Raw genomic sequence first — 288358 nt, 5'->3', positions numbered from 1 at the left:
AGGCAAAATAAACTTTGTAACATGATGTGTCTGGTTAAGATCAGTGGAAATGGCAAATGAAGGTACGTTATCAATAAACAATTAATCAAGATCCGATAAAGAAAAAAAGATATTGGTCAATTATTAAATAAGTAAGGACACCAAATTAAACTGGGTATGACCATAAATAGTGAAGAACAGCCTGTGAAAAAAAATGGGACGGGAAATGATAAAAGGTGCAAGATAGGGAAAAGTTTAGCACTGTTTACTGTATGTTCACGCCACTACTGACGACTTGAAGTTTCAGTCTTCCTGCTGAAGATGTATTACTTGGATAAGGAAATGGATCACTTTGCCGACAAGTCTACGTTCAGATTCTGTTCAAATCTTCAATGTAATTTTATGGAAGAAAATAGTATGGACAGTCCTACTGGATGGGCATTCATTCAGCAGTACCATCCACAGGTATTAGCTTAAAATTTATTGGTCTCACTGGACCTTAGCTCTTGGGAAATCATTAGCTGTTTTTTTTATCACAGATGCCTTCAAGTTATATCGGTTGGCATGAGTGCTAGCAAACAACATTATACTTGTTGCCGCAGTCAAAAGTGATATTTGGTAACAATGAGTAAAAGAAGCAAACAGCATTCTACAATACTGATTCAAGTCAACCGAAAAAGCTGCTAAAATGAATGTACCCTGGCCCCCAATACACAATAATTGCACATCACATTAATGCTCATCGTGTCGATCATGCTATTAGAACACTAGGCATCAAGTGAGGAGAATAAGGAGATCAAAAAAATTAAATTATGGGGTTTTACGTGCCAAAACCACGATCTGATTATGAGGCACGCCATAGTGGGGGATTCCGGAAATTTGGACCACCTGGGATTCTTTAACATGCACCTAAATCTAAGTAGACGGGTGTTTTCGCATTTCGCCCCCATCGAAAATAAGGGGATTCAGAGGGCACATCCTTTTTTTCGAACATTAAGCGTGCTTCGCATTAATGCTGCCTTCCAACTCCGAAAGGAGTAGTTTGCGAGATGTTGACCGACACATAAGAAAACTCATGACATTCTGTGCAGCAGAACATCACGCGCAAATACACTTTTTCCTGCAAAATGACATACTGTAGTGAAACCTTGTGCACATGTGCCAACCTTAGAATTTTAAAAACACCACAGTGGAAGGCACAAAGTGTTAACTTTGCTGGCAAATACTAAAATTATATGATTATTCATTCAAGATTCGCCCACTTTGCTCTGTACGAGTGCTGTAAACAGGCACCCTGCTTTTGCAGTTGTAGCAACAATGATCTGTAGAGCAGATGAGGAGAAATGGTTATAAAGTTTGTGCAGGAGTATACGCCGCAAATGACAATCCACATTTTAATCTGGTGGAGGATGCATACTCCAAAATAGAAGAAAGTAGTGTACCCTAAAGATTTCTGTGGCCGATGCCTGTGCACTAGCAGCTACACATAACATGGCAGTTGCAATTATATTTCCACAAGCTATAGTTACTGCAAGCTACTGCCAGTGTACTGGTCCACAGCTGTAATACATTTAGGGCAATTTAAAACTCTCTAATGAATTTACCTCATATGACAGAATTGGAATGCAATATCTTGCAAATAAGTGATGCTGTATGCGCCGTCCCATACAATGAAAGACCTTTGAAAAACCTGAATAGCCACCTGGGCCGTGACGAGACGTGAAGTGTAATTCGGTGTAAACTAGTACAGCTGCATAGTGTAAAGCTCTGGAGAGTGCATTTAGTAACAGCTGTGAAGCTTTTTTCTTTTTTTAAAGTGCACACAATAAAAACCTCCTTACAGTTTTGAAAAACTCTTTTTATTAAAAAAGTTTTCTGCGCGCAAACAAACAAGGACGAAGAACCATTTGCTTAGGAACCCAGAGATCTGCTCAATTCAATCAACAGGACACATCAACAGCGCATATAACAACACGTGTGATAAAAATGCCACGGATCAGCGCGACCCCGTCAACATAAAAACAGCAATGCACATAAAACGAGCACCAATTAAGTACTCAGCTCTTAATGTTTTCTCTGCTGTTTAAGCATCGTTGGGTCTTATAGTAAGAAAATACGGAATACAACATGCATAATTCACGACGCAACCCCTTTAGAAGTACTTAGTAGTCTGAATTATTATGGATTGCATATTTAGATTAGAAGGATTTTATTCCACTGCAAGAATGGCATCATCCCAATAATTCTTGCATTTCGTGCTATATTTACTTTTATTTCAGTTGGAATGTTGATGCATCGACAGCGATATCGCTTGACATGTCTTCGATTGACTGTTTCTCCAACTTAAGCAAACTCATATTCTGAAATGACCTTGTAGATGATACCAAGAACTTGCTCAGCAGGAGTATGTCTAACATTCACGAGACCTGAGGCTCTTGAACGCACATCTAAGAAAGCCTGGGGTGCATGCTGCTCTGTCATTTAATCAGCAAGTTTCTGGAAATCATCTATAAGTTTTCTTGTGATGAATGTAAATTTGCTTGGACGGGAGAAACATGGAACTTGAACAGGTGAATTATGCAGCATAAGAATGATCTCAGCAAGAAGCAGGCATCAAGAAGCATTGTCGCTCAACACGCATAAACCGTCAATTAAAAGAATTATTGGGATGATTTAAAATTCCGGTAGTGTAATGAAATTTGTTTTCTAATCTATATCTAAACTCCTTGATTATTCAGTCTACTACCACTACCTTTGCCAGAAACATTCAGTCATTATCCTACCTATGCCAAAATTATTCCGACCAATATTCAAGCCTTCATAAGCTGTTTTTTTTTTCACTGCCAATTCTCTGAGGGAGAACAGGTGTCCTATTTCTCTCTACCTATTTCTCGTTCACTGTTCACTCTCAAACTGCATTAAGCTTGAGCAGGTTCTATGCTTAAAGCTGTGATTCCCTTTCCCTCTGCCATCTTTGACCCACCTGGTTAGCTAAGTAGGTAGAAAAACTGCAGAAGAAAGGTTGTGGCGCTGAGTTGGACTTGTGCCCCAAGGAACTTTTGCACGGTGGTTCGAGGAGCAACTGTTTGTGTCATGGAGTGGCTCAAGCTGTGATGAGTTGACTTTGTAAAATCCTACTGGTTACTGCTGGCCCGTCTTTGCCGGAACAGGAATGAACGTTGGCGGTCTACAGTCTCGGTTTCTTCCTTGAGCGACATAGCCATGTAAAAAAACCTTGTCTCGACAGGCTGCATAAAAAAGGATAATTTTCTGAGCTAAGTCTTTTTTCCTAAAAGAACCCATTTAAAGTTGTATTTGTAACTTTGCGACACTTTCCGGGTGATGCCAGCGGTACTTCATTGCACAATGCCACAATCATGACTGAGCTGTGGCCATTCTGAATACAGCTTGCAACACGTGACAAGACCATATATACAAATGCAACCAAAATAGTAAACATTTGTTGTAGCTTCTGTATATGGCACTATGTGAATGAGACAATTGTAGCACTCTTCTCAGCTCAGTAAAGTTATTTCTAGTTATTTTACTTTTCATGAGGAAATTGCCATGAGCTTCTCTTGAAAAGTAAGTAAACATTCTTGCTTCAGTTTATTCTTCAAATTCTTGCATCACGAATGGATATCAGGAACCCATTTACACCACAGGCAGAGCTCCATATGTTTAAAAACATTATAAATCAAAGACAATACCACAATTTTCATAATCGTGTCATGCTAGTATTATTGGTGGCTATGGCTGCTTCAAGCAATTATTTTTCATTAAGGTGGAAACAGTTATCATCTCAAATTGTTTGCAGCAAGGGTGTACAATCCACAAAATCAATCAAAAAGGTCACGTGTTCACTATTCAAACATTTAGGATAGGTTACATACAACAGCTAATAAAGAATGCAAACTTGAAAATCTCAACTGAAGAAGAAACCAGTTTTTGAATATGGAGCAAAATGCCACCAGCTCATTTGGAGTACACCCTTACTATGTACTCCAAGCGAAGAATGCTGTTACAGCAATGCTTGAACACTATATGAATGTAATAATCAACAACCTTAAGCAGAATCTTAACACCACTAAACATATCGTGCTTCCAAGATTCCTGATCCGAAATTCTCAACAAATTGTTCTGGTGTTGTACGTGTTAAGCTTGTTGTGCGTTCTGAATTGCAAGCTCACAACATCAACAATTTCTCTAAAGGCAATATCAGCTTTGTCAAGACAGGTATGACGTGCAGATAAAGTGGATAATGCATGACATCATGAACACTCAGATGTGTTTACCATTGGGCTCACTCTTGCAGCCATGAAATTATGATGCAGACACATTTTACGTTGAAACCGGTTTTGTGGAGTACTGCATGCTTCCCAGGCTTCTCCAGTTGTGAGAGCCGTCTCCCCTACACAAATGAGTGAAGAGGAATAAAAAAAGAATTTCAACATGCAACAATATGTTGGTCATTTCCTAGTATGCAGCAGGCTTTTTGACTCCTAGTTTGCCTCACACAAATCTACCATGCACAGTATTTGCTTTGCCCAAGCATCAGCCACTTTACGATGCAATGTGTACAGAGCCCTCGCCCTTAGTTTTTCTGCTTTGGAAACAGTTACCGTGTGTTCAGCTGGCATCGAGAAAGGGCACATAAAATACTATGTGCACCACTGATCTCTACTATGTTTTGCTGGATGCCGCTTCGCTGCCCACAGAGCCAGGGGTAGATGAAGCCAGCGGAAATGCAGTGTCGTGCAGCGGCTTGTCCCAAAAGTAGGGCATATGCTGCACTTACTAGTGTGTGCCGTTGCACAATATTGCTGCCATAAAAAATTTTCTTCGTGGTTTTCCACATCTAGGCGATGTCTCCACATGTCTGGTGAGAGCTGTTACGATGTTCTGAACCCGTACGTGATATGTTTTTCTTACAGAAAGCATTTTCTGACTGACAAGAGTTTTCAGCACGCGCTACTCATGTTAGCGATGCTGTCAGTGCTGTGATGGAAAATTCTGGACTTCTTCTCGAAATACTTCTCTGGACTGCTTCGGTAGCTTGCGGCACACAAAGGGCAAGCATTATAGCACAAGAAATGCCGCACTCCTGTGCAGGTGAAATGCCACAGCAAAGTCGTGAACTACCAACTTCTGGGACAAGGTTGGCTTCAGTCGAAGGCACTCAATGCGCTATCCAGCCCCCCATAGTAGAGCTCAGTGGTGTGCAACCTTTTATACTAGCTTTGCTATCTAGTCGGAACATTGGAAACAGCTCCCACCTTACTTTTCTCAACATGTGACATGCAAACCGAAAGTCGCATCACTGTATCGATTCTATGGCTTTAGTTTTCTAAGCGAACTGCCTGCATATTCTAGCATGTTGTTAAAAAATATAGTTGGCACATTTTTACTGTCACAAGACAGGTTAGTTGGCTGACAGAAATGTGAAACATGTTACCAGCGCTCTGATAGGATGCAAAAAGCAGAATTGAAATTTACTTGGCACAGGGGCTACAGCAGGCAAGTATGGTTACTGTATGTTCTAGTGTTGTTTCAAGTAAAAGTTAAGTTTTTATGCTGTATTTCTACTTATTCTGAACCATAAAACTGCAAGATCAATGTTCCAAGTTTATACATTCTTGGCGTTTGATTGCGCATGTGATTTATTTCCTATGAACACAGGCAGTAATCCCTCTATAGTAAGCAAAATGAGTTAGAAAAAGAAAAGCCGTGATAATAGTGCACAATTGCCGAGGGCAGAAGTAATGGCTGGCAGCACTTAATTGAAGCTACATAAATATTCAGTTTTCTCACAGCTTGTTCAGCAAGTAATAAAGAGGTATGCTGTGCACCTTTGCATGACCAATGCAATCTGGTGAGAGACTGTGCACTGAGTCTGCTTGGTCGTGTTCGGCAATTTGACTTTGGTATTTTGCTATACATAATTCCTTGGGTTTCGTAGCTTACTTTGCGATAAAATGTAACTTGGAGCAGTGGTCATCTATACATAAATATTTGCACATAAATAATGCAACCACAATTACAGCATGATGAGGGGGGCAATATGAGACTCTCAGAAAACGAAAAAAAATATTACGATTATAATGTGACGTGATGCCACAAGAAAACAAAGCAATGCATAGAAGCAGATGGCGCTTCCATGCCACCAAGATTATTTACTAAATAGGCAGCGCTTCAGAAGTGCCCGTGACACAATTGAACAAGGCAAAGCTGCGTTTGCTCCACACGCGGTAGCGATCACAGCATTGTTGCCAAGTGGTTTAGATCGCCGCAGTTTAAGTTTCCAGAAAATGTACAGAAGAACAATCTGCTTTATAGTCTTAAAGAATATAACATGAAATACATTACAAGGCCAGAAACATTCCTAGAAAAGTTGCCTTATATTTGCTTAAATCGGCAAGCAGCATGGCTTGTTTTACATAGAATAAATTTTCATGATACCGCAGTGTGCAGGGTTTTATAGACAAAGTGAAAAACATTCAGCCCATATACCACACTATGACGGTATACAATAATTGTAATCTCATAATCTAAAATGTGTTGGTTTTACAAAAGTTGACATTCTTCAATCTGAGCCCTGTAAATTTTAACACGCAGGGGCACCCCTTGGCTAAGCAATAGGGATGTAATGTGTATGCATACAAGCATTACCCCATGCATTACCCGCCGTGGTTGCTCAGTGGCTATGGTGTTGGGCTGCTGAGCACGAGGTCGCGGCATCGAATCCCGGCCACGGCGGCCACATTTCGATGGGGGCGAAATGCGAAAACACCCGTGTACTTAGATTAAGGTGCACATTAAAGAACCCCAGGTGGTACAAATTTCCGGAGTCCCCCACTACGGCGTGCCTCATAATCAGAACTGGTTTTGGCACGTAAAACCCCATAATTTAATTTTTAATTTTTTACCCCATGCATTTGTACCACATCGCCCAAAAGAAATCAATTTTCCCGTCCAAGTCTGCTTCATGCAAGACTGGAATTAAAGCATAAGTTTATCAGTCATCCAAACAATAACACCGCATTTTCACATATGAAATTCATATAAATAGATCTCTCTTGATGCCAGCCTCCTGGAATGCTGAACCTTGATGCATGCTTTAGAGAAATTATAGAAGTAGCCTTTACTCAAAAGTTATTTAGGGCTGCAGTGTTGCAGAACACACCTACAAATGCCGCATTTCATGCGTAACAACTTGGTTGATTTGCTTGAACAACCTACCAAGAGCAAATTAAAATTTCTTCCTGTTTAGCATTTTTGCCTGCTAGACCACACTCGAATGTCATCAGTATATTAACTTGGAGAAACAAATCTGGCTTATACGGGGCGTCCCAACACACAAAGGTTTGAAAATATGCAACTGCTACGTATATGGACACAACCAAGGTAAAGTTTGCCATCACCTGGAGATACTCACTTTTTTTGCATTCTGCCTAATTGCATAATTAAGTGTAAATTATTTAATCATCTTCTCAAATATTATAATTACATGAAATACGTGCTACATTAAAGTTTTTCTGGGCGTGAAAGAAAGCCACGAATACACGCAAAGAGCCTCGAGCGGCCATTCATGCGGCAATTTTATGTGTATTCGCGAGCTTCTTTCCCGCTCGGAAGAACACTTTTATGTAGCACTTTTTGCACAACAGAATGCTGTATCGGGAGTTGTTCATGGTGTTCTACAATTTCCTCATTTACACTTTTCATCTGATTAGAGTAATTGAGAGGCTGATTAATTAAGACTAATGATCTAATTAGGCAGAATGCAAAGAATATTCTCACTATCTCCATGCAATGGCAAACGTAATAATAACTTGGTTTTGTCCAGCTACGTGGCATCTTTATTTTAAAAAATATTCATGCATCATAGTTGGGACACTCTGTATAGTAACAGTTTCACATATTGCCACAGCTGTGTTTTGTAACATTCAAAGGGTGCTTGTCCACCAGCACTCCGATGTCACTAACAGTGATCACCTACACAGCTAAGTGGATTGCCATGATGCAGGTTGGTAGTAAAATGCTGAGAGAAACAAATCCACTTACATTGAAGGCAACAATATTGCGGTAACTTGAGAGACATGGCCTCGTGGCAGGCAGCAGATCTCTTCTCAGCTCCAGCAGGACACCAGCAACTAGTCTTTCAGTAAAAGAATATATTGAATCAGTAATGTTATGTTACCTTGCTCTTGCTAAGCATCAGCACAATCATCTGATTTTCACGCATATCTACTTTCTGCTTAAGCAGTTCAACTGAAGGATTTATAAAATACAGTCTATATTGATTGCATTTGCTTCTCTGGCATGTACAATTTTTTTGCAACTGATACATTTACAGCTAGCTACACGACACGAACTCTTGGATTGCCCAGACATCATTAGAAGCAAAACGTCTTGCTGCACCACAAGCAGTTGCACCAAGGAAAGACACAGCAGAGCTAACAATTGTTTTTTTTTTGTGACTATAATGAAAATGCATGCAAACAAGGAGGCAACTATCGCACGTATAGTGACAGTACAAGCGTCAATAGGAATTATGTGCGCAACTGAATGCACTCTTATTCTAAGTTTTTAACGCGCATGAGCAATAGGTTATACGCGCCACACGAAAAATTTCGATCGCGCTACCATGGAGATCGATGTGAAATTATGTGATCCTTTTTCCCATTCACGCGCCATTTTTGCCCTATGACGCTGTTTACTGGGCTTTTGAAAAACAAATAGTTCTGTTTGCGACGCCAGCTTACCACACATCATCTAAACAGCTACACTATGCAAACCGAACAAATAGAATTACAACGGGCTTACCTCATACGTACGCGTACGCGCAGCGTGCGTACACTGTTGAACATCCGTTGAGGGCAGGCTATCCCGTATCCAAGCGCATACGTGCACCCGTACACAGGACTTCGATGCTGCAGCGTGCAGAGTTTTGCAGACGAAGGGACACATTCCGTTCAAACATCCCCGCGCTCTGACGGCACTTGACGAGCACAGAAGCGTACACCACACCGCGACAAATTCGGAACTTTGCCAGTCCTAACATGCCGAGAGTCGTACAGCCGAGAGTCAAGCAGCCTAACCATCCATCGCGTCTGTTCATCGCTCACGATGCGTCAATCTCTGTTCCATAGGGCCTTGCGCCACTCTTGAGCACAAATCAAGACATATTTACGGTAAACTAACACACTGTACAACATAAAAAGATAAACCGGCTGGCTACACAATGCAGCTTCGTCAACCGCTCGTCTTGTTACATCCTCCGAGATCGGAAGCGCCGCGCGTGGTTCCACCTGGTGCTGGGAGAGCGGAGAACAAAACAAAATCGGTTTCGTTTTCCCATTTATGCAGTAGTTGTTCGAAGAGTAAAATGATTGCTTGACAAATAATTGAACTCTGGAAGAGGAGATCGCTTTCTCTGCCACAGGGCATTGTATGCATTGTATACATTGCCCAAAGAGATATCTGTTTGTATACATTGTATACAAAGAGATAGAGAAAGCAAGGAGAGAAAGGCAGAGAAGTCAACCAGACGAGAGTCCGGTGAGCGTTGCAATGCCGTGCTAGAGTGTAATGCGATGCGTCAATAAGCTCTAGTATAGTGTTAATTTGGACTGGATGGTGCATGTAATGAACCGGCAAATAATGAGTTGTGCCATTACTTTTACCCACGGATAAAGCTCATGTAATAAATGGTGTTACATGTCGGGTTAAAAAAGAAATAAAGGTTGAATCATTATACCAACTCGGGACAGGGCGTTTTTTTTTCTTTTTCTTTCTTTCTTTCCTTTTGACAGTACACACAGTGCTATATCCCTCATCTTCAATCACCTTCCCGTAGTTTGCACACGTACTGGTGCGTGTTCGATGCCGCAGCTTCCAAAGTTTTGCAGCCGAGTGAAACACATTCCGCGCAAGTATACCCGCGCTATGACGGCAGATGACGAGCACACGAACATACAATACACAGCGACAAATTCGGAACTTTGCCCATTCAAACATGCCGAGAGTCAAGCAGCCTAACCATCCATCGTTTCTGTTCTTCACTCACAATGCGTCCATCTGTTATTGCACAGCAGAATTCCGTACAAGAAAGTGTGCGCTCACCGGTCTTGTTTCAAGATGAAGCGCTAAATGATACATGATGATATACATTAATGACATAGCATTAAATATTAATTCAACAGTTCGCCTTTTTGCCGATGATTGTGTGATTTACAGAGAGATATATGGCTAGCGCTAACTACATTATAACACTGCAATTTGACCTTAATAAACTAACGGAATGGTGCTTCAAATGGCAGATGCAAATTAACACAGAAAAGACCAATCACCTGAACTTCACTTCCGTTCCAAAGTCTCAAACTAATACTTATATTTTAAACAATAGCATAGTAAACTCGGTTACATCGGCTAAATACCTCGGTGTCTACATAAATTCTAGCTTAACATGGACTGACCATATAAAATATATCACAACTAAAGCGCAAAAGAAACTTGGCTTTCTGAAGAGACGCTTGCATCTGGCCGACAGGGACACCAGGCTTCAAGCGTTCACTTTTTTCGTGCGTCCCTCCCTGGAATATGCATCAGTCATTTGGCATCTCTACCAGATCGCCCTTACCAATCTACTCGAAGCCGTCCAGAATAAAGCAGCGCGATTCATCATGTCATCCTACTCCCGATTTCAAAGCGTTTCATCTTTGAAGCAAACACTCAACATGCCGCCACTCGCAATGCGCAGAAAATTCGCCAGATTATGCTTTTTTCACACACTGTATCACAGCAACACATCATTTGCCCGGTCACACATTTTACCGTCACCTCATACTTCACATCGCATCGATCATGCCTACAAAGTTAACCCTATCTTTGCCCGGACGGAAAAGTCCTACAATTCGCCGTTAACCTTATCAATAAAAGAATGGAATCAGTTACCCTCCAGAATTGCCACGATAACACACAGTCTTCCTTATTTTATTCAGCATTACTAACGTATTTCCAATCCTAGCACTTTTATAGTAACATTTTTCTCTCCCAGAGCACTTATTCGCTTTCTCTATTTTGTTCTTGCTTCGTTGAGTGTGAATTTTGTAAGAATATTTACCTTGTTAATATGTTTCACGACTTGCTGTACCCCAAAGTGCTGTATTTACCACCTGCGATGCTCCTTCATTTGTGAAAATTGTGTTCTGCTTTATGCCCCCCCCCCCCCATGTAATGCCTCTGTGGGCCCTTAGGGTATCTAAATAAATAAATAAGAATAAATGCTTGCGATTACATCTTACCGCACAAATTGACAACACTGTCAACAATTGAACAGTGCAGAATATGCGTAATGGGGGTGTGTCAATGAATGGCAGTTGACAGAGATGAGATATTTTGCAAATACTATGGGGCGATTGAAACCAAATACTGTACAGTTCAGTAAAACCCTTCGACTCCTCTGTTAATTCTTTCTCTCCGTGTAAAATTTCATCTATAGCCGCAGTACTTGGATTTATAGGCCGCCAGTTCTCTTCGCGGCCATTTCTTGTTAAATGTAAACGCAATCGTGGTCATTATACTGCGTTTCGGTACTGATTTAGAGTGCGCACAATTTTTGCATAGCGCACCAATGTAATTGCCAATGCACCAGCACCTGAACGGCGCAGGTTTGTTTACGTTGTCATGTATGGCCACCGCTCTTCGGTCACTAAAACTATATATATATATATATATATATATATATATATATATAGTGCTGACACCAAATAAACGTCAGTACAAACACAGGCGCCATTTGCATTGCAATAAAATATTGTTACAGGAAACTTTGTGAGTACAAGCGTTCACGCAGACAGCGTGTATAGTTTTCCTTGCAAAAATACGTATGATCGCACAACAAAAATACGGAATTCTGTCTGTTTCATACAGAACAGTGTAGTCACCGTAGTATTACGGAAAAATGACCGTAAAGCTTAAAACAGGGAGCACTTTCTATATTTTAACGGAAATTTTGCTGTATTTCTGAAAATGAGATATTTTCCGTATTCTTACTGCAATTTTTCCGTATAATGACGGAAATCCTCCGTATATTGACGGAAATTTTTTACAGTGTAGTGTTTGTAAGAGGCAGCCTCTTCAGGGTTGCCACGAGCATACCTCCTCGTACATTTTGTAATACAATTAAAAGTTTTTCACCACCACCACCGCATAACATCGATTCCTACAGGGCGTGGGATCTGTCGGCTTTTATTGTTAGACGAGTTGGGCTGCAATTTATTTGTACTCTCATGTACATGTATTTTTACTGTACACGCGCGCGCCGCTACTCAGACCTGGGTCATAAAAAGAAAACAGGTCGTGAAAACTCAGCCTAAGCCCCGCAATGTAGCCTCTAAATGCAGATGATTGCTTTGAAAATATAAAGCCCGTTATTTTGTGTCGTATGTTGGGGGAAAAAGGGTGCCGCACGGATTTTAAAGGAGGAAGAACAGTTTTTTTGTGACATGTGCGTGACATTTGAAAAATATGGTTGATAATGTTTCTATTTTGTGCTAAACAATATTTGCGCTTGATCAATGCAGGATTGGAATTTTCAATACCAAGTGATGTATCACTGCACATAAAAACTCCAACTTTGGAATGAAATAGTCGTGTAAAAACGAAAGGCCCTATATAAAGGTCCAGTTGACCATGACGCCAAGTAAAGAGAATTTATAATTGACGTCAGTTAGGGGTGAACTGAGCGCATTATCTAGGCTTCATCATGCTAGTTAGTAATCTGTCGTCAGCGTCAAGGAATGTCGGATGCCAGAATGTGTGTGCATGTGTTGCTATTTCTATGCAGCGCACAGCGTGCAAATAGCCCATAGGTCTATGCTTGCCAGTGACCTTCAGAAAGTGTATTCGGCATCGATTTGTCCGTTTATCTGAGTCAAGGACCTGGAACAACTACTGAGAACTTTATCATCGACATGCCTCAGGCACGTTCTTTGACCACATATAACCTTCTCTGTGGAGTTTTGTTCCTCGCCCGCCACCGCTATTCTGTACATCATGAGCATTACGGAGTGGTTCAATTAAACTAAACACTACTGCAGCCACTGCTTTCGTCAGTATAACCGTTTTCCTCTAATCAAACATTGACCACCACGCGCCTAGTCTATTTTCGTTGCAGTCATTACATTTCAAAAGAGCCAAGCCAAACCCCAGGCGATAATCAGATATAACCGACTACAAATTTAAGCAGTACTTCGTTGATTTCATTGTGCACCAGTTTTCGCCTCGTTCAGGGCACTGTGCGATAGGCAGGCATGTCATGCTTTTTAGGGAAGCATGCGTGCAGTTCTTCCAAAGCCAGCCAGCTCTTTGGTGCACTCGGCGTGCCACGTTGTCGTGATGTTCCCTTTCGACAGCTTGCGGTTTGAGTCGCAGTGTTACACTGCAACATCTTCTCGATCAGCCCACATGGCCCAGTTCTGTCCTCGTAGAAACTTACGCTACATTGAACCTGTGCGACGTTGTACAGACTTCACGTTCGGCCAAGTTGATGAAGTTCTAACTTTTTTTTTCGCGGAAGTACAAATGTCATTGTCGCTTTAACCTAGAATACGTGAAATTGCTATATGTAGGTACGACTTCATAGAAATCATGCCATTGCCGTCTTTCGATCGGCAAAACGTTGTTGCGGTGGCGTTGCTGTAATCACAACAACGTAGGCTGGAAATCCACACACACAACTACTTAACTAGCAGGAACACGTTGGTGCACCTGGTGTCGTTTTGCGGAACGGAAAACAATGCTGGATAGCCGGGTACCTGTAAAATGCGTCGTATAACATATATTCCCTCACTGCCAGGGATCTGTGCAATTGTTTACATAAAGTTTAGTTATACAAAAAGGAACCTCCAAGTTTCTGCCCCATATCTTAGCACCGGTAGAATGCAATGATTGTACAATTTTCTTTTCAACAACAGTGGTAAACTCCCAGTCAGGACTTGGCAATGCCTGCCGTATGCACTCTAGCCCAATTTTATTCTTCTTTCTCATGATCAGGGTCCCCTGTGAGTAGTTGACCTAGATAAACATACTCCTTTACAGACTCTAGAGGCTGACTGACAATCCCGAATTTTTGTTCCCGTGCCAGGCTATTGAGCATTATCTTTGTCTTCTGCATATTCATCTTCAACCCAATTCTTAAACTTTCACGATTAAGGTCCTCAATCATTTGTTGTAATTCGTCTCCATTGTTGCTGAATAGGACAATGTCATCTGCAAATCGGAGGTTGCTGAGATATTCGCCGTTGATCCTCACTCCTAAGCTTTCCCAGTCTAAGAGCGTGATTGCTTCTTCTAAGCATGCAGTGAATAGCATTGGAGAGATTGTGTCTCCTTGCCTGACCCCTTTCTTGATAGGTAACTTTCGACTTTTCTTGTGGAGAACCAAGGTTACTGTGCAATCCTTGTAGATATTCGCCAATATATTCACGTATGCATCCTGTCCACCTTGGTTACGTAATGCCTCTATCAGTGCTGGTATCTCTACTGAATCAAATGCTTTTTCATATTCTATGAAAGCCATACAGAGAGGTTGATTGTACTGCGCAGATTTCTCTATTACCTGGTTGATCACATGAATATGATCCATCGTAGAATATCCCTTCCTGAAGCCAGCCTGTTCTCTTGGTTGGCTGAAATCAAGTGTTGCCCTGACTCTATTTGAAATTACCTTGGTGAATATTTTATACAATACTGCGGGTAAGCTGCTTCTATAATTCAATTCTTTACCGTCTCCCTTCGTATGGATGAGCATATTGGTGGCGTTTTTCGAGCTTTCTGGTGCGCTTGGAAGTAGTGAGGGATTGCATATAAAGGGCCGCAAGCTTTTCAAGTATGATATCCCCTCCATCCTTGAATAAATCGATTGTTATTCTGTCTTCTCCAGCAGCTTTTCCCCTGGTCATGTCCTTCAAGGCCTTTCTAACTTCATCGCTAGTTATAGAAAGAACCTCTGTATCCTGTTGATGATTACTTCCAATGAAAGTAGCATGGCTGCTCTGGGCACTTTACAGGTCAGTATAGAGTTATTCCGCTGCTTTTACTATGTAATCGAAATTGCTGATGATATTACCCTGCTCATCTTTCAGTGCATACATTTTGCCTTGTCCTATGCCAAGTTTTCTTCTCACGGCTTTCATGCTGCGTCCATATTTTACTGCTTCCTCAATCTTTTCCATCTTTGATGACATCAATAAAGCAACGATAATTAACTGCAGACTGAATTAGAGGGAAGGTAATTAAGACGATGTTAATGATGGCACAGATAATTATTATAGAGATAATTAAAATAAGGTACAGGTTTCTGTGCAGGTTTCAGTGCATCTCAAACAGTGCTTTGTCCTGTGCCAATTTTTCTTCCAACTTATTTAATGCTGCATCCTCATTCTACGGCTTCCTCAATTTTCCCCAATTTATAATTTCAAATATCTCTTACATTCTCTTTGTTGATCATTTTGGACAGTTCAGCGAATTCTAGTTGATCTCTCGAGTTTGACACTTTAATGTTTTACCGTTTCTTTATTAGGTCCCTTGTTACTTGGGAGAGCTTATCTACTCTTGGTGTCTTACCTCCCACTTCAATTGCAGCTTCTGAGATCCACCTAGTTGCGGTTTCACTCATTACCTCTATGCTGTCTTTACCTTCCTGTTCTAAAGCTGCATATTTGTTTGCGAGTACCAGCCTGAATTTTTCTGCTTTTACCTTCACTGGGTCTAGGTTGGCCTGTTTCTTCTTGACTAATTTTTCTCTTTCTCTCTTCAAACTGAGAGAAATCCTAGCCCTCACTGCACTATGGTCACTGCAGTTTACCTTACCTAACACATCTACATCTTGCCTAATGCAGGGATCGGCCGAGAGTATGAAATCTATTTCATTTCTTGTTTCTTCATTAGGGCTTTTCCAGGTCCGCTTCGTGTTGCTGCGCTTCCTGAAGAAGGTATTCATTATTCGGTACCTATTACTTTCTGCGAATTCTACCAACATATCTCTTCTAGTGTTCCTGGAATCAGTGCCGTAGTTGCGAATTGCTTGTTCAACAGCCTGCTTTTTCCTTGCTTTTGCATTGAAGCCGTCCATGACAACAGTGCACTGAGTTTGCACCTTTCTCATCGCTAATTCAACATCTTCATAAAACTGTTCTATTTCTTCATCACGGTGACTGGAGGTTGGGGCATAGACTTGCACCACATTTATTCTATACCTCCCATTTAGCTTTATTACGACGACTGCTACACTCTCATTGATGCTGTATAATTCGTCAATGTGTCCCGCTATATCCTTATGGATGAAGAATCCTGCCTCATATTTTCTCTTATCTGGGAGACCACTGTAGCAGAGTTAGTGCCCGTTAGTCAACAGTTTATAAGCCTCACCCGTCCTTCTAAACTCACTAAGGCCAATAACATCCCAGGCAATGCCTGATAGAACCTTAAACAGCCGAGCAAAGCTAGCCTTACTCGATAGCGTTCCCGGGTTGAACGTTATCAGGTTCAGTTTCCAGTGGCGGCTTGTCCGGGCCGAGAGAATCTTAGCATCCTCTGCCACGTCGCAGGTCTGACCCCAGCCGCCTGGGGTCAGCAGCTCCACAGCTGCTGGGGACTCGTGTCCTGGAGGACATACTATTTCAACGTCGGGTAATTGAGAGGCTTGTTTGAGGAGTCGGGCGGCGATGGAAGATATTCTGTCTCTGGCATAGCTACGGCAAGCTGCTTGGGAGTCGGTAATAATTGTACCGTGTTGTTTGGTTTGACTAGAGGTGATGGCTAAGGCGATGGCTGTCTCCTCCGCTTCGAGGGCTTTGGCAGTGCGGACCGTCATCGAGACAACCTCTTGAAGGTTATGGTCAACAACGCTGACTGCCTAGGCTGCTTTTCGGGGGTACTGCGCGGTATCCGTGTATAATATGGTGGGGAGATTACCGTATGTTGTTTGAAGAGTCTTTGAGCGAACTTTGCGACGACCGGCATGATGTTCCGGGTGCATGCTTCTAGGGATGGCGGCTACCTTGGCATGCTCCCTGATGTTGAGGGCCAGATTGATTTTTTGTGGCCTTGGGCATGTGTTTGGTAGCTTAGGCGCGCTAGGAGCTTCTTGCCAGTTGGTGTGAGGGCTAGGCGTTCCGTAGGCGCCGAGGCGTCACACGCTAATCGGACTCGAAAGATAAACTTTGTGCGGAAACTGCGTCTTCATCTCAGCAGAAAGCCTACACTGCGTTGGAGCCTCGCTGTCCTGAGAATACCGAAGCGCTCTCTGTCGGTGCTCGTTAGTGTCATGGTCCAGTACTTCGCTTCACCGCTCCTAGATGGCGGCGCCCTCCCTGTCAAGACCAAGAGACAGCATAATTTGCGCGTCACATCCGTTACAGGAAGCTGATCGTGTACCCCGGCATAAAACCTCTTCGTGTTAAAAAGTGAAGGAAACAAAAAAAAAACGCTTGTTTTCTTCAACCTGCCGGAGCTAAGCACCCAACCATACTTATTCTGCCACATATATGCTATAACTGCTTCTTTTCTACTGAAAGATTTATTACGCGATGCTGTAATCATTCAAGACAGGCACCGAGCAGTATCTTCTGCATTTCTCTTTTAAAATAGGCAAACAATAACAGATTGTGGTGCCGAATTTCCCACTAGCTCAAATCCGCAAAAAAAGTGTTTCGCACAGGCATATGCGGCCTCGAATATTATGCTTCGGGCGCTAATCTCCGCGGCATGAGCAATTTAACTGGAGCCAGTCATGCTTCCTCATATCGGAAACCATTTATATACAGCGTGGTGGCAACATTACGAAAACCGAATCAACTAATGTTCTTTCATGCAAAAATGGCTCACTCACCCATATTTTCTGTCCTGTTGTTTTCAGAAAGCTTTCAGCAGCAATGGGTCTTCAAGGTAAACAAAAGTGCCCATCGGCTGTTCCATCCGTTGTCTCTTTCAAATTCAATCTGGCTCGGTTACAATACACAAATGGACAATGTCGCTCTTAATAACCACCATTAAGTTAACTCCAATTTAAGCACATAGAAGCGAAGAGCAGCGGAGAAACACGGTCGCAAATTATGTTGTTTCTCAGTCGTGCGCCATGCTCTCACTCCTGCTTTCAGCTATTGGGGTGCGATTGTGGCTACACCTCAAACACATGTCCCTCTGGACCTAATATTGGAATGCTCACAGTAGCAGCGTTGTCGAGCTAAAGTTGGGCATTTCGCCATGTGGTCTTTTGATAAGGAAGACAAAAATAATGGAAATACATCCGCCTTGAAATGTGGGGGTGGACCAGCTCAAATTTAGACGTGGGCCAAGTTAAGTTCGGCGGTTGCCCAACTTGCAGTTGGCGGAGGGGGTTGGCACACCAAAATTGGGGTTTGGGCCAATTTACTATTTTGGGTTGGGTCAACTACTTGACATGGCTTTCTATGTACTACATTAACATTCCTCAATTTGCATGGCACAAATTATCAACATGAAAGTATGGTCACTACAAAGAGTTGTAATGTAAACTCCAGCAGACCATTTCTGGCAATGAGTGGCTATCCATCGTTCTATATATGCAAGTCTACCCATGCCCATCAATCTTGGATGCCTAGCAATGCAGGCATTTGGATACAAATGCTGCACTGTTGAGCCAGCTATAAGTTAAACAGGGTAATAAATGAGCAGATGTATATATAGTTGAGTTGGTTCATATTTATTTAAGAATGTGCTGACATAGAAATCGCAAACATGACTAGATAGCACATACGGGGTGTTTTTTTTAGTTGGACCAAATTTTTAAATTAGAAAGATGTGAATCATGGTCACGTTATCTTTACCATTCAAGTGTACGGATTGGCAGCCTCTAGGTACATAGCAATTTCAGCACTTACATGCATAATTACCGAAGTTACACTAATTAATTTTCTAATTATCAACAATAGGTAGCTACAGCAAATGAGTACTGAGTACAAATGAGTACTACCTATCCCAACAGTCAAATTTTGAATAGCGGAGTTCATGTGGGAGCTACGCGAACAATTAGTTCCCCTTGGCAGGCTCCTTGAAACCGAAACTGGCCGCAAAAAGAGCGTCTGTGTCGTCGCCCCCCCCCCCCCTTTTCGTCACGTCTCCGCCAGTCCAGCTCAACGAGCAGCTTGCATTATTTCCTGTCTGTCTGCAGCGGTGGCCCAGCGCTTCAATGACGGTGGGCCACCAAATTTACTTCGTCATTCTGTTGGGCATCATGTTGCGCTGTAGCGCCAACCCTGCTCCTTAAATTGGGCTTTTAGATACTGCAGGCACGGCATCATATCAGTCTGTAGCGTCGACTGCGAACTCCGCAGATAGCAAGGAAATAATGCAAGCTGCTCGCGGGGCCGGACTGGCGCTTATCTCGGAGATGTTACGAAAGGCAGGGGGGCGGTGACATCGACGACACAGACGCTCTTTTTGCGGCCTAATTCGGTTTCAAGAAGCTTGCCAAAGGGAACTAATTGCTCGTGTAGCTCCCACATGAACTCCGCTATTCAAAATTTAATCGTTGGGATAGGTAGTGTTGACGATGGGCCCCAAAGTACTCATTTGCTGTAGCCACCTATAGTTGATAATTAGAAAGTTAATTAGCTTAACTTCACTAATTACACACTTACGTGACTAAATTGCTCTGTATCTAGAGGCCGCCAATCCGTACACTCGAATGGTAAAGCTAACGTGACCAAGGTATATATTTTTCTAATTTTAAAAATTTGGTGCAGCTAAAAAAAACACCCTGTATTTACAGGACCACCTGCTTTCCAGGCTACTTAATCTCCCTGCTTAGCATGGAGGACAGGCTGCTTTTGAGCTGCACATTTGTCGTCCTGAACTTGCTGGAGGATGTAACCTGCAAGAAACAAGATGAAAATTTAGCATAGCATTGTAGCACACTAGCAGAACAATACTAACTTTCTATATCATTCGGTGGAACGTGAACGAACAGATGCTGAACTTCAACCAATGTCAGATGCATGGTGCCGCATTATTTATGGCTGTGCACACGAAGGTAGCGAGAGTGTGTCCCCTGGTGGTCAGACGTGCGGAGTGCCTTAACGGGAAGAGGAATGGCGCATGGCAAAATTCCCGAACGACCTGCTAGTGTGTGCATATGTTTGTGAATGACCAGGTGCGTGTATAGCCACTGTGTGTGTGGGTCCACTTGCGCAGCCCTGAAAAAGCAAGGGGTGTGCGATAATGGACCAAGAGGCACAGCAATGGATAGTAGCGTGCAATACGAGCTAATTGAGTGGATGTGCACACATGAAGTGTGTTGTAAATTACACCTTTTTTTAAAAAAAGTATTGTAATGCTGTTCTAATTACATTTACACTTTTCTACTTACTGTGCACTTATTTTGGTCATTGCTAACATTAACTAGCAAATAATTATAAAATTGCAGCACCTTTCTAGACACTATATACAGAAAAATGTATAGCTAAAATTTCATTTCTTTACGAACAATATTTTGCATAGGCCCCAGTAAACAATGCGCTATACAGTGTTTAATTTAGCTGCACCAAAATTGGCAGATAGCACAATTCCAATCTTTGACCTAAACTACTCAATTAGACAGCCATTACTTCCATGAGAAATCAAAATACCTAATTAAAAATTAAAGTAATTATGCTAATTAACATTTTAATTAATTCCAATACAGCACATATTTCTATATACGAATTACAGCCCGCAGGTTCGCAAGTCGATCCACTTGGAACGAATTTTTGGGACTGAACCAGTTTCGAGATAATTTTCAAAGTGTCCGACGAAATGAATGGGCATTCCAGTTAACTTTTTAAAGAAAACGCTGTTTTCTGCATTGAAGCACAAAAGTAACTGGAACACAAATGCATTTTGTCAGACACTTTGAAAGTTAATATCTTGAAACTAGCGCAGCCCAGAAAATTTGTTCGAAGTGGATACACCTTGGAAACTCATTAGCTACAGTTTGTAGATTAAGATATGTGCCGTAAATAATGAATTAAAGTTATTTATTGTAATTTGGTTAAATATTCAATTAAGCATTTTGATTTCTTACGTAAGTAATGGCCACCTCATCGAGTAGTTTAGATCAAGGATTAGAACTGTGTTATCTGCCACAGGCATTGTTTTTAATTTGATGCAGCTAAAATAAAACACCCTGTATATAAATATAGTAGTATTCTTACCAAAGTTTAGGTGCTAATAGAGCACTGTAGCAGCTACTTGGTTCATGACTTCAGGACAAAAAGTACTGTGCTAAGCAGACGAGGACGAAGTTAGACAAGAAATGACATTACAGGCGCCAACTTCCAACTGTTTATTCGGCAGAAAACACGCCGTTTTATACATGACACCGTCCAAAGTAATCATAGTAAAAATAAACGAACAGGAGTGAAGGGATCCAACAAGTGCTCGTGAGGCAGTGATCATCACAGTAGAGAGGAATGCAAAGGTTACAGCAGGGACCTAAACTGAACCGTCAGGCAAGCACATAGGAACACGCGTCCATTACAGGCTCAAATCAAGTGGCATACAAACACGACAGCTGCATGTTCTAATCTCGGCGGTGATTACAGGCTATCATTAAGAACGACAATTCTTTGTCACTTAATATTATTGACTGCATGCTAACACACTGACTGCCTGCTCTATTTATTAAGAACGCCTCGATTATTTCCATTTCAGTGCGGTTTCTTGCTTTCCTTGGAAAGGGCATTTGCTCCAGTTGTGGCACACAACCACAGCACCTGCAGTGCCCGCCCGTGTTGCTGTTGACCACCAGCATGTGTATTGGACAAATAGGACGATGCTTCAACGATCGTGCAAGAGCACTGGTTGGTGGTCAACAGCAACACGGGCGGGCACTGCAGGTGCTCTGGTTGTGTGATTTGAGCCTGTAATGCACTCGTGTTCCTATGCGCTTGCCTGATAGTTCAGTTTAGGTTCCTGCTGTTACCTTTGCATTCCTCTCTACTGTGATGATCACTGCCTCACGAGCCCTTGTTGGATCCCTTCACTCCTGTTCGTTTATCTTTACTATGACTACTTTGCACAGTGTGATGTATAACACAGCGTGTTTTCTGCCGAATAAACAGCTGGATGTTGGTGCCCCTATATGTCATTCTTTGTCTAACCTCGTCCTCGTCTGCTTCGCGCCGTAATTTTTGTCCTCGAGCTTATGGCAATCATCACAGAGAATGACAAGGCTATTTGAATAAGAAATTTAAGAAAGGTACTTTTTGTTTTAAGCAAAAGAAATCTTTAAGTTAAGAAACTGGATTGATGTGCACTGCGCTAAAATGCAGGAGAGTCACTCCACCAAAATTGAGGGCACAACTATGCAGTTATAGAATGCAATATTGCGGTTTGGCTACACTTGGTCTTGCCAGCACGCTTTTTTGTATGAACACTCAAAGAGGTGTATACAACAAACATCAACACACATTTTCCCACAAAACTGTTTAAGTCATTGCATCCAACTATTCCAGATTTCTGCAAGAAACACCAGGGCTGTTTATTTCGAATAATTAAAATTACTGCTGAGTGTAGAGAGGCATATCATTCCAAATAGAGGTGGGATGGTTCATAAGGAATACATTAAAATCCTCATTCCTGCACATTGTGTGCACTGAGGCAGCTCAGGTAAAATTGTGCGTATACATCACGAATATTAAAGCTAGTTACAGCCGCACCACACAACAAATGCTGCGATGACAAAATTTCCGCCATAAACATTTTTTATTCACCATCAGCTGCCCACACATGATAGAAAGAAAAATGTATCATTACAAATAGCTATCAGTGAGCCATGTCTGCTTCGACAGTTCTCACAAACACAACCAGTTAGGGAAGGGGTGCTCGTTCAGGACTTCGCCAAGGATCAATGGACCATGGCAACTCGACAATTTAGCAAGGGCTGATGATTTTGGGACAGTTGGCGTGGAATGACCCACACAAATGGTGGCTTTCCTTCATGAGAGTGCAAAGGTGATTTCTGCTTGTGAGCCTCATCTACAGAAATTATGAAAGTACGCTACACTGCCCGAAAGTGCAACTTTCCCATGCAATATTATTCAGTCTTCACAATGAAAATAATACATACCAATTACAGCATTCAGATGAACTGGATCCAATCCCTCCTTCACTGGGTTCTTCTTGTGCCTGTTACTGCCCTTTCCATAAAGGCTCTTGCCCTGAACCTCAGCCTCCCCAATGCGGTCGTGCATTGCCGCCATAGGACTTCAGGCCAGATAAGATCGTTCACCTATTGTCACCCACAGTGGAAAATTGACACGAGAAATCAGTGAGGCATACCGCATAAATAACGCATGTGTGAGCCAGACCCATTATTAATGCATGGAAAAAGGCCATCCTTCGTAGATAAAAAGGGATAGAAATTAGTCTATGTCTGCTTACTTTTTTCTATGCAAATACTGTTTTAATGCAAGCACACATCCAGTCTTACTTTATTTAATCCTTCCGTCAAAATGCCAGTTGTTAGCCGAGGTCAAGTTGTATATTTCCCTTCCCCTCCCTGTGTATACATATATAGAAACTTCATTTGACTGGAAAATGTGTTAAGGAGCGGTGTTCAAAGCCCTCAGTCCAGGGCCCCACTGGCCTCTGCAGCCTGCCTGTGTAAATTTTGTCCTGAAAAGTTAAATGAACTGACCGGCATGCTCAAAAGGACACTACAAATTTGACCTAGTGGACACGGGTGGTTCTCAGAAAATGTACAAATACAGTGATGGGTATCCGTCGGCATACTGTAGTAATAGTGGGTGCAAGCTAGCTTTGACATTGCTGGAGTACTTCAGCTGTCACACCGGCTGCACCTTCATATTTCAGTTTCAGAGAAATTCAAGCTCATCAAATGTGTATTTGCCAGTGGCAATTATTCTGAGAACAAGACAGAAATAATTGTAAATAGCAATGGTAAACAAAGGTATGCACGCTGTATGCTTAGACCTGTGGCATATTTGACACACTACACTTCGAATACTAACATGCACAAAAACTGCACATGCGTGTAGCATAAAAAGAGAAAAAAATACAGAAATAAAAGCTACAGCATCAGAAACAGTTTCAAAACAATAAAACCAAAATAAGAAGTAAAATATACTGTACGCAAAGCAAAAATAAAACTTAATTTGCAGCCAAGTGATCAAAGAGAGAAAAAAAATACTCAACATCAGGACATGTTACGTTTAGTTTTATATAGAACACGATAATTTGTGCATAATGTTACGAACACAAACAAGCAGTAAGTTTAATATACTTGCATAAATATTTAGCCTATTTAGTGCTCCGTAATGTAATATGTCTGTTAGCTTACACACAAATCATACCGAGATCATACTTTCAGGTACACATACACTTCATACATACCTGACGTGACATCCAGATTACACGCTGTGCTGCTGTAGCCAGGGCCACAGGTTCCCTGCCATCATGTGGACACTGCTGTGGGTCACGGCCTCACCACTACAAAATGAATTCTGTGTCAACATATATAGCACTGGCACAATAAAACTGTCATATTGTGAACACATGCAAGGTGGCAACAGAGCACAAGGTCGAGTCATTGATGAATGTTATGATAATAGGGACCCCTTCATCAAAGTAAAATTTTGAAGACGCACGCAGCAGCACATTAAAGAAATGTTTGTTTACATAACAATTCTAGGGTTTGCTTTCATGACTTGGTTTAAGCAACTTTCCCCTATCATGTTTAGATACGTCAAAGTTATGGAAACATCCCTTGTCTTGAAAAGACAGCTCTACTAATATGGCAAGCTGTGACTGCTTATTTCCCCCTAAAACTGCTCGTAAACCGAAAACCTGGTAAGCACATATTTTTCACTACGTTGAAGAGTTTATAAGCGAAGAAACGTAATTGCAGTAAGTATTGGTGAAGAGACTGATGGGTCGTTAAATGCAACTTCAGCAGACAAGCGGGAGCGCACGTACAGGTGCACATGATGACCACGATTATTTCAGAACGTAATGTCTTCTCCCCCCCCCCCCCTCATCGTAAGAAAACGCTCATCAGGATATTAAATTGCACATCGAGGCCGAGATCATACCGAGATCATACTTTCAGGTACACATACACTTCATACATACATTTGCAAAACTAAATTCTGACAACCAGCACGCAACATGCATAAGCACAGGCGTCACTGTTGTTTCCTACGTTCGCAAGGCACCCTATGCACACACGATGAGTACGCACAACACGTGTAGTTAGCAAGCACGATTGCTTACCTTTTCAATGGCACGACGCTCTCCAAGTTGCCGGTGCTGCGTCGACGATGTTACTCCCAGCATACATGCCGCTGCGTAGTGGACGATCTGAGGCACGCTACCAATAGGAATGATTTCTTTGCGATGTCCACCCAACTTTGCACGACAACCCGACACAAAGGCCACGGCACAAAAATCGTTGGTCCATGTTTGCCTCGCGCGCCACGCATACGGCGAGTTTGCAACGAAACACAAGGTATCTTCTGGCACTTTTGTGCACGCTAACTACGTCCCATTTCATTAAAGCAAACACAAAACCACACGATCAAGCAGCTCACACAAACGACCGGCATGCGACCGGCACGTTGAAGACGCAGGAAAAACAACAGCGCCACCTGCGTACTTGTGAGGTTGTTGTGGCCTCCGTGATGCCAAATATATTAACCAGTAAACTCGTATTTTGTGTCGTGTTGCGCCCAGCTACGTATATATGTTGCGAGATAAAACAAACCACCGAACACTCCATATTTTACGCTATAGTTTATCGTAGAAAGAAATTTTATGATGTATTTTAAATTGTGAATTGCTTCTGCCGTCTGCAGCCAGCAAAAGCATGGCCTTAGAGATTGGGGTTATGTTGTCCTTTGAAAGCCATCGCTGGGGCGTGATTTGAATGATTTGTGTACCACCTTCCTTCTAGATAACTTCCTGATGTCGTTAACGTCAACTTTAGCCCCAGAAATTGTTGGAACGATCTCTGAGGTACACATGTGCAGTGTGCGATGTTTCAGTGCGCGTTGTAACTGTCGGAAAGCATCAAAGCTACGATATTCCCTCGCTCGTGTGGCGCAGGTTACACCCGTGTCGTCCGAATCTTGCTTTCGTGTTTGTGTGCTTAATGAGCATGGGATGCGCGCCTGTCGTCCGTGCCTTCTATGTTTATGTATCGTGCGACGCACGCAAATTCCTCGAAAAAGCAATGTCTCTGCAGCTTCCATGTGTCCTATGTCAACAAGAATAGCTCTTGTACTCTTGTAAAAAAAAAAAAACAACACCTCGATATGAAATGTGGAATACTCATTTCTTATCTATTGGTTGTTCAATGAACTATCAAAAATAATTATCGTACAATGTTCGTGCCATGGAGCTTGGACCCTTTCTGCACTATCACCAGGGTCGGCCCACTTGTTTTTTGTCAACATCTCGGATATATTTTTTTCTACATTGTAACCATAGACAGTTTTGCTGTAAAAGAAAAAAAAATGCGCGAGTTGGCGTCATACACATTTTTATGTAATGTGCTTTGACATTAGAAATAACAAAAAAAAGCTGTCTACTTTTTTCATTAGAAACCTTAAGGTGCATTGTCATTCGAGTTTCTGATGTACTTGTAATGCTAAACAACATTAGACGATGCATTTCTAATGCCTGTCTGATGACACATTAGAAATGCATCAGGTCCTAATCAGAAACTCATTGTTCATTTTCATAAGGGGAGCTTCTCATGGATGCCTTCTGGGAGTAGTCATTTAAGGAAATACAGCAAGAGGAGCACGGTACGAGGATTGATTTGCCACTGCGGCTGCCTTAACAATGGTCTGGACGAGGATGGTACGCTGGGCAGGAGAACAGATACCGGTTTATATAATAATAATAATAATCTTTATTTTCATCAGTTCACTGACAGGAAAGCTGCGGGTAAAAGCTGCTCTTTGTAGAGGCAGCTTGACAAGAGCCCGCAGTTACCTTTGTGTAGTACATACAGCAGAAGCATAAAACAATTAATCAAACAAAACCAAAAAGACATACATAGCAGTAACGCAACTTAGATTCCTAACATATGTAGCTCACGTAGTTTAGGCAGTGTACACTTGTAGGGATAAACACAGGCTATCACATATTTATTAATTAGTTTGGGAAGAATGTACGATAGTTATCCTTCTGAGTAATTTGTTCTGGGATTTTTTACTTTCCACATGTCTTTACCTCGTGTGTCAAGCGATGTAACGTTTTGCTGTAGGTTGGAAAGGTCATGTAAAAATGTCTATTTTCTTTGACTTCGCGTCTGATTGCTACAGTCATTTAAATGCATACAGGTTATGAACGGGTAATATTCCAGCCTGCTCAAACAAGCCGCGCGTGTGGGCATCATACGGCAAATTGGAAATGATTCTTATGTATTTCTTCTGCATCAAGTATAACTTCTGTAGGTTTGTGTAAGTTGTAGTGCCCCATACCAAAAGACAATAGGTAAGGTGTGAATAAAAAAAAGTGATTTATACAGTAAAAGCTTTACATTATATGGTAACACTGTTTTGCAACGGTGTACCATGCCCACAACGCGCGAAAACTGTTCCAACACGGTGTTGATATGTTCGTTCCAAAGCATACTACATGAAAATGTAACTCCTAGAATTTTATATGATTTACTAACCCTATTTCGGTATCACCGTAGACAAGATGTAAATTATCGTTTGCCGGTTTGTTCTTTGGTCTGAATAGTACCGCCTTTGTTTTACTTGTGTTTATACCTAAATTATTGGAACATGAGCATAATTTTAGTTGTGCAAGAATCTGGTTCATCTTTTGCTGAAGTATTTCGCTGTTTGCAGCAGAAATAAATATGATGACATAATCAGCATATAGAACATACATAGCATCAGGATAAATGCGTTTTAAATCATTTATAAAGGCAATGAACAGAAGAGGACCAAGGATGCTTCCCTGTGGCACACCTTTATTTATTGGCTTTAACATCGAACAGTTACGAGTTATTTCAACTGTTTCCGATGTTTCAAATAACTTTTAAATAAGTCCAACGCGTGACCATGAATTCCATAGCAGTGTAGCTTTTCAAATAATGTAGAGTGCTGAATGTTATCGAAAGCTTTGCTAAAGTCCACGTACAATCCCAAGACGACGTGTTTTTTTTTTCAAATTGAGACAAAATGGATTCCTTTTGTTCCAGTAATGCCATTTCTGTGGACCGGTGTTTTCTAAAACCAAACTGAGTAGGTGAGATTACATTGTGATTTTCGAACAATTGGTATAGCTCACAGTGCATAAGCTTTTCTAATCCTTTGGAAAATACTGATAGAATAGATATGGGCCTATAGTTTCTTACATCATTTTTGTCACCTTTTTTAAACAAAACACCAACTTTCGCTATCTGCATTCTTTCGGGGAAGACTGCGTTCGACAAACACAGATTAAATATATGGGTAATACAAGGCACAAGTATATTGTGATGATTATGTTGTGGGCGCAGGTCAGCCAGACGCACAAGAAAGCAACCAGAGACACAAAGAGACGTATTTATGACCCGAACGGCACGTACGTGGGACGAATACATGAACTATACAGATAAGCTGGTTAAGTGTCACGCTCGAGCACTCACAATTCTTCACAGGAGTCCGGTCTCGTGGCGACGGCTCGGCGGACTTGGCTCTGACGGCGGTGGGTATACGGGCGGTGGTTGACGTTCAGGGTGGCACCGGGACGTAGTCCGGTTCCGGAGCGTTAGCTCTGGGTTATAGCCCGAGCTCAGCACCGTAGTGGTGGGATGAGAGCCGGGACGAAGCCCAGCACAGCCGTGGGGTAGAAGCCGGGGCGGCGCCCGGTTTGCGGAACAGGACCAGGACTCCGGGACGTAGCCCGAGCCTGGAACACGGCAGCGGCCGTGCGAGCGGGAACGAGGCCCAGCTCCGCAGGACCCGCGTCGATGGTAGAAGCCGGGGCGACGCCCGGTTTGTGGAACAGGACCAGGGGGCTCTGGGTCGTGGCCCGAGCCCGGCAGCACGGCAGCGGTCGTGCGAGCGGGAAGGAGGCCCAGCTCAACAGGACCCGCGACGATGGTAGAAGCCGGGGCGGCGCCCAGTTCACAGTGCAGGACCGGGATGCCGGGACGTGGGCCGGCGTTCGGTCCGCTCCATCTCGCTGCACTGCCCGTTCTGTCAGCCTGGCTGCCCCGTCGTTCCAGATGGTCTCTCCCGGCACGCGCACCGACCACGCGCACCAGCGACGCTCACTCCCGCGCTTTTCGGCCCCGCACGCCGAACACAAGCACAGAAAAGCCCGCGCATTTCAACTCTCGGCCCCGCACACCGCGCAGCACATATTTGATAGGCCTGATTTTTATGCCATCAGTATCACGAAAGGAACTATTTTTAAGTTGCGAAAATACTGAATAATCATCTTGTTCTGAAACAGGCTTTAAAAGGATGAATTTGTATCAGGAAGAAATTGAATAAACTCATTAGATGTCACATCATATGCATTGTTCACTAGGTAGTCATTGAAAGTATTTGCAAGTTCGACTCCTTATATGTTGCGCCCGTTGACTGTGATGTTTTGAACACTCTGGCGGGCGTGTTCCTGTTAAGAAACAAATCCAGTCTTTTCCACAAGGCATGAGAGTTATCTGCGCTAGTTTCTATTTCTCTGTGCATGTATTGCGATTTGCGTTTTCTAATTTCGTTATTTAAACGATTTCTGTACACCTTATATTCTTTTAGAATGGTAAAGTTCCTAGTTACAATGAACTTATGGTAGAGTTCATTTTTATGTTTAATTTTATTTAGCAGCTCAGGGGTCATCCATGGTTTACGGGTTTTTTTATTCAAACGAATTTGTTTTTCGCGGAAATGGCGTTTGTAAATGTTTGTAATTTTTTCTAAAAACGTATTGTACGCTTGTTCTACACTTTTTATCGAAATAATCTCGTCCAAGTTACTATTAAGCAACTCATTTCTAAAGCATTCAAGGCTAGACTCGGATATATCTTGAACGGTAACCGTCTGTTTCCGACGTACTCGCAAACTAAATTTTTTAATGAAAAAAAAATATAGGAAGGTGATCGCTGATATCATCGGACAGCACTCCTGTAAAGGCGGTGTTCCGGTTTATATTTGTAACGAACAAATCTAATAAAGTTGCACTATTTGCTGTAATTCTAGTCGGTGAAGTAATAACACTATCGAAGCCATTTGAGAGAATCAGAGTGTTCATGGCTTGCTGTGACCTAGATTGATCTAACATGTCTATGTTGAAGTCTCCTGCTGATACCAAACAATACATGTTTTCGGACTAAAAATGCAAGAGTTTTTCATAGAAGCAAAAAAAGCTATCAGGGTTTCTGTTTGGTGGCCTATAACACACCGAAAATAGATATTTACCTACGCGAGCAGTAAGAATATCGAAGTCATCGCATGTAACACAAAAATCAGGGATGAGTTCACAATGCATATCTTCTTTCAGTAATAGCATAACACCACCGCCACGGCGCCATGGGCGGTTTAAACTAAATGACTGATAGCAAATCAAAGGGGTTGCGTCATCCTTATCTTTGCCCCATGTTTCAGTAAGGAATACGACGTCGAACGAGAATGAAAATTCATCGATAAGAAGCTGAAAGCCAGCTTGCTTATTCTTAAGGGAACGAACATTTAGATGCAAACATTTCAAAGATCCTTTATGTTCAGTGGAACCGATAATGTTTATTTCTTGCGAGGGAAACACATGCTTTTGTGTTTATCCATGTTAAATAAAATGACAAGTGTTCACAGATGACCGGTGCGACATTATACGGGAAAGTCGTTCGTGTTACGTACGACGATGGCACGTTCGCCATTTGTCTTGCGCACGAGGACCTTTCCGTTTCTGTGCCACGCATATTGAAAGCCGTTTTGATTCGCCCACTCTTTTCGCGGCAAAAAGCAGCTGCCTGTTGCAGCTAGTTATATTTTCCAGCACAATCACACGACAACCTTCTTCCTTCAATTTATGCCGCTTTTCTAGCCACTGATCCCTAACTGCTTGTCTCACATACCTCACGGTTATACCGGGAATTTTCCCTGGCTTCGCTGGCAGACGATGAATGGCAGCAACCTCCATTTCTGAAAGTTTCGGCAGATTCATCACATCAGCCAAGTTGTTTACTTTTTTGCAGCAGGTTTTCGCTTTCAGTCACTTGGATTCCATGGACCTCCAAATTTAGCTTTCTGTTCCGCCACTCAAGATCATTGAGCTCCACCTGCAGAGCCTTTTCTCATCAGCATGCTTCTTACACTGCACTTCAATGGCATCCACTTTTTATTGCGATAAAAACCGGATTTCTGCCGTCGGCGTCGCCGTCGCCGTCGCCGTGAGGTTCCGTATAGATAAAATCTTCGCCGCGCGCCGTATGCCCGAGCGGAAGCGTTATCACGCGTCCTCAATCACTCAATCTCCCACGCGCAAGCAAGGAAGCGGGAAGCCAGCGCCTGAGGGAGCGGAGGGGGGGGGGCGCAATTCTACTCTGCCAACAACCGCGCTCGTCGCTCGACCGCACCGTCTCTTATCTCCATACGGCTCTGACCTTTATGCGCTGTGCATTCGCCGCTCAGTTTCTGTTGAAGCGATAGACCACACGTACCTTCGCCCGCTGCAGCGTATGGGCTTGCTGCCAGCGTTTTGACAGTCGTTGTCTGCAGTCATTCAGTGTGATCTATTCATGTTTGTTTGTGCACGCTCACACCACGCTTGTTCATTCAGTTAGTAATAGTCGGGCCACGTTTTCCAACGCACGCTACACATGTAATGCTGCCCGGATCGGCAGTGCAGCGCTACAGGTGTGCCCCTTCGCACGCGCTGCCCACGGGAAGCGCTTCTCATCAACACCACCGTTTCACACGCGCCTTCTCGTGGTCATCGAGTCTCTCTTCATGTCGGTCTACACACGCCGCAGCACACCTGCTTAGTTAATCTGCTCATGTTTACTACAATTCATGTTGCTACCAAAGCCGCTCACCTTACTTCGTATGACATTGCTGTGTTGCTATCGCATTCATTGCTTCGCCCTTAGGGCGAAACTGTGACATTTTTGTGAATTTCCTTAGTCTGTATTTCCTGGTTCTCTAACCGATTCAGAAGCTCGTCATATTTTTCTGACATCATCTGAACTGCTCTTTCAATATTTAACACAGTCTCTTTCAGTGGCATCAATCCGTCTAGTTTCTGATTTATGGTGCACAAAAGTAATCGGACTTCAGCAGTTTCATTCCTGACAGCCGTGTCGCTTTGAACACCATCGTTGTTCTTTGCCGCCTTACACCTAGGACACGCCCATTTCTGTCTAAGTGCTACGCTTTTGCTTCTGTATTGTTTTTCTGTAAGGCTGGAGCATGTTACGAAATGATAAGACACAGAGCATTCCGCCAGTGGCGTAGCCAGAAATTTTGTTCGGGGGGGCTCAGGTTGCAGCGCGGCCTCCTCCTTATAGAATTTGTCGAGGGATCAAATGCATTAATAATAACTGCATTGCCAATTTCATTGTATATTAGATGCTGCAAACGAATTATTGAACGTTATGCATTGTCCAATAAAATATGTGTTTTCATAACAGAATATATCCGTATGTCCCAAAAATTGTGGCAGAAATAACTGATATCAATGCTTCCGTGTTTTTTTTGTCTAATTAATAAGTAAAGAAAACATAACATGAACTTTAGAACTATTGACCCTTTTCGTGGAGCAGTTTGTTTTAGAGAAACGAGATGGCGCTCACGGCGGCACGCCATACCTCCCTCTCCTCAGCGACCGCGCACGAATACGAAACCCTTACCGATTCTACCTTGCTTCTGTGCGATCAGCTGTCGGAAATGCAACTGAGTTTTCGCTAACACACTGTGCTCCAATCATGCTAGATTGAATCATGTGGATTGAAGACGTGTGCAGTAGGTGGCTGCAAAATACTGACTGACATGTTAAGGAATAGAATGAATCTGTGTGGCCAAGTTCGCGGACCGCTGCTGAAACTGTGCGAACGTGTTACCGGCACTTCGTGATGTGCGGCTTTCCTTGAGGATACAGAAATTTGCTCATCCGCCAGCCTTGTATCGCTAACCTTCAAAGAAAAGGCTTCATCCCCAGAACGTCGGCAACAGTGAGTACCACTCGTTAAACAATGACAAAGAGAGTAGCGCTGCTTCCTGTCATAGTAAGTTTCGCGCACGTTATCTATACACATCTGTCCAAATGGCAGGAAAACTTACGCCCACTCTATCGCCGACGTATCAACAATAAGTGAATCGACGCACACTTGAATATATGCGCACTGTATACACACAATAACTGACGGACTACACCTATGGCGTACCAATGGTCGAAGCTGAATGTTTCGTGACGCTCCACAAGAAAGAGTAAGCAAGTTACTAGCTGTAATATATATTTGCTACAAGGTATTAAAATGTACAAAACAGCTACGTTTCAAGCCTTGTGCGCAGCAAGAACAAATCTATCGGATTCGGAACTGAGCACACCCGCGAGCGATTAGGCAGAAAATAATCAGATAGTGGCCTCACCGAGGAACTTCACTGAGTCAGACACTGACAAGCCACTGCTTCAAAATATTTGCCGAATAAAGAACAAAGAGCAAAACACACTAATCCTGACTGAATTCATAATCGCAAAGCTTGGAATGCATATTTAGCCCCGCTTTTAGAAGAAGCACCATATAAACTGCCTGCGCCGTTTGGACATAGCTCAATCAGCTCCGAAAGCGCTTTTGCATGTTCTCTGAAGCTGTGATCAAAGCTTCGTGTCGTCCACCTAGTCACCGTCACGATACCTCCGAAAACAGAGGTTTTCTAAGCCGCACCGGCGTCATACACTTCTTTTGTAAACAAGGAGGCAACGGAGGCAGTTGAGGCAAGCAATGGATCCACGCGTCACCACGTGATCAAATATGGCAGCGCCCACGGGATTGCCGCGAAAAGGGTCAATATCAGTTCGAAACCAGCAAAGCAGTGCATGCAGCTTATATGAAAAACGTAAAGGCCATGAAATGAATAAGTTGAGGACAAATATTTTGATGAATCTTTGTCATTCAAGAACCTTGTTTACATTTTTCTACATGTGCAACGGCCAGGAAGAAACCTCAATGACGCTATCCCTCGCTGCAATCGATTGCGCAGGAGCAGCTGTAATTCGTCGTGTATTGTAATTACACCGAGATAATACTCGCAGCAGTTAGTAGAAATAAAAAGTGGGAGTTCTGCAAAGTATATATTAGAAATGCGAAGATAGAATGGAATATACAATAGCGAAAAAACAACTCGCTAAAGGGCAAAACAAGGGTCGCTAGAAACAAAGTTCACTGCTTGTATACACAAAACCTCGCAATAAGGTATTTAAAGATACGTATGAGTCTCCAATAAATCTACGTATTTAAGCAAATGTCAGTGTATATAATGCGTCAAATACGACAAATAAACATGTTGCTCAGTCACAGATAGTAAACTTTGCGCACAGAAAGACAGATGATCCTGGCAAGAACATAACTATGATCGCAGAAATCGTGATATGTACTTGGGCCATGAAGCGGTCGCGACAGTGCCATGTGGGTAGAATAATAGAGGAATAATGAATAAGTCATTACGCAAATGTGTAATTTAACTGCCTGCACAACGCCAACAATTATTCTGCACCCAAAATTAAAGGAGGGTATTCCTTCGTTTCAAAAAAGAAATAAAAGCAGGTAGCTGAAAAGGAAAGAAAAGGACAAACGAAGGCCACAGATGATGCCGTTAGTTGAACTACCCAATATCCGAGTGTTTTTGGCGAACGCCGCGTGGGCCGGGCTTTCAATGAGCAAGGTCGGTCAAAATTGTTTATTGGTATCCTCGTAATTTTTGTATTCGCGTGATGATTGTGATCATGATGCTAACTGCTAAAATAAACGGCGAAAATTTCTGCGGTTTTAAAAGCTAATGAGCGGTCATACGTTTTCATAATTAAGAACTTCTGGACCTGAAGGAACAGTGCTATTTTTGCGATAGCAATTATATGGACACTTGAACCGGATTTCTGCCGTCGGCGTCGGCGTCGGCGTCGCCGTCGCCGTTGCCGTCGCCGTCAGGTTCCCTATAGATAAAATCTTCACCGCGCGCCGTATGCCCGAGCGGAAGCGTGCGGGGACGCGCGCTATCACGGAGAGCGAACGCACTCATCTCCCACACGCAAGCAAGGAAGCAGGAAGCCAGCGCCGGAGGGAGCGGTGGGGGGGACTCTGCCAACAACTGCGCCCGTCGCTCGTCCACACCGTGTCTTATCTCCACACGGCTCTGACCTTTATGCGCCGTGCATTCGCCGCTCAGTTTCCGTTGAAGCGATAGACCGTACGTACCTTCGCCCGCGGCGGCGTATGCTTGCTGCCAGCGTTTTGACAGTCGTTGTCTGCAGTCATTCAGTGTGATCTATTCGTGTTTGTTTGTGCGCGCTCACACCACGCTGGTTCATTCAGTTAGTAATAGTCGGGCCACATTTTCCAACGCACGCTACACATGCAATGCTGCCCGGATCGGCAGTGCAGCGCTACAGGTGTGTCCCTTCGCACGCGCTGCCCACGGGAAGCGCTTCTCATCAACACCACCGTTTCACAAGCGCCTTCTCGTGGTCATCGAGTCTCTCTTCATGTCGGTCTACTTACGGCGCAGCACACCTGCTTACTTAATCAGCTCATGTTTACTACAATTCACATTGCTACCAACGCCGCTCACCTTACTTCGTATGACATTGCTGTGTTGCTATCGCATTCATTGCTTCGCCCTTAGGGCGAAACTGTGACATTTTTTACTTGCATTGCTCGAAGTAAAATTTGTATTTTGCTGCTTCGCTATCTAAACGACAAACTTGTCGCGGCGGGAAAGTTGAGCGAAGCGGTCAATGACTTCGGACACGTTGATGCCGACGTCTCTGTGGGTGTATAGAAGCGCCAGCCTAACCATGCGTTCCACAGACATTGTAGAGCGCAAGTAGTTTTTTGGTAAACTCTTGGTAAAAAAAATTCTCTCTGCGCTGGCAGTGGTCACTGGAAGGGTGACTAGAAGCTGCAGCAGTATTTACACATTTACATAGAACCTGCTGTCGCTGTGAGCGATGGGCATTTATTCCGGTGCTAAAACCTAAAACACTCCCTCGATGTCGTTGGCATACTGGTTTAGGTACCTTGCAGAAACAGTAGGCTGTTCGATTCCAGCGATGTCCGTCGTTTCGTCAGGAAGTATGGAGAAGCAGCCTGCTTTTGAATCTAAGCTTTCTTTGATAATGTCATCACAAATTTCTATAATTTGGTTTTGTGCGTCTGGGCCTAAATACGAGGCAGTACTGGGGCAACTTTCCAAATGGTTCTTCAGATATGTATCTCCACAATAAGCTCGCATGTGAAGAAGCACTCTGAAAATGCCTGTATTTTCAGCAGGGGCATTGCTTAAATCCATAGGGCCCCTGTCCCTGTAGCCACGGAAAGCCAGACCTTGTCGCCCGCAAGAAGAAAAAAATCCTCATTAATAGGCCGTTCACTTTCTTTTGTTTTCTCATATTTTACTTTGCCTGCCCTGGTCCAGCTGATCAATCACATTGGGCACGCTTCCTGAAAAAAGTTTAGAGAAAATTATCAGCTGCTAGCTGACAGTCACGGTGATATTTAGTATTTTCGTGTGTGTGGGAGATTGCGAGCGCGCGCTTCCATTTATGGAACGGCTTGGACACGAGCGTTCCAGTGCACGCATGTTGGCCCAAGTTTATAAGAACATTAACCCCATAACGTTCTAGAATTGAGGTGGTTACAACATCTTTATTGAAAATCATGGTGGGGTCTCAGAGTGGCCCCTGTTGGGGGCGACTCCCTCGGCCCAAGTGACGATTTTCAGTTGTTCCCTGAGATCGGCGGCAGTCCTAAGTAAGGTCTCCCAGGTAACTTTGGAGAGGGCTGGCAAGAGCGTATTTGAAAATCTTTTAAAGCATGCCTTTGGAAATCTCAGCGCACCTTTCGCGTCAAAAGTTTATGAGAATATACCCATAAAGTTTCGTATTTTGAAATCCATGCGCTCCGTAGATTCCGCGGCCGCGGCGAGATGCCGCAACGCGCCCGCTCGCTTTCGAAAAGCCCTGGAAAGTTTGTGCTCGGATGGGGCTCCTTGCGTTACGTGACTCCAGTTGCAAGGGCGTTGTCATGAAATCCAGCCCGAGTTCGCAATGTTTGTGCTTAAATGTTTTTTTCGAGCATGAAAAGCACATTGTAGACAAAATCCAGAATGATTGCCGGCGTCGGTGGTAGTTTTGGTCGGCGGTGCATGCCAGCACGAAAAAATTTCGGGGGCGGAGGGGCTGAAGCCCCATCAGCCCCCCCCCCCCCCCCCCCCTTGCTACGCGCCTGCATTCCGCACACTGAACCGACTGGTCCCGGGAGTCAAAACCACTTTCACAGGAAGCACAAAAATCTTTCGTCGACATTGTTGAATTTAGAAAAATGCTTAACTACCACAAAATTTTGGCGTTACCTCGGAAAGACAAATGAGTCTGTTCGAAAAATTTCAGTAAATAATCACCTTGTCGATAACGCAGCTGATATAGCTCACGCATTTAATGTATATTTTCACAGTGTTTTTTCCCCTAATGGCAACTGCAGCATACACAAGGAACTTTCGAAGACAGATATACCAGTGATAACAAGCGAGGGGGTTCTATCGATGCTACGTAAATTGAACGAGAAAAAAAGCGCGGGTAGGGATGGCATCCCTACTGCGTTCTTGAAACGCTTTGCAGAGCAGATTGCAGACTACTTGGCAAATCTTTTTCAGCTCTCTTTAACCACTAGTGAGCTTCCTGATGACTGGAAGATAGCACGCCTTGTGCCGATTTTTAAAAAAGGCGACAAGCTTAACATAACAAATTATAGGCCCGTGTCGATTATATCTACTTGTTCGAAACTTATGGAACACGTCATAGCTGGATATATAAAGTCTTTCTTGTCTAATAATAAAATTTTGTCGCCTTATCAACACGGATTTACCAAGGGAAGATCTACTACGACTCAGTTACTCACCACTGTGTATGACTTTATGATGACATTGGACCACTCGGGGCAAATTGATGCATTCTTTATAGATTTTAGCAAGGCGTTTGACAAGGTGCCGCATACAAAACTAATACATAAGCTGAAATTAACCGGCCTTCCCTGCTACTTAGTGAAATGGGTTGAAGCATACTTGCATAGCAGAAAACAATTTGTTGTAGTGGATGAGTGTGCGTCTGATCTGCTCCCTGTTTCTTCTGGTGTGCCCCAGGGCAGTGTACTCGGACCCTTGCTTTTCTTAGTTTATGTGAATGATCTGATTGAATTTTTGTCTGATACAGTGTGTATAAAACTTTTTGCTGATGACTGTACCATATACAAGGAGATATTGTGTGAGAGTGATCATGTTGTATTGCAGGAACAATTGTTCCAGATTGAACAGTGGTGTCGAACTTGGGATATGGAAATTAACGTGCAAAAAACAGTCTTATTAACAGTTACACGTAAATTACAACCTAGTTATTATTCCTATACTCTTTGTAACCAAGCTATAGCAAAGGTTACAAGCTATAAGTATTTAGGCGTTACAATTACTTCTAAATTATCCTGGTCAGGTCACGTTTCAGATATATTTGCATCAGCATTTAAGAAGTTGTGTTTCCTAAGAAGAAAACTAAACAAAGCTCCAGCAAAGCTAAAGTTATTAGCGTACAATACTTACATAAGGTCGAAATTAGAATATGCTTCCGTAATTTGGGATCCCGAAACTAAGCAGGATATATATAAACTTGAGATGTTGCAAAGAAAGGCAATCAGATTTATCTTTGGTAAATATAAAAGGTGTGACTCCCGTACTAAGCTTATGCAAGAACACGGGATTACAACATTACAGGTGCGTCGAAAATATGCTCGGATAATGTTCTTGCATAACATGTTGAAAGGTAAATTTGACATGTCCATACCTTCATATGTAAAACCCTTAGAGACCAGAAAGACTCGACACAATCATGACCACGCACTGAAACCAATATTTGCTAAAACCAATGCATTTAAACACAGTTTCTTTCCCCAGACAATTTCTGACTGGAATGCTATGCCTAAAACCATTTTTGAGGAGCCTGATTTTCAAACGGCACTGGAAAAATTGTTGTTTTAGTATTTTTCTTTTTTTGTTGGTTACTAAGCACGTATTATATGTGTAGCAATGTACCCCTGTTTGATTGTTAATGGCGTTATTCATTTGTAATCCCGATTTATACTAATTATGTTTTGAATTCCCACTCCTGCTTGGGCCTGTCATGGCCTGCAGTATTGTGAAATAAATAAATAAATAAATAAATAAATAAATAAATAAATAAAAAAGCAACTGTTCTAATGGTGGCAGCAGCAGCAGCAGCATTAGCAAAAACAATCTTTTAAATAGCGCTATTGAACGAACTACCAACCTGCGAAAAAGCAGAGTTGCACTCAGTCGCGCGTTCGCTGTGCTGCCGCTGCTGCCGACTACGAAGATCCACGGATCGTCCAGGCTGTATCTGTTCTGCAGAACAGTCCGCAGCGCCACGCCGAAGCGTCAGTCGATGAACAGTCACTGACGTAGTGGAGCCTCTGCGCAGCCAGGAAAACTTTGGAAATTCCATCCAAGCACAGGACTTGTGTCACCATCTGCGAAAAAGCAGAGTTGCACTCAGTCGCGCGTTCGCTGTGCGGCCGCTGCTGCCGACTGCGAAGATCCACGGAGCGTCCAGGCTATATCTGTTCTGCAGAACAGTCCGCAGCGCCACGCCGAAGCGTCAGTCGATGAACAGTCAGTGACGTAGTGCAGCCTCTGCGCAGCCAGGAAAACTTTGGAAATTACATCCAATCACAGGACTTGTGTCACCATCTGCGAAAAAGCAGAGTTGCACTCAGTCGCGCGTTCGCTGTGCTGCCGCTGCTGCCGACTGCGAATATCCACGCAGCGTCCAGGCTATATCTGTTCTGCAGAACAGTCCGCAGCGCCACGCCGAAGCGTCAGTCGATGAACAGTCACTGACGTAGTGGAGCCTCTGCGCAGCCAGGAAAACTTTGGAAATTCCATCCAAGCACAGGACTTGTGTCACCATCTGCGAAAAAGCAGAGTTGCACTCAGTCGCGCGTTCGCTGTGCTGCCGCTGCTGCCGACTGCGAAGATCCACGGAGCGTCCAGGCTATATCTGTTCTGCAGAACAGTCCGCAGCGCCACGCCGAAGCGTCAGTCGATGAACAGTCACTGACGTAGTGGAGCCTCTGCGCAGCCAGGAAAACTTTGGAAAATTCCACCCAAGCACAGGACTTGTGTCACCATCTGCGAAAAAGCAGAGTTGCACTCAGTCGCGCGTTCGCTGTGCTGCCGCTGCTGCCGACTGCGAAGTTCCACGGAGCGTCCAGGCTATATCTGTTCTGCAGAACAGTCCGCAGCGCCACGCCGAAGCGTCAGTCGATGAACAGTCACTGACGTAGTGTGGAGCCTCTGCGCAGCCAGGAAAATTTTGGAAAATTCCACCCAAGCACAGGACTTGTGTCACCATCTGCGAAAAAGCAGAGTTGCACTCAGTCGCGCGTTCGCTGTGCTGCCGCGGCTGCCGACTGGTTGATATAGGTTGCTATTATCAAGGCCGGTGCGCTACGCAGGTGTGCAAAATGTGCCTCGCAGGATGAAGCGGTCGCGCTCCGCATGCTTCTGCGTCTAGTGGGGAGGGGGGGGGTAGTGTATTGGTACACTTAAATTTAAAGTGCGAGAAAATTTTATCCTACATCACACTTTACTTATTTTGGGTGCGAGGGCAAGCATGCGAGAGTGAAACAGCAAGGATGGTGCCTTGACGTGCTATGGGTGGGGGGTCGCCGGTGAGCATGCGTCTCCTCTTCCAGCCCGTCCGTGGCTCCGCGTGGCTGTCTATGTGGCTATCATATCTGGTCATGTTGTCCTGTGCGCGTGACATTAGGCGTAGTAATTGATTACAAAATGATTGTTTAATGCAACTCATATGACCGACAATATTATAAAGTTTTGTATACTTGTCTAAATGTTTGCTATCGCTATCAATGCTTCGCCTGCCGGGTAATCTGCGACATTTTAAGTAAGGAAAGGTTTACAGCAATTTAGAGGCTGACAGAATTATGAACGTAACTTCGTGCTGTTGTCAAATACTTTCTTATCGCTAGTGATAGGGTGTGTCGCGGCCCTTGCCTACTAAAATACACTATAAAGCCAGTGTAGTCAGAGGAATCCCTTTGTTACGCTGAGGATGCACATAGTAACATACGAGACAGTCGTATGTTACTAGAGAAACGCCGCGTGTGGTGGCGCTCTAGTTCACAGTGAATCCATCGAGTCGCGGTGACTCACAGTTCCTCGAGCAGTCGTCAAGGTAATCTGGCCGAAACGCACGTTTGTTCGCTCGGTCTTGATGTCGGAGTTGTGGCCAACGCGGCGTAACGTGAACTGACTCGGGGGCAGCTTGTGGTATACTGTGGAGGTCCCGGGACGCACAGACCCAGCACCACCCAGCAAAGCGTTCGAGACTACCGGTCTGGTTGGCATCTTCAGCCGACTGTCACTAATCTCGGTGGCCTGGGTACAGGTCCCAATGCCAGGACTCCCGGTGATTAGGAAAAAACTCTGCTCTACAACTTTGTTGTGGCCGAAACAGAGGTCGGACCGCAGGCCCGATTCCACATGCTGGCGGTGGCCCGGGCACAAGTCGGGACAGAGGCCGGGCGGCAAGAGGTTTATGTGGTCGTGGGGCAAGCCTGGCACATGTAGGTACAACGAGTATACTATCGTAGTTCCGGCGCCGTAACGTAGTGGCTGCGCTGCTCGTTCTCCGCCTACCAAGCGGACCAAATTATCGTTGTGATGATGGTCCTTTATATACTGGCACAAACCCACAGGGGTGGATGATAGGCCATGAACCGAGTAGTAATATGAGAAACGAACAAAAACGTGATGTAATTTAGGGCCGAAAGAAATCGATAACAAATGAAATAAAATAGTTTGTAGTAAGGTATGGTAATGCTCCAAATGAGAGTAGAGAAGTACTGCCTAATGTCGGCCTGAAAATACGAAGCAGAGTTTGCAAACATAGATTTCGGTGAGTCGAAAACCGGCGGCACGAAAGAAAAAAATTATCGATTGATGCCGGCTCATTGCATAGGTGTCATAAACGAGATACCGCAATGCCGGGTCCATGCGAGAAAAAGTAAGCGCTGGGGCACTGCACCGCGGCCTTGTAAATTATCATTTTAATCGACGGGTAGTACACCACTTGTCTGAATCAAGAAGAATTTATTTGCATACGGTCAATGTATTTTGCTAAGGAGAGGCCTTTTCTGTCTTCGGTCACAGAAAACTGTTTAGATCTGGCCACAGTGATTTGAGGAGTAGCCGGCGGCACAGAGACCACCAGACCATTTAAAAAGGCGCGTGCAAGTGAATCGCGTGGTTACTTCGTAAACTTTTCGCTGGCCTGGTACTTAAACTAAATGAATTAAACGTATTAGGGGCGGAGAAAATGAATAACGTGTGTTCGAAGGTGCCAAATTTATTGACGCGTTGAGTGCGCTACGTACTAAAAAAGAATTGATTGCAAGTCCCCTTGTCGAAACATTGGCTTAAATCGACATTCGTTGGGGCGACTACTCTTATACTCTGAAATCGACTACTCTTATAGCACTAAGCAGTAACTTTTCGCAAATATTTTTGGGGCGCCTATCGATCGCAATGGCGAGGAAAATGTCTGCCGATTGAATTTTCAGAGATGACGTACAGGGAACTGCCGAATGGAAGGACCTCCCGAATATGTACATTTAAAAGTGCCAATTGCGCCTGCACAAATACAACCTTTAGGTGTATGCAACCGTGGCCACATGTATTCAAGAAAAGAAATGGACTTCACAAAAATAGGCGTATTGTGTACATCTGAGATTACTTTCATAAATTCTAAAGTAAGTTTGAATTATGAGCCTGCGCAATCGGTGTGAAGAGAAGGTATAAGCATGCTTACTGGTGTAACAAATTATTAGCAACGAATTTAGGACTACCTAAACACAGGCGAAGAGCTTCCCTTTGTAAAAGAGCACGGGGTTTTATTTGATATGTTGCCCTTACAGGAAATAAAACAGCTAAACTCCAGAATCGGTCGTACATAAATACGGGAAATGATGAGTGTGTCCCTTGTCACACCAAAACGCCAGTTAATGATTCTGCGTATGGTTCATGTCCTTTTAGTTGCACTATGTCTCGTATGAGAACACCTGCTAGTTTTCAGTCAGATGTGATAGCGAGGTATTTGAGCGACTCTATCTGGAGAATGGTTCTCTAATCATATACTAAATAATATCATTACGGCGCAACCGAGATGCGCGCCAGTCAAAAGAAGACCATTTGACGTGTGGCGGTGGAAAGGGTCTCGACACCCGTCTTGTTTATGTATCCGCTCTTGTATATATCGTAAATACATCTTTATTTGTGACTTCCGCGTCGTAACAAATTGGTGAGCGGTGCTGGGTAAACGCGAAAGAGAACAAAGGATCTCCGCAGTGCTCGTCACCTCGGGCTGGACAACATAATGGACGGAACAGGACAACTAAAGTTGCTTCGTGGTTATGGTGTTCGGCTGCTAAGCACGAGGTCGCGGGATCAAATCCCCGCCATGGCGATATCATTTTGATGGAGGCGTAATACAGAAAACACCCGTGTACTTAAATTTAGGTGCACGTTGAAGAACTCCAGGTTGTCCAAATAAATATGTAGTGCCCCATTATGGCGTGCCTCATAATTTGATGGCGGTTTTGGCACGTAACACGACATAATTCAATTTTAATTTACAGCTGCTCATACCTTGTCTTACATTCTTTACAAAGTTATTCCTGATAATTTTGAGAATGACAGCCCGAAAGCAAATTTCATGAAACAAAACACCGACAGCCCATGTCGTTTATGTTAAATTGTTACTAGACTGAAATATTAAAAGTGTGATAAAAAAAGAGTAACCTGAAAACGACCTAATTTCTTCGGCACGGCTGTGGACAACCTCCGGGATCGGCCCACTCACGAGGCGGTGTTTCTACCAGAAAGCTCGCCTTCTTGCATAGCAAGGGTTCTTTTGCATAGTAAGGGTACTTTTCTGAAGTGACACGCAGAGTGGGTGTGAAAACTCTAATTGTCCTATAAACTGCTTCACTGCTTCATCAAATGAAAGCCACAATACAAACACAACAAGAAATGACTACATAATACAATGCATTATATGCCACACGTAAGTGCTGTAGATTATACGAACACATTATTTGAAACATATTATATTCTTACATAAACATTCTCTTCTGTCCCCGTATCACCATTCATTTAAACATGTGTTTTTTATAAGATATTGGGTAAGTAAGCCGATATTTCTCATTTGGCAACCAAAAGTTCAGTCTAGCCACACTCACACAACAGAGTTATTTTAGTATTCAAAAGAAACTTATGAAGACCAAACGCACTGGAGCCATAAATGTCTTTCGAACATCTATGTGCGTGCATACAGTGCCTTTCAAAAAGCGCGTAGGGGCATGCTTTGTTTTGTGTACGGACGATTTCAGGAGTGTATACACTGATACTCAAACATGCAATTCAACACGGAACAATACCGAAGCTTCCTGGATAAAGAATTCTCTTTCCTGGTTGAAGCTTAACTTTCACTTCTTCTTTCCTTATTCTAACACACGCTTAACACACATATCAACAATGTATCATTCCTCGCCTACGCCAAAATGCACCTTCTCTCCCTAACGTTGCAAGAACCCACGCAACACAACTTGACTTACCTGGAATATTTCTGACATCCTAATCGGTAGTTGCACTGGCAACGTAAGAATGATATGTCGCTGTTTTGAGTTATTTGAATCCTGTTGTAAGCATGTTTCATCCACTTAGGTGACGCTTCCGAAATATTTTATCCTCAGGTACGCCAAAACGCATCTAAGATGCTTGTCTGGAACTAGCGGTAAAGGCGATGGCAAAAAACACAAAGAACTATGTGCTGTGCATGTTTTGTTTTAAACCCATCGCTCTGTTTCAATATACGTAGAATGTGAAATAAGTTGCCAAATCAAGTTGTTGCTGATCTGAATGCTGTCCAATTGAAGCACACTGTTCAAGTTCGACATGATTTCGGCCTCAAAAAAAAGACAGACTGGCATATGTTGGTCTGAGTAAGGTACAAATGCACCATTTCTCACGCTTTCTTCCCGTTACATGTGGATATCATGTATTGTGGTTTGTATGATGTACATGTATTGCCCAGGATGTCGAATATGGCTTTCTGTCAATACCGTAAGGCTGGCTGTACTACTGCAGCGTATAGCCTCGATTACCACGTAGAACACGGAGGAGACATCAACTGTTTTAATTGCGCTTGTTGATTTCCTGTTTGTCAATTTAGGCGGTACTCTACAGTATTCACGAACCAACTAGATCAGACGAAGACTTTGTTGACGGGATGTACTAGGTAATATTGATAGAGGTTGTTCAATTGTTGTTCTAATCTAACTATGCCAAACTTCAAAGGGAAAGTTTTTATCTTTGTCTTCAGAAAACACACAATTCTTCATATCCGTGGATGGTAAACCTCCGAGCCAATACTGATGTCTCATGATGTATAATAGAAATACTGATGTCGAATGAGTTTTCACGCCCGATGACAATACTGTTGTGCCGTCTTGCACATATTAAAACACTTGCCACCAAACGCGTTCTTTCAATTTTCCAGGGCAGATGGCTGTTGGACGAATGTTTTCAGAGTTCCTCGTTTTTTTGGGGGAGTTCACTCAATAAACAACTAAATTTAACTCCAGTGCTAGGCATTGTTTCAGTCTTCAACAATTCCTCAACGTGACAGTGTTTTAAGCAGGAGTTTAGGTAGTTCTTTTCAGAAAGTTGTCGAGTGAGGTGCTCTTTAATATAAAGAACAAAAAACTGTATGCAGTTTGTTTAAACGGAATGGTGCTTTCTTACGCCATGCTGAATAACACTTATCGGCGTAACCAGCCTACAAATTACAAGGTAATCCGATAACATTGTGCATAATATTGCGCGGCTTCCTCATCATTTTACTATTTATATTTAGGCGTCTAGTGCGTCGCTATGTTTTCATGTATAAGTTAGTACTTAAATGCTATAATAGTAGCACTACACCAAACATTTATCGTAGCGTCACTACGAGAAGGCTCTACAGTTTTCATTCTGCAGTTCTTATATACGGCTTTGGGTTCATACTGGCACGCCTATTTTAATTGAGAATAAATTTGCCCTGCGGTGCATGAACGCTGTCAGAATACCACAGTTTTAGCACCACTTATTAAGGCAGCATAAAGAATTTGTAATACGTGGTAAGGTGTTCAGTTACTTCATAGAACAAAACTTTGTGCTTATGAAACGATCGATGTTCACACAAAAGTAGGTGAAGCAAAACATACCAATAAAGCCTTGAAAACTCCTCATATATAAATTTATCACAGGGAAAATGTTACACAGTTCCGTTTATTTGTGGAACCCTGCGGTGCGTTACCAGCTCTATTCGCCTGACCTGAATCGTATAACGAAACTGCAGCTTCCAAATATCCGCTACAGCAGCAAACAGCACCGCAACAATCGGCTATTGGCTTACTGGCTATGGCGTTATGGTGCTGATCATTAGGGGCGGTTGGATATCGATTGTGTAGGGCAGAATTCTTGAACACTCGAGTGCAGGGATTTATCTGCATAATGAAAGCGCCCACATGGAAAAAATCGGACCACTGTTCTCCCGCTCTGGCCACTGGTTACTCGTGTTTCGCTTTGCGATGGTAAAACCATAAATTTTATTTATTAAGAAGCAATCGATGCCATATGAAAGAAGAAAGTAGAGGTGCTGAATGCCGATTTCTCTCGAATCTAAACCGCGCTATTGAAAACATTTCTACTTTGAGCTGAACAAGCACAGATATTCATAAATCTCATAGGTAAACTTTTCATATTTCTGAATTATATAATTAGTGCGCTAAAACGACTTGAATTCAGCGAGTTAAAAATGTAGATGCCGAGACCGCACATAAGTATAGCATGACGTCAAATAAAAGGTATTTGCTCATGACGTCAACTGAACGTCAATGGAGCGCCTTGGCTAGGCGTCCTCGCGGTATTCTTTTTTCCGTCAGAAGCAAGATGTGCCAGATCAGTGAATTTTTTAAAGCAACTGCATGAAACCGTCTACAGCTCCATACTTTCCGGGAACGTACGCCAAGATACTGGACATCAACCTCACCATTCATCTGCCCACAGGGGCTCGGAAGTGCTGTTGCAATCGCAGTCGACTGGCCTTTGGTGTTCCTGTGATCACACGTAACCTTTCAGTCTTCGTTCATTGCCTTGTCCCCTTTCGCCGTTCAGTGCACCCACTAGCGCTCTTGTCCTCTTGAGGAACGCGACCGGGAGTGCGTTGCGGCAGACGACGACAGACGCGTCTCCGTAGAAATGCTAATTTTCGGCGGGCCATCGACCCCTACTGGACTACTTTTGGTACGTGAGTGATCAGCTTGGTGAGTGGACCACGTCGATACCAAATTTGGGCCATTTAACCCACTTTTGGGAGTTTTAGAGCGATTTTCATGTGCGAAGCGGGCGCAGCCCCGCTAAGCCTAACGACGGCTACCTTCGCTCCGACCATGTGCTCGGTCGGCGCGGCACCCGGGGCGGCCTTGGAGGCCTCCCCAGAGCTCGCCGGGCCTCAGAACGACGAGAACGACCAACACTACTAAGAATCCCAAGCCATGGACACCTCGGACGCGGATATAGGTGCGAATTCTGCTCGCAAGAGGCGGCAAGGTCAGCTAGACCTAACCGCCGCGAAGAAGAAAGCCGCCGAACAACCGACCGGATCGCGACTCGACGCCCGCGGAGACTGATCGACGACGATCGGTGGCGGTTCCTCGACCGCCACCGGCATCGGACAGTGTGTTACCGCGGCGAACAGTGATTGTGATCCACCGAACTCGTGTGCGGGCTGGACCGTAGTGGTCTCTCGACGCGAGAAGAAACGGCAGGAAGCGGGAAACCCATCGCAGCGGGACACCCAAACCGCAGGTAAGCCGAGCAAGTCTCTCTCGGCTTCAAACGCTAAATTGAAGGAGGAGCGTAGGAGCGAGCAGAAAGCGCAGTACGTTGCCAAAGTGAACGCTAATACGGCAAAGTCAGCCCGCATGCCCACTTTCGCCAAGAAAGACGAGCACCGCGTAGTCGTTAGGCCTCGCGGGGGACTCGTAGTGAGTGCCACCAAAATGTCCGTGCTGCGCGCTGCCATCATAACGGCGGCTAACATTAAGATCGAAGAAGCGGAGGACGATTCGTTTGCGCCGAACGCCGCCCAGAACATTATAGTGCTAAGCACACCTAGTGAAGCGAGATCATTCCGCTATGGATCGATCCGCAGTATCACGGTGGAGGAACGCACGTATGAAACGTTTGCGTACAAGAGCACCCCAGATAACACCTCACGAGGCGTAATAAGTGGAGTGGGCAGAGAGGAACCCGAGGAACAGATCACTCGGTTCCTAGTGAACAAGCATAACCCCACCGTTATGGCCGCACACCGGCTCGGAAACACCGAGTCGGTGGTAATCCTATTTGAAGGAAACAAAGTACCGCACTACGTAAAGTATGGCGGCTTTGTCACGAAGTGTACGCTGTACAGGCAGCACCGTGAGGTCTGCACTACATGCGGCCAGATAGGGCACAGGAAAGATGTGTGCCCAACTCCGAACGCTAAAGTGTGCTTCGCTTGCGGTAGAAACAACCCAAGAGAAGACCATGCAGAATACTGCAAACCAAGATGCAAGCTCTGCGGCAGCTCCCACATCACGGGCGCGGGCAGCTGCAAGAACAAATTTAAGACGCCGCTACAAATCAAGCAGCGGCAGTGGGCGAAACAGAACACCAAAGCTATAACCAAGATGGCGCCCCCCCCCCCCCCAGATGGCGCCCGCGCCCGCGAAGGAGTCCGGGAAGGTTACGCTTTCTAGAAGATTCGACTTCCCGGAGCTGAGAGCCAGCGGCACACGTCACGAACAAAACGGCGTGGCGAGCCGCGATAGGAGCAGAGCGGAACCGGAGGACGCGCCGTGGGCTGACGTCACCTCCGGAAGACCGAAAGAAGCGCGCCCGCCAAGACCGGAGCCGCAGGTGCAAGCGCACCCGAGCCCGACAAACAAGTCTGACGTCAATCGCGCGGCGATGACGCAAAAAAGCGGGGCCCCGAGCGGAGCGGCAGCTGCAACGCCGAAGGAGCCTGGCAAGATGCCAAGCGGCAGCAGCTGCAGCGAACAATGCAAGAAAGTGACGCGGGAGCTGAAAGCTACAGTTCAGAAAATGGAGAAGGCGATGGAGGAACTCCAGACGGCGATGGCGGCGATGCAGCTCACCATCAAACAACAACGAGGCGTCATCGACCAACAACGAGACGCCATCAGAAGGCTTCAAGAGGGGGAAGCAAGGGACGAAGCCAACGACAACAAGCTGACGACAGACGCCGATGAGAAAGACAACGGAACCCTAGCGAACATCGCGGGCAACGCCTTTGCCAACACTACAACCCCTGAGACCTTCCAATTCACCGCCAAAGCGACGATCCCGACAAGGGCATCCATCGTTGCGGCGGCAAGAGGGTTGGAAGAACAACCCGAAGAGGAAATAGAAAGCGCAAGTGAAAGCGACGAGGAAGAAGGCGATAGCGCCTCGGTCACCTCGGTGGCAGCTATAAACAACGGAGACAAGACCAAACCTCTCGGCTACGGGAGTCTCAGTAAGAAGATCGGTCAGAACGCGAGAGCTATACAGAAATGGGGCAAGAGCTTCGAGGGCCTCGAGCAGAGGATCCTCACGAAATGCACTCAAGTCATCCAACAACAACTAGCGCAAACGATTCAGCTCCAAATCGAGCAAGCGCTAGAGAGGGCCCTGAGCCCCGAGAAGCTGCAGCCGCTCCTAGACAGGTCGGCGCATCAATATTGCCAAACACAGAAGGCTCTCCCTCATAATGGACAGCAACAATAAGATCAAGATCTGGCACTGGAACGCCAACGGGTTCCGGTGCAGAAAGGCAATCCTACAACAGTACTTGAGATCACTAGAACCGACGGCTCGCCCGGACGTGATAGCGGTAAAAGAAACCCACACCGAAGACACGCCGACGCTGCCAGGGTATCGGGCACGCGCCTGCCCCCCGTCCGCTCGCACATGCGGGAAGGGCGCGGCGCAGGGCGTGTGCACGTTCATCCGGAAAGGCATCGCCCACGTGGAACACCAACAGTTCCTGGGCAGCAGGGACATCGAGCTGTGCGTCACCGAGCTAGCGATTAGCGGCAAAGGACGCGGAGCCCGGGGTGAAAGAAAGAAGAAGACATCGACCACCGTCTTCGTAGCTAACATCTACAGCAATCCAAGACATGGAAAGCAGAAATTCAAGACTCTCTTCCATAAGATCAAGAGCGCCACATCACAAGCACAGAAAGACCTGGCCAAGAAAGGAGATGCTGCCGCGATAATATGCGGCGACTTCAACGCCCAACATCGAGAGCTTGGCTACACGACCACCACGTCCAAGGGAAGGGACCTTCTCGAAGACGCCGGCGAAGCCGAGTTCACGCTACTGACCAATCCAGCCCACCCATCAAGGATCGGAACATCGGTTGCCCGGGATACAAATCCGGACCTCACCTTTGCGATGCTGCCCGAAGGCGGCACCGCGAAGTGGAGGAATACGGGAATCAACCTAGGCAGCGATCACTTCATAATCGAAATCGAATTACCGCTGGCTCATCTCAACGGAGACCCGAACCGCGGCAAAACATCAAAGCACAAGCTCGTCGACTGGAGCAAGTTCCGCAACACAGAACTCGGCGAAGTCGACAACATCGACGAGTGGTCAGCGAAGCTGCTGGCCGCAACAGATGGGGCCACAGAAGAGATCGAGGCGCCCGAAGAAATCGAAACCATGGACCCGAGACTAGCCCATCTCCTCGAAGCCAGGCGCTCGCTCCAAAAGCGTTGGCGGCGGCAACGTCACAACAAAAAGCTACGAAAGAAGATCGCAGAACTCGGCCGAGAGATCGAGCGACACAGCAAGCAGCTCTGCTCACAGCAATGGTTTGCACTCTGCAGCCAGGCCGATGGGCAGCTTCACCGTGGCGGCACCTGGAAACTCCTCAGGCAACTGATGGACGAGACCAAGAGCTGCGAATACCACCGCACACGCATGGCCCAAATCCTACACACCACCGCTCGTCAACTGGGCGAAGAGGAGATGTTCAAGCGACTCAACGAGCGCTACCTCCCCATCACCAGTCGCGAAGACCACCCGGACTACGCCGGCCAGCCGAACCCCCACCTCGACCGAGATATAGAGGCATGGGAAGTGCGGCTGGCGGCGCAGAACCTGAACTGTCGTTCGGCAGCCGGACCCGACAGAGTTACTAACAAAGCCCTATGCAACCTGAGCGACTCAGCCATCACATCGCTGACACGCTACTACAACGAATGCTGGTGAGGCGGCAAACTGCCCAAGGCCTGGAAGACGGCAAAGACCATCCTGCTGCCAAAGCCAAACAAGCCACCGGGTATAGAGGGCCTGCGTCCCATCTCGCTCACGTCCTGCGTGGGCAAAGTGCTGGAGCACGTCCTTAACACCCGGTGGAACCGCTACCTGGAGGCGCACAACATCTACCCGGACTCGATGCTTGGCTTCCGGGCCAAGTTGGGAACGCAAGACGCCATGCTCCTGATCCAACGAGAAGTCCTCGACCCACCGGGCGGGACTCCGAAGAACGACAACCGAGCGATCTTGGGCCTGGACCTGCAGAGCGCCTTCGACAACGTCAGGCACTCGGCGGTCCTGGCTCAGGTGTCCCGCCTGGGGCTGGGCGCAAGATCATACAACTACATCAGAGCCTTCCTCTCTCGCCGCACGGCCAGGCTGGAGGTGGGAGGAACGAAGCTCGAAGAACGAGAGCTGGGCAGTGTCGGGACCCCACAGGGCTCGGTCATCTCCCCGTTCCTGTTTAACATCGTCATCATCGAGGTGGCTAAACGCCTGGAGGCGCTGGGCCCGGGGATCCGACACTGCCTCTACGCCGACGACGTAACCATCTAGGCCACGGGTGGAAGCGACGGAGACATCGAAGCGGGCCTGCAGGCGGCGGTGGACGCCGTGGAGTCTGCGCTCTCGGGCACGGGCTTGCGGTATTCGCCGCAAAAATCACAGCTACTCATCCTGCCACCACCTGGGAGGCACAGAAAGAAGGCAAGCCAAGAGGCAGCCGAGAACATCATCGTGCGCACCAGTGACGGTGTGCCGATCCCGCACGTCCCGGGGCTCCGAGTCCTGGGGATGTTCGTGGACGGCACCCAGACCAACGCCACGGCGATCAAGAACATCCCAACCAAGATGGGCATCGCGGCGCGCCTGGTCAAGCGAGTATCGTCCCGCTACCGGGGCATGAACGAGAGGGGGCTCCTGCGTCTGCTGCAGGCTTTCGTTATAAGCCACGCGGCATATGCGGGGGCCTTCCACCGCTGGACCGGCGCGGAACGAGCCAAGATCGACGCCGCCATCCGGAAGGCCTACGCGGGGGCTCTCGGGCTCCTACCAGGCACAAAGACCACAGCCTTGCTGTCTCTGGGAGCACACAACACGCTCTCGGAGATCAGCGAGGCCCAGAGAGCTTCGCAGCTGAGCCGCCTGAGCAGCACAGCCGCGGGCAGAAGATTACTCGATCGGGTGGGATTACTATCTCCCGGAGACCGCCCGGGAGCAGGACCGGACAGGGGAGCCAGAAGAACAAGTCCCCCTGAGCGACGAGGCAGCGAGGAAGATCATCGTCTACCCGCTGCCAAAGAGCACGAACCCGGAAAGGGATGCGGGCAGGCGAGCGGCGAGAGCAGCGGCGCTGGTCCGGCAACATCAGAGAGACGAGGGCGCAGTCTACGTGGACGCCGCAAGGCATCCGCGAAGACGCAACGCTTTCGCAGCGGTGCTGTTCAGCGCTACTACCGGTAAACTACTAACGGCATGCACCGTGCGCGCCCGAACAGCCGGCCAGGCAGAGGAGGCGGCGATAGCCCTGGCCACAGGTTGGCCGGGCACGCGCACGGTGCTAAGCGACTCGAAGCAGGCAATCAAGAATTTTGCCCGAGGCGTGGTCTGGCGGGGCACGGAGCGGCTAGTGAGGTCCATCGTGGCTTCGCGGGCTGCTTGCGGTGCCGCTGCAGGGCCAACCATCGCTCTCAAATGGTTCCCAGCCCACATGGGACGACAACTGGCTCCTGATATCGAGAACCGCAACGAGGAGGCGGACGCTGTGGCCCGTGATCTCATCACGTGCCGGACCGCGGCAGCCCGACCCCCCGAAACCAGCGGTGAAGAACGTGAAGAAGACCTCGACCCCCTCACCGACTACGGAGGGATCCTGGCGGCATACAGAGAGGCCAGGAGAGCCTTTCCGCCCCCGCATAATGAACTGTCACGTGCGGAAGCAGTGCAGCTCCGACAATTGCAAACAGAATGCGTGCTAACGCCAGCATTGGCCCGGCACGTATGCCCCGACATGTTTGTGGACGCAAAGTGTAGCGTGTGCGAACGTGAACTAGCCACCCTCCGCCACATCATGTGGGGCGAGTGTAACAGTGCTGTGCACAACGGGAACGGGCAGTGCCAGGACGCCACGTATCCCAAAGAGGTGGGAGCTTGGATACGCTCCGAAGACTCAACGACGCAACGAAGGGCCATCCAGCGGCTTGAGGAGGCTCTGGCAAAGCAGAAGAGAAAGAGAGCCGACGCCCCGGACGACGGGAGCGGAAGGAGCCCGAGTATCCAATGCCTAGCCGGAGCACAACGTCCTCAGGATCTAGGCCCTGGGACTATAGGACTCTATTAGCCTTAGTCCTCAGATAGGGAACACCCGCGCCCTGCGTGGCCGGTGACTTCCCGCACGCCGGATGCGTAAATAAATGTTGTTTCTCTCTCTCTCTCTTGTCCTCTTAAACGCCCACCTTCCCTTGGAGATATTGTGGTCCTTTCGCAAGTATTACTGAACGAGGAAGCTTAACTAGACGCTTGCATACTCAATAATGTCTGCTAAAGAAGTTCTTTAAACTCATAAAATTTTCGCCGTCAGTCCTCTAGTGTGTTTTCCCTAGCGACAATACTTATCAGGGAATCTGGCTAAACCACAGGCTATTGCGAGAGGCAAACCATTGCATTTTGCATAATACAAATATTCTAGCGTTTACACAAGATTTTCAGGACACATGCTGCAGTACGCAGAAGTAAAAGAGACTGTCTAGGAATATTTCCGTGAGCTTTGTTCATATGACACTAACGGTATCTACATGCCCTAACTACTACTATAGTATAGGAATAAAAAGACAAATTTTCGCCAGTACGGTAATTAAGGAACGTCCAACCAGTAATAGCGGAATTCACAGTACACACCGGTGCCCCAAGGAAACGGCAAGCTGGCTGTCTTTAGGCGAGATATAATAAATTTTCGTCCTATTCTAGCACGTAAATATTCCATAATCATTGACAGATCTTTCCACTAAAGTTATAGCTCTTATGCTTGCTGGACGTGACATAAAGAACAGTTGCCAAACACGCGCTCATGTGGCAGCGCCTACCGGCCGTGCAAGGTTGAGCTATGCTTCGTTTTATGCGTGTTTGCATTCAGAAAGCGATAACTTTTTTCTAGTGCAATAATTTAAAGGCAGGTTTATTATTTCACCTTTTACATTATTTCACCATACCACATTACAATTCGGTGCCACTCTATGCGGCACTATGACAGGGTATGTTTCGGGAAAATTGAGGAATGATTTAATTACGCCCACGCTACCAACCCACTTGAATGATTTGTGGAATGGCGTCAGTATTGCAGCAGTTCGGATATTTTGCAATTACTAACATGTCCAAATTGAAACTGCGATGTATAATTTAAAGGAAATGTTAACCGACTCGAAGTCGACAAGCACAACTCTTCGCCGAATAGCGCGCTAGGTCCGCTGACTGCTCTTTAAGTAGCTTTCAGTTTTCGTTCGCTAACAGTTCGGAAACCATCCGTCTTCCTTGTTTACTTTGTCACTCACAAGCAGTTCCTTTTTGACCCATCTGTGGAATACTGTGCTTTAACTATGCCTCAAGGCAGATAACTAATAAAAACTTTGTAATCGCTAGCGCGGCTACGTGACCGCGTACAAAACGTCGTGCTTCTGCATACGTTTACGCGCCTTCCATGTCGCGTCTGAACAATCTTATAGTTAGCAGCTGCTTCTTCAACTTAAATTAGTTACGGCGACATGCAAGATTCTGTGCCAGCAGAATGTGCAACAATATATGTGCAGTAGCCTAACTTGAAGGCAATAAGTAGCACCGTGACTGCAGGCTCACTTTTTATCAAAACTTTGTTTTAGGCGTTGTAGAGTGCACAAGAAACATCGTTCCGATACACTGTAATAAAAAAATCATGTGCATGTAACTTCAATACGTTTGTGGTAGTGGGTATTAATACAATGTTGAGAAATTGCCCGAAGTTGCACGCTATTCGCGTTGTGGTAGGCTATGCGATTGCTGTAGTAGGGTAAGAGAGTTTCATGCAAGAATAAAACCTTTTTTTTTCATCTGCAGCAGTTTTCTTGACCTTATGAAATCAATTCTTGCCCCTTGTATTTGACAGGAGCAAAACAATGACAAGAAATGCGTCCCCCGAAAGTCGTTCTTTCACTAGGAAGTGTTCGCCTCGCTAATTCTTTTGCCAGTAGCGACGGTAGAGAGTGCCCTCCCGTATCACAAACTTTGAGTTAGTCGGTGTGAACACCAGCGAAGTGATGATTTCATGCATGTTCGCGTTGGGCCCGGCAAATGCCTTACTGCTAAAATAATATCAAGCCATATTCCAGCGTCAGAAACACGATTCAAAGCACCGGCGCAATTTCACACGTCGTAACTATACGCCTGAAGGTGAATGGTGCACAATGCGAACTTCTGCTTTAGGAACTTCTTCAAAAACGTCCATGCAATGGCTGAATTATCTGTCGCAATTGTGAACTTGCGTCGGAACAGATAATGGTGTAAACTTGTTGTCGACACTCCTGACCACCGCTAGACGCTCGAAGTCGTTGTAGTGCTAATGACGCTCAGTGTCTGATGGTTTTCAGATAGCGTAAGCGGCTATTTGTTCTAGTCTATTCGAGTCGCGCTGCACAAACACGGGCCCAAGGCCAGTCTGGCTGGAGTTGGTATGGACCTCTGTCGTCCATTCTTCATTGAAATGACTCGACGCCTGGCAGTGAGTGAGCTGGCGCTTGAAGACTTGAAATACCTTTTGCTGGCGCTGGCCGCATTCACAAACTGCTCTTTTGTTAAGGAGGTCTGTTAGGAGAGCTTCCGTTGATGCGAAATTTCAAGCAAGCTATCGTAAGTAACAAGCGAGCCCAACACAAGAGGGGAATTGTTTCACGCATGTCGTCACGGATATTTCACTACGGCTTCTAATTTCTCGGGGAGCGGTTGGACGCCCTACTAAGAAACGCAACCCAAGTAATAGATCTAATTCAATCCAAATTCACATTTCTCGTGGTTTAGCCGGAGGCCAGAATCGCACAGCCTTTATAGAACAGCGTCTAGGTTCCCCAGATGTTCTTCGTCTGTCGTGCCCATGCCTAGAATATCGTCAAGGTATATGACGCAGGCTTGATCCTTGAGCAGACCGAACAGTGTTCATTGCATGTTGAAAATTGCTTGGGGCCGTGCGCAATCCGAAAGGCACACAATCAAACTCGTATAGTCCCTGTGCCTTCCTATCCCTTGGTCGCTCCCCGAAATGCAGTTGAGCGAGAGCTCGCACCCTTTCACTCGGTGTCGTTGTGTCGCAAGTCCGACCACCGACCATCAACCACCGACCGCTGCCAACTATGATTATGGGCGAACGGGACAAAGAAAGCTATTCCCCCAAGTGTCGCTTTGCAAAACGGCGCATTGCCGCTCCCCCAAACTGACACATGACCCAGAACGCGCCACTTTTCTGCTTGACCTCCAAGATTGAGCTTCGCCAGCGGCTCCCAACGCAATAAGATTTGCGTTGGGAGCGCGGACAATAATTATGGTGGCCTGGATGCTGTGGTCTTCTTGAAGAACTTGCACGTAAGACAGCAGTATATAGGATCTTTACTACCCTTACAAGTGCCCCGGCTGTTGGCCTTGTTGTCTACAAAATTACTTCGTGAACAAAAACTAATTATACTTAAATATCCTCATTGCAAATATACATAACCAGCAGACAAATTTTTTTATTAAGGAAATCTTTCTATGCCTACTTTCCAAGGGATTGAGGCATTACGTATGTACTTGGAGGGTCTTCTGCCTGGTAAAATTAGTAAAGTGCAGTTATTTGTATTTTATTGCAACGGTAAAAATTCTGCTACTGTCTTACGAATGGTACTTTGTCCCTAAGTTTTCCAAGAATAAAGCACTCTTGTTCACTTAGAGGACAACAATGAACACAATCAGCAGCGCTACATACAGAAGAAAATCACCCATCCCTAATTAACATTTTGTCGCAATTGATAAACTGATCAAGGCCTCGGAAATACCAAAGCGATCCATTTCAACATTATGTGCACGCAATGCCATTTACACACGAATGGGTTTTTGGACAAGTAAGAATCTATAACGCCTGCTAGCCCCTGTTAGATAAACTTCTATCCGTTGTAAAACAAAACTTCCACAACTTTAATTTCCTTCCAACAAACACATCACACCTTCCTGGTCTTCAAACAGAAGGACCAGTACATACTTTATAGCGGAATTATTTATGCACTTTCTCCGGTATAACAGAAGCAGCGTCGGCGATTCTCACAAGACAGTGCTGCTAGACTATGTGTAGTGTTCAATTGAACCGACCATGTAAAAGCTCCGTGAGCGAATCAGGTTACTGCGGTGAATCGCATGACTGTTCTACAGGTAACACTGTGGGAAACGATTTTATGCGAAGCAGTTTGCAGGCAACCTTCCACGCAGCATGGCTTAGGGTTTCGCAGGTTTTTACTTGGTGTAGCAGCGTGGTTATGCAAGGCCAGCAGTAGTGTGCGTAACGCGAGCGTGTGTGTCACGACTGCACCAATACGACAACGAGGACGATGACGACCATGTATGACAGCGAGTGCATCATTTCCATATTCTGGTTGTGTTAACTTGAATTCACGAATTGCCCATTTTTCTATTCTACATCTGCATTGAATGGGTACATTATTTGGAACTAAGCATTCTAAAATTGTACCTATCAATGTAAATTGGCACGTGCACTTGTTTATATTTCTTCGGTGGCCGCTTTCACCGGCGCACAGATGTTAAACGTTATCGCGCAGAGCAAGACGCGCCTACATGATTTAGAACTTATGCGAATGTTATCGTTCAATCTGTGTAATCTGTGTGTCCTCGCCGAACTTTGTATAATCATATTGCATGAGCGAGATGAATTGTGTAGTAGTTTCTGGAAACCACGAGGGCACCAGTGATTACACTGAAGCCTTTGACGAGTGATCTAGAAAAGCCAACACGCTTGAACCGCTACTCAAATTTCGCCGATCGCTGACTGTGTTCGCCGCTTTCGTCACGATGAGTAAAACTGGCCAGGAAAATACTATGTAGTTATAAGAAGGATGTTTGAGTTCAGCGTGTCTCTATGGCACGGATGCTCTATTAGGGCTCGCCAACCTTGACTGCATAAAAAAGCAGCCATATGTCAAAGACCCTCATAGGGGGGAGGGAAATGCTTTTTAAGTTCACATTTCGCGCGGTTCGTTAAACCATGGCAGGTAGAAAGTTAAAGGAGAGCGCATTCCTACAGCAGATAACGTCCTTGGAAAAACGCCACACGTGCATTTGTCCGTACGCATGCCGGCTATTTTTGCGACAGAGTGGAGAGAAATGTCATGTGTCAACCTGAGAACATTTATTAATGATGAGTAAACCTGGCTTCCAAAACATGATGTATTTATGAGAGGGGCGTTTGAGTGCAGTGTCTCTGTATGGCAATTTCTGTTCCGGGCTGGCCAATTTCGACAACATAAGGAATCTGCCAAATGTCAATATGTCAAAGTCCCAAATAATGGGAGGAATGCCTTCTAAATTCACATTTCGCACTGTTTGTCAAACCATGGCTACTAAAAAGTTCGAGCATATTCCTACAGCAAATAACGTCATCACAAAAACCCCAGATGTTCATGTGTCCATACGTATGGTGGCTATTTTTGCGACAGGGCGTAGAGAAATGTCAACATCAGAAAATGTCTTATTCATGCATCGTATGTGAATCATAGCCATGAAAATACCAGATGTCATCAATTCCCATAAATATGTCGCAGGAAAAGACTAGTTTAGCGCAGTTCTGCAAAATAAACAAGACGCCATTCTATGCTCTAGAAGAAAGAATACCGATTAAGAGAGTGCCTCTCCTATTGCTTACCTTAGACATGAAGTATTTTACTGTTTGCACATTACGTTTTGGCTTTACTGTCATAGTTATTTCATGTTGCTGGAGCTACGTCGAATCTCAAGGAAGACTCATGAGAGGACGTACGGAGCTTAACCTCCTAATGGTAAGCCTTTGTGAAACTTAATTTCCTGCCTTTTTTCATTCTTTTAGAGAAGCAGTTAACAACGATGGGAAATAAAAACGACGCACAGACGGAAACAGAAAAATAAAACAAGTGCTACTGCAAACGTTTACTATCAGAAAGGCTCTTACAAATACACATCGCTACGCATGCGGAAAACTCGGACGAGGACAAGTGCACATCAAAGAAAATATATGCGCTAGTGCGCAGTAGGATAGCCGGATGATTTATGGAACAGTTTCTTTTCCTGATAAAGTATGTTTCTAGCGCAAGTGATAAAGTAGTGCTAGCGCTCCTGCATAGAGTGTTTGTTCCAAAAAGTGAATCACTGAACAACACAGAGTAACACCGGCCACCTAATGTGCACCGTTCTTCTCCTTCTTACGCGCACGCTCCAGTAAGTGGTTGTTCCCCCAACGTTCTTAATGATTGGTAAGCATTCTGCCGTAACAGCTAGGGATGGCGTAATTTAACAATAGCGCTTGCGTTTGTCATCTCTTCATATGAATGCGTTTTACAGCGTAAGCTGTTATGGGCTCATTCCCATAGCTGTTTCGGGTTGCGATGGTGCCCGCCGCCAGCGCTGTACGCCGCCGTAACCGCTATCGCTGGAAATGCGAACAAAGTGCCCGATTCCCGCCGGGATTGAACCCACGCCCGCTGCGTGGGACCCAGATACTTCACCACTGAGCTACGCAATCGTTTTCCATCGAGCAGCGGAAAAATGCCCTAAAACGCTGCCAAGCGTGCAGGGACAGACGACCCGAGCCTCCGCCAGTATGGTGGCGCCATCTAGGTAAAGCCTGACCCACATGGAGCGATTTTCTTGCGAAAAACTGGCGAACAGCCGCGCGCGGCCTCCACCCGGCGGCCGGCGACTCTTCGCCGACGATCAAGGCGGGTTAGATACTGTTCGCCGGCGATCCACCGCTCGCCGGAAGCGGCGAGTGGCGCCGACCAATCAGGGCGCGGTCCCGTCCGACTTCAGGCCGCCGTATTTCACACGGCTAGCCTGCCAAATAACATGGCGACAAAAGCTGCGCGCATCGTGTACAACGATCGGCTGATCATAGCCTCCCAGGCACGACCAATATTATGGGATTGTAGCCACCCTGAATACAAGAACTCTCGGAAAAAGAACGTCCTGTGGCAGGAAGTTGACGCGGAGATTGGTAGTGACCCTGAAGGTAAGCCAACAATAATCACTATTCCTTGTTGACATGTGCTTCCTGTTTCCGATTCACTGTTTCATTCGTTATTCGCAAACAAGCGTTTTTATAATTTGTTTTGGTTTGCTTGAGGGTACCTGTCTCTCTCCACCTCCCCCCTTTTCTGTGTTTTGTGTCGGCGATCGGCTTGAAGCTGAGCTAGAAGTGCGTAGCTTATGAGAGCAAACAATAGCGCAGAAATGACGCGAGCGGAAGCCGAGAATGACACAGGACGTGCGCGCGCTGTCTTGTGCGCGTGCTGTGTATTCCGTGCGTGTCTTTTCTGTGCATTTGTTTTCTTCCAAAAGCGATGGCAGCAGGTGCGTTTTTTTTTTCTAAGGTCGAGGCGGTGGCGGCCGCCTGTTTTTCGCCGCATGTGGGTGCAGTACAGCGGCGGCACGCTGGCGATCCGCCGCGCTGGTGCGGGCCGCGCAATGTTGGCCGGGAAAGTTCGCTCCATGTGGGCTGGGCTTAAAGCGCCTGAAAATGCAGCGTGCGCAGGCGCAGACGACGAGATGCGATTCAGACGAGGCACGCAATCGACGCGATCCCCAGCTGCCCGAGCCTCCGCCATTATGGTGGCGCCATCTAGTTAAGGTGCCTGCAAACGCAGCGTGCCCGACATGTAAGTTGCAGTTGTAAGGCTTGATCGGGATCAGTAGACTGTTGTGCAGGGAGCATTACAAGCCGCTGATCGCCGTCGACGCCTGGCGGACAGTTCCGATAGTTCTCGTCAAAACGAGGCGAACAGACTGCCGCGAAGGCCCTGTTGTGCGTGGTGCCCAAGTTGGAGCTACTCTTGATCCACTCCACCAGCTTACGCGGTGACTATGCGGCGTGTGCCGCACAGGCCTGTGACATTTTTTTTATTTCCACTAATTCCCTTTAGGAGCTCTGCAAGGCCAACAAGCCCAAGTGTTGCTCCTTCAGCGACTAGAAAAAAAAAGTCACAGGCCTGCGCGGCACACGCAGCACAGTCACAACTTAAGCTGGTGGAGCAGCTCCCAGAGTATCCGGCTCCCACGCAGCGGGCGCGGGTTCCATCCCGGAAGGAATCGGGTACTTTTTTCGCCTTTCTGGCGATACCGGTTACGCGGGGGACGCCGGCGGCGGCATCATCGCGACCAGAAACGGCTATTGGAATGAGCCCATAACAGCTTACGCTGTAAAAATTGGTTAACCTCGGTACGTTCGAATACCATTTCATTGCAACTGGAAGTTTACTGTCGTAAATATGGACTGTTATCGTGTTTCTAACGTAAATATCGACAGCGTATGCATTTATGGCAATGTGTTTTTTCAAAGGTCGCGAGAAGCACGAAGCACTCTGTTCTTACACTACATACTACTGACTGGTTATGTGCTGTTATGCTTTTAGAAAAAGCTGAGCGCAACTCAGGCAATCAACTTCGGCAGGATCGAGCGCTGGCCTAAACATTTGAAGTGAAAGCGAGGCTTAGCCTGTGGCAACAGGCGGCTGTGCGGAACCGTAGGCGCTCGAACAGAGCCGACAGCACAAGTCAGTGGTATCTCAGACTTGGTTTAATCTGCCGAACGGCACCCAATGGTGGTGCCTGCCCAGAGCAATACCCGCGCTCGTGGGGATTCGAGCATGTTCTATTTTCCTCATGCGACGCCAATGCTGCTGCCGCTACACAGCCTCCCTCCCCTCCCCCGCCTCCGTAGAGAGGAGGAGAATAACAGCGAAAAAATCAACTTGCCATTTTAGGCATTAGAAGATTGAGGGTTGCGGCCATTGATATTGTTGTTCAGGAAGATGTCAGCGTTTTGTTCACCTCTGGTTCTGAGCAAATAGATTGATGCGCTGCTTATTCGTATCACGATGGAGGCGTATTTCGGCATGAGGTGAAATAATTTCAGTTGAGGTGCCCCAGTACTCCACGTACATTGCACAGGACAATGATGTAAGCAGGAATATGAAGGATTAAACGAATAGAAGTCCTACACAATTTCTCTTTGTAGTAAATAGTACAAAAAGGAGGCAACTTAGCAGTAGAGTTATAAAGGACACAAAAAATGGACAGGCAGAAAGAACAGTCTTTTAGGTTAGTAGTACACATATACAGAGAACTGTTGTCTTGGCAGCAGGGTAACATTACACGGCTGAATGATATGCTTTACTATTGTACTCATTAGTGGAATAGTTTCATTCGAAGGTAAAAAATGACATGGTCTTTATGTCCTTGATAACTTCCGCGTTTCATGGCTTCAGTGCTATGGCCGTTGCATCATAGTATACTTCTGTGGGAGCGTAGTTGTCAAAAGGGGCTAGAGGGGATAAAGAATTGAGGAGGTTTGGGAATGACTTGTAGGCAAAAGCTCGCAGGAGGCGAACGAAAAATGAGTGGACTTTTTGAGCAGCAGTCCGGGAGGGGGCATGCTAAGTTTGCAACGTTTTTCACAAATCCCAAAAAATATGGACAGAAACCGACAAAATTACGCACATCATAAAAGAGATGTATTCTTTGGAATCCCCAGACGAGCGAGAACTTTGTTGAGTAAATATGTTAACACGTTGCGTTCAGAGAGAAGGCAACTTTCACGACAAATGATGTGCGTCTAACACAAAACGTTTAGGTAAATGACGACAGTGCATCATGAGGTACGAATGTCAGCATGCGTTGAAAAGAGGCCCGGTCGGTCCTGCGGCCAATGTCAGTGGCTGGTAATTCTCGGGCGACCACCCATATGAGCCAGGTGCATTGTCGTCAGTCATCGCAGGGCTGAGTCGCGATTGAACTTTAGGACACTGCCTCCATATCACAAGGCACAATGCGCTCCATGTTGCCATTCGTGGACAGCTGGGCACGCCGTAGTGGGGAGGGGGGGGGGGAGACTCCTGAATAATTTTGACCAGCAGGGGTCTTTAACGTGCCCCCAATGCACCGGACACGGGCGCTTTTGCATTTTTGCACCCATCGAAATGCGGCCGCAATTCGATCCCGCAACCTCGTGCTTAGCCGCTCAACACACGATAAAGCAGGATAAAGAAATCAAGACTTCAGTATCTAGTTCTATTAATAAATTTGTCTCTCATAGGCGCTGTGCGACTTTGGGGCGCCTAGATGTTGTCAATAAATACTCAGTACCTTCGGACGGAAAAATATCTGCCACACAATGCTGCCATGGACTGCTGTAATTTCAGCACGGTGACTTTAGACTTTGGAGCATTCCAGCAAACAGGAAAAAAACGCGAAAAAAGAAAAGAATCGCAATGCTTTTCGAGAATCCTCTGAAATGCCCGAAAGATTTCATCGCTGCGTATGCCGTGTAGCGATAAAACGCTCCGAGAATGATTAGCGATTTCTAGGCGACGAGTGGCCAATGTGTAAAGCAGAAGGTTATAACGCTGGGACAAGCTTCGCATTGAAGTTTTCTTTTTTTGCTTTCATCCTTGACATCCTTTTTACCCTGACTACGTCACCGCGCAAAGTCTGAAACGCTTAAGTTCAATAATACACGCGGTGGCCTTCAGTGAATTGAATGTAACGTCCAAAAAACCTTGCCACATACTTCGCCACCTTCCTCTATTGAGGCACTAGTCTAGAAAACAATGATTGGTAGAACGTATGAAATAGGATTATGCCAGAAGGAAATGTTTGAAGTAGACTGCGTATGGAATGCGAAACAAGAGGTAGCAAAGAAGTGGGGAAAGGAGGTAGAGGAGTTCTCGAAGAATAAGAAAAAATGGCGGGCAACACCCGTCTCACCGAGGTTGTGTCTTGAAATTAGTTATGCTGCCACAGACTATCCCGTGCTAGGCACAGCCGACAGCGAACATGTGGGTAACGTTCTTTACTGAAAATACGTCATTGTAGCATGTGTTCTTGGAGAGATCCCGAGTTCATGCAAAGTTAGCCATAAAGTGATAATAGTCGTCATGTTAGTTAAGCAGCCCTCATAGACACAGAACTGTCATGGGCCGTGAGCGAATACTTAAAATGGAATGGGTGAATGTGAGTTGGTAACTAACGGTGCTGTAAGAACTGATCCTGGGGACGAAGCGATGTAGACGCTTTACGCACGACACCACAAGCGGAGTAGGGAGCATCGTTATAAAGGTTATAGAAGCGCAACAGCGACAAATGAAGCAAAACGATCAAATATTTAGACCACTAACTGAGTCACTCAGCTCAGATTAACCAGCGCAGAACCCTTCTCACGCCGGATATTTTTGAAGGAAACCATCAAAGCACTCAGCAATGGCTATATATTTCTAGGGAAGTATTTGGCCAAAATAAATTGTCATCTGAGGATGAAAAGAATTAAAAACATGCAATTTTCATGTCAACGTCAAGAAATAGAATGAATCTAAAGCTTCTTGGCTAGGCAGCAATGTTTTGCTGAAAATGAAACGCCAATTTTCTGGCCGCTTTCAAAGTCAGTGTTCCAAAACATGGAATGCCGCTCTGTGCTACGAGCATGCTCTTTTTGAAGTATTTCCTCGAGAAGCGTCTATCGCTGCGCGCCGCTCAACCTGGATTCCTCTCAAGTACAGTTCTGTCTTTAGTAACGCTGTGTCTCTCTGTGGAAATTCGAAGTAAAATTAAGATGAGAGCGCCAAGGACCTTAGAATATGTTTTGAACAATCTCCAGATGCTACCAGTAACACAACTGAAACAGGAAAGCTCAGAGTGGAGGGGACAACGCCGTTTATGAGTCCGGGAGGTCCTAGGCTGAACGATCACAAGGAGCCCGCATTCAAAAAACAGCCCGTGAATATTTGCAGACTGTCGCTGGTGTAGCGCTTAACACCTTTCTGTCATTGCGTATGATTGAACACTCTACCAAATGCCGCCCAAAATGCTGCTAAAGTTGTCCCAGCGCCTCAACTATTTGTTCAATGCCAGTGCAATCGCCGGCTCCGCAATGGGAGCCGCTGGTCCGCCTTAGTTCAGTGAGTTGCCGCGATGTGACGCTTACCCAGAAGGGGCTTTACGTTAAGCTAGGAACAGCGTTGCATGTAGGCTCGCTACGTTAAGGCGCGCCACACCCAGCGACGGCGGGTTTGGCGTGCTCACCAGCCTCCCTTCCTCCCTGTTGAAGCGAGCTCACCAATCCGCGCAACACTCACGCGCAACACTCGGCGAGCTGGAAGTCCGTGCCCATCAAGCCACCATCCCTCACGGCTCACTGTCTCACGCTTTCCCTCGCGCCTACAGCAGATGGCGCCGCGGGGAGGGATAGGGCCCTATTGCACGTGGACTTTATACGGAACATCACGGCAATGGCGATGGCGGAAATTGGCATTGAGTGTCCCTATAATTGCAATCGCAATACTAATTTGCTCAATAAAATTGAAATATTATAGGTTGGTAGGTAGATCATCATCTTCATCATCATGTTTTTACTTTCACCACTGGATACACAAGGTGAAAAGGGAGAGCCGGAAAAAAAAGCCGAAATTTCTTCGGCTTCACAAAGTTCCGGTCTCCTAGACAGGCATGGTAGCGGCTTGTGTATCAATACAATCACGCATAAATGTATTTATACGAGTATGTTAGGCACAAGTATACGTAGATACTTTCATGGTATTGTATAGAAGCTAGTTATAATACAGTTGTGCAAAATAACTACATTTGTGAGAACCGTTCGCCTAATAAAAAGTCACACTTTCGCCCGAATAGCGAAGCATTGATTTCGATGGCAAATTAATAGATATCTGCACTAACTAAGCTTAGTCGTTTTGTCAGCTGGCATAAACATTCACTCACAAAATACATTATCAAGCACACAATCACGCTCGCACAGGCAAACACGATGTAGTGAAGGATACGAACGCCATAGTGGGTCATGCTCTCCAGCCCCTTTCTAGTGGGCTGATCCCTCCCGCGTTTTCCTCGAAAAACGCCGCACGTGCTGAGAGCTCGGGTCCTGAAACAACGGTCGGCCCGAACGGCTGGTGTCTAATAAACGCCTTTACAAGTGGTGGAGAGCGCATCTGCCTACAGAGTAAATCCTAGAGCTTCGATCCGTGCCCTACGCTCGACCATGCCTGAAGACGCAACCCAGCAAGTGCCACCCACCCCATCCCGGAAAGCGCCTCCTCAGTCTGTCTTTTGCTCCGGTGTACCTCGCCACAGGGACCCTGTCATCTTCAGCGGCACGGACGAAGCCGGTGTGGAGGACTGGCTGACAACGTATGAGAGCGTAAGCGCTCACAACAAATGGGATGACCCCGCAAAGCTCAGCAATGTGATCTTCTATCTCGCAGGTGTAGCCAGTCTCTGGTACAGCAACCATGAGACCGATTTTCCGACGTGGCCCTTGTTGAAGACTTCTTTAGTGGCGGTGTTTGGTCGTCCTGCGGTGCGCAAGCTGCGAGCAGAATCGCGTTTTCGAGAACGTGCACATCAGCCGGGTGAATCATTTACCAGCTACATTGAAGATGTTCTAGACTTGTGCAAAAGAGTCAACGCGGCGATGTCGGAATCCGACAAAATAAGAAATGCCATGAAAGGGATTGAAGACGATGCGTTCAACATGCTGCTTGCGAAGAATCCTCAGTCCGTGACCGACATCGTCACTCTATGCCAAAGCTACGAGGAGCTACGAAGGCAGCGCTCGTTGACACGTCACCCTTCATCGCGTGACGAACCCATTGCTGGTTTGACCACCATCTCCGACCAGTCAGCACTGCTTACAGAAATGAAATTGTTCATTCGGGAGGAAGTTGCACGCCAGCTTTATTCCTTGCTAACCTTCGCTCAGCCGCCCCATGTGCAACAGCTCGCAACGAATGTTATGCCCACGCTCCGTCACGTGATCAAGCAGGAAATCACCGAGGTCTTGCCAGACCAGCATCAACATCTTCCTGCGGCCGCTCCACTAAGCTACGCTGATGTTGCCACATCGCCCCAACGGGTCCCGACGGCTGCACCACTCAGCTATGCTGAAGTCGTCGCGAGGACTCAACCACTCTCTCCGAGTGTGCCTCTCCGTTATGCCGAATTCGCGGCTAGGCCCCGACAACAGCCCGTCATGCTGTCTTACGAGCAGCCGCATTATACTACGCGACCTCTTACATGGATGGGACCTACCCCAGTGAACCGGTGGCGTACTTCCGACAACCGGTCGATATCATTTGCGTTCGGCTATGCCGTTCACGTTGGTCGTTATTGTAATCACGTTCAGCCGCCTAGCGCCGGATCAGCCGTGACAAGCCAGTTCAACCGTCCATATTCCAACCCCCATTCGGCTATGTCCCCGACTTTGCGCCCGACGCCAACTACCTGCCGTTCACCGTCTCCACGCCGTCGCTCAGTGCCGCCGATGCGACCCGGTCCCGTAACTCGGGGCGAGGAAAACTAATCGTCGCAGTCCTAGAGGCAAGGGCTGTGGCGTCGTCGAAACGCGAAAGTCCTCAACGCAGTTCTTCAAACGTGATCGAAGTATTTGTTGACGGTGTTCGCGCATCTGCACTCGTGGACACAGGAGCCGCCGTATGTGTTACGGGCGCTTAGCTTTGCCGCCTACTTGGAAAGTCACTACGCCCCTTTCTGGAGTGCCCCTCCGCACAGCCATTGCTCAGCATATCCACCCCTTAGTGGCTTGCATTGCTCGTGTTGTTATTGACAACGTTCTGCACGCCATATAATTCATCATTCTCAGCTCGTGTTCTCATGACGTAATCCTCGGCTGGGATTTCCTCTCGCGCCACAATGCCTTTCTCCATTGCGCACGGGATGAGATGGAACTCTCGCCGCTGTTAGATTTGCCGCTCACCGACAATACTTCTCTGTCGAGGAAGCTACTTGTCCAAGACGACACCCACGTTCTTCCAACGCGTCAATGGTCGTGCCCATGTGCTGCAGCGGCCGCTCCGGCGCTGTTGCACTACTGTCTCCATCTGACCGCTTCCTCACTCGGACAGGCCTGCTGTTACCTTTTGCGACAGCAGACATCGAACAGGGCTACAGCACCATTTTCGTTTGCAACCCGTTTCCATACTCTGTGATGCTGCTCCGCGGGCAATGTCTCGGCCATGTACAATCGACCGAAGGAGCGCAAGTTATAGATGACCCTGATTACCTTTGCTGGACTAGTTCCAGTGCAATCAATGCTACTTCTACCTCTGAGGGACCGTTCAGTGTGCAGTGATCTGTTTGGTTCTTCTATCGCCATGACCTTACGCCGCTCCAGCGATCTCAACTTTTGTGCCTCTTAGAAAAATTTTGTTCTTCTTTGATGTAGGGCAATCTTCTCAAGGCCGGACACCAACTGTCACACACCGCATCGACACTGGCTCGCAACCGCTATTGCGGCAACACCCGTATCGTGTATCTCCTGGAGAACGTCATGTAATCAGTGAATATGTCGACTACATGCTTCGGCATGAGGTGATACGACATTCCAACAGTCCATGGGCATCCCCTGTCGTCCTCGTTACAAAGAAAGATTATTCTGTGCGGTTCTGTGTCGACTACCGGCGCCTCAACAAGATAACACACGAGGACGTGTACCCTCTCCCGTGCACAGATGACGCCATTGACAGTCTAGAAAGCACAGAATTATTTTCATCTTTCGATCTGCGTTCAGGTTATCGGAAGTACCCATGGCAGACGCCGATCAGCCAAAGAGAACTTTTGTAACACCCGACGGCTGATACAAATTTAACATAATGCCATTTGGACTTTGTAATGTGCCCGCAACTTTTGAGCGCATGATGGACACAGTTCTGCACGGCTTGAAGTGGCACACATGCATGTGCTATCTTGAGGACGCTGTTGTTTTTGCGCCAGACTTCACAACACACCTACAACGCCTAGTCTGTTTTGACGTGCTTAACAAACGCTGGCCTATAACTAAACCTATAGAAGTGCCGATTTGCAGCTCGGTAGCTGACAATCTGCAGTTACGTCGTAACAAAGAATGGGATACGCCTGAATCCAGCCAAATTTCGAGCCGTCGCCGAATTACCTAAGCCAACGTCCGTCAAGTAATTGCGCAGTTTCATTGGTCTGTGTTCTTAGTTCAGACGCTTTATTCGAAATTTCACCGCTATCATCTCACCCCTGGCGAATCTGCTTGCACGCAACGGGCCCCTCACTTCATGGTCGTCCCAGTGCGATGAGGATTTCACAAAGTTCCGTCATCTGCTTACGTCTCCACCAATTTTGCGCCACTACGACCCGACAGCTCCTACTGAGGTGCACACAGATGCCAGTGGCGTTGGCTTCGGTGCTGTTCTTGCCCAACGCAAACAAGGGTTTCCTGAATATGTCGTCGCTTAAGCAAGTCGTACGCATACGAATGCTGAGACAAATTACACTGTGACAGAAAAAGAATGCTTGGCCATCCCATCTGGGCTCTTACTAAATTCCGATTTATTTGTATGGCCACGCACTATGTTGCGCCATGCACTATGTTGGCTGTCGTCCCTGAAAGACCCCTCGCAACGTCTTGTTAAATGGGCACTTAGCCTGCAGGACTACGATGTCCGGGTGCTGTACTGCAACGGACGCCAGCATTCTGACGCCGACACCCTCTCGCGCTCTCCCTTGCGTGACAATGCCTGCTTCTCACTATCCGAGAATAATGTTTCTTCGCTCGACCTTAACACAATCGCTTCTTAACAGCGCATGGACCATTGGATTGCCTCCGTTATAGACTTGCTTTCTGGTTAATCGTCACAACCAAGCACTCGCACATTGCGTCGCCAAGCACGTCATTTCGCCACTCGCGACAACCTGCTTCACCGACGCAATTATAACCCCGACGGCCGCCAGTGGTTGTTAGTGGTACCCCGCAGTCTGCGTTCCGAAGTATGCGCAGCTTCTCATGCTTATCCATAGTGTGACACTCCGGAGTTTTTTTCAAGACTTACCAGCGCCTTCAACAGCAATATTACTGGGGCGGGAAGTACAGTTACGTTGACAAGTTTGTTCGCTTTGGCCCCGATTGCAAGCACCGGAAATCTTCACCCCGCCTCTCGCCGACCGGTCTGCAACCTGTACCTTGCCCTACCCAGCCGTTTGGACGCGTCACCATCGATTTGTATGGTTCCCTTCCCCTGACGTCGGCTGGAAATAGCTGGGCCATTGTGGCAGTCGACCACCTGACGCGATACACCGAAACAGCCGCCCTACCGGCAGCTACAGCACGCCATGTTGCCTCCTTCCTGCTTCGAGGATTCATCCTGCGACATGGGCCACCCCAGGAGCTGCTCAGTGATCGGGGTGCGTCTTCCTGTCCGAAGTAGTTGAAGCCATTCTCAAGGAGTGCCACGTTGTTCATCGCACAACTGCGGTCTACCACCCCCAAACCTTACAGAACGCTTCGACCGAATGCTCGGGGACATGCTTGCTATGTACGTCGCCTCCGACCACACTAATTGGGACGTCATTGCGCCCTTTGTAACTTACGCGTATAACACTGCCACTCAGAACACCACTGTTTTTTTCACCTTTTATCTTACTGTACGGTCGGCACCCGTCGCATACCGTCGACACAATTCTACCGTACCGACCGGATGCATCTGAATGTGCGCCCATTTCTGACACGGAAAGACATGCTGAAGAGTGCCGCAATCTCGCACGTGTCTTTACATCCAATGACCAAGAACGGCAGAAGAGCACACGCGGTGACAGCACTTGTGCACCCACCTTTCTTCCTGGAGCGCTTGTGTGGCTCCCGATTCCCTTCGCTACACCTGGTGCCTCGTAGAAACTAGTGCCCAAGTATGAAGGCCCCTACCGTATCGTCGACCGCGCATGTCTCTTCAACTACGTGACCGAACCAGTTGAACCATCTGCGGACATGCGCCGTCGTGGACGCGACACTGTTAACGTCGAGCGCCTCAAGACTTACTATGACTCTTTCATAGTGACCAGCTGCTAGGTTGCCCGACGGCTCCCTTTTCGCTCCCCGGGGTGATTGTAGCGAAGGATACAAACGCCATAGTGGGTCATGCTCTCCAGACCCTTTCTGGTGGGTCGATCCCTCCCGCGCTTTTGTCGGAAAACGCCGCTCGTGCTGAAAGCTTGGACCCTGAAACAACGGTCGGCCCAAAGGACTGGTGTCTAATAAACGCCTTTACAATGAATACATGTCACTCGATGACCGCGGACACACCCTATCAAATTGCTGGTATAATAAAGAGTGACAGCAACGGCGAGATAATTCTCCTGCGTAATGCGTCTCACTTCAACGTGAACTAGGAGTTCGAGAACACAGCACACACGAAGCCATCAACTACCCTTTCGAAGCACCACACATTGCCTTCAAATAGGACACGAGCGGCCGCACTCTGCACCGCAGTTGGAGTGGACGAAGAGATGCGCATTAACCTACCCTCTTTGCTTAACCGGTCCCCGAGAAAGTGTAAGCGTGGGGTTGAAGATTACTATGCAGAAGACAAAGATAATGTTCAATAGCCTGGCAAGGGAACAAGAACTCAGGATCGCCAGTCAGCCTCTACTGTCTGTAAAGGAGTACGTTTATCTAGTTCAATTCCACACACGGGACCCTGATCATGAGAAGGAAATTTACAGAAGAATAAAATTGAGTTGGAGTGCACACGGCAGGTATTGCCAAATCCTGACAGGGAGCTTGCTACTGTAGTTGAAAAGAAAAGTGTACAATCACTGCATCCTACCGGCACTAACACATGGGGCAAAAACTTGGAGGTTAACAAGGAAGGTCGAGACTAAGTTGAGGACCACGCAAAGAGCGATGGAACGTAAACTGTTAGGCCTAACATTAGGAGAAGGGAAGAGAGCGGTGTCGATCAGACACCGCTCTCACCAAAAAATGGAGACACCAAAAAATGGAGCTGGGCAGGCAATATAATGCGTAAGATGGATAACCGGTGGACCATAAGAGGTAGAGAATAGGTACCAAGAGAAGGGAAGCGCAGTCGAGGACGGCAGAACACTAGGTGGGATTAGGTGGGGTGGGTGAGATAGGTGGAGTTGGGAAATTCGTCCTGCAGTGGCCTTCGTCATCATGGAGGCTTATGTCAGTGGACATCAATGGAGGCTGATGATGATGAGGAATCAGTAAGGATACGAAAGCATGGCCGTAAAAGCGCCCACGAGTGAACTCAAGTAGCGACAGTAACCTTATATCACATCATTTATATGTTTGTAATAACCGAGAATTTTTGTTCGTCTTATTTACCACTCCATAAAAGTGCCTTTTTATTATAGAGGCGCTACTGATTTTGACTGAACCAAAGATTAGTATACTTCGATCTAATGCTAAATACAGAGACGAACATTTTGATCTTATTTGCAGAGGTTTTTCTAAGCATTACCCAGTTCTCTTCAATAGTTTGAATCCAATATCTCTCCATGAACTTGTCTGTTAAAGCGACCAATTCAATGTAACCACAGTAATGCTGGTCGTAAGTAGCAGCTTATGTATTTAGTGGTATTATTTTTCTTTGTTATCGCGAGGCTAAGTCGACCTGTTATACCTGTGTGATTAGACAGGCCATCAAGGTGAGTGATATCCTAACAGATTAGATGATCTTTCATGAAGGGTTGATCTGCGATACTGGCCGATGTGAGTGGTGGCGTGGAGCAGAGGTAGAACAACGGGCTCCCAATCTGAAGGTCATCGTTCCGAATCCTCCTGCAGTTCGCCACCTTTTCAGGCATGGAGTGGCACCTGACACCGGAAAAAAAATATATTTCCGAGAGCTAGTGGGGCTATACTAGTCCAGGTGCGCACAAATTAGGAAGGCACAAGAATAAGAATTGGCCTCGCTGGTGCAGTATTCAGCCACTACCTCCCTCATGACTCCATGGCCCCGAGTCCCCAGCGGCTACTGAGCATCTGACCAAGGTGGCGGTCAGACATATGACCCGGCAGAGGGTGCCAAGAATATCTGGGTTCGGAAAGGCCATCACTGGAAACTAAACCTGGCAACGTTCAACACGCGCACACTCTCGAGTGAAGCTAGCTTATCAGGGCTATTTGAGGAATTATCAGGCATTGCCTGGGATAGTATATACCTTAGTGAGGTTAGAATAGCTGCTGAGGCTTACACAGTGCAGACTAACGGCCACGTCCTATGCTACAGTGGTCTCCCAAATAAGAGAGGATTCGGGGTGGGATTTTTAGTCCTTAAGGACATAGCGGGCAGCATTGATAAATTTTACGGCAATAATGAGATGGTAGCAGTCATCGTAATAAAGCTGAAAATAGAAATAGAAATAGAAAACTTTTATGAAAATGTTGGATTGGCGATGAGAAAGGTGCAAACTCAGTATGCTGTAAGCGTGGGCCACATCAATGCAAAAGTGGGGAAATGCAGGCTGGTGAGCAAGCAACTGCCAACTACGGCATCGATTCTAGGAACGCTAGAGAGATGTTGGTAGAATTCGCGGAAAGAAATGGATGACCAAAAATTATTATCTTCTTCAGAAAGCGCAGCAACAGGAAGTGCACCCGGAAAAGCCCATATGGAGAAACAAGGAAATGAAAATTATTTTATACTCTCGGCCGATCCCAGCACAGTGCAGGATGTAGAAGTGTTAGGTAAGGTAAAATGCAGCAACCATAGATTAGTGAGGTGCAGGATTTCTCTCAATTTGAAGACAGAAAGAATAAAATTAGTCAAGCAGAAACAGGCCCACGTACATGCAGTACGGGTATAAAAGCAGACCATTTCAGGCTGGAGCTCGCTAACAAATATGCAGCTTTAGAACAGGAAGAATAAGACAACATAGAGGTAATGAATGAAACCGAAACAAGGCAGACCTCAAAGGCAGCCATTGAAGTTGGAGGTAAAGCACCAAGGCAAGCAGTAGGTAAGCACTTCTAAGTAACAAATGACCTAATAAAGAAACGACAAAGCATGAAAGTGTCAAACTCAAGAGATAAGGTAGATTTCGCGGAACTGTCAGAACTGATCAACAAGAAGTAAGGGTTATTCGGAATTATACCGTGCAAAAGATTCAGGAAGCAGTAAAATATGGACGCGGCATGATATCAGTGAGAAGAAAAATTGGCACACGACAAGGCAAGATGTATACAGTAAAAGATGAGCAGGGTAATATCATCAGCAATTACGATGACATAGTGAAACCAGCAAAAAAATCTATACTTACCTATACAGTTCCCAGAGTAGCCAAGCTACTTTCATTTGAAAAGTAATGGCCTGTCTCTGGGTCTGGACAGGCCGCCAATGGAAACTGAACCGCAACGTTCCACACGTGCACCCTCTTGAGTGAGGCTAGCTTAGCAGGACTATTTGAGGAATTATCAGGCGTTGCCTGGGATATTATTGGCCGTTAGTGAGGTTAGAAGAACTGGTGAGGCTTGCACAGTGCTGACTAACGGCCACGTCCTCTGCTACAGAGGTCTTCCAGATAAGAGAGAATCCGGGGTAGGATTTCTAGTTCACAACAACATAACGGGCAACATTGATGAATTCTACAGCATTAGTGAGAGGGTAGCAGTCGTAATAAAGCTGAATAGGAGGTATAGAATTAAGGTAGTACAAGCCTACGCCCCAACCTCCACTGACTATGATGAAGAAATAGAACATATTTATGAAAATGTTGAATTAGCAATGAGAAAGGTGAAAACTCAGTATATTTAGTAGGGCTTAGACTAGCCCAAATACGTGGCCAATACCTTGCGATAGCCAATCGATAGCCATTCAATAGCTAATCCATAATCGATACAGAATCAATAAAATAGAAAGAAATGATGGGGATGACTTGGTAGTGCTTAGCCTTGTCCAAATACGTGTCCAATAACTTGCGATAGCCAATGAATAGCCAATAAATAGACAATCGATAATCTATCAATAATCGATAAATTCTGGAAAAGAATAACCCGTAAGGCCCGGACCAGCTAGGTGCTGATCATCTCCGCTGTTTCTTTAGCCTTGGGCATCAAGTGCAAGCTATGCTATTTTTATGTGACATAAGGAGGCAAAGTTGTGATGGTGAGGTTGCGGTTAAGTTAGGGAGAGCAGGTGCGTTTTGGCGTAAGAGAGGAAGAAAATGTTCGCATTCAAGAGGCACACAGTTTTAATGCGAAAGCATAATGTGCCCCTTTACGAGAAAATCTGGCATTCTAGTCGACGGCGTGACCGAATGATGGTACCAAAAATGGCCGACGAGCACGCTTCCCCAACCCTTCGGCGACTTTTTTCCTTATTACCTTCTTCGCAACAATACGTACACACGTACAAAGCAGGTCACTTGGTGCTACACAATATTACATAATTTGGCTAGACTGCACTGATTTAAAAGACGTTCAAAGAGGCCACCACATACACTAAAGCATCAGGATCCTGAAGCCACTCTGGCGGTTCAATCATGGACTTTAGAGCATCACGCGTGCACGCCCGAATTGCAATTAGGTGTTGCTTCGCAGGCCTTGCATCTACGCGAGCATTCCTGACATCCATGCGCGTTTTCCACACGCTGTTGATACACAAAAGCATTATCATATCAGCCAGCATTCCCCATTCGTCTGCACATGGCATGAAACGAATACCGAAAGGGCTCTTGGTAGTTCTTTTCTCAGAGTACCTTTGAGAACGTCCCACAAGAAAACGGAGACATGGCAATTCACCTGGAAAGAAAAAAAAAATATACAGAAGCGCGACGCGTGCTTCCACGTGATACGAATTGGCCAATGGAGGAGCGGAGAAAGCTGGGGCGACAGGAGGCGGCGAGGGGGAACCGCCGCGGTGAGCGCGGTGGCGGCATCACCTAAGAATGGCGCTATATTTTATATGTAGGGGCTTTAGTTGTGATGGCTCCGTGACGTCACCCTCGTCGCTCTTGATTGGTTCTCCATCTCGCGGCACGCAGCATTTGCCGCAGAAATGGGTCTCGAACCCATTTCGCGCGGCACGCCGCAGAACCCCCGATTCCTGCCGCTTTTGCCGGGGAACGCCCAATTCCTGCCGCGAGTTTCTGACGCGCGTTTTTGCCGCACATTTTTGCCGCTAGCGTGACCGTACCCTTAATTAAGCGAAAGTCGCGTCCCGGAGCGTGGCAACAGCTTTTATAGGCGCGCTCCTCCACTCCCGCCAGATGTCGCGCGCTGATTGGACGCTGAAGCGACGGCGCGGCGAGCGTAATCCTTCCACTTGAGGAGTGATGGCGTCCTCTCTTGCGCTGCGCCGGTATCAGCCGGGCGTGTTAGAAGCAATTTTAGCGAATTTCTGGTAATAAATTGGATGAATTCATGAGAATTCTTGCATTTTATAATATTCTGAATCTGGTTAGTTTCATTTTACCCAGTTTTGCGCTGGTATTGGCATGTTTTAGCCCTGTTTTGCGCTTGTGTTTCATAAGCGTGACGATGACCCGCCGTGGTTGCTCAGTGGCTATGGTGTTGGGCTGCTGAGCACGAGGTCGCGGGATCAAATCCCGGCCACGGCGGCCGCATTTCGATGCGGGCGAAATGCGAAAACACCCGTGTACTTAGATTTAGGTGCACGTTAAAGAACCCCAGGTGGTCCAAATTTCCAGAGTCCCCCACTACGGCGTGCCTCATAATCAGAACTGGTTTTGGCACGTAAAACCCCATAATTTCATAAGCGTGACGACATGACACTTAGGCGCCTACACCCCTGGCCCCTAATGTCCTCCGCACTTAAACACATTCGAGGAGTTGCTCCAACCTGTTTTAATCAACGCCTTGCAGGTACGTAGATTTATAAAATTGTAGTTCGCGTCAGTTGACCTCGAGCAGCTTGCCGTTCAACCATAGCGTGGCCGTCGGCACTGTAAGCGCTGCGTAACGGCAATCACTGGCAGCATCGCACATACCGAGTACACGTTTGGCGAGGCTGTCTTTCTACCGCACGCATCACGTCACTAGAGAGGCTCTCTATTCGTCTGCAGCTGCGCTTTTGCTTCGTGAGCTGATACTTTTGGCATTTTGAGTTCGCTTCTTTTTTAACAATCTGTGGTTGAACAGAACAGGACAGAAAAAAAACGCGCTTAGCTATGGGGGTGTGTTTAATATTTGTCTTCAGAGTTCTTCCACATGCAATGCCGCATATAAATGAAGAGCATATAAATGAAGAGCGTTTAGTTTGTCGCCACATGCTATTATAGTTAGAGTTCCTGATTATCAAAGACGCTGTATTGTTGACATTTCACCGAAAGGTTATTCTCAGTGGTATATTGGCTCTTTAGTGATTAGGTCTCTCACGACTGTGAATCTTATAATTCAGGAATGCAAGAATAAAGGTTCCATTCGGGATGAGCCCCATCCTAGGTTTACCACACATGGCGAAGATGCATGTATAATTCCAGCTGTTTCGAACATTTTATTAAACTGCTGCATAAGTTCGGGAATAGTTGGATTTAGATGTTTCAGACCCTACTGTTTGACGTCACCTGCGTAGTGCCGGCATTCGCAGTTGCGGCGCAGCACAGAAGCCGCTACTTAAGGCTGCCAACAGGTGACGACGGTGGTTCGCTGAGGAGCGCGACTGATGGACAACCGAAGGCTAGGGTCACGTCATCTTCTCGGACGAGTCCACGTTTTGAACGCGACAAGACCAAAGACTGCTTGTGTGCAGACTGCCACGAACACGGTAAGATAAACAGGCTCCATTGAAGAGCGATTTTTTTTTTACTTTATTTAGCAACGCCACGCAGGAGCGACCCAGACAACGTGCATCGCCTCTCTACCAGCGGGAGAGCGCGTATGAGCATGTCGGGTGCGGTTTCGCAATATGCTACAGAACCATTGCCAGCCATATTGAACAATGTGACCTTGCCACATGCGATCAGTTTATTCCCCCATGAGAATTACCGCATTTACTCGTATAATGAACGCAGTTTTTTACCGAAAAAATGTGCCGGCAAATTGATCATTCTGTAACGCGGTATAGTTGTGTAAGTACGCGAACATCAGAGGATGCGTATAAAGTTTGCGTCACGTAGAGTGTATGGTAACAATATGGTTTATTTAAGTTTTTCTTAAACATATGAAAAATAACTTTTCATAGCATCGTATTACTACACTAGGAAGTAATATTGTTCAGCAATGAGTACATAGCTCTTGGTCTGAATTTTCACAATGGACGCGACTTTCGCAACTCTCCGTATCTTTAGCATCTACACCCATTTTTAGAAAGTCAATAAAGACGTTCAGTAAAGGATAAAAAAGAGAGAGAGTGAACTTTATAGAAAAGAGCACACGAGCGAAGGTAGCTTCCGCTGTGCAGTGGGTGGTCCCCTCAGTCCAGGAGTCCAGCGGCCTTAGTTGCCCTTCTGGCTCGATTGACGAGGTTGAGCTGGTCCTTCGAGTCGTAGCTGGGGCAGACAAAGTGGGCAGATTTGTGGTTATGAAGTCGGGGTCTTTCAGTAAGAAGGCTAGTTCAGGCAGTGTACAAGGATGTTCAGGCAGTGTACGAGAACTTCTTTCCCGCAGCACAAAAAGTATCGAAGTTGAAGCCAATTGCAACGGCGCTATGCAGACATCCCACTTTTGAAGAACGTGCTAAGGAGACCAGTATACGCGGAATGAACGTGTCTCAGCATTTTTAAGTGCTGAAACGCATAAAGCTGATTTTCCTTGGACGTCAATTGTCACGGAAAAAGGAACGTGGCAGTATCAAATTAGCAAAATCCTTCAAATGTGTTGAAGAAGGTCTAGGTAGAGAATCCCTTTCACACAAAAAAAGTTAGTTGAATGTCATTGGGTTTGTGCGTGAAATTAAGCTGATTGGCTGCGTTTTTTTTTCAGTTAATGCACAAGACTTGTTTTGTTCAATTCCACACCGATAACTCTAGGTCGAAATAGAGTGATCGAATTCCAGAGCCCCACCCTTATGTTTCTCGAAAGTTTCTTGTCGCTCGTAGAGTTTTATCTTCAGCCAACATTTGTGTCTTTTACTGAAGGTTTTTATGTACAACGTAGCGGAACATGCACCGGGTCGTGTGTTGCACTGGTTTTAAGTAGTATTTTTTAGCTAGCATTGATTCTGACGTGGCAACTCAGCTAGATGGAGCAAGTGAACCTAATGTGTTCCGATGTGTAGATTATTTTAAATTGTTTTAAAGGCTAGCTCGGTTCCTACAAAAAAGGTTGTTGTCGTAGTCCTGGCCTCTTCAAAAAAATTGTGGGGAAGGGGGGGGTCTAAATTTCATGCATGAATTGCTTTAACATGACTGCTTGCAGTTTCTAGACGTTAAATTACACTGTCGCCTAGTCGCACATGTTGGATGCACAGCCCTCGCGCGCGTATGGAATTCATACCTTTCAACTCATCCCACTCTAAGACAGTAAAAATTGCGAATTGCGTCTTTTCTTTGGAATGAGCGCTCCAAAATCATGTGGCCATTGTGCCGGAGCTTGCTTTATTTAACAAATATTAATCGTTTCTTTATCGCTGCTTTTACAGAAAAATAAAGTATAACGAAAAAATATACGTTTCGCCACCTATGCGGTGGCATCGTCAGTACAGAAATGGCAACAAATGGGGAAATACATCCTATTTGTGTATGATACTGCCGTAAGCATACGACTGGGGCCATGGTTAGAATTGCATGCAGATTGATTGTGACGACCCCATCGGTGTTCCCATGGTAACGTGGCTACATTACCAAAATCGAACATGTGTCCTTTCGTTAAGCAACGATCCACCAGTTCCGTCTTTGCACGTGTGACATGACATGCGTCCGTTTTGTGTTCCTTGAGGCGAATGCGAAGTCGCCACCCCTGTCTGGCCGGTTTTGCTGGCATCACCGTCTAAGCGGTCAACCTTGTGGGCGACACCCTTTTCCTCGTCCGGGGGCGTGCGGTCCTTTGGTTTCGAGAACACATTTGCCAATGTGTACATGGATTTGAACATCGTTCGAACAACCGAAGACCGCAATGCCCTGCGCACTGCGTTTGCTATACCGCGGACATATGGAATGTACAAAAAGGAAGCCTGCCTTTCGGTGTGCTCGCGCGGGATCTTTCAATGCAGCGTTATGTATCATTGACAAAGCGCTGAGGGAAACTTCGTTTATTCAAAAGAGCAGCCACATTCGTTACTTCTTGCTCCCTCAATATCTACTTTGACGACAGCGCATCGCAACGGGACAGGAGCGTACGTACCAGGGCATGTTTGTTTTCTGTAGGGTGCTGCGAGTAAAAACTCAGCACTTTCCCGCTATCGCAAGTTTGCGATATACGGCTGTCTCCACTGAACTTCCTTTGTTTCGAGGTACCAGCACATCTACAAATTCTAGGCTGCTACTATTCTCCGTTTAGCATGTAAATTGAATGACATGATGGACTGCATTAAGTGCCCCATCCATGGAATGTTGGTCTTTCTTTTCTACATTGACAAAAGGATCATCTACATAGCTACAATACATCTTGACAGGGAAAAGCAACGACGTCATCACAGCCTTTTCCACGTGTTGCATTAACAAATCAGCCACGAATAAGGAAACAGGACTTGCCATCGGCAAGTCTTCTATGCGGCGATATATGGTTCCGGCAAACGTGACATATGTTTGCATCATGCAGAACGTAAGCAGAACCATGATTTAATCGACAGTTAGAGAAGTGCAGCTTTCTAACGTACAGTCATCCTGCAGGCTTTTCTCAATAATATCCGTAGCCAAAGCAATCGGCACATTCGGAAACAAGGACACGACATCAAGACACCATAACATAACAGTTTGTTTTGAAGAGAGTATTGATGCACTGAAGCGTCTCATGTTTTTGCCATATTGCCTTCACTCATTTTTTGTGGTGCGCTACTCTCACTGTCGGGTGACGTAAAAAGCAATCCTGGACCTATGAATGCAACTGAAAGGGAAACATTTCAAACCCTCTTGCAGACTCTCCAAACAATTGAAGCTGGTCAAGCTACAATTCTAAACGAAATCAAAGGTGGGTGATTCCACGAGAGATCAACACGGGTCCAAAAATTCATATTTTAGATTTCATTCAATATGTTATATTTTGTGCGCATATCACTCGGTAGTACGAAAGTGAACTTGCCTTCTTTGACAAATGAATACTTTAGGAGAAAAAAAATATCGAAATTCTTCAGGTTGCAGGCGCAGTTTTCATGCACCGGGCATTCTCGCAAATTCACAACAATGTGAAATACAAAATATTACGGCTACAAAGAATGCATTTTTTGTAAAACGTATACGTAAAGAAGAGTCAGCAAGCGTTGTTTGAGTCTTCTGTGCAAAACGGAAGCGTTTTAGAAAAAATTCTTAATTTGCTACACTTTTGGAAATTTGCTATATTTACGAATTTTTATCTACTAAACTAATGCATGTAGCCTATTGAAATTTGGTGGGCTATGAGACCTTAACTGGTTTAACGAGTTTGCTGAATATTGTTGCTGTAGCACAAATTCCCATTTTACAGTGTGCCTCAAATGTGAAGTTTTGACGAAAATAAACACTATTTACAAATCAAAATAAAAAAACCTCAACGTTAATTTTTCTCAAAATTATGTAAACAGGTGTCCACAGACACTGGAACAAGATCCATTAAAAAACATCTTGCATTATTTTGTTTTTAATCACAATATATGTGGTAGAAATGAGAGCTTCGCCGGGATACAGCAAGGTGCTAAGAAATAGGAACATCGGGGTAAAAAGAACGTTCATTAGCCTCTGACGCGCCTAAACTTGGCCATGATTGTGACAAAAGGGCAGTTTTGGTAAACTAGTATTATGATTGCAAGCACGCAGTTCTTGAATGCCTAACTTTCTGACGTAAATTGTGCTACTGGGCCATCATTCGCGCCCATATTTTGTTAGTGCTTTCAGATGATGCTCTTCTAAATATCGTCTCTTTTGAACGAGTTGGTAGGGTGCAGTAGAATGGGGAGTGGGTCCGTGGGAGGCGGTGGCAAACAGGTGGTAAAGCGAAATACGTTGAAAGTTGCTGGCGGTGTGGCCGCCGCCTTAAAAGGAAGCTTTAGCTTGGGTGCTCCGATCTAAATACATGTAAAACGAGAATTCGTTTTTCTCGGCAACCACTGCACCACATTTGATGACGTTTGTTGCAGTTAAAAGAAAAGTGAAACTCTAGTGGCTGTTGGTTGCGATATTTAAGTCATCAACTGTTTAATAAAATTGACAAAATAGCAGAGCTTCAGAAAACAAAACTATCAAATTTACAACTCTAACTCTCCAATGAAACATGATATCACAATCTTGTAAACTGCACCGAATAGTAAATCTAAAGTGTACAAAATTGCTATATTTTATTTATTTATTTATTTATTTATTTATTTATTTATTTATTTATTTATTCATTTCCAATACTGCAGCTCTCCTTCGAGAGCGTGGCAGTTGGGCAGTACAATAATTCTTCTGTACAGTGCAAGTCAAACAAAAAGCAGGTTATACAAAAACGATAAATGCAGTGTAAGTTATACAATCTATACAATACTTCGATTTTAAGATCAAACGGAATAGTAATAAGAAAAAAAAACAACGGACATGAAGCTTTACGAAAGATGGCCAGGAAAAATAACGATAGCACAGGTATCACAGGGGGCAAATAATGAAACAGAACCTAAATTTAAGCATCGAATGTAGAAAATCAGTATGACAAACAAATAAACTGTCCTAAATGAGCAGGTTTACTGAAATTTCCTACTGCACAAAGAAATCTGTGCCGATGCCCCTGCATGCATAGGTACTCTTACGCACACGCAGGTTTTTCTATGAGTGAGAGAAATTCAGATAATGATTCGATGTTGGTGATAGAAGCGTCAAGTTGGTTCCATTCTGCTATTGCGAGCGGGAAGAAAGAATACTTAAACGTGTCATTTTTACATACGTATTCTGTCATTATGTGCGCATGCTTATTGCGTGTAGGTCGAGCCTGGGAAAATGAAATGTATTTGGAGGTATCTATCCTATAGTTATTTTTTAGCAGTTGAAACAAGAATTTTAAGCGAGCGTGTTTCGCTCTTGTTGATAGTGTTCGCAAGCCGGACTGGGTTAAAAGATTTGTTGGCGAGTCTGTACGTTATATTTGTTATGAATGAACCTCACAGCTTTTCTTTGTACTGATTCTAGCTTGCTTATGTTAGTCAGTGTATGCGGAAACCAGACTGTGTTAGCGTATTCGAGAACGGGCCTTACAAATGATGTGTAGTCTAGCAGCTTCATTGACGTGGTTGCGAGCGCCAGGCTTCGTTTTAAGAACAATAGTTTGCGCAGAGCCTTTGAGATTATGTTACTGATATGTTTGTCCCACTTGAGCTTTGAGGTTAATGTAACGCCTAGATATTTATGTTCTTCAACCTTGTTAATTGGAGTGCCGTTAATTGCGTATGTAAAGTCGGATGATGCCACTTTCCTGGTTACAGTCATGATCGCGGACATTTGTACGTTGATTTTCATCTGCCATTAGAGCACCAATTACCTATTTCAGCTAGAGAATCATTCAGTTCAATATGACCATTGTAATGATTAATTTCTCTGTAAATGACGCAGTCGTCCGTGAATAGCTTTATATTGCACTTGATGTTAGCTGTGATATCGTTAATATAGAGTAGGAAAAGCAATGGTTCCCAGAACAGACCCTGGATAAACTCCGGATGTTACTGCGACTGTGTTGGAAAGCGTCTTTTCGTAAACGACAAATTGCAAGAGGTTACTTAAGAAGCCTTTTATTCAAGCAGAAAGTTCTCCTATGCCAAACACATTTTCAAATTTAGCTATTAATTTTCTGTGACCCACACAGTCAAAAGCCTTCGGTAAATCGAGTAGAATCAAATCAGTTTGACCGCGGTTATTAATTGTAACAGCAAGATCGTGGACCAGTTCTGTTAGTTGAGTTACCGTCGACAAACCACTGCGAAAACCATATTCTACATGCCTTTACAAAAGAAGTAAATCTAAAGTGTACACAATTGCTATATTCTAGATGGCTTTAAAATAGACTACTATTTTGTGTGTAGAACTTGTGAAAAATCCTTGTAAACAAGGTAACAAATTCACGTAAGAAGTAAATTGGCATATCAGTTTTTGTCTGCTTTGAATCCTCTAATAGATGCCGTTCACACGTCTGCGATATCTTTTATATAGGTGCAGAGCTACGAATTTGCAAAACTTCGTGCTTCTATTTTTTTCAAACTTACCAATGCTTGAAAATTCTAGTTAAATAATGCAGGCCAGAAATCGACATTTCGCGTCCGACAGTCACTAGAATTTACCTTTCATGTGCAACAAATTTAAGTAAAATCGGCCCAGTGGTTATCTCAGAAAATCGTTTCTGCGTTTTACATGCATTTGAATAGAGGGCATCGGAGTTGGGCCCGAGCTAAAGCTTCCGCTTAAGAGTAAGCTTTATTAGATTCGCTTCATTAGATCTGCGTGATCTGGCCCTCTGGATCAGTTGGTCTTATTGAAAATGTGGGTAAGCCGCCATTACTGCAGCGCTTCGTAAATTGAGGACGCGTTCTCAGCACGCTATCATCCTTTCGGATTTTCCAGCGGTGCTCCAATAATTTCTTTCCTTCTTTCTTTCTTTCTTTCTTTCTTTTGTGCTTTCATTGCGTCTACCGGAACGGAAATCCCGTGCATTGTATGGCAGCAAGTTCGGCCGACAGTCATTGATGTTAGCTAAGGAGCTCAGCAATAGGCATTTCATTCTCAAGTTTCAGTGGATACCGCCACATGTTGGACTTGCAGGCAATGATTCAGCAGATTAAATTAAGAGTGCCAATGAATCACCCCTTATATAAAGACTTCAGAGCACTTTGAATATCACCTCACCATCCAGGAGTAGTTTAAGGAATCCGCCACGCAGAAGCTATACGCTGTTTCATAGAGTAAGAACTAGTTGGGCGAACCCCCCACCCCCCTCCTTGTTAATGCGGAACAGTTCATCTGTGCCTGCCAATACTTCAATGAAAACAGAAACGCTCTACTTGAGGATTAGCACAGAAGATAATTTCCTTAAGAGTGCGTGGAACAGGTAATGTTTTCCAAAACACATAAGTGTCTGAGAGAGGAAGTGTCGCACCCCGTTCCACCTGTTGAACCCCCTTTTTAAAGAGGCGGTAGAAGAGAGCAACCGCTGGGACTATCTGCCAGCTAAATCAGACCTAACCAACACCATCGCCCCCCCCCCCCCCCCCACCGTATCTTAGGTTATACTGTATAATGACGTTTCCGACGGAGCCATCGCGAGTACGACATTTTAGAGACTTTTACCTGCCGTAAATTTTGTTACTTGTGCACATGCACAGGTATTTCACCGTTAAAACTGCAATTATCTGCGCTTCAAGTGCATTTGTGCATAAGTATTAACCACAAGGGTAAAACTACCCTTGTATTGCAATCATTGCCAAGTTTAGGCAAGTCAAGGGCTAATGGACGTTCTTTTTACCCCGATGTCCCTATTTCTTAGCACCTTGCTGCATCCCGGCGAAGCTCTCATTTCTACCACATATATTGTCATTAAAAACAAAATAATGCAAGATGTTTTTAATGCTCTTATTTCAGTGTCTGCGGATAGCTGTTTACGAAATTTTGAGAAAAATTAACGATGGGTTTTTTTTATTTTGATTTTTAAACAGTATTCATTTTCGTCAAAGCTTCACATTTGAGGCAAACTGTAAAAATGGAAATTTGTGCTACAGCAACAATATTCAGCGCAATCGTTAAACAGGTTAAGGTATCATAGCCCACCAAATTTCAAAAGGCTACATGGATTAGTTTAGTAGACAAAAATTCGTAAATATAGCAAATTTCCAAAAGTGTAGCAAATTAAGGATTTTTTCTAAAACACTTCCGTTTTGCACAGAAGCCTCAAAGAACACTTGCTGACTCTTCTTCACGTATACGTTTTACACAAGAAAATGTATTCTTTGTAGCCGTAATATTTTGTATTTCAGATTGTTTGAATTTTCGAGAATGCCCGGTGCATGAAAACTGCGCCTGCAACCTGAAGAATGTCGATATTTTTTTTCTCCTCAGGTATCCATTTCTCAAAGAAGGCAAGTTCACTTTCGTACTACCGAGGGATATGCGCACAAAATATAAAAAATGTCACAGTTTCGCTCTAAGGGCGAAGCAATGAATGCGATAGCAACACAGCAATGTCATACGAAGTAAGGTGAGCGTCTTTGGTAGCAATATGAATTGTAGTAAACATGAACTGATTAAGTAAGCAGGTGTGCTGCGGCGTAAGTAGACCGACATGAAGAGAGACTCGATGACAACGAGAAGACGCGTGTGAAACGGTGGTGTTGATGAGAAGCGCTTCCCGTGGGCAGCGCGTGCGAACGGACACACCTGTAGCGCTGCACTGCCGATCCGGGCAGCATTGCATGTGTAGCGTGTGTTGGAAAATGTCCCCCGACTAGTACTAACTGAATGAACAAGCGTGGTGTGAGCGCGCACAAACAAACACGAATAGATCACACTGAATGACTGCAGACAACGACTGTCAAAACGCTGGCAGCAAGCCTACGCCGCAGCGGGCGAAGGTACGTGCGGTCTATCGCTTCAACGGAAACTTAGCGGCGAATGCACGGCGCATACAGGACAGAGCCGTGTGGAGATAAGAGACGGTGCGGACGAGCGACGAGCGCGGTTGTTGGCAGAGTAAAAGTGCGCCCCCCCGCCCCCCCCCCCCCCCCCCCCCCCCCTGCTCCCTCCGGCGCTGGCTTCCTGCATCCTTGCTTGCGCGTGGGTGATGAGGGCGTTCGCTCTCCGTGATAGCGCGCGTCCCCGCACGCTTCCGCTCGGGCATACGGCGCGCGGCGAAGATTTTATCTATACGGAACCTCACGGCGACGGCGACGACGACGGCGACAGTGACGGCGACAACGACGGCGACGGCGATGCCGACGGCAGAAATCCGGTTGAAGTGTCCATATAATTGCTATCGCAATAAAATAATTAATGAAATCTAAAATATGAATTTTTGAACCCGTGTTGATCTCTCGTGGAATCACCCAGGTGTTAAAGAAAGGCAGGATGCCACCGATAATAGAGTTAAACAGTTGACGTCGAGAGTGGCAGCCCTTGAATCAACTACATCACTTGATAGGCCTGCTTCTTGTTCAGCTGACAATACTATGCGTGAAATTTCTTCCCAGCTTTCTTCCATTTACTCAAGATGCGATGATATTGAAAACAGTTTGCGTCGAAACAACTTGCTTTTTTGGCATTGATGACGTACATGACGAAAGCTGGGAACATTCTTAAGAGGAAAGTATTGCATATTGTTCTGAGTACCTAGGTTTATCTGTGTCTGCTTCCCAATTTGAAAGTTCATAGATTGGGTATATTCAAGTCTGATAGGCACAGATCGGTCATAGCCAAGATGACGTTTTTAGAGATAAACAGAACATCCTTTTTAATGGTCACAAGCTGAAAAAGTTTCGCTATCCGCGCGGATTTTTCTGCTGCTACTAGGGAAGCGAGAAGCAAGTTGACCAAGTTTGCAAAATCACAGTCCAAGTCTTATAAATTAGCATTTGAGAAACTTCGAATAGATAAACAAACGTATGCATCTGGTCGCGGCACTGTTTCGGTCACGCTAATCAAACCCTAACTAGGTAATGTAACGAGATCGCGGGAGCGTCATCACCATACGTCATACAACTCTGCTCCAACACTGTCCTTTTGATTTTCGAATATCCGAAGCGTGATGCCTAAACGCGATCAGCTTTGTTCCTTCCTTCACGATAGCGAATCTGTTATAATAGCTTTAACTGAAATTTGGTTTCACGCCGGTATCAAAGACAGTGAAATTTTTCCTGATGCCGATGCGTGCAATATCAACAGACATGACCGGACACATAAAAGAAGGGGCGGAGTGCTTCTTGCTATTAAAAGAACGCTACCATCCATCGCTATCACTTCCAACTCTAATCTCGAAATGGTATGGGCTACCTGCAAAACTAGTTCTTCAAATCTACTTATTGGGGTGTGTTGCCGCCCACCTCACTAAGGGATTTCTTTCATTAATGATCTCTGATCTAGCATTTCTGCTGCTCTTCACTTTAGTTCGCCCAGTGACATCTACTTGTTTGATGATTTCAATTTTTCGCACATAGATTGGGGTAATTTCTCTTCACCTAGTCATGCTGCAACCGAATTCATCAACCTAACTCTAGATTTATACCTCTTTCAAGTGATTAGCCAGAATCCGTGGTTCTAACATACTAGATTTAGTTCTAACCACTGCTCCCGAAACCATAGGGGAAGTTATGTATCTTGACGGATTTAGCGATCACAGGCTGTTGCAGTTCGATATTCTGGTTCCCTGTTTGTTTGCAGGTAAACCAACTAAAAAGATTAGAGACTACAGTAAGGCAAACTATGGTGAAATTAACGCTTAAATTACCACATTTTTCAATAAGGTATTTTTCGACTAAGAAACCACCGATCTACAGACGAAAACTGGTTGCTTTTCAAACACAAACTGTCTGCGCTGATACAGAAGCACGTCCCTCTCATTACAATATCTAATGATAAAACTAATCCATGGTTCAACAAAGCCCTACAACGATTACGGAATAAAAAGTGCCTGTACAGAAAAGCGAAATCTACTTCCTCTCTGCCGGCGTTGGATAAATATAAACAGTGTCTCAAAACAAACTGCTCTGCTATTACCACTGACAAAAACAAATATTTTACTCGTGATCTTCCATCGCTATTGGAAACTTATCCAAAGAAGTGTTGGCAAGTTATATCTCCCGAAAATAAACAAGACCCCATATCACTACACAATACTGATGGCTTACCATTAACTGATACATAATGTCCAACTGCATTTAACAACTTTTTGCATCAGTATTTACAAAGAAAGATCATTCCAGTATGCTAGTTGTTCCTGATTGCGACTACCCATTCATGGAGCCCATCAGGAGTAGTCCCGAGGGTATTGCATCTCTAATTAACAACCTTAAGTGATCCTCATTTGCCGGAGTGGACAACATAAATTCGAAAATTCTTAAAAACACCATTTCAGTTTCCAGCCAGATTTTGTGTCATATCTTTGAGCAATCATTGTGATCCGGAGACCTGCTTCCGAGCGGAAAATAGCAAAGGTCATTCCTGTATTCAAAACGGGAAACAAAAACTCGCCTGATAACTATCGCCCCATTTATTTAACGTGCTATGCTGTAAGCTACTTGAACATAATATCGCTTCTCACATCTACATCCATCTGGAACGAAATAACTTTTTTTCTTTTCAAATCAGCATGGCTTAAGGAAAGGCTACTCGTGTGATGCCAGTTATTTGAATTTACTACTCACCTGCACTTTAACATGGATGAAAACCAGCAAAGAGACTTGTATTTTTTTTAGATTTCTCAAAAGCATTTGACAGAGTTGCTCATGGCCGGTTTTTTACTAAGTTATCTACCCTTTGACTTGATTCTCTCACAATATCTTGGCTTCGTAACTTTATCTCATTCCGTCCACAATTCACAGTTGTCAACGGGCTTTCCTCTCTACTATCTGGCGTAACCCTGGTGTACCACAGGAAAGCGTGCTTCGACCCTTACTTTTTTCTGATTTATGTTAACGACCATCCCAATAACATTTCATCCCGTTTATGTCTTTTCGCGGACGACTGTTGTTTTATACCATAAGATCACTTCAGATACTGACCACCTGGTTCAAAATGATCTTAACACTATTGTTGATTGGTGTAAAAACTGGCACATGATTCTAAGCCCTACTAAATGTAAATATACGGCTTTTCGCCGCAAGCATGATATTTCTAATTCCAATACTCTATCATTACCGCCTTCCTGTCCAAAGCTACGTCGTACAAATATCTCGGAATCTTGTTCACACCAAATCTTTCATGGTCTTGTCACATTTCAACCATCTGCAGCAAAGCCTCGAGAACATTGGGTTTCATACGCCGAAACCTGCGAAACTCGCCTAGCTCCGTTTGAAAACTAGCATATCTAACATTTATTCGTCCACAGTTGGAATTCGCCTCATCTATTTGGTTTCCCCATTAAAAATACCTAATTGAAATGCTTGAGTCCATTCAAAACAGAGCTGCCCGATTCATTTCTAACAAAAATAGTCCCCTCACCAGTGTCTCCCAGCCGAAGAGCCCTAATGATATACACATACTTGAAAATCGTCGTTCTGTTTCACTTCTGTGTTTATTTCATGAATATTGTTACGGAAGGATAGGAGGAAAGAAAAGAAGAAGATCGAGAGACACTGGCTGCTGCGTGTTGTTGCTGGTCAGCTATCTTGTCCGCACTAACTCTACTTGCGTATATATTGTAAATACATCCAGTCTATACTCCCAACATCCCCGTAACATATTGGTGGAGGTGCGTGGTACCAAGGCTGGAAACAGGAGCTCCGCAGTGGACGTCGCATCACCGTCCCCACTATGACTGACGGTGAGCACGCAGGATCAACGTCGTTGCCGCCTTCAACGTCAATGTCACCGTCGCCAGCTACGTCGTCGTCCCCATCGGTTGTGGTGGTACAAGCCAAGGATCCCGGAACTTTCTGTGGGACCGATGGCGCCGACCTTGAAGAGTGGCTGGCTATGTACGAACGCGTGAGTGGAGTCAACATATGGGACCCTACGCTTATGCTAGCTAGCGTGTTGTTGTATGTAAGAGGCACGGCAAAGGTGTGGTACGAAAACCACGAAGAGGAGCTTACCAGCTGGCACCAATGCAAAGAGAACTTAAAAGAGTTGTTTGGCGAACCAGCCGGCCGTAAAATTGCCGCAAAGCAGGAACTCGCGTCCCATGCCCAATCCCCCACAGAGTCCTATGTTTCGTATATCGAGGACGTGCTGGCGCTTTGTCGTAAAGCCGATCACGACATGACTGAAGCAGAGAAGGTCGGGCACGTGCTGAAGGGAATCTCTGACGACGCCTTTAATCTGCTCATGTGCAAAGGCTGTTCTTCAGTTGATGCTATCATAAAAGAGTGCCGGCAATTCGAGCAGGCCAAAATCCGCCGCGTCTTGCAACCATTCGCCAGACTTCACAATACTGCCGCAACGTCGACGTGTGAAGATCAGCCCACACAGCAGCATGCGTCGCCATCAGAGGACGTGGTGCGAATCGTTCGACGTGAACTGGAAGTGATGGCACCCGCAGCTTTCTCTTCGCGTCGCCCTGACGCTACCCCTCTTTCAGTTCCCCTCGTTCAAGCCATCGTTCGCCAGGAACTTGAAAGCAGTGGGTTTACATACTGTCTGTGCTGTCGCCAACCCCAGAGCGAACGAACGCCCATCTACTCTGTTTGATCCACCGCGACGCTTCCCTCCGCGTTATCGTAACCCGACTGAGTGGAGAACTGCGGACGACTAGCCGATATGTTTCACCTGTCGCCGTATTGGTCATGTCGCCCGATATGTCGCAAGTCGTGGCCCTCAACACCTCGCACGCCGACCAACCTGAACCGTTTTGATGGAAATTACTGCCGTGTTTCGCCCTCCACCGAGTCTAACAGTGCCGACAATTCTGCCAGGATCACGTGGTACAGTCGCTCACCATCGCCTCGCGGACGCCAGTCTCGTTCACCACAAACACGTCGCCCATCTTTGCGTTCGCCGTAGCCACGTCGCCTTTCGTCCCCTGTGGCTTTCGACCGCGTTCTTTCGGAAAACTAAGCACTGCAGCCCTCGGAGGTGGTGCTGCATTGACATCTACTGCAGCAAATCCTCTGTCTGTGCCCACAAAGACAAGTATAATTGACGTTAAAGTAGAAGGCGTACCTGTCAAAGCACTCGTCGACACTGGAGCCCACATATCTGTCATGAGTGCTAGCCTACGTAGACGTTTAAAGAAGGTCCTCACCCCAGCAACTGCACCAGTGCTTCGTGTGGCCGACAGTGGCGTGCTGGTTGTTGTCGGATGTGTACTGTGCGTTTAAGTATAGCCGGTCGCCCTACTTCTGTTCTCTTTGCTGTGATCGACAACTGCCCTCACTGACGTTATCCTTGGGTTGGACTTTTTATCCAACCATTATGCTCTCATCGACTGCGCAACCGGCGTCCTTCAGTTGAAACTGCCTCAACTCGCCAATGCTCCAAGCACCGCGCGACCGCGCCTGTGCTCGGTTCAAGATGTGCGTCTGTCACCCGATGCCGTCACTTACGTCGCTTTGACCGCACAGCCACAGGTTCCGGACGGTGAATATGTGCTTCGCCCCATCGTCGACGTTCTTTTGAACCGAAACGTTGCTGTTCCGCATACGCTGATCACGGTTACGAATAATGACGTCGTTCTCCCGCTTCTGAACTTCAGCCTCTGCCCTCAAGTGCTTCCGGCCGGCATGCTCTTGGCCAGCATTTCTAGTACGTCCGAATTTGCAATTGAGAGTATGGATGCCGAGTGTGGATTATTAGCACCAATTTGCAGCTCACAGCTCTGGTTCTTTCACGGATGACTTCGCCAAAATGATTGCACCTGACCTCACCTCTGCTGAGGCCAAGGACCTCTGTCTCCTGCTAGAATCGTACAGTGACATCTTTGATTTCGGCGACCGCCCTTTCGGCCAAGCATCTGTTGTTCACCACCGTATAAACACTGGAGACATGAATCCTATTCGTCGGCGTCCCTATCGTGTATCACATGCTGAATGTAGAGTAATCCAATCAGAAGTGGACAAAATGCTCCGCAAAGGGGTCATCCAACCATCAGCCAGTCCTTGGGCTTTGCCAGTCGTCCTTGTGAAGAAAAAGGATGGTGCCTGGCATTTTTGCGTCGACTATCGCCATTTAAACAAGATCACGCGAAAAGACGTCTACCCATTACCACGCATCGATGACTCCTTGGACTGCTTACACGGAGCTACATACTTCTCGTCCATTGATCTTCGATCCGGCTACTGGCAGATTTCTGTTGGTGAAATGGACCGCGAGAAGACTTCCTTCATAAGACCTGAAGGTTTATATCAGTTCAAAGTGATGCCCTTTGGCCTATGCAATGCTCCTGCGACATTTGAACGAATGATGGACTCTCTTCTGCGAGGCTACAATGGACCACCTGTCTTTGTTATCTTGACGACGTTATTGTTTTTTCTTGCACGTTCAGCAGCCACCTTACGCGGCTCACTGCAATTCTTGCGGTCTTCCGAAAAGCCGGCCTTCAGCTGAACTCAACGAAATGTGAATTCGGGCGCCGTCAGAATACCGTGTTGGGACATCTCGTTAACGCCACCGGTGTACAACCAGACCCGGATAAAGTTCGCGCCGTTTGCAGTTTCCCTGTGCCTCGTTCTGCTTCTGACGTGCGCTGCTTCGTCGGCCTTGTTCTTACTTTCGGCGTTTCGTCAAAAACTTCGCCGACGTTGCTCGCCCTTTGACAGATCTTCTCAAGAAGAATACGCCTTTCTCATGGGGCCCTGAGCAGGCTCACGCGTTCGGCGCTCTCATTGGTTTTCTGACCACTCCTCCCATACTGGCCCACTTTGATCCATCTGCACCGACCGAAGTCCACACTGACGCCAGCGGCCACGGCATCGGTGCTGTTCTCGCCCAGCAGCAGAATGGTACCGAGTGCGTGATAGCTTACGCCAGCCGCCTGCTGTCACCTTCTGAGAGGAATTACTCCATCACCGAGCGTGAGTGCTTGGCTTTAGTGTGGGCTGTCGCCCAGTGCCGGCCATATTTGTACGTCCGCACGTTTTCGGTCATTACAGACCATCATGCCCTCTGCTGGCTGTCTTCCCTCCGGGACCCGACAGGACGGCTTGGTCGCTGGGCTTTGCGGCTCCAGGAATTATCTTTTAATGTCATCTACAAGTCTGGACGTCTGCACAAGGACGCTGACTGCATCTCTCGTGATCCCGTGGATCCTCCTGACCCTGTTGCACATGATCCGGAGACCTGCTTGTTGACTTTCACTGACATGTGCGACATGCGCGCTGAACAACATCACGACGAGTCCTTGCAGGCCATCATCGCTGGAGTGCAATCTGGCAGCACCGACGGCCCGTGCCGCAGGTTCGTGCTGCACGACGGCATCCTCTACCGCCGCAATATCAACCCTGAGGGCCCTGAGTTTCTCCTTGTCCTTCCTCGTCATCTACGATCCGTCGTTCTGGAACAACTTCAGGATGCACCAACGGCGGGACATCTTGGAGTTTTGCGCACATACGACCGCGTACGACGCCGGTTCTTCTGGCCGGGACTCTACCGCTCTGTGCGTCGTTATGTCGCAATTTGCCAATTGTGTCAGCGCCGGAAAAACCTCCCTTGCCACCTGTCGGACGACTCCATCCAATTGAAGTTCCCTCTGATCCTTTCTATCGCGTAGGCCTTGACCTGCTTGGCCCTTTTCCGACGACGACTCGAGGGAATAAGTGGATCGCCGTCGCTACCGATTACGCGACACGCTACGCGATAACCAAGGCGTTGCCGACTAGTTGCGCAACTGACGTCGCAGATTTTCTCTTCCATGACGTCATCATCCACCACGGTTCACCTCGACAGTTACTAACCGACCGCGGCCGCTCGTTCTTGTCCCGAGTTGTTGACGACCTCCTCCACTATTGTGCCACAGAGTATAAGCTGTCCACCGCCTACCACCCACAAACGAACGGTCTTACAGAACGTCGCAACCGAACACTCACAGAGATGATGTCGATGTACGTCTCCAATGATCACCACGACTGGAACGGCAAGCTGGCCTACGTGACATTCGCGTATAACTCGTCCAGACACGACACCGCAGGATATTCACCCTTTTATATTTTGTATGGTCGTGACCCCACATTGCCATTTGACACCATCCTACCTTCTGTGCCACGTGTTACAACTGAGTACGCTCGTGAAATCATCGATCGCGCTCAAATGGCGCGTCAAGTCGCCCGATCTCGTCTATTGGCATCGCAGGATATACAAAAAGAGCGGTACGATCGCCGCCATCGCGACGTTAAGTTCCCCCAGGTGCTTGGGTGCTACTCTGGTCACCATGTCGTCGTGTCGGTCTCTCTCAGAAGCTTCTCTCTCGCTACACAGGGCACTATGAAGTCCTACGTCAGGTTAAGGACGTCAATTACGAGATCTCGCCGTTACAGTCCTCAAGTCTGACGCCAGTTGACATCGTGCACGTTTCGCGGTTGAAGCCATACTTCGCTCGCAGTTCTTCGCCTGACATGCACCGAGACGGCGCTTCAGCACCCGGGGGTCCTGTTACGGAAGGATAGGAGGAAAGAAAAGAAGAAGATCGAGAGACACTGGCTGCTGCGTGTTGATGCTGGTCAGCTATCTTGACCGCACTAACTCTACTTGTGTATATATTGGCACATGCCGTCAAATATGAGCCATCTGGTGTGGCACGTACTCGCTTGGGGGTTGGAAGAAGAAGAGAAGGTTCTTCTTTTTGGTCTGGTTCTAGTAAAGACGGGGACTTCTTGCTGGCTGTGTTGTTTCGCCCGCAACATCACTGGTGGAAGTGCTGGGTAAGTGCACCTTCGCTCCCAAGTTTTCGCCATCACTGCTAGCACCTCCAGACAGCCACAGCTCCCACAGGAAGAAGCAGCCGCCGCCTGCAAGGACTACCACCCGAATTCGATCCCTTGTCGTCGAGACTAGAAACAACAATGTCAACGACCACTACAAACCAGGCGAGCCAAACCCACGATGCCCAGTATTTTCTCCCGCATGTTTTTCATGCGCCACAGACGCCCAGACCGTTCCACGGAGACACTTTTGAAGATGTTGAAGACTGGCTGGACCACTTCGATCGGGTTGCCAGCATCAACGAGTGGGATGATGTTCGCAAGCTGCGGAGAGTTTACTTCGCGCTAGAAGACTCTGCGAAGACATGAGAACCATGAGGGTTCCTTTGCGACATGGCACGAGTTTAGCCGACAGCTCCGTGATGCGTACCGCAACGCCGAAAGAAAGGAGAGAGCTGAACAAGCCATCTCTTCTAGAAACCAGCGGCCCAACGAGAGAGTCTCGATGTTTGTTGAGGACATGCTTCGTCTTTTCAGACGCGCAGACCCTGCAATGCGCGAGGAAAAGGAAGGTGCGACATTTAATGCGTGGAGTCAAGGAACAGCTTTTCGCAGGACTCGTACGCAATCCACCAACAACTGTGGCCGAGTTCGTGAGTAAGGCAACCACGATGGAGCGTACTCTCCAGCAGCTGTCGTCACAGTACGAACGCCACGACATCGCGGCTACTGCGTGCTCTCTTGGGTTCGACAGCGAGAAGCAGGCCCTTGCAGACTTCATACGAAGCGTTGTGCGTGACGAACTGCGGCAACTCCAAGCAGTGTCACCAGTGGGACCCCAACCACCCATGACAGCACTTTCGGACGTCATCCGGAGTGAAATCAGACAGGCGGTGCAACCACTCCCACCACCTAGACCTGAGGTCCCTGTGCTAACCTATTCAGTGGCATTGAGGGCTCCTGCACCACCATCTACAGATCCCATCATGCGTACAGTGGACCAGGCTACACATCTGCTCCAGGACACCTCTTCGCATCCGCTATCCGGCTCAAGGTACCCTGAGCGTACCTACGTATCGACCACCTGATCACTCAAGACAGAGCGCTACTAAGGCGCTCGTCGGATAACCGTCCGCTATGCTACCACTGTGGCGAAGCGGGTCACGTGTACCGCGACTGCCAGTACCGCCAGCTAGGTCTCCGCAGCTTTCATCCCGGCGCGCGGTGCCCACGTTACGGTGAGCGTCCCCGCGAAATCGAAGCGTACCTGACGGGCCAGCGAATTTCATCGACTGTTCAGCGCCGCCAATCGCGATCACCATCCCCTCGCCGGTCCGTGTCACCTAGCTTGCCCTCGTCGTCTTACACTCCCCTGAGGAACTGCTCACCGAATCCCCACAGGGGAAACTAGGAACCGCGATTTCTGGGGGTGAAGTTGCTTTCCAACGAACATTCCAAGAACCTCCCTCGACGCAAGGACGCGACGACGATCGTTCCGATTTTTCTTATTTTCCGACAGTACTAAAATTATTTCTGCCGACATCGCCGTAGTTGTTGACAATCATGCTTTCACTGCCCTCGTCGACACCGGTGCCGATTATTCAGTTATGAGCGGCGCAATGGCATCTAAATTGAGGAAAGTCACCACGTCGTGGCAAGGGCCCCAATTACGCACGGTAGGTGGCCATCTGGTGATGCCAACTGGAATGTGCACGGAACGTATTCGAATCCGTGCGTCGACGTTCACGGGGTCTTTCCTCGTATTGCCTGTGTGCTCGCGCCCAATAATCCTTGGAATGGACTCTCTTTGTGAATACGGCGCAATCATTGACTTACGTGAGTTGCTGGTGTCGTTTGAGGACCCTTTTCCTTCTGAAGCTGACAACATCACCCAAGTACCAATGACCGTGCTACGTGTGTCCGATATATGCGTGACTCTGCCCCCTCGCAGCAGCCTCTTTGTCGGCGTGGAATGTGAGCAGGACGTTCCCTACGCTGTAATTGCAGAGGCAAATTTGTCTTTCCTCCTTGCACAACAAATATGCGTTGCCAGAGGAGTTATTGAGCCTCGAAACAGACAGGCTCACCTGCTGGTCCCGAACTTCAGTGAGGAATATCGTCATCTTGCAAGACGCACCGCGATTGCATACTTTGCGGAAATTGCCGACGTCAACGGTCCGCCAGTATTAGCTGCTCTTTCGCCGTGTGACCATTCTGCCAAGGCGTTTGCGAGCACTCTAGATGTGAACCCGAGCCTACCATCAGAACAACGAGAAAGGCGTGTGGACCTACTCGATCCTTTTCAAAATTGTTTCGCTACAACGACGAAGGTTAACCAGACGCCGCTTGCCCAGCATCGTATCATTACCGAACCTACCGAAAGGCCCGTTCGACAACATGCCTATAGGGTATCGCAAAAGGAACAAGACGCTATACGTCGTCAAGTTCAACAGATGCTAAAAGATGACGTCATCCAGCCATCGACCAGTCCCTGGGCTTCGGCAGTTGTGTTAGTAAAGAACAAAGATGGTACCTTGCGCTTTTGCATGGATTATCGAAAATTAAGTAAGATCACGAAGAAAGACGTTTACCCCCTGCCCCGAATAGATGACTCCTTGGATCGTATACGCAACGCTCGCTACTTTTCTTCCATGGATTTACGCAGTGGCTACTGGCAAATGTCCGTTGACGCACGTGATCGTGAAAAGACCCCTTTTATTACTCCTGACGGCCCCTACGAGTTCAAGGTGCTTCCTTTTGGGTTATGCTCAGCGCCAGCTACTTTTCAAAGGATGGACACGGTTCTCTCTAGGCTGAAATGGCAATCGTGTCTCGTTTACCTCGACGACGAGGTGGTCTTTTCGGACACGTTTGCGCAGCACGTCCAGCACCTCCAGACAGTTCTTCAGGCAATTCGAACAGCTGGACTTTCTCTAAAACCCGAAAAATGGCATTTTGGATACGAAGATGATGATGATATAAACTTTAATTTTGGAGACGGTGTTCCCGAGCGTTTGAGCTGTGGATCACTCTAGGTGGGAGGGTCCCTCATTCCAGGAATCCTCTGGCCGCGATAGCATCCCGGGCTCTGGCGACAAGACGTCGTTGTTCGTCCAGGGCCGGTGTGGAGATCTTGGCCTCCCACGTCTCGGCGAGGAGGTTCACGTCTTCGGACGTTGTATGTTTGGTAACGGCGTCTTCGGGGCGCCACGGGCACTCTAGGAGTAAATGAGCCAGAGTGTCTGGCACGGCGCAGATCAGGCAGTTTTATGTGTGGAGTGTCGGGTGGATGCGATGCATGAGGATCCCATGGGTGTACGTATTGCTCTGCAGTCTTCGGAATGCGGTGCTTTCCTCTTTCGTCAGTTTTGGATGAGGTGGCGGGTACACTCTGCGTCCCAGTCGGTAGTGTTGGAGGATGGCGTTATACGTGGGGGGTATTGTCTCCGTTTCCGCTGCGTCACCAAGCGGTCGGGGGTCTCGCGAGGCGGCGAGAGAGACCCGGTTGACGTGGTCGCGGGCCGCGGCGTGTGCCGCTTCGTTTCCCTCGAGCCCCTCGTGCCCTGGTACCCACGTGACGCAGGTGTAAGGGAGCGGAGTGCTTCTTTTCTGCAGAATTTGACTGCTTCCATTGATATTCGGCCTCTCGTGTAATTGCGTACTGCAGATTGGGAGTCCGTGAAGACTGCGAACGCGTTCGTGCTCGTGGTCGTGGCGAGGGCGATCGCCGCTTCTTCCGTTGTCTCCGAGTTCCGCACCCTGACTGTGGCGGATGTCAGTTCTTTGCCTCTCGAGTCAACCACACTCAGGGCGTAAGCGGTTTTTCCCGGGTATTTGGACGCATCTACGTAGCGAGCATCTGGATCGTGCTTGTGGCGTCTTCGGATGGCGTCGACTCGAGCGAGCCGGCGTCCCCGATGATGCTCGGGATGCATGTTGCGCGGTAGTTTGTCGATGCTCAGGGATTCTCTTAAGCATGGCGGTATCTTGACCTTGCGGTCCGCGTCGGAGATGTAGCGTTCTCCGTAGCCGAGGCGCGCAAGGACCGATCTGCCCGTCGGCGTGAGCTTCAGCCTCTCGAGTTGGTTGGTTTTCTGGGCTTCCACCAGCTCTTGCCAGGTGTTATGAGCACCCATTTTGAGAAGTCGGGTGGTAGATGGCACAGGTGGTAGACCCATGGCGAGCTTCGTAGCTTTGCGGATGATGACATTGAGCTTGTCGACTTCGCAATTCTTGAGAGCCAGGTACGGGGTTGCGTACGTTATTCTGCTGGTCAGTAGAGCTTGAACGACTCTCAGGGTGTCTTGCTCCTTGAGACCACTGCGTCGATTGGCTACTCTCCTTACAAGGTGTGTGAGTTGGGAGATTGTGCGTTGGAGCCGTGGGAGCGTGGCGACTCCTGATCCATCTCGGTGCAGGTGCAAGCCGAGTACTCGAAGCGAGGCGACCTTCGGTACTTGGATCCCGTTGAGCGTGACGCATGGGTCTGGAGCTTCGCAGGTGGGAGGTCTACCCCTCGTGCGTGCCTTGAGTACGAGTAGCTCCGATTTCTCAGGTGCGCAGTGGAGGCCGCAGCTATCAAGGTAGTGCTCGATAACATCAACCGCTTCTTGAAGGCAACGTTCTTGCTCTCCGGTGCTCGTTCCTCGCGTCCAGAGCGTGATGTCGTCCGCGTAGAAGGCGTGACGCAGGCCTGGGATGTTTTCGAGAAGCCGGGGGAGCTTGAGGAGTGCCACGTTGAATAGGAGGGGCGACACGACGGAGCCTTGCGGCGTTCCCCTGTTCGGTAGCTTGAATTCCTTACTGCGTAAGTTGGATATCCCCACCGTGGCCGTCCGGCCGGTGAGGAAGTTACGGACATAGTGGATACGAAGAACTGAAGTTTTTAGGTCACGTTGTGAGCCATGCCGGCATCCGCCCAGACCCAGAGAAAACGAGCGCCGTCGCCGCATTTCCCGTGCCAACAAATAAGCGTGATATACGCCGTTTTCTGGGGCTCTGTGCGTACTACCGACGCTTTGTCAAAAATTTCTCTAAAATCGCTGAACCCCTAAACCACCTGACGAAGGAAGGCATGCCGTTTGTTTGGGGTCAGGATCAGTGCCTCGCATTCGATACCCTTCGAAACCTTCTCCAGGCCCTACCTGTACTCGGTCACTTTGACGAGACCACTGACACGGAGTTGCACACAGACGCCAGCAACGTCGGCCTTGGAGCTGTCTTGATTCAGTGGCAAAATGACATAGAGCGTGTGATTGCATATGCGAGCCGAACGTTATCCGCTGCCGAGAAAAAGTACTCTGCCACAGAAAAAGAATGCTTAGCTGTTGTCTGGGCCATAACAACGTTTCGGCCATACTTTTACGGTCGCCCATTCAGAGTAGTCAGCGACCATCATTCGCTTTGCTGGCTCGCGAATCTCAAAGATCCCTCAGGTCGCCTGGCGCGATGGAGCCTTCGACTGCAAGAATTTGACGTCACCATCGTTCACAAGTCAGGACGCAAACACACCGACGCTGACTGTCTGTCACGTGCACCAGTCGGAAGTGCACCCCCCCCCCTGACCTTGAAGCGGACGACAGTTTTCTTTCTGCCGTATCAGTAAAAGACATGGCTCAACAACAGCGCGACGACTTGGAGCTCAGTCCTCTCATTGACTACCTGGAAGGGCGCACGTCCAGTCTTCCTCGAAGTTTCCCTCGCGCGCTAGCCTCCTTTTGTTTCCGAGATGGCGTCCTTTATAAGAACTTTGACCATACGCAAGCTACATACCTGCTAGTCGCGCCGACCTCGCTTCGTGACGATATTTTACGTGCCTGTCACGACGAACCATCGTCCGGACACCTGGGGTACACACGCACGTTGGAAAGAATTCGCCGCTCATACTACTGGCCACGTCTCGCAAAGACTGTGAAGCATTACGTTCGCACATGTCGCGACTGCCAACGACGTAAGACTCCACCTGTGCGGCCAGCAGGACTGCTACAACCAGTAGCAATACCGCAGAGGCCATTTCATCAGATTCGTATGGACTTGCTCGGATCATTCCCCTCGTCTTCGTCCGGCAATCAGTGGATTGTGGTTGCTACCGATTACCTAGCACGGTACTGCGAAACAAAGGCACTCCCAAAAGCTACCGCAGCAGACATCGCCCATTTTTTCGTGCACAGCATTGTCCTCCGTCACGGAGCGCCAGCGGTCCTCATTACCGATCGTGGGACAGCTTTCACCGCCGAGATGTTACAGGAAGTCTTGAGGCTAAGTGGCACTGCACATCGCAAAACGATGGCTTATCACCCCCAAACAAATGGACTGACTGAACGCCTGAGCCTGAGCCTGAACGCCTGAGCCATTGACCACAAGAACTGGGAAAATATCCTTCTTTACGTCACTTTTGCGTACAATACCGCAATTCAAGAAAGTACAGGCTTCACACCTTTTCGCTTAGTGCACGGTCGAGAGGTCACCACGACGCTCGACGCCATGCTGCTTGCCGACAACTTGGGGATGTTTCATACGGATGCGGCCATGTTCGCTCAGCGCGCCGAGGAGGCCCGTCAACTCGCGCGATGCCGTATTCAGTGTCGCCAAACCGCAGACGCACGGCGCTACAACTTTCGCCACCGCGAGGTTGCCTACAATCCTGGTGATGAAGTGTGGGTGTGAACCCCCATCCGACAGCGGGGCCGGTAAGAGAAGTTTCTGCGTCGCTACTTCGGTCGCTACAAGATTGTACGGCGACTCAGTGACGTTACCTACGAGGTTCTCCCAGAAGGCACCCCAAGAAACTGCGGTCGGCTTCATGTTTCAAGACTGAAACCATATTTTTCGTGCCGTGACTCGACCGTCGAGTGACTATACTACATTGACGACTTACGCTGTTCTTTTTGTTTGTTTTTTGTTTGTTTTTTCTGTTCCTTTTCGTTGTGTTCTGTGTTTTTTTCCTTTTCTTCCTTCTTTCACAGAAGCAGATTGTTCTTTCGCGTTACGACACATTTCTTTCATTTATATTGTCACCCTCATCTTTTATATATTTTTACCCTCATTTACAGCATCGAGACGATGCTTCTTTAGGAGAGGGGGTAATGGCACATGCTCTCAAATATGAGCCATCTGCTGTGGCACGTACTCGCTTGGGGGTTGAAAGAAGAAGAGAACGTTCTTCTTTTTGGTCTGGTTCCAGTAAAGACGGGGACTTCTTGCTGGCTCTGTTGTTTCGCCCGCGACAATATTGTAAATACATCCAGTCTATGCTCCCAACATCCCCGTAACAATATGTTCACACCCGCACTTTATTTTTGCCAGTGGAATCGTCTCCTCGATATTCACAGCGCTTACATGATCATCTCTGCTTCAACCACATATATGGTAAAACTCAATCATTCATCTGCATTACCTAAAGCAATTAAGCTTTGGAATGATCTTCCTGACAACGTAATTTCTTTTTCTTACCCTGAAGAGTTCAAAAAACAAAACACTTCTGCCAGCATTTATTGCTTTAGTATTGCCTTATTTGCTGTTTTCTGCTGTGCTACTTTTTCAGTTGCTCTAAATGTTGTTTTATTTTGTACTATTGTTTGACTTCTATTTGCTTATCCGTTCTTGCCAGTTTCGCGTTTGCTTTGTTTTTTCTTTTAAATATCCGTTTAATAGGGTATTTTTACCCTCTTTTTGAATCACCCTTGTGTTTATTTTCTCTACTTGCCTTGCACCGCGTCTCTTGTACCGTTACTGCGGTTTATTAGCTTGCACTGTATTTCTATTGATATGCCCCCCTCACCCAATGCTTTTTCGGCCTGTGAGGAATAAAAAAATAAAAAATAAATCACGTCCTCATGCCTAAGCGGCTGCTGACGTACCGCAGTAACAAATTCTTTAGAATTCTTGACCGCGAACGCGTTCTCTTCCGCCAAGTGGCTTCAAAATTTCAACCAAAAATTCTGACAAGTTTTACGTCAGCAATACAACCAAAGAAACTATAGGCTGGAGGGGGGAGCCGCTCTTGTGAAATCTTGGCAACCCCTACGCTCTCGGCGTCACTCCGTCAGAAAAAAAGGTGACGGCATATAGCCTCTGGCCGACTCTTCCTTTCGTTTTTAACCTGCACAAATAGTCGACCAACTGCCTTTGGCAACTTCTAGTGGTCTCTTACTAGTTCTTGTGAAAGTATAAATGATCATCCAAAAGCAGTTGCATTTTTCCGTCATAGTCCCCTCGGTTCATTATTAAAATGCTCTGTGCTTATCAGCTTCTAGGACTACGACAGATGCATCCGACTTCAGGTCATTATGCGCCGTGCGTTTTATACAGGATACATTCGACTGAAGCGTCTGGGCATTCGCCAAATTAGAGTAGAAAACGCATTCGTGGAGTGAGTGGTTGTGTAAAGACAGTGATAAAAAACCTTGAAGTATAGCTTTAGTAGTTAGTTGGACAGGTGGCAGAAGGCTGGGTATATTTACCTTGTTAAAAGTTGCCTAAACCTTTCTTCAAATGAGAGCATGAACCAGAACGCGGGCCCAAACTGGAGCCTTATATACACTAGGTGTCACATAAAGTGAAGAATATTACGCAATCGCATTAGTGGACGGTCATGTTAACCGCACCACGCAAACTTCCTCAACTCTGCGCACGCATTGCCGGCAAGAAAATTGTGTGAGCCTGCGCAAAAAGGCACGCAGAGCCATTTGTGAAGTGAGTGGTCGAGGTGGTGTACGAGATACTCCTGTTATCTGGGAAGTGTTACGTGGGGCAGAAGGGTAGGTGCGTGAACGACGGGTCCGAGACCATATATAAGAAGGGAAATTGGCATCTGCCCGCGCACTGCGATAGCTGCAAGTACGTGCAATTATTTGGCGAGATGAAGATATTAGGTTCAAGAGGACACTGTGGTTCGTGCGCTCTTGGAGGGTTACTTTATCAAGGAGAGGGGTACTGAATGCGATATTGATACATATATTTGCTTGAGGAAAGGGGAATCCAGGTTGCTGTAAAAGTTTAATTGACAAAGTCCTTATGTCTGATGGAGGACTGTCGCAACGTTTTCGTTTTGTGTGCACGTGTGACGTTAGTGTCGCGCATGTGCAAGCCTTGACTTCACAGTTCATCAGTTCACCTTGATCTGAGAAGCGTCAGTTATTAGTGAGCGCTTGTGTTGTTCAGTCTTCTCCGTGTCCTTTTTACGCCCTTCATTTTTACTGTATGCAACAAAGCAGCACGACAATTGTCGAAGTCATATTTGTTTAACCTAGCAGGACTCAAGCCACGAACTCGCGAAGGTTGTGGTTCAGTGCCCACCAGCGACAAGTTATCTTCTTGTTCCCTTTCATGTCTATGGCCTTCATTATTTTATATATTTCAATTACCCCTATGCTTTTCTTTGGATGAATTACCTGTTGGCTGAACATAGTAAATTTTTGGAGCAATTCGTATTCATATTGCAAGCAACACAATGTAGAGATCGCTGGTAACGATATATCTGTTTAGTTTGTTACACAAGTACGCTAAAATGCTTTCAAATAAATCTGGGAGAAGTGTTACTGCTGCATTAGTGGGACGATGACGTTCGCCAGTAATTTTAACTTACCAGGCTTTATAACATGCGCTGTTATAAGTGAATCAATGACGTAAAGGCAGTTAAATAATTGATCCACCTGAGTAAAAAGAAAATGAGTAAATGAGTTCCAAGTCTGAGCATGTCGGGACGCGTCCCTAGGTTACTGCTGCGATAGCATTTTAGGAGAAAACCCGTGCGCGGCAAGCAATCGTTTGCCTAATGTGGAAGATAGATAAGTGGTAAATTTGTACAAACAAGTCCACACAATATTCATGGATGCATGAGTGCTGGTTATGGTGAGTGCCCCCCGACCTCCCATAAAGTAAAATTTCGAAGTACCTAATGGAAGTATAGTAGGGATTCTTTTGCAGATGACCCTCACACAGGACACGTGCAAGCAACTGAATTAGACAGAAATGTGCACAAAATAATGAATTTTATTTCTCTAGACCAGCGGAAAAAAGTATCCAAAATAGTTGAGAAAGGACTTCACGTCTAATAACAAACTGGCGGAATGTGGATTGAATTTGCAAAAGTATTGTTGGAAAGTTGGACATGTAAAGGTTAACACAGAATGGTTTCCGAGAATGGAGACACTATTCCAGAAGGTCACGAGGCTTCAGTGCTAGTAGCAAGACCTATGACACGGAAGAAGAGATGGGCCAATGAAAATATTTATGAGCCCATAATGGAGTGAATAAAGGGGAAGCATTAGTCGTCATCTGCTCGAAAGCAATTCAAGAAGGAAAAATATGAGAAAATCGTGGCTCTCGCCCTCTGGAGTGCCGTCAGAGTTTCGCTTCTGGAGTTCAAGCCGCATAAAACAACGATAACTGGCGCCTGCTATCGCAATACATTCACCAATTTTCGTTACGTGCAGGTATAAAGAAACAGTGAATGCTAGCAGCAGGGGTGCTCCTTCTAAGTGGCAACACGCATATTCATATGTGCTATAGAGCACAAGATGCCATCCTAGAGTGTGGATTCCGTCAGCTGAACTATGAAGGTATTGTAAGCATACCGGCAGAGCATTGCAACCCTCTGGTATTGTGCAGTGCTGATCACTGACTAAACATTTCTTTAGGCTGGTGTCCATGTACTACTGTTGCCATGTTCAGAAAATGCCATTGAGTACAATCATCATTGAGAGAGAGAGGTTTTATTTTCTACCAGTTTAATTTACCATTCTCCTTATCAGACCGAATGACTGATCCCAGTGAGAACAAAGACATGAGACAGTGAGCGAAAAGTATGGTGCACGAAATGGAACGTTATAACACGTAGCGCCATAATGCAAGAAATCTCTTGACTGCGCATGTGGAGCGTGAAGTTATGGGCGATACGAAAGTTTCAATGTGTTTCTGTCTGGTTCATCGCCATCAGGAGAAGCCAGGGTAGGACTGCAGGAAGAAGTGAGGGAGCGCCATGCAGTCCTGTACTGGATGCCTCTGAATAATTTTATATATTTATTTCAAGTACCCTTAATTACCATAGCATTATAGAGGGGAGTGGGGATAGAGTATACCAATATAAAACACTTTACAAAAATAAAGCCCCTTTTTTAAGGAAATATAGTTGAACGCTAAGCTTTCGCCCATGCAAACGTAATTAAAGTTGCGTGGCGTTGCATTTCTCTTTGTTCATATTGGTGCAATTGCGAATGTAAACTAGTGTTCAACGATTGTGTGAGCAGGTTGTTCTATAGTGTGCATAGATAGTTCTATCACGGCCGCTGGATAAAAAAAAACTTTTTTTTATCGAGCGGCCGTGGTTCTATTGTCTGAGTTGGCTTTGCTGCAGTGCGTTTTCAGCGCTCACGGAGGAATCAGTGAGACATAGAAAACTGCACTTTCATAACGACAAGTACAATAGAGTAAGTCAAGACGTATTGCAAGTCAAATGTAATATATATATACATATATATATATATATATATATATATATATATATATATTGAAAGAAATGCCCACACGTTTAACAGGAACACAAATACTACATCTTTTATTACCGTTTCGGCCTGTGCTCCGACATTTCTCGAAGTGAGTGTGAATACACAAGACATTCGTTCCCAAAGTGTCGGAAATCAGGTGGAGTGGACATGTGGCTCCAACCAAAGTGTCAGGGAAAAACTATAAAAATAAACATAAGCTAACACATACGTTTTTATGGGACTAACACACACACAGAGCCCAACAGATGAATGGCTGCAATGAGTCACGGACGAGGAGGCGTTTTCCTCACACTCGCACAAGCGAAGACAAAGTCGTCTCTATCGTGGTGGAAGAGGAAAAACGGAAATAAAGTTACAGACCTGCGCTCCACACGCAGCACAGTCACAGCGTAAGCTGTTGGAGCGGCTGAAGAGTAGCTCCAATTTCGGCACCACGCACAACAGGGCCTTCGCAGCAAAGACTCTTCACCTCGTTTTGACGAGTACGATCTGAACTGTCCACCCAGCGTCAACGGCGCGCTGCGGCTTGTAATGCTCTCTGCACAGCAGTCTGCTGAGCCCGATCTTTTTTTTTTCTTTCTGGGGTTTTTACGTGCCAAAACCAGTTCTGATTATGAGGCAGGCCGTAGTGGAGGGCTCAGGATTAATTTTGACCACCTGGGGTTCTTTAACGTGCACTACAACGCAAGCACACGGGCGTTTTTGCATTTCGCCTCCATCGAAATGCTGCCGCCGGGGCCGGGATTCGATCTCGCGACCTCGTGCTCAGCAGCGCAATGCCTTAGCTGACTGAGCCACCCCGGCGGGTGCTGAGCCCGATGATGCCTGGTTGTAGCCGCGCACGTAGCTCTACGATTCGCTTTTTCAGCAGCGGTACGTACCTTGCGAGGAGACGCCATAAGGTGTGCCGAAGTGGTATCCAGAATACGTGGCGCACATCTCCCATCCCTTGACCCGTGGCATGGTACGTTGTTGTTGTTGTTGATGATGATTATCATGATTGTTTATTGGAATTTTCAAAACAAGCTGGTGACAAATAGTCACTTCGCCTGCTTAAGTTTGTAGCGCCCTCCTTTTGGCGGCGCGTGGAACCAGAAGCGCGCGCTCGCATGAGAAGAAAATAAACACGAGGCCGGGCCGTGGCACGAGAAGCCACGGCTCGCGGTTCTATTCTGGCGTCGATTCGGGTCAGCCATGTCTTTCCTTCACTCCTGAGGCATAAGCCTACAAGGACGAACACAATGCGCACCCTCCACTGAACACGACTAAGGTGCGCAGGACGTGTCGTCGGTGCAACTGAAGTTTTTTTTAAACCTCTTTGGTGCAACTCAATTGGGGTTTAAACCTCCTTGGTGCAACTGCGCCTCCCATCCTTCTGGCTCCAGAACCCTCAAGTTTGGTTTTGCCAGATAGAGGCAATGTTCTGCCTCTACAGCATTACCTTGGAAACGACGCGCTTCTACCACGTCGCCTCAGTGCTTCCTCCTGATGTTGCCGGCGAGATCTCGGATATCCTCTCCAACCCCACGGGCGCTAGACCATATGAGCACCTCAAGACCAAGGTGCTGAAGAGATTCATGCCGTCGTAACGCACCCGCCTCCAGGAGCTGCTTACCGAGGAGGCCCTTGGTGACCGGCGTCCCTCCCAACTACTGCGCCAGATGCGAGAGCTTCTCGGGGAGCGCGACGTGCCCACCCACTCAGCGTTGCTTCGCGAGCTTTTCCTCCGACGCCTTCCCCAGCATGTCCACCTCGTCTTCGCGGCGGCCGGCGACGTCACCCTCGACCGCCTGGCAGAACTCGCCGATCAGGTTCATGAGGCGACCTCGCCGTCCGTGACCGCTGTCTTATCACCTACAGATCCGACGATATTGCGCCTTGAGGCTCGCATCGACGAGCTCGCTGCACTCCGGAGCCCCCTTCGGGAGACCTGTTCGCCCCGTCTCAATCATCGCGCTCTTTTGCGCACACGTCATACTCGGAGTCCCAGCCCTCCAGATCTCTGCTGGTACCACCGACATTTCCGACACCGAGCCAAGAAGTGCGCAATTCCCTGTTCGTGGCCAGGAAACACCCGCCGGGATCACTAACGGTTGCATGTGGTCTCTCTGTTCGTTCCAGCCGCCTTTTAACACGAAAGTGTTTTATTCCGGGGTCCACCAAGACTTCACTGACGTATTTCCGTCACGGAAATACGTCATAGAACATAATACAAAGAAAGAAACCAGAAGAAAAAGTTCCACAAACATGCAAAATTTGGGAATCGAACCCACGACCTCTCGGTCCGCGACGATAGATCGCCGAGCGTTTAACCCATTGCGCCACAAACGCATTCGCAGAGAGCTACACAGACGCGCCTTATATATCTAACACTCCTCCGTGTACCCGCGCTCTTGCTCGGGGCGGTGCCGCCGCCTATGAGCAGAAAAGAGAAGTACTGCATTATGACACTAAAGCCCGGGATACATGGAGCGAACTTTCTCGACGAACTTCACGCGTCAAGTAACGACGCGGCGACACGACGCAGGATGTTTGCTGTGTTGCAATACATGCGGCGAACGCCGCCGCGCGTTGGCCGCCGTGTTGGCGGCGGTCCCGGCCGCCCGCTTCGAACTGAATTTGGCGTTGTCCTTGTAGAATTCACTTAGTTGGAAGCAAATGACTGCGTAAACGGCTTTCGCTTAGTCTCAGGCCGCTTCGACGACAGAGTATTATGGATAACCTTGAGTAGTTTTCGAGATCGCTTCTCGTTTCGAACGCGTCTAAGCCTAGCGAAAGAAATATCCGATGCCAACGCCATCTATCGGGGAAGTCGGGAGATAGGCATGACGACAGCATGTGGCCTCTGAGATCAGAAGATTTCTGTTGAAGGTTGTTGTAGAGAGCTTGCACTGCTTGTCTGTTTCCTCGCAGATCAGCGGATATGGGATGTACAAATACAACGCGATTCCTGAGAGATCATACTAGGAACTACTCAATCGGTGCAGAGACATGCAGACACGGCAACACCAACGCGATTGCAGACGACGCGAAAAGGCGCGCGCGCGCGAAACACCAGCATGCATTGCGACCGGAACTAGTGCCTCCTGATTGGCTGTCGTCCACCGCTGCGCGCTAGACGCTTCCGGCGGCGGCGTTCGCCCGACGAAAATGTTTGGACAGGCAGATCGGCTGCGGACGGCAAATTTCTTGACGCCGGCCGTCGGACGTTCGCCGCCCGACGAAGTTCTTCGCTCGGACGCCGGTTATTCGCTCCATGTATTCCGGCCTTAACGCGCACCGACAGTGAACGCTTCGGTGGTCTCAGTACTACGACGCCTCGATGCCAGCATTCGAAGGGACGCTGGCATCAAGAAGCACTACCAACGCCACCTAGGTGGCGTTCACCGTACTCAGCACAGCGGAGCGTGGCCTCCGCAATTAGCTCTGAAAATGTTTCTGAAGTTGATCGCGGAGGCTGCAATTACGACGCGCTGTACGCGCTGATTTGACTCGGTGACGATTCAGTTACGTGCTTTGTCTTGCGCGTTGTATTAGTGTGTCAGTTACGTGCTTCGTCTTTCGCGTTGTGCTAGCGTGTGCAGCGTAGTGCAGCTTCCATATGCACGACGGTTGCTCATGGTCATCGACGTTGGTAGTCGTGATGGAGGAGACGTGCCACCAGGCGTCAGCGTGGGTGCATCAACGCCTAAGGGCGCTTTAGCCACAAAACACCAATAGACATTATATATCAATGTGCAATAAACATTACACTACTTCTGTGAAGACACGTTTCACTTTCGTGTTCTATACCGATTCCTATATAAGAGGGATCAACCACATTTTTTTTATGGTAACCGACAAGTTCTCCGGCGCTCGGTTCCTTATAGACACGGGCGCGGAAATCAGCGTGGTTCCCTTGACTAAGGCTTATGGTTCCAGAGCACCAGGGCAGTCGCGTCTTGCTGCCAACGCCTCGTCTGTAGCCTCGTACGGACTGCGATCTCTCACCCTCGACTTCGGCCTTCGCCGCCCTTTTCGGTGGGTCTTTGTCATCGCAGACGTGGTACACCCGATCATCGGCTCGGACTTCATCTCTTACTTCGACTTGGACGTCAGCGTGCGGCGTCCTCGTCTCACAGATGGTCTGACCCGTCTCTCCATCTCTGGAGTCCTGTCCGTCTTTGCACCTATGGGCATCCGCACGCTGATACCTTCCTCTCTGTTCGAAAAAATCTTGGTGGATTTTACGGAGTTAACAAAGCCATGCAACCTCACTCAGCCGCCTAAACATACAGTGACACACCATATTGTCACTCGTGGCCCACCTGCAGCGGCTCAACCATGCCGCTTGTTTGGGGCCCGTCAAGCGTGTGTCAAACGGCAGTTTGACCACATGCTGCAGCTCGGCATTATACGCGCGTCGTCCAGCGCGTGGGCTTATCCGCTGCGTCTAGTGCCCAAGCGTGATTCCTGTGACTAGCGCCCCTGTGAAGACTATCGCGCGGTTGAAGGCCAAGACTGTCCATGATAGCTATCCGCTGCCTCACATCCAAGATTTTACATCGCGTCTCGACGGCGGCACCATTTTTAGCAAAGTTGACCTGTTTAAGGCCTACCACCAAATTCCCATCGAGCCTGCCGACATACCTAAGACCACCATCACGACGCCCTTAGGTTTGTTTCAGTACGTGCGGGATGCCTGTTGATCTCCGCAATTCGGCTCAAACCTTCCAGCGGTTTATCTCTGAGGTTACGCGGGACCTCACAACTGTGTTTGCGTACGTTGATGATGTCCTCATCGCCAACCCTACGCACGAAAAGCATAAGTACCATCTACGTGGGCTGTTCCAACATCTTCAGCAGTAGTCTGGTTGTGAACGCTTCCAAGTGCGTTTTCGGCACATCTGAGCTCCATTTTTTGGGCCATCACATATTGTCACGTGTCTTGTGAGAGAACGGGCGACGCGACGTTTATTGAGGGTAGCGGCTCCTGAAAAGCACGACGCTGGGAGCTGGCTATCGAGCGGGCGGAGAAGTGCGCGCACTTCATTCTTCTCCGTGCCTGCCTCTTAGCACTGTACCCACTACTGCTGGTGGCAATATCATAGGTAGGTATACGCACTCTCCTGTCCCAAGTCAAGACCATCCAGGATTATCCCCAGCCAACAACACTGCGCCAGTTACGCCAATTTTTGGGGCTTGTGAATTTTTCCAGGCGCTTCATACCGCACTGTGCAGAGCTGCTTCACCCACTCACCGACCTCCTTCGGTCAACCGCCGGCCCGTCCTCTGCTATTTCTTGGTAATCAGAAGCCCAGGCCGGCTTTACTGCTGCCAAGCAAGCAGTCGCAAACGCCGTGCCTTTGATTCATCCACGCAGCAACGCCCCCACTCTGCTAATGATGGATGAATCTACCGTGGCCGTCGGAGCCTTCGTACAGCAGTGTAATAACTCCGAGTGGAGACCTTTGTGATGTAAGGAAGATGACGAACGTCGGCGCAGAGTCAGCAGCATCGGCAGCATCAAGCGCGCAGCCGAAGTTCGAGTGAGAGGACTGTGCTCGGTGCATCCTACGACCGGCTATCACTACGAACCTCAATAAATCTCCTTTATAAGTGGTGGAGCCGTGCTGGGTAGCGTTCCACTCTACCATCCTGCAACTTCGTTCGCGGACGCTACCCTCTGCCATGCCGGACGCCGACCAACAGACTCTTCCATCGCCACCCGTCCCTTCCGCTGGCACCGTTCGCCAGCGGGAACCTCCCATCTTCAGCGGAACCGACGACAACCACGTTGAAGAGTGGTTGTCATCCTATGAACGGGTGAGCGTTCACAACAAATAGAATGACTCGGACAAGCTGGCTTACGTATCCTTCTATCTTGCGAGCGTCGCCAGTCTCTGGTTCAGAAATCATGAGAGGGATATGTGAACGTGGTCGACGTTCAAGACGTCGATTAGCTGAGTATTTGACCGACCCAGCGACAGGAAACTGCGAGCCGAGCAGCGTTTGCCATTCTCGATTTGTGCCGGCGCGTGAACGCTTCCATGACGGAAGCGGTAAAGATCAAGCACGTCATGAAGGGAATCGATGATGACGCGTTCCAGACGCTTCTGGCCTAGGACCCGCGCACTGTTGGCGACATTATCAGCTTGTGTCAGAGCTATGATGAATTGCGTAAGCAGCGACCTCTGACAAAGCGACATCCCACACCTAATGCGACGTCACTCTGCGGCCTGACCACAGGCCCAGAACAAGCCTCCTTGATAACCCAAATCAAGGATTTCGTCCGCGAAGAAGTCGCATGACAGCTATCTCTGGTGTCTATCACTCCGCAGTCTGCCAGCACTTTGCCGTCTCCTCTCCGTAGTGTGATCCATGAAGAGGTCGCGAAAGCGCTGCCAACTGTTCCCCAGCAGGATGCCGTGGCAACGCCGGTCACTTATGCTGCGGTTACTGCAATAGCCCCTCGCAGTGCGCTCGTACCACGTTTCCAGCAGCCTGTGCACCGCCCTCCTCCTCCTGTTCCCTGGACCAGCACTGCCGTCACTAACCCGTGGCGTATGCCGGACAATCACCCTATATGCTTTGCATGTAGGTATCCCAGGTCACGTCGCAAAGTTCTGCCACCGCCGATCACAGGCGTTCGATGACGATCGACGAGCGTCCTATGTGCCGCCCGATCCAAATGCGCCTTACGGAGCCTTCGATCCATCACCAGCTCGCTCCCAGACTGATCTCCATCCTCGCTTCGAACGCTTCCGGTCACCCTCCCCACGACGCCGATCGCTTTCCGCTATGCGTCGGCGACCCGTCTCTATCGAAGAGAAAAACTAGACGACGCAGTTCCTGAGGCAAGAACTGCGAAAGTGTCGACATGCCGAAGTCCTCCTCATTTACCTGCCAATGTCATTGATGGTTTTGTCGAAGATGTCGCTACAGTCGCCCTCGTCGATACCGGTGCCGCTATTTCAGTTATGGATGCCAAGTTTTGCCGCTTGCTTGGTAAAGTGACGGCGTCTCTGTCTGGATTGTCGCTTCGAACGGCAAGTGCTCAACCCATTCAGCCCTACCAGCTGCTTGTACAGCCTGTGTAACCATACAGGACATTTTATACACGATTGAGTTCATAGTTCTTTCATCGTGCTCCCACGTCGTTATTCTAGGATGGGATTTTCTCTCACGCCACAATGCCATCATCAATTGCGCTCGGGCGGAGATTGAACTTTCCCACCTTGGTGACCTGGCCTCGGTCGATGCTCATCCTGCCACTAAACTTCTCGTGAAAGATGACACCTTTATTCCCCCGTGCTCTTCAGCATTCGTACCAGTCTCGTGTAGCGCTATATCCGACGGGACGGTCTTATTCATGCCCTCTCATCACTTTGTTACCCAAAAAGCGCTTCCTTTGCCCTTTGCAGCTCTTGACCTCACCGCCCGTGTCAGCACGATGACCACTTACAATCATCTTTCATCGCCGCTATCACTGCTCTGCCGGAATGCCTTGGTTCCATCGAGTCGCTTGATTCAACACGAATTCTCTCTGTCCTCGACGAAGTGCCTTCTACTGCCGTTCATGAACTGAGCGTCCTCTCCGTAGCCGACTCAGCATGGACAGATGTGTTCAGCCCATTCATCCCCGAAGATCTGACACATTCACAGCGATCATAACTTCTCGCAATCCTTCAGCACTTCCGCCGTTCTTTCGGCGTTACGCAAACATCTCTTGGCCGTGCATCGACAGTCCATCGACACTGGTGTTCACTCACCGCTGCGACAAAGACCATATCGCGTGTCCGCTACGGAACGTCGCGTCATTGCAGAACAGGTCGTTGACATGCTTCATCGAGGCGTCAATCAACCTTCACAGAGCTCATGGGCCTCTCTCGCGGTACTCGTCACAAAGAAAGACGGTTCCATCCGCTTCTGTGTTGATTTTCGATGGTTGAACAAGATCGGATTGAAGGACGTCCACCCATTACCACGCATCGATGATGCTCTGGACAGTTTGCATGGAGCCGAGGTCTTTTCTTCACTGGATTTGCGGTCAGGCTACTGGCAGGTTCCGATGGCACAGGCCAATCGCCCGAAAACTGCTTTTGTTATACCAGACGGCTTGTATGAATTCACCGTCATGGAAAATCTGTCTTTGCTATCTTGACGACATTGTGGTATTCGCCTCTGATTTCGCAACACACCTGCTCCGCCTCCAGCACGTACTCACTTGCTTGACCAACGCCGGGTTGCAACTTAACCGGAAGAAATACCGATTTTCTGTTCGTCAGCTCACAATTTTAGGCCATGTCGTGTCAAAGGAGGGCATTCGCCCGGATCCTGAGAAGCTACGTGCTTTACTGCGTTCCCAAAACCTACCACTATCAAAGAGCTACGCCGTTTCATCGGCCTCTGTTGTTACTTTCGGTGATTCGTTCGAAGTTTTGCGTCAATTATATCACCTCTCACGCAGCTCCTTGGTGGCTCTAGAGATCTCTCATCGTGGTCTCCAGAGTGTGACGATGCCTTCACAACCTTGCGCGATCTTTTCAGCACGCCACCCATTATTCGCCATTTTGACCCTCAAGCGCCAGCCGAAATTGATACTGACGCAAGTGGTGTACGCCATGGCGCTGTGTTTGCAGAACGTTAACCTGGCACACAGATTACGTCGTCGCATACGCGAGTCGCACGTTAAGCAAGGCGGACACCAATTACAGCGTAACAGAAAAGGAGTGTTTGGCCATTGTGCGCGCACTTGGCAAGTTTCGCCCATATTTATACGGCCGATATTTCGACGTAGTGACCGACCACCACGCACTATGTTGGCCTGTCGACGCTAAAAGACCCATCGGGCCGCCTTGCCCGCTGGGCATAGCGAATTCAGGAATATGACATCCGCGTGGTTTACCGTTCCGCGCGAAAGCACTTCGACGCTGGACGCGCTATCCCGATCACCGCCTACGCCGAAGACCAGTCGAACAAAAACAAAGAGTGCTCGCAGGAGTGGTGCCGGTAACTTGTATCTTTCAAGAGAATGAGCGCTGTATAGTGGATGTTGATTAATTCCTTCAGTGACGACGAGATCGCGCTACCCACAGCAATAATACGACAGTTTTAGTATTGTTACGGGGAGTATTTAATTACCAATAAACGGCTAGCGCTTGTCTTGTCAAGACTGCACAGAGCGCACAGGTTCCTGCAGGTTTCAGTCCGACAAGAGAGACTCTGCCCCAGCCCCACTACAACGTCTTTGTCTTTGCCATTGCTCGTGACAATATCCCCAGCCGACGAAGTACCGTCCCGGAGCTTGTTGAGGTCAAAAGGGATTATCACAGTTGTAACGTTTGAGGCGGGAAACATGTACGATGTCACTTTGTGGTGCGGCAGTCGATGAGGTGGATGCCATGGGTGATATCTCATAGGTGACAGGAGTCACCTGGCGCAGCACGCGGTAGGGCCCGACCAACGGCGACATTAACCTTTCACAGAGGCCGACACGACGAGATGGGAGCCAGAGAAGGACGAGAGAGCCCGGTGGAAAGTCAGTATCCCGGTGTCGACGATCGTAGATGACCTTTTGTGCGGTCTGCGACGACGAGAGCCGAGCGCGGGCTACTGTGCGCGCGACGAGCGCACGCGTGATGGTATCTTGCACATAGGAAATCGTGGACGTGGAGGCCGGATCAGAAGGGAGCAAGGTGTCAAAGGGTAGTAAGGGATGGAGTCCAAAGAGAAGATAGAAGAGTGAGTAGCCGGCACTTTCATGACGCGATGAGTTGTATGCAAATGTGACGAACGGGAGCGCAACTTTCCCAATCGTGGTGGTCATCGGAAACGTACATGGAAAGCATGTCGGTCAGTGTACGTTTTAAGCGTTCGGTGAGTCCATTGGTTTGAGGATGATATGAGGTCGTGAAGTTGTGACGAGTAGCATGATCGAAGTAGATCGTCAACCACACGAGACAGGAAGCAGCGACTGCGATCTGTGAGTAGGTGACGTGGAGCACCATGTTGGAGGATGACGTCCTACAGTAGGAAGTCGACTACGTCTGTGGCGCAGCTGGTTGACAACGCTCGAGTAATTGTAAATCGAGTGGTTTAATCCGTAGCGACTGCAATCCATTTGTTGCCTTTCGTGGAAATTGGAAAGGGACCCAGCAAGCGCAGGCCCACTCGATAAAACGGCTCGGCTGGAACGTCAATTGGCTGAAGGAGACCAGCAGGTAGAGTCGCAGGTTTCTTGCGACGCTGACACAGGTCACAAGATGTTCCGTAGCGGCGAACGTACCGATAAAGGCTCTTTCAGAAAAAAACGTCGTCCTATGCGATCATAAGTTCTGGCGATGCCTAAGTGCCCAGAAGTGGGGGCGTTATGAAACCGGATGAGGACATCCCTGCGCAGATGATGCGGGACAACGAGCAGGAGTTCTGCGCCGTCCGGATGCATGTTGCGGTGGTAAAGAACGTTATCCCGAAGTGAGAACATGTTGATGGAAGGGTCGAGGGTGCCGTATTGCAGACGGTCAATAAGAGAGAGTAACGATGGATCACTACGTTGTTCGTCGGCCACATGAGTGAAGTCTGTTATCGCCAAGACATAGGTGTCGGGGTCCGTTTCAGTGAAGTCTGATGGTTAAGCGGGATAGCGGGAGAGGCAGTCGGCGACATTGTGTAACTCGCCAGATTTGTACAGTACCGAGAACGTGTACTACTGTAATCGTAATGCCCAACGGCCGTAGCCTCTCTGTGGGGTCTTTAAGTGTTGAGAGCCAGCCTAGCGCATGATGGTCTGTTATGACCACGAGCGGCCGTCCATATAGGTACGGACAGGAATTTCGCGACAGCCCAGACGAGAGCTAAGCACTCCCGCTCAGTAATGGTGTAATTCTTCACGACTGTGGCAGAAGACGACTAGCATACGCTATCACACGGTTGGCTCCTTTCTGTGTTTGGGCGAGGATAGCACCAATGCCATGGCCACTTGCGTCGGTGCGAAGTTCTGTTCTAGCAGCCGGGTCAAAATGAGCCAGCACAGGTAGTGTAGTGAGGGCAGAAATCAACGACGCAATGGAAGACGCTTGGTCCGCGCCCCAAGAAAAGGCCGCATCCTTTTTGAGTAGGAGCAGAGACCAAGAAAGCTGCGTACTTCATGCGTGGACCGTGGAACCGGGAACTCGCGGACGGCACGGACCTTGTCAGGGTCGGGTTGGGCACCAGTAACGTCGACTAGGTGTCCAAGTAATTTGATCTGGCGGCGCCCAAAGGTTCATATAGATGAATTTAGCGGGAGGCCAGCCCGGCGAAAGATGTCGAGAATGGCCGACAGACGAGGGAGGTGGCTGTCAAAGCTGGGCGAGAAAACGATGACGTCGTCCAGATAACAAAGACAGGTCGACCATTTCAGACCGCGTAGAAGAGTGTCCATCATGCGTTCAAAAGTTGCAGGAGCATTACACAACCCAAAAGACATAACCTTAAATTGGTAGAGGCCATCGGGTGTGATGAATGCGGTCTTCTCGTGGTCACGGTCATCGACGGCAATTTGCCAGTATCCCGAGCGGAGATCTAGCGACGAGAAATATTTGGCACCATGGCGGCAGTCGAGCGCATCATCAATTCGTGGGAGAGGATACACATCCTTCTTCGTTACCCGATTGAGATGGCAATAATCGACGCAAAACCGCCAGCTGTTGTCCTTCTTTTTCATAAGCACTACAGGAGATGGCCCAAGGGCTAGAGAAAGGCTCTATGGTATCTTTATCAAGCATTTTCTCTACCTATTATTGGATGACTTGGCGCTCAGAGTGAGATACTCGGTAAGGGTGCTTGTGAAGGGGGCTGGCGTGTCCAGTGCCGATGCGGTGGGCCACGACATGTGTACGGTCTAGTGGACTGTTCGGAACATCAAATGCGTCAAGGTAAGCAAATAGGACACCACGGAGTGCTTCACTTTGGGGACGTAAGAGGTCGGAGAATATCATTTTGTCCAGAAGTGCCTGGGTTGGCGCCGGTATGGCAGGTCGCGTCGCGGTCTCAGCGTCAGCAGCGGAATGTAGAAAGAGTACAATTCTTCCAAAGGTGACAGTTCGGCTAGTGAAATTCCTTGAGGAAGAACATGGGTCGAAGTAGAAAAGTTGAGGACTGGAAGCAACGTTCTGCTGTTGGCAATAAGTACTACGGTATGAGGAAGTGCGATGTTGCGCGAGAGGATCAGATCTGTGAGGGGAGCGACCACATATTCACCATCAGGGACTGGGGGAAATGGTGACATAAGGACGTAGGTAGCAGCCTGCGCGGGTAGTCGTGGAAACTCCACGGAACATAGGCGAGTGTTACTTGATGCGGCGTCATCAGGACACAATGGTAGTTCGAGCCGCAAAATGCCAGAAGAACAATCGATGAGGGCAGAGTGGGCGCTCAACAATTGAATACCAAGAATGACATCATGTGGGCGAGCGTCGAGAACAGTGAAGAGAACTGAAGTGTGGTGGCCGGCAACAGTAACGCGGGCAGTGCACATACCAAGAACAGGTGTTCGGTAGCCCTCAGCTACTCGCACAGTAGGAGAGACGGCAGGTGTCAGCACTTTGCGTAGGCGGCGTCGGAGCGTAGAACTCATAACAGATATGTGGGCGCCAGTATCAATGAGAGCAGTAACGGGCACGCCGTCGACGAGAACACAGAGTAAATTGCGACTTGAAGTAGGGGTCAACAGAGGTTTTGCGGTTCTTGTCGTCAATGCAGCCTCACCTCCCGGAGCTGCACTGGCTAGTTTCCCGGGTGGTGTCCAGAGGAAGCCGGAGAAGGAGAGCGACGATGTTGAGGGGAGCGCGACTGGCGACTCTGAGGGGACGGCGATCGGCTGGACCAGTGTCCTTGTGCGGCAATATCGGCGTAGGTCGATTCAGAGCGCGAAGAAAGACGGTGAGGATCACGGGCCGGGAGTTGGTTGTCGAGAAAAGATGTGCTGTAATACGGGCCACGATCTTGGCGGCGGTCACCGGGGAAACTTGGTCGGTAATTCCGACGATTGCGGCAGTAGCATGAATTGTGGCCGACGCGAGAGCAAGAAAAATAGATTGGTCGATCGTCAGGCGTCCTCCACTCAGAAGGGTTGTGGTAGCGGGGTGTGCACGAACCGGGGAGCGGAAGCGGCAGCAGCAACAATTGGGGCGGTGTGGTGTTCAGTGGGAGGACTGGAAGCGCACATGGGCGGAGGGGTGTAACTGGGGGTTGTGAAATAGGACGCCCATATTTGCAACCTCCTGACGTACAATGGTCTGAATGAGAGATATTGTCGCGAAATGGTTGTGAGCAGGTGCCTGATAAGCGGCTGGAGTCATGGCTTCGAGCTCCTGGCGAACAATCCTGGCCAAGTTGTTAGGCGGCGAGAACGGAGGGGGCATCACGGGATCATCGCACGAGGAGGTCGCAGCTGTATTCGGGAGTCTGTTAAACGCTGAGTAATCTGCCTTTTTTTGCTTGTTGGAACCGCCGGCATTCTGTGATGATGGAGTCAACCGTGGTGCAGTGCTTACACATGAGGATGTTGAGGGCACCGTCAGCTATGCCTTTCAACACGTGGCCAACCTTGTCCGTCTCTGGCATGTCTGTCAATGGTACGGCACAAGGCTAGTACGTCTTGGATATATGCGACGTACGACTCGGTGGACGTCTGAGCTCTCACCGTCGGCTCGTGCCGGGCTGTCATTTGGCACGCGGCCGATCGGCCAAACAACGCTCGTGTCCTCTCCTTGCATAGGTCCCAACTTGTAAGTTCTTCATCGTGCGTGTTAAACCACACCCGAGCCGTGCCCCGTAGGTAGAAAATGACGTTGGCAAGCATTAGAGTCTCATCCCACCTGTGGTGCTTGCTGACGCGCTCGTAAAATAGGAGCCAATAGTCGACGTCTTTGTTGTCCGTGCCGCAAAACGTGCCGGGGTCGAGGGGCTGCGAAATGACCACGGTTGCCGGCGCCGCGGGCGCGGGCTGCGATGACTGCGTACTGTCTTCGGCCATGGAGGCGGGAGAAACGTGGCGTCCGCTCCGAAGATCCAGGGCCGGGTGGAATAAAGCCCGCAACCTTCACCAAAAAGATGTTAAGGGCAGTATTTAATTAAAAATAAACGTCTAGCACTTGTCTAGTCAAGACTGCAACGAGCGCACAGGTTCCAGCAGGTTTCAGTCCGACAAGCGGGATTCTGCCCCAGCCCCACTACAACGTCTTTGTCTTTGCCATCGCTCGTGACAGTATATTTGTTGATTTGGCTTATCGCACCAAACAACGGAGAATTAGCGAATAACTGTGACCGATTCAGGCAAGTACCCCACCCAACAAAACAAAAGTGGCCGTGAAATGGGACCTCTTTGCACAAGTTCAGCACTAACAACCACGTTGCTAAGCCGATTTTTTTCAGTGTGTAATGCAGATGTTATACTCTATTACGATAATAAGGAGGTTTAAATAAAGCTTGCCGGAGTGGAGGGAACGCCCCTGAGCTGAAGCCGCGCGCCGCCATGTTGGCATAGGCAGAAAGCGCGCCTTCTGCCACGGCAGCCGCAGTGCGTAGTCGGTGTGGTGGCGTCCGGACGTTGTAATCGTTGCATCGTGCATTGCGTATGCCTGCACAAATACAGCGAAAAAGGACTCTCGGATTGCGTTTCACTTGTAAGTAGCATATTTTGAACTTCATGAAAACTTCTCTGCCTGCCGCAACACATGCTGACAGCTCGCAATCTGTCGGCAATTTCACGGTCATTTTTTCCAAACAGGTTTCCTAAGGACCCAAATGTGCGAAGCACGTGGTAGCGGGCTGTTCGGCGGGAAGGCTGGGAGCAAACAGACGGCGATCACATGTGTTTGAGGCACTTCACGCCGGGTTGTTTCGACCGGACCGGGCAGGCGATACGGCTGCGACCCGGAAGTGGTTCGACTGTGTTTGACGCATTTCCAAACGCCCTAAAAAAGCCAGTAAGTACACATTCTTGTATTAATTGACATCACTAGTGTGGAGCGTGAATAGGGAAAGAACGCACCGTTTGCTATTCGCTAACATTAAATAGGTGACCCCCTAGATTTCGTAATTGGTTGCTGTGTTGTCTCAATTATTAGGTTTGCTCGCAACTGAGAGGTGTTAAGTAGCGTCGTTTGGGCAGTATACGAGCTGGTGTTTTGTCTTACAATTGTGCCTTTTCTGTTATATTTGTGGTTGCTTTACGTAATGCGTGAGTAAAGCCAGTAGTTTTAAACTGTACAATTCTCGTTCTAGCTGAAAAGAAAGCGACCACCAATGAGGCCTTGGAGTACTCCAGCCGACAGAGGTGTCGAAGTTGACAAAGTTGTTGAAGATGTGGCGATTGCATCACCTACAAAGCAGCATTACAAATGAGTTCTTCATGTTTCTCAAGAGGAGATAACAAGGTTCAAGAGATCAAAATTCTGCACCAGAGGAAGCGGAGATTGACCAAAAAGAACAAGACTGCTCAAGAGATAATAAGGGATACCAAGGACCACAAGCTCATGTCTGAGAAGGGCAAGGAGGTGTTCAGTTCAGCCTTTTCCCCTGATATACAGCAACTCCTCAACAGGACAGAAAAAGACTACAAAGGCACATACCCATCCGAGCTGCGTGTATTTGCGTTAACGCTGAACTTCTATTCTCCATCAGCTTATGAGTATGTACGCTCGAAGTTTAATAAAGCACTACCAGAACAGCGCACTATACGAGAATGGTACAGCTTAAATTGAACGGGGATCCCGGCTTCACATCGGAGTCACTGTATTTCTTGAAAAAACTTGTCCACTGCCGCACGGAGACTCGGTACTGTACTTTGATCGTTGATGACATGTCAATCAGGAAACATGTTGAGCTTGTGGGTGACATTATGGGTGGATATGTGCGCTTTGCGCGTGGAATGCGTGATAACAGTGTGCCTGAAGCCAAGACTGCATCTGTGTATATGCGCCTTGTCTTGAACTTGCGAATTATGTCGCCACTTGGGTATTCTTAATTGATTTATTGGCAGGAACAGAGAGAGCCGACCTAATGAAACAGTATATTGAAAAGCTAACGTCAAGAGATGTTGACGTTGTCTCACTGACATTTCATGGCACTGCATCAAACATCACCATGGCGAAGTGGCCAAACTCTACATAAGCATCAGACTCCACCACGTGACGAAAGAAAAAAAAACAGGAAAATGAGTGCCGAAAAAGTTAGGTCTGCTCTTACGAGGCTGATTATTCAGACCAGTGATACAAACCCTTCACCGGTGTTCATGCTTGCAAAGAGAACGCCTGAAAAGCAAAATAAAGTTGATTGCATTGTTATCTGCCATTTGAGTTCGAATTATTGACTACATGTCTCTAAGTGCTCGCAATAACCATTAAAATCCACGGTGGGGCGACGCACTCAGCGCGGTGGGCGCGCTGCGGCTCTCGTTTCTTCCCTATGACAAGATTGCCGCCGCGCGCGCATCGCGGTATCACCGCCGCCCATTGATAGGTACAGGCGACCTCCGCTCCAGCAGAGTTATTTGGACCTCCTTGGTCTTCACTCACAAGATTCATTACTTCTCGGACAGACTTCTCTGGAAAACGCGTTCTGGTACGGGCGTACACATTTGAAATTATTTGCTTGGCGCTGCTTGAGAACTTCGATGTACGAACCCTCGAAAAAATGCGTGCAGGAGAGGTGGTCAAGGCCACAGAGCTGTACGCCATTTTCCCAAAACTGACTCTCAGAGTAAACAAAACACGGCGGCCAGGGTTGCGCGGAGAGCGAAAACCAGATACGGAAAAAGACTACAAACATAAAATATAAACTCGCGTTTTTATACTATTTCCTCAGTAATACGAGCGGTTTTTGTCAAGCTGATGACAAATCTTTATGCTTTAAGGTTGCTGGCGAAGCATTTATTGCTTCTCGCACACTGCAAGTAATACACTACTTTTTGTTCGCGGGAGTACACAGCGCAAACAAGAGCGCTAGCTTTGACAGCATTACACCTGATGTATGAAACGGAGTATAGGCAACGCGAGGTGACGCCATAGCTTGGCGCGGTTTTTCGCGGACGACTAACGGAGTTAGGGATAGCTTAAACAGCCTCGCTATTAAAAAAAGTTCTTCACGCGTGGCCATGTGATGCAGGTTCTTTTGATTGTTGTTTCAGACGGTTCCCTGGGGGTACGCTAGGGCAAATGCCAAGCGCTGGAATCTATAGAACCACGCGGATGAGCTAGACGAATTTTTAATCACAGATAAGACACATCCTACATGGGTAGGCAATTCTGTCTGCAGAGACAACACAGCTGAGAACACAGAGAATGCTTCATGGACTAACACATACATGAATTTCGGCAGCGATCATTACTTAATACAAGTCATACTAGACCTTCAGAAAGGCAGAACTAGAGAATTCGAGGTTGTAGATTGCAACCTTTTTCGTAAGTTAAGAACCCAAAGCGGAAAGGAAACCACCAAACTGAATATTGAAGACATGAATATTGTATTCAAAGCATGCAAAAAGGAGATATTGTCAAGGTGCACTTGAACATATGAACTTGAACATATGCTTGAAACCCCGCAGGGGCGTCTGCGCAAGCAGGCGTTTGGTGAGTTGCGCCACCACGTACCCGAGCACACGAGGGCTGGACCCTCCCGCCTCTACGCGTGCGCGGCTGAGCCGTGTCCGGGGAAAAGGGGATCCTGAGGGTTGAGCCAACGCTGAGTGTTTGGACCTCTAAGGCCCCTCAGCGGAGGCAACACAGCCCTTTGGCCTCCCGCAGGGGCGTCTGCGTCAGCAGGCGTTTGGAGTGTGGCGACACCACGGACCCGAGCACACGAGGGTTGGACCCGCCCGCCTGTAGCCGTGCGCGGCTTAACCGTGTCCGGGGAAAAGGGGATCCTGTGGGCTGAGCCGATGCCGGATGTTCTGACCTTTATAGCCCCACGGCGGAAGCAACACACCTCTTCGGCCTCGGCTTCACGTAGACGGTACCGCTGGACAGACCCACCCGGGGTAAATCGGCAGTCGCCTTTTCCTGTCCTTGTCTTCAATCTTCGTCTTTCTCGCTCACCTTTAATCTTTCCTGCCTTCTTTTCTCTTCCATTTACTGCCAACATTCCTGGTGGCGAGGGTTAACCTTGTGTGTTATAACCACCCTTAGTTATACGTATTTGGTTATAGTAGTGGCGTACAGCTGGTGTTTTGCAGGACCTGTCTTTTCTAGGTCCCGCAGCGTCCCCTCGTTGGGCTCCATGGTGGGTAGCTGGTGTCGCTGCCAAAAATCCTATACCTATGGCTGAACAATTCCCCCGACTCCCTTATCGCCGTCTGAAAAGAGGGCGCACTGAAGATGTGTTCCAGTTTTTTGGACGCCAAACACAGAATTTTCCCCGATTTCATCTCATTCACTCTGAAAAGTCAGACAGATCAGTACGTACAATTTCACCTTTCCTTGTCTCAATGTCTTAGATATTTTTGGACCAGGCTACAAAGCATCTAGGATGGCAAGCAGGGATCTCCTCTTGGAACTCCGTGATCTCAAACAATACGAGAAACTGCCCAATCTAGTGCCATTTAACAGTAACAACAGTAACCCCACACCGTACTATGAATACCACCCGTGGCGTTGTCTCAGATGATGATCTGTTGCAGCCTATTGAGGCTGAACTCCTTGAGGGTTTCAGTGATCAGAATTCCATCAATGTTAAACCGATTAAAATGAGGCGAGATGGCAAAGAACTCCAGACCAAGCATCTAATACTTAATTTCAACTCAAGTGTTCTGCCCGAGTCCATCGAGGCCGGGTACATCAAGCTTCGTGTGAGCCCATACGTGCCAAATTCCCTTCGATGCTTCAAATGCCAGCGGTTCGGCCATAATTCGCAGAACTGCCGAGGCCGCCAAACTTGTGCGAAATGCAGTGCTCACGAACACTCCTCTAAGTCTTGTGAAAGTGCTCTACATTGTGATAACTGTGATGGGCAGCACGCCGCATACTCGCGGTCGTGTCCATTCTGGAAAAAATAAAAGGGAATAGTGACATCTAAGGTAAAAGAAAACATAACTTTCAAAGAGGCACGCGGGCGGGTATCGTACCTGTCGAAAACCAGCTTTGCCGAAGTGACGCGTCAGGGGGCAGCACCACAACGGCCCCCGGCGGCTGTCTGGGACACGCGTAGTGAGCCAGCGGTGACGCCGTCCGGCGGGTGCAGCGAGCGCTGCTCCGCCACCCCTGCAGAAGGGGTCATCCGCCTCCGGGCTGGTGGCCTCAAAGGTCTTGGCCCTCGAGACGAGGCCTTCACCGCGAACAAACCGCTCTCAAGAGCAGGTGTCCACTGCTCCGCAAGAGCCGATGGACACATCTTCCAGCCAGACGGCGCAGCCAGCGCCAAAGGAGCGGCGTGAATCTCTCGACCGCTCCAAAAAAGAAAAAGCCCGCATCTCAGGGCCCGACAAGGGCTGTGTAAGTTAAGTTAGTGTTTTTACACGAGACACACAGCACAAACATCGTCTGCAACATGGCCACACAGATACTACAGTGGAACGTCAGAGTACTACTTAGAAACCTCGACGACATCACAGAACTCAAACATAAATTTAATCCCAAGGTGCTGTGTGTCCAAGAAAAACACTTAAAACTTACACAGTCCAACTTTCTCAAGCAATATGCCATTTTCCGTAAAGATCATGACAACGCTTCTGCCTTGTCCAGAAGTGTAGCCATAATTGTGAATAAGGCTGTTGCTTGCCAACAGTTTGCCCTTCAAACGCCTCTCGAGGCTGTATCTGTGCGAGCAGTTTTATTCAGCAAGCTTATTACAATTTTCTCCATATACATACCACCTAACCGTCACCTCAGTAAAACGGAATTTTACAGCCACATCGATCAGCTCCCAGAACCACACATTATCGCTGGTGATATTCATGCTCATCATACTCTTTGGGGAGACTCGCGATGGGACGCGAGAGGTCGACTCATTGAAAACTTCCTTGTTAATTCCGGTGCGTGCGTCTTCAATAAGAAGGAACCAACATATTACCATATCCACCATAGTTCATATTCATCAATAGACCGGTCAATTGGTTCTGCCTCACTTTCCCCTGATTTAGAATGGCGTGTAATTTAAAATCCATTCAGAAGTGCACATTTCCCAGTAACCCTAAACTTATTAACCGAACATGACTCCCTTCCCCATGTCCCTCGCTGGAAACTGGCCTCAGCTGACTGGGAATGCTTTAGGGAATCCACGTACTTATCACGATATTTTATTAAAACATTTGTATAGATCATGCCGTATCATATTTTACTGCTGTTATCATTGACGCCGCTGCGAAGTTCATTCCTCAAACAAGTGGCACTTCATTCAAAAGACGAGTACACTGGGGGAATGACGTTTGCAGACACGCACGAAGGAGACAAAATAAAGCGTGGGGCAAACTACGTGGATGTCCTACGGCTGAAAATCTAATAGAATTCAAACATGCTAAATCCCAAGGAAGGAGGACGCGAAGACAGACTAAGAGGGCAAGTTGGAAGAGGTTTCTCTCAAGTATCAATTCGTATACTCAAGAGGCAAAAGTATGGGACAGGCTAATCAGGCTAAAGGGAAAAGAAATCCACCCGTTGCCCCTAGTGAACGACGAAGCGAACAGCTTGGAAGACCAAGCTGACGCTCTTGGCGAACACTTTGGGCGCATATCTAGTTCGAATAATTAATCCGAGGCATTCCTAAAGCATAAACAAATCGCAGAACGCAAGGCCGTTGATCGAAAATGCAGACAGAACGAACCCTATAACATGCCTTTTAACATTGCCGAATTGAGAGCCTCCTTGACTGCATGTCGAAGCTCTGCACCTAGACCTGACAGGATCATGTACGACATGATTAAACGCATCCACAGTGATACTCAAATAACGCTTCTCGCACTTTTCAATGCTATATGGGCTGCCGGTACCTACCTACTGCATGGAAAGAATCCCTTGTCGTTCCGATTTTGAAACAAGGTAAAGACCCCACATTAGTAACTATTTACCGCCCAATAGCCCTCACAAGTTGTATTTGCAAACTCTTTGAAAAAATGATAAACCGTCGCCTTTTACACTTGCTTGAGTCAAACAAAATTCTTGATCCATAACAGTGCGGCTTCAGAAAAGGACGGTCTACAACCGACCATCTCGTGCGCATTGAAGCAAACATTCGTGAAGCATTCATACGTAAACAATACTTCTTATCCGTGTTTCTCGATATGGAAAATGCCTACGATACAACCTGGCGTTACGGAATCCTACGCGATCTGTCGGCAATGGGCATCGGCGGTAATATGTTAATCATTACTGAAAACTACCTACACAACCGCACATTCCGGGATAAAAGAGGGAATGCACTGTCGCGACTATTTATACAGGAAACTGGTGTACCCCAGGGAGGCGTGCTCTGTTGCACACTCTTTATCGTTAAAATGAACACGCTTCGTGCTTCGTTACCACCCGCAATTTTTTATTCCATCTATGTTGAAGATATACAAATAGGCTTCAAGTCCTGTAACCTCGCAGTTTGCGAGAGACAGGTACTGCAGGTGTTGAACAAAGTGTCGAAGTAGGCAGACGAAAACGGGTTCAAATAAACCCCCACAAAAGTTCTTGTGTTCTTTTCACCAGGAAAAAAGGTCTGGTTGCAGATCCTACTATCGAAATGTATTGACAACAAATACCTCTGAATAAAGAACACAAGTTTTTAGGCATTATACTTGACTCTAAGCTTACGTTCATCCACCACATAAAACATCTCAAGGCGAAATGCCTAAAAACAATGAACTTACTGAAAATATTATCTCATACATCCTGGGGCAGCGACAGGAAGTGTTTAATGAATCTTTACAAGACCCTCAATCGGTCACGATTGGACTATGGTGCCGTAGTATATCACTCTGCTGCCCCGAGCGCGCTAAAAATGCTAGATCCTGTCCACCATCTAGGTACCCGCCTGGCCACTGGCGCATTCAGAACAAGCATCGTCGAAAGTTTATACGTAGAATCAAATGAGTGGTCACTCCATCTCCAGAGAACATACATCAGCTTCACCTATTTTCTCAAAGTGCACTCCCATCGGGAACATCCTTGTTCTTTAACCATCAATGATTTGAAGTGTGCAACGCTTTTCTATAATCGACCCTCTGTGAGGCGGCCTTTCTCACTGCGTGTAAGAGAACTTAGCGAAGAGATGGATGTCCCACTTCTAGAACATAGCCTAATGCCTCCAGCTAAGATGTCACCGCCCTAGGAGTGGCAGGTGATAGAATGTGATTTATCCTTTCTAGAGGTCACAAAGCACGCTCCCGAGCTCGAAATTGCAATACATTTCCACGAACTTCAATTGAAGTACTCGTGCTCGGAATTCTACACCGACGCATCCAAGTCCCATGCTGGCCTATCTTACGCGGCTGTTGACCCCTCTCAGCAGAAGCCTACGCAGTACTCTCTGCAGTGAAACATATAAAGAAATTAAAACTAAAAAACAATAATATTCACACACTCTTGTAAAAGCGCTAAAATCTTTACAAAAGCATAGAAGTCCTGTTTTTACTGAGCTTTACTCACTCTTGTGTAACATGTACCTATCTCATAGACAAGTAACAATATGCTGGGTTCCCGGCCATAGAGGAATCGAGGGTAATGTGCTTGCCGATGAAATCACCAAATCAATGGCATCGCAAGGTATTGGTCTTCCCGCTGCTGCCCCTGCTAAAGAGCTGAAGCGTTTCCTACGAAACAAACTGCGAAGGCACTGGCAACGCTTGTGGGACGCCGAAACAAATAACAAGCTCCACTTTATTAAACCAGAGTTAGGTTTCTGGCCCTGTACAACGAAAACACGGCGAATTGAGGTCCTATTCCTTCGTCTCATAATAGGACACACACATGGTACTCACAATTTTCTATTGAATGGTAATGATCCTCCAACCTATGGTAGATGTGGCGAGAGGCTCACCGTCCTCCACGTCCTCCTGGAGTGTCGGGAAGCCGAAAGAGAAAGGAAACATTTTCCTCTGGCATACCGCTATCGTATCCCACTACATCCCGCTATGTTCCTTGGTAAAGAACCGCTTTTTAACACCAAAGCAGTCCTCGATTTCTTGAACAATGTGGTCCTGTATGTTATTAACCCAATAAGTTCGTAGCACATCCTCTCTCCAAAGGATGTTGCTGTGATAGTTCTTTGTGGCACATGCCTCCAGGCCCTTGTGTTTCAAGGGCTCTGTTTAGGCACTTGTGCTTCTGGCCAATTCTTGCATCTGTAATTTTTGTAAGTCGTATCATTATTTCGCAACGCTTTGTCCATGTCCATAGTACACATAATTAGTCATTGCCATAATATTACTACATATAGATTTTACGCATTTTACAGCAACTGTTTTAGGCCCCTTCACAGCCATGCCACATCTAATGTTCATATAATTCACTATTTCATGTACCACTAACAAGCCATTACCATCGTCTTGGCGCTCTTTGGTCACATCTGGCCCTTGCGCCAATAAACCACAACAATCATCATCATCATATGCTTGAACATAAGCTCTTGGAGTGTGGGTAGCTCGCCCCTGGCATTTCCCGCAATCGGTTTTCAGAAATGATTAAATCTCACAATCACATCCCTCAAGTCCTGGCTGTCCAGTACGCCCATGATAGGGCTAGGAGGCTTGACTTCTCGGTCTCACCATGGGACTAGCCAGGCAGGTGGCAACACCCTGTACAGAACCAGAATAAAGTTTTTTATGTACGAGAAATATATTCTAGAAATAGATAATTGTTGGGCTATTTGGTTTTCTATACCTGAACAAGTTATGTACGAGAAATATATTCTAGAAATATTTAATTGTTAGGCTACTTGGTTTTCCATAACTGAACACGTTATTGCTATTCGTTTCCCACCCACTTAACTGTCTCGTGCACTACACACAACACGGTGCAGGCAGCAATATGACTACAGGAAAGAGCACTTGTGGCTTTTAAGATTTTTTAAGAAGCCAAACTAGCGTAAAACGGACGGAACGGAAAGAAGACATGAACAACAAGAGTGCAAAGCTAAATTGAAAGCACTGAAAGTAGAAGGAATCCCTCCACTCGAAGTCGTACTGTTGCGGAGTCGCGGTAACCCACAATCCCTGTACATTTTATGGTATATGTCGAAAAAAAGATCATTTAGGCTCACTTTTATGACAAAAATAAATTAAGAACCAACGAAGTAAAATAAGCATACCAACAACCGCGAGCATGGCAGTAGGATCACGTTTTTGCGGCCAACCTTTTGCGTTGCACGCGTGTTTTGTCAGTATCTAAAGTCGAAAATTTTTATAATTGTGGTTTTTCACGGATACCTAACTGTACGGCCGGGGTGAAGGACTTCTTCGTCGTTTCACTTGTAAGTTAACGTTCGTGTTGTCAGTGCCTTTTTTTTCCTTCCTGTGTTTCTCGCTTTAGTTTACCCTTTGACTGACGTTCTAACTAGCTGAAACATCTAACCTTCTGAAGTTCTAAAATATCTTTATATAAAACGAAAAGATTAGGCGCATACTAAACGTTTCTTGTTGACAGACTTTCTAGCTGAGTTTGTAAATTACTTATGTGGAGAGCTCACGTCTGGCTCTGTTCTATATTGTGCCGTGTTTTGTAGACATCGGTAGATACGTCAGTCGTGCGGTCTGCGATACTCAACTTAAGTGCGTGTTTTCATAGTCCGTTACGTAGTTTTCTTTGTTTACAAAACTTTGTGTTTTTTTACTCTTTTGAGTTAGCCGAACTTTGCAAATGTTTGTGCTGCTTCTGTACCTCCAGTGCATATCACTGTCATGCTTTTGCTTGCCATGCGAAGGTGGTGCGAAAAAACGGTGGCAATTTCTCCTTCAATTTCATAATATTGTAAAAAACGTGCACTCATGTAACATGAATCAGAAATTAGCCATAGCGACTTTAATTATGTGGTTTTGCGTGCCAAAACCACGATCTGATCATGAGGCACGCCGTAGTGGGGGACTTCCGGAAATTTGGACCACTTGGGGTTCTTTAACGTGCACCTAAATCTAAGTACACGGGTGTTTTCGCATTTCGCCCCCATCGAAATGCGGCCGCCGTGGCCGGGATTCAATCCCGCGACCTCGTGCTCAGCAGCCCAACACCATAGCCACTGAGCAACGACGGCGAGTAGCCATAGCGGCTTTAGGGTACACAGTCTCTGAAGAAATAAACGCTATGTAGTAATGTATAAAAGAGCAACCATCAAACTAAACGTCTGAAGGATAAGTAAAATAGAGATAGCTTATCGCCTGACGTCGCTTTGTGCGCTTTTTTTCATCAAGAAGGACGGGCTTTTAAATTGCCACACCTATTTCTTATAATTGAAGCAAACGTTGCACGAACATTAGGCATCGCGCTTTTCAACATTTAAAGCCCCGATGCTATCTCTTACAGGCCTTTTTTTACTAAAACAGTCAAACAATGAAATGGATGTGCGCAGCACTTTTTCTTCTTTCAACGTGCTCTATGCGGTGCGATGGTGAAGGTGAGTAATTGTTTTTACTTGGTGGGTTGTTTATACAGTAGGGGACAATAATGCATGATGTTTTTCATTTTGGCTCATACATCGGCGGTAGAACAATATTATATTGAACAAAATATAAGGTACCTACAAGATAACGTGTTATAATAAAAATCCCCCATGCTGGCTCCTAGATTTGTGCAATTACTATAAGATGTCTACTGCGAAATAGAAAAAACTAGATAGGATATAGAGTAGGGCTGTGTGCTTTGCATCGGTAAATTACGTAAGAAATTTTACTGTTACACAGGCCCACAAAGAAAATTGGGTCATACATGCTGCAAGAACGACTCATATTTCATAGAATAAAGTTGCTCCATTATATTTTTCAATCAACAACAGGTATCAATAGTATGAAGTAATACTTATGCATGATTACGTGTCTGTGAAAGCTGATCACCAGCTGAATGTGAAAGCAACTTTAGGTAAAAACTAACATGTTTAGTAAGTCTTTTTCCCCCAATACAACTCGATTATCGAACCAGTTACTAACCGATACTGTCAAAATAACTTTAAATACGCGTATATGTTCGTACAGTCACTTCATGAAAGAAGAGAATAGATGTAAACATGCTGCGGTGTGTAATTCTACGTTGCTGCAATGTGTTGTTCCTTTTTTATACAACCCCCCCCCCCCCCACACACACACACACACACTGCAACGCGTATTAAAGGTGCAGTGCCTACTCCGGCACACAAATATAACAAATAAAGCAACGATTTCTCAACAAGAAATTTTGCTTGAAGAGTAATGTAGGCAAAAGAGCACCTGAGCTGGACTCCTGTTTTCGCTGTCAATTTATATTGCAGCATAACAACGACCTGAAGAACACGTCCACCGTCGTAAAGTGTTGGATTTGGGGAGTTGACATAAACCTTGCTGGACTGGCTATGCTAGTCTACGCATCTGCACCCTATCCAGTATCGTTGTGATGAACGGAAACGCCGTGTGTGGCATAAAAGCGCGAGCATCGCCGAAGAGAAATTTGGTGACCTGCAGCAAGAATGGACGATGATACCCCAAGCGGCCATTGACAATTAGCTGGAATCTGCCTCGCCACTGTCGAGCTGTAATCGAAATGAGTAGATGGCTTACCTACAATTTACTAACTGGTATTCTTTTAGAATGTGTAGGTATAGTGTCATAGGTTGATTCCTTTTTGATAAGAGCGCAGTCACTCTAAGGATTCAAATACTAATGCAATAACATATTTTTTCAATAATTCCAGTTAAAAGTTAACGTCCACATAACAGTTTTATGTGGACGTTGTCCAAATAAAAAAGGAATAACATACGCGTATTTTAGCAACATATAATTACGCACCCCATCATGTTCACGTCTACACTATTATTTCATGAAGTCACTGTACGAACATATTTAAAGTTATTTTGACAATATAACTTAGTACCATAATGCAATATTTCCACCTTTCCCCAACAGGGACATTATTTTATAGTTATCACATAATAGGTTTACATATAAGCGATCTACTGTAATTTAGGACCAAAAATGTAAAATGTGGTATTGTAATAGGTGATGCGTGTTCATTTACAGATGAATGTGAGCCGAGACGATTGATCGGGAAGATAGCCGCTTAGATCTTCCCGCTGGCCTCAGAGACTGTTGTCGTGCCCATCTTCAACCCTTGTTCTAGCAGCTTTACAATCCCTATCTTCTTGATGAAGCCCGTTGAGAGAATCATTGGTCATTGACGGGGTAATAGCATTTAAGACGAGCAACATGTACCCGCTTTCTTTTGCTGGACCACCGACCTCTACACAAGGGGCGCATAACCACTTAACCTATACCACTCAAACGATAGAAAATGGTGAAAGCGTTTACATAGTGCGACAAACGCTTGCAGCAGAAGCCGTGCCTTTGCTGTGAGTTCTAAAGCCGCAAAAAAAGTAACCGTTTTATGTGTACTCTCGTACCATTGCTTCAAGCAGTATTGCGATGACAATGTGTGATGACGCACTACCCTGCGGGTTTCCTCAGCAAGGAACAGTGCCTTGGCCACTGCATCTTCGGTATATCGAGAAATGGTAGGACGGTGTCAAGGTGGCCCCCGCAGCGATCGAGTATTAGGAAGGCGCTGTAGTGAGTTGTTGCATGCTTCGCTGTCTTATGGTCCTATGTGATGAATGGAAAGATGACACGTACATTGGAAGTATGTGCATCAGCATTCTGTTCAAACGTTCAAATAGCGGTTGGTCTGTGGATGATACGTTGTGTCGGAATTGGGCACCAAGTACTAGGGTGACCACGTCGGCCGCTATGAGCGACAGCGTTCCTGGCATGCCACAAACGCAGGCAGGCTAACCAACGTTGGCACAGTGCCAAGAATGCTTCTGCTTGCCGACGCCGAACGCGTTGGAGGCTAGCCGATCGATATCAATCGGTCAGCTTCGTTGTGTCTTGAGCTTTGCGCGGCCCAGTGCAAGCTATCGCCTTTTTTTTCCTGGCTCAGCGCGCCGCAGAGAGAAGAGATGCAGGGGTCTGAAAGGCAGGGAGCTGGCGAGGAGGAGACCTCGTGCGCATGCACGCGTACTCCTCCTCCTCTTTTTCCGGGTTGCCATGGACTACGCACCACAAATTACGGCTAGCTAAAAAGCTTCGCTGTTAAAAAAAATCTCATCGCTAAACATTCTGAACCCCTATTGAGAACTTTGTTTATGTATGCCTCCATACCTGCCACGGTTGCTAATTAGCGGCTATAGTGTTGGGCTGCTAAGCACAAGGTCGCGGGATTCAATCCTGGTCACGGTGGCCGCATTTCGATGGGGGCGAAAAGCGAAAGTACCCGTGTACCTAGATTTAGGGGCACGTTAAAAACCCCAAGTTGTCCAAATTATTCCGGAGCCATCCACTGCGGCGTGCCTCATAATCATATCGTGGTTTTGGCACGTAAAACCGCAAAATTTAAGCACGCCTTCGTTCTTTATTGTCTGCCTACTTTTCTTCCACCAAACATCGAATCGCATCTTACTAATCTCTATTGTGGACATGTTTGCATTGTGCATTTCGGAACGTTATTCAGCGATAGCTGAACAATGTTCATTGAATAACGTTTATTCACTCTCTTGGCTGGCGGCATTTAACTTTCAAAAAGGCAGTTTCACCAGCGGAAAATTTAGAAATTAAATTTTCAAGGAGAATGTACGTCATACTTGTGGCTCTGCAGTTGTATGCACAGTCAAAGCCGCTTAGAAATTGCCCGTTTTAGTTATAACAGGCTATTGCTCACTTCGGAGCTTTTGGTGTGCACGTGGAGGCTACTGAATTGGCGCGGTCCAGCTCGAAGGCTTCATGGTTCTGTCGATCCACGGCGCAATACTGGCCTTCAGGCGTTCGAGTGGGTCACGGCGGCGACACTTGTAGTAGAGCATTGCACGGGCCGATTTTTTCAGTCAGGCCCGCGCCCTTTTTTACGTTGGGCTGCCCGCCCGAGCCCGACCAAATGCTTTATGGCGAGACCCGGGCCCGCCCGGGCCCGGAAATAATCTACTTTACCCGCCCGACCCGGCCCACCATTCTTTTACCTTAGGTCCGAGCCCGGCCCAAGCCCGGCTCGAAACCGGGCCGAACCAGACAGACATGTTTTTCAGAGTCGAGACGCGCGAGGATAACTCGCTGCACGTTGCATGCACACCACCAAAATGTCCGAGCCCGGCCCGAGCACGCGTCAAAAAACCCGAGCCCTGCCCGGGCCCGGGTCAAAAAGCACATGCCGTGCTCTAGCCCGGCCCGAGCCCGTGAAAAACTGCCTTACCCGGCCTGGCGCTCGGGCTGGGCTGGGCCCGGGCTTTCGGGTAAGCCCGAGCCCGTGCAGTGCTCTAACTTGTAGGACTCGCCCAGTGCTGCCCGTGCAACAAGTAGGCGCGCTGCTTGGAACCAAGCAGAGTTATGGCAACCCACACGTCGGCAGTTGACGGGGTCATTTCTGGATACCAAAAAGCTACTTTTAAGAGCGAAACTTATTTTTGCGAACCTCGCCTCGTTTTGATGACCGTGGGTGCTGCGGCGTGGCTGTTCTCTAGCCGAATAGGCCAAATATTCACAGTGGAGGACGCGCGCTGCCGGAATCCTTGCACCACCACCAGACGGCGCTCGCCGCCGCGTTTCTGCGGCAGCGCTATCCGTGCGGGGCAAAAAAAAGTAAATAAAAAAGAATCGGAAAGCACCTCTTCCCGCATCAGCGGCAGCGGATGTGGTACTACATTAGCCTCTGTACAATGCCTGAACAAAGACCATGAGATTAGAATGAGATAAACATGCATGAGCTTAGCAGTATTCGACAAAAAAACAAGTCAATATAACATGTTTGCAGATGTTAATATAACAGAGGTCAATATAACAGCTCCATAAATTGATCCAAAAACATAGGATGTATATGGTTGCAAGGTTTGATTGAACTAGGAAGGTGCCATTGAAATTGAATGGACACATCTGACCATTGTGCAACTATGTACTGCTAGAGTTGGCAGACTAACGGTAAAGCGGGTTCGGCATGACCGATTATTATTTCTGGGGCTGACAATAGGACTGCTGGAGATATCGTACATCCATGTAGACGACACTGGCACTAACGCTATGTTAGCCCTTCCTAGGCACAGTCATTGGAGACTAACTGGCAACATCAGGCCCATGTGGAAGCTATTGAATGGAAAGCCTTAGGTGTCTATGTTGGCGGTGCCCTTGGCGAAACTGCACCGTGACGAAAAGTGGCCAACGCCGTAAGGAATGCTCTGATTGACGTCACGTTTCTCAGGAGAGTTCCTGTAAACAAAGTAAATTAGTGGCTTTGAACAGCGTTTCGTACATTTCGGTCTGAGTGGGAATCGAGCCCGAGCCTGCGGGATGCGAGCCGAGCACGCTTCCTTGAAGACACGGCTGCTCTACGGTCCTGGTTTACTAAAGCTGTGTCCTAGTGCGTGCACTAATACGGTGAACTTTAGGCACTTAAGTGTTCATATGTGGGGTCCAGGAGGTCGCCTTAGTGCCATACGTGCACTTCTTGTCTGGCAAGAAGTCTAGCCCCGATTGTATAACTTGATGCATTACCGCTATGTCTTACAGAAAAGTCTAACCCCGATTGTATTACTTCATGTATTACCAAATGTGCAGCAGGCTTTCACCTTCTTCTGTTGCAAGAGTCTAAGACCTGCCGGACTTTTTTGTAGCTTGCCCTATGCGAATAAAACATGTCTAACATTGAAATGCAGTTTCTAGAGTAACTCGTTGGTGTCCTGTATCAACGTGTTGTTGCCATAAACCATATACAGGTAATGTTGTCCTCCTATGATACACAGAGAAAAAAAAAGCACCGCCTAATTAACGATAGGACACTTTTTTTCTAGCGTTCCAAGCAATTGTCGCATAGTGAGCCCTGTGCGATTGCGTTCACAAAATACACATCGCAAAAAGTTCGCCTTGACGCGACAGCATATACTCGTCCTTCCATTTTAGAATGGGCATGCCTTCTGCAAAATAGTGATGATATGCACAATGACAAGATATACAATAGAGGCCGGAGGAGTTCGAGAGAAAAATCATTATTGTAATAATTTTCGGACATAAATTCATTTTTTTAGGATGGGGATGCCCCAAATACAACATCATCTGTGATTTCCTCTGCAAAGTACAAGGATATGCATATGGTTACTGCAATAACCAACCGGAACGCGACGGCTGTCATTGTGTTAATAAAACATCATTTGGTAAGTGTAGATAGCGTGCAATATTTATTGGTAAAAACACAGCGCAAAAAAGACACGGACACGAGAGAGCGACACGCACTCAGCGCTGTGTGCGTGTCGCTCTCTCGTGTCCGTGTCTTTTTTGCGCTGTGTTTTTTCCAATGAATCACCAACCCGCCCAAGCTTCCACGCTAAATGCAATATTTAGACTGGTATTTTTGCACCAGATGCAGTGCGTGGGATGTCGAATAAAAAGTTGTTAGGACGTGTTTATTGCGCGTCACTAATTATCTAACAGTCGCTGGCTCGTTCGCAAGTTCCGCAACCAAGAGACATGGAGAACACAGCGGTGACGCAGGCATGAAAGCGGGACATCCGTTTATTCTGCCAACATTGATGCGAACTGCTTGATCCAGGCACGCGCGTTACTCCATGCCCCGATGCCACAACAGCATATCTTCTTCGAGTGGTGGCGGAATCCTCTTCGTTCCTGTCACTTCTCTGTAATCTACGGGTAAGCCAGACGATTCAAGGGCGTAGAGTTTTCGCACGAGTCACTTCACAAGTGAACCAGCGGCAAGACTGGTGAAGCAACTCCGCACGACGCCGTTATTTCGTGGCAGTAAATACAGCAGCACTGTGCCTAATTGTCAGAACGTATCACCAAGTAGGTTAGTTTGGGCATAGTCTCCGAGATCGCGCACGCTGGCATGTTTTGCTCCCGCCGTCCCATTCTCACTGAGAGAGCGTTAGTTCAGTGGTGGGCATGGCCTGCTCCTTAACCCCACCGCGCAGCTCGCAAACGAGGGCTTTGCAAGCGTCGGGCAGTCTTTTGGAATAAGGGCAATAAGTTATTCCAGAAGGGGCAATAAGTTATTCAGAATGACTACTTGAGTGGCAGTCCAGATACTGTGCTGTGGGTTGAATGTCGCGAAAACAAGAATGATTTTGCGTTGGCATGTGATCCCTCACAGCCTTGGAACTGACGGCTGATAGTCTAAGAGGGCCAACGCGCATGCTGGAGCCCATTTATTATCCAATGCGTTTATTTTTGTTCTGCACGCCTACTCCCAACACTACACTCAGGTTGACCCGCCGTGGTTGCTCAGTGGCTATGGTGTTCGGCTGCTGAGCACGAGGTCGCGGGATCGAATCCCGGCCATGGCAGCCGCATTTCGATGGGGGCGAAATGCGCGAAATGCGCTCGTGTACATAGATTTAGGTGCACGTTAAAGAAGACCAGGTGTCGAACGTTTGCGGAGTCCCCCACTACGGCGTGCCTCATAATCAAATCGTGGTTTTGGCACGTAAAACCACATATTTTTTTTTTACATCCAGGTTGGTTTGTACAAGTGGAAGATATCAGCAAGAGTTCGTTATGTGCTGGAAACAAACTATTTCGCACCATTTGCGTGTTTGCGATAGATATGGGAATCCATTCTCTGTACCTCCTTCAACATGTTACGAGGAGGAGCCAGTTCAGCGGCATCCCAAATGGGAAGCAATCCGCACGAATTCAGCGAGCGTCGTCGTGTTCTGTATTGTTCTCAGCTTTGTATGTGTCACTGCATCGTAGCAATACGGACGTCTATCGTTTTTTTTTTGTAGCTCGTTTCAACACTTTGAACGTGTCGCATTTTAGTATCGGCGCTTGCATTTGCCTGCATTTCACCGTCGTGATAGGGCGTGAAGCAATATGCAGCTTGATCCACCAACAAAAACATGTTATAATTGCTCGTGTACATAGATTTAGGTGCACGCTGAAGGATCCATGGTGGTTGAAATTAATCCGAAGCCCTCCAATGTGGCATGACTGATAAATGAATCGTGTGTGTGGCATGTACGCCCCATACGTTCATTTTTTTCCTCAATCACCACAGTGACGCTGTCACCAGCTATAATGGATGTCACTTTGCCGTTTGATTCCGCAGTTTTGAACCATGCTCACTGACAGCAACAAGTGTGGCGTGTACTGACTTGTATCAGCTCACAAGCGAAAGCTTTCAAAATTATTATACGTGAGCCCAGAAAGAAAATGTTTATGTTTGTCTATTTATGTAGTGTTGAATTTATCAGCAAACAGACACACCAAATAGCAAGGTTACATATGCCAGTCCAAAAGCAAATATTCAAAATGAAGGGTCACTGAAACGTGAAAACGCACATAGAATGTTCAGCTATGTTACAGCAAGCTTTAAGCAAGTTTTTTTGCGGAATAAATAAAAGTTATAGTGGCGTTTTACTTCATGAAGGCGGGTTACGCGCTAGCGTATGGGTGCTGTTCTTCCTTTGTGCATTGACCCGCATTGTGGTAAGCCTCCTAGCACGTTCATGAGGAGTCTCCTGGTCACCCCTAGCGCAAGCTTTTGCGGATCTTGTTCAGCTCGTGCTGAGCGTTCAGCTTGTCGCTCGGCCTCCGGGCCCCCAGACAAATCTAGTTCATCAATAACGCCAACATAGCACGCACACACACACACACACACACACACACACACACACACACACACACACACACACACACACACACAGTGCGCATCCGCATGCCGTCCTCCTCCGCAACAATTTACCCCCCCCCCCCCCTTTGCAACGCTCTCCTCGGTACCTTCCCAGGCACACGCTCCTCCTCTCCACCTGCAGGCACCCTCCTCCTCTGGCGCACGCATCCCTCTACCATCTTGGTGACCTCCCGCTTAATCTCGCCGACTTCACGGATGGGGCATGTACGCTTGCGCGTTTAAAAATTGCATTCCTTCTGCGTGATGCGTGAGCTTGCGGGCCAATACCTGCCGCGTGTGGAAGCCTGCAGGCTGGACGGAGCGAGAAATTGTACAATAAACACGAAATGATACATTATGCAAATATTATCTTCTTTCTAGTATATGTAGTGGCCACCCAAGCAGGCATTACTATAACTAAACCAGTATTTTATGAAATTTTGATTATATCGAACGAAAAATATTAGCCGCCTTTGTCACTGCCTGTGCACGGCTTGTTTATGATAGATAGATAGATAGATCAATAAGTAAATAAAAACTCTTCAGGGCTACCTTTCAAACGTAAACAACTTGAGCGATGCTACAAGGTAAACAAAACAAATGTTTAATTTCAACAGTTTCGACCGGTCGACCGGTCGTCATCAGGGTTTCCAAAAATCGCACTTCAGCACTGATAGTGAAGATAGCAGAAAGCGTGGCTGGTCGTTCTTGCATGAGTCAAACAGAATGGGACAGTGGAGACAGTGATTGACTATTTGTAGGCGTTTTGACAGATTTACAGCAGCCTTATTGGTAACGCTGCATGGCAAGAGGAAGGCGGGGTCCCATGTATGTAGGGCAAATAGGTCAGTGAAACAAGAAAGGGGAAGGGGTCGGCGAAGCGCAGAGGGACGGGTAGTAGCGGTAGTTAGGTTGCCATTCACACGAGGCAGGCAAGTAGAAAACGCTCGTTGCACAGCACCAGTGCGCGTGTCGCCGTTGTAGCGGGAGAGAGGGCAAGTTGAATAGCTCGATGGGTGCACAGTATAGAGGGAGCCCGGAAGGAAGAGAAAAAGGCGGTAACCTCTGGAAAATACCGCAGTGTCACAATACACATACACAAGGAACGGCCGTTCCGCTGATCTTTCTGGTCCAGCTTCAGTGCCGGAAACGACACAAAAAATAAAAAATAAAAAGTGACACATGGTCGTTTCAAATGCGAGCACGCATTCGGGTGCACAGCTTTAGGGGGCCTCTTGTGTGTGTGCAGTTTTCGAACGTTTACCGCACAACCGACACCACGTCAGCTCGTGCGGATTTCCAGAAGGGGCATTAAGTTATTCAGAATGACTACTTGAGTGGCAGGGTGAAGGAAACTGGATTTATTAGTTTTCCGCTCACCCCCTGCGGCGCACGCAAAGGAAACAGCAAGCGGCGGCCAGCGTCACAATTTTTGAATACAGCATGCACATGCATGCTCTATTCTCGTCATCCTATTCACAGAGGCACGTCAGCCGGCCCGGACTCTCATTAATTCGCAACACCGTCGAGGATTGGGCTAGCCAGTACATACACGGCAGGGGAACAGCGCGAAAAGACGAAAGACAAGAAGCGGAACACACACCAGCGCTGACGAGTTGAGTACGCGCGCGAGGGTTGCAAAGGTTAAACTATTGAAAAGAGCCCGATGTAGGAGAAACAGAACACCATACCCTGGAGGCTTGCACTAGCCGGGTCATACTCGGCAGGGGAACAGGGCGAAAGGACGAAGGACTAGAAGGGGAGCCCACACCAGCGCAGATGTCTGTACCTCGTCTTGTTCTTCGTCTCTTCGCGTTGTTCCCCTGTCTCATTGTTCGCCTGCCATTTAGCGTACATCCCAAATTTACGGATGACCAAAGATTATCTCTGCTCGCGTGCACGTGTGTGTTGGAAACCTGACTGCAAGAGCAGGACGCTCAGGCGTTCAAAGGAGTGATATGGCAGTCGAAAGTGCCTGGAGAAGGGTGGATTCCGAAGACCTTCCACATGCGCGCAGTGGTTGTTGAACCGTAGTTGAAAAGGGGTCTCTGTGCGATATATTCCTGCGTACACACCTCGCATCGAATTTCGTACCACGACGTTACTGCGAATGTTTGGGCGGCGATGCGTTGACCGCAGCAGGTGTAGGTACGCTACCCTCCACTTCTTGTAGAATTCACCCGTCGTGGTTGCTTAGTGACTAGGTCCTTGCGCTGTTAAAAGTGAGGCCATGGGGGCTGAATTTGGATGGGGGTGAAACGCAAAAACGCCCGTGTACCGCGCATTGGCACGTCAAATAACTCCGTGGTCTAACTTAATCCGGAGTCCCCCACTACGCCGTGCCTCATATGAGATCGTCATTGTGGTACGAAAATACCACAGAAATTATTTAATATTTGTTCAAGAATTCGATTGCCAGACCATGGCGATTACGAGACTGGCGTTCTAAGTGAACCATGGGCGAAGACTTTGAAAGGCAAACGTCTTGCGACGCGAGAAAGTGCTCTTGCCCCCCCCCCCCCCCCCCGCAGGAAATCTGATGGGGTCTGAGACTGCAATTCTTCGGCCTCTTTATTAAGTGCGAAGCACTTTAGGGGCCCGGGCTGTCGGCTTCGACGTCCGTCGTGATCACGCACACAAACAAGTGCTTAAAACAAGTGCAGAATTGATCAAAACCGTTTCAAAATAAATTAACGTAATTTAGAATAACTTACAAGGCGGGATTATTCAAGCATTAGGCGCAATAATTTGCTGAAAGTCGTTAAAAGTGGTTCTGAAACGCCACAATGTACCAGTGCATCCCAAGAGAAGGCGCCACCACCCCACAAGCGCTCGATCGCTCCTCCCTCCAGCGCTACTCCAGCACCGGCGCATCACTGCTTCGCATTTCCCCAGGTTTCACGGTAGTGGAGCTGCATTAGCGCTGTATTTGAACTACACAAGCGCAGGATTTGAGCAGAATTGGAGCTACATTAGGCTCTGAATTTGGATTTTTGACACTATGATTTTGTTTGCTCATAAAACAAACTGACACGCTAAGTAATTAAGGCATCCCATATAAAAAAGCGTACATATATGTGCGTAAATGAGCCAGATGTAGTAATAACTGACAAGAAATTTGCTTTTTAAGTGCCCCGATACCTTTATTTGCATATGGTGGCAGTCCGTGTTTTATTTATTTCGTATTAGCTTACTCACGTGTAAAGTTTTCATGATTGGTTCAACAGACAGGTGATGCATTATGCAGCTCCGGGCGGACAAGTGATATGTAGGCAAATTTTCATATATCAAGTGTTGAGTTTCCCAGGTTTCGGCGCACATAGCCTATCAGGGGCGTAGCCAGCGGGGGGGGGGGGAGGGGTTTGGGGGTTCAACCCCCCCCCCCGAAATTTTTTCCGCCCCCCCCCCCCCCCCACTTACCCACCCTTTGTTTTCGTCGCTTCGCGCTGACATAATTCATGAAACCGGTGCTACTATCACAATTTCATTCCTGGGCGCTTCCGTTTGGGTTCTTAATTTACAGCGAATCATGTCTGCATATGGAAAAAACTGTCACGGTGTTTGTCAAGGCTTTGACACTCTCTGACGTTTTGGGCGAGAATGTGGCGGCCGCATTCTGAAGCACCAAATACGCAACAAATGAAGCAACAAATGCGGCAGCCGCATTTTAGATGATGGCGAAAACGCTCGAGGTCCGTTTACTTAGATTTAGGTGCACGTTAAAGACCCCAGGTGGACGAAATCTCCGGTATACATTTCCGCCGCTTCCCTTCAGGTGTCGGTTAGGCCGCGCTCGCGCAGGATCTTAGGCTGCGTTCACACTTGTTCTCGAAGCTGTAGGAAGCGGCAAAATCTTGCAAAAATCCGCCCGCATAGGCGGCAAAACAGGCAGAAAAACAAACTGCGAGCCAAATCGGTCCCGGGCCGATTTTTTCGCCATGGCGAAGCGGAAACGCGGCGGAAAGTCGTTCTGCTTCACTGGAAGCTACACTAGCATGTAAACAACCGGTCGTAAAATTGAACATGGCACGAAAAGTGTAGGCTGTAATGCTGATCGACGCCATCAAGAACCAGCCCTTGTTCTACGACAAGAGTGGCACTAAAACGTACTGTCAGCAATACTCGCGATAGTATTCAACGTCGCGCGACCGGAGGTGCGGCAACGAAGCCTTGGCGTGACCCAGCTTATCGCGCTTTTGCAAAGCCAGGCGAACCCACCACCGCCGTTTCCGAGGTGTCCGCGTCTTCCGTTTATTCATTGTCCATTTCTGAAAAACAAGTAGGTAGAAGTATAAATGCCATTTCTTCTTCCACTTCCATGGCAGACAATAGTTAGGCAGATTCCTCGTTGGCGCTCCATAATTCTCCTCGCACGTGCACGGTATGTTGCAGAAGTCGCGGGGTGCTTTTCTCGTCGCGACGATAGATTGGGAGCGTAGGTCTCACGTAGGACGCGCAGGCTTTGGCGAGCCCCAACACAAGGGCCAGCCCGGGTTTTAGCTGTGGTGTTCCCGTTGCCCCTTTGGTGTCCTGGAGGCGCCGACAATACGAAATGATGAAATGTTATTACAACTTGTAAATAAAAGCTATTAAAGAAATATTATTACGCCTAGGCACCAACCTGTGACTCAGCGCTACCACGCCTGTGTGCGGAGAATTACGGAACGCCAACGAGGAACTTACCAAAGGTCGCAGATGACACGCGAAGTTGCGTAAAATGATCACTTTTGATGACGGTACGTGGGTCAAAGAATGAACATACCGCTCGAAATAATGCGATAATGAGCGCCACCACGCCGACAAACGTACGCAGACTAGATGGATCTGGACGAAAACGGCAGCGGCGGTAGCAAAACAAATGTGAACAACTTGGACAGGCGCGGAAAAATTTTCCGGCCGCTTTGGCCTTTCCGCCCGCTTGCCGCTTCCCAAGTGTGAACGTAGGCTTAGTCTGCGCGAGAAACGTCTCTTGTTAGCGATTGCCCCCTACGGAAGGCTGGTAATTACTGTTGTATTGTTGAATCCCAAACCAGCAATTACGGAAGGCTGGTAGTTGCTGTTTTGCTGTGGAATCCCAAACCAGCGATGTACACACGAAGGGGTTGATGACAGCAGTGAAATTCCACCGACTCGCAATAGAATGCACGAAACAGACAGCCGACAAGCATGAATTACTGCTGTGCGCAGTACAGCGTAAGTAAACTCTTGTTGCAGGCGCTGACAGTTCTCGTCGGAGTTCACGCGCCCTGAGAAATTCATTATGTGCACTATGCATTGAACAATACCGGAGTTCATTCCTGCATCACTAGTACACCAATCAGTCGAGATTCTATGAGGTACAAGGCCGCTTCCTGTTTGCACCGGCGTAAGTAAAGCAGAAATGAGTTGCACGCACTACTTAAAATGCGTACACATGCCATATCTATGCTGTGCGGTGAAATATGCTGTACAATTCTGAATCTGTTGACGTAAAGGCAAATGACGGCTGCACGCTCGCACACAGCGGAAGACACAGCGGCCCATGCACTTGCCGCAGGAAATGCAACCCTCTCGTATGAGGGAGCAGGGCGATGAAAGCTTCGAAAAAAAAATGCCTTACGCGTTTTTGCGCGTATTTAAGTTTTCTAGCGCAAAGACGCAGCGAACAAGCTATTCCTATGGGAGTAGGTATAGCCTGGTCACACGTGCATTTTCACGCGTAAAGCCGTCCTTGACTTGTGAAACGCACTTCGCCCCGACGAGGACGACGCCATCTACGCTTAACGGAAATTAACAATAATGATGTCTTCTCCGATCGCACGGGTCGTCTCAATGATGCGTTTTCGAAGACTGGTCCATTCAGTGGCGCGATGAGAGACCGTTGCTCGAAACGCCCACTGTAGCTGTCGTACTTACTGTATTTTACTGAGCTTGCTTTACTTTTTACTGAATTTCTTCACACGCACACGCGAGGGGGGGGGGGGGGGTCCCATGTCTTTGATATACATGTATAGAGTCTGCTTAAACTACCGATATTTATTATCGATCACGTGACCTAGAGGAAAGCAGAAGCTTGCCCCTCCTCCCCCCCCCCCCCCCAGTCGGGCCGGTGACACCCCCCCGAAAAAGATTTCTGGCTACGCCCCTGTAGCCTATTGTTTCAGATGCTGCAGCGCAAATGGCAATAATGTCAGCAGACCAACCGAGGTATGGTGGCAGATGTGTGCCCATGTATTTATAAGAATTCGCCCTGCCTACTTTAAAATTATTTTAATACGCATGGACAGTTTAGGACCCTCACAAATATATACAGAACCGTGCAGGTCAATTAATTCTCTCAGATTACCCATATCAGAACGGTATCACCTGAATATGGTCGTGCGATCAGCTTCCAAGCCTTACATTACGCCGTTGCATAGCTCGTCATCCCTAGACAAGGACCTTTTACTTGATATTATCGGTTATTGCACCGACGGCTCGCTGACAGGTAAACGGCGCACTCTTTAGGCAAACCGCATATGTGGTAATTCGTCAGGACCGTAAGGTGCAACAAACACACTCTTCTGTATGTGTTTGGGGTGCATGACCATTTGATAAAATTAATACACCAAGTCTATGGCAGATACCTTATTTGCTTCCTGTAAGAGCCTTGCAAATGGATACACGATGCCTTCGGTTAATGCGTTGAGCCGTCGATAATCAACCAAAATTCTAGTCATCCCCTCTTTCTTTGCTGTTAGAACCTGTGACAACGCCCATGGACTTCTGGATGGTCGCACTATAATGGTGTCAATTAGGGCATTGATCATGCTTTTGTCGAGATCACGCTATGTAGGAGAAAATGAGATAGGGTCTTGGGTCCTCAGCTTCGTATCCCTAGGTTGAATGAATTGTTAATCAACCTTGCAGGAACCTGTGTCGGTACAGACTGTCCGAAGCAAGTGGCATGTTGCGCCAACAATTCCTACGTCACTTGCAGCTAACTCGAAAATAATACTGTCCCGAGGTAACGTCCCCACCTTTAATGGTACGATGCTGCTGGCCAACGACTTCAAACGCTGCGGTTTACGAAGGCCCTCACGAGAAGGCTGACTTGGAATCTGGAGGACCTGTTCACAGTTTCAAGAGCAAGTTCAATGCCCTCTGCAGCTTGTTTCGTCGACAAAGCTGACCATTATCTAGTGCCGAAGCATGACAGCTTGAGACGAGCAGGTGGTAGGCAATACATTGGAACTTTTTGTGACACGTCTGCAACCATCAGCTCCAAGATAACAGACCATCGGGCGTACTACAGCTTCGTTGCCTTGGTGACCACCACGGTAAGGCGAGATGCGAGGCGAATTCACTGGAACTAGTCCGCACAATAAAGGCCGAATTGCTTGTAATTAGATAGAACGTTTCTGACCTCCAGTTAACAAAAACAATGATTCTTTGCGAACCCCAGTCGATGATGGCTTTTGAGGCTTGTAAGAAGTGGTCGCGTAGGAGCAATCTTACGTAGGGTAACCGAGAGACAACGTCAGTCATGTAATGTATGAGTGGTTCAACCAGTGGCGCGGTGATCACACTTTTCCGAGGCCTGAGTCAATGATGTCTATTCATCTGTCCGTTGATCGCGACAGGAATAGAAAAGTTATCCGCTTCTGTAATGCCTAATGACTTCTCGCGTGCTTTCACGTCACCAGTTGCTCGTTTACCCGTTGCTTTGGCATCGTAGCTTGTGTAAGGGGGTTTATTTAAAACCAGGGGCTACGTAACAGCCTTGACCCAAGAGCGCCGGTCACTGTCTCGCGTTCTCCGGGCGGCTGGGCTTCGTCATCCTATCTCAATGGCTTCGGACTCTCTTCCCCACTACATTGGCCCCGGTGACGAAGAGGAGCCATCCTGGCGACTCAAGGTGAGGCAAGCACCAGAGGGTCGTAGTAGGGCTTTAAGCGGCCCACGTGGACTGCTTCACGACCACGGCAGCGTCTGTCGGTGGGAGGTGTCACAGGCTCGACGACGTAGTTCACCGGCGATGTGCATTCAACGACACGGTAGGGACCGTGATACTTCGCTGTAAACTTGCGGGAGAGACCAGGGGTGGGGCACGGAATTGAAATCCACACGAACGAGCCAACAGGGAAGGTAGGGGTAGGTTCAGCCGGGTCAAGGCGCTCTTTTTGAAGACCTTGCGTCACTGGATGTAAAGGAGCGTGCGAGTTGGCGGCACTCTTCCGCACATTGAGCAAGTTCGGAGACTGGGTGGTATTCGGATGCATCCTGGCGGTACGGAAGTAGAGTATCCAGTGTGAAAGATGGCTCACGTCCGTATACTAAAAAGAAAGGCGAACATTCAGTGGTGGCTTGCGTGGCTGTGTTGTATGCATATGTCACAAAAGGAAGCACCAAGTCCCAATTAGAATGGTCGGAGGCTATGTACATGGAGAGCATATCACCGAGTGTTCGGTTAGAGCGCTCCGTCAAGCCATTAGTCTGCGGATGATAACTTGCAGTGGTGCGATGAATGATATTGCACTCACCGAGAAGCTCTTGGATAACTTGAGAAAGAAACACACGCCCTCGGTCACTAAGCAGCTCCCGTGGCGCACCATGGCGAAGAACGAAGCGGCGCAAGACGAACAAGGCAACATCGCGAGCTGAAGCTGTTGCATGAGCGGCGATTTCGGCACATCGAGTGAGATGGTCGACGGCCACAATAATCCACCGATTGCCCGCAGGGGTGGAAGGAAGGGATCCGTACAAGTCTATGCCAATTCTATCAAACGGGCGAGCGGGACAAGGCAAAGGTTGTAATGGGCCAGGTGTGTGCAAGTTGTTTTCCGGCGTGGACACTCAATGCAGGAACGGATGTACTTGCGGACGTATGTGTACATTCCACGCCAGTAGAATCGCTGGTGAAGTCCATCATACGTTTTCAAAACGCCAGCGTGCGTGTTTTGTGGGTCTGCGTGAAAGTGCGTGCACAGATCGGAGCGCAAATGGCGAGGTATAACAAGAAGCCACTTTCGATCATCGGGCTGGTAGTAACGGCGGTACAACATGGCGTCCCGGAGCGCATAATGAGGTACTTGACGACGAAGGGCACTAGAGAGCTGTGGGGCTGGTTTCGTTTGAAGGCATGTCAGTGATAGTGATGTTAGCGCAGGAACTTGCGGAAAGGGACACAGGCGCGACGTCAGAAGGCAGGGGTGAGCGGGAAAGTGCGTCGGCGTCGGCGTGCTTGCGTCCTGAGCGGTAAATGACGCGAATATCGAATTCTTGTAAATGAAGAGAAGCCCGGCTTACGTTGGGCAAGGACAGTGCGAAGGCCGATCCCACTAGCATCCGTGTGTACCACGGTCGGAGCGGTAGGGTTGAAGTGACGTAGGATGGGCGGTGAAGTCAAGAGACGACGTAATGTTGCGAAAGCCTCATCACACGCCGGCGACCAACCAGACAGATAGTTATCGCAGGTGAGCAGCTTCGTCAGTGGTGCTATTATAGAAGCGAAGTTCTGCACAAAGCGGCGAAAGTATGAGCATAGACCAAGGAAGCTGCGAAGCGCTTTCACGGTGACAGGCTTCGGGAATTCAGCAACAGCACGAAGTTTCTGCGGATCGGGAAGGACGCCGTCCTTAGAGACTACGTGGCCCTGGATGGTGAGTTCTGTGAGCTCTGAATCGGCACTTCTTGATGTTAAGCTGAAGGCCTGCGCGCGTCAAACAGCTCAGTACCTCGTGAAGTCGACCGGAGGTGACTGTCGAAATCAGGGGAGAAAACGACGACGTCATCCAGGTAGCACAGGCACGTCTTCCATTTAAACCCACGCAAGACACGGTACATCATCCTTTCGAATGTTGCTGGGGCATTACATAGGCCGAAGGGCATAACATGGAATTCGTACAGCCCATCGGGAGTTACGAAGGCAGTTTTCGGGCGATCGGATGGTGCCATAGGCACCTGCCAATAACGGGACCGTAACTCTAATGATTAAAAGAATTCGGCTCCTTGCAAGCAGTCCAGGGCATCATCGATGCGTGGCAGGGGATACAGATCTTTTCGCGTAGCTTTGTTCAATCGGTGGTAGTCGACGCAGAAGCGGATTGAGCCGTCTTTTTTCTTCACCAGAACAACAGGCGACAACTAGGGACTGCAGGACGGCTGAATGATGCCGCGCTGAAGCATGCCGTCGACTTGTTCGGCGATCACATGACGCTCACGCAGTGAAAGTTTTTTACACCCAAAACGGCGTAAAAAGGGTGTATTTTAATTTTAACACCCTTGCTTACACCCTTTCACACCCTTTTGTCATTATTTTACAATACTACACCCTAAATATAGGGTGCGTACATCTTTTGCACCCTCCGATTGGCACCAAGGGTGTTTCTTTATGCTCAAGAAGGGTGTAAGTGACGCACAAATATGTATGCGTACACACATGTGTACGCATGCGTCTTCGACAAAGGCTATATATAACATGCCCAGAGCATTGGTGATAATAAAGGCGCTTTATTCGGTAATACAGCATTCAAGGCAATTCATGTTGAGTGTATCTATCGTAAAGTATTAAACTCCATATGTACTTATCGCAATCGGCTAGCTTTCATTTTCTATTTAAAGAGCATGCAGGTAATTACAAAATTCAAGTCAGCCTGTACGCAAAATGTACCCAGTAAGTGCGAACTTGGTGAGCGAATCAAGTTTTTAAGATATTCCTACTAAAAGAGCTTGCATGACGTTCTCCTTTCTATTTTTCGAGAAAAGCTTTTTGGTGCATATATGTGGAACACCAGTGCATTATGCGACATATTCAGGTGTATATTTTGCGAGGCTGGTGCCGCTGACAGCATTTCTGTCAAATGGCTGAACTTCACATATTGTCTTGCTTCAATATTGAAATAACAATATGCCCTAGCAAAATATTAATGAAAAAGTAGTTTTATGGATATCAGTCCTCGTAAAATATACGTTCTAACATTGATAAAAAGTAATGACACAACTCATTATTTACCCGTTCATTACATGCACCAACCACCCCAAATTGCACTACACTAGACAGATTGCAGTGCACTGCATTGCAATACAGGGGCACTGGGGTTTGCCATCCCCAGTAGGAAATCGGACGCTTGTCTGGTTGACCTGCTTGCATTTCCTCTCCTTGCTTTTTCTATCTCTTTGAACAAACTGCACTACCTTGTCGAAGAGGAAGCGTTATCCTCTTTCAGAGTTAAATTATTTGTCGAACAATAATTTTACTGTTCCAGCAACTACAGCATAAACTGGAAAACGAATCCGAATCTGATTTGTTCTCCGTGCTCACAGAGTGCGGCACCAGGTGGCACCGTGCGCTTGCGCCTCCGGTCTCGAAGGATCTAACAAGCGGTTGATGCAGCTGCGAATGTGTAGTTAGTCGGCTTTTATCGTTTTATGTTGTGCAGATTGTTAGTTCACCGTAAATATGTCTTGATTTGTACTCAAGAGTGGAGCAAGGCCCCAAGGAACAGAGATTGACGCAACGGGAGCGAAGAACAGAAGCGATGGATGGTTACGCTGGTTGACTCTCGGCATGTTCAAAATAGCGAAGTTCCGAATTTGTCGCTGTGTGACGTGCGCGTGTGAGCTCGTGATGTGCCGTCATAGCGCGGGGATATTTGTGCTGAATGTGTTTCACTTCGTCTACAAAACTCTGCGCGCAATGGCATCGAAGAAGTCGTGTGTTCAGGTGCACGTATGTGCATGCTTGGATGCGGAAAGCCTGCCCTCAACGGTAGCGCTGAGCTCAGCCGTGTTGGCTCAGCGCTAACCCCTCAACGGATGTTCAACAGTCTACGTGCTCGTAACTTGCTCACGAGGTAAGCCCGTTGTCATCTTGTTTGTTTGTGGTATGTGGTAAGCCGGCGTCGCGATCAGAAATATTGTTTAGAAAATGCCAGTAAACAGCGTCAAAAAGGACGCGTGAATGGGGAAAAGGATTACGTTCGGGGTAGATTACTCGTTGGCGTCACCTATTCTCGCACGGGCGCGTTACGTCGGAGGGACATACTCACAGCTGCGGCGCTCGTGCTGTATCAGCCATGCCGGATTAAATAGCTTTCTCGCGCCTCTACCTTCAAAATAACCACTGATTTTCCCGGGGGAGCAGTAGGGGCCGTAGTGGAGACCGGGGCTACTGTCCTGGAGCAGTATTTTCGCTCATGCCAGCCTTTTCGTATGTGTTAAGCTTCTCTGCAGCCTAAATTGTTTGCAGTTAAGGCTGCATGACATTATACTTGCTTGCATAAGTGTCACAGCTGTCCCCCGTTCGTAGTCGGCGCGAAGTCAATCGACGGGGCATACAAGCCGGTTGGTCGTTCCGTATGCTCTCCGTGACTTTTGAAAACATATTAACTCAAAGAAAATGCCTAAACTGCTCCCGCAGGAAAATCAGTGATGGTATTTTGAAGGTAGAGCGCTGTAAGGCGTGAGAAAGGCATAATCTGGCATGGCTGACCCGCAGGCGCGGGAATGGCTGTCCGGAATACCGCGCCTGTGCGCGGAGAATAGGTTACGCCAACGAAGAATATACCACGTTTGATCTACATGGTAGTGCGGTCCCCTCGATGGCGATCGAAATTTTCTGTGTGACGATTATAACCTCTTGCTTTGTGATTGCTGTATTCAGCACTTTTATAAAACAAAGATATTGTTGAATCAAAGGTAAACAGAGGTTTTACAAGTAAAAAAGAACAAGAATTTTGTGCAATTGTATTGCACATGTCCGTGTGATCATTGAAGCTAACACGAATTGTCATCTGTTTACAGACCTCCTTGCTGTTGCAACTCTGAGGACAATTGCTTCAAATGGGAAGGAACAACCAGCAGTGCCAACGCTATTTGTACATGAGGACGTAAGTTCCTTCACATTTTTGTTAATGAAATCGGATCTAAACAATGCTGTAATTCCTCAAATGGCTTCAATCGTAAAAACAGTTTGGCAACTGTATAAAGATCCAGATGCTATTTTTTAAATGTGACCTGACATGCTACCTAATTTCACCAGCTATTTATTCATTTTTATTTATTCATGCTACCGGTAAAGGCCCTCACAGGGAGTGTATTACATAGGGGGGGGGGGCGATACAATCATTAATAAGTGCTGTACATATGAGGAATAACAACAATACATGTATAAATAATGAAAAACAGCAATTAATTCATAAGTCAGTATACAAAACCTAAGGACGAACAAACGAACAATTTAGAACTGCTCTTGCACTCGTTGTGAGGAGCATCTATGCTGCAAAAATGACCTTGCTTGGATTACACAGGTTATTCTAATAATGCTGGGTTGTGTTAATCTTCTCTCCAGCCTACATTGTTTGCAGTTAAGGCTGCATGACATTATACTTGCTTGCATAAGTGTCATAGCTGTCACCCGTTCATCGTCGGCGCGAAGTCAATCAACGGGGTATACAAGCCGGTTGGTCGTTCCGTACTCAAGCGAACAGAGTGAAAAGAGTCAGAGTCGGGAGTAAACAAAAAAAAACAGATATTTATCGCCAGATAAGTATACACGATTCATAAAATAAAATAATAAAAAAGACACAATACAAACACACCTGGGGCGCTATAACATAAAATGATTCCGAACAGTTTTGATTGCAAACTCCTGACGTCAAATTTACGTAACCACCGACGCAAGCATCGGGCGGTGACCCGCGGCGTTGTCTGAACAACTCAATCAAGCACTCTCCTCGTTTATAGGTCACCTTTGTTCGCTTTCAAAACCAATAGCATTGCCTACACTCAGCGGTTTTTCTTATCTAACTGGCTGACAAGAGAAGCACGCTCTAGTGGAGAGGGTTTCGATGGGGCCGAGCCATCACAGTGAAAATAGATAACCGCATGAAGAGGGTGGTGCCGGCTTCTCCGATTGGTCCGCTTCGCCTTACTTAACTTGCGGTGGCTGGTCGAAAATCGCGGCGGTGTGCAACGAAAGAATAAGAATGCCACTAAAACGGGTCCTCAGCAAGGAAGAGTTGGCAAAGCGATGTTGTATGCATCACGAAAAGGCTCGATAACGTTTTACTGATACACAAAAATGTTTATCATGCGCAAATAATTACATGCTCACCGGCAGGTACGAGTAGCGAGAGCCTGAGTGATCCGCGGGCAGCCATCTTTTATTCCTTTCGGAACGGGGCAGTCTGTGGCTATCAAGGGAAATTTTCAGTTTTATTCGGCATAATAATGCATTTTTTTCGCATACACGTCACTTTGACGTGGTGAGTTTTCGCAGTTTTGTGAGGTCGCGTGGCAGATAGGCGAAGTGGGCGTATCCAGAAAACATTGGATAATAGCATAGGGCTAATGGCGAAAAGGCGTCGAATCAGGAATGATTATTTTTCGTTTGTGCGGTTTAATCATGCACAATCAGTGTGTACACGTTATATCAGATGGGGAGCTGTCGCGGTTTTCGTGACGTCACGTGACAGACAGGCGAAGTTAGGAGTGGCTCGAAAATGTTTTGAGCAATCGTGGAGGCTAATCAAGAAATTGGAATCAAAACAGTTTAGAATCTTTTTATGTTATAGCGCCCCTGAAACACAATGACGACGGAGAAATGTGATGAGCAATTAACAATACATATACATATGAAACAGGGCGTGGATCAAATATACAAGAATAACACCTAACAGCATTTCACAAAAATAATGTTCAAAAAAGAAAACAACGATGTCATACGCGTGGCCGGGCAGCAGCAGCAAGACCATAAACCGTGAAGTCGGCGCGCGAAGCTTTCCCGAAGAATGCTGGCGGGCCGATCTTGCTGAGGTGGCTGCAATTGCTGGGCTGGATTTCCCGGGAGTCTAGATTTGACGTCTTCTCTCAAGCAGGTTGAGCTAACTTAAGGCGATCTACCGTGAGCTTCGTTGCAGACGTTGGCTTGTAGTCTTGTACGTCAACTAGTTCCTCGGAATTCCAACGTGGCCAGGCAGCCCAGGAGATACTGGACGGCACTAGCCCCCTGATGGCTTCTCTGCAGCACATAGGTTCAGCTTCTAGACTAATTAGCTGGGACCAAAACCTGCGCTTAAATAGCCTCTCCTTTCTCTAGTTCCCTATGTAGGGGAACTGCCGGTATGCATAGTTTACCTAATTAATTCATGACTCCTCCCAAAAGTCTTGGCCGTGCCCCTTTCAGCATAGGACGAAGGATGGTAGATTGCCCTCTCTCCAAGGTCGAGCCCCGGCACTGCATGCACCACACGGACGCACACCTCTAGGTCCGTTAATCGGCGTGTCGATGTCTCGAAACGAGATGCCACCCCGTGGGGCCACGACGTTTTTGACGCCCGTTAATCAGCCTGTCGCCTTCTCGAAATTATACGCCACACAGTGAGGACACGTTTTTTTGGCCGCCGTTAATTGGCGTCAAAACCACTCGAAATCTCGAAAATATGCCGCTCCATGACAATAAGCATAGCAACCCCTTTATATTGTGCTTACACATAAGCATTAATATACTTTCATGATCAGTAAGCTTTCTTTGTTGTCATTGCAGGACGAGAGGGTTCCACTCACCCCCTGTGTGGTGTATTCTGGCCACAACCTGGAACAGGCAGAGTTTCTCCACCTCTGTGTCGACAAGGAGTGGCTGTTCATGGTCAAAAATGCGGAGGAAGAGGTCATCGCAATCATGAGTGAATTTTTGTATTGAACATAGTATATGGGCCTAAATACTTCAACACCAGTGCAGTACTGGAACGATTGTTTTTTGGTTTGAATGTAACAATGCCAAGTGGTTGTTACAAAGTTTGTGAACAGAGTTGTGCACGCAATGCGATACCGAGGTTCATGTACGTTACCATATGAATGCTAGCCTGATAATTTTGTGCAATAGCTTGAGCAATAGTTTTGTGCAATTTTTAATGTATCATTTTCTTTCTTTTAGATCACGATAATAGCATGATCCAGTAACTTCTTCTGCTGCCTCTGTGCCAACCACATTATCTATAGACTGCACCTTTTTTTGTTCTGATGACTTGACAGACAATGTAATAGTGCCCAAGTGTAGGTCAGCGAAAAACAAACGTGGTGTACTGTAGTCTGCCACGTATTTATCGAAAACGTTCCTTGGTGTTGCTATGTGCTGAAAAGAAGATTACAATACGTCTAGTTCTTATTAGGTCTGCCTTAACATTAATGTGTGTGACACAATTGTCAGCAGTCTTGTACAAAGATTATAGCTTGCTTGCTCTTCCTTAACATAGTCTGTTTATGAAACCTATTTGCCAGCCAGGGAACAATGTCCCAGCTTATAAGTACTGCATGATACAACTGTTAACGTTTGTATTCCCTTATAGGGCACATCAACACTGGCAGCCAGTGCTCAACCTTTCGTAACATGCTGCTTGGTCAATATTTTATATTTTGCGCATGTGTTGCATAGTATAACCTACCCGATACAAGTGAAAGTTTTTGTGGTTTGACTGTACTTTTATGAACTATGTTTTATGTTTATGACTTAGCAGCTGAGGCCTGACTTACTAGTCAAAACGCAACAGAGTATCCAATTTTTATAAGGTTTTACAAGGTTTTTACAAGTTTTGGATTGTAAAAAATGTTGCGTGGAACAAATTTCAGGCTGAAGTACTGTTACATTGTCATGAATACCGGCAGTCTTTGCTTAACTTTTATGAATCTGCTGGCAGGCTGTAGTATTTTTATCTCGTTTATTTTTTGTACACGTGTTGGCAATGCCTCATCCGAGTGAAAGCTAGTCGCTTATATATTACATATACTGGTGTTTCTACAAAGAATTTACGTGATATTTAAAAATAGCCGTTCTGAAGTACAAGGACGGCTCGTTAGAAGACATGCTGTCAGTGGTGCCGACCATGGGTGGATGGGTGATATCTGGTGATTAGTTGCTAATTAACAATCTAATATATCTTACTTTTAGTTTCAGCAGACTCATTGTAACTAGGAAATTAAAGCAAGCTTTCTGCACAAGACGTGAACTTCTGGATCTGGAAAAATACAATTACCCGCACAACTGTGGCGTGATGAATTTAGGCTGTCTGAGCACGCGAAACGGAAACTGAAATGCTGCTGAAACTCAAGGCAACATTTTGCTTCCGTCGCCCAGCAGCGGGCTACCAGCACACTGCACGAATCCCTATTGCTGCCCACTGTTGGGTGATGTGAGCAGAATGTCCCCTCGAAGGCGCGTCTTTGTGCTCACTGCAGCCTCGGGTACAGTTTCGCGTGCTGTGATAGCCAAAGTTCATCGTGCTACAGTTGTGTGGGTAATTGCATTTTTTCCAGACTCTAAAGTCTATATGCGTTGTGCAGAGAGCTTGCTTCAATTTCCTGATTACGATGAGTCCGCTCAAACTAAAAATAAAATGTATTTCATTTTTGTTATTTAGCAACTAATTGCCATGTATCACCCATAACCTCGTGGTCGACACTGCTGGTGGCATGTATCCAAAGGAACCGTTGTTTTATTTCAGAACGGCTGTTTTTACATATTAGCAATGTGTTTGTAGAAACATCCTTACAGAGTTGTGTGATATTACTGTTGAAGAAATCTTATTGTGTACTCAGGTGAAACATGCAGAGATGAAGAGCAGATATAAACGTGATGTCACCTCTGTTAATGTAATATAATTTTTTTGTGTGAAGGCCACCGCACCAATTTTTTTTCAAATGGCTGCTCTGCTTTTACTTACTCGTACTCTCTCACTTGTACTCAGTATACACGTATATTATACCACAGATATACTGTGATCCGTGTGAATTACTGTGATCAGTTGCAAACTATATTGTTAACTACAGTGATACCTTACAAATAACGTTTGTATTTTATTGCTCCTTGTATGAAATACAATAAAGTTCATTCACGTTTTCTTTTCAAATCGTTACATATAGGTCTCATATATATGTGCTTCACCATTTAGTTAAGCTTTGCATTTTTGTACAAATGCAGCAGTGACTTCTTTTGCATGTCCAAGGAGTGAAGCAGAATACATATTAGCCAGAGATCTAAGACATGCTAAATGTGATGCTTTTGTGTGTGTATAGTGCATGCGTACGTTACGTATAACTTGTGTTTGAGTTGTATAGCTTGAGCAGATTTAAAAAAAAAGTGATACATCTCCGATGACTGAGACCATGATGCATATTGAACTCCTGCATGAGACAACATGCACTTTTCAAAGCACGGCTCATGGAATAATATTTTAAATCTCCACATGCATTATACATATATATTGATTAACTATAATTTAACTTTAAAAAACATTTAAGTTCAGGCAACTGTAAGCAATATACCATAGGTCTCATTCATCTATAAAGTGTTCCACTTTAAAGTTCGGTTCAAGCTATTTGACATCTGGTGCAGGGGCTGTACACCCATCTGGCACCCTCCACAGTGGGTGTTAAATACGGAAAAATAAATGAAGGGTGTAGCTGCCACCCTTCGGTTGGGGTGTTTTCACAACACCCTACAGTTTCTTTACATGGGCACCCTTGATTAGGGTGTGCCAAAAAGGCACCTTGTAAAATAGGTGCTAACTTACACCCTTAGGGTGTCGTCTCTGCGACAAGCTTATTTACACCCTTTTGGGTGTAAAAACTTTTACTGTGCAGCAGGGGATACGCGGTAAGGGCGCTGGCGCAGAGGCGCTTGTGAGCCGGTGTCAATCGGATGGAGAACAGTATGCGTGCGGCCTAATGACGTCTTCTGGCAACCAAACGAGCCTCGAAACTGGTGGAGGAGTGCAAGAAGTCTCTCGCGGTGCACCTCTGCAAGTTCGTCGTCGATGGCGGAGCGTAACATACTTAAAGGCGGTCGATCAGGCGTACTAGCAGAAGGTGTCAAGGCACTAAGGTGCAAGTTGTCCACGTTGTCAAGGCAGAAGATAGAGGATACGTCGAACGGTCGAATTGTGCCGATACACTCTCCACGGAGTAAGGTTGAGGGAACCGGCAACGGATTCGTAAAAAAATGTCACAGTTTCGCCCTAAGGGCGAAGCAATGAATGCGATAGCAACACAGCAATGTCATACGAAGTAAGGTGAGCGGCTTTGGTAGCAACAACACGCAGAACTGTTGTCGACGCCATCGGCGTTTTGCCCGCGTTAGCTCAAAATGCGTGCGGCGTTGGTGACTGTTGCTGGAGCCTCTGATATAAATAGGCACTTGGTGCCGCAGCTAAACGTCGCCTCCCTTCCCTCCCCCTCCCCCACGGCCTCTCGCGCGTCCGAAGAAGGCGCGTTTGCTCTACATATATGGTGATTGTAAAGGAGAAAAGAGACGCCTACTTCTGCAGCCCTTAAGCGAGCACGGCGCAGAACGCGCGTTTGTTCTCCGCCGTGCGTTCACTCCCCGTGAAAGACGCGCCCCTCGCGCCCTTTCACTCGCACATACAGCGTTCGGCGCGCGGCGACGATTTCATCTCCAAATGACGTCATACGGAACCTCACGGCGACGGCGACGGCGACGGCGACGGCGACGGCGACGCCGACGGCGACGGCGACGCCGACGGCAGAAATCTGCTTTTGAGTGTCCATATAATTGCTATCGCAATAAAATAAAGATGTGGCGCCGTTGGTCATGTCGAGAACGGCAAAAGGCAACGTGAGACTCCTGCGGTGTTGAACGGTCTCGGAGGATGAAAAGAGAACTGCACACTCACGAACAGCGGCACAGGACACGGGGACAAGGACTGTACTACTGGGTGGTATGTTCATGCCCTCAGCGACAAACAACTTTTCCATTTGTAGGTGCAGACGACGCGGAACACAATGCAGAGAACGCCACCTCGGCACGAGCACAGTCAATAACAGCATGATGGCGAGAAAGAAAATGCCAAACCAAGGATGACATCATGCGAACAGGCTGGTAGCACAAGAAACTCAATGGGATAAACAACATCTTGAATTATGACGCAAGCTGTGCAGACGGCTAACGGCCTTAACATGGTGTGCGGTGGCGGTACGGAGGGATAATCCCGTTGACGTCGTCGTTACCTTCCGAAGCAAGCGGCAAAGTTTTACATCAATCACTGAAACGGCAGCACCAGTGTCTACAAGCGCAAGGGTACGAAATCCATCCACAAGAACGTCAATGAGGTTCGCTGGAGAAATTCGAGGACTTGAATTTTTCGACGACGACGCAGTTCGTGATTCGGGAACTGCGACGTTTAGTTTTCCGCGTCAGAAGGGCAGGGTCGACGGCGCATAGGTGACAGAGAGCGACGTAGGGGGGATGGAGATCGGCGGGTAGCTGAGGGCACGCGCTCGGGCGAAGAGGATTGTTGTAGCTGCGCTGTGCCGTCAAAGCGCCCAGAATCGTAAGCAGATGGTCGCATGACATCTATTGGAACAGGAGGGCGACGGCGACAGAAGCGTGCCACATGTCCTGCATAGCCGCAAGAATAACAGATAGGGCGATCATCCGCAGTGCGCCATGGATTCGTGGGAACTGGTCGGCTGAACGGAACTGGTGGAGGCCTAACGGGTGCCGACGCCGAAGGATAGGTCGGTTGACGAGGCCGCCCAGCAGCGACGACTTGCGCATACGACAAGGGCGCAGGCTCCGGAGGAAGCGGACGAGCGAAAGGCAAAGCGTCAGTGACCTCTTCCTGGATAACTTGGCGTATGACTCGGGCCAGATGTGCCTATGCTGGCTCGGGCGTGCTCGATAAAATGGAGAGTTGTCTGGCGACCTCCTCACGCACGAACTGCTTTATCGGAATCAACAGTGCATTCTGGTCACCCAGAGTCAAGGCAGCGATCGAGTCGTTCTGTTGCAGAGGGCGTCGAGTTTGGGCGCGTTGCTTGCCCAATTCGTCAAAACTGGCACAAGCTGATAGCATCTGCGACGGTTTGGGGGTCTTTGGCCAATAACATTTGAAACGCGTCGTCGGCTATTCCTTTCAGGATTTGCTTGATCTTATCCATGACTCGTGCATTGACGGGTTGATACGCTTACACAAGTCGACGACGTCTTCATATAACTGGTGAAGTTCTCACCGGGTTGTTGAGCGCGTTCACGAAGTCGCTGTTCTGCGCGGAGATTTCGTACTGCTGGGCGGCCGAAGATTTCCGAAAAAGTGTTCTTGAACGAGGCCCAGTTATGAATCTCCGCTTCGTGATTGCGGAACCAGAGACTGGCGACGCCAGTCAAGTAAAATATGACATTGGTCAGCCTAGTCGCATCGTCCCATTTGTTGACTGCGCTTACCCTCTGGTAAGTTGCCAAGCCAGTCCTCCACGTCTTGGTCGTCAGTCCCGCTGAATATCGGCGGGTCAAGCTGAGGCAGCACGCCGGGACAGACGGTGGGTTGAGTCTGAGAAGGACCTTGGGTGGTGTTTCTTCAGCCATCGCTGGCGCTGGAGGCAGGGTACGGCTACGTAGTTCCAGGTTGGGAGACTAGGAGATACCCAGGACCTCCACCAAACTGTAAGGGGGTTTATTTACAAGCAGGCGCTACGTAACAACCGCCTTGGCCCAAGAGTGTCGGTCACTGTCTCGCGCTCTCCGGGCGGCTGGGTTTCGTCATCCTCTCTCAATGGCTGCGGAATCTCTTCCCCACTACACTTGGAATTTCTTCTGAAATAAAAAAATTATCTAAAGCATTCTTCATTCTGAAACAAACTCATGACAAGGAAAACGTTCGGCACGACGTTGTGCTCTAGCTGACATATATGTGGTAGGACTTACTTCCGAGCTGTTTTCTTGCCATGAATTTGTTTCATAATAAAGAATGCTTTAAGTATACGCTCTAACTGATAAGTTTGTTGCGCGACATAGCTTCAAGTGCACCTAACGTCATTGATGCTGTGAATGCGTTGCAATTTATTTTAGAGCCAAATGATGTCACCTGTTCTGCGCACACTCTCCACCTGAGCACCAAAAAAGCACCGTCTAACCAAGAGATCGAGGAACTCTGCCAGAAGAGCGGAAGATTGGTTGCACATTTCAGGCATTCGACCATCGCAAGTGACGAGTTGAGTAGGCGATAGGAGCTACTCGGCTTGCCCACAGAGCGCCTCACTTAAAGCTGTCCGACAAGATGGAACTCGACTTACCAGATGCTCACAAAGCTCATCAAGCATCGGTCTGCCCATACAAAGTGATTTTGCTGACCGAACAATTGTCACAGCAAAAGCAGCGCAGAACCTCAAGATCAGTCAGCAGGAATGGAACGTAATCAGCGAACTTTGCGAAGTACTTGAGCCTCTTCATCTTGCATCTATCATTCTCTGCAGCGACGCGGTGTCCCCTGTCCCCATGGTTCGGCCAGTGATGAAAGCAGTAGTGAAGAAACTAGAGCCTCCGACCACGGCTGACTTCCAAGTCAACGATTTCAAAGAAGTGGCTCGGTTGGAGATATCTTGACGATTCTCCTTGGAGTGGGACAGCCAGCAGAGCTCCGTGTCTGCACGCCAGAGGCATCTTTTCTTGATCCGAGGTACAAATGGCTACAGTATGAGGAACCGGATGCCAGGGTCGCAATCCGTACCAATGTTAGAGAAATTTTGCACGACTTCACACCTTCGGTTGACGGAAGCGGGATCGGCAATACCCAAACCGAAGCAACTGCACTAGACATACTGTTTAATGAACAGCCGCGCATCAGTCACCTGTCGGCTCAATTTGACGCAAGCCTCTCCGAGCCCCAGCTGGGACACAACTTGGAAGCACTTAAATGATGGAAGGACAATGAGTCCAAATTTCCCCTTGTGGCGGAACTTGCAAAAAAATACATGTGCATCCCAGCCTCATCCGGAAGTTCGGAGCAGGTATATTCAACTGCAGGAAATATAATCAAAGGCAAACTGAGACATCCACCCTAATTTAGCAATTTGCTACAATGGAAACCCAACCGGGTTCCTCGAAAGAAAGCCTCGCAGTTGAAGAAAAATTCGTCCTGGTCCGGGACTCGAAGCCGGGACCACCGCCTTTCCGGGGCAGCCGCTCTACCATCTGAGCTAACCGGGCGGCTAGCAAATTGCTACATTAGGGTGGATGTCTCAGTTTCCCTTTAATTACTTATCTCCACCTAGCGGATTTCCGCTGAAATATTACGTCATACACTTGCCTTTTCTTCGAGTTGTCGACAAATTCGACTTCGCCCTGCCATCTGCTAGCCGCCTGGTTAGCTCAGATGGTAGAGCGGCTGCCCCGGAAGGGCGGTGGTCCCGGGTTTGAGTCCCGGACCAGGACGAATTTTCCTTCAACTGCGAGGCTTTCTTTCGAGGAACCCGGTTGGGTTTCCATTGTAGCAAATTGCTACATTAGGGTGGATGTCTCAGTTTCCCTTTAAATACTTATCTCCACCTAGCGGATTTCCGCTGAAATATTACGTCAGGAAATATAATCAGTGCCAAAAGAAGCTGCCTTCTACCGGAAAATGTGAGCTCCCTCGTGTTCTTGTATCAAAATAGGGCGTACATGGATGTCTAAAAAAGACATAAGTGGAATAAATAAATCTTATATATTTCCCACGATGTCTTAGAGTTTGCGAGTACTTTTCAGCCCATAAATATATGTCTGTTGAAGGAAGGATGCTATATAACAAAACCAGGCGGCTTGCATCTTTCTTCTAGTTGAGCATATGTGTGCGCTCCGCAATTATTTTTGAGCGAAGATATCATTCACGCTTCAGATTTTGCCCCAAGAAGGTATTTAAAACACTACATTTTATGTTTCTTTAATGCTCCAAAGAGAATTTGCTACACCTTAAACAATTTCGATCGCAACCACATGTTCTTGGAAAAGAAAAGCAGTCATCGCCCGTTCGTGATATGTTAGACATTGTACTGTGTTTAGGAACTAAATGTCGGCTTATATTAGGAGGTAAAAACAGCAATAAGTAGACATCTTCTAGAAAAATAAAGTAGGTAAATTTAAAAGAAAGTTTTCTTTACGTAATAAGCGGACTCGCTACCCTTGTAGATGAGGGCCAGTTTCCTTTGTATATGAGGTTGTCACATCCTTATTGCTTATTTGGGATTCGGAATAGCCGCATAATTCGTGGTATTTTGCCTTTCACTCGGAATTCACATTGGTGATTCTGCATATATAGATGTTTTATATCTCAAATAAAACCACTGCCACCATATGGACAAATTGGCAAGCACCACGTTCAAAGCTGCCACTAAGCATGATGTAAATGCGTTAACGTTACTGATCAGAAGTATGGTCCCAGTATAGTCATATTATACTGAGCTTATGACTTCTACGTGAATTACTCAACAGTGACCAAGGAGAAAGAATAACCGGAGGTGAAACTATTGGCTGGCGCCAGCGCGAGCACTTGTGATAATGTCACGCTGGGCGGGAAAGAGACACGCAGCTTCAGATGTGCTAACGCGGGTGGTGATGATGATGATGATGATTTATTGGCCTCCCCTTTGTAACGGGGCGGTGAGAAATAGTCACCTAGCCTGCTTGATATATTCAGGTATACTATACATGTTCTTTATCTAGCATTTTTGTATACCTCTCATTATTCTTTTTCTTTTTCAACATTTACCTTGTACCACTACCTATATTTTAAGACATCAGGTCATATCCATCTTTTCCCTCCTTTTTTTCCACCAGTAGTCTAATTGTCTCTTGCTTATCTCTACGGCTGATCTGTTGACGTTTCCTCCCACTTTAAACCCAAGCACTTCTGGAAGTTGCACGTTACCTACGGTTCTCGCTGGGTGAATCCTGTCGTATACTATTAGGATTTGCTGAGTAGTCTCTGGATCTTTACTCCAGCATACATATTCCTCATCTAGTTCCGAATATTTGCTCCGACATGTTTTGGTCCTAGGCAACCGGCTCGAGCGTCAGATATCAAGGCACTGCCCTTGTGTTATCGTACAGATTTTTCCTTCTAATTTGTTTCTTCTCATTCTTGTAAATCCCCATTGTCCTTTTTGTTTCCATTCTTTGCATCCAATTCAGGGTCTCTATTTCTCTCACTTTCTTTCTGATGACTCCTGGTTGTCTATTTACAGTTACGATTATTCTGTACTTGGTTGCCAACTTCCTGGACCTCTTCCTCCATTCTGCGTCCACGCTTTTCATTTAGAGATGCTTCTGCACTTTAGCCACCCATTTATTTTCATCCATGTTCCTGAGCCTTTCGTCAAAACTAATTTTGCTCTGTGCTTCTCTGACTGCAAAAGAGGCCCAACCCATGTCACCCTGCACTGCCTCATTTGTGGTATTACCGTGAACTCCTAAAGCCAACCGGCCTACTGATCTTTGGTCAACTTCCAAATATGACAAGATATCCGATTTTAAGCATAGAATGGCATTTGCGAATGTTAGCGCTGGCACCATTACTCCTTTTCAGATTCCACGCACCACCTCATACTTATTGTGGCCCCACAGTGCTCTGTGTTTCATTATTTCTGCATTATGCTTCCCCTCTATTTTCAGATTATCTTGGAGGTTGCTTGAGCAATTCTTTCCTTCGTTTATGTGTAGGCCGAGGTACTTATATTGCTTCACTATGGGTATTACTTGCTGTTGAATTGACAGCACGAAGTTACTGGTCTATTCAATAAAGATCATAATTCCTGATTTCTCTATGCTAAACTTAAGGCCTCGATTTGTCGCTGCATTCCCACAGATATTCGCAAGTATCTGTAAATCTTTTTATTGTCCGCTAGTAGGACAATGTCGCCTGCGTACAAAAGTCCAAGCGCCATTTGTCCATTACGCATGTAGGATTATTCAAACTCAAATTCGTTGTTTTCCAGTCGTCTTTCTGTACCCTTAACGTAAAGCGGGAACAACAATGGTGATAGAGGGCATCCTTGCTTCAGAAATTCTTGGTGAATTCCCACCATTTAATTACCTTTTCGACCTTCCCATACCACTTGTACTTCGTTTTCTCTATATATATATCTCCCTCAACAGCTCCGCGAAATCGTCATCTATGGCTTCGTGCTGATGAATATCCCATAACAATTCCCTGTCTACGTTGTCATAAGCTCCTTTAATATCTAGAAATGCTATCGATAAAGGTCTTTTCTGAGCTACTGATATCTCTATGCACTGAGTTAGTACAAACATATTATCCTCTGCGCGTCTGCCTGGCCTGAACCCATTCTAATTTCATTCATTTTCGACAGTTCTAATTTTATGGCTTGCACTGCCATTATATATATCACCGACGTTACTGTAACTGGCCTGTACGAGCTCGTCTTATCCTTATCTCCTTTGCCTTTGTAGATGAGATTGTTCTTGCTTTCCCACCATCCAACGGGAATTTTCTTTGTTCTAATCCCTTGCTCTATGGCATTAGTCAGCAGTGCCTTGCTTTTTGGACCGAGGTTTTTTATTACCTGTAATGGAATTGCATCGGGTCCTGCTGCCGTGTTTTTAGGAACATTTTCTGCTGCCTTTTCCAATAAAAGCTTTCTATGATAAACTTCGATCTCTCAGGCCTCACTGCTGTTGCTTGATCTGTTTTCTGTACTATGCATTTTCTGCTGCCGAAGTTATCCCTAATAAGGTCTGTGATGTACCTCAGCGCATCGTCTCCTTCGTAGATGTTACCGTAGTGGTGGAGAACGTTGGCGCGGCGTCCCTAGCGGCGCCGCAAGGAACGACTTCTCTTGTGGTTGGAGCGGAGCGAGTGTGGCCGCGGTCATGGAGGAAAAAAAGATCACCGCATATCTACGCAGTGAATGATGATGAGTGGGCGAAGCACCGGGGGATCATTCGGGTAACCGTGGTATATATATATAGAAACTCTAGATTGAGTGCTGCTCGGCAAAGATCCCCATTGCACTATATATATATATATATATATATATATTGCAATGGGTATGTTTGCTGAGCAGCACTTGGTCTAGAGTTTCAACGCTAGACCGAAACACAAGTCCAAAGAGAGCTATGGTGAAGCGGGTGAGCAAGCTTCGCTTGTCTTCTTCTTCCTTCATCAGTACCGTGGCCCACCGCATCAGTACAATCACTCCCCACCGAAAGAGGAGCCATCCCGGCGACCTAGGGGCAGGAGAAGACAGGGGGGTCGTGGCACTGCTGGAGGCGGGAGACGTGGTCAATTTCCTGGCCGCGACACGCTGGTCGGAAGACGCGTCCATCTGCTCGATGAGGTAGTTGACTGCGGATGTTTGTCGCAGTACCCGATAGGGACCGTGGTACTTGGAATGCGGCTTAGAGGAAAGGCCCGGTGGAGTAGACGGCACCCACAACCAGACCAGCGAGCCGGGAGCAAAGGATGTAGCCGTAGTGGACGCATCGTGGCGATGCTTTTGGCGCCACTGGCCCTGGGATGTGAACGAGCGAGCGAACGAGCTGGCGACATTCTTCGGCATATGCAGCCGCTCGGGAAACAGTCGTCGATTCCGAAGCATCCGGCCGGTAGGGTAGAATTGTGTCCATTGTGCATGAAGGTTCGTGTCCGTAAAGAAGAAAGAAAGGTGAAATTCCAGTAGTGCTTTGCATTGAAGTATTGTATGCGCATGTTACGAAAGGCAGAATCCGATCAAATTCGAGGGGTCAGATGAAACATACATGGTCAACATGTCGCCGAGGGTGCGATTAAAACGCTCTGTCATGCCATTAGTTTGGGGATGGTATGCCGTGGTAGTGCGGTGAATGATGCGACACTCCTTTAGCAACGCTGTAATGACGTCAGAGAGGAAAATGCGACCGCGGTCGCTTTGTAATTCTCGAGGTGCTCCATGCCGTAATCTTCGGTTCTGAAAGACAAAACTAGAAACGTCTTTTGCTGTGTCAGATGACAGGGCTGAATTTTTTGCGTACCGCGTAAGGTGGTCGATAGCAACAATAACCCAACGGTTGCCGCTGGGAGTGCTGGGAAGCGGACCATATAGGTCAACGCCGACGCTGTCGAACGCTCGAGCGGGGCATGGTAAAGGCTGCAAGGGGCCGGCAGCAGGTTTAGGTGGCGTCTTGAGGCGTTGGCACAGGGGGCATGACCGTACATACTGATGAATGAAACGGTACATACCGCATCAGTGGTACCGAACCTGGAGGCGAGAGTATGTCTTCAATACCCCAGCGTGGCCGCATTGTGGGTCATCGTGGAAAGTGGCGCAGATGTCGGAGCGGAGGTGTCGGGAAATAACAAGCAACCAATTGCGTCCGCTGGAGTTGTAGTTGCGGCGGTAAAGCAGGTTATCCCGAATAATAAAGTGCGTGGCTTGGCGACGGAGCGTTCGAGAGATCTGCGCTGGCGACTGGCTAGACAGGAAATCTAGAAGCGAACAGATCCATGGTTCCTTGCGCTGGTCTGATGGCATGTCGGAAATGTTGAGGACGAAGGCACCGCACGCGGAAACAGACGAGGAGATAGGATCAGGTGACAGGGGTGACCGGGAAAGAGTGTCTGTGTCGGAATGTTTTCGGCCTGAGCGATAAACAACACGGATGTCATATTCTTGTAGGCGTAAGGCCCAACGAGCGAGCCGACCAGTTGGTTCTTTGTGTGAAGACAACCAGCATAGGGCATGATGGTCTGTCACGATGTCAAAAGGGTGCCCAGACACGTAAGGTCTAAATTTTGCGATAGCACAAATAATGGCCAGACATTCCTTTTCGTAACGGAGTAGTTCGCCTCAGCTTTGGTAAGGGTGCGGCTGGCATACGCTGCGACGTACTCATCGAAGCCATTCTTGCGCTGTGCAAGAACAGCGCCTAGTCCGACACCACTAGCGTCCCTGTGAATATCAGTTGGAGCAGAGGGATCGAAGTGGCTCAGTACTGGCGGTGAAGTGAGAAGGCGGCGCAGTTCTTGAAATGCGTCGTCACATGCCGGGGACCAGTCCGGTAGCTCGGAACGGCCGGTAAGAAGCGCGGTCAAGGGGGCAATTATGGAGGGCAAAATTGCGGACGAAGCGTCGGAAATACGAGCATAAGCCGATGAAGCTGCGAAGCTCTTTCAGGGTAGTTCGTTTGGGGAACGCGGACACGGCACTAAGTTTCGTAGGGTCCGGGAGGATACCGTGTTTTGAGACTACATGACCGAGAATAGTAAGCTTGCGAGCGCCGAAGTGGCATTTCTTCAAATTTAGCTGGAGTCCTGCAGCGGTGAGGCACGCAATGACTTGCTCGAGGCGGCTGAGGTGTGACGCAAAGTCGGTAGAAAAAAACTACAATGTCATCTAAGTAACAAAGGCACGTGTTCCACTTCAGGCCTCGGGGAATGGTGCCCATCATTCCTTCAAAAGTGGCAGGCGCGTTGCAGAGGCCGAAGGGCATGACGGTGAATTCATATAGGCCATCAGGTGTTACAAAGCTGTCTTTTGGCGATCGGCCTCTGCCATCGGCACTTGCCAGTACCCGGAGCGATATCCGGCGAGGAAAAGAATTCCGCGCCCTGTAGGCTGTCTAAGGCATCGTCGATGCGCGGCAGAGGACAGACATCTTTGCGCGTTATGCGATTAAGGCGGCGGTAGTCGACGCAGAACCTTATGTAGCCGTATTTATTTTTAACGAGGACAACCGGATGCCCAGGGACTGTTAGAGGACTGGATGATGCCACGCTGCAGCATGTCGTCAACCTGCTGGTCGATGATCCGGAGTTGAGCGGCCGACACACGATACGGACACTGGCGCAAAAGGGTTTGTTGACCGGTGTCGATATGGTGAACGACTGCTGACGCTCGACCCAAGGACGGTTGGACAATGTCGAATGAGGCCCGAAAACGCTGGAGGAGCTTGATAATTTCCGCGAGCTGGTAGATGTGAGTGCCGAGTCGATGGCATGAGCGAAGACGTCCACAGGGGCATCGGTCGCGCCAGGAGGAGTGACGGCGCAAAACGGAAGTGATGCCTCATCGTCAAACATGGTAGCCGGGAGGACGCAGTCGAAATAGTCAGAGCTCCCCAGACGCTGGCCACGGAGTATGGATGAAGGGCACGCGGAAAGATTGCACACGTAAAGCGCAGCAGAACCGCCGTAAAAAGTGACGATAGCAAAAGGAAGCAGAAGGTTCCAACGACTCGCACACGGCTGACGGCGTAAGCAAAACAGATTCGCGACAGAGTCACACGACACAGGGACCAGAGCGGCTGAAAAAGGTGCGATGTCAATGTCCGAGGCCGCAACAACTTTAGTAGAATGGTGGTCGTCAGGGTCAAAGCACGGCACTGACAACGTAAGTTCGGCACGAGCGCAGTCGACAACAACTTGATTTACAGATGGGAAATTCCATCCAAGAATCACGTCGTGCGACAGGATGGGACGAAAAATTCGACAACATACAAAACGCCTTGAATGATGACCCGAGCCGTGCATAATGCTGCAGGCTGAATGCAATGCGAGGTTGCCGTACGCAGCGATAGATAGGTAAGTGGAGTGGTCACTTTGTTCAAATTACGGCACAACTTTTCACTAATAACAGAAACGGCGGCTCCTTTGTCAATAAGTGCGTGTACGGTGACGCCATCTACGGACAGTTCAATTTCGTTCGCAAGAGAAAAATGAGACCTTGAAACGTTCAACGTAAACGCAGTTCTTGCCCGGGGGGAAAGGGAACGACGACGTGGGGAGGGTGACCGGCGTGAATCGAAGGGGCGGCGACTATAAATGAGTCCGGAGTAAGATTAGAGACATCATGACGCGGAAGTCGAGCAGACATGTAGCCGGAGGCGCTCCTACTGTCAGGGAAACGGTAGTTGCGACGGCGGCAGAATCGTGCTACGTGGCCCGGGAAACCACAGGAATAGCATATTGGCCGGTTATCAGGTGTGCGCCACGGGTTGACGAAAGGGGCTCCAGCGGTCGAGTAAGGAACCGGAACCGGACGTGAGGTAGTGGCGGTACATGGAAAGTTTCGGTGGTCCGGTAGGCGTCAGGAGCCGGAGGAACATAAGGCCGGGCGACAATGTTGGCGTACATCAGTGGTCCAACAACAGGCTTCGGATGAGGGGCAGGTTGTAGCGCCTCAGGAACTTGCGTTTGCAGCACCTGACGAAGCGAAGGAGCCAAGGATGTCACCGGCTCAGGAGGGCTAGTCGCCAGAGACAGTTGCCGCACGACTTCCTGGCGGATGAACTGCTTGATTTGCGGCATTAAAGCAGAAATGTCGGCAGCGTCGCGGCTGAAATCCAAGGGAGCGAGATCCGCGGTATTCTGCTGAGCAGCACAACGTGTTGATGCACGCTGCTTGCGCAGCTCGTCGTATTGCTGACAGAGCTGAATTACCTCGGCTACCGTCTGGGGACTCGGCGATGAGCATCTGGAAGGCGTGGTCATCGATGCCTTTCATGATGTGCTTGATCTTGTCAGTTTCGTCCATGAATGAGTTGACGCGCCGGCAGAGCGAGAGCACGTCTTCAATATAGCTGGTAAAGCTCTCGTATTGCGTTGAGCGCGACCACGCAATCGCTGCTCAGCACGAAGGCGGCGAATGGCGGCACGGCCGAAGACCTCAGTCAAAGTGCTCGTGAAAGCGGACCAGGTGGTAAAACTTGATTCATAATTTCTGAAGCATAGGTTCGCCACGCCCGTCAAATAAAAGTGTAGATTAGTGAGCTTATCGCGGTCGGCCCACTTATTATATGCGCTTGCACGGTCGTATTCGGTGAGCCACTCCTTGACGTCGAGGTCGTCTGCTCCACAAATTATAGCAGAATCGCGCTGCCGGATGACGCCAGGGCAGACAATGGTCGGGGGTAAGGGAGCAGCAGCCTGGGACGGTCCGGGATCATTCATCGCAGGAGCTGGTGGTAGCGTCCGACTGTGGAGTTGGAGCATGTGGAAAAGAAACCCAGCGCCTCCACCAGATGCAATGGGGATGTTTGCCTAGCAGCACTCGATCTAGAGTTTCAACGCTAGACCAAAACAAGTCAAAAGGGAGCTATGGCGAAGCGGGCGAGCAAGCGTCGCTTATCTTCTTCTTCCTTCACCAGCACCGTGTCCCACTGCCTTCAGTACAATGGGTTTATATGGGTTTATATATGAATAGATATATATTATTTTATTGTTTACACACATATATATATATATATATATATATATATATATACTGTACATATGTACAGTGCACATGTACATGCTCTGGTATACACAGTATACATGCAAACCAGAGCTATGGACAACGATTGATGAAGAGGCACAAGGCTCGGCCCTAAGGTGATTCGCCCCTAATCAATAAACTTTCCTCTCAGACGGCGCCCGGCGCCGTCTGCTACTGGCCGCTTGCGCTGGGTTGTCGGATGCCGCAAAAAGTTCTGCGCCAGCGCGGTTTGCACTCAAGGAATAGAAACCTGTAGACCGTTTCGGTGTAAACGTTTTTTCAAGATTAACATTTAGGATCACTTTCTTCTTATGCAGCAATAAGAGCAAGAAACTAGCGCAGTTGAAAGATCAGACAATCTAAGATCGTAGCCAGATTCGTATCGAAAGAGCAGCCGATTTCCAACTCTAACCATGTGCCTATAAAAAACTGCACTTGGTGCCATGTGCCATAAAATGTTCCGATCAGAGTATGCGGGACATAGCTATTGTGCGGGGAAACAAGATTTCATTACATTTCTGCGGCACGTTTGGGGAGACGTGGACGGACGGAACAGGAGAGCAGAGCAGAGTCTGCCGCTCGCTTCACGCAGTCAGAATCATCCCTCCAAAGTTCTACAGTTCCTCCACTGCTCCTCTACGATGTAAGTGTAATAAATGTTTCTCCTCCTCCTCCTCGCTGTGGATGCGTTCACTGATTATCAAAAATAGGGCGCCGATGCTTCGACCTAAGCTATAACAGTTGATATAAGTACTGCGCGGAAAACGCAGGAGCACATTTTGAGCCGTCTGATAAACAACATCATATTATCAAGGATAAATGAATGATCTGCGCATGTGGCATCGGGATACATGCAATAGAACCGAAATTTGGATAAGCTAGTAGCGTCACCAAATATTCGAACATCCGGCTAGCCGGTTATTTAAACCGGATATCGAGAATATATGTTTCATGAAAAGCGGATAACCGGTTAACTTGTTTTCGAGATCGGATTTACTTCCCTCTAGTTCAACCGGATAGCCGGTTTAACGGATATTTGCAAGCACTACTATGGAGTGTCAGATTCTTTAGCAGCGTCGTGTCTTTCACGAAACCTTGTTTTGAGTCTCTCAAGCTAGCAACAAGGCTGCTCGACTCCGGTATTTATGGCACATGTTTCGTACATGGCTGACCTGAAGGTCCTAACTCGAGCGGCATCATGCTACTGTTCAAACACGTTGATGGGACACCGGACGGTCGCTATCTTCGTTGCAGGGTGCAGGCGCTGTCTTGTAGTCAATAGTTCAACCAAAGGAGCACTTAGCGAGCGAGTCGCCAAAGCAAAAATGCAGCATATCTAACGAGTTCGAGTCTACATACAGCGATCCTTTGTGTGAGAACACAAAGATTCGAAACACGACTAGATGCAAGCATAAACGCATTCACGCACAGACACACATACACACACGCATACACTAGCATACATACGCACATGCAAATTATACTGAACCTTTTGTTAAGCGAGGTTTCTGAGTACTAGCAAGTACGATGGATGCCTTGAACGTATCATGGTTTTAAAGGCAGCATGTGCATAAGTACGTAACACAATTTGAATGCATTATATCCTCATGACACTTTTACTTCCTCATTACCGTGCAGCGGCGGATGCGCCAAGGCAAGCTTTCTGGTTCTTTTACATTCAATGATATGGACAGTCCAAACGGATTTCTGCAATTGCCGTGGTCGTCGCCGTCACCGTGAGGTTCCGTATAATGTCCAAGGGCGATAACATCGTTGCCGCGCGCCGTATGCTGTACGTGCGAGTGAAAGGACGTGAGTGACGAGCGCTTGCACGGAGAGCGACCGCACGGTGGAGAGCAAACGCGACGTCTTCCGTCGTGCGAAAGGCCATGCGGGAATGGGAGGGAGGAAGAAAGGGATGGAGGAAGGGGATGCGACATGTAGCTGCGGCACCAACTCCGTATCTTGCGACTGGGCGCAAGGTGAACTGGCGACTCGATCTCCTACGCGAAGAGAGGAAAGCGGGGATTTAGCGCGGGAGGGAGGGGGTGTGACTTCTACTTTGCCAGCAACGGCGTACTTGTACTTTGCGTGGCTGCGCGCGGTCGCATGTGGTTGCGTGCACCATAACTTGAAAGCGATCTGCACTTGGTTCCTTCCTTTGTACGCACGGTGTTTTGCCGCTCAGTATCCGTTCAGGCGATAGACCGCACGAACCTTCGCTCTCTGCAGCCGCGCTTGCTCTCGCTAACGTTTTGACAGTGGTTGTCTATGGTCATCGACTGTGATATATTCACGTTTGCTTGTGCGCGCTGACACTATGCTTGTTAATTCAGTTAGTAAGCGAATGTGTCCATGTTCATGCAGCCGATAAAGATACTATCCTTACTCCGCATATCTTCATCTTCAGCCTATATTTATGTCCACAGCAGGACGAAAGCCTCTCCCTGCGATCTCCAAATACCCCTGCCTTGCGATAGCTGATTCCTACTAGCGCCTGCGAACTTCCTAACTTCATCCCCCCACCTAGTTTTCTGCCGTTCTCGACTACGCTTCCGTAATCTTGGTATCCATACTGTAACTCTAATCCATCTACACATTCATCCTACACATTACATGGCCTGCCCAGCTTAACTTTATCCGCTTAATTTCAACTAGAATATGGACTATCCTCGTTTGTTATCTGATCCGTTTGTTATCTGATTTGTTATCTGATTTTACCCAAAGAGGCAAACCAATCGCTGCGGAGCGCTTGCGCCACACGCACCACTCTCGCGCCATCTGTTGGGCCAACAAGTTAAAGCCAGCAAATTAAGAGACAACTATACTCTGTATAGCGGTGTAGCTGTCTTCTAATTTGCTATCGCACTTGATGCTTCGCACTTTCAGTGAAACGGCAACATTTTTTTCCTTTCCTCGGCATGGCAGGCGCCGTCTTTGCCGTGGATGCGCGGTGGATGAGCGCTATCTCGTGGTGGTGCAGCGAATCCAGGGGTGTGTGTATCTCCGCAGTGATTGGTTGGCCTATTTGGGTCAAATGTAGTTACCCATATAACGCCAGGCCGCAGCCACGTTCACGACACCCGGAATGACAATCTCAGCGTTTAATAGATGTAGACGTCTTCAGAGCTCAACCCGAGCCGTTGGGCGCCACGTGTAACGTGCCGTTGTGGCCGTCGGTTGTCTATCAGTTGCGGCGCGGAATACGAACGATGCGAACCCAGTGGAGACCAGAAAGGGTCTGTCCATTGTCCTTTATTCCTCGGGGCAGCTCTTCGGCGTGTTTATTCGGCGCCGCTCTTCATCATTCTTTTCTTCGCGCGAGACACGCGCGGAGCGTCATCTGCTCTCGCTCGGGACAGTGACGCAGGAGTTTTCTTCAGGCAGTTTTTAAGTTCATGCTAGCGGGAAACGTCAGCCATGCTGAAAGAGCGGCTTGCTATATCTTTCCTGAGCTCTTTATTTGTGGGCCACAATGTTGATATTTTTATAACACCGTCCAGTAGCTTCTTATTGAGAATGATATTTATTGTGTATTTACCACTTGTCCCTTCAATTTAATTTTATATTGTCTTTATTGTTGCGCGTGTGATTATTCATTGTATTGTAAATATTGATTGTATTTTCATTCCTATAATGACCCTTCGTGGGTTAACAGTATCAATAAACAAACAAACAAAAAATCTATGCGTAGAACGAGTGGCTGATGGGGCTTGTAACCATTTAAAAACGCGCTGCATTAGCAAATTGTGTTTAGATGGTATCAAGTACTTCAAATGAGACGGAAGATTCACGCAATGTGACTTCCCTGTTTTAATAAGTGCAGATAATTTTAACTAAGAACTGAGAATAACATGTTGTGGCTAGCTGCAGTAACCCATAATTAGCTACGGTTTTGACATATTACGGTTTAGATACTACTGATTTGGCATCTTGCAGATACCAAATTGGAGATATAGAGCATTATGACCTCTCCAAAGATGCACCACAACTTCATGCCTGAAATGTATCAACAACTTTGTGCCTTACAACATTCGATTGGATGGCGCGCACTAAAGCTACGCCCATTTTTTTCTATAACAGAGTTTCAAGATGGTAAGATTTCGAAGAAATACTTACAAGATTCTGGAAGATATGTGGAAGTTTTAGAGGGTGAGAACCCCGATTTCCTTCCTGCTTCTATTGCAGATAGCATGTTTATGCACATGCAACACTAAACAATCGCCGTAGCATGCAATTCTTGAAAAATTGCAGCAGATCCAACGAATTGGAATCTATATACAGCGAATCTTTGTGTGAGTGCATAAAAAGTCGAAACACGAGTACACGCACGTATACACGCTCACGCATGCACACGCACACACACAGACACGCACACATACATACAAGCGCGGGCGCACACAAATTATCCCGAGTATTTTGGTAAGCGAAGTTATGAACGACTAACGAATACGACGGATGCCTTGAAGGCATCATGGTTTCAGAGGCAGCATGCGCATACACACGTCGCGCTATTGGAATCCATCCTATCCGCAAGGAACGTTTGCTTCCTCCTTACCATGCAGCCGCGGATGCACGAAGGCGAGCTTTCTAGTTCTATTTTTTTCTTTCCCCTGCATCATCGGTGCCACTGCGGATGCGCGGAGGCGAGCGCCACCTGGTGTTGGTACGAGGAACCCAGTGGCGTTCGCGGCGTGGAAACTCCGCTGTTATAGGTTGGCTTATTCGGCAAGAGAACAGAGAGGCCACAGCCACGGTGACGAAACCCTGTGCGGTTCGATAAGAAAATTAAAATTACGGCCTTCACCTGATAGGGCAAATATCGTGAGGTGGCGCATATATAGTGGCTCTTTATTTGAATGACCAAACTATATATGTAAGGGTCAAATTGTGCCACCCGCACACCTACCACATACATAGTCCACAGTGACTATTCTCAAACTCGTGATTAGATTTTATTGAAATCTTGATGAACTACTGCATATATCCTAATAATTATTTCACATTCTAGAAATGTTTAGGTCTAGTTTAAGATTGTACCATTATTTTGTCGGTTTGTACATTGAAAACAATTTTATGGTGGACCGAAGAACTGGATATGACCTCGTATGACCCTTCTGAGAGCTTCCTATATATGCTTCCCATTATTACTGCTGCGTGCCTATCAATTTTTGCGACATTTGTGGCGTAAGTGTTTGCACATTTTGCATGAGTCATTTGAAGGCCTAGGCTTAAAAAGGTGGCAATCTACATTCATGTTCACTATCGTTTTTGGCTCGCTAAGGTCACGGATGCCCGAAGATTTCCAACTGCGCTATTGTTTGCCTTGTAAATGGCGGGGATTTCTCTTTGTGCAGTCAAAACGCCCCATATCATTGCTATTGTTACCTGCATCTCCGACCAGGTGAGCTATTGCTTTGACCACTTTGACCTATTCCCTTGACCATTTATCGCGTTATTTATATTGCTAGATATTTGTTCTTTCATGTTTACCCGCTAACAATGTATAATTTCTTTGTACTCCTTTTTCCTTTTTTGCTAATTTCCTGTACCCTCCCCTCACGCAATACTCCTTCGGGAGCGCCAGTCCCTCGAATACAGACAAACACCTACCCACATTTACATAGACTGCACAAAATATTTCCTAACAAACACAGCGACAGATGTCCATGGTGCGACTCCACCCCGACACTAGAACACATCACTTATCAATGCACGCAGCGTCCGGCAGACGCCGTCTCGCCGCTACTTGACGATACACTTAGCAATTGGTTGTGGGAGGCGCGACTCTCCGAATTGGACTTGGCAAGCCAATTGGCGACCCTCGACCAGGCCTGGCGCGCCGCAATAGCCAGTGGGGCCCTGGAAGAGGGGCTCCACCCACAGTGACCAAGCACGGTCTTAATTTAAATGAAGTTGTTTCTCTCTCTCTCTCTCCTTCGGGAGCCTGTGAGGTAACTGAATAAATAAATAAATAAATAAATAAATAAATAAATAAATAAATAATATATCCAATAAATGCACAATTGCCTAATTCAAGATGACAGTGAGAAATATTGCTTAGTAGCGTAATGAAAATACTCTGATTGGATACTAAACGACGTTCTGAAATCTTACGTTTGCTCTTCCAGTGCATCTGGGTTTCAATACATTTTAAAGCCCTAGTTATACAAATTGCGGATGATAGCCTTAGTTGCTTTTGCGCCACAAAACTTTAGTTATACAAATTCGGGTGAGTGCGTTATTATATGGAGATTGGGTATCCAAATAGCAGGTCTGCCTTACTAGTTTAAGAAGAAGAGGCTTTAGGGTGATTTAAAGATTTGCTGGGATGGCTGTTTCTAAGATACAGAAATTATTTAATTTTATGTGGATGCTTGACAGCAGATTCCTAGCAACAAGCTGATTTTTAGACGGCACATGTTTTTTTGGATGGATATTGTTATTTTAACACCAAACATCAATGAAAGCTTAGACCGAAGCGAGTGGAGAACCACGCTTCCAATCAGGTGTGTAAGAGAACTCATGAAATGGGGCACTGTCGCGCGTTTTCTTTCTTTTTTTTGAGCACCTCAAAGACAGAGCAAATATTTGTTAAAATGTTACCGCTGCCTTAAGAGACACACCTCCTGACCGTCCTTACTCATGGAAACGCACGAGAGATTTGAAACTCACAAGAGCAACACCATGCTAGGTTTATGTCAAAATAATAATTGTGAAAGCGTATGGTTAGTTCACTATCATGCCTTATAACAACATTCCATGATGGTAAAATAAGACAAATCAAAGCAAATATTTCTGATTTGCAGCGCAAATACAGTTTTACCTAATACTTCAGTCGTGACCCTGTCACCTATTTGACCAATCACAAAGCAAAGCAATAATTGTCGTAGTTCTGATTCGAAAAATGTGCATATCTAACCAAAGGTGAAAAGGCCACCAATGGCACCGTCCTTTATACCACGGCAGCGCCAACTACAGCGATGCCTACGACTGCACCACCTGCGACAGTTAGCCCTGCGGTATCTGTTCGAGGTAAGTACGATTATCACATGCACACTCATTTCAACACTCCAAATTACCACATGCCGAGATCCATTAGCGGGTCAATAGCGTTAAATAGCCTTATACCAGTGTTTTGATGAAAATGATAAACTGCAAAAATGGCTAAGTGCACAAGTTGTTTAAAACACGCCCAGCTGCATCATCATGTTCCCTGTGTTGTATGATACAAGTGATTTAAAAGTGGCAATGCCCGCACTTTTTTCGCAATATTCAACCGCCTGTTTAAGGTTTGGTGCAAGAGAAATACTTCTTGCAATACCCTATCATTACTGAGTAATAGCATTTGTCGAGTCCATCCTACAGGCGCAAATTTCCAAATTTCCTCGCGTCAGGTAATTACATGCTACACTTAACTGCGTTCCGATTTCCTTGGCACCGTATCATTATTCAATTACACTAAATAAAGCTATCCGTTATCTTCGCTGCTTTTTACATAGCGTGCAGGTCTCCACTGCTCCTTAAGGTTAATCCACTAGCTGTGCGCGAAATAATATTCCCCTATTCAAAAGCATCTGACATACAGAAATGCTTTGATTAGACGAGCGACCAAGCGATTTCAATGAAATAAGTTCGCTGAAGAGGCAAATTATTATACCTACTCCAAGAAGTAAAAGTTTTTTTTAAGGTGGCAAATATTTTAGTAAATTGTGTATGAGTGGTAACCTGAAAATACACTCAAACTATGCGTGCGTAACGCAGTACCAAAAATTATACCAATTCATTGCCCATTTTGTAATTCATCTGAACCGTAGTTTTTCTGAATGGGTAATGAAAATCTATGAAACTTAATCTAATGAGAACAATGCCTTGTGATCCTATGTAATTTGTAATCTCATGGAATGTTGATGCTTATACAGTGCACCATTCACAAGTTATTGCTAAATTGGTAGAGCATTTTATGCAACTGCACGCTGCAGCACATTGACACAGTGAAGTCACGAGATCAAAAGAGATGCTTGATGTCTATTGCTAGAATATACATCAAAATAGGTGCATGGGGAGAAAAGTACGCCGCCAAAGTCAGTGGCAAGGTTACCTATTTTTCGTCCATTTCCTTGCTGTATCTGTGGCGTAATGGAAAGAAATTGATTTGAAAGACAACAAAGTTATTTGAAAGGTTTCCGGTCTTTCCGATTAGATAGAAACTCCGTCGCAATCATACCTTCTTTCTTTTTCCTGTCTCAGCCGATGCGGTCTGTTCTGCTATAATAAATACAAAAAACCAGCCCAGGACTAGACAATGTCTCTGCCTACCACTTAAAGCTTGTAGCATCTCGTATTGCAGGAACACTGAGCTGCATAATTAATCTAATTTTCATGTGTGGCATCTTTCCCAGTTCGCTTAAGAAGGCGAAAATAATTCCTGTCTATAAAAAAGGTGATAAATCTCAGGTGTATAATTATCGCCAAAACTCTATTTTGTCGTCCATTAGTAAACTTATCGAGAAATTATTTCTCAAGCGCCTAAACAGCTACCTAACCAAATTTAATATGTTGAACTTTGCCAATTTGGTTTCCGTCCTGGCACTTCGACCAGCTTAGCTTTTATAGCATTAACCGATTACATCAGGTGTTCTATTGATATGGGTAAATTCGTTGGCTCAGCATTTCTAGACTTTTCTAAAGCTTTCGACACTGTTCATCATCCGATTTTATTTACCACACTAGAATCGTTAGGTATAACAGGTGCCGCTTTAACGTTTCTAAAAAATTACTTACTTGACCGCGAGCAAACAGTCTGTGTAAGGGGTGCTTATTCCGAATCAAAAGCTATTAATCAAGGGGAACCACAGGGCTCAATACTGGGACCGTTGTTGTTTTGCATTTACATTAACGACTTATCTGATTTTCTTAATATTTCGAATACTACTCTATATGCTGATGATACCATCATTTCCCTGCCAGAAAAGTCTTTAACACCCTACTCCTTAATCTGAACAATGAACTATCGAAAGTTGTAGAACGATGTCAGTTGAATCACTTAATTTTAAACACTATTAGAACTCGGTTCGTGATATTAAAAACAAAACAGAGGGTGTTACCATGCATACCCCAAGTAACTCTCGACGCTTACATTATTCCTGCAGCGAACTGCTGGTCATTCCTTGGCATAAAATTATATTCTAACTTGAAATTTACTAGCTATATTACATTTGTTAAACAAGAAACAGCTTACGGCAAAAGAGCATTGATTAAATCATTAGCATATTTTTGTGAACACGCATTACTATATTTATACTTTTCATTCATTCATAGTCATATCACCTAGGGTATTGCTTCCTGGGGAAACACATAGAACTGTCACCTCTCATCTATTCAACACAAACACAACCAGCCTATTCGCTTAATCACCAACGGTTCCTTTTGCTCAGATGCTCTACTGCTTCTTCAGGCTAACTCTACTCTGCCTGTATCTGGCTTGTTTAAGTATCATTTGAGCATTCTCTTTTTTATATTGCTTAACAAATAGTTTGCATACGAATTTGTAGACTTCAAATTACTCACTAATACCAGCTCCACTAAGTTTGCGCATAATTACAGCTTTGTACTACCTCAATGCACGAACAGCAATGGAGAAATAACGTCCTCGTTTTCAGCGTTAAAAATATAAAATGACCTACCGCATCACCATTGAATACATTCAAACATGAATTGAAGTGTTTCATTTTTGTAAATAGTTTCGTGCCCGATCATATGTTGTTTTGTATAATTACGCCTCTTGATATATGCATTTCTTTGTTTATTGTTTTTACCATTGTATTGTATTTCGAGCGGTCTTTTGTTTTACTTCTACGTTGTTAATTTTGCTGCTTTAACCCATGTGTTGTATAACTTTTTTTTCAAACTAGAACTCAGGGTCCCATTCCAGTCTTTGACTTTAGGATCCTCGTCTGTATACTATCGTTTACATAATCATTGTATTGAATTGATAATAAACTGAAAATAAACTAATAAACTAAAACTAAACAATCAGTAGTGTCGATATGCTTGAACTTTCGGAAGACACTCAAAGTAGTGGAAATGCGAGGATCGATTTCAGCTCTCAATACAGTGACGCAGCTACAGTGATTCGCATTAGTTTGTGCAGTTAGTGGTGTTTGCAGAGCCTAGCCAAAGCTCGTCTCTATGTCCTCTATTTGTTATTTCACTGTCTTTACTTAATCGGTAACGAAATTCTAGCAATAGTAAGATTCAATCAGAATCGCTTCTGAGCTTCACTCTCTAGGTAATTAAACGGTCGGGGTGTCCAAGCCCATTCTTTGCATCTTCTTCATCGTTTCTTCTTCCGGCGTCGCGATACGCTCACGGTATGTCATGTCACTCCGTAGAGCTTAGATAGGAATCGCCTGATTTATCAACAAAGATATGCACGCGCACTCGTCCAAAGGTCCTCGCCGTTTTATGACCTCCAAATGCATAGTACTATCATGAATGTCTCCTATTGTGTGATTTCGCAGTCAAACGTTCGGGACGCCTCTGAAGTTATAATACGCTGGCTTCCGCATTTGAAGAGCATTCTGCATGGTTACGACAATCATTTGCCACCCGTCTAAGCTGTCAATGTCTATACGAGCACTGTGCGCCTTCCCTGTTACGATACAATGATGATTGGTGCAGATGTCGTGTTTTCGTTGCTCGCAATGTCCGAGGTGCACATAGATATGACGTGCATGGTAGAACAGTTCCTACATCTTTGTAGCCATCCACAATGTGTTGTCATGTGACCCTTTGGGAACGGAAAACATCGTCCGGCCTTCGTAAGTATCTTTTTCTTAGTTTCCGTACTCACATCTGCAGTAACAGGCCTCAGAGCGATGATCTGTGGATTCATGGAAGCACCCCTGCAGGCCCTCATCGGAGTTTTGCAGATACTCTCCAGTGGGCCCGATGCGCTGCTGTCAATGTTTAGGGGTATGTTTCGGTTATCCTGCAACACCAGGTGTTCTCGCTGCCAGAGGTTGAGCGAGAGCTTCTCGGCATTAGAGTTGACTATTCCAGAACTCGAGCAGTTCTTGCAGTTCCTTCTCAGGTGGTGTCATGCGATGCCCTGTAACGCCGTTTCCTAATAGTCCAACCCGGGGCCACCGACATCTTCGATGAATTGTAAACGTGGTGGAACCTTAGAACTAAGTCCCATGGCAAGGCTCTTAACCGAATATCCCACGGCCTGGCAGCGTAATTCGTTACACATGTTTTATCAACCTTGAGGCCATGTACATGCACTTGAAATTCGTCGAAAGGGTCTCGAAGATGGCGAACACTCGACCGCGATGACGTGGGCTTTAAGTCTATCAGGCTTCGAAGGTGGTCTTACACTATGATGCCGTCGTTGCGGAATCGGTTCTTAAGGATTTAAAATCCACCCGTGTAAACCTCCTCAGTAGCCTGCAGTCCCCAAATAGCTGGCGGAGCTGCTCCATCCAGAGGGCGTTCAAGTAGTTAAACTTATCCGCTGCGCTGAGCTCATCGTTAGTATACATAGATGTCCAAAACTGCGTCCAGAAGCGCTGCCAATTTGTGCTGTTTCTGTCAAAATCACGAGATCGAGTTGGGGCAGCCTGGCTTTAACGCCCCTTGATGCCTGGTTGCTTGTCAGCTTTGGGTCGCCAGATGCTCAACCGTTCAGAAATTCTAACCACAGCTTTAATACCGTTGACACAACCGTGTCGAGGTATTTCCCTGAGTTTGATGTCTCATTCTCGAGCAACTCGTTGAGCGAGAATATTTAAAAAAATGTGGGCAGCTTCACACTACTGGTGCAAAGACTGGGCAAAGCTTTATTTGGTTCGGCAAAGTTTTGACGAGGTTATGCTTCGAGACTCGGCCCCGTTTTGCGCAATATGACCCCGGAATCATGGGCAGCCCAAGGAGCAAACAACACTCTGTCATTAAAGTATCTGGACGCTCCTGGATGCTCAAACGCTTTGGTTGGTTTCGCGAGCTCGTAGCTCTGGATCTTCTGCGAATCGCTGACGTTTCGCCGCCGCTTCTGCGGTGCAATACTCGGGATCAGGCAGAAGTCGTCTCACGCGCTCTAGAGTAGTGGCGTGGAGGATTTCGCGCCGCGCTTCCTCTTCCTCCGGAGAGACGCTCTTTTGCGTGAGAGGAGGCTTGTGGTAGGTGTGCACCTCACCGTTACTGGCTAGCCCGACGTGTGAGCGCAGCGGGTAAAAAGATATAGCGATTCCGTGGTGGGAAGATCTGGTAGCTGAGCAAGCACCAATAACTCTGTAAGTCCAGCCTGCCGTGGGTTGACCAGGGCTTGCAGCGCTGACTTAGAGTTGCACACCACCACCCCCGTAGGCTGGGCAGGATCCTCAGCAAGGAGGTTGGTAGCCAGATGTAGCTCAGCGAGCTCAGCTGCAGTGGAGCTCGCTGCAAGAGGAAGCCGCCAATACCTGAGACAATCGAGGGCTGCAGCTGTGCACGCGGGTGCTACTGAGTTACTCTTACCAATCTTGAACACCAGCAGGTGCCCTTCCAGCAGCTCCTGGAACTTGCAGGCTCCCACCTGCTGCAGGGCTGCGGCTGGCATTCTCCGCTTGGCTATCACCTCCGGTACACGTCCGCAGGCTGATAATGGGCAGGAGAAAGAGGCACTACCATTAGTAGTTGGGAACTGTCTTCTCGTAGAGCTGGCACAGGCTGACTATGCATGAAGCCGGCAGGCTCCAGAGCCGGGAAAAGAGAGCTGGGCCGTCTCATGCGCGATGTAGCCTGTCAATGAGCCCCAGTCCCCGCTGCAGCATGAGCAGTGTCAGTGGCCGTTCAGCAGCCTCAGTCAGTGTTGAGGCGATCTTGGAGCGCCTTCAAAGACCGAGGACATTTCTGATGGCTGTCCTTTGCCGGCCCTATTGTTGTCCTTGCCAAGCATTCAGGGTGAAGAGCGGCAGGGTTTTTGAAGCGGCGCGAAGAGGCAGCCGCCATGGCGACCGCTTATTTATACCGGCCAGTCATGGTGCCGCGGGATCGCGTGAGCGGAAGATACCGCGGCCGCTCATGCCGAGAGCACTAGCGTGTTCTTTTCCTCGCGCTACATGCACGTGACCCGTCTTCGTCTTCACCGGCTTTGGACGCAATAGTCGCGCCGCTACAAAATCATACAACGAAGACGATGTTTCTGGTGCCGTGTTCAGCACAGAGCACAGTTGGTGGAGCATCGTCGTACCTCGCTGCATGAGTCGGCCCCCAGCTCCGTATACTCACAACGCCTTGGTACTGAGGGCCTTAGTAGCCCTGAACCACGTCAGCGGGTGGTCTATTGTGAGGCCAAGGTAGGGCAACATGTGATTCCTAATGTGATGCCGATTCTCAGCTGGTGGACGCTAAGGTGGGAGGTGGCTCTTGGGTGTTTTAGTATGGTCTCCATCTTGGTAGTAGAGATGGTTATGTCGATGCTCCCGAGGAAGGTGGTCACCGAGTCCAGGACCCTCGGCACTGATCTCCGGACAGCTGGGAGGTTCCTCCTTGTCCCCAGACCCAAAGCATCCGCATTGATGGAGCCCTGTGTGTGGTACCGACATTCATTCTGTAGTGCGATTGGAAGACCTACCAGGGCTGGCTTAAACAGGCTCAGCACCGATCCCTGCGGTACACGGGTCGCATTGGCTTAAGGGATGCTGAGCGCTTGGCCCAATTGTACAGGAAACGCTCTTCCCGTCAGGAATAGCCGAATAACGCATACTTTTTGGTTTATGTGTGTAATGGGGGGATCGCACGATGCTCCGCGCTATGCTCTAACCAATAGGCCACATGCAGACTTTGTATTTTTTAATTGCAGGGAAGCAATACTTTAGCACTTACACTAAACACATCATAGTCAATGAACAAACAAATATAAATATAAAGTACGAGGTAAAATGCACTCATTTATTTACAACAATCCCTCCAGATCACTTCCTTCTCTTCCCCTACATGTCCCTCTTGACTCTTCAGTTTTTTTCTTCTTTGCCGGAGCATCACAGCCTCCCGGGCTTCGGTTTTCATCTCTCCTGGGATCATAGGGTACGACATTTCCCACAGTTGCTATTTCGATTCCCCCCCCCCCCCCCCGGTCCCAAATGGTGTAGCCATTTTAGAGTTCCTTGCTGTTCGATGGTCTCCATCACTGTGTAAGGACCAGAAGTTTTTAACTTTGGTCCATCTAAAGTTCTTCTCACTAAAACTCTCCAGGCTGTATTAGAGGCATCTTGGAGCTATGTCGCATTTGTAGTGCCTCTTCGTGTTTGATCTGTAGCGTATAAGTTCCTCTTCCGTCTTGCGCTTTTACTGTAGCTCTACTTTGCCAGTGATTCCAAGGTCGTAGTCCGCCGGTAGCCAAGTGGTTTCGCCTGAAGCAGCAAAGTTAGGCGTGCATCCCATGCATCCCAGCGTGCAATCCCATGGTATGAGAAAGGTTATGGTGCCTGACTGCCGCATTCAAGGCATACTTCCATCCACCATGGAAATCAGTGTATATTGCGATGAGTGTTTTCAAGTCCAGAATGACCCTCTCAGCTAAGCCGTTTCCTTCAGGGTGGTAGGCCGCGGCAAATCGAAGGGTAATTCCTCTTTCACGAGCTCATTCCTGGAGTTTATTACTGCGGAAAGCTTACCCGCTGTCGGACACCACCACCTTGGTGTTCTTGAACATATTTCGCTCCAGTAACGCCAAAACCGAATTGGCATCTTCATTTCCTCGCTTTGTAGCGACCATGCGTGTGCATTCATCTATGGCAACAAGGACTGCTTGAGTCTTACTGACTCCCTCGCCGCGCTCTTTGATTTCTGCGAAATCTAGATGAATTACCTCAAACGATACTTGGGAATGATTACCGATGACCATTTGATTCCTTTTGGACGATACTTGGCCTTGATATTTTGACAGTAGTGACAAGTTTGCTCGTAGTTCTTGATATCTTCTTTCATATTTTTCCATGTGAATCGACTTTTTATATTCCAATAAGTTTTCCAGAATCCATCGTGCCCTCTTTACTTTGTACTGCCATGATACAGCTTCACCACAGCCTTTGGCACCAAGCTTCCTGGCATACAGAACTTGCCATTATTGCAAGTCAAGTCTTCGGTGCCTTCCCACATGCTGTAAACGTGTCCATGTGCAGACGTGTTCACTTCTGTGTGTAGAGCCAGGGAAGAGCATCTGCTTCATGGAGCTTATCATCGGGTCGATGACTTACATCGAAAGTGAACTGTTGTATTTCACTGATCCAACGCGCCACCCTGCCTATAGGCTGGGCTAATCCCAATAGGTAGGTTAGAGCTCAGTTGTCAGTGAAAAGCCGTAAGTGGCAACTGAAATATCGGAGTGCCATCACAATAGCCAGAGCAACTTGTGTAGCGATTGCTACATTACGCCAGGTTTTCGCCTCTTTGTTATCGCCGCACTTTGAGCCGTGGCCACACTGTGACGTCACACCACGGCCCTCGATTCTTCAGGAATTCGGCTCGTCGCGGTCGCCGCGCGGCCACCGCTCCTGCAATTGGGCGCTCGCCGCGCCCTCTGTGTGACATCACACCACGGGCCTCGATTCTCCAGCCACGGCCGGGCTCGACTGGCGCGCGCGCGCTCGCTCCTTACGGCCTTCTCATCCGTCGGGGAAACAATGGGAGAGTTTCTCAGCACGTTTCGCCACCCGTCGGCGGTAGGGGCGCTGCGACCCTGACCCTTCCTCCCCTGCGCCGCGTGCATGCGCTTGCCTTCGCGCTCGCACGATCGTTTTCCCGCGCATTTTATTCGGTGCTCGGTCAGTGTTGTTCAGTATGCAGTAATTTGTGGGCTCCTGAAGGCGGTCGTACAGCCTTTAGTACGCGCTGCCACAGCCAACACTTGGCGCCGTTCATTGCACATCGGTGTACAGGGTGTCCCAGCTATCACGCAATACGATTTAAAAAAAGGAGGAACGACGTTACGCGAAGCTAACCTATTGTTTCCAGTGCAGTGGAGTAGCCGCCAGTAACTTTTTGTTACTGAGATTTAATTAGTTAATTGTAAATAATTATCTAACTCGAGAAGTACTGTCCTAATTATCAAAGTGTCGATGAGAAAATTGTAGAGCAACATGAAAAACTCCCGATACACCTTTCTGTTGCTCAATACGTGCTACATAAATGGGTTTTTCCGAGCGTGAAAGATGCACGCACACACACGCAAACCGCCTCGAGCGGCCAGTCGCACGGCAATTCTGCGTGTATTCGCGGGCATCTTTCACGCTCGGAAAGCAGATTCATGTAGCACGTATTGAGCAACAGAAAACTGTATCGGGAGTTTTTCATGTTGCTCTACAACTTTCTCATTGACACTTTGATAATTAGGACATTACTTCACGAGTTAGATAATTAATTACAATTGATTAATTAAATCTCAGTAACGATAAAATTACTGGCGGCTACTCCACTGCACTGGAAACAATACGCACTAGGTTTGCTTCGCCTAACGCCGTTCCTCTTTTTTTTTAATCGTGCTGCGTGATAGCTGGGACACCCTGTATAACTGCTGTGTGATGGTATATTACTGCCTCCCGTATTGCAAGTCCCGTTCCGGGAAAACACTCGGTGTTTCTTTTCACCAGTTCCCAAGCAATGAGTTTCTAGCCCGAGTTTCTAGCGCTTTTGGACAAGATAGCATCAACTAATAAAGGGGAATTATAAGATGGACATAACAAAGATCGCAGCCTTCTCCTCCGGATACGCTACTCAGCAAATACATAATTTCACTATAACTCCTTTTTCCTCACGCAGCAACTCCTTTAAGTATTCTTTTTTTCCGCACACAATAGTGGACTGGAACCAGCAAAAAAATGACGTCGTCTCTGCGCCAACATTAACTTCTTTCTTATCATGTTTACAGTGACATTATTTTGTTTGTGCCATGTTCGCAGTGACACTGTTTTACTTCTTTAGTGTAACGTTGCGTGTGCCCAACCTGTACGCATTGTATTTATTCAAATAACAGTTGTTTTATTAACCTGTGCATTTTCTGTACATACCAAGCTATTCGTTATGCTTGTACCACACTGCTAAAATCACCGAATGGTGACTGCAGTATTTATAAAATAAAGATAAATAAATAATGGTGTGTTTTTTTTCGATAAAGCCTCCGAGCACCTGCCACGCAGGCATGTACTAGAAATACTCGAAAGAGCAGTCCAGCCCTATTTAAAACGCGCTCCCATCTTGAGCTGCCCTGAAGGTGTTGACGACAGTCATGCGATACGATCCGCAAATCTAATTGCCGAGAAGTTTCTGAGAATACTCCTTGTAAAGCAATCAAACCAACTGACTGGCGAAAACGACAAGCCTTCGGCCTATGTACACAAGCCGCCAAGGAAACACTTTAGATTGTAATTGTGAATAAGACACATTTGTGAGCTACCGTGTCCGCAAGAGTTTTCGCCTGAAAGTATGGCAACCATTGTAAGTGCATACGAGCAATAAATATTTATTTTCATTCCTCAAAATATATTTGATGGCGGAGAGCTGTTCTCCTGGCGCATGCATCCCCAGTGAATTTAAAGAAGCTCGATGTATTAATACGGTTACACTGCATCCATTTATAAGAAGCCTAGATGAACCATTTACGCGTTCTCTACAATTAGGCGACTTGTTCTTGAATGCACGGTGAGGTAAGAAGCGCGTCCGATCCAATCTTCCAGCGTTGCGCGCGCTGCACAGATCGGCTGGGAACAGCTGAGCAGGGTGGGGTCGCAGCGCCCCCCTCCAAGCAGCGGCGATAGGCATGAACTAGCCCCGATGCGAAGGCCGTAAGAAGCGAGCGCGCGCGCCAGTCGAGCCCGGCCGTGCTCCAGCGACGTTGCGGTCGCCGCGCGGCCACCGGTCCTACAGGCACGCGGCCGCCGTTGCCTGGCAACCGCCAGATCTGGCGCGCTCGCCGCACTCTCTGTGTGACGTCACACCACGGGCCTCGATCCTCCAGCAACTCGCCTCGTCGCGGTCGCCGCACGGCCACCGCTCCTGCCGCGCCGACCTCTGATGATGAATGCTGATTACGGATCATAGAAGCGTATTCCTTGGTGTGAAAAATACTGTTTTACCCGTCGGTTGACCACAACGTCTCCCCTTTCTTAGTCTAGTGGGAAACCACTAAGTTTAATAACAACATGTCTAACTACAAGCGAAGCCGAAGCGCAGCCGGGGGCCTGTAGCTATCGCTACACGACTAGGTTTAACCAGAGCTAAACCACAGCCAATTTTTTCTGTGCTCGTGTAATGTTCTTCACCTTTTAAGAAGGTGAAAGAATAATATCCCATCACTTTTAGTTGTCGTCCATGCTGCTTAGTGTCTCGTTGACATAGGATGGCCTCTGTACCGTGTTGTGAAGCGTCGGTGCGCAGATCGAAATGCTTGTTAAAGTCAGGTAGCACAAGTACGGGATCTGAACATATAGCTTCAACCAGGTTCTGGTACGCCATATCGCACTCTTCAATCCACCAAACGGCACATCCTTTTGCGTCAGCTTAGAGAGGAACCGTGTCTTCGCAGTGTAATCCTTAATGAACGCATGGAAATCACCGGCAAGTACAAGCAAAACACGGAGTGAGTGGAGATCGTAAGGTTTGACGAGCTTCTTTATCCTTTGTACAGATTCTTTTTTCGTTGTTTTAGTTTTACTCTCGTAAACTCTTCCCAGAAAGATAACATTCGTCTGAAAAAATTCCCTCTTGTTAATTTTCAGGTTTGAGTTGCTGAGGGCCTCTAACACACGCGAAAGGTGTTTTTCATGTTCTTCTCTTGTGGATATATGATGATGTCGTCAATGAATACATTAGAAAACTTTCCCAGGAGCTTATCGAGAATGCCACTCATCATTTTCTGAAACCAAGCTCCAGAATTCTTCCAACCAAATAAAGGATAGTGGCACCTGCCAGTATCCTTTACAGAGGTCAATCCGAGAAAAAAAATTGATCCTCCAGTTGCATTGATGATTTCGTCTATTCGGGGCATGGGAAAATAGAAACTAATCAGTCTGCCCGTTTAATTTCCGGTAATATGTGCAATGACGAAATGAGTCATCGCCTTTTGGTACTATGGTGACTGTCGACGCAAATGTGGATGTTGAAGGCCTTACAATACCGGCATTTAATATTTGCTGCAGTTCGACCTTTAGCCATATTTTTTTGCGTGGGAGAGGCTGTACAGCTTTTTATGCACTACTGTGACATCACGAAGCTTAAAAGGTACCTCAAGTACATCTGCTGCAGGCGGGTACGTCTCAACAGCAAACAGTTTCAGAAAAATTTGCCAGTATTACATCAGCACTTCTAACTCTTCGATGTCTATTTGGAATTCCACACAAATTAGGCTTAACTGATCCGTCGATGGTCACTTCGTCTCTCCAAGATATATTCATCTTCAATTGCTTCATATAAGGCCTTGATAAAATAAACAAGAAGTCAGCGCCTTGCATGACAAGTGCTTCCACTTTCAGGAGATGCCTACCAAATCCAACTTCCACTTCCATCCAGTGTTGGAACATTCTAGTTTTTCCACCCTACCTTTCAACAATAACTAGTCGTCCTTCATACACCTTGCTCACTTGGACAAGTTCCTGATTTACCAGGCTTACGGATGCTCCAGTGTCTACCAGAGAGTCCACACTGTTTTCCATTTACCATCATTTTAGTATATAAAATGTTTGATTTCAAAAGGTATACATTTTCTATGTTTTTGCAATGATCAGACACGATATTGAAATAGTCCACCGTTTCATCACGTGCGTCAGTGCTCAGTGATAAAGTATGATGCCTTTTGCGGGGACCACCCATCAGACAATCACAACACACATACTTAAGGAAAGCACGTATGTCATCCGTGGAGGTTGAACAGTGCACACGAATATCTGTTTGCGATTGGTAAGTCATGCTTTCAATTATAAACGGCAGGATTGCAGAGTCCGGAAGACTAGGGTCGCTAATGTAAAGTAATCGTCTCGTCTCGAAAAAGTTATGCAGAAGTGTCCCTTCTCGTTGTCTGCACGCTATTTCCTCGTCCCATCTGTCAATCGGATTTCGCTCGAAAGCGGGAAAAAGTTATCTTTCCGTTTGAGCCATCGATCACAGCATTGGCTTATGATTCGCGTGTCATACCATTATCTGGAATTGCCTGTTAAAAAAACGGGGCATGTTGCACACTTTGTCGTCCGATGACGTCCACTGGTTTTGCGTACATGCGTATTCATAAAATGTGAGCCACAAGCTCTCTGCATTGGACGCTCCATAGAAAGTATCAAGACTTATGTCTTCTCTGTGTGTTTTCTGGGCATTTAGATAGTCGCAAACTGCTTCGATGATCCGTTGCTCCTGCTTGTACTGCGTGGTCTGCTGTTGCAACAGCGCTTGCAGCAAAGCGTTGTTCGTGTGCTCAGTCTCGTTCTTGGAATCTATATCTGAATGTCCCAGAAACATAATCTTGAATTCAGGCATTGAAGCCGATTCGTACCGCACCTATCTCGATGAGGGCCTCTTCACTCAGTTGACTCTTCTCAGTCATGATGCGAAGCAGTTCCGGTGAAGTCGATGATTCCTGAAGAAGCACCGTGTCTTAGCCATCGAGCTGGTAGCTCTTCACATTCGTCTGCCCTCCTGCTCTTCTTACTAACGCTACTTGAAGCCACATGGTCGGCTGCGCCAAATATAATGTAGGAGTTAATATACATTCATTTATTTACAAGGATCTATCTTGATTACTTCCTTCTCTTCTTCCCAATCGTGTCCCTCTTGACTCTTCTGCTTTCTTCTCTTTGCCAGAACATCACAATAAACACAAAGTAAGTAGTGAAACCAGTCAAGACAGTCACTGGAACGGTCGAATATATCTAGTATTTTAATTATTTCTTCCTCGGAGATCTTCGTTGCTCAGGATGGTTCTGCATGGCCACCTATCATTCTTGCTCTTTAGAGACTACAAAATAGCGCGTACACTTCAATCATACAAGACGACCGACTTGACAACTTCTAAAGTTGTCAAGTTCGCGCGCGAGGATAAATGTGGGTATGCGTACGCCTCGTGGGTGCGACACGAGGAACCACGAACCGCTTGATTCTCGTGTTAGAGGGATGGTTAACTCCATTCCGTTGACCTGTGGCAAAGAGTATGTGGGTCACGCAGACAGGTGCATCAACGAGCGAATGCGTGAGCACAGTTATAACATTGAATAACTTGCCCTATCAGGTCACCTTGCCACGCATTGCGCACGCTGTGGATGCAAGCCGCTGTTTAGCCGCTCTCATTCACTGCCCAAAACACTGACCAGCTTATTAAAGAAATAACAGAAGCAGCAGAAGATGACATAGTAAAAGCAGCGGAAGATTTCTATACTGCCTGTACAGTTCCCAAAACAGCCAAGCTAATTCCATTCGAAATAGTGATGAACCGGATACAGAAGCTCCTTCTATAACTAGCGATGAAGTTAGAAAGGCCTTGAAATACATGACCAGGGGAAAAGCGGCTGAAGAAAGTGGAATAACAGTAGATTTAATCAAAGATGGAGGAGATATCATGCTTGAAAAGATTGCGGCACTTTATACGCAATGCCTCACAACTTCAAGTATACCAGAGAGCTGGAAGAACGCCAACAGTATACTTATCTATAAGAAGGGAGACGTTATAGAATTGAAGAATTACAGACCCATTAGCTTGCTTCCAGTATTATATAAAATATTCACCAAGATAATTTCCAATGGAATCAGGGCAACACTTGACTTCAGCCAACCAATAGAACAGGCTGGCTTCAAGAAGGGATATTTTACGATGGATCATATCCATGTCATCAATAAGGTAATCGAGAAATCTGCGGAGTACAATCAACCTCTCTATAAGGCTTTCATAGATTATGAAAAAGCATTCGATTCAGTAGAGATACCTGCAGTCATAGAGGCATTTCGTAATCAAGGAGTACAGGAGGCATACGTGAATATCTTAGCAAATATCTACAAGGATTCCACAGCTACCTTGGTTCTCCACAAGAAAAGTAGAAAGTTAGCTATCACGAAAGGGGTCAGGCAAGGAATCATAATCTCTCCAATGCTATTAACTGCATGCTTAGAAGAAGTATTCAAGCTCTTAGACTCGGAAGGCTTAGGAGTGAGGATCGACGGCGAATATCTCAGCAACCTTTGGTTTGCAGATGACATTGTCGTATTCAGCAACAATGGAGACGAATTACAACAAATCATTGAGGACCTTAACCGAGAAAGTGTAAAAGTGGGGTTGAAGATTAATATGCAGAAGACAAAGATAATGTTCAATAGCCTGGCAAGAGAACAAGAATTCGGGATCGCCAGTCAGCCTCTAGAGTCTGTAGAGGAGTACGTTTATCTAGGTCAATTACTCACAGGGGACCCTCATCATGAGAAAGAAACTTACAGAAGAATAAATTTGGGTTGGAGTGCATACGGAAGGCATTGCCAAATCCTGACTGGGAGCTTACCATTGTGGTTGAAAAGAAAAGTGTACAATCATTGCATTCTAACAGTGCTAACATATGGGGCAGAAACTTGGAGGTTAACAAAGAAGCTCGAGAACAAGCTAAGGACCGCACAAAGAGCGATGGAACGAAAAATCTTAGGACTAACGCTAAGAGACAGGAAGAGAGCGGTGTGGATCAGAGAACAGACGGGGATAGACGATATTCTAGTTGACATTAAGCGGAAGAAGTGGAGCTAGGCAGGCCATGTAATGCGTAGGATGGATAACCGGTGGACCATTAGGGTAACAGAATGGATACCAAGAGAAGGGAAGCGCAGTCGAGGACGGCAGAAAACCAGGTGGGATGATGAAGTTAGGAAATTTGCAGGCGCAAGTTGGAATACGCTAGCGCAAGACAGGTGTAATTGGACATCGCAGGGAGAGACCTTCGTCCTGCAGTGGACATAATTATAGGCTGATGATGATGAGAAGCGGCAGAGACTAGGCAAAGAAATAATGTACGTTGCTCGTAAGTCTCCTTATGAGAAAAAGAAAAGTTTCTGGCAAGGTAGCCGCCTTTGTCAGATGATCTTGGTGTATGTGTGCATTGCTTCTCTCTTCCTTTTGTGCGATGTTGTATTTATATATCTGATCTCATGCTTTAAAATACTTTGTTTCTAGCGCTGTGTCTCGTCCGCTACTTCCGTCGTCTGTGAGCTTTTGCGTTACTGTTTAAAAAACTGCTTTCTTGCCAACACCAACTACCTCTGAGATGAACGCCGCGTGTTGACGATGATGATTATCACACATACACAAAATGTGGGTTAGGTCAGGAAGTGGGCGGTACATCTTGCCAACGCCAAATACTGAACGTCGCGCATTGATGATGATAATTTCTGCACTTGGGCACATACCAGAAAACTGTGAGAACGGCTTTTTTGCACCAACCAAAAAGTTGTTCATACTGTTTTAGCTCCGGTAGACAGTCAGAACTATATTTTAAATAAAGTGGATTAAAAGTGGCATTGAAAGAGAGGAATCGACAAGGAGTCGGGCAGTATATCTAGAACAGATCAGTAGAAATGAAGGCATGCAAGTGAATATAAGACTTGTCATATTGGCGCGCATGGGCTAGAGCACAAACGTGCGCTTCAGTTTTCTTTACGCCAAGGACGCCTGCAGGAAAAATTGAAATTTATGGAATTTTAGTAACAGCTTCACACAAGCTTCGCTTCTCATAGATTCCAAGATGTGCGTTGGTTCTAAAAGTCTCTTTATTTTACTTATTTCAGATCAGGTGTGTCCCATGGGCGGTCCCATATGCGAACTATATTGCCAGCTCGATGGAAGCCCGTTTGGGTACTGCATTCGTGGAAAACAGCAGTGTCATTGCGTTAGCCCACAATTGCAATGTAAGATATTTTGAATATTTTCAAAGCAAAGAGGTTCGGGTACGCCATATTTTCGTGTGCCCACTGGGTCATACATTGCTGCTAGCGATTAAAAAGTTGCGCATGTTAAAGATTTTCTTGCGCTCATGACAATGGTGTCTTTATTATCTTGCTGTTTAGCTTCTACCTGTCTGATGATGATATGTGTAGGTTATGGATGCATTTTAAGAATGCTATCAAATTTTGAAACAACTGCTGATTTCTTAAAGACTACTTTTACACTGTTTTTAGTAACGACATCGCAGCTTTGTGACGACCCTCACCCCACCCCCCTCCCCCAATAAAAAAAAAAAAGTGGCAGTTTCGCCCGAAAGGCGAAGCATCGATTGCGGTGTCAAATTAGTGGACAGCTATACGAAGTAAAAATGGTAGTTTTATCGGCCGCATAATCGTGCAAACGTAGGCATCTAACTAAAGTAGCAAACATGAACGCATTTCAGTGAGCGCGGGAATCTTAATGACCGCGGGAAGCCACGGAAACGTAGCACATGGCGGACGCTGTCCCCGCCACAGATGGCTTTCCAGGTACAGTGTCCCGGGGGGGGGGGGTGGCATAGATGCCGCCCTCCTACCCCCCTCTCCCCGAAAGGTCGCGCTGGCCCAGCGACGACCTTCGACACTTCCATCCTTCCGCCAGGGGAGTATTCGGCGCTGGTGCCGCGCGGGCAAATTTTAGGTTGCCTCGTCTATACGGCGCGCGGCGACGATTTTATCGCCCTTGGACTTTTTACGGAACCGCACTGAGACGGCGACGGCATAAGTGTGCCTGGTGTGCTTATATAATTGCTATCAAAGTAAAGTAGTTTATTGATTCTGGTAGTGGGTGCTGGTATTGGATGGTGGTTTATCATTGTTGCGGAAACTGACTAATGGAAAGCCCTGGCCCAGCTGAACTGGTAATTGCAATACGAGACAATCTTCTGCACAGTTATCAGGTTTCAGTCTAATATTTTCAACTTTCATTGAACTCAGGTGAAATACCACATCACTGGATTAAAGCAAGAATCGTTCTCACCTACGAAAAAGGGATAGACGGCTTGTCTCAAACTACACGCCCATATTCATTACATCATCTTGCTGCAAGTAGGTAGAATATGTTATGTCGCTAAAAATTAGGTCATTTCTAAGCAAAAAAAGTCACAGGCCTGCACGCCACACGCAGCACAGTCACAGCGTAAGCTTGTGGAGTGGCTCAAGAGTAGTTCGCATTTCGGCACCACGCACAACAGGGTCTTCGCGGCAGTCTCCGGCTCGTTTTGACGAGAACAATAGGATCTGTCCGCCCGGCGCCGACAAGCTGCGGCTTGTAATGCTCTCTGCACAGCAGTCTGCTGAGCCCAATGATGCCTGGATGTAGCCACGCACGTAGCTTTATGATTCGCTTCTTCAACACTGGTTCGTACATTGCGATTAGGCGCCATAACGTGTACCGAAGAGGTATCCAGAATACGTGGCGCACATCTCGCATCATTGACCAGTGGCACGGTACGTTGTTGTTGTTGACGATGATGATAATTGTTTATTGGAATCTTCAAAACGGGCTGGTGACAATCACCTAGCCTGCTTGAGTTAACCAGGTCGACTTACATGCAGCATGCAACTGCTATGTGCAACTTACAAGTCGGGCACGCTGCGTTTGCAGGCACCTTAACCAGACGGCGCAACCATATTGGCGGAGACTCGGGTTCACGTTGATTGCACGCCTCGTTTGAATCGCATCTCGTCGTGCAGGCCTGCGCGCCTGCCTAGGGCGCGTTTATAGGGAATTTTTCGGCTGCCTGACAGCAAGCGCTTGCGTGGCTCAGTTGTCGAGTATCTGACTCCCACGCAGCGGGCGCGGGTTCGATCCCGGTGGGAATCGGGTACTTTTTTTCGGATTTCCGGCGATACTGGTTACGAGCACCAGCCGCCGGCTGCAGAGGCGGCGGACACCATCGCGAACTGAAACCGCTATTGGATAGAGCCCATAAAAGCTTACGCTGTAAAATGTATTGTCGCCTGATCACTCTTCGTCCTTACGCACCCTTCAGTGTATTTCCTTTGCTTGGCATTAAACAAGTTTGGAAGGGAAGTGAGGGAAGGATCGCTGCAGCGCGCAAACATCGGGACACTTCTGAATAGAGCGCATCCCGTGTAAGCATTCCCATTTTCTCTTGCGGCTAAGGTCGCGGGAACGAATCCCGACCACGGCGGCCGCATTTCGATGGGGTCGAAATGCGAAAACACCCATGTACTTAGATTTATGTGCACGTTAAAGAACCCCAGGTGGTCCACATTTCCGGAGTCCCCCACCACGGTGTGCCTCATAATGATGTCGTGGTTTTGGCATGTAAAACCCCATAATTTAATTTTTTTTTGTGGCCAAGGTCAATCAAGGCGTCATGTGGGCTGCGTTCTTGCGAGAAGCAAGCAATTTCAACGCTGTTGGAGTTCCTCCAGTTTACTAGGTTTCGTCAGCGCAGTTACCAATCACGTTTAGCGTTCATTCGAACCTTCCCCTGCTTTGCCTGGGCGCTGCAGCCTTTGCGCGGAAGCAGCGGTCGCTGCCGTTCAGCTTGACTCCACCTCAAGGCACTAGTAAGATCTAGGTTCTTCCTTCCTCTCGTGAGAAGAGGTATTACTTCCCTACATGGTCGTCCGAGGTGCACCACCAGAGACGTTCTGGGCACATGAAGACTACTGCCACTAATGATAGCGGCAGTAGGTTCACTGGAGGTTTCAGAGGGATGAAAGCACACACATCTTAAGCTTGAAGACATTTCGTGTTTACACATCTTTTACAAGAAATGCACATACAAATGGAAGGTGGAATTGGAACACCTATAGGGCAACCCGATATCAGTAAAGTCGATGGTGCGTAGCACCTCAGTTAGTCCAGAACGCTCCGTCGCGGTAAAGGGGCCACGTTCTTTGTCCCTCGGTGCCCTGCGCCGAACATTTATAGTCTAATCGCCTCGGAGTGGTTGTGAGGATGGTCCGCCGGCTATTCAAGCATTGAGCCTCGTCTACGCCCACTTTATTTTACCAAAGTTTAAGGTGTTTATCCTCTCCCTAAAAACAACACACAAGAAGAAACGCAAGAAGGTAGAGGGTCACAAACGGATGGCAATTGTTCTTTCCGCGAAAGGAAATTGTAGAGAGCGTAAATCAACATAGCCCAGCACAGAGGGACACAATAAAATACTGATAAGAAGGAAGCACCTGCAAACTAAGGCGGCAGGATGGATGACATAGACAGCGTCGGCCCGTCCGACTCTTTGCCTGCCTATGACCATCAGAACGATCGATAGCGTAGTAAATGCGGGCCATACGTCAACGAACGCTGTCACTCCGGCACTTCAGGCTCGCGTATATTTGGTGAGTAAAACACTCCCTGGAAGTCCTCTGCTTGACACAAACCCGTTGGCTCCCCTTCGTCTCACAAAGGGGTCCCAACGACTGTCAAAACGGCAACGGCCTGCAGTGATTAATGACTACGGTTTATACGCTTTCTGCGCCGATGAGACGCCTGGTCCACGCGTGTTCGGTGCCAGAAGCAGGCAGGAACCTCTTAGCTTTCGGGGGCAGACGTAAGCGAAAGCTTGCGCGGACAGGTTCTCTTCCGTTCGGGTTCTAATCTAACTGTAGTGTCAGGTAGAGCACTGCACGGGCTCGGGCTTACCCGAAAGCCCGAGCCCGGCCCGGCCCGTGGGCCGGGCCGGGCCGGGTAGAACAGTGTTTTCACGGGCTCGGGCCGGGCTCGGGCACGGCGTGGGCTTTTTCACCCGGGTCCGGGCCGAGCTCGGGTTTTTTGACGCGGGCCCGGGCCGGGATCGGGCTTTCTGGTGGTGTGCATGTAACGTGCAGCGAGTTATTCTCGGGCGTCTCAACTCTGCAAAACATTATTTTTCGGTCTCGGGCCGGGTTCGGGCCGGTTTCGAATCGGGCTCGGGCCGGGCTCGGGCCTAAGGAAAAGGGGTAGTGGGCCGGGCCGGGCGGGTAACGTAGATTATTTCCGGGCCAGGGCCGGGCCCGGGTCTCGCCATAAAAGTTTTGATCGGGCTCGGGCTGGCCGCCCAACGTAAAAACGGGCCCGGGCCGGGCCCGGGCTGAAAATATCGGCCCTGTGCAGTGCTCTAGTGTCGGGACTCCGCGCCAACATGACCGCATTACCCTGGCCATCCGAAGGCCCCGCAACATGGAATTACCTAAAAGAACACCCCTACCAAAGCTCCCGGGCGAAGACTACAAGATCATCATTCGCTGGCAGTGCGCGATTACCCTGCTATCATACGGTCCAGCCAAGATTTTGCGGACTGTGTGTACAACCACCCAAGCTAACCTGGATGAAGTGGTGCAAGACAATCAAGTCAGAGTACATCCGATCAGCAACACTGCGCTAATTAGCATCCCATCCAGGGTAAGAGTTTCAGCTTATTTCAACATAAAATGCCTAAAAATGGAGCAACACGAATGTGTCATTTTAACGTACGCGCCGGCCCTAGAAAATTCAGTGAAAGGCCTTGTCATTGACGCTTACTCAGATGAGACTGATGCCGACATATTTAAGAAAGAAAACCCTACGGACAGAGTAGATAAGCTAGAAGCTGCAATAGATCAGCTAGCTGGCACTGTCTCCAACCACATAAAATTCACGCCCGAATTTCAACACATGGTAGCCCACGAGCTAACTATAATTGGGGCTGTATTGTAAGGGCGGCGAGGGCCGGCTGCTGGCCGAAACGTAATTAAAGCTCGAAGATCATTAATACCGAACTTTATTAAAGGCATGGCGCCTCCGAAAACGCGACGAAAGCCAATGCGCGCACCACACTCTCGCGCACACTTCTCACGCCTAGGCTTGGCTTCGGGGCTGGCTGTGCGCTGAGGCTGGTAGGTGGCGCTACTAGTCAGACTGCTTACATCCGGCCCCTCTTTGTTTGATCAAGTCCCTTTGGTCTAAGAAAGGACACTGCTTGATGTCTTCACTGTGAGAATAGCCCAAGCGCTCGGGTGGACGTACTGGGAGTGGCGATCATTGTAGGCCTGCTGAGCTGTGGTGGGTGCTGAAAGCAGTTTTGCTTGGTCTTCTTCACGCACCCGAACCTGCCAGTAAGTAAACTCTAGGTCCAAGCAGGCAAATTACCGTGAACCAGCAATATCATCCATGATGTGATCTGCTTGCGGAAGTGGCTGGACAACACTCACAGTCATCTTATTTATGGGCACATAGTTGACACAAAGGCGCTTCTTACTGCCTCTGCTAGCAACTACTGCGGGGAATGCCCAAGGTCCTAAGGCTGGAAGAATGATGCCTTGGCGAAGGAGTGTGCTTGTCTGGGCCTCAACAAAAACGACGGTCTGCCGCCGAGTACCGGTAGGGAGATCGACTGTATCGCACGGCGTCAGGAAGGTTAATTGCATGTTCGACACTTTCGTACAGGCCCAAGTCATCCTCTCCATGAGCGAATACTTCAGCGTGTTTTAACAAAATGCTCGTAAGCTCCTGTTGTTGAGGCACTGGCAAGTGGCTGCCTAGCTGTGCAGCAGGCAGGGATGGGTCAACGTGAACCTCAATTGTCGAGGAAACAGCTCGGTTGGACGCGGAAGAGAGTCTGTAGGTGTTTGAAACATCATTGTGGCAAAACAGTGCCGACCACGGGAGCTCGTCTGGTCCTGGCAGTGGCGACCACTGTAGGCCTGCTGAGCTATGGGGTCCAGGCACACAGGGACTGAAAGGTGGCCTTTTGATTATAAGAGCATTCGACAACCGTGGCTGCAGTCGTTCATGGTGTGCACAATTGTGGCTGTTGTATAATGGTGAATTTCAGTTGGCAGGGGCGGCTGAAACACCAACTGTGCCTAGCTTGAGGAAAACCAGTCTTCACCCAGTATAAGTGGCACAGCATCATTATCGAGGGCGGCTGCTTCGACCAAACCAGTAATAAGTCCAACTGAAATCTTCAAACAGATGGCACCAGCTGGAGTTACTGATGTTCCTCCAACGACGACTAGAGGAGGTCTAGTCCAGGGCAGGGTGGGCAAATAGCTGACAAGGCGACGTGAAACAAGCTTCACTTTAGATCCGCTGTCTGGAAATGCATCCACTTGGCCAATCCCAGAAATTGTGGCGTCGACAAGGGCACATTGAACCAGTGATCCATCAAGGGTCTCGGAAGGGCTGCTGTGGAGAGCTGGCGAAAGATGTGTTGTAGACGTTGGAGCAGTAGATCTTGACGGGCACTTGGATGCGAGATGTCCCTTTTGACGGCACTCAAAACACACAGCTTCGGCCAAGTTCTGGCCAGAACGGTAGGCAGGAGCACCATGCTTAGCCGAGATAGTGAGGTATCGAGCCTCTCGTCGTCTCGTCGTTCTGGTGGTAGGGCTGAAATGCGCTGTGGCTGGCGCGTTTTGTCTGACACAGCCTGGGGGTTCGTGTACTCTGTGCTACGTAGGGGTGCCTGTGGGCTTGGCGTTGTTAATTTGCCGCTTGGATACCCTGTGCGTGGTGGGGCTCGAAGGAACGAATGCCTTGATGTTTGATCAAGCTCAGTTACAATGTCCATATACGCTGCGACTGTCTCTGGGCGCTGCGCTGCAATGGGCGTCTTGCGCTGGAGTTTGAGGTATAGTAGCGGCGCCTGGTGGCGGCGAAAAACGTCATCTGGGTAGTACCAGCTTGGACAGTATTGAGCCCTGGCTGTGGCGAAGCACGTTTCTAGCCGGAGTTTTGCGTCGATTCGCACTTTTTTCTGCTGTGTTGCGAGTGCGAAATGGCTCGTCAATTCTCACAGACCACGCTGCGAGCTGGCCGCAGCCTATAGTTTAACGAAAACGGACTCTCCATGTAGCGTGGGACGTAATGCTGGAAGCAGAAGACATCGGCGACGCCGATCCGGAGAGACCTAGCTCAGCCTCGAAAGAGCTTCGCCGTCGTTACTGCTGTGTCGTGGGCTGCCACGAACAAGAAGGCCTGAATGCCAAGATTAGATTCTACCGTTTTCTTTCAAGGCCTCACGAAGCGGAGCGTCGGGCGCGCTGGATAACTGCAGTTCGTCGCGCCGGGTAAAGTGGTGTGTGCAAATGACCATAAATGGTCGGGCTGATTCGGTGGCAATTCACTGCCCTACTTCGAGAAGCACAGGTTAGAGAGTTAAATGCGCTCATCCTTGACATCAAGTCAGCACGTTGAGGCAGCGCAGCAAGGTAGTATTGATTACAGCACATTGATGTTCGAGCACTGTCATTAAAAGCTACATCAAGCCAGCAGCGCACGAGCTCGCGCTGCAGCGCGATTCGCACGTACGTTGCTGCGACCTCATATGCATTGCATCAGTTATTTATCAGTTGCTAAAAGGACAGATGGCCGCTAGTGCAGCGCAGGTATCTTACTTGTCAAGCGGAATGCAGTCAACAAAGATTGTAGGAGGCCCGCCGTTTCGCGGCATGTCGAAAGACCGCTGCCGTGGCGGCGGGTGCGATCGTGCGCTCGAGCAGTTCGTACATCGCGGCATGCTGAAAGACCGCTGCCGACGCGGCGCGTACCGTCCCGCGCTCGAGCAGTTCCGTACACATGTCTGCTTATCGCTACTGTGAATTCATTTATAGCAAGCATTTCCTCGCGTTTGTGCGCCTGAATCTAGCAGCGTGCAAACATTACCCGAACTTCAGCTTCGTACGTGCCTCGCTTCACTTGCGATTGACACCACGCTAAAGCTTCGCCGCTTATTTCTTGAACTGCTTACACGTATTTGGCGTTGCATAATTTCTTGCCTTTACGCAGCATGCCACCCCTGAAAAAATCTTCGGCGCCCGATATTCGCTACTGTCCGCGGTACAACACAACCGAAAGTGGCGGGTCCATATTGTAAACGTGCTTTCCGAAGCAGACGACCGAGCTTGGTACTACCCAGTTTCGGATTGAGGGCGCTTTTTAGCACCATTTTTGCAGCGCCCCCTGGACAACGCAGTAGCCCCATAGTAGTGGCCAAGTTTGCGTCGACGATGCCCTGAAGGGCGTACTCTATGCGCTGGTGATTGGTGAGGGTAACTGGGCATCCAGAGATTAGCTTGAACTCCGCCAGAGAGTAGCTGACAAGGTTTCCTCCGTGCGCCTGCACGTGACAAGTGACTGCTCGTTGCCACTGTAGCAAGGTTTGCTCGGCACTGAATTGATCTAGGAACGCTTGTCTGAAGGTTTCCCACGTTGGGCATTGACGGCCGACGACGGCTTTCCAATCAGCGGCTGCTCCACGAAGTTTTCCCAGGGCGACGGCGAGTACGGTTGAAGGTTCCCACGAAGCCAAGTTTCGAGTTAGTTCCAACTCTTCAACCCAGTGGGACGCTGAAATTCTGCCGTCTCCACTGTATGTAGGAAGCGATGCGGAGAGTTCTGCAAGAGTAGTGACTTGAACTGAGGCTGCAGCGCATTGCGACACGTGAAGGAGCTGCTGAAGTAAACTCGTCAGCAACTCGGTAGTTTGGGCTGCATCGAGGCTTAGCGGGAGCGGCGTCACGTTACAGCGCTGGGTGGACACTGCGGAGTCTGGGGAAGGCAAAGGAGGCGTCGTTAGGCGGTTTTGGGCGATGTCGGCGATAAGGCGACTTATTTCTTCCTTCGACCCGGTAGCGTCGAGGTTCCGGCGAGCCAACTCTTCACGGAGGTAATCCGCTGTAAAGCCTGCGAGATCCGCCGGCGTCGCGTCACTACAATTCACGAGTGGCATGGTGGTTGACAAAGCAGCTCAAGAGTCACGAGAAACGATAAGGCGAGTAGGGCGAACCGTTTGGGCACTACAGGCAAGCTACTTCATCGGACGGGCAGGCGTCAGCGTCAGCACGACGGTCGGCGAAACACAAAGGGCGAAGGCGCGAAATGGCTAGGACGAGGCGGGCGAGAGGCTGCGTCGGGCGGCAGGAGCTGCACAAAGAAAGGAGCGTTGGCTGGCGAATCACTTCTCGAGGCGGGCGAGAGGCGATGTTTCAGGCATGGTTCAGGGTCGACTGCGCCAGTTGTGGGGGGTGGCGAGGGCCGGCTGCTGGGCGAAACGTAATTAAGGATCGAGAGCCATTAATAACGAACTTTATTAAAGGCATAGCGCCTCCAAAAACGCGACGAAAACAAACGCACGCACCGCACTCTCGCGCACACTTCTCACGCTTAGGCTTGGCTTCGGGGCTAGCTGTGTGCTGAGGCTGGTAGGTGGCGCTACTAGCCAGACTGCTTACAGTATAGAGAGCCCAATGTATCCAGGGGCTTACAGACACCGTTGAACACGAACAACTTGCAACCGCAGCTGTCAATGTGCACAATATTAAGGGCTTCAAATTACATCTGTATTGCCCGTAAGGGCAGAACCCTACACCAAGGGACATGGCTGAAAACGTTATGATTATACAATGAAACTGCAGATCCTTTAAAGCTAGCAAGTTGGAACTGCATAGCTGCACGGTTCGAACCGTGCAGCTATGCAGTTCCAACTTGCTAGATTTGATCCCAAGGTAGATGTGGTAGTCTTACAGGCAGTGCTTAGAGTCAGCGGCTCTCAGAACCCCAACCATTATTGACAAGGAATCTGAGACCTCCCGTGCAGTTGGTTGCCGCTGAGTTTACTCAGCGCCACCCAACTTTAAGCACATTTATGTAGTTTTACAAAGTATCCGTAGCACCGGAGCGTCAAGACTGTTCATAGACGTACATATGTCCTTGATGTCACGATCCCCATAAAATAGTGGTTTTGCGAATAATATTACATACGTGAGAAGTGCCGACGCTTCGTTTCAATGTGAGCTGTTTTACGTCAGATACCGTCAAGCACGCTGGCAGAGTGTGGGGATCGCTTGTTCCAGGCCTGCGTCATAAATTAAGCAAAAACACCTTAAAAATTCTTTCGCCATTTATATAAAGCGATGTGTAAATCAAGCTATCAGCGGATTTTCTCTCTCCCTCTTTATTTCCCCCTCCACTTTTGCTCGAATCACTAGAGACGCGCTTCCATGGAGCTAGGTTTTAAGCACTGCATACAGACAACAAGCACGTAAGTAAAAATTATGGAGTATACCACTTTCCGCCAATTAACTGAAGCCGTAACTTACCCTCTATAGCAGTTGTGATACAACACAGCCTTTCGGTAATTTATATTTGTCTAGAAGAAGACAAAATTACTTACACGTTTGTACAGCTCCTGCGCAGAAAAGAGAAACACCGACGTGTATTCATTCTTAACTTTACAGCTCTCCGGAAGACGAAAGCAACAGAGGTTTTGGCCTTTTGAAGAAAGACTGTGAAGCCAGAGAGAAGGGACAACTCGTTGCCGTAGGAGACTTAAACGCTCCGGACACTGTCTGGGAATACCAAAACTGCACTAGGAAAGACAGTGCGCTATATGCAGCGACAAGTGACTTACAACGTACACTCTTCACCGACTCAGATAGGCCCACGTGTATCGGCAACAGTGTAAATCGGAATACTACACTCGACTTATGCTTTGTCAAAAAGTTGTCGCAGTTTCACCTGAAAGGCGAAGCATCAATTGCGATAGCAAATTTGAAGAGAGCTATACGGAGTAATGATAGTAGCTTTATCAGCTGTATAAACTTGGACATGCAGCAGCACCGGCAACACGCAGAACTGTTGTCGACGCCGTCGGCGTTTATCCCGCGTTCGCACAAAATGCGTGCGGCGTTGGTGACTGTTGCCGGAGCCTCTGATATAAATAGGTACTTGGTGCCGCAGCTAAACGTCCCCCCCCCCCCCCACGGCCTTTCGTGCGTCAGAAGAAGGCGTGTCTGCTCTACATATATGGTGATTGTAAAGGAGGAAAGAGATGCCTACTTCTGCAGCCCTTAAGGGAGCACGGCACAGAACGCGCGTTTGTTCTCCGCCGTGCGTTCACTCCCCGTGAAAGCGCGCGTCCCTCGCGCCCTTTCACTCGCACATACAGCGTTCGGCGGCTTTCCCTTTCCCTCAAGAACCACTTACCCCCCGCGCGGCGACGATTTCATCTCCATTGACGTCATACGGAACCTCACGGCGACGGCGACGCCGACGGCAGAAATCTGCTTTGGAGTGTCCATATAATTGCTATCGCAATAAAATGCCGTTGGGGCTCTTTGGAATAACACCGAAACTTGTCTTGGACGCGATGGTTAACTCGTTCTCATCACTATCCCTTCCAAAGGGCACGAAAGCAACACGCCGCTAACTACACATACCGAATAGGATGCATTAAGATGTGTAGGAAACGGCAAACAGCTCGCCGATATAACAGACCTCACTGCAGGTTACAATGAGCTTATCCGGGATGCGGGCACTGCCGAATTCCTAGAACCCATAGAAGAGGAAGGCCGCGTGTCAGACCCGAAACTGATAGGTTTATGGGAAAAGCATCAAGACATTCACCAGAGACGGCTAAAGAATTAAACCAAATGCACACTGCGCCACGAGCTCGCCACCCTAGAGAAATACATTCAAGACTACTCTAGCCATCTCAGCTCTATGCAATGGAACCAATTATGTGACAGCATGAATGGCCAGTTGAGCAAGAAGAACCCCTGGACCCTGCCTAAACACATGCTATATACAAAACACTGTAAAAGTGCTGCTCATAAAAGTATTCACGAAATCATGCACAGCTTCCCGGGAACTGACTCTGATCTCGTCAACCTCATGACCTTGCGATATCTAAATACAGAACGGGATCGAGCCGGCATTATAAAAGAGTACAGAGAAGATGAAAACACAACATTAGCCGAAGACATCACTGTCTAGGTTGGTCTAGGCTGCTGCGTCCATATTTTACTGCTTCCTCAATCTTTCACACGTTATAATTTTCAATATCCCTTACTGTCTTCTTGTTGATCAGTTTTGATATTTCAGCGAATCGGTTCAGTGATCTCTCGAGCTTGCCACATTCATGCTTTGTCGTTTTCTAATTACGTCCTTTGTTGCTTGGGAGAGCTTACCTGCTGGTTGCCTTGGTGCCTTACCTCCCACTTCAATTGCTGCTTCTGAAATCAGCCTAGTTATGGTTTCATTCATTACCTCAATGTTGTCTTCATCTTACTGTTCTAAAGCTGCAGATTTGTTCGCTATCACTAGCCTGAATTGCTCTCCTTTTACCCTTACTTCATCTAGGTTGGTCTGTTTCTTCTTGAATAATTTTACTCTCTCTCTCTCTTCAAATTGAGAGAAATCCTAGACCTCACTAACATATGGTCACTGCACCTTACCCTATCTAACACTTCTACACCCTGCACTATGCTGGGATCGGCAGAGAGTGTGAAATATATTTCATTTCTTGTTTCTTCATTAGGGCTTTTCTAGGCCCACTTCATGTTACGGCGCTTCCTGAAGAAGGTATTCATTATTCGAAGCCGATTCTTTTCCGCGGATTCTACCAACATCGCTCCTCTAGCGTTCCTAGAATCAATGCCATTGTTCCCAATTGCTTCCTGACCAGCCTGCTTTTTCCCTACTTTTCCATTCAAGTCGCCCATGAGTGCAGTATACTGAGTTTGCACCTTACTCATTGCTAATTCAAGATCTTCGTAAAACTGTTGTATTTCTTCATCATCGTGATAGGAGGTTGGGGCGTAGGCTTGTTCTGCTTTCCTCCTATGCCTCCTATTCAGCTTTATTACGACAACAGCTGCCCTCTCTTTAATGCTGTAGAATCTATCAATGTTTCCCGCAATGCCCTTATGGATTAGAAATCCTACCCCGAATTCTCTGTTATCTGGAAGACCTCGGTAGCAGAGGACGTGGTCGTTAGTCATCACTGTGTAAGCCTCTCCAGTTCTTCTAACCTCTCTAAGGCCAATAATATGCCCGGGAATGCCTGATAATTCCTGAAATAGCCCTGCTAAGCTAGCTTCACTCGAGCGTGTGCGCGTGTTGAACGTTGCCAGGTTAAGATTTCAGTGGCACTTACCAGAGATTCTTAGCATCCTCTGCCGCGTCGCAGGCCTGACCGCCGCTTTGGTCAGGTGGTCTGGAGCCACTGGGGACTGAACTGAGGGTGATGGGTAATTGTGGGAGTCATGAGGGTGGTAGCCGCCGAATACTGCACCATGGAGGCCAATTCCTGTTTGGTGAAAGAGTGACTTTGTTGAAGCTTAGTGAGCCTTCCTAATTTGGTTGCACCGGAACTAGTATAGCCACACTAGCTCTGGGAAATATTTTTGCTGATGTCAGGCAACACTCCATGCCTGAAAATGTAGTGGCCCTTTAGATTAGAAGCCCGGCGTTCTACCTCTGCTGCACGCCACCTGTTGCTCAATAGGTGCTACATGAAAATGTTTTCCGAACGTGAAAGAAACCAGCAAATGCACGCAAAATGCCTTGAGCGGTCAGTCGCGCGGCAATTCTGCGTTTATTAGCGCCCTTTTTGCACGCTCGGAAAACCCTGCTATGTAGCGCGTATTGAGCAACAGAAAGCTGTATCGGGAGTTTCTAATACTGTACAATTTTCTCACTGACACTTTCGATATAATTATAATATTTGAGAAGTTGAATGATTAGGTATGTCTAATTACGTAATTAGGCGTCATGGAAAAATAATCTGAGTATCTAAGCGACGGCAAAAAACTTTACCTAGGTGCTGTCTACATCACAAAAAAACTGCAGAGTTTTGTGACATCACCAGCAGGTGCCCCCGATCATAAATCACAACAGCCAGGATGTTCTACTTGTGCACGAAACGTGGTCTTCTCAAGTTAGCAATCGATGTTTTTTTTACGAAACCTTCGCTTCGTTGCACTGTACGTTTCGCTTCTATCAGGAGCCACTTCATTACGAGGGCATTTAGTACACAAACAATTCTCTTGCGTTATTGAAAATAATTATGCGGTTTGTGCGAAATTTCTGTAGGCTTAATTAATTTTGAACTTGTATTCTCTTTTTGCTATATTTATGCATTCAGTATTACCCGCACTTTTGTAGTCCCCAGGAATTGTGAATGTTTTTTTCTATTTCTACACCTATTCGCAAATTTTTGTTACCTTATATTGCAGGTAGTCGTTGTTTCAAGGGAAGAAAAAGTTATAAAGATTCAATGCACAGTTTGAAATCTATCTGAAGCGAAGCTTTCGTGAAGCGATCAATCAAATGCTATAAGTTCACCCGTTTTATTCCTGCGCATGTGGCGAAATGGAAACAGGCGCCCGCTCATTTGCGGTCACGCATAGCTTGCTACGCGTGGCGGTGATTTGAAAGAGCAAGTTGGCGTTGACACAGTAGAAGTATGCGTGCATATTTGCCCTAAACTGAGGCATGTATGACCCAGCATGCGCCGTCTTAATTTTTTTAAATTGATGCATGTGATGATTATGTGAAATAATGGAACATTAACCGGGATAGATAGATAGATAAAGACCTTTATTGAGGTCCTGAAGGAATCCGCCCCCGTTTTATAGGGGGAGGATCCCGGGCCGCTCCCACGTAGGGCGGGCAGGCCTAGCCTCACGGTGCGTCGTGGGCTTTCTGGACAGCCTGGAGTTGTAGCAGGACAGGGAAAGAAAACAAATCACCAGAACTTCCTCTGTCGATAAAATAGGTTTGGGTGAAGCTTGTGTTGTGTGCATCTGACCTTCGTGGTGATTTTCTTTCTTTCTCTCTTTCTTTCTCTCTTTCTCTCTCCCTCTTCCCCTATTTTCTTTCTCACTATCTTTCTTTCTCACCTTTTATCTCTATCTCTCTTCCTTTCTTTCTCTTTCTCTCTTTCTTTATTTATCTCTTTCTATCTTTCTTCCTTTCTTTCTCTCTTTGTTTCGCTTTCTCTCTCTAACTTTCTGTCTTTCTTTTTTGTCCCTGGTATGTGCCATTGAGCTTGGGTCATTCTGCACTATCGCCAGTATCGGCCCACTTTTAGGCGTGACACCACCACCACGCCGACACTTGTGAGTCTATAAAGCTTCGCTTAAAATAAAGGTTAGAGCATCGGACACTTTTTATTGGGGATGGAGGTTTGACCTTTGCATCGGGCATGTACCAGAAATGTTTTACATATTCTGTTGTCCACGTTGTTCCGACGGTTGCTTTTGAGCCCGATTTGCTCAGCTCAGCAGCCAGATAGACCACTGATAACCTAGTGAACTTAGTTATGAGCTTTTTCGTAAGACAACATCAGCAGCAAGCAGCCACGGTCAGAAATATCCGCGAGACCTGATATCTATCAAATTATTATACTGTCAAATCCGGGTAAAATGTATCTGAGGGGCATCACAAAAAGTTCGATATATAGGTATTTCGATAGACAGACAGACAAGACAAGGCAGACAGACAGACAGACAGACAGACAGACAGACAGACAGACAGACAGACAGACAGACAGACAGACAGACAGACAGACAGACAGACAGACAGACAGACAGACAGACAGACAGGCAGGCATACAGACAGACAGACAGACAGACAGACAGACAGACAGACAGACAGACAGACAGACAGCTAAATTTATTTAGGTCCTGAGGAACGATACTGCTCAAGGCGGTAGAGCAGCGGGCCGCTCCCAAAATAAAAATTTTAGACAACAATTTTCAGGGGGATTGTACTGTTGTTGGTATACACAATATTTCGTTACATGTGGTTTGACATATCCGCGTTCGACTGTAACGAAGAACATAACTCCATAATAACACACTTTTATGCACAAATCTAACGCAGATTTTCGTGGTGCCGATACATCGTACAAGTATTACCTTGACCGAGGACACTATGTTAAACAATTGAATGGTGAGTCTTCACGATCGTGTAGTGTTTGACAGCGGAGATTGCGATTAATTTTCGAATTTTGAAAGACCTCAACACTTTTATGACATAGGGCATTTTAGAGGGCTGCTCAAACAACCAGAAAACATGTGTGGAAAAAGCTGGCTTCCATCGTAGGGTTGTCGTGTGTTCCTCACGCTTTATTCAGATATACGGACGCTCGAGGCGCATATGCGGCACCGCCGCCGCCGTGCTGTCCCGCTATCAATGGTGCAGTCGCCAACCGCGTGCAGAGGGTTCTGTACTCCGTTGCATACCTCAGGTGCAACGCTGTGGAATCATCGCAAGAGGTAAGGTCACAAAGATGTGTCACTCCAAGCGTTCCGTCTATGCTACGCTGCGCGCCAGCGGCGTTTACTCACGCCAGCATGCACGTCAGGCTGCTGCGACGTGCTGCAAATAAAAAAAGGAACGAAAAGCGAATTGATCTAAAACAACGCGTTAGCAGCCGTATGAGCACATGGTTTCTTTGCTCCCAAAAGTAAATTATTTTTAAATGCGTACGCATTTCTATGGTTACCCAACGAGAAAACTGTCCGAGTGTCCATCCGTCCTTACCCTAAGACGATCGCTTTCAAGATAGAGCCAGCAGCAATGTTTTCGCCAGCGGTAGAAGAAGACGACGAACGCCCGAGCAATGGCACGAGTGTGTCTCTGTGACCACGTGACTTGTACAGTCAGGCACGCACTAGGCACACCTTTAGTAAGCCAGAACTGTGGAGCAGCCATGGCTTCGGATCGGAACGTCATCAACCCAACTGCGGCTGTATTCTGTAAGAGTCCACCTAGTGGACTGTCCACTTCGGCTGTCGCGATTGACTACAGCGGCACGCGCGAGAAGGAGCCAGCCAGTCTTCTTGTCGCGCGTACCGCTGTAGCCAATCGCGACATTCGAAGTGGACAGTCCACTAGGTGGACTCTTACAGAATACTGCCCCTGGCGCCGCCACCTGTAGTAGTTTGCCTGCCTGATCAGTTCACGTTTCGCCACCAGTAGCGTTGAGCGTGAGCACTCTACATCATGTCGTTACTATGAAATCCTTGCGCATCATTCAGATAACCACCTGAGGAGATTATACGTAAATTTTCTTTCCTCATTCAGAACTGAGCTTATCTAAAGAACATTTTCATAAAAATAGGTGAAAAAACACCGAAGTATTTCAAAGTGCGAGCGCAGCCACTGGAAAAAGTATCTATATCGTCTACAGCATTGCGCCGGATGTATGAAACAGGGTATGGAGACGCTGAGTGCTTTTGCTTGCAACAAACACATGAAAACCAAGTGTGCACGCTGTCAGTCTCCGCACAATCGGCTCGGCGGCGAAGCCAGGCCATCGTTCTACCTTCCGTTGCTGGTATAGACATTGTGCGCACGCACGCAGCGAGCATACCAGCTCCCCTTCTGAGCTTGTATGTGCACATGCACTGGTCGCAGCGGAACGCACAGTAAACTTGGAGCTCACGTCATCTTACATATCATGGGGCACAGACTAACACCGAACGTTTTTGGCAGTGACACGTTCCTCAACACTCCAGCATTGTGAGGAGCCTTGTCGCTTCCGGGAGCTGTTCCTTCTGTAGTAGACTTGGGATATGGGTTAGTTGGTACATATTCTTGCGAAGTTACACCAGTCAAAAATGAAGGACAGAGAAGAGACCTGGCACACACAGCGACTAGCACACACAACGATACACACAACGTAACAATGACCAGTGGTGGTGTGTGCCACGTCTCTACTCTGTCCTTCGCCTTTAGACTGGTTTAAATTTTCTGTTCCTTCTATTCAGCCACGTTTGCCTTGCATCCTGTTTCACTGCAGTCATGTCTCACCCACGTATTGTTAGAACACTGTCCGAGGAATCAAAGCGAAACGCTAAATCTTGCTGCACTATCAAGGTTTCGCCCTTCAGACGATAGCTCTACACAATTTTCTAAGTGACTACAACACTGAAATCGTCATTCAAGATTTAAAACGGGGATATTTATTTTTGCACGTTTTCCTTTCTTTTCACAGGCACATACAGCTGTCCAAAGTTACAGGACTGTGCCGCTGCTTGCCTCATGGAACACAGGGCCACTTTTGCAGTTTGTGGCCGGAACCCACCAAATCTCTGTTACTGCTACATAAAACGACATTGAAGTGAGCAACATACAGTTGCAGAAAACGATGAAAACATTAGCGCCTGAAACGATGAAAACATTAGCCCCAGCGGGCCGAAGACGCCGCAAGAGCCCAAGGGCTCAGGTCGTCATCTAGGTAGAGAGGCCGAGGTCTCGCAAATCTGCTAGACAAATAAAGTTTATTCCTCGTCCTCCTTTGGAACTTGACCAGGCCACAGCGGGAAACACTCATTCACCATATAATAATAATAATAATAAAACACTGATCAAGCAAGCAGAAGTATCAACGTAATTAGATAGTTTTAAATTAGTATTTATATATTGGATATGAAAAGATCACAAGTGAAAATTGGCAACAACAGCTTGCCTCAAAGCCTAATGGCACTGCATATTTCGAGACATTATACAACCATAGCACGACAGTGCATTGGTTATAGTAGAAACAACCATGCATAACATTCTAAATCAAGACATCAATAAAAAAATCATAAGCCATTCCACCCTGTGAATGTGGATGGCCACCTTCACAAAGAGGTCAGTGCTGCGCCTGCATTACAATGAGGCCGAAACGCAAGAACGCCCGTTGACCGTTCATTGGGGTCGCGTTAAAGATCTCTTGGTGGTAAAAAAACATTTATCCGGAATCCCCACTATGGCGTACCTGATAATGTAAGCTTTGTTTTGGCACATAATACCCCAGAATTCAATTAAACGGGATGTGTCATTTGCATTTGGCCATCCCTGGCCCTTGCACCAAAAAAAAACCCATGCATCGTCATCATCAAAATATTTTCAATGTTCCAAATTCACATAAGTCGTACATTCGTACATCAAATTTGGCCGATCTAGATACTTTAAAGGATGCAGTTTCTAGAAATTCGAAAGTTATTTTTGATGGGGAGTTACAGATTTGTAAATTGCGTACTTGAACTTTGTTTTTAGATAATTGATTTCCGGCAATTCTTGTGAAAAATGGCATGCCCTATTAGGAATTTTATTTTCTGCAATCCCTTTAATGTACAGTGCTCAGATATTGAAACGGGATCTGAGACAGCATGGCGATAGCCGCTTGTTGCGCCACTGGTGATCGCTGAAGGGGCCGAATCCAGTAACGATGCATCAAAAGCTTCTCGATCTCATGTGACACAAGAATGCATCATCTCAGTGTTATCAGCGCCCACCGGTGGCTCAAAAAAGTTCCAGCCGCCTTATTGTCCGAGATCACGTTTCCATCGCTGAGCACTGCACCTTTCTCTCTTAAATGCAACAAATTTCATTCAAATCTATTCAGTGGTTTTGTCACAAAATAATTCTTGCGTTTTTGATGTATTTGAGCAGCCGGCATCGGAATAGTCCCGAGCTAAAGCTTCCTCTTAATGCGTTACGTCGCTTCTGTAGGAAACACGGAACACAACGCTGTCTATACGCAAGCCCTCCGTCACAGTGGTACACAAATAAAAAAAGAAAAGCATTCGATTCCCGCACGGGAATCAGCAATTACATCAAAGGTCGTATTTCAAAACAAGCGCTACGCATCCTAAACCAAGCCCCTCACTCATTTGAAAAGCAAATCACTCTCGTCTGGTTCCCAGCGCACGCTGGCGACGTACATCCGCACCTCACCAACCTCAACCAGGTCGCTCACTCCGTAGCACGAGGCCTTGTCAACCGTGCCGGAGACAGCGGAGGTGCACCCGCGGAACGCGATCGCCTCACCAGCTACAACGACCTCACGAAATCATTGTATCTCAACAGAAGAACCTTCCCCATCCATCATCACAAGCTAAACAGAGCACAGGCAACCACCCTTCGCCTGTTACAGACAAACACGTACCCCTCACTAACACGTTACCACAGGATCTACCCGGACACCTACCCTAGTAACATTTGCAAGATCTGTAAGACTGAGGCAGCATCGCTTCCCCACATGCTATGGGAATGTAAAACAAATATCCGACACATAATACCGTGACCCTCTCGTCGAGATGGCACGCCGCCCTGCGCAGCTCCCAACTCGACGACCAACTCTGGGCTACCCAGCAAGCCTGGGAAGCGGCGAAGAGGCAAGACCTCGATGTCCCCACGTGGGAGGCCTAGGCCCAGCCAAATAAACTGCTGGTTTAAATAAAAGTTTGTTCCTCCTCCTCCTCCTCCTAAAAAAATTCTACGGAAGCTTCACGAGGTCATTTATGTCGGCAAGACATCTCATCCGGAATGCCGACGAGCTGTCTGGCGTGGTGTGTAGCAAAATCGTCAATTTATTGCCAGTCGAGCAAATAGCTGGCCATATTCGAGATATGGCTGCTACTTAACCACACTCGTTTCCAAGTGCCGATGTGTTGTAACAGTGTCAAGGTGTCTGTCTTTTTATTGCCTTATTTCGTTGTGCGTAATGGCGTACGTCGTGGCGCGAATTTCGAATTCTTTTCGCCACGTGATAGCAAAAGAAGGAAACTGAACGAAATGTCCCTAACTCCTGCATATGTGCTGGGGATGTATTCACGACTTCGACGAAGTTTAGTTTGGTTTGTTACCGTGATTAAGAAGAAATTGCTGTCGCTGACCAAGTCAAGGTGCCGGCTGCTGTTCTGGCGTACACATGGGATACTGGGTAAGGGCCGGAATAGACAGCTTGGCGCTGGTTGCTGCCTGACCTTAACGCTCCTCTACATTTCAAACGTAGCGAAAGGTTTTGATCCAGTTGCCGCGCCCTGTGATAGGCCGGTTGGCGACACGTGACCTTTTCGCCTTCGCGCCCCACCCAAAGGGTCCAGCAGTGGTCGCTGTGCCGGCGGAATGCTCGGGTGTTCTTGGTTTTCGAGCGTGCCTTTGGACGATTTTGGTAAGCAGACAGCAGTTTACGCGCCTCTGTTGCATTGTAGTAAACTAGAAGTGCCTATGCACCTGGGGGATGCTTGAGCGGATGCAGGAATTATGTGTTTGAAATGAACGTTTGCAGTATGATATGCTACTATGCCGGGCTGCTGTGCCTTCGGTTGCCGCAATCGTGCGGAGGACGGAAAAAGTTATTTTCCATTTCTCGCGGTAACAACAATATCAGCAGAAGGAACTGTCTGTGCTTTTTACTCTTGCATGTACTAAGGTTCCGTGCCATGCTTCATTGCTCCAGCGGCCATAAGAAATTATAAGCTTAAGAATCAACGAGCTGTTTTTATTATTGTGTTGGTCAGTGAAGTGCTACAGGACGCTGTGGACAATGTTGCTATTTGCTAACTGCTGTTCTTTTATTGTACTCTACTATAGGACATGCTTCAAATGACTGCTTCCCGTTCAAAGAAAAAGTTTGTTCTGCATTCGCGCAGTAAAAGCCAATTTTTCAATATGTGTTCCTTCATTCTCCTGCATCTCTAGAAAAAACCCACCTAACTCAGCTTTTCTGGCTATAGTATGCTTTTAGAGCCTATAGGTGTAAAAATTACCCAAATCTATTTGTAAGTTCATTGGCTAACATTGCAAACATACCTTTATATCTGCGGGGATTGCAAAGGTACATGGGTATGGAGGTGGTCGGGGTAGTGAAATGGTGAAGGCTAGCAATAAATCAATTTCTTTAAAAACCGCCACAAATCATTATCGGTGCCTCATAAACACTACTAGACATGCTGTATTACCTAGTTCTTGGAAGGTGCTCAGGTTGCTGATAATCCACAGATGCAGTGCAACTTTCTCCTAAGTAAAGCTATTAGAGTACTTTAGAGACAAAGCAACCTTAGGTTGAAAAGACCGTGTAACCATGGGAATACTGCCGAACACTGAAAAACGCAATAAAACCGATAATCGCGCGTAATATGCACTGCGCACTATTATAGCGCTCGGTGCGCATTGACATTTCTGAAAGTTGCAGTGAGCTCACAACCTCCCTCTTTTTGCGAACTAGGAAGCAAGCACTATAAGCTGACCCAAATATAATATCTACTTCAAGTTACGCTCAAGTTAAACACCTGCAAACAACGAGTGAAATAAAGATGCCCTGTATGACCGCCGCTTTAACGTGCACCGGGCTCATTCAAGTTATTGTCCGTGTCGTTTGAAGTTGTCTGAGCAGATTAGGCCACAAATGTTAATATTTCACCACTTCAAGCGCGCATTGAGTGCGGTTTCAGGCGTCCGCAGAATGCACAAGAGCGATCGGCGCATCGTCTGCTAGCGCTGCTCCTCGGACCCCTCGAGAGGGCGCGCATGTAGTTTTCGCTACGTTTGAAAAATAGAGGAGCCTTACCTAACCCATTAGACAACTTAAGTTAGTGGGAAGGTTCTTTTGGGTATGTGCCTTAACAGAGGACTTAGACTTTGCATATGTTACAATGCCATACGCCCATTATTATTCAATACACCGTATTAAATGCACCAAGGTGTCAGACAGGTTGTGTAATCCTGAAGAGGCCCAATAACAATGCTTTATGAAGGCTTGAAATGCATTTGGAAGTAACGAAGCCCATAATAGCAACACTACACAGCAAGTATTCTTTAAATTCTTTTCATTGGTGGCGGAGGAATCGGCCTTCCAAGACCGTCCTTCATCCTCTACATGGTGCTTCGTCTACTTCTTCTACGGCTTCCACTGCGGAGGCTTCGGTGGGAAGGGGCTGTTGCCCGCAGCCTTCCACTTACTTAACGTCCCCGTGGCTACAGGTCTAAATTTGCCTTTGAGAAATCAGTTCTGACGAAGCCCGTAAGTGGCATGAAAGTTTATCAAAGAGAAAAAAAATTTACATTCGTTCGACTGTTGCACCAAGATACACGACATCCTGGACCAGGACTTTTTCAGTGTCACGAGCAGTGACACTCTTTGTTTCTTGCGCAGTCACTTGCTGTTAGGGACCGACTTCCGGTTTGTCACAGAGGTGGGACGAAATTAAAAATAAACCATAGAAAAATAATAAGAGGTTGATATCGACGGTTCTACTTATGGTTGATCATATATATATATATATATATATATATATATATATATATATATCACAGCACACGCTTAATGCAGTAAATAGCTAGTTAGGTGTACGGAATAATTAGAAACAATTAAGGAAAATCTAACTGACATACACCACAGCACACAATCATACACTTTAGATACCCGCTACATCAGTACAGGTTGCCGTGAAACCTCCGAGACCAGAAGTGACGTCATCAGTAATGTCACATTTAAACCAGGGGAACCCGCTCATTACTAATTGAAATATAAACAAGCTAATCATAGCTACACACCACTTGACATAGAGTAAACGCCTGCCTAACACAGCAGAGGGGTTGCGCGACTTCCTCCTCTTGCTTCTCCTCTCCCGGCATGCACCTGGTGCGTCGCTTGCTGACGCGCAGCAGCTGCACGCTGGCCCTTGTTACACGCTGTCACGTCAGCAGCGGAGGGGCGCGTTCAGTGCGCTTCATACGCCGTCCGCTAGGGGGCTACGCGTCGCGCCCTCTTCGCCCTCCTTCGCGCCCTCGCCCGCTCCTCTGTGCGTGGCGGTTTTCCGCCAGTTCCGTTCGCTCGCTCCTCTGAGTTCGGTTTCCCGCCCTACACCAGGGTACACCAACGCCGAGGTGCGAGTGCCACTAGCAGACACCTAAGTCAAGGATTAGAGTCGTTTCATTTTTTTTCTACGACTGCGAAACTTTCTTTGTGAGAATCCCATGTGGATTGCATTTATAGCTTCGCAGTACAGTCGGGTGGACAATACCTTTTCTCGTTCAGAAATTTAGTTTTGGATGCTTATGTAAACGCCAGCACTTCAGGTTTTCGCACGTATGGTACGATTAACCCGGAGACTGTCGTCAACTTGCGGTTGAGTTAATATAGTTCACAAGCCTTGTTTAAAGTCCCGTTTGTAGTATTTATATGCCTCGTTTGGGAAACAAAATTTTTCGCATTGCGCTCTACTGCACCAAATTTACGCATGCAATCTAGACCATGCGATAAGTCTCATTCCGTTTGTATTAGGCGGCAGATGAGTGTTAGTCACAAAAAGAACGTACCTTTCGGCGCTTAGAGGCTGGCTTTTCGATTTACCATAAAAAGACTATACAAGGCTGCGCGTGTACCGATAGCAAGTGCCAGCGCTTTTCAGCGAAGCTGGTGTTGCTCTGAAAAATGTAATTCGCCCGTTTTAATGGCTTTCAGAAAAAACTAGCTATCCCAGCAAAAGTATATTTTGAGTAAATAAGGAGAATAGCTTCGAAGGTACTCTCTTCCATTACTTTCTTCCCTAGATGTGGACTCGAAGTATTAGCCCCGCAGCGTTTGCGCGAGGCAGCAGCGGCGGATTAAGTTATGATATTGCTCACTTGCATTAGGTTAATTTTATTAGAAAGCAATATGAAATTATTTGAGGGCGGGTACAAGTCTGGGGGGCTACAGTATACACGACCGTCAATTGAATAAAGAATAAAATTGCATTCAATTTTAACAATGGTCGCATTCATCGCTATTTCCGCATAAAGAAACTGATAACTTTACTTCTAATACGTTTTATTAAGAACATTATTCACATTAAGTACACGATTTCCTTTTGCGTCAGAATTTGAACGCCAGGTGGCGAATTATGTCTAGGCGTGTTTACGTTTCACTCTCAGAGACTGGTGCGGAGAAGCAGTATTCAAACACCGGAGGTTAGACAGCTTCGCTTGCTTGAACGAACTGTAAAACTGCCTACGAAGACAATGCAGGTCATGCAGAGCGAGTTTCACTTGCGACTGCTGCCACTCGGCAGTCTGCAGTCGTCAGTTCCAGAGGGTGGTCGATACCCCATGCAGTCTCTCATTAAGAATGGTGAATTGCCAAATGGACGACGCCTGAATTCTGCCATTGGCACCCAACGCAGTAAACAATTCTGCTGCTATCCGGTGTCGTAATGAAGCTAAACTTTTTGCAAACCATTGAAACCTACTGACTTGGGCTCCTGAAGGTTGCGCCTTGTCGCCTATATTGGGACGCTGTAGTGACAGTAAACGACCACAGCAGCAGAACGCAGGTCGAGAAACTATCTGCTTATTTGGCGAACTTGTGCCCAAGAAACTTCAAATAAGTTTAACACCCACACGCTTATATTTTCGTAAATACCAGACTTGAAAAACAAGGTTATGATTACGTACAAGTGTTGACAGCTGTGATAGTCGAAATAAGGCTGATACAATATTACCATTTTCTTTTTTTTGAAATTAGTAGCACGGAGAAATGACAGAGCTAGATGTTAGGGCGCTACATGGGCCCTATATACTTAAATGATTATGTACGTCTCTGCCCATCTAGGTGGAGCTTTACTCTGGTCATCTGGAGGAAACGATTGGAGATGTCTTCTTGGCAGACATATATTTTTATTAAGCTACTGCTTGTGCGGAGCCTGCGAAGCTTCCACCGACCTAGCTATCCCTAACTCAAGAAGTGTAGGCACCTGATGCTACGTGTTGCGAAAGAAGCTGTCGCGATGGCTCGATGGCAATGACGTCATGTTGTTGTGTATGAGGCCGCTTGTCCTACACCCAGCAGCGGCGAATTAACTTCGCTGAAGGCGGTACGCTGTGACGCTTGTGTGCATAGATTTAGGTAACTGATTATGAATCTCATGCTGCCAAATTTCATTTAGATTTCCTGACTAAGGCGTTCTAAGCCCATGTGATGCTTTTGGACGTCAATATCGTAACGACATTTCAATAAGACCGAAAATGTTTCAGTGTGGCAATATTTGCATGGTTGCTGCAAGGAGGGATGTGGGGGATGTAGTGGTAATATTTATTGAATTTACACATAACATTCAGGAATATGCGCGTTTTGAATCCTAGAGTTATATCCCAAGAATTCAGCCCAATGCTTCGGAGGAATCAATTACATGCAGATAAACAAACCAACTTTGTGACAGTATATATGTTTACGAAACCAAGTGGTTTAATTTTTGGTCATTTATACACATTACGCCCTTTAGAGTGCGTTTTATTTGACCTCCATGAAAGGCCATTTTGGTACGTGAAATTGACCTCAATGCGCTATATTGGCGTATTTGCAAGTCGTCAGCAGTAAGGCATGCCGGAATATTATCACCTTTGAGCAGGCGTAGCCTAAACATTCCAGCCGTCAGCAAAAATGTCAAGCCGGCAGGAAGAAACGCATGCAGACATTGCTTAGCAGCGCAGTGGCGGCCGATTTTTCAACAGACCGCTGTACGTAATCTAGATTTAAATGTTGTAGCCTCCAATATATTGATGACAATGTTCACATAAACGAGGTTGCAAAACTACAGCGCTGAGTCTAACTTTAATCATAGAGGGAACATGGAGCCTGCATGCAAATGGAAGACGAGGACCTGCGAAAAAGGGAGGACACACCGTGGTGACACATTTGCTGAGATCATGTTGTGCGGACGGCATGGGATAGTGATCTAGAACCAGCAGAATACCGATGTACCTCGACTGCCTAACAGCTCGTGCACCTAAATTAGGTGCACGTGAAGAAAGGCAGGGGGTCTAAATAAACCATGTCTTTTGACTTGTAACATCACTAGCCTTATTTTGGCTTGTGATGTATAAGTTCCATATTTGCCTTAATTTAAAAAATAATGGATGCGCCGTGGGTTAAAGGTGCGTGGTTCCTGTGCCAATTTCCGTAAGATTAAACAACAATGTCAGTGGTCCTTGAAACGTATGTGGGAATGTGTTGATTTTGAAAAACACATGTACTGGGTAAAAGGAAATTCAGCTAAAATTTACAAATGAGATAAAAGTAGAAATGCAAATGTCCGGCATCTTGGTATCCAGTTGTCCATGGCGTCCACAAAATATCATTTGCGACGGACGTCATTGAGCGCATACAGACAGCGTCATCGCACTATCGATTTATGAATTTTTTTCTTCTATTATTATCATTATCATATATGAAGAGAGACCTGAGCAAAAAAAAACCTATAGAACGTGCCTTGAAGTATACTTCAACATGCATTTTTTTCTTGGGTGAGTTGGTGCTTGCCGAATGACATGAAGTCTCCTCTTCCTGATCTGTCTGTTCACGCATTTTTTTTCGGTATTACTGCACTAAAAAACACGTGGCTTCAACTTTTTCGATCCCCGACATCACGAACGGTGAATGGCAGCATAATAAATGTGTACTAAGGCTAATAAAAGAAAAAGGAATCGTGAAATAAACAATGCACAAAAAGCGTATAAAGTCAAAAAGAACATGTGCACTCTATTATTTCAACGTTATTGTTAGCGTTTTATTCATAAAAAAAGAGAACCTCTAAGTAACACTCCTAGTACTAAAAAAATACGCCGTTGAACAGCACTGGAGTGAAGTGGAATATACTCGTATAGCTGTTTTTGCGTCAATGTAAACAAGTTGGTATTATTCGCTCGTCGTCCGCTGCTAGCTATGGGACTTGCGAAATTGTTAATTCATTATTGTGAGGTGTAATTTTTGGTGGATAATAATTATCTCTATTATAATGGTATTGCTCCTAACCTTGTGAAAACCCTTTTGCAAGCACATTCCAAAGCATGACACTTTCCAGAGAAGATCCGACAATAAACTGGACCGCAATATCATCGTTCGTTTCAGCGCATTAATCCGAACACACTATAGTTCGTTTCAATATGAACAGCACTGTGGAAGTCCCTTTGACCATTCTAAGTTTTGCGTTTAAGCTTTCCAATATTCTCCTCTTTGGTATTTCGATTGTAGCTTTCAGCTTTGCTTTCTTGAACGAACTGTAACACTTCCTACGCAGACAATGCGGCCATACAGACCCTTTCGGCTTGCGACATCGTTTTGCGACATCGTAGAGAGGTAGTAGAATAGTACCTGTAAGTGCATGTTTGAGCAGGAAAGCACATCCTCCCTCACATTGCGCAAACATGCATCCGCATGTTGTGAAAGAGTGGCAGAGATGCTCCAGCAAAACGCTATTTGGAACGGAAGCAAAGAGGGCCCGCATATGAAGCAAACACTACTCATATTGTTCAGATGCAGAAACAATGCTTCTGATGCGTAAGCGACGCACATTGTAGCTCAACGCCGGAGGCGCCCTACGTGGCGCTGCAGGGAACAGGAGGACCAGGCCAAGCGGCAACGACTCGACAAAATCCTGCAGACATTGTGCCCGCTGAGATCTTGCCGCGGTACGGGAAGGTGAGGTCAACGCATGACCACAACGCCGACATGATCCTTTTCGTCCTCATCCAGTTCTCTCTCTTCATGCTCGCACACGCCACACTACGAGTGTTTACTTGGGTTATATTTACTGCAATTTAAACTGCTGCTACAGCTACGAGCTGTACACTTCGTGTAACATTCTGATATGTGCCTATCGCATTCATTGCTGCACCCTCGTGGCGAAACTATGACTTTGTACTGGATAAACATCTGTGGCTCAACGCGGTATCAGGCAAACCTCTTTCATGGGCAAAAAAAATGACAGCAGATCCACGAGGTGAATGATGATGAGTGGGCGAAGCTCCGGAGGGAATCATCGGATCTCCCGCTTAAGGGGACGCTAGCACAAACGCGTTAGAAACGTGCAGTACTCTCTAGTAAGGGGGAGCGGCCACAGCGTCTTACGCAGCCATTTACACATGCCGGAACGTGCACCGCGTTTGCCGACGCCATCACATGACTGCTGAGAGAGTATACCCCCGTATTCATAAACGCTCCTCGACTTCAACTTGACTTGCCACCGCTTTGGGCAGCGCGTTCGAAACGCGTTGAAGGTAAGGTGGAGAGGCCACAGCGTCTTACACCAGCTTCTTACACGGGCCGTAACGCGCTAGCACAAACGCGTTAGAAACGCGCTAGAAACGCTGCCTTTCGTTAATGTTGGGTATTTATAGCCATCGTGGTGCGTTTGTCCATGTCCGCTTCGTGGCGTAGTGGGCTAACGCCGCGCGCTCGGAAGCGAGGGGTCCCTGGTTCGATTCCGCGCTACGGACACAACTTCGGAATTTTTTTTCTCATTTTTCTCAGACTGGTTACACACTACTACTACTACTACGACGGGGACGGAACGGGTGCCGCTATAAGGAGCTTCGCCCCTAAAAAGGAACATATTGTTACGGGTTATTCTGTTAGGAGAGGGTTTATTGGGACCCGACGTAACCGATGGCTTTGAACGCCAGCCTATAGGTTTGCTTGCTTGCTTGATCCTCATCCGTGGCGCTTACCCACTGCGGGGGATTGGCCATGAAGCCGGCGGTTAAAGGTTAAAGGGAAGGGAGAGACGGAAAAAAACTAGACGAAAAAGTAAATCAGGGTGAAGTATAGCGTTTATGATAATTTGGAAGGGGACTAGGTTCCTTGATCCCTTCGCAAACGTCCTTTTCTTCCACACCTCTTATCTGCGTCCCACTACAGCTTATGGCACATACCGAAATAACACAAGACTTTCACGCTTGTAACAATATAATAAAAGTTGGACAGTGATTGCTCGTATCATTCATAGTACAGACCGTGTGAATCATAATACTTGTGTTAACAATTAAATCGTCAAAAGCAGACAAAAGAGTTAGTGCTACACGCGTGGGTGTTGTAATAACGCTAGAAATACCAGGAGGACTGACTGCGTTAGATAATGCACGAGTCGATGTACTGTCGTCAATCATGTTTATGCTTTAGTCACTACCCAAATGCACTTCCTAATTGTGCAATGAATCACGCTCTAAGTGTTTCCCAATAATTTCTAATAAATGTCATGCGTTCCCAGAACGTAGTCCATAGACCACAACAAAGAGGCTACTGTCAGAATTTACGCTTAACAATTTGTACTGTGACGTGACAAGTAAATTCCTCAAGCAACGTACAAGTCATGCAATGCTTAACTTTTAGTGCTGCACCGTTCTCTCGCTTGATGGTACGATTAATCACGGATTCACAGTCACGGACTTCGTCATTGATCACCTTGCGCTTCGAAGGGGACACCCGGTATGTTTTTTGTCGCAGAGGCTGGTGAGATCCTGCATCTATGCGGTGCTGTACCCGAGAAGGGGGAAAGGATGGTGGAGCGTCTTGCTGGGAAAAGTCGAACACCGCGAAGTGCTTTCGTAGAATATTCGCGAGTTCCTGACGTTGGTTAGTACTGAGCGATTTGTTTACCATAGCCATTATGAAAGTGTCCCTCGCGCATGCAGTTGAATGGGACTCATCCGTGGCATCGGGGCCTTCTGCGAGGATGGCGAGCGCCAACACTTGATGTTCACGAATAGCTGCAAGTTTCAGACCCTCTGGTAGTATTGTGGGTTCATTGGAGCAATTTATCGTCCATAAGACAGTACGGCCGTCAATAACCGAATGTGTGCAATAGGGAACCAGAACATTCTTCTTAATGCAACTAAGGGGAACGGTCTTTACGGCAGCATCAAATGTTCTGTCGGTTGCAGGAGAACAGTCGACTGGAAAACATTTGGCAGACAACGGCGGTGCGACGGTATCTGCAGACACACAAAGGGCACTTTCATTTTCGTAACACGGCGGGTGATCCACAAGTACGGCCGGAAGGCTCGAATCTGCAGTTATTTCACCCGTTCGGCAACCAACATTGGCACCACACAGCTTCAGAAAATCGAGGCCCAGAATTACGTCATGCGTAGCATGACGTAAAACTACGAATTTCTCGTTTTATGTTTCACTGCCCAAGCTAACTTTCACACTTCGCAGACGTACAGAGTATAATAGTTCAACGCTCACTCCACGAAACATATCGGTACGGTCCCATGAAAACAGCAGGCGTTTGAATGCAAGACTCATTACTGAAACGGTCGCTCCCGTGTCCGCTAAGGCCATTGTTGAGACGCCGTCTACACACACACACCTTATTTTTAAACATGCAAATTGGCAGAGGTATTTCGGTCAAAATCGAAGACTGTCCAGCGGCCTCACCTCTAACGGCCGCGCTGACTAGTTTTCCGGCGAAGGCGACGGGTAGCGGCGCCGGGGAAACGGTGACCGGTGTACGCGAGGAGCAGGCGGTGGTATCAAGCTCCGATCGGAGGCAGAACACAGTTTCGCAGTGTTCCCGGGGGTCTCGTTGGACATACGGCTTGGATATGTGTACGCACGGCCAACGTGTTGCTGACCAGGTATTGTTGATCGGTCGTACCTCGTCGGCTGGCGGCGTGGTGGGGCCGCGTTACAGTACCTGGCAATGTGGCCGTCGACACCACAGTTGTAGCCCAAGGGAGGAGGGCGATCGATGAAATGTCGTTCAAAGCGCTCAGCCGGAAGAGGTCGTCGAACTGGGTACATCATGTCAGTACGCTGAACAGGAGCCGTACGCCACTGTGGACCACGGTTGGGTTGAAAGCGTTGCCCATATCGCTGTTCTGACGGACACGTCTCCGGATGTGCCCACCTAGTTCCAGCCACATCGACGTCCGTGACACACACAGACGGTGGAAAAGTAGCGCATGGTGCTGCGGGCGCTGAGTGAGATACTGGGTACGTATACCCGGCGGTTGAACTGTGTTGTACATTATTTCATTGTGTCACCGCAGTTCATCGCGTACTATTTCCCGGATAGTAGAGGCAAGGTCGGTGGACGGGCTCGTATCGACGCTGGCGACAATGGTCACATTTACCAGTCGTCCAAATTTGGGTGCGATACGATGGGTACTCAAGGTCTCAAATGTGCGGCGGTGACGCAAGACATCAGAGACAGAGGTGAGGTTTTCTCTACATACCAGTAAATTGTAGACGTCTTCTGAGATACCTTTCAAAACATGTCCGACTCGGTCTTCTTGAGACATCCGCGGGTTTACGATCTTGCACAGCTTGAGCACCTCTTCTATATAAGTAGTGCCTGTCTCTCCCAGACGTTGAGCTCTTTGGGCAAGCATTCGCTCCGCACGTTTCTTTTTTGCATCAGAGTCGCCAAAACATTTTCCTATTTCCTCTAGAAACCGTTCCCATGTTGTTAAAGACCACTCGTGATTCTCGAACCACATCACTGCGGTTTCTCTCATAAATAAGATGACGTTGTCAAGCTTGGTGACCGAGTTCCAGTTGTTATATCGGCTCACCCGATTGTAGTGCGTAAGCCACTGGTCCACGTCTTCTCCCGCTCTTCGCGCGAACGAGCGTGGTTCTATGTAATGATGTGTGGGTGCAGCTGCCGTTGACCCTTGCGCGGTTGCAACTGGCGCTGGGTCTGGTTCTCCGTGCTGTGGCACGAGGACTGTTGGCGGCAAAATTCAAGCGCTTGGGACTCGGTAGTACGTCGACGTCGTGTACCCCGCACCTCCACGACTCTGTTACGGGTTATTTAGTTAAGAGAGGGTTTATTGGGACACGACGTAGCCGACAGTCTTGAGCACCAGCTAAGGTTCCGTGATGCCTTTGCAAACGCCCTTTTCTTCCACACCTCTTATGTGCGTCCCACAACACCTTATGGCACATACCCAAATAACACAAGAATTGCACGCTTGTAACAATATAATAAAAGTTGGACAGTGATTGCTGGTATCATTGATAGAACAGACTGTGTGAATCATAGTACTTGTGTTAACAATAAAATCGTCAACAGCAGACAAACGAGTTAGTGCTACACGCGTGGGTGTTGTAATAACGTTAGAGATACCAGGAGGATTGAGTGCGTTAGATAATGCGCGAGTCGATGTACTGTCGACAATCATGTTTATGTTTTAGTCACTACCCAAATTCACTTCCTAATTTTGGAATGAAGCATGCTCTAAATGTTTCCCATAATTTCTAACAAATGTCATGCGTTCCCAGATTGTAGTCGATACACCACAACAAAGATGCTACTGACAGAATTTACGCTTAGAAATTTGTACTGTGACGTGACAAGTGAATTCCTCAAGCAACGCACAAGGCATGCAACGCTTAACATTTAGTGCTGCACCGTTCCCTCGCTTGATGGTGCGAATAATAAAAAAAGTGAGTATAGCCATCTACGATCGGCATATCACTTTGTTCTTGATACTACGTTTCAGAGAAAGTAATTATTCCAAAGGAAGATGTAGACTACGCAAGGATAATAATCAGTGTGTGTTGCTTATTTATAAGGCACCGCGAAAAATGAAAGACTAGAAATATTTCTTGTGTGAGCCGGCATAGCAATTTCCGACGGCACACTATACTTCCGACACGTCGCCTAGCACAGAAGAGGCCAAGCATTAGACCGCAGGCCCTTCAGCCTCAGGAAGATATTAGGTCCTTGGCCAACATATTCGTTGCAAAGACGAGCGTTAATGGCCCTCCAAAGATTTATAGAAGCGAGCAATATTCTCGGAAACTATTGAAAAGAGTGTTTACATGTGATAAACTCACTCTATGGTCAATTCGTACCTGGGTTCATGTAGTTTCCTTTAAATCGAATCCATGCTATCTTATGTGCCGTGATTTTAGTATAATTACGTGACCGGACTTTGTGTTTACTTTAGTGCAGCTATGTGACTGAACTTTGTGTGCCCTTTTTCTGAGTGGACTTTCAGTTTTAGTGTGACATTAGTATACTTATGTGACTGGATTTTGTGTTTAACTTTATGCGCCTTCGTGACTGAACTTTCCGTATTAGTGTGGTATTAGTGCCCTTATGTGACTGGACTTTGTGTTATTGTGATTTGGATTTGACATTTAATTTGTAGGTTCATTCTTTCTTTCTTTTTTTTTTCATACCTCTATGTGAAAAGGAGTAGCCGGCGCCAATTAAAGGCGCCAACATCTCCTAAAAACCATATATTAAAAAAAAAAGCAGCGCACGCTGTAATATAAACGAAGTTCTGAAGGTCAGCTGCAGAATGGATGTGAATGACACTGCTGGCCTTCGTCTACGTGCAAGTACTTTAACATTTCGTGACAATATAAAACGCCATTGATATTCCCGCTTCTTCGCTAGGCGAGCGAAAGACGACGCTTCGGAGTCGGACGAAGGTGCTCATTAACAAAATTCTCGGGCGTCCTAGGCCCAAACTTGCGAAAGCTATCTACTAGCACATCACGTACATGCTGTACACTAGTCTGCAGTATAGAGGCAAGTCATTAGCGTTGCGCAGATCATCTCTCACTGCGCCGATATCACTGCTGCCACTGAAAGGCTTCCAGCTTTGGAAGTGGTTGTCCCCATGACGTCATCAGCGGCAGCACGAGTTAAAGGTGGCATAAGCACACCAAGGGTAGTGGAAATCAGGAAGGGTCGTATCAGTATCTGCAGTAAACAGGGCAAGTAGTTAGCATTGCGCCTTTAAGGTGTTACTGCTGCCGAGTTTCACGTGCGACTGCTGCCACTCGATAGTCTGCAGTCGACAGTTTCACAGGATGGTCGATACCCCGCGCAGTCTGTCATTGAGAATGGGGAATTGCCACATGGACGACGCCTGAATACCTCCATTGGAACCCAACGCAGTAAACAATTCTGCTGCTATCCGGTGTCGTAATGAAGCTAAGCTTTCTTTGCAAACCTTTGCAACCTACTGAGCAGGGCTGCTGATGGTTGCGGCTTGTCACGTATATTGTGACGCTGTAGTTACAGAAAACTACCATAGCAGCAGAACGCACGTTCAGAAAATGTCTGCTTATTTGGCGAACCTGTGCCCAAGAAACTTCAAAATAAATTGGCCACCCGCACGCTTATACTTTCGTAAATATGAGGCTTTAAAAACCAGGTTATGATTACGTACAAGTGTTGACAGTTGTGATCGTCGAAATAAGTATTATACAATATTACCAATTCAATTTTTATTTTTTTGAAATTAGTAGAACGGACAAGTAACAGAGCTAGGTTTTAAGAGCTACATGGGTCCGATATCCTTAAACTATTATACACGTCTCTGCCCATCTAAGTGGAGCTTTACTCTGGTCATCTGGAGGACATGATTTGAAATGTGTTCTTGGCAGACGTATACTTTCACTAAGCTACAACTTGTGTGGAGCCTGCGAAGCTTCAACCGACCTAGCTATGCCTAACTCAAGAAGTCCCCGCAGGGGCGTCTGCGCAAGCAGGCGTTTGGTGCGTTGCGACACCACGTACCCGAGCACATGAGGGCTGGACCCTCCCACGTGTAACGTGCGCGGCTTAGCCGTGTCCGGAGAAAAGGGGATCCTGGAAATTGACCCGAAGCCGGGTGTTTGGACCTCTGGGCGCCACGGCAGAGGCAACACACTCCTTTGGCCTCTGCTTCACGTAGACGGCACCCCCGGACTGTGCCACCCGGGGGAAATCGGCGGCCGCCGTTTCCTATCCCCCTCTCCAAACTTTTACTTTCCTGTCTGCTTTCTTTTACTATCCTATCATCTTCTCTCTTCTGTCACTTCCTAATTTTCATAAGCTTGTGTATGTGCCCTCCCTTGGGAATAATATATTAGGTTATAGTGGCAATGTACGGTTGGCGCCTGCAGCCTTACGTGTTAAGCGCTGCAGCGTCCCCTAGTTGGGCTCTGTGGTGGGTGGCCGCCATTGCCGCCGAAATAAAACAAGCCGTTATGAGACCAGCTTTTCCCCGCATACTTGATCGTCATCCTCTAAATAGGGGACGCACCGATGAACTCAGCCTAACTTTCAACCGACTAAAAGAAAACTATCCAAAATATCATGTTGTACACAGCAAGAACTCTGGAAAACCGGCCAGATCCATTTCCCCATTCATAGTTGCCAAATCTTTGACCGAAGCTTTAGGAACAGGTTATAAATTGATCAAAATGGCTAGCGGAGACCTTCTTCTTGAAGTCCCTCAGAAACATCAATATGAGAAACTCGGCAGTCTTGTGACGTTTGGCAACACACCAATTTCAATATCACCACCCCGATCAATGAATAGCTCACGCGGAGTCGTATCAGAAGCAGACCTCCTAGATTTATCGGAAGCTGAACTCCTAGAAGGATGGAAAGATCAAAATGTTACCAATGTAAAACGTATCATTATCAGACGAGACAACAAAGAAATCCCAACCAAACATCTTGTCCTCACATTTGGATCTAGCGTTCTGCCTGAAACGATCGAAACAGGATACATTAAGTTAACTGTCCGACCTTATGTCCCTAACCCTAGACGGTGCTTCCAATGCCAAAGATTCGGCCATGGCTCGCAGAGCTGTCATGGTCAAATAACTTGTGCAAGGTGTGGAGTCCAGGGCCACTCCTCTGACAACTGTAGCGGAACTCCTCACTGTGTGAACTGCAGTGGTGACCACGCTTACTACTCACGTTCCTGTCCGAACTGGAAAAAAGAAAAGGACATAATCACCCTAAAAGTAAACGAAAATATTTCTTTAAAGGAAGCCCGTAAGAGGTGCTCCCTTTTCCACAGCACATCTTATGCTGCGGCGGCGCTTCGGGGGGGCAGCGTCGCAGCGGCCACTGCCACCTGCCAAGCCCGCACGCAGCGAGCTGTGGCTTGTGGCCCCTGCCCCCGGGTTGGTAGGAGCTAAGCATACTCCACCCTACCAGCAAACAGGCCCGGCTACCCTAGGGTTTCCAGCACCGCAACAGTCCTCGGCGACAGCCTGCGCTTCGCGTAGCGAACCGCAAGGACCGCCGGCAGCTCCCACGGTGGGTGCAGTCAAGGCTGCGTCACCCTCTCCGGCCCCTGCTGGCGCTGGCAACAGCCGGCGCAGCTCAGGCTCAAAGGCAGCCCCATCGACGTCCGGGCTGGTGGGCGCAAATGTCTCGTCCTTCGTGGCGAGACCTTCTCCCGAGATTTCTCGCTCGCAAGAGCACGTGTCCAGCGCCTCACAAGAGGCAATGGACACTACACCCATCCCGACGGCGCACCAAGCGCCTACGGAGCGGCGAGGCTCCCTCGACTGCTTCAGAAAGGACAAATCCCGCGTTACAGGGCCTGGAAAGGGCTCTGTAATCTAAGGCAACACTTCCTTTTTTAGCACACACAGCACCAAGTTACTTTCAGTATGGATGCACAAATCATGCAATGGAACGTCAGAGGCCTTCCAAGGAACCTCGATGATGTGCAAGAACTTGCCCACGAACACAATCCAAAAGTGCTGTGTGTACAGGAAACCCACTTAAATTCGGAACATACAAACTTTCTTCGACAGTATGTTACGTTTTGTAAGGACCGCGATGATGCTCTTGCATCTTCAGGCGGTGTTGCCATTATAATTCACAAAAGCATAGCGTGTCAACGTTTAAAGCTGCAAACACCACTTGAAGCAGTGGCAGTTCGACTTGTTCTCCTAATAAACTAGTCACCATTTGCTCGCTTTACATACCCCCACATAACCACTTACACAAACATGAATTTCAGTCCTTTATAGACGAATTGCCAGTACCTTATCTCGTTCTTGGGGATCTCAATACACACAGCGGCCTGTGGGGCGACTCTCGCATCGATGCGCGAGGCCATCTCATTGAAGGCTTTCTTTTCTCATCCGGTGCGTGTCTTCTAAACAAAACAGAACTTACATATTATTGTCTTGCAAACAAAACTTTTTCTTCTATAGATATCAGCATAGCTTCTCCATCCATATTACCAGAACTTGAATGGGAAGTTATAAAAAACCCTTATGGGAGCGACTATTTCCCCGTACTGCTGATAGCAACAAGACAATACGAATCTCCACCAAATACTCCCCGGTGGAAGGTCGATGCAGCGGACTGGGAGAAATTCCAAACACTTACCAGTACGATCTCGTGGACAGACATATCTTCGCTAGGAATTGATGGTGCCGTCGAGTATTTTCCCACATTTATAATTGATGCAGCTTCTAAGTGTATCCCCGCAACAAGTGGGCTTTCTAGCAAACGCCGTGTTCCGTGGTGGAATGAACAATGCCGGAACGCGCGTAGGCAGCAAAACAAAGCATGGAGGCAGCTTCGCGATTCTCTTACTGCTGAAAACCTTCTCAATTTCAAGAAAATCAAGTCCCAAGGTAGGATAACGCGCAGACAAGCCAGGAGAGACAGCTGGCAAATATTCTTATCAAGTATCAACTCACACACAGGTGAGGCTAAGGTTTGGAACAGGGTCAATAGAGTCAGAGGACGACAAACACATCCACACCCTCTGGTACACACGCAGGGAGACAGCCTGGAGGACCAAGCGAACCATCTGGGTGCACATATTGAACATGTGTTCAGTTCATCGCACTAGTCTACAGCATTTGAAAGATACAAATCAGAAATAGAAAAACAAAAACTAGACCGAAAGAGCACCGGGAACGAGCCATACAACCTACCTTTCTCTCTAGCGGAACTGCATGCATCACTCACCTGTTCTAATCAATCTGCCCCAGGCTCTGACCGCATACTATACGAAATGTTGAAAAACCTGCCCTCTGAAACGAAGAAAACCCTTCTCTGTCCGTATAACTCTATATGGTCCTCCGGCGAGATCTCCTGTGCCTGGAAAGAGGCCATGGTGATTCCTATCCTGAAGCAGGGCAAGGATCCATCGTCCGTATCCAGCTATCGGCCCATAGCTCTAACAAGCTGCATCTGCAAAGTCTTCGAGAAGATGATAAACCGCCGTCTGATACATTTCCTAGAATCAAACAAGCTGCTTCACCCATACCAGTGTGGAGTTCGCGACGGCCGATCCACCACTGACCATCTGATATGCATAGAGGCTCAGATTCGTGAGGCTTTTGTTCACAAGCAATTCTTCCTGTCTGTTTTCCTTGATAAGGAAAAAAAATGTCACAGTTTTGCCCTAAGGGCGAAGCAATGAATGCGATGGCAACACAGCAATGTCATACGAAGTAAGGTGAGCGGCTTTGGTAGCAATATGAATTCTAGTAAACATGAGCTGAATAAGTAAGCAGGTGTGCTGCGGCGTAAGTAGACCGACATGAAGAGAGACTCGATGACCACGAGAAGGCGCATGTGAAACGGTGGTGTTGATGACAAGCGCTTCCCGTGGGCAGAGCGTGCGAAGTGACACACCTGTAGCGCTGCACTGCCGATCCGGGCAGCATTACATGTGAAGCGTGCGTTAGAAAATGTGGCCCGACTATTACTAACTGAATGAACAAACGTGGTGTGAGCGCGCACAAACAAACATGAATAGATCACACTGAATGACTGCAGACAACGACTGTCAAAACGCTGGCAGGAAGCGAATACGCCGCAGCGGGCGAAAGTACGTGCGGTCTATCGCTTCAACAGAAACTGAGCGGCGAATGCACAGCGCATAAAGGTCAGAGCCGTGAGGAGATAAGAGACGGTGCGTGCGAGCGACGAGCGCGGTCGTTGGCAGAGTAGAAGTCCCCCCCCCCCCGCTCCCTCCGGCGCTGGCTTCCCGCTTCCTTGCTTGCGCGTGGGAGATTGAGTGCGTTCGTTCTCCGTGATAGCGCGCGTCGCCGCACGCTTCCGCTCGGGCATACGGCGCGCGGCGAAGATTTTATCTATACGGAACCTCACGGCGACGGCGACGACGACGGCGACGCCGACGGCAGAAATCCGGTTGAAGTGTCGATATAATTGCTACTGCAATAAGAGCATACGACACCACGTGGCGATTCGGAATACTGAGAGACCTCGCACACTTTGGAACACGTGGCAATATGCTGAACATCATTGAATGTTACCTGTCCGACCGCAGATTCCGTGTTCGTGTGGGTTATGCCCTATCAACACCATATATGCAGGAAACTGGAGTACCACAGGGTGGCGTGCTTAGTTGCACCCTCTTTATCATAAAAATTAACTCTCTGCGTCTGTATATCCCACGCAACATATTTTATTCAGTATATGTCGACGATGTACAGATAGGGTTCACCTCATGTAACCTTCCAATTTGTGAGCGGCAGGTTCAGCTTGGTCTGAACAAAGTGTGTAAGTGGGCCGACGAGATTGGGTTTCCGCTTAACCCACAAAAGTCCACATGCGTCCTCTTCTCCAGAAAGAGAAGTCTGCACCCTGATCCCAAAATCGAGATACAGGGTGAGGGTCTACCTGTAAAAAGTGAACACAAATTCATAGGCGTAATTCTGGACGCAAAGTTAACGTTTATCCAACATCTAAAGTATTTAAGAAACAAGTGCATGAAGACAATGAGCATCTTGAAAGCGTTGCTCGCACTACGTGGGGTAGTGACACAAGATGTCTATTGATTCTTTATAAGAGCCTCATTCGATCACGTATAGACTACGGTTCCATTAAATATCACTCCGCGACGCCGAGCGCCTTGAAGATGTTAGACCCTGTCCACCATCTGGGCATCCGCCTTTCTACGGGTGCTTTCAGAACAAGCCCTGTAGAAAGCCTCTACGCTGAATCAAATGAATGGTCGCTCCATCTGCAGAGAACGTACTTATCCTTTGTCTATTTCCTAAAAGTGAACTCAAACAATTTACACCCTACCTACACAACCATACATGATCTGTGCAATGCCCAAACCTTTCAGAACCGCCCGTCCGTTAGAAAGCCCTACGCACTGCGAGTAAGATATCTTGCCGAAGAAATGGATGTGTCACTCCACGAGCACGATGTCATGCCCCCTCCTGTACAGCGGCCGCCATGGCAGTGGCAGCTGATTGACTGTGATCTGTCCTTCATTGAGGTTACAAAGCATGCGCCGGTCGTACATATCCGTATGCACTTCCTCGAATTGCAGCACAAATATTCTTGCCCAGAATATTTTACTGGCGCTTCAAAGTCACACGCTGGCGTGTCTTACGCGGCGGTCGGTCCATCCTTTTCGGCGGCGGGAGTTTTACACCCAAACACAACCATCTTTACAGCGGAGGATTACGCCATCCTGGCGGCGGTGAAACACATCAAGCAGTTAGACATACCCAAGGCAGTCATTTGTACTGACACTTTGAGCGTCTTCAAATGTTTAAAAACTCTAAGTAGGCACAGAAACCCCGTAATTATAGCTCTTTATTCCACCATTTGCACCGTGTATGTATCCAAGCAGCAAATTGTCCTCTGCTGGGTGCCAGGGCAACGCGAGATTGAAGGGAATGAGTTGGCCGACACGCTAGCCACATCCGTTCATATACAGACGCTGACGCTTCACCCATAGCCGTCCCTGTAATGGACCTAAAGCCCTTTATCAAGAAAAAGGTCAGGACCTACTGGCAACATCTGTGGGACAGAGAAACGGGCAACAAATTACACACTATCAAGCCTCATGTCGCTCGTTGGCCACCAGAATCGAAGACACGCCGCACACAGGTTACACTTTGCAGACTCAGGATAGGACACACATAGAGTACACACGCATACTTATTGTCCGGTGGCGATCCGCCTGTCTGTGATGAATGTGGCGAGCCACTCAGTGTACTTCATGTACTCTTACAGTGCCCTGAACTGGAGCCTCAGAGCAAAAAACAGTTTCCATTACCATCACGGCAAAATCTCCCATTATATCCTTCAATGTTTTCGGCAATGAAGATCTTTTTAAATATCAATCACTTCTCGCGTTTTTAAAGGACATACATAATTTCCGTGTTATCTATCCAGGTGACGTGTAGCACGGCCTCTCTGTAGAGGCCGCTGCTGCAGTATCTTATCAAATAAAGCACATGCCTCGTGGTCTTTGTCCACAAAGGCCTTCGGTAGGCGTCGTGCTACTTTTATATCCTTAATTTTAGCACCCATGACCACTTCTCATACATTCACGGCCCACAGATCACTCCACACGCCACTACCATAATTCTATTCGATGTATGTTTTACGCGTATATACCGCGATTTGTCCTTAGGTCCTTTACAGCCACATAGCATCCTATAATCGGAACTTACCAATCATCGCAAACATACCATTCATTGTCTTGGCACTCTTTGGCCACATTTGACCCTTGCGCCACAAAACACCAAATATCATCATCATCATCATAACTCAAGAAGTGTAGGCACCTGATGTTACGTGTTGTGAAAGAAGCTGTCGCAATGCTCGGTGGCAATGACGTCATGTTGTTTTGTATGAGGCCGCTTGTCCTAAACGCAGCAGCGACGAATAAAGTTCGCTCAAGGTGGTACACTGACTGAGACGCTTGTGTGCTTAGATTTAGGTAAATGATTATGAATCTCATGCTGCCGATTTTTATTCAGATTTCCTCACTGAGCGTTCTAAGCCCCTGTGATGCTTTTGGACGTCAATATAGTAATGACACTTCCATATTTCAGTGTGGCAACATTTCCATGGTTGCTGCAAGGAGGGATGTGGCGGATCTAGTGCAAATATTTATTGAATTTACACATAACATTCAGAAATATGCACACTTTGAATGCTAGAGTTATTTCCCAAGAATTCAGCCCAATGCCTATTAATCTGTAGCTTCGGAGGGATCAATTACATGCAGATAAACGAACCAACTTTGTGATAGTAGATATGTTTACGAAACCAAGTGGTTTAATTTTCGGTCATTTATGCACATGACGCTCTTTAGAGAGCGTTTTATTTTGCCTCCATGAAAGGCCATTTCGGTACATCAAATTGGCGTCAGCGTGCTATATTGGCGTATTCGCTAGTCGTCAGCAGTTAGGCATGCCGGAATATAATCACCTTTGAGCAGGCGTAGCCTACACATTCCAGAGGTCAGGCGAGATGTCGAGCCAGCAAGAAGAAACGCATGCAGAAATTGCTTAGCTGCGCAGTGGGGGCCGATTTTTCAACGGGCCCCTGCACTTTAGCTAGATTTAAATGCTGTAGCTCCTAATATATTGATGACAATGTTCACATAAACGAGGTTGCAAAACTACAGCGCTGAGTCTAACTTTAATCATAGGGGGAACATGGAGCCTGCATGCAAATGGAAGACGAGGACCTGCGAAAAAGAGAGGACGGACCGTGATGACACAATTGCTGAGGTCATGTTCTGCGGACGGCATAGTATCGTCAGCCAGAACCAACAGATACGGATGTAATGGACTGCCTAAAATCTCGTGCAGCTAAATTAGGTGCACGTCAAGAAAGGCAGGGGGTCTAAATAAGCCATGTATTTTGACTTGTAACATCACTATCCTTATTTTGGCTTGTGATGTATAAGTTCTATAATTTGCAGTCATTTAAAAACTAACTCATGCGGCGTGACTTAAGGGAAGCGTGGTTCTTGTGCCAATTTCCGTAACATTAAACAACAATGTCAGTGGTCCTTGAAACTTATGTGGGAATGTGTTGGTTTTGAAAAACACATCTACTGCGCAAGAAGAAATTGAGCTAGAATTCACAGATGAGAGAAAAGTAGAAATGCCAATGCCCGGCATCTATGGAATTCAGTTGTCCATGACGTCCACAAAATATCATTTGCGGCGGACGTCATTAGAGCGCATACAACAGCGTCATCACACTATCGATTTATGAATTTATTTCTTCTATTATTATCGTTACCATACATGAACAGAGACCTGACCAAAAAAAAACCTATAAAACGTGCATTGAACTAAACTTCAATATAAATATTTTTCTTGGGTGAGTTGGTGCTTGCCGAATGATGTTAAGTCTCCTCTTTCTGATCTGTCTGTTCACGGATTTTTCCACGGTATTTCTGTGCTAAAAAACATGTGGCTTCAACCTTTTCGAATCCCGACATCAGGCACGGTGAATGGCAGCATAATAGAAGTGTACTAAAGTCAATGAAAGAAAAAAAAAGGAATCGTGAAATAAACAATGTACATAAAGCGTATAAAGTCAACAAGCATACCATCTTATTTCAATGTTATTGTTAGCGGTTTCTTCTTAAAAAAAATAAGTTCTAAGTCACACTCCTAGTACCAAGAAAATATACGCCGTTTTACAACACTGGAGTGAAATGGAATATACTAGTATACCTGTTTTTGGGGCAATATAAACAAGTTGGTATTATTCGCTCGTCGTCCGCAGCTAGGTTTGGGGTTTGCTGAATTGATATTGCATTATCATTATTTGCATAATAATTATCACTGTTCAAATAGTATTGCTCCAAACCTTGCGAAAACACGCTTGCAAGCACATGCAACCGTATACGTCAGTTGCCATATTTCGTCGCCCTTTCTGATCGCAACAGAAATGACAAATTATTCCAAACTCTTTTATATTCAATGCTGATGTAGAAATTGTTTGAAGAAACCATATCCTCGTGAATTTGGATTTGATTTTTAAACACACACATGGGAGCATTCGTGAAACCCAAAGAGGAGGTAAATAAATGTTTCTGTGACTTTCTTGCTTCAGTGTACACTGCTTATAACGTAAGTCGCCGGAGTCGCAAATATGCGCACTATGAGCGGTACCGCACTATAACCAAAACAACGATTTTATTGCGAGAGCAATTATATGGGCATTCCAGGCGCATTTCTCCCGTCGCCGTCGTTATTGCCGTGAGGTTTCGTATGAAGTCAAAGGGCGATAAAATCGTCACCGCGTGCGGTATGCTGCATGTGCGAGTGAACGTGTGCGAGGGTGAGCCGGTGATCGCGGCTGAATCTCGCGCACGCAAGGCTACCGGTCGGCGGGGCTCTACTCCGGGCGGCCCAGGCGGCCGAGCGCACCCACCGGGGAGAGCCACGGCGGCGGACGCGCTTTCGCGCGCCCCCGCCATTGCGTCATTTTGCCCACTCCGTTCGAGGAATGCATGGAAGCGTGGCCGGCGCGGCTCGGCATGGCGAGTGAAAAATAGGAACGGGGCTTTTCACGTGCCAACGCGTTGAAACGCGCCCGTCGGCGCCAGACACACCGGTTGCGTCGTGTCGTTGCAGTACAGACGCCGGTTGTTCGCCACCGTGACGTCGCAGAGCTTGACGCTCGCGCGTTACGTCGGAATATACTGCGGCTTTAGGGAAGTGTTCGCCGTTTCGGTTGACTGCCCAACTTCCAGGCAGCCGCATTGTAATCGGTATTTCCTCTCCCGCAACTGCACAATAAGCGATACGCGTATATATACAGTGCTATGGGAAAATTAACGGGAGTCTGAAAAGACCGTATTATATCCGGTCCTCCACTATAAGCGGTTACGTTATAAGTGGTCTATACTTACTGAAGGTGTTGACTTCAAGCTTTAAATATTGAAATAGTGGTCCTCTTCGATTATCAGTCCCTGACAGTCCCGGACTGCTTAGGACTGCTGTGCTGCATTCGATTTTGCTCGGACAGCTTCCGAAGCTCCGCCCACTAGTCCGAGTGTTGTCAGAAGCGCGTTCGTTTTTTCACGGACCGGAAGTTGCGGACTGCCCGCGGACTGTTGGAGCTATCAGCAGATGTTTGCTCGGACAAGCGCAAGTAGCTAGCAGGCGACGGCAACGCGCGCGGTGTTTGACGCCATTTTGTGAAAGATTCCGTGTGCTTCTGCGTACTTTGCGCGCTCGAGACGGCAACTACTGTGCATTGAGTTATCGCTTCTGTTACATCGGTGCTTTGTGTGCCATAATGCAAGTTTTTTACGAGCCGTCGAAGCTGTAGCTTTAGTCTTCGTGTTTTTTTTTGTTTTTGGTTTTTTGAAGAAAGAAGCACAGCGATCAGGCGCACATGCTTGCTTTTCTTACTGTGTTTCACGAAATCTGTCATGCTCATTGCCGGTAAATTTTGCTTTTCAGGTAAGTGAAACTAGCGTACGTGCAAGGAATCATATATTACATATGTGGCTATTTCATGCCGGTAGCTGGGGTGGTATAGGAGATTCGCGGATTGCTGTTGACATATACGTTGATCCCTTAATTTTCTGCTACCAAGTTCGAGCGTTTGATTTTTGACGTGCAGGATTAGTAGACGGTGTACACGCGCTCCCTCACGCGTCGGGCCTTTAATTAGCAGACGGTCTCGCGAGCTTTGAGGATGTAGGCGAGTGCTTTCTGCCTGAAAAGCGACGTGGCACGATCATGATTTCGGAGTCTCTCCACAGCGATTTTAGGGCCAATAAATATATTTCACCACCACCACGATTTTGCTTACGTCCGTGTGGGAATTCCACTTAAATTTCTCAGGCAATGAGCTGGCTAGCGCGACGTAATAAACTGCGCTTTGCGAAAACGTTCTACGCGTCCAGGCTACGATTACACTGTGCTACCTCATGGATTGCGTCGGCGACGTACGCCTCTGAGACTGCACCATTGCGGAGGCCACGCTAATAAAAACGCTGGGTAGGGGGCTATCTACGAGTAGCAAAGAGCAGACGACGGCAGCGAGGAGAGTGACTTCCGGTCGCGGTGCTTCGACCGAAATCTCGGACAGTCCCCGACAGCTGAATCACGTGACTGTGACGCGCTCTTTTGTCAGGGCTAGTCAGACCGGAAGCCGCGGACGGTTTGCGGACAGTCCGGGATTGTATAATCGAAGAGGCCCAGTAATGGCACAGAAACCAAAGAGAATATTTCACGTGCAATGTACTTGAAAGACATTCAGCTACATTGAAAATATGGGTGGTACAATTCGTTACAGTCGAGCTGGCGCTTCAAACATATGGCCATATGACTATGTGTAATTCTTCATCTTACACATTTTGCTCATATTGATGTTTACAAAAATGCTAACAATTACAAATGTTTCACTATGTGCCGAACATTTGTCAGACGTCGTGTTTTATGATAAATTTGGATACATGTTAAAATGATGTGTGTTGAGGCTGTAGGGACCTTTACTCAGGTCACATGCGTGGCGGCCGCTGCTTCAAAAAGCTGCCGTACTTTAACTACAGCTGAATGTTATAGCCTCCATTATATTGATGGCACCGGCTTCATTTACTTTATTAATTTACACGAGGTTGTAAAACTACATCGAAGAGTTTATACCAAACCACAGAGCGAAAGTGTAGCACGCACGCAAATGGCTTAAGAGGACTTGTCGAAAAAAAGAGGATGTGCCGTTCTGGCACATTGGCAGAGGTTATGATCTGGGGATGTCATGGATTCGTTAACGGGAACCTGCAGAATGCCGATGTAGGTGGCATGCTTAAATGCTCGAGCAGATAAATTAGGTGCACGTTAAGAAAGCCAGGTGGTCTTCATTATACGCGACATTTCACTACAGCCTCTCACAGCTTATATGTTGGCTTGCGACGTTAGGTTCTAGCATTTGCGGTAATTTAAAGAGTAACTGATGCGGCGTCATTTAGAAACCATGTTCCAGTAGCCCTATCCCTTAATTTAAACAAAAGCGTCTGTGATCCTTGGAACATATGTGGGAATCTGTTGGCTTTGAATACCATATGAAGTAAATTTCGCAAATGAGAAATGTAGAAATGCAGAGATGGAGCATTTATGGAATCCAGTTACCCATGACGTCAACAAAATATAATTTGCGGCGGACAGTATTAGAGCGTAAAATGAGCGCCATCACGCTAACGACTTATTATTTTTTATTATGAACGTCACCAGTTATGAAGAAGGATGTCACAACAAAAACAAAACGTAAAACGCAGCATGAAATGTGCTACAATATACCCTTTTTTCTTGGACGGGTTGGTGCTTGCTGAATGAAATAATTCGGCTCTTTCTGTTCTGTCTGTGGCTGCTAATTTTTACCTTTGCAGTATTTCTGCACTACAAAATCATGTGACCTAAAAGTTTTCTAAGCGCGACGTCATGCGGAGTGGCGCTGTGGTTACCGAGGTGTGTCGACGTGCCTACATCGGCTCCGTCTTCTTCCAGTGATTCTGCAGCGATCTCGATCAAATTTTGCCACAATTTATGCATCATTGGTTCCGTGAGGTTACAGGGAATCTGCGGATAGCCAATTTCGAGATGCGCCATAATTCTCGACGATTTTACGGGGACTTTTCTACTACGTCTACGCCCACGGCCGCGCTAGCCCAGGTGTGCCGGCCAGACGCTAGGCTCACCCGGCGCGCCAGCTGCGCGCCAGCCCAGGTGCGCCCTAGCGATCTTTAATACAACGTCGAAGATTTGTGCACGAAGAGGCTGAAAATTAACGTTCTACTGAATGGAGAAGACATCTCCCAAGAAGAGATCACCGAAGATGCGGGATGGAGGACCGTCAGAGCTCGCAACGCGGGAACACCACGTGGCAGTGCCGCGTCGCCGGGCGAGCATAGTCTGATGCAAGACCGAGCAAGCTTGAATCAGCACGGCGCAATGCAGAAGAAAAACTCCAAGATACGGATCATCGAAGTCAGTAGGATGCCCCAACTGACGGCGGCCTCGACATACCCAAGGTCGGCAGCCCTACGGTCACGGCGGCCATTTCACAAGCCACGTGTATCATCCAAGAAGGAAGAGCGAACGGAAGACACCGTATGCCCGAATACGTAGCAGAACATCGTGATAATCAGTACGCCACGTCGAGCCAACGCGGATAGGTATGTCCACATGAAGGAAATTCAAATCCACGAGAGAATGTACGAAGTCAATACCTATGAAGCGGCCCGCAAGAACACGACCAAGGGGATGATCAGGGGGTTCCCCGTTGGAAACAAGGAAATCGATGGACCAAGAAAATCGACGAAAAGATAGTCAACCGAAGAAGCCCATTGGTGCTGGCGGCCAAGAGAATCCGCAACACAACCACAGTGAACGTCACCTTCGACGGTCTCAGGGTACCCAACCTGGTGCGGTACGTGGCAACCCTCGTCAGATGCTCGTTATACAAGAAACAGATAGTCGTCTGTTACCAGTGCGGACGCCTCAGACACCGAACGGATGTATGCCCGAACCCAGACAGCAGAATTTGCAGGGGCCTTGGCATTCGCAACTCCGACCAAGGACACCAGTGTTCACCAAAGTGTACTCTGTGCGGCGGCCCTCACCTCACCACCAACAGAACGTGTAGAGCCAAATACAAGACCCCTACGTCTTTAAGAAGAGAAGATTGGAACGAAGAGTGGCGGAATAACAATAACCCCTCGACGCCACCGACTTCCCAGCCATGGCGCGCCAGTCCCTCTGCCGATCGAGATCCAAGTCGAGAAGCAGATCCTGCAGCCGCACCCTGGTCAGGTCCACATCCAGGTCCGCTCCCGGAAGGTGGCCGTCCTGCACCGCCAAAAAGGTGAGCTGGGCAGATGCGGTTAAGGGCGCCTCGCGAAAGGTATACGTAACACTCCCAGAGTCTAACAAATCCGCCGAGAACGCGGCGCTAGAGAGGATGAAAACAGGAAATGCCGTCATGCGGGAAAAATCCAAAGATTAACGCGTGAAGTTCAGGAGCACAAAGAGGAACGCACGTTAACTTACGCCAAACCGGCCGACGCCTCCACCACCAGCTCGGTAGGGGAGTTGGAAACTCCTGCATCCGAAACGCGGGTGTTGCAACCGCAGGAGGGAAGTAAGACGGGTCAGGTCAGATCGGAAATCATGGACATGATAACTACCACGCAGAGCGCCATCGAAATCTTACACGCGACGGTGATTGGTTTAGCCAACAGCGTCACAAACCTCGAAAGTAAAATGAACAGCATTATGGCGATTGTACACCAGCAGTACCCACAGCATTTCCCAGAAACAGAAATGAGAGACGTCTCTCACGGTAACCACGGACCGATAGGAGTCTCCCCCATCAATGAACATGGCCCCCGATCAACAAGGAATCACAATATGACAGGAAACTGCATTGGACTTGCCAGTAAAAAGCCGGTCCTCCAAGAGCACGTTACAAACCTGACACGTAAACCGGACGTCATTTTATTGCAAGAAATGTTAAACGCGCCGGCATCCGTCCCAGGTTACCAGGAATTCTTCGCCAAGGTAGAAGGCAGGGGTTTGTCCACGCTGGTCGGTCGGCAAGAAGACGACGACCATCGTTGACGAACTCAAGGGAGTCAAGATTGAACACCTATTCGTCGAGCTAATACCACACAAGTTTAGGAAAGAAAGCATATTTGTCCTCAATCTATACAGTAATCCCGCTAACCAGAATCAGTGCTTTCTTTCCCTCTTCAAGCCGGCAACAACGCCCTAGTGATTGGAAGCAATATTAACTCCCCCAACAGCACCTGGGGTTACTGCTACAGCACGGTCCAGGGGCGCTATAACGTAAAATGATTCCAAACTGCTTTGATTCCAAACCCCTGACGTCAAATTTACGTAACCACCGATGCAAGCATCTGGCGGTGACCCGCAGGGTTGTCTGAACAACCCAATAAGAACACTCCTCGTTTAAAGTAGGTTACCTTTGTTCACTTTCAAAACCAATAACATTTTCTACACTCAGCGGTTTTTCTTATCTAATTGGCATACAAGAGGTGAGGAGAACGCTCTAGTGTAGAGGGATTCGATGGGGATGAGTCAGCAGTCAAAATAGATAACCGCATGAAGAGGGTGGTGCCGTCTTCTCCGATTGGTCCGCTTCGCCTTACTTAGCTTGCGGTCGCTGGTTGAAAATCGCGGCGGCGCGCAGCGGAAAGATAAGAATTCCGATAAAACGGATCCTCAGCAAGGAAGAGTTGGCAGACCGATGTCGTATACGTGCCAAAAGGGCTCGATAACATTTTTCTGCCACGCCAAAATGTTTATCATGCGCAAATAAATACATGCTCACCCGCAGGTGCGAGTAGCGAGGGCCTGAGTGATCGGCGGACAGCCATCTTCTAGTCCTTTGGGAACGGGGCAGTCTGTGGCTATTCAGAAAATTATTCAGTTTTTTCGGCATATTAACGCATTTTTTTCGCGTACACGTCACTTTGACGTGGTGAGTTTTCGCGGTTTGGTGAGGTCGCGTGACAGAAAGGCGAAGTGGGCGTAGCCAGAAAACATTGAACCAATAGCAGAGGGCTAATGGTGAAAAGGCGTCGAATCAGGAATGAGTATTTTTCTTGTTTACGGTTTATTCATGCATAATCAGTGTGCACAGGTTATATCAGATGGGGAGCTATCGTGGTTTTTGTGACGTCGCGTGACAGACAGGCGAAGTTGGGAGTGGCCCGAAAATGTTTCAACCAATCGTGGAGACTGATTGGAAACTACTCAAGTAACTACTAGTACAAGACGAAGACTATGTCGCACCAGAGGGACTGCCTCGCCAGACTCCTACACACTGAGGGCAAGAAGCAATGCGATGAAAGGGGACGAAGAACAGGGACGAATAAAAGGAGCAACACAGGGACCAGCACTCGTTCATGTGTTGCTCCTTTTCTTCGTCCCTGTTTGTGTTGTGCTCAAAAGTTTGTTTAAAAATGAATCTGTTCCAACTAGGCCGACTCGCAGTTATGCAAAGATACTGTGCCAGAAGTATCTCCCCCTAGTACCTCCCCGAACGCGGGGAGACCAACGCCTCGCTAGACGAAGACTTCAGCAGCGAAGTGATTCGCGTGGCCCTACACGACCTCTACGTTTGGTCGGCCCCCGAGCCGGGCAGGGTCACCAACAACACGCAGAGAAACCTTGACGATGACTCCGTGGTGAAACTCATGGTCTACATCAACAAACGATTGAGAAAGGGCTCCGTACTGAAGTAGTGGAAGACAGCGAAGACTGTACTCATCATGAAACCCGGCAAGGCTCCTAGCTGGGAAAACTTGAGCCTGATCTCACTCACCTCATGCGTGGGCAAAGTGATCGAACATGCGTTCCTCAATCGAGTAAACGCCCAGCTCGAACTGACGGGTGTCTACCCGGACACCATCATCGGTTGTCAGGCTCAACTCTCGACATTGGAAGCCCTGCTCCAGCTAAAATACCAGATTCTGGACGACAAGTCCCGTAACACCAAAGCTATCCTCGGCCTCGACCTAGAGAGCGCATTCGACAGGGTCGCCCATTCGGCGGTCCGGGCCCAAATCTCTCATCTGAACCTCGGCGAAAGAGCCTGCAACTGCGTCAGATACTTTCTCTCCAACGGAAAGGCGCTGCTCGTTGCGGGAGACGTGAAGTTTGAAGAGCAAACGCTGGAAAGCACCGGTACCTCGCAGGGGTTGGTAATTTCCCCAAATCTATTTAGCCTGACAATTATCGGACTCGCGCGCTAACTCCAAAAAGACGAGAACGTCCAGCACACGATCTACGCCGACGAAATCACGATCTGGGTCAACCGTGGCAGAGACGGCCAGATCGAATCGTCGTTGCAGGAAGCGATAGACGTCGTGGAAGAACGCCTGAGAAATACGGCGCTCCGATGCTCGCCCAAGAAGTCGGAGCTCCTGCTGTGCCGCCCCACCTGGAAGGCACGACCACCCAACAGATCCAAGCGAGAGAGAGAATACGAAGCAAGAAGTCGGCACACGAGGGACGGCTGAACGATCCCCATCGTCAATCGAATCAAAGTCTTGGACACGCTTGTCGAATCCTAGGCGTAAACACGAGATGGCCAACAAGCTCGTACACAAGACAGCCAATGCTATGAGGTTACTATAGAGAGTCACTAACAGGACAAATGGCACAAAGGAGGAGAGCGTGATACGACTTGTGCACTCCTTCGTCATATGCCACGTTACAAACGTGGCCATCTTTCAATACTGGTAGAAGGCGGAGAATAACAGGATCGACGTGATTATACACAAGGCATACAAGACAGTATACTCGATAAGCAACTAGCTCCTGCTACAGCTGGGAATCCACAACACGCTGAACGAACTTGCAGAGGCGCAGCACATGTCCCAACTGGACAAACTCACGACCATCGAAGCTGGACGAAACATACTCGAGCGGCTCGGCATCGGCTACCACCGCCAACCCGGCGAGAAGAAAATAATCCCGAGGAACGTTTGGGATGGCATTCAAGTCGTCCCATTTCCGCGAAATGTACACTCGACGTATAGCCAAGACAGAAGACAGGCGAGAGCGGCGGCCCTGTTAAAGCCTACGGCAAAGAGAAGGAATCGCGCTTCGTGGCAGCTGCAGAATATCAAGACGGTCGAGGATACGCTGCTGCGGTCGTAGACACCGGCGGAAGCCTCGTCCACTCAGCCAGCGTAAAATACCGACACGCTGAAGTGGCAGAGGAAGTAGCCATCGCACTCGCCATATCAGATCATGAGCCTACGCGGGTTCTCCATTTCCTGTGTGCAGTGAAATTCCACTAAGATACGTTGTCACTTTTCGAAGCTTACGGCAAAGGGTTACGCCATAAAGAAAACTCCATCTCCAGTTTCTAGAAGAACATATGCACGGGCGCCATCCTCAAAAATTTTCACAACGTTCGACGAAAAAGGGTGAGTACTCCGGTGTTTCGACAACAGTCAGTCAAGGTAGTATATTGGATGATGAGTGTCCCCAAACGTTTGCATGCGACGACCTTAGTGTCTCACTATGTGGCCTCGGCCGCCACACGCAAAACAGATTGGCTGGTTATCTGGCGTAAGCCAAGGATTTGCAGCGGCCACGGGACGACGTCAAGCATTAGGTGCAGAGGAGGCTGTTGCGGCAACGGGACCATGCCAAGCAACAGCCGTAGTAGGGGCTGTCGTAGCTGACGCTGGAGGAAATGGTAAGAAACTTTATGGCCAGTGCCATTCGCTGCGTCTCGTACTCAGCGGCGCGGCGACAGGCTACTGAACGGGCGTCGGTAGGGCCTCAGCGATCTGCTCCTGAATTGCATGAAGGGGCATAGCAGCCAAAGAAGCGGCCTGCTGCTGCGGCTGCCGTGGCAGCTGTGGTGGGGGGTCCGGATGCTGAGTGACGGTGGATAGTAGGTAAATGTTACGAGCGACCTCTGCACGCCCGAATGTTTTCTTGGTGTAAAGAGGGACGACTGGTCAGGGACAACTGACAACTGCGCTAGTGACTCCTCGCATTCTTAAGGACACCAGGTCAAAAGCTCGTTGCTTCTGTAATTTACCAGAACTGCGACAGAGCGTGACAACGTCGGCCACAATAAGAGGCGACTGCGAGACGCATGTGAAAGACGTCATTGCTTATACACATCATTATGTGCTGAATTTTAGCAGCATCTGTCACTGAAGAGTCGACACGTTTGAAAAGGTCGACAACGTCCTCGACATAAATGGTAAATGTCTCACCAGGATGTTGCACCCGAGCGCGCAAACATTGTACTCCGCACAGGTTCCGGACGGCATGGCGGCCGAAAACGTCCAAGAACGACACTTTGAAAGCGGGCCAGGTCTCAAAGCCCGCTTCGTGGTTCTTATACTACAAGTTTGTCACGTCCCAGAGGTAAAAGATGACTTCAGGGTGTCATCCCATCGATGTTGCGTGTTTACCCTCTCGTACCATGTGAGCCAGTTATCGACGTTGTACTCGTCTTCTTTGCCACTCAACACTGTGGGGTCTCTGGCAATGAGCGCTGGAGCCAAAGACGGCCGGAGATGGTGGCGTGTTTGGGGCCGCATCGCCTGGCATGGTCGACTGTAGGGATCGGAGTTCCAGGGCGCGGGCATTGTGGAGACCCCAGCACGACTTGAAAATAGGTTAACTGGACGTGGGCCGTGAATCAAGAAAGGTCTGCCGGGAAGTGCACTGGATCAGTTTAACCACTGTCTCGCGCACTGAGTCGGCAATCCTGCTTGCGCTTTGGCTGCCCTCCTCTTCTTCATTACAATATATATGTATGTATGTATATATATATATATATATATATATATATATATATATATATATATGCGCGGCTCTTATGTCAACGACAAAGAAAAGGTTGGCAGTTTCGTAAGCTTCGTCTCGTGTGTCGGACTAGGAGCGAGAGAAGACAAAGAGGACGTATCAACGCTCCTTTACAAAAACAAGCTGGTTTTGTTATACGTGTCTTCGTCTCCAATGCATAGAAGGCGTTGCCTTCTATGAATATTTATTTGGTGCCGAGAATCTACGTGCGGTCCTGTACCTCTTCTACGCAGGCCTGAGTGGAATCTACTCTCGCTTCGTATATTGCGAGCGGCGAGAAATCTAATGGTCGTGTATGTGAAGATCGGCGACGGTGCAAAAACATCAGTCAGCTTCGAAATTACCCAGCGGATCATCTTATAAGCCAGCGACTTGCACAACGGGCGTGGAACAATAGAATCATTTAGAAAGGCTGATCTCTGTCTGATTTTCATACCGTGGACATCGCGAAACTCTCACCTGTCCATGATCGTCTATCCGCGAGCAGCGACGCGCTTTTACATACTAACGCCCATATTCCGAAATTCCGACTAACAGCTTCAAAAGGAGTATACGACCGTAGCGGAACATAGCGATCAAAAAATTTGCATGCTTGATAAGCTTCTTTGCCGAATCGCCCAGATAAAAAGGACACAAGGCATTCTTTAATCGCGAGCTTCGAACGTAAATGACATGGCCGTATCGCTCCACAGAAATGAGACTCCAGTCAGATTAGTGGGACCCCGATTGCTAGAACTGTATATCTTGACGTTCAATGGGACCTTAATCAGTGGAGAGGCTTCTGAGAACAATTTGAACAGAGCATTTATCCTAACTCCAATTTGATGCATTCCACCAAAATGTATTACCTGAAAAGCTTTCTGCCTGGTAATAACGCATGAGCTGTCGCTGGTTTGCCCACTTCCGAATCGTGTTATGCTTATTCCATCGCACTTTTGAAGGAAATATTAGGCAATCGAAAAAATATCATTCTCTACCATTTGTCCGTGCTAAGGCAGTCAGCATGGCAGCCCAGAAAGAGATCTAATGAAGGATAACACTGACCACGCATGCCTTGAATCTTAAAACTTCTGAGACTATAAATAACAAAATTGCGAAACAATATCAGGAATCTAGCCTGAAAATGGTGTAATCTTACCAGCGGGGCTCCGCACAATCTCCGCGATCGGGCAAAGAAAGAGGTTCAATCCTGTTGAATAGTCTAAGCATTAGACGATTGCACACGCTCCGATCTTCACATACTCGACCGGTTCAGTTTTTCGCTGCGAAATAAAACATCCTTAAGAATTTTCCGCGTGGAAGCCAGCACGTTGAAACGCTTGGAGTGTATACGAGCACTCCACAAGATTGTTCGAGTTCATCGATAATTACACATAAAAAAACTGATAACTTTACTTCTAATATGTTTTCTTGAGAACATTATTCACATTAAGTGCACGATTTCCTATTGCGTCAGAATTTGAAAGCCAGGTAGCGAAATATGTCTAGGCTTGTTTATGTTTCCATTGCAGAAACTGGTGCAGAAAAGCTGTATTCAAACACCGGAGGTTAGACAGCTTTGCTTGCTTGAACGAACTGTAGGACTTCCTACGTAGACAATGCAGGCCATGCAGACCCTTTCGGCTTGCGACATCGTTTTCTGACATCGTAAAGAGGTACTAGAATAGTACCTGTCCGTGCATGTTTCGGCAGGAAAGCACATCGTCCCTCACATTGCGCAAACGTGCATCCGCATGTTGTCAAAACACTGGCAGAGATGCTCCAGCAAAACGCTAATTGGAACATAGGAAAGCGGGCCCGCATATGAGCAAACACTACTAATTTAGTTCAGATGCAGAAACAATGTTCTGATGCGTAAGCGACGCACGCTGTAGCTCAACGCCAGAGGCGCCCTACATGGTGCTGCGGGTACAGGAGGCCGAGCCTAAGCGGCGACGTCGAAAAAATCCTGCAGACATTGTGCCCGCTGAGAGCATGCCGCGGTACGGGAAGGTGAGATCAACGCATGACCACAACGCCGACATGATGCTTTTCGTCGTCATCCAGTTCACTCTGTTCATGCTCATACACGCCACACGACGATTGTTTACTTAGGTTACATTTTTTGCAATTTATACTGCCACTACAGCTACGAGCCGTACACTTCGTGTAACATTGTAATATGTGCCTATCGCATTCATTGCTGCACCCTCATGGCGAAACTATGACTTTGTATTGGATAAACATCTGTTGCTCAACGTGGTAAAAGGCAAACATCTTTCATGGACAAAAAAGGAACATATAATAAAAGTTGGACAGCGATTGCTCGTATCATTGATAATACAGACTGTGTGAATCCTAGTACTTGGGTGAACAATTAAATCGTCAACAGCATACAGACGAGTTAGTGCCACATGCGTGTGTGTTGTAATAACGCTACAGATACCAGAAGGATTGACTGCGTTAGATAATTCGCGAGTCGATGAACTGTCGTCAATCATGTTTATGTTTTATTCACTACACAAATGCGCTTCCTAATTGTGGAATGTAGCACGCTCTAAGGGTTTCCCAATAATTTCTAACAAATGTCATACGCTCCCAGAACGTAGTCGATAGACCACAACAAAGACGCTGCTGTCAGAATTTGCGCTTAGCAATTTGTACTGTGACGTGACAAGTGAATTCCTCAAGCAACGCACAAGGCATGCAACGCATAACAATTAGTGCTGCATCGTTCTCTCGCTTGATGGTGCGATTAATTAAAAAAAAGTGAGTATAGCCATCTACGATCGGCATATCACTTTGTTCTTGATACCACGTTTCAGAGAAAATAATTATTCCAAAGGAAGAAGTAAACTACGCTAGGATCATTATCAGTGTGTGTTTGCTTATTTATAGGCAACGCGAAAAATGAAAGGCTTGAAATATTTCTTGTGTGAGCTGGCATACCAATTACCGACGGCACACTATACTTCCGACACATCGCCTAGCGTAGAAGAGACCAAGCAGCGCACGCTGTAATATAAATATAAACGAAGTTCTGAAGGTCAGCTGCAGAATGGATGTGAATGACACTGCTGGCCTTCGTCTGCGTGCGAGAACTTTAACATTTCGTGTGAAATTAAAACGCCGTTGATATTCCCGCTTCTTCGCTATGGCGACCGAAAGACGACGCTTCAGAGTCGGACAGAGGTGCTCATTAACAAAATTCTCAGGCGTCCTAGGCTCAAACTTGCGTAAGCTTTCACCAGCAGATCACGTACATACTATGACTAGTCTGCAGTATAGAGGCAGGCCATTAGCGTTGCGCCGGTCATCTCTCACTGCTGCCGATATCACTGCTGCCACTGAAAGTTTCCAGCTTTTGAAGTGGTTGTCCCCATGTTATCTTCAGCGGAAGAACGACTGAGAAGGTGACATAAGCACACCAAGGCTCGTGGAAATCATGAAGGGTCGTAGTAGTATTTGCACTAAAGAGGGCAAGTGGTTAGCATTGCGCCTTTAAGGTGTTACTGCACTGCTGCCGAGTTTCACCTGCGACTGCTGCCACTCGATAGTGTCCAGTCGACAGTTTCACAGGATGGTCGATACCCCGTGCAGTCTGTCATTGAGAATGGGTAATTGCCACATGGAGGACGCCTGAATACCTCCATTGGAACCCAACACAGTAAACAATTCTGCTGCTCTCCGGTGTCGTAATGAAGCTAAGGTTTCTTTGCAATCCATTGCAACCTACTTAGCAGGGTTGCTGATGGTTGCGGCTTGTCGCGTATATTGTGACGCTGTAGTGACGGGAAATAACCATAGTTGCAAAACGCAGGTCGGGAAACTATCTGCTTGTTTGGCGAACCTGTGCCAAAAAAAAACTTCAAAATACATTTGCCACCCGCACGCTTATATTTTCGTAATTATTATGCTTGAAAAAAAACAAGGTTCTGATTATGTACAAGTGTTGACAGTTGTAATCATCAAAACAATATTACCATTTTATTTTTATTTTTTGAAATTAGTAGAATGGAGAAATGACAGAGCTAGGTTTTAGGCGCTACATGGGCCCTATATCCTTAAATGATTATATACGTCTCTGCCCATCTAGGTGGAGCTTTACTATGATCATTTGTAGGACACGATTTGAGATGTCTTCTTGGCAGACGTATATTTTAGAAAGCTACTGGTTGTGTGGAGCCTGCGCAGCTTCAACCGACCTAGCTATGCCTAACTCAAGAAACGTAGGCACCTGATGCTATGTGTTGTGAAAGAAGCTGTCACAATGGCTCGGTGGCAATGACGCCATATTGTTGTGTATGAGGCCGCTTGTCCTAAACGCAGCAGAGACGCATAAAGTTCGCTCATGGCGGTACAGTGAGACGCTTGTGTGTTTGATTTAGGTAAATGATTATGAATCTCATGCTGCCGAATTTAATTCAGATTTCCTCACTAAGGCGTTCTAAGCCACTGTGATGCTTTTGGACGTCAGTATTATAATGACATTTGAATATGACCTAAAATATTTCAGGGTGACAACATTTGCATGGTTGCTGCAAGGAGGTATGTGGGCAATCTAGTGCTAATAATTATTGAATTTACATATAAAATTCAGAAATATGCACGTTTTGAATCCTATAGTGATATCCCAAGAGTTCAACGCAATGCCTATGAATTTGTGGCTTCGGAGGGATCAATTAACTGCAGATAAACAGATAAGCTTTGTCACAATAGATATGTTTACCAATCCAAGTGGTTTAAGTGGTTGAATGTTTGCTCATTTATACACATGACGCCCTTTAGAGAGCGTTTGATTTGACCTCCATGAAAGGCCAATTCGGTACATCAAATTGGCGTCAGCGTGCTATATTGGCGTATTCGCTAGTCGTCAGCAGTAAGGCATGCCGGAATATAATCACCTTTGAGCAGGCGTAGCCTCCACATTCCAGGCGTCAGCCGAAATGTCAAGCCGGCAGGAAAAAACGCATGAATAAATTGCTTAGCTGCGCAGTGGCGGTCGATTTTTCAACGGGCCGCTGCACCTTAGCTAGATTTAAATGCTGTAGCCCCCAATATATTGATGACAATGTTCACATAAACGAGGTTGCAAAACTACAGCGCTGAGTCTAACTTTAATCATAGGGGGAACATGGAGCCTGCATGCAAATGGAAGACGAGGACCTGCGAAAAAGAGAGGACACACCGTGGTGACACATTTGCTGAGATCATGTTGTGCTGACGGCATGGGATAGTGATCTAGAACCAGCAGAATACCGATGTACCTCGACTGCCTAACAGCTCGTGCAGCTAAATTAGGTGCACGTGAAGAAAGGCAGGGGGTCTAAATAAACCATGTCTTTTGACTTGTAACATCACTAGCCTTATTTTGGCTTGTGATGTATAAGTTCTATAATTCGCAGTCATTTAAAAACTAACGGATGCGGCGTGTCTCAAAGGGAGCGTTGTTCCTGTGCTAATTTCCGTAACATTAAACAACAATGTCAGTGGTCCTTGAAACTTATGTGGGAATGTGTTGGTTTTGAAATCTACTGCGCAAGAAGAAATTGAGCTAGAATTCACAGATGAGAGAAAAGTAGAAATACAAATGCCCGGCATCTATGGAATTCAGTTGTCCATGACGTCCACAAAATATCATTTGCGGCAGACGTCATTAGAGCGCATACGGCAGCGTCATCACACTATCGATTTATGAATTTATTTCTTTTATTGTTATCATTACCATATATGAGGAGACACCTGACCAAAAAAAAACTATAAAACGTGCATTGAACTACAATATACATATTTTTCTTGGGTGAGTTAGTTATTGCCGAATAACATTAAGTCTCCTCTTCCACGTCTGTCTGTTCACGCATCTTTTCCCCGGTAATTCTGTGCTAAAAAACATGTTGCTTCAACGTTTTCCATGCACGACATCACGCACGGTGAATGGCAGCATAATAGAAGTGTACGAAAGCCAATAAAAGAAAAGAAAGATTTGACATTATTTAAGGATTTAAGTTTCTTCTTAAAAAAAAAAGAACTTCTAAGTCAGACTCCTAGTACCAAGAAAATATACGCCGTTTTACAGCTGTTGAGTGAAATGGAATATACTAGTATACCTGTTTTGGGGCAATGTAAACAAGTTGGTATTATTCGCTCGTCGTCCGCAGCTAGCTGTGGGTTTTGCGGAATTGTTATTGCATTATCAATATTTGCATAATAATTATCCCTATTATAATAGCATTGCTCCTAACCTTGCGAAAACCCTCTTGCAAGCACATGCAACCGTATACGTCAGTTGTATATTTCGTCGCCCTTTCTGGTCGTAACAGAAATGCCAAAATACTCCAAACGCTTTTATACTCAGTGCTGATGTAGAAATTGCATTTGGATTTGGCTTTTGGACACACACACGGGAGCACTTGTGAAACCCAAAGAGGAAGTAAATAAATGTTTCTGTGACTTTCTTGCTTCAATGTAGACCGCTTATAACGTAAGTCGCCTGAGTCGCGAATATGCGCACTATAGGCACTACCGCACTATAGCTAAAACAACGATTTTATTGCGAAAGCAATTATATAGACACTCCAGGCGCATTTCTGCCGTCGCCGTCGTTATTGCCGTGAGGTTTCGTATAGGGATGGTTGATAAAATGTTTTAATTGATTAACGATTAATCTTTCGTCGGTTTAGCGTATAATCGATTAATCGTTTTCATGCGAGGTTTTTACTTGATTATTCTATTAATCGATTTTTCTTTCGCGTGCTTTAAAAAGGCTGAAACACAGTTATCTACTCACGTAAGTACCTATTTTAACGTTTGAAAGGTCGAAACCAGGATAAAATATACAAGCCTATAAATTTTGATAAAAATAGTGTTTAATTTGTTAGAGGTCAACTATGATTGCCACTAGTGACTAGTGAAGGAATAAGCAATATACAGAGTGTTGATATTGACTATCATGTGTACTTGTTTACCTTTTCCCGGTGACCGCTTTTCACCGGCTAACAAATGCTAAACGTTATCGCTCGGCGCAGGTAGCGCCTGCATGTATCGGAAGTCTATCGAACGTTATCGATACTTCTATCCGTTGTCTGTTGTCAACGACGCTTATCTAATCTGATTGTAAGGGCGACGTGAATTGTCTAGGGCCTTCTGGAAGACACGCGGGCACAAGGGATTGCTCTGGAACCTTCGATGGCTCATGTATAGAAGCCGACGCGTTTCGCCGCTGATCATATTTCGACAATCGCCGACTGTGTTCGCCGCTATCGTTGTGCTCCGAGTGCAACTTGCTTTTGTGGGCACAGGTTCCCACAATAAAGAGTCCGTTTCGTCACTCACAGTTTTGCGACTGTTTTCTTTACCGTAACTACTAAAATAATAAATTATGGGGTTTTACGTGCCAAAAACGTGATCTGATTATGAGGCACGCCGTATTGGGGCACTCCGGAAATCTGGACCACCTGGGGATCTTTAACGTGCACCTAAATCTAAGTACACGGGTGTTTTCGCATTTCGCCCCCATCGAAATGCGGCCGAGTGGCCGGGATTTGATTCCGCGACCTGGTGCCCAGCAGCCCAACACCATAGCCACTGAGTAACCAGGGCGGGTCTCGCCGTAACTACTACGCGTCAATATTTAAGTTTTACGGAATTTTTCTAAATCGCCTGTGGCAGGTAGCGTAATTCTTAAAATTAAATTATGGGGTTTTACGTGCCAAAACCAGGAACTGATTATGGGCACACCGTAGTGGGGGACTCCAGAAATGTGGACCACCTGGGGTTCTTTAACGTGCACCTAAATCTAAGTACACGGGTGATCTACCCCGGTATATATTCATATAACACCAACACGTGCAAGGTCTGCAAGACAGACGTAGCCACGCTTAGGCACATACTGTGGCAGTGTAAGGCGCAACTTTCTGGTGTTAATCCCGATACCCCCTCGTCGAGGTGGCCCGCCGTTCTGTGCGGCTCCAGCCTCGGGACGACCAACTCTGGGTTGTCCAGCAGGCCGTTGAGGTAGCGACGAGACAGGAGCACGACGTCCCCATGTGGGAGACCTAGGCCTGGTCGCGCTAAACCCTGCCGGACACTCAATAAAGTAATTACCAAGCCGCCAGTCGACATCACGGAGAGTAAATGTCAGCATAACAGACATGTACGAATGTTAATATAAAAAACGACGAGAGCGTCATCTCTGTACACGTCACAAAGATGAGGTCACAATCAGCAACGATATTGCTAGCGGTTTCTTTGGTACAAACGGAGGAACAGTAATAGTATGTCAAGATAGTTTTGAGAAAATATAGCAAGTTAGGTGGCTCTGGGGTAAAATTGAAGACATATTTGCTTTCCGAGCAATGTAAACATGTTCGTATAATTTGCTCGTCGTCCGCAGCTAGATATGGGGGCCCTGGAATTGTTAATTCATTATTAGTATTATTTATATTCTGATTATCTGCATAATATGTGTTACTATAATAATATCGGGACAAAGTGAATGCGCCGAGTGCCGGTAGCTTCTATGCGCACAATTTTCCGCGTTTAGTTCTCATTGAAGCGAGACGAGAGACAGCGCGAAGGTTAATTTGCCCGTCCCTGCTGGCGGGCTTTCTAACTCGGGCGTTTTCACAGCGAGTTTACGCGGTTACCCAGTGAGATGTGTTCATGTTAACCTTCGCACGTGACACCGTGTTTGTCGATTTAGTTAGTTAGGGAATGTTTACAACTTTATACGGGCAATTAAAGTTTTATTCTTTATTAGTATAGCTCTCTCCTAATTTGCTATCGCAATGGATGCTCTGCCTTTCGGGCGAAACTGCGACTTTTTTCATCTCCTACACTTTGCAGATATTGATATTTACAAAATGGAAGCAATGAAGCATGTTTCGCTATGTACCCAGCATGTGTTAGGTTACATGATTTCATGAGTGCTTCATATAATGTTATAATTATGTATGGTGTGGTTGCAGGAAAACTCCTCTTCGTTGTCGAACAACTTCTCTTTTTACAGCGAAGCTGTTAAGGGCTCACCTATCGATCGTCGCGTCCGGCAATAGAAAAAAACTCCCATTGGCCGAATGCTGTATGTGTGAGTGAAAGTGAGCGAGGGTGAGGGACGCGTGCTTTCACGGGGAGCGAACGCACGGCGGAGAGCAAACGCGACTTCCCAATGGAAGGGAAGTGGTGGGCGAGGAGGGCATTTAGGCACCCTATACCAACGCCTCCTAAAGCTTCGAAGCTTTGTGAGGCGTTCCCTAGACTGTGCGTGTGCGTGCCCGCTCTCCCACTGCAGCGCATGCGCGCAGCCCTGCCGGCCTCTGCCGCCTACTCTCCCTGGGCTCTCGCCCGCCTCTCTTCTTACAGTGTCGACAACGGCGCTTAGCAGTTCGTCACGTAGCAGACCTGCTGGCAGCAGACTCTTCTGGAGTACCTGTGGTGGTGGCCAGCGACTCAAGAGCAGCTCTCCAGGCCGTGTGTCTCCCGGAGAGGGCTGGCCTTAGTGCACTCTCTTGGTAACCAAGCTTCACGCCCTCCGTGACAGTGGCACCGATGTCTCGTTGCACTCTGACCCCTGCACACGTGGGAATCCCTGGCAATGAAGAGGCAGATGCCTTGGCAAAGGAAGCACACGGCATGGACACGGCGATCAGCCCTACAGGCATTGCCTCAGACTACTCCAGGAGCACCTTGCAGCGACTGCTGCTGAGCTGTCACCCCGACGCACGCGTGGAGAGGCGGAATCCCCCGACACGGCTGCCGGACCGGGGAGTGACAAGGAGGGAGAGATTCCTCCTGCTACGCCTACGGATTGGCTGCTGCTGGACAGCCACCCGGAGCTTCCGCCTGGGTAGAACTGACTCACCAGCCTGCTCACAGTGCGGGGCAGATGAAACACTGGAGCACCTCCTATGTCTCTGCTCCGCACTCAACCAACAACGAGCCACCATGGTGGCTTACCTACGCCGCATAGGCCTGTCTTCAGCCTGCAGCACGGACCTGCTCTTCCCAGCCCGCAGTTCCAGCTGGGTATTCAAGGTCGTAATTTGCTACCTTGCCGATTCGATGCTGGCTGACCGACTGTAAGGGCACCTTGCCCGAGACGATGACGACTACCCTGTCCCTCCTCTTCTTCCACTTTTCCTACTTTCTCTCCCCCTTTCCCCGCCCCTCAAATGCGGAGCCGTGTCCCTATAAGGGCTGCAGAAACATGCACCTTTTCTCTTTCCTTACCCTCTACAACTACTACTCGTCACGTAGCCAGCGTTTTGACGGCGGTTGTGTGCGGTCACAGAAACAACGCGCACAACTGTTGTCGATGGCGGCGGCGTTTTGCCCGCGTTTGCGCCGATCGCGCGCGGCGTTGGTGACGTGTTTGTGAAGAACGTGCCAACCTTTGCCGTGGACCCTGTAGCGATGTACCATAGCGACCACAAGGCCATGATCCCTGTAGTCATTAAATAAATGAAAACCACCGGATCATATATATTTCTTATTCTTTAATAGATCAAATAACCAATTACACCTTCAAATACATAATTCCCACCATAGTACAGCTTCGCTGGTCTTCCATCTCCACCCCAGTGGAAGGGCTGACAGTTTTAAATGCGAAGCGTTTCTTGACGAACATTTGCGACTCTGTTTCATGTAGGGAATGAAACAGCTGCCTACGTCCTGGTGCTTCCATGGTCGCTTCGTTAACTTGGTAGGCTCCCCGCATACAGCTTCGCATAACATCAATTACCACAGGGTGTGGAATCTGCCGGCTTTTTCTTCGTAGAATATGTACCATCTGCTTATAGGGCGTTTCACTTAGCTTGGGACAAACTTTAAAATCATGCACACGCTACGTAGCTGGACAAAGCCAAGGTTATGTTGTTTGTCGTCGCTTTGAGATACTCAGACTATTTTTGTATTCCGCCTACTTTGATAATTAGTTTTGATTATTTATCAACAGCTCAATTCTTATACCTAGATTAAAAGTTTCAGTGAGAAAATTGTGGAGCAACATGAAAAACTCCCCATACAGCTTTCTATTGCTCAATTCGTGTTACATAAAAGTGTTTTTCCAGTGTGAAAGTAGCCCGCGAATACGCGCAAATTTTCCACACGACTGGCTGTTCTAGGCACCGTGCGTGTATTCGCGGGCACCTTTCACGCTCGGAAAAACACTTCTTGCACTGATTCGAATCCACTACACCCAGCAACGGCGAATAAACTTCGCTGAAGGCGGTATACTGAGGCGCTTGTGTGCTTAGATTTAGGTGAATAATGAGGAATTTGGTGCTGGCGAATTTGATTCTGATTGCTCTACTAAGGCGTCAGCGAAGCCCCTGTGACGCTTTTGGACGTCAATGTTGCACTGCCATTTAAATCGGACCGAAAATATTTCAGTGCGGCAACATCGGCATGGTTGCTGCAAGAAGGGATACGAGGCATCGAGTGCCAATATTATTGAAGTTACACATAGCATTGAGGAATATGCAAGTTTTGAAACCTACAGTTATCTCCGAAGAATTCAGCACAATGCCGATGAATGAGTGGCTTTGATAAAGACAGAGTATAAAGACAGTAACTTACGATAATTGATATGTTTCAGAAAGCAATTGTTTGAATTTTCGGTCATTTACACGCACGATGCCCTTTAGAGAGCATTTTATTTGACTCTCTTGGAAGGCCATTTCAGTACATCACATTGACGTCAGCGTGCAATATTTGCTTATTTGCTAGTCGTCAGCAGCAAGGTATGCCGGAATTTAATCACCTTTGAGCAGACGTAGCCTACACATTCCAAAGGTCAACCAAGATGTCAAGCCAGCAAGAAGAAACACATGCGGAAAACGCATAGCTACGCAGTGGCGGCCGCCTTTTCAACAGGACGCTGCAGTTTAGCTAGATTTGTGCGCTATAGCCTCCAATATATTGATGGCAATATTCCCATCAACGAGACTGCATGCGCCGCGGGCATGCTGTCTTTCCCTCTCCTTAACTTCCCTGACAAGGCAACCTGTGCACGGCACGGAGAGGAGGAGAAGAACACGCCGATACGCGAGGTGATTGTTAGGCAGACCAGATGACTCATCGCTAGAGGCCGGATCTTTAGGCATTAAAAAGGCGCGTTTTAGGCGTCAAAATTAGGCAGGCAAAACAACGTTTTAGGCCTCCAACGTTGTAAATATTGGCACAATAAATTTTTACATATATGCAAATAATTTTGAACGAAGACGTCGGCGACCTCTATGTACGACAGGAAACAAGAAATGTTATTGTTTGTGATGGCACAAAGGCGCCAACAGTTGAACATAGCCGTGCAATTGTACCATAATACTGCTGGACAAATGGCGATCACTTGGCGTAATTAAACAAGTGCAATGCTCATATGCACGTTCAATGGCCACTGTACTCGAGCGTCGCATAAACTGAAACAAGCATGAAAAAGAATAGTTGAAAGCTGGGAATACTGACTAAAAAAAGCGCTACTTTACGTCTGCCTGACGCAATTGAATTAAGACACAACAAAAACAGACAAATAATAAATGCGAACGGGAAGCCAGGTACAATTGTCCACAATGGTGACAACGGTACTTGGGAGCGCGACGTCATGCTGAAGAATAACGTCGACAAGCGGAGAGACGATGTAGCCGTCATCAGGTACATGCGGTCGAGCGTCAAAAAGTACAGTAGTAGCGGCTTAAGGCGGCTACCGGGCGAATCGGGCAGCACACAGGGACGGAGGATGTACATCAGAAACAAAGTGGCTGTCAGAAGGAAGGTCCAACTGCACGACACCGTTAGCGCAGTCTATTAGGGACAGAATGGGTCGAAAGAAAGTCCAGACCCTAAACCAAGTGATGCGAACAGCGCTCTAACACAACAAATCAGACGGTGGTTCGATGGCCGACAATCGTTACTCGCGCTGTACACATGCCTACAACCGGTGGCGTACTGCCGTCGGCAACGCGTGCTGTGCACGGTACGGCAGGTGTGAGGACCTTTCTGGGTCTTTTGAGAAGGGCGGCACTCATTACATATATCTGAGCACCGGTATATCGACGAGGAACTTGACTGGGACTTTATCCACCTCAACGTCTCATATACTTCCACGGGTAGGCAAAGTTATCAGAGGATTTCTAGGCTGCGTTGCTGACGCAGCGTCTCCTCCGGGAGCTGTACCGACTAGTTTTCCGGTGGCACGAACGCAGGGGAAGAAGAGTGGTAGGCCTCCGGCGAACGAGACCGGCGACTTAGGGGCGATGGTGACCGGCTGGTACAGAAGGTCGGCGGTACGTTGTCAGCATTCGTAGACGGAGGACACACAGAGAAACGGCGAGAACCATGAGCTGGACGGTTGGATGGGAAGCTCCACCTAGCGTACAATGACCAACGACTGCGGTAATGACGAGCGATATGTCAAACACGCGTGCAATTGAAACAAATCTGCCTGTTATCCGCTGTTCCCATGTCGGCCGGGTTACGACGGTGAGTTAGAAACACTGAAAAGTGGGACGCTGTGGTTGGGTGGGGCGGGTGCTGACTGACAGTGGCACAACGAATGGGGCAAAAAGACGGGATGCCGAAATTTGCCATCTCTTGTCTGACAACGGGCTGTATAAGCGAGACAGAACATTCGTTGTCTTGGCAATGCTGACGAGGAATGGCTGGAGACATTGCTTCGAGCTCGCGACCAATTAAGCGCGTCAAGGTTTCTTGCCCGGAAAGATGAGGTCCACGAGGCTGTTCCTCACACGAAGACGTCGAAGCTGTATTTGGTAACCTGTTGAACTGCTGAGTAATGCGGCGATTCTTCATCTGTTCGAAATTGCGGCACTATTTGATGATCGCGTCCTCCGAGTCACAGTTCTTGCAGATAAGCAGGTTGAATGCGTCATCTGCTGTTTCATTCAGGATGTGGCCAATCTTTGCCGTCTCGTTCATGTTTTTGTCAACTCTATGGAAGAGAGCGAAGACATCTTCAATATGAGTCACGTTATATTCTGTCGACGTTTGAGCACGGGTTGATAGCTCCTTCTTCGCTGCCAGCTGACGGCCAAACGGCTTACCAAAGAGGCGTAGAAGCTTCTCCTTGCAGCTGTCCAGGCTCGTTGTGCCGTGTTTGTGGATCTTGTACCATGGCAGAACTTTGTCTCGCGCGTAGAATATCACATTCGCTAGCATTAGCGTTGCATCCCACCGATTATTTTCGCTTACAAGCCCATAACAGAAAATTCTGTCTTCAACGTTCATACCATCAATACAATTGAAGGTCCCTGGTTCTCGCGGCTGGGACAACATGACGAAGGTCAGAGTCTGCGGTACCTTGGGTGGGCGGTCGGTCATTGTGGCACCTTGGCCGTCGGTCATCGTGTCAGGGATCATGCGGCGACCACTGCGGAGCTCCATGTTGGCACGTTCATACCCCGCGCCTCCGACAAAAATGTTGCGAGGTGGAAACAAGCACAAAAGTCGTTTATGCAAGACGAATGCTGAACGCAGTAGCTGGTACTAGAACATAGCGGTGGAAGAGCCAGCAGACAACACTTATTTGTCTTCCTCTCATGTCTATTTGTCCTGTTTTTTGCTTCCCGACAATATATTATACGCTTGTGGCTTTATTCTATGCGTATTACGAAGTAAGAAAGCCCACGCTAACAAGCGGCTATCGCGTCCCATAGCGCATACTGGCGCACATCCTGTTGCATGCATCCGTGTTTGCGAATTAGCACCCAGAGGTTTGGGGTCTTGCTGTGAGATACAAAATGCCATCGACTAGCTGTGCTGTAAGTGGGTGCCAGCACTACAATATTAGCACACGCGTGAGTACTGCAACGCGCTAAACTGTGTATCAAGTTATTGGATCCTGCCGTTGAGTGCGAGAGTGAGAGGACGTGGAGGTTGACTTTGAGAACTGAAAGTTTATTTACATTATGTACAAGAGTAGAATCATCGTTACGGCCGGCAGCAAATCGGACGCTGCGGCCCGCGGCAAGATGAACGTCTTTCTTCTCTATATGTCTCTGGCTTATAACCCCTTCCGTCTGTTTGGGTCACGTCATTTACAGTCAATCGTCGAGTCCGTTCAGGTGTAGTCATTTTCCTCTAATCGTATGGTCTGTGGAGGTGTCGTCACTTTCATCCAATCGTAGGGCCCGTGCAAGTGGCGTCATGTTCTGTCAGTGGGGTTGACGCGCTGGAGTTTTGAAAGCACTGTGGCGCAGCCTGGTGGCATGCGACGAAGTTGGCTGGGTAGGTTAACATGGACGGCGTCCCTTGAGTTACAGAGGTCTCGCAGGCTTTGTGCGTTGTATTGAATTCTGTGAGTAATTTTCAAACTCGAAACGTCCATGAAATGTACGCACGACCTTTCGTGCTACCGTCTGCATCGTCGGACCTGGAAAGCGAGCGCTCCCTGTTTCGACAAACCGCGTCGAAAGCAGGGGACCTGACGATGACGCTGAGCAACGCGCAGCGCCGAAGCGGGGTAGCCGCTGTTATTTTTGCTTGGTAAATTGTAATGAACGTGGGGGTCGTATTCCCCATGTGTGGTTCGGTCGGTTCCACGAAAGGCCGTATGAAGCGGATCTACGGGAGCGCTGGTTAGGGTCTGTTCGACGTGTCAAGTGAGTATGCAACAGAAACGCAGTATGCTACGTATACATGAAGGGTAAGCAACTCGGTTCGTTCACCTGCCGAATGCCCCGAACAAATTAATGAGGTTAACCAGGCAAGGTTAACAAAGGGCTTCGTCAAGGCCAGCCAATACTGTTACGGAGAGATCCATACCTATGGATCAACGCGATGCTTGAGAGAGCGACAAAGACGACGATGAAGACGCTAGCACATCTCTTGCCCTAGCCTCCTCTGTATATATTTTGTAAATATATCCTTCGCCTCCATCTCGCTTCGTCACACTTTGGTGGAGGTGCGGGGTAGACCGCGTTCGAGGCGCCGAGGACCAGCGGGTGCGCAGTAACGGGCGACGTGGCCGATACGGTGACAAGTAAAACATATCGGTCGATCGTCAGAGGTTCGCCATGCAGCAGGGCCGCGATGTCGAGTAGCGAATCGTTGCTCTTGATAAGAAGAGGGCGGACGCCACGAAGTTTGTGCTGGTCTGGCAACGGTGCACACAGAGTGAACCCAAAGTACTTTCTGAGCGCGCAGCCAACACGAGGCCGCTTTCAAAACCGCGGCTGTCAGCATGCGAATTTGCGAACAGCCACCGCGCGCATATACAATTTGAAAAAATTTGTGGAGAAAAATGTTGAAAATTACGCGTAACTGCCGTGCATGCTCCAAAAGTGCTTGCACGATTGACTGTGCTGCAGAAAGGGCATAGACCCACTGCGCCCCGAAATCGGGCCGCCGACTGCCGCGGCCAGCAGTCGGCGGTGGACCTTTCATGATTCGGTTTCGTCGTTTATTGCCGATAATTTTGGGTTTCTTCATCCATTCATTCTCGCTAATTGCGCGAACATGCTTCAGAGAACTTTGCTGTATTTAAATGTCGCATCGCTTGCAGCAGCACGCCGAAATAGTCCCGGCGACCTACTACACATCGTAAACGTACTGAGCATTGAACAGCTTCATGCCTTTTCGAAGAGTGCTTGGCCTCAAGAATACTTGCACGCCTGAAATTTGCCAAAATCCAAGCCGCAGCAAAAGCGGTGGCTTCATTGCGCTCCCGAGCTTTCACCAGCCTTCGACCATCTTTCCGCCTACTCGAAACTAACGAACTTTATGGCAACAGATACAGATATGGCACGTGGGATTGGAGTAAACGTCCGGGTAGATCTTGTTGTACGAAGAATTGTACGAAGAATCAGGGAGTTCAGGAAGCATCGGGAAGTAGGGAGTTCAGGAAGCAGGGAGTTCACGAAGAATCAGGAAGCTAGCATTGTTTGGCGCATTCAATCTTTTGCTATAAGCTACATCAATTACGTAGCTGTGTACCTCAACTGGTACAAGGCAGAAAATGACAAAATCAATACGCTCATATGAAAAGCTTTTAGCAGGCCCTAGGCTTGCCCGACAGCACCGGAACAGAGAGATTAATGCAGCTGGGCATGCGTAACACCTTAGAAGAATTGATTGAAGCTCAACAGATAGCTGAGCTGGAAAGACTCGCCAGCGCCCGGACTGGCAGAAGTATACTCGATAAATTACGAATAAAAACCACAACTAGCAAGGACCCAAGGTTACGCTGACCAGAGATAGCAGGAGCAGGATTCAAATCCCCAATTTACCCAAAAATATGCACCCGGAATTCAATCAGGGCAGGAGAACGAGCAGAGCTAAAGCTCTACTCACAGCCTATGGCAAAGATGACGAAATGCTATTCGTGGATGCCGCGGAACATTCAAATCACGAAGTGTTTACAGCAGTAGCAATTAATACAAAGCAAGAAAGTGTACGCAAGTGCTCAATCAAAGCCAGTGTCTCTGAGGTTGCGGAGGAGGTTGTCATTGCTCTGGTTATCGCTTCTCCCAAATATATATATATATATATATTATTAGCCACTCTCAATCGGCTGTACGAAATTATTCCAGAGGACGAATACCAGTCGAAGCTGCAAGAATTCTAAACAGCAAAACCAAACTCATATCATCTGAGGAATGTTACGACAAGAAGATCATCTGGTTCCCAGCCCATATAGAGTGCGAATCCACCGCTATCCCCAACCTTAATGAGTCTGCCCATCGCGTTACGCGAGGACTCATTAACCGCGCCCGATTACGAGGGGCTCTGGCCGAGGAGGAGATGGAACGGATGGATAGGGCTAGACTTTTCGCCTTCAGTTTCATTACCCAGTTCTATACATGGTCGAGGTATATATATCCGCCTCCTATCCCAAAATTAAACGGGTCTCAGGCGGTTGACTGGAGGCGACTTCAAGCCAGAACTTACACGAACCCGGTATTTCTTACCCGCATGATTCCGGACTTATACCCTGAGGCCAAGTGTAAGTTATGTGATGATAGAGGAGCCACCCTAGAGCATATGCTCTGGGATTGCGAAATACTTCAGAGGAGAATTGCGGTCTCCCCGGATGAACTAAGAGTGCGGTGGAGAGCCGCGCTGACTAGCTCTGATCTTCAGGACCAACTTTGGGCCATCCAGCAAGTCCGGGAAGCTACCGAGAGGCAGGGTCTCTCTGCTGCCCCCGGCGCGGCCTAGACCTAGGCCATCAATTTTCAGGATATTCATTAAAGTTGTCACACACACACACACACATCTTGTATCTGCTTGTAACGGTGTAACGAGGGGTAAGTATTGGTTTGTAGCAGGCGGAAAGTTGTAGCCTGCGCTCGGGATAGCTTGCTGTGCGGGCCGGGCATTGTTCTACGCTCTAAGGAGAAGGATTTCACAAGATCATTGTAACGTGTCAGGCAATCCCTACCGTTGGAGGCAGCCTCCCCCCCCCCCCCCCGTGTCCCGCATGTTGTTTGACGTCCATGAAAGGCCAATTCGGTACATCAAATTGGCGTCAGCGTGTTATATTGGCGTATTTGCTAGTCGTCAGCAGAAAGGTATGCCGGAATAGGATCACCTTTAAGCAGGTTCAGCCTAAACATTCCAGAGGTCAACCAAGTTTCAACCCGGCAGGCAGAAACACATGCAGAAAATGCATGACTGCGCAGTGGTGGCCGCCTTTTCAACAGGCCGCTGCACTTTAGCTAGATTTAAACGTTATAGCCCCAAATATATTGATGGCAATATTCACATAAATAAGGTTGCAAAACTATAGCGCTGGGTCCAATCCTAATCACAGACCGAACATGTAGCGTGCATGCAAATGGCAGACGAGGACCTGCGAAAAAGAGAGGACGCACCGCGGTGAAACATTGGCTGAGGTCATATTCTGCTGACGTCATGGGATTGTTAGCAGGAACCAGCAGAATACCGATGTACCTGGACTGCCTAAATGCTCGTGCAGCCAAATTTTCTGCACGTGAAGAAAAGCAGGTGGTGTAAATAAACTGCGACTTCTTACTTGTAACATCACTAGCTATGTTTTGGCTTGTTATTTGCCGTCATTTAAAAAATAACGAATGCGGCGTGGCTTAAAGGAAGCGTGGTTCCTGTGCCTATTTCCGTAACATTACACAAGAACGTCAGTGATCCTTGAAACATATGTGGGAATCTCTTGATTCTGAATAACATAGCTACTGGGCAAAAAGAAATTCAGCTAAAATTCAGAAAACATTGAAAAATATAAATGTAAATGCCCTGCAATTATGGAATGCAGTTGCCCATGACGTCCCCAAATATCATTTGTGGCGGACGTCACTGGACTGAATACAGCTAGCGTCATCACGCTATCGATTTATTAATTCATTTCTTCTAATGTTATCATTACCATATATGAAGAGGGACCTGAAAACAAAAATGTATGAAACAAATTTTGAACTACACTTCAACATACATTTCTTCATGAATGAGTTAGTGCTTGCTGAATGACATTCAGTCTGCTCTTCTGCTGTGTCTCTTGATGCATTTTTTTCCTTTACGGAATTTCTGGGCTAAAAATCATGTGGCTTGAATAATTTGGAAGCCCGATATCGCGCATGGTGAATGTAAGCCTAATAGAAGTGTACTAAGACTAATAAAAAAAAGGAATCGAGAGTCATCTCTGTACACATCGCAAAGATGATGTGACAATCGGCATCCTTTATAAGGAATTAAACAATGTACATAAAGTGTATTCAGTCAGTAAGCATACTTTTTATGTCAACGTTATTGTTAACGGTTTTTTGTTAAAAAAGTAACAGAACTACTAAATCTCACTGCTAGTAGTACGAAAATATACGTCATTGAACAGCACTAGAGTGAAACTGAATATATATCTGTTTGTGGGGCAATTTAAACAAGTTGGTATTATTAGCTCGTCGTCCGCAGCGAGGTATGGTGGCTGCGGAATTGTTAATTCATTATTAATGTCTGCATAATAAATATTACTATTATAATAGTATTGTTCCTAACCTTGCGAAAACCCTCCTTGCAAACTAATCACAGAGCTTGACTCATTCCAGTGAAGATCCGAGAATATACTGGACCAGAGAATATCCTTTTTACTGAGCAGCAAAAGACTGGAACGGCCTTTCTCGCAGCATCACCACTAACACCTGCCCATCAAGGTTCATGCATAGCATATGAAATGTATCATCGCACTGATCGTTCTGTCAACAATATTGTGTATAAAAAACAACCCCTTATGTACTACCTCCTCGGGGGTCTTTAAGGACATAAAGATGAAATGAAATGAAACCTCTATATCGTCATTCACCTCAGCGCAAAGCTTCGAACACACTGAAGTTCGTTGCAATATGAACAGGCCTGTGGACGTCCTATCGTCCATTCTAAGTTTGGGTTTAACCGTTGGGATATTCTCCTCTTTGTTCTTTGGATTGTAGCTTATAGTATGCTTCTCTTTTGGTAATCGCATATGTTAGTTTCTCTATTTAGTACCCCTTTCTGATGCAGAAATGCCACAAATCGTGACCAAACTTTTCAACGCGCTAGCGCTATGAGCATTTGTGACTGGGTGTATCCATTAGGCACCGGCGAGATTATGGTAGGAATACCGTCATTTTCATTCCAAAGAATCTGCAGATGTCTGCATATGAAACGACTCCATATAAATGCGCTAATTCAATTGTAGTTTTCTTCCAAGGACACTTGCTGTTACCAACCTGACTCGTGACCCTCGGTGTCTCATATGTTTCAAAAGTATGCCGCTTTATCCGAGGTACATATTGTAATACACGCAGAAGGTATAATTCTGAGCCACAAGGAACTTCTAACGAGACAAGATGTCATTGTAGTTCAGGAGGGATTCGTTGATCTTACGTTGGGGAACGTGGGCTACCTGCTCACCATAATGGTGCATGATATGTGAAAGATACATGCTCATGCACAGAACCGAAGGCATTGCCGCCTGTTTCAGACTATGTACAAAAGGTGTACGGTGCACAAGCCAATTGTCGCTAAACGGTTGCGACAAAATGGGCCTGAGAGCTAGGAGTTACCAGTTCTCGTGACGCGTTCTCGCGGTACTAGAAGCAATTCTCTTTCGTCGCAACGTGAGTACAACGGATGCTTTGTGCGCAGTGCGATGCACGGAATTAAATTGAAGTAGTGATCCTGTACACCGGAAACGCCATCTTTTGGCATTTTCGTTTAACAAGAACATTTATCAAAAGCAAATGGCCGTTTATCTCCTCTTCGACAGTTAGTTTTGTGGCATCTTCTATACCGTTCAGGGGCGACGTGAATTGGCCCAGGCAGTTCATCTTCGTGACACCAGAACAGTCATGGATTTAAAACGAGAGAGTGTTAGGTGGTGGGGTGAACGCTGAGAGGGTACTATTTCCGACGATTTCCATAGTTGGATTAACTATTGTTACTGAAAGAGATGTACCCATGACAATACGTCCGGCTGGAAGACAAAGTGCGTGTTCAACAAGCTGCAAAAATTCAGACGTGTACCGTTCACTTCTTATTCAAAAGTTCAAACGTCGCTGATCTACTAGCTGCATTGTTAAAAACTAGTATTACCGCTGCTCTCAGAGCACGTAGAAGTGGGGTTGTAGGAATACACGACATTTTAAATACTGGTTAAATAAAGTTTGCTATTTGATTCCTACTCGATTCAACAACTGACTATTTGACCTTTTCAAATATTGGTTCAGCTAGAATATTACAACAAAGAGCAACATATGTTGCAGTCTACAATGAGGAATAGTAAGCAAATGAAGATTCCCCACAACGGTTCTGACGCAGTAGAACCATGGTTGTTGAGCAGACGAACCTCGTCTAGGGTGTTAAAGTTTCCAATCGTCAAATAAGCATATCTAGCCTTTAGCAGCCTGTGAATTTGCTGTGTTTTAAGGAACTATAATTTATTATGTTCATGTATTCATTGAAAATTATTTAACTGTTGTGCAGTATGGCAGATAGCGCCTTCACCGAGCGCTACGATCAACTGCATGCATCTGGTACGTGCTTTTCCTTTTCTTCATTGCATTCTTTCTCATAGCGCGCCATATACGATAACATTTCATATTTCTTATGTAGAGCTTATTTAGTTGTTCTTAAATCAATTTCCTAACAGCGTCAGAATAAACAAATAACATAAACATGTCTTTTATTAACAAACATACCCCAGGAGAAGCTCACATTTCACTCTGTTTGGAAATCGTAAATATTCAACAGTAGATTATATATTCGATGATCATTTTTCTCCAATATTCTTGTCAAATAAGCTGGGAAATCCCGCTATTGAAACAGGCCAATTTACTGGTCATGGCATCCCGTCTTCGACCTAATTCCATCGCTGATCAGCTACCACTGTCAACAAGGAAACCTCTGCATCACCATTCGCACAGTTTATCGCCACGTAGATGTGTAGACAGCAACGAGCAAAAATTCAGGCGTGAGCCATGGCGCAGCGCCAGCGTATTGCAAACTCTTCTTTCAATAATATGACGGTGAGTGGCTCGCCACGTGTATTATTTGGCTTCTTTTTCTAGTCTTATCCGTACAAGAAGCAGTACGAGTCTCCAATTGATCCAAAACTTAAGCGGGTCCTTTCAATAATTTGCTGTCTTGCGTTTCCACGGAACAAGCCTGCATCAATTCATCGCTGCCGGCATATGCTCGAGAATATTTGAGACAGTAACCAAAACATCGGCCTTTTCTGTCTTCTTGCAGTAAAACGACGACGTCCACTTTCACATTTCGATTAGAGCTTTGTTGGTGCTAAGGTAGAGATTGTAATTCCTGGAGATGGACATTTATTTGACGTATTTCGGAGAGGAATGAGGACCTTCCGGCTGAATTCGAACTTCCGGATAGCAGCTTTTCGAGTAGCTCGGTCGAGGTGTCGCTGAAGCTTGGGTCAGGTTTTACGTTGGGCGCTACAAGGGGGTTCGGTTTTATGTTCGACGATACGGCAATACGGCGTTGTGGTCTCTCTATCGGGAAAATTGGTCAAGGAAGCTTGGTAAGCACGATAATTGCTTGATGGCTGCATTCCCCTGCCGCAGCAGACTCCTGTTTGAGCTGCTTGGTGACAATACATTCCTAGTACTGGATGTTAATCTTTGAAACCTCATCGGTTGCTCTCGGAGCGGCGATCTTGGAGATCGCCGCTTGTTTGGCGATGTCGACGTGACGAGACTAAAACAGGGTTAGTCTTGCTGAATGATCTTAGTAATACGCGCGCAGTCGTTTCTGTCCAAGTCTGGCTAATTTCTAAGCTTGCTACTATTCTTGCGCACGCGGCGATCTTCACATTCACAATCGGACGATTCCTCGCAGCCGGCAACCCAAAGCGAGAGTAGCGTCTGGTCAGGCATGCGTTGAAAAGAGAAGGATTCGCGCGTAGTTTCTGCCACCAAATATATATGCTTAGACAGCAACAGGTTAGAAAAGAAAACTGAGATGGGAGCCATGGCGCCGCACCAGCGTATTTCATTGTCTTTTTAGAGTGCAGTTTTTAGGCGCCCATCCCTGCCTGCGAGCGTCGGCGTCAGCGTCCCTCGTAACCGAGCGAACTAGCACAGCGAAGGGTGAAAAAGCGAAGCGGAGCGCAGCGGGAGATGAAAGACGGCGTAGCGAAGAGAGCACGAGGAGGAGAGTGGAGCAGGATCGTTAGCAGGAGCCGCTCAAGACGAGCTCCGCAGTGACGATGGCTACGACATGGTGCCAGAAAAGTGCTCGTCGTCTGTTCACCGATGATGCCACCAATACCATAGACGGAAACAAAGAGCTGCATGAGTGGAATTCTGTCTGCGGCAGCGGATGTGAATCGCGGCCACTCGTCACGTTACGTTTGCAACGGGCCGCACGAGACAGATTGTCCACGCCAGTGAATATATCGCGACATGAAAACACGTATAGAGCTGCGCTGAAATATCGCGTTACGGAGTATGTTTCCGTAGGCGAAATTTTTTTTCCTTACACTGGCTGGCCTCGTTTATTATCTAACTCCTTTTATTGCGATAGGAATCAAATATATACGCCAACAGCATTGCTGCCATCGTCGTCGCCGTGAGTTTCCGTATATAGTCCAAACACGGTAACGCCGTCGCCGCACGTCGTACGCTGTATGTGCGAGTGCAAGCTTGCGAGGGTCAGCCAGCGATCCCGGCTCAATATCGCTCGTGCGAGGGAGGAAGGACGACGGAAGCGCACCTTCTTCTGTGGCGCGCAAGGCATGGTACGGGGGAGGCGAAGGAGTGCGGGCGGGGTCCTACTCCAGCGGGTGCTGCTTGCGGCGCGGCCACGTGGGTTCCTATCTTGAAAGCGATCTAAGACGTGGGCGAAGAGCGCGCCCGCGCAGTTCTCATCTTCAAAGTGATCTGCGGTGTGCAAGGAGAAGTGCACCTAGTGCCGGTAGCTTCGTATGCGCCGTGCTTTGGCTGTTTCGTTCGCGTTGAAGATGGAGACAGCAGGAAGGTGAATTCGAATGCTGCTGCAGCTGCGCTTCCTCACTTAAGCGTTTCGTCAACGAGTTTCCGCGATCATCAACGGAGATGTGTTCATGTTTACCTGTGCGCGCATGACACCGTGCTTGTTAATTTAGTACGTAAGCCAATGTTTACCATTTAATACGGCCTATAAAACTAGTATTCTTAGTTGTAATAGCCGTCTATTTATTTGCTTTTGCAATCGATACTTCGCGTTTCGGGCGCAACTGCGACAGTTTTTCTACAACAGAAACTTGCCCGCACGAATACTTACAAGCACTATTTTCCCCATAGCAAACACAAAAAAGCGAAATTATATTAAACACCATATTTTTATCCCATAATCCAGTGACATAATATGATCAATTTTCTGATTCGTTCAAGATACCGCCGACTGTTTGTGCCTACTCAGGCTTACCAGCGTACATATCCGATATGTGTCATTGTTGCTTTTCTCATGAGGTGGAACTTATGATTGGCAGTCAAAACTGTGCCGGTTTAGTAAACATTTATTAACAGGTCACTGTAGGCTCCATCGCAAAACGTCGAGGTGATCGGATGTTGTTTTGTAGATTGTCTATCGAGCCATCGTAAATATGTAAGAAAAAATATTGAATAATAGTCTTCCAGTGTACCAAACCTTCATTACACCCAGCGCGCATTACAGAAAATGGTATTTTTCGGCATATCTCATCATGACGAACATATAGTCAAACATAATAGTGCTTGATAATACGAATCACACTGAAGTGAAATCAAGGCACGTAGAGCATAGAGGGCTTGCACTTTACCTTGCTGCAATTTTTGTTTATTATTCTTTACGACAATTACACAGAAGAGGCAGGAACAAGTTGAGTCCAAAAATATGGACACTGCGCCTGGAGGGAGAACATATAGAAGCGTAGTGTGGATTGAGTATTACCTTCTGGTAAATCTTGTATTCAAGAATACACTCTTTCTACTACTGCTTCAACCTCACCAAACAGGCGTGCTGTAATTTGCAACACAATTTATTACAACATAAAGGAGAATATTCCGATGAAGACGCATCTACGTCAACTTCCTGATATTAGAGGCGAAGAATATTTCTCTCATTTCATAGTTGGTTCTGCTTACAATATAAGAGCCAACATAGCATCCGAGCAAAGAGATTTGCTGTCGAAGGAAGCGTCATAAGGTTAAAGCCAAACAAATGTCTATTCTTACACCTGTGGCTCCAGAAAATGTCAGTATGCAGAAAATGTTAAGCTGAGAACACGTATTCGAATCCGTTATGTAGATGACCACCCCCCAAAATAAACAAGAAAAAAATCATGTGAGGAAATCATATATATGCATGATGGGAAGCCGGCGCCTTTAACACGCTGTACACCGCGGAAGTACAGAACGCTCTATATAATTCGAAAGTTAAGACTATTTAAACACGTGACAAACGTGTTGCTTCTTTTGTCATGAAATATTTTTATGATGGCGCTTTGCACTGGGGCTCGTTTACAGCCATATTCATTTCACTGTTCTGCTGCGTTGTTGAATCTACAAGTCAAGGCTCGAATGAACAGCTCAACCTCACCAAGGTAAGCGACGTTGTCAACATTTTTCTGCATATACAGCCCGCCCTGGCTACAAAAAAAAACACAGGCAATCCACAACAACAACGAGTTTTACAGCCGTACCGAGGCTTGAAGAGATCAACAATGCTAGAACAAAGATTGTCGCTGAAGGCAACGTTTCGTCACGGGGACAGCATTTGACAAGGACAAGCCCCTTTTTCGAAACGTTGGCTTCAGAGACTGTCCATGATCTACAATTGTCAATTTTTGACCGACGTATCTTCAAGTTTAATACATGCTGGTGCTTTAATGCTACTATCCGACAATATAAACATATATTGTGTTTTCAAAGGAATCATCTTCATTACATGTAGTTGGGGCACTTTCTTCTGAGTGCGTAAATGATCCACCCACATTTTTTGGCAGCCCACATCTTTCCATAATAGTATGTAAATGCATTTAAATGCATTGCGAATAAGGGCAGCACAAGTTATGAAAACAAGTTGGGCCTCAATATAACCCCAATTCCGCATAAATAGAGTCATATATGACGCAGAATTTGCTGACGACATAAAACTCTTTAAGCATGACAAAACAATCTTGTTCCTGCCAATGCTAAGCCACCTTTCGGTCGATTTCGTCTTTCCCTCATGGTTTACTTGTTCGTAAATAACCAAACTATAATAATGGTTAACTCCGCGTCTTTCTTTTTATTGCGAAACATTGTTCGCTTCATTCTTTGCACTTTGCTGTAGGTAGATATGTAGTCAGGTTCCTGTCGCGACGCGCCTCATTGAAAATAGAATAATATATGACCAATGGTAGAATGGAACATCTGCAGTAAGCCCAGCAGCCCGGTGCTTTAACCTCTAGGAACGATCTCACGTAACTTCCTCTTGTTCAAAAGGAAGGCACCTCTTTGAACCACTCAGTCCATGCGCCACGTGCCATTTCTTGTCTTAATTCTGGGCGATAACTAGCACATTGGCGCACTGTGTTAGACTACACAATCTCCAGCACCGGCCCACTTTCCCAAGCACTTTCGTCGTAGCAGTTCGCGCTACGTAGAAACTGTGCGACTTTGTACTAACTTCATGATAGCCCGAGGTATTCGTGTTTTAAAATTTGTTCTCCGTAGTTCAAATGTCACTCTAAGTTCAACATACAATACATGACATAGACATAGGTACGTACGATCGTACAGCACGTAGTTACTGATGACCTCACAACTCATCTTTCCTTCGCTCAAACTCGTATACTAGCCATGAAGAAGCCGACAATCCTTATGTCGTAAAGTCGTGTCGGACGCTAGCGTACAGTATGACTTTACTCCCGTGCGATGTTATTCGACAGAATTCTAGTCGCACTGCTAGCGTTACAGCCACGTACGCCAAGGCCAACACACAATACTAAAAAAATTACACAAACACGTAGGTTTTATCGGGTAATGATTCGCACAACGCCATACAATGCTGGAATACCCAGGTACCATGAAAATGTCGCATAGCATCGATTGCCACAGTGCACGGATCTTCACAGTTGTTTTGGTGATCACTTCATAACAATTAAGAAATTTGCTGCGATATTTCCTGTCTGCGTACATTACTGTACTTTGGCTTAATTTTTAGACTGCTTTAACTTTACAGTGATTTCCTTCGGTCAATATAGGCTTCTACCTACTGATGTCGAATGCGGCACATCCTATTATTTTTGCAAGGGTCTTATTCATTATCTCTACCTACTCCTATTCCTTGTGTTTGGATGCAACTTACGATTAGTTCTCTCGAGGTCATTAAATAAATAGCAGGCTGGAGCTTGGGCTCTTCTTCTACTGCCTCCGCAATACCAATATCAAATGGGAGTGGTGAGGTGTGTAGGTGTGTGGGCGGGCTACCAGGAAGATGTGGGCTTGATGACGCGCCTCGATTCAAATCCATCCTCGCTATGATTCGTCCGTCTATGCGTTCTAGCCACGGCCTGAGCTGATAAGCAACTCTCAGACCAAACATATTCGTTGGCTTCAAAATACGCCTCAACCTTTACCTGATAAGCCTGCCACTTATCTGCTTCTTGGTCAAAATCCTGTAGCCTATGCGCCATGGCCGTAGATGGGTTCATCGCACAGCTGCTGCTTCTCGGCACTAGCGTCTTGTCGCTGTCTTATATGGGCAGCTGCGGCTTTTCTAGGTTGCTCGTCGCCACTGTTACGTTTGCGGCGGTCTCGCCGCCTCTGACAAGACGTGGTTCGTGTCACTATGCAAAACAGCATGTTGCTTCTGCTTCCGGAACATTAATGGAGCTACCATCAGCAAGTAGTATCGTAGACTCAGTGTCTATCATTACTGCGTCTGGTACAAGAGCTGGTCGCACCACTATACTGTTGCTTCCTGTATCTCTCAGAACCCATACGGTCTCTCCAAAAAGCTCGCCTTTCAACACCGGCATGTCAAAAAATTTCCTCGGCCAGACTCCCATAGCATATGACAATATCTCATCTTGCTGCTTGGTACCACATTCAAAGCCTTCCTGGCATACAACCTTGCCGGCAGGTTGTATGCAGCATGCTGATGAGCCTTTAGCACCCGGTTCATTTCGTTTGCAATATTGCACGTCGTGTCCATATCTGCGACAATATTCACAATATGGCCGTTTTGTCTTCATACGGCAATCCGATGTCGTGTGTCCTATCTTATCACATATGAAGCAACAGACTTGAGACTTCACACCTTGTTTCTCATTCGTTTCTTTGCCAGGATTTTGTTCTATATCCTCTCCTTGAACACCAGCGAATTCTGCTGCCTCTGTGCCTCCAAATAGTGATCTGCCGCTGCCCAGGCCTCATCCACGGTCTTGCGGTTTCTCTCACGAAGAAAAAGCGCCAAACGACTATAGCAGTTGTTCAAGAATTTTTCTGCGACTATCAAGTCTCGAACCGCATTGAACGTCTTCCTTTGGTTTGCCATCTCCCCCCAACGGTCGAAGTAGCTGAGCAGCCGAGTAGCATACTGCACGCCGGTTTCTCCATCCTGCGGTTACTTTGCCGAAATCTCTCTCGGTAACCCTCAGCAGTAAACCGAAACGGTTTCAACAAGGCTAGCTTTGCTTTGTTATAATACAGGGATTCTTCGGGCGATAAACGACCAAACACTTTCAGTGCTTAACCACCGAGGCAAAAGCTGCGAGCGGTGGCCCACTTTTCTTTTGGCCAGCTCTGTCCCATGGCTACATGTACAAAGCGCTTTAAGTATGCGTCGACGTCATATCGAGAATCATCGAGCATGGGGATAAGAATATGTGGGTTGATGGGGGCCGAGACTTCCGCTTCGTTCGTGTGACATGCACCATTCCCACTCCCACTGCTTTCTCCCACCTCCACGAGTCTCAGACGCAACCGCAAATTCTTTTCTTCTATCTGAAGGCGCTGTTTGGTCACCTCTCTTTCCGCCGCCCGTTCTTCCCGAGCCTTGGCGACTTGCTCCTCCGCCCAATTTATCAACTCCGCGACCTTCAACCCAAGCGCTCACCCAATGCAATAAGCTCTCCTAAGCTCATGTTCACTTTCCGTTAAAGCAACTGTGAACAACCGGCTTCATCCTGTCGTAGCGGACACCAATTTGTTATAATTTGGCTTTTCTAAGTCAACGCGGGGTTGTTTGCCCAGGAGTGTATTTGCCCTTGCATGGTTCGAATTATTATGGCCACCACTGATACTAATTCGAAGTGGGGAAAAGAAACACCGAAGCCGATTGTTAACGAGACATGAACATGAGTGAGAGGTACGGGGATCGATACCCAGCACCTCCACCAAAATGTTACGCGAACGAAGGATTAAGTACTGGAGACTATTTACAAAATATATTTACAAAGGTTAGCTGCAGCGCTGGCCAGTTCAGCCGACAGCTCGAGAGCAAAGCGCAGTTCGTCTTCGTCTGGGCGCCCGCGCGCATCGTCGAGAAGAAACACGCGATATGCTTGTATCAATATAATTAACACAAACTGTCACACACACAAACCAACTAAGCAAGTTAACAAGACAAATAGAAAGGTTTATGCACTTCTAGATGTTCTCACACAATAAGCAATTATATAAAACAGTAAAGTTCGTGACCGGTCACAATTACTTGGCATGCGAGGGTGCAGCTGTACGGGGCGGCGTTGCGACGGCCAGTCACCTGTAGGGTGTCGGTCACGTAAGGCTAAGACGGTGCTTGCTTCTTGAGGATCATCCGCAGCTCGGGCAAGGTGTCGCAGGAGGGGAGTAGAAAGGGCTTGCCTTCAGCACCATGTCACCTGAAGCCAGGAACACCAAAGGTGGAGGTAGGACAGAGGTCGGATCGTCACTGAAGTCATGAAACTCGGGCACGAATCCCGGCAGCTTCGCTTATCCGCCCGGCGCTCCTGAAGTCTTGAGACTCGGACGCAATGTCACACAACCTCGCTTCTACGCCCGGTGCTCTTCAAATCTTGAGGCTCAAACCCGCAGTCCGACAACCTCGCTTGGTCGACTCCGCACACCGGCGTTCCTTCTCTTCGAACGCTGCCTTCCTTCTCCTCTTCTTCTGCTCACTCTTCCGGCACCCGTGTGTCTTCGTGATTGGCTGTTGGCCGAGGTGCCGCGTTAGGCGAACTTGCGCCGAATCCCACCATTTTTTTCCTCTTATAGTCACTGGGCGTCCGCCCCAACAGACACGCGCCCATAAGTCTTTGTACATGACAGCCGCATCTGGCTGGCATTGAAAAAAAATTCGCAGTCTCACCCGAAAGGCGAAGCATCAATTGCGATAGCAAATTAGTAGAGAGCTACACGGAGTAAGGATAGTATTTTAATCAGCTATATAGAGTTGGGCATGTAGCAGATCCAGCCACGGGCAGAGCTGTGCTGACGCCGTCGGCGTTTTGCCCGCGTTCGCACCAAACGCGCGCGGCTTTGGTGACTGCTGCCTCGGAGGTTTTCGACGAGATCAGTACGGGACACTCGTCAAGGAACTTCGGAAGTCTTTACCACCTTCTCGCCTCGCAACCTTTTTATATAAATTGTAAAGGGGTGTACTGAACTATTCAGATGGTAGCGTCTGTTAGTAACCGAAAAGGCAGGTGACGCAGAGCAGGAACAGCTGAGAGAGAGTAGATTTTAATGAAGAGAAGGGAGGAGAGGTCGGCCTGGAGAGCGTGTCTCTAGCCTGCTACTCCTCACTGGGGTAAGGGGAAGTGGGTGAAACAGAGAGAGGTAGGTGACAGGTGATTATGATATCGTACAAGGAGCTACTATTTACACACGTTGTCTAATACGCGGTTGTGCACTTTTCACACACTACACGCAGGAGTAGTGTTGTCCGCACAGAACGTCATCGCACAAACACATTTCGCGCACTGCACACTGCACAGGTCCTAGAGACGACCGTCTAAGCCTGTCTCACACATAAAGTTCAAAAGTGATCTTATGGTGCGCTGGGCATGATCAACGCTTCTCCATGCGCCTAAAATCTTGGCTTCCGAAAAGGGGCGGGAGTCCAAAGAGTCAACACTACGTTTTAGTGTCCTTCGCTCGGTCGCATATTGAGGGCACACGCAAAGTATGTGTTCTATTGTCTCGGGAGTGCGACAGACGCTACAATCAGGGTCCCGTTCACAGCTGGTTGCCTGAACGGCTCAAACTCGTGCTAAGCACTGGTGATCCGGCTGGCCCACTGGTTGCACTGGAGGCATTGAACAGACGATCTGACTGGCCTTGTCCTTGTGCTCTTCTTCTTCATTACAATTACCCCCGGTCCAAAAGCGGAGCCATCCTGCCGACTTACGCCGCGGAGACGAGCGGGTCATACAGTTGTTTCTGGTGGTGAACGTGGACAAGATCCCGTCCACGGCGGCGCTTGTCGGATGTCGGTGTAAGCGGCTCTATGACATAGTTGATCGGAGAGGTGCGTTCGACGATGCGGTATGGTCCATCATACTTCGAGAGAAGTTTTGTCGGAAGTCCAGGCGTGGTACAAGGCACGGACAAGAAAACAAGTGTGCCGGGAGTGAAGTTCGGCTCGTAGCGTCGCCATCACGATTGTCTTTTTGTCGTTGTTGGTCGCCGGAGGTGAAATGTCGGGCTAATTGACGGCATTGCTCGGCGTATCGGATGACGGCTGAAACAGGAGCACACTCTGACGCGTCTGGTGTATAAGGAAAAACCGTATCGATGGTATGGGAAGGATCGCAACCGTAGAGGAGGAGGAAGTATGGGGAATATCCTATATTACTTTGGGTAGCCGTATTGTATGCGTACGTGACAAATGGGAGGATGATGTCCCAGTTTGTACGCTTCGATGAAACGTGCATGTCGAGCATATCACCAAGGGTTCGATTGAAACGCTCCATACGCCCGTTAGTTTGAGGATGGTACGCCGTGGTGGTACGGTGAACTATGCGGCATTGAGCAAGCAGAGCTTCAACCACCTGCTACAAAAACACGTGGCCTTTATCGCTCAGCCGTTCCCGAGGTGGGCCATGACGAAGAATGAAACAATGGAGCAGAAAGGATGCAACGTCACTGGCGGTTGCTGCAAGTAGAGCGGCAGTTTTAGCATAGCGTGTAAGGTGATCAACTGCGACAATAATCCATCGTTTACCAGTAGGTATTAGCAGTAGCGGCCCGTACAGGTCAATTCCCACACGGTCGAAGGCACGAGCAGGGCACGGAAGCGGCTGTAATAAACCATGGGCCGAATGACGTGGAGATTTGCGGCGTTGGCATTGCGGGCACGAGCGGACATACTTTTGGACAAAAGCAAACCTTCCTCGTCCGTATAGTAACGTTGCCGCAGGCGCTCATACGTCTTCAAAACGCCGGCGTGTGCACATTGTGGGTCAGTATGGAAAGACGCGCACATGCCGGAACGCAAAGCCCTAGGGACTAGCAGCCACTTGTGACCATCGGGCTGGTAGTAGAGTCGATACAAGAGCTTATCCCGGACAGCAAAATGGGAGCCTGGCGACGCAGGGAGCGGGAGATGGGAGATGCTGGAGAGCCAGAAAGGAGATCCAAAAGAGAGGTGCTGTTCTGATGCGAAGGCGTCGATGTCAACCGGCGACACCGTCTCAAAGGTGGCGAGGGAGGCAGTGTCGGCTGGCAACGGAGAGCGGGACAGGGCGTCAGCGTCAGTGTGCTTGCGGCCTGAGTGGTGTATGTCGCGTATTTCGTATTCTTGAACGCGAAGAGCCCAGCGAGCAAAGCGTCCAGACGGGTCTTTTAAAGAGGATAACCAACAAAGGTCGTGATGGTCAGTAACCGCATTGAAAGGTCTGCCGTATAAATAAGGGAAAAACTTCCCGAGTGCCCAAACGGTGGCGAGCAATTCATTTTCTGCGACGCTGCAATTGCGTTCCACTTTGGTCAGCGCGTGACTGGCGTAAGCAATGACGTACTCGGAGTAGCCAGGCTTGCGCTGTGCAAGGACAGCGCCAAGGCCAATACCTCTGGCATCGGTATGCACTACAGTTGGTGCGGTGGGGTTGTAGTGTCGCAGTATACGCAGAGACGTCACGAGACGCTGTAAGGTCACGAACGCGGTGTCGCATTGAGGAGACCAGGACGATAGGTCGTTGGAACCACTTAAGAGATATGTCAGAGGTGATATAATCGAGGAGAAATTGCGAACAAAGTGTCTGGAGTAAGAACAGAGGCCGATGAAGGCGCGGAGTTCTTTTAGTGTCTCAGGTTTCGGAAACTCTGCCACAGCGCGAAGTTTTGATGCGTCGGGGCAAATGCCGTCTTGGGATATGACCTGACCTAGAATCATGAGCTTGCGCGCGGCGAAATCGCACTTTTTCAGGTTAAGTTGCAGGCCTGCGTTGGTGAAAGAGAGAGAGAGAGAGAAGTCAAAAGGGAAAGGCAGGGAGGTTAACCAGGCTGAGCCCGGTAGGCTACCCTGCACTGGGGAAGGGGGAGAAGGGATTGGAAGAGGAGAAGGAAGAGAGAAGTTCACAGTTCACACCTCACACATTTACAGTCAAGCGTTCATGGCTAAGTTTCATCACAGGTGGTCATGTAGGCTTGTGCACTTCAAAAAGCGCAGCAGCGCCTTTGTAGCCCTGTACATAGAAGACGCACGAGGCCACGGGCCCAAGATCTTCGCCTCCGTAAAAGGCCTGTCGTCTAAGTGCCCCAAAGCAGTCCGAAGGGCAATCCTCTCTTCTTCGTATCTAGGGCAGTCACATAAGAGATGTCTTATGTGACTGGCGAGAGGCGAAGAAGATGCGTGCTGAAATCAGGGGCGAACACAGCGATGTCGTCGAGGTAGCATAAACACGTGCTCCATTTTAAGCCGCGCAAGATATTGTCCATCATTCCTCCAAACGTAGCAGGCGCATTGCATAGTCCAAATGGCATAACATTAAATTCGTATAAACCATCTGGAGTAATGAATGCGGTTTTAGGGCGCTCAACTTCTGACATTGGGACCTGCCAGTAACCCGAGCGTTAATCCAACGAAGAGAAGAATTCAGCGCCTTGCAAGCTGTCCAGAGCGTCGTCAATGCACGGTAGAGGGTACACGTCTTTTCGCGTTATCTTATTAAGACGGCGATAATCGACGCAGAATCGAATGGAACCATCTTTTTTGTGACGAGAACCACCAGTGATGCCCACGGGCTATAGGAAGGTCGAATGACACCGCGCTGAAGCGTGTCGTCGACGTGCTCACTGATCACCTGATGCTCCTTGGCTGAGACGCGGTACGGGTACAGTGCCTAGAAGTATATTCTAGGCACTGCAGTACGGGCGCTGCCGCAATGGCACGTTGGAGCCAGTGTCGATGTGGTGGCTGACGGTTGACGTGCGACCCAGAGTAGGCTGAGCGACATCAAAAGAAGAACGGAACTGGGCAAGCAGGTGTAGAAGCTGGGAGCGATGCTCAGAAGTAAGGTCATCGGCAATGAAATGTTTGAATAAGTCAGGTGATGGCGGAGCAGAAGTGGAAAGTGCACAGAAGTCAGTGAGCTCTGCATAGGAAGCATCCGGAACGTCGGTAATAAACATGTCACCAAGAGGCTGAACACGGCCAAGTGCTTCGCCGCAAAGGGCTTTCAGGGCTGTAGGAAGCGGATTGCAAACAACGATGGAGCTGAAACCGGCTGAAATGCCAAGCGTGGCGAAAGGGGGGGGGGGACATCTTTGCGGGTTATGAAGAGTTCCGAAGGAGTGAAGAGGACAGTGCCTTCAGATACAGCGCCACAGAAGATAGCAACAATGGCAGACGAGTACGTTGGTATGGCGATGTCTTCCCGAAGGACTAGCGTAGCGGGAAGAGAAGCGGCGCCGACGACGGGCACGTCACACATAGGCGATAATTCAACTTCAGCACGCTCACAGTTGATGACGGCGTTATTTCGCGAAAGAAAGTCCCGCCCAAATATCACGTCGTGAGAGTGTGACTGAAGAACCAAGAACTCCACAATATAGAGAGCGCCCTGAATAATAAGTATAGCTGTGCATGCTGCTGAAGGCTGAACTGGCTGGGCGCTCGCTGTGCGAAGAGAAAACTCAGAAAGTGGCGTCGTAACTTTTCGTAAAGCGCGAGAGTGGCGTTCATTTAGGACAGACACGGATACAGTGGATAGTATCAGTATCAATTAGCGCAACGGTAGGGACGCCGTCAACACTAAGGTCGACAACGTTAGAAGGTGACAATGGAGTATTTGTACAGATCGATGGCGACACAGTTCCTGCCTCCTGAACTGCGGCGCTTAGTTTCCTTCTTGCGTGGGTGAAGGGAGCCGACGCATGGGGGACAACGAGCGGCGACGAGGGGAAGGTGAACGACGTGTAAGGACCGGGCGCTCGGCTGCTGGCCTGTTCGACTGCCGACTAAAAGAAGTGTCGTGGAAAGGTTGCATGTCGGCGTAGGGAGGCGACTGCGCAGTCATCAGAGTGCAGATGCGGCGGCGGCAGAGTCGTGCAACATGGCCGGGAATACCGCAGGCATAACATATAGGCCTGTTGTCACGCGTGCACCAAGGATTAGGAAAGGCAGGAGCAGGTCGGTGAACGGGATGTTGAACGGGTGGTAGCAGCCGCGGATGTAGCGCAATGAGTGGTTGACGAGGAGGCTGCGCGGCGACGGATGCGTAAGTGGCGCGGTGACAGAGTACTGCTGATGCTGCATTGGTAGAGCCTCAGCAACTTGGTCTTCAATAACCCGCCGGAGCGTCGGGGCCAGCTGTGTAGGAGATTGTTGCGGCAGCGTCTGCTCTTGTGGTAGCTCAGCGAAGGGTAGTAGAGAAAGCTGCCGTGCAACTTCCTCCCGCACGAAAGCTTGGATTTGTGTGAGCAGGGGAGAACCACCAGAGAAGACTGTTATGGAGGAGAGGGTCTCGTCAGCCACTGAGGGGCGCCTGGTCAAATCGCGCTGCCTCCTCAACTCGTCGTAGCTTTGGCACAAGTTTATGAGCTCTGCTACGGTGGGCGGACTCTTGGCGATCAACATTTGGAAAATGTTATCGGCGATGCCCTTGAAAATGTGTTTCAATTTGTCATTTTCGGGCATAGAAGCATCCACACGTTTGCATAGGTGGAGAACCTCTTCTATATAACAGGTGATTATAACCG

General features: G+C 47.2%; 2 protein-coding genes and 1 long non-coding RNA gene across 9 annotated transcripts; 2 read left to right on the top strand and 1 right to left on the bottom strand.

Moving 5' to 3' along the window:
• Positions 1-23180: 23180 nt before the first annotated feature.
• LOC119464753 (uncharacterized) lies at positions 23181-25627 on the bottom strand. Its single transcript, XR_005194566.2, has 3 exons — positions 25297-25627; positions 24418-24513; positions 23181-23293 (listed from the first exon to the last, which is right to left on the bottom strand). It is a non-coding gene; the product is annotated as an uncharacterized LOC119464753 (long non-coding RNA).
• A 52534-nt stretch (positions 25628-78161) lies between these two features.
• Positions 78162-216111, top strand: LOC119465269 (uncharacterized). Of its 7 annotated transcripts, XM_049656393.1 has the most exons (10): positions 78173-78560; positions 78625-78686; positions 133339-133429; positions 139061-139186; positions 177718-177786; positions 178919-179038; positions 180562-180669; positions 197416-197535; positions 213221-213289; positions 215340-216105. In XM_049656393.1, exons 3-10 carry the CDS (start codon positions 133366-133368, stop codon positions 215462-215464), a joined length of 801 nt encoding a protein of 266 aa, XP_049512350.1. In that variant the 5' UTR covers positions 78173-78560; positions 78625-78686; positions 133339-133365; the 3' UTR covers positions 215465-216105. The 7 variants fall into 7 exon arrangements, with proteins under 7 accessions (XP_049512352.1, XP_049512348.1, XP_049512353.1 ...); XM_049656396.1 differs by lacking the exon at positions 78625-78686 and having other exon boundaries at positions 78172-78560; positions 178992-179038; positions 215340-216107; XM_049656392.1 differs by lacking the exon at positions 78625-78686 and having other exon boundaries at positions 78174-78560; positions 215340-216104.
• A 32593-nt stretch (positions 216112-248704) lies between these two features.
• Positions 248705-249454, top strand: LOC125939830 (uncharacterized). The gene is made up of 2 exons (XM_049655292.1): positions 248705-249119; positions 249198-249454. The coding sequence occupies exons 1-2, from the start codon at positions 248705-248707 to the stop codon at positions 249452-249454; spliced, it is 672 nt and encodes a 223-aa protein (XP_049511249.1).
• The last annotated feature ends 38904 nt before the right edge of the window (positions 249455-288358 follow it).

Source organism: Dermacentor silvarum, chromosome 9 (genome assembly GCF_013339745.2).
Source record: "Dermacentor silvarum isolate Dsil-2018 chromosome 9, BIME_Dsil_1.4, whole genome shotgun sequence".
Classification (NCBI taxonomy): Eukaryota; Metazoa; Arthropoda; class Arachnida; order Ixodida; family Ixodidae; genus Dermacentor; species Dermacentor silvarum.
Note: the sequence above shows the minus strand (reverse complement) of the source record. Positions and strands in the feature narration are given on the sequence as shown.

Excerpts from the sequence above, each read along its gene's own strand:
- LOC119465269 (XM_049656391.1), top strand. The coding sequence starts at position 78,332 with ATGTTTCAGACCCTACTGTTTGACGTCACCTGCGTAGTGCCGGCATTC. Across the intron at positions 197,536-213,220 it reads CGTTAGCCCACAATTGCAAT|ATTTTCGTGGTGCCGATACA; the intron begins GTAAGATATTTT and ends AATCTAACGCAG. Across the intron at positions 213,290-215,339 it reads CTATGTTAAACAATTGAATG|GCACATACAGCTGTCCAAAG; the intron begins GTGAGTCTTCAC and ends TTCTTTTCACAG.
- LOC125939830 (XM_049655292.1), top strand. The coding sequence starts at position 248,705 with ATGAAACCCGGCAAGGCTCCTAGCTGGGAAAACTTGAGCCTGATCTCA. Across the intron at positions 249,120-249,197 it reads GCAAACGCTGGAAAGCACCG|ACGAGAACGTCCAGCACACG; the intron begins GTACCTCGCAGG and ends AACTCCAAAAAG.